This window comes from Prionailurus viverrinus, chromosome A1 (assembly GCF_022837055.1).
Source record: "Prionailurus viverrinus isolate Anna chromosome A1, UM_Priviv_1.0, whole genome shotgun sequence".
Lineage (NCBI taxonomy): Eukaryota > Metazoa > Chordata > Mammalia > Carnivora > Felidae > Prionailurus > Prionailurus viverrinus.
The window spans coordinates 211,654,100-211,942,457 of NC_062561.1; the positions used below are offsets into that span (position 1 = coordinate 211,654,100).

The 288,358-nt window shown below is 38.6% G+C and overlaps 4 protein-coding genes, 1 non-coding gene and 1 pseudogene across 15 annotated transcripts; 4 read left to right on the plus strand and 2 right to left on the minus strand.

Annotated features, from left to right (window-relative positions):
* Nucleotides 1-17,390: 17,390 nt before the first annotated feature.
* On the minus strand, nt 17,391-17,493 carry LOC125146974 (U6 spliceosomal RNA). The gene has a single exon (XR_007144947.1). It is a non-coding gene; the product is annotated as a U6 spliceosomal RNA (small nuclear RNA).
* An 18,559-nt stretch (nt 17,494-36,052) lies between these two features.
* On the plus strand, nt 36,053-82,359 carry RANBP3L (RAN binding protein 3 like). The gene is made up of 15 exons (XM_047861668.1): nt 36,053-36,617; nt 58,672-58,730; nt 59,614-59,653; nt 60,151-60,228; nt 61,271-61,345; nt 63,290-63,361; nt 63,700-63,839; nt 67,183-67,286; nt 68,678-68,762; nt 72,446-72,548; nt 72,909-73,033; nt 74,327-74,447; nt 75,878-76,020; nt 79,055-79,244; nt 81,544-82,359. Exons 1-15 carry the CDS (start codon nt 36,527-36,529, stop codon nt 81,585-81,587), a joined length of 1,470 nt encoding a protein of 489 aa, XP_047717624.1. The 5' UTR covers nt 36,053-36,526; the 3' UTR covers nt 81,588-82,359.
* A 6,338-nt stretch (nt 82,360-88,697) lies between these two features.
* NADK2 (NAD kinase 2, mitochondrial) lies at nt 88,698-137,391 on the plus strand. The gene is made up of 12 exons (XM_047867202.1): nt 88,698-89,261; nt 100,155-100,243; nt 101,116-101,204; nt 102,045-102,126; nt 108,717-108,800; nt 110,184-110,320; nt 116,613-116,691; nt 120,909-121,004; nt 130,138-130,193; nt 130,318-130,371; nt 132,907-133,030; nt 135,319-137,391. The coding sequence occupies exons 1-12, from the start codon at nt 88,962-88,964 to the stop codon at nt 135,452-135,454; spliced, it is 1,326 nt and encodes a 441-aa protein (XP_047723158.1). The 5' UTR covers nt 88,698-88,961; the 3' UTR covers nt 135,455-137,391.
* Nucleotides 137,392-153,704: 16,313 nt separating this feature from the next.
* SKP2 (S-phase kinase associated protein 2) lies at nt 153,705-186,451 on the minus strand. Of its 4 annotated transcripts, XM_047843643.1 has the most exons (11): nt 185,480-185,555; nt 180,640-180,798; nt 180,336-180,483; nt 174,205-174,316; nt 171,615-171,758; nt 170,189-170,323; nt 168,267-168,365; nt 166,729-166,859; nt 160,455-160,506; nt 160,179-160,286; nt 153,705-155,646 (listed from the first exon to the last, which is right to left on the minus strand). In XM_047843643.1, the coding sequence occupies exons 3-11, from the start codon at nt 180,361-180,363 to the stop codon at nt 155,433-155,435; spliced, it is 1,023 nt and encodes a 340-aa protein (XP_047699599.1). In that variant the 5' UTR covers nt 180,364-180,483; nt 180,640-180,798; nt 185,480-185,555; the 3' UTR covers nt 153,705-155,432. The 4 variants fall into 4 exon arrangements, with proteins under 4 accessions (XP_047699599.1, XP_047699418.1, XP_047699335.1 ...); XM_047843462.1 differs by lacking the exons at nt 180,336-180,483; nt 180,640-180,798 and adding an exon at nt 186,251-186,451 and having other exon boundaries at nt 153,705-153,895; nt 185,480-185,751; XM_047843379.1 differs by lacking the exons at nt 180,336-180,483; nt 180,640-180,798 and adding an exon at nt 186,251-186,451 and having other exon boundaries at nt 185,480-185,751.
* A 160-nt stretch (nt 186,452-186,611) lies between these two features.
* On the plus strand, nt 186,612-234,878 carry LMBRD2 (LMBR1 domain containing 2). Of its 8 annotated transcripts, XR_007148811.1 has the most exons (19): nt 186,612-186,969; nt 199,551-199,781; nt 200,030-200,127; nt 201,458-201,553; nt 204,369-204,536; nt 205,743-205,953; nt 208,793-208,867; nt 210,017-210,130; nt 210,486-210,669; nt 213,504-213,685; nt 214,282-214,415; nt 215,769-215,874; nt 216,541-216,638; nt 222,014-222,117; nt 223,550-223,596; nt 225,126-225,231; nt 227,828-227,957; nt 228,837-229,714; nt 231,181-234,878. XR_007148811.1 is itself a non-coding variant. In XM_047842989.1 (18 exons), exons 2-18 carry the CDS (start codon nt 199,608-199,610, stop codon nt 228,919-228,921), a joined length of 2,112 nt encoding a protein of 703 aa, XP_047698945.1. In that variant the 5' UTR covers nt 186,612-186,969; nt 199,551-199,607; the 3' UTR covers nt 228,922-229,902. The 8 variants fall into 8 exon arrangements, 5 of the variants coding, with proteins under 5 accessions (XP_047698945.1, XP_047699096.1, XP_047699021.1 ...); XR_007148851.1 differs by lacking the exons at nt 228,837-229,714; nt 231,181-234,878 and adding an exon at nt 225,604-225,695 and having other exon boundaries at nt 227,828-227,892; XR_007148855.1 differs by lacking the exons at nt 228,837-229,714; nt 231,181-234,878 and adding an exon at nt 225,604-225,695 and having other exon boundaries at nt 227,831-227,886.
* A 17,732-nt stretch (nt 234,879-252,610) lies between these two features.
* LOC125168580 (UDP-glucuronosyltransferase 3A1-like) lies at nt 252,611-279,927 on the plus strand (annotated as a pseudogene).
* The last annotated feature ends 8,431 nt before the right edge of the window (nt 279,928-288,358 follow it).

Here is a 288,358-nt window from a genome sequence, read left to right on the forward strand (position 1 = left end):
ACAACATTTATTAAGTTTCCAAACACACACAACACTTATTAAGTTTGCCATCTTATATGGGCATGGTGCATGGTGTCCCTAAACAATTATAATAGTAACATCAAAGGTCAGTGATTACATTTGTCAAGTCACTATGTTTCACACCTGAAACCCATATAACATTATATGTCAAGGGTACCTCAATAAAAATAAATCACTGATTACAGATCATCATAACAAATATAATAATGAAAAAGTTAGAAATATTGTGAGAATTACCAAAATGTGACACAGGGAATGAAGTGAGCAGATGCTGTTGGAAAAATGGCACCAATAGACTTGCTCAACGCAAGGTTGCCATAGACCTTCAATTTGTATATTAAAAAAAAGCAATATCAGGGCACCTGGGTGGCTCAGTCGGTTGAGCATCCGACTTCAGCTCAGGGCATGATCTCGCGGCCTGTGAGTTGGAACCCCGCGTCAGGCTCTGTGCTGACAGCTCAGAGCCTGGAGCCTGCTTCCGATTCTGTGTCTCCCTCTCTCTCTGCCCCTCCCCCGCTCATGCTCTGTCTCTCTCTGTCTGTCAAAAATAAATAAACATTTAAAAAAAGTGAAAAAAAAGCAACATCTGCAAAGTGCAATAAAACAAAGTATGTCTATATGTGTATGATCTTAATGGCTATTGTATCAAACGAGAAAGGAAGGGCATTTCCACCTCTATCAGGTGCATGCCTACCAATCAAACCGAGATTCATCAGTCTGAGTCTCTTCTATCCAGTGCTAAGCGTAGCTGACACATTCTTAATCTTGGGGAGTTTCCCTTTTCTTGATTTCGTGTCAACCTCTTTCTTCCCTCTCCACATAGTTGTGCTTACTCATTCTTTCTTCAGATGTTAAAGCCATTCATTAGCCTTTTTTTCAAAGTATATCTTATAAAATAACAAGTTTGCTTGGAAACTTTTGGATTAAGTTAGACTGTTTCTCCCTGTAGGACTTCTCAGAGGCTTTATGTATTGATGTGAATCATGAGCCTCCAAGAAGGGAATCTACTATGTGGTGTATCTCAGACTTATTTGAGTACTTTTTATTTCTCAGAACGTCTCTCAGGACTAATAGAAGTGGAAAATGCTGGACTCCAGTTCTCTTGCCCTCACACTTATTCAAATCTTAATAACATTATAGGTCCTATTTCTACATTCAGCCTAGGAAATGCCACCTCGTTACAGTGACTTCTGCAGAAAGATAATCTTATCTGTTTCCTATGGACTCCATTTGTTTGAATTTCCCAATTGTGATAGGGTGTGATAGGCTCAGATAATGTATCTATGTACCAGCTATACATTATCTATAATTTTATTTTATCTTTTTATTTTATATATAAAAAATGTTTTTTACTAAAAAGGTAATAATCACTTTTGAAAAGTCAATGAACTAAAGAAAGGATTACCTATATCCCCACCATCCAAATTCAACCATGTACAAAAAATCTAAGGACTTATTTTGTATGCTCTTATAGTTCTCCTGGATAAATCATTCAAAAAAAAAATAGCTTACTTCAATTATTCACTTAAAAAAATGAAGATCAAAGTTATTACTGTTTTGATATCCAATTTGTAACTGAACGGAAGTCAGTTTGCTCCTTGGTGAGTCAGAAACTACCAGGTTTAGGTGTCACACAAAGAAAACTTTATTTGCAGCAAATAAGATCACAGGGAATGGCTTCCAAAGTGGTGACTCCCCAAGAGAGAGTGAACAGGTTCCTTTCATTTAGGATAGGATAAATATTTAGATAGGGAAGCCTTGTCATCCTATGTAGTGGCAGGCCTAAAAGGAAACATGTCTATACACCTGTTGTATGTTATGTAAATGAGGCTGAGTCTCCTCCTTGGGCAGAGATTTTAGCACTATAATGAAGTAAAGGTAGTTGTACAACATTCCACAGGTCACTCCATGGCATTGGTATGAGTTGGATTTAGCACAAATGGTCTGGATGGTCTGGGCCTACTGGAGGTGTCAGGGCAGTCACCTGACAGTCACCTGAAGAGGTGGTTTCAGGTTTCATTGCCTGAGTTAAGAGGAAAGCCTGAAAGAAGAGCTTAAGGAAAAATGTAAGACAAAGGTTAGTGAGTACAAGCAGGTGGGCAGTAAAGTCTAGGTCTTGGGGTCTAGCTGGTGACAATGCCTTGCTTTAAAATCATCCATTTAACAGGTGCCTGGGTGGCTCAGTCAGTTAAGCATCCAACTTTGGCTTGAGTCATGATCTCGCTGTTTGTGGGTTCGAGCCCCGCAATGGGCTCTGTACTGACAACTCAGCGACTGGAGCCTGCTTCGGATTCTGTGTCTCCTTCTCTCTCTGCCCCTCCCCCACTTGTGCTGTGTCTCTATCAAAAATAAATAAATGTAAAAAAAAAATCATCCATTTAAATCCAGTGAAGAACATGGGCAGAAGACATGAATAGACTTTTCTGAAGAAGACATCCAGATGGCTAACAGACACATGAAAAGATGCTCAACACTGCTCAACATCAGGGAAATACAAAATCAAATCCACACTGAGATACCACCTCACGCTGGTCAGAGTGGCTAACATGAACAACTCAGGAAACAACGGGTGCGGGAGGACAGGAAAATGGGAGATGGACCTTGAGGAGGGGGCACTTGTTGGGATGAGCAGCGGGTGTTGTATGTAAGCAATGAATCATGAGAATCTACTCCCGAAACCAAGAGCACACTGTATACACTGTATGTTAGCTAACTTGACAATAAATTATATTTAAAAAAGTCATCCATTTAGAAATTCCAAGAGGTTGTCTAATCTTTTCCCATACATGCAGAAAGTATAATGATCAATCTATCTGAAATATGATCACCTGCTAATATATTAAAAGACATTTACATGAAAGAGAAAGACACAATTTATTGCCATCAGTTATCCTTTCTTGTATCTGCCTATCTCCTCCCCCGCAATGGTTATCTTCCTTCCTGTAGTATTTGGGGGAGAGGGGAGTGTGTCTCCAGTCTACATCTAAGTAACTCAGTGCAGCTTGTCTATTGTTCTCTGGCTCCTAATCACAGCTCCTAGGGCGAACTTGGGCCTCCATTCATTTCACTATTGGTCACCGCCTAGAAATCTGGTAGGCGGTATCAGCTGATTTCACCAGGGGGTCAGGTGGCAGAGGCTACAATCCCCTCCATAGAATCTTATTAAATGTTTGTGAGTTTAAAAAGGAAAAAGAAGAGAAATTTCGGTTCAGCATAAAGCAGGAAACAATTTGAAATTTATAGTTTTATTAGACATTACTCTTCTTATGTAAACAATCACTGGGAATTTCTCAAGCCAGGCCTGCTGCCATGGTGCTGGGAGCTGCGTCTCCTTTTTCTCTTTCCTTAGATGCCAGCAGCATCTCCAAGTTTCTGTTAATTTCCAGTGCAGAGCAGTTTATCCATCTAACTCAGTGGTTCTCAACTGGGGTCAATTTTGCCTCCCTTTCCCCAGGGGACATTTGTCAACCTCTACAGACATTTCTGATTGTCCTGACTAGGCAGGGAGGTGCTGCTAAAGGTCCTACACTGTACAGAACAGCCTCATAACAAAGAATTATCCAGCCTAAAATGTCAGTAGCGTAGACGTTGAGAAACAGAGAAACTCTGATCAACTCCCACCCATCCAACCAAACTAGAATAAGGGCACACATCTGCAAATCTGGATACTGACTAAGGTATTCTGCTGAACGGTGGGTCATTTACTCCAAGACTCCACTCCTAGCAACACAAAGAATCAACAAACCTTACAAACCTATAGTGCTTTCTTGAGCATATCTTTGAGTTTTGAGCAGAATTCTATCCCTACTAACATTTTAGAAGTAAGAGGAGCAGTAAAAACATTTATGCTTCCCCTGTTAGGAAAAGTCCCTTAAGGTTAGGGATATTTTATCTCAGTTATAATTATGTCTAAACTGCTTTTCTTCTGTGTAAGTGTGAATATTCCTTTTTCTGAAGCCTTACTCATAGAGATACTGAGTTGAGCACCAGTTGAGCTGGTGACAGAAAAACCACATACCGTGCCCATGACCGCGGGCTCTACAACTGCAGAAGACAGGAGTTTAGTCCTGTGGTTAGGAAATGGCTTGCTTTTGTAGTTTATTTCACTTGGGTATTGTGCATATCTCACCAGGATGCTTGCCTTGTACTAGAACTTTCTAGGTACCTGTAAGACTCCAAAACTGCCCCCACCACACTTCTCTTAATGTATGAGATCCTTAAAGTCATCTCCCATCTCAGAGCCATGACTGGCCCATAGAAGACCCTCAACAGTTGTTTCCTAAATAAATACATGAATATTGGCTCAATGGAATCAGGTAGAAATGAAATAACATAGTCCAGATTAAGGCTGAGGTATAAAGAAGGACTTGCATTAATTATGCAAATGTGGACAAGATCCATCATTAAAGCTCCTGTCACATGAACATAAAGTTTGAAAATACTAATTCCTTTAGGGGTGTCTGGGTGGTTCAGTCAGTTAAGCGTCCGACTTCAGCTCAGATCATGATCTTTTGTTTGTGGGCTCGAGCCCTGTGTCAGGCTCTGTGCTGACAGCTTGGAGCCTGGAGTCTGCTTCATATTCTGTGTCTCCCTCTCTCTCTCTCCCCTTCCGCCACTCCCCACTCCCTCTCTGTCTCTGTCTCTCTCTCTCTCCAAAATAGATAAACATTAAAAAGAATTTTCAAAGTACGAATTCCTTTAGGGAGTAATTTTTTAAAAAGGGATTTCCTTTTAACAGTTTCTCTCATTCCATTTACTCAGAGAAACAAAAGAATACTTCTTTAAAAAAAATGTGTGGTTACACATACATACATACATACATACAAATGTATTTTAACCAGATTTGAGACCTATAAGAATCTCAAACTTTAGTGTGTATCAGAACTGGGGAGCCATCAAATTCCAGGTCCCAGCAATAATAGTAATGCACATTCCTAGACTTCAGCCTAGTTCATTCTCATTCACTAGTAAAACATGACTTTTAGGAGGGCTGTGGCTAGAGTTTCTGAAATCTTGTCCACCCGTGGCCTGAATTGGCCCCATTCTGGACTGGAGAGGGGATAAGTGCATCCACAGGTTAGTTTAAGTGGCTCAGCTTAGGGCCAAGGAAGCAGCAACAGAGGTACAGAGAAGCAGAATTAAGTACAACAAGATGAGAAGGCCTATGGGGGCTTCCTAGAGGAGAATTCCAAGTGTCTTCAAGGGCTTTGTAGAGAAGTTGCTGTCAACTGGGTATTAATTTTAGCTCATTTTATTTCAAAACACAGGGTTTTACTTGGACTTAATGAGATGTTTTATTCATATTACTCTTATGTACAAAAGTCATCAATAGGCTTATTTTTTTAAGTTTATGTATTTATTTTGAGAGAGAGAGAAAGAGAGAGAAAGCACAAGTGAGGAAGGGCAGAGAAAGAGACGGAATCCCAAGCAGGTTCTACACCACCAGTGCAGAGCCGGATGCAGGTCTCGGGCTGCAAGATCATGACCTGAGCTGAGGTCAGACCCTTAACCAACGGACTCACCCACCCAGGCACACCCAATAGGCTTATTGAGATGAAATGAAGAGGGAAGTGAAGAATAAAAGAGAAAGCCAAGTTTTTGTCCAGGAATGAGGCAGGGGCTAGTAGATGGAAAGGGAGGTGAGACACGATGAAAGAGAGTCTGCCTGGAGCAAGAGAGCGGGAGCCCAGACATGGATCCATGTTGTGACTTCTAACCACCAAGTGAAACAGCATCAGAGAAGGTGGGACACCACCCAGGTCCAACTCACTAACGGGTTTATCTGTCAGCCTCCCTGGGTCCCGTCCTTTACAAGGCTCCCCAGGGTAGGCGGGGAGTTCCTGAGGACCTTTCCTAGCCTATGCTCATTACTTTTTCTTTCACTTCATGCTCCTCACCTGGCATAAGCTCTGAAGAGCAGGGGCTGTTCTGCTCACTGCTATCTCCTTATTTGTTTTTTTTTAAATGCTCAAAGACATAGTTCTTGATGTTTGGAATAAAAGAACATATAAACAAACACCAAATCCAACATCTCAGGATCCCACAGGCAGGAAGAAAAATGTTGTTCCAAGCTACAGGCAGTAAGTTCTAAGAGGGGCAGCTGGAAAAATAGTAAAAAGACCATGGTCTTCTGGTAAGTTTTATTTTTCTTATTTCTGGTATAAGCACACTTATTTCGATAAAAACTGAATCCTGGTAACTGTAGGTAAATAATATGAATGCATGTACAAACTTAAAGGGACAAAAGTTGGTGCACCTGGGTGCCTCAGTCAATTGAGTGCCAGACTCTTGATTTCAGCTCAGGTCATAATCTCAAGGTTGTGGGTTCAAGCCCTACCTCAGGCTCTGCACTGAAAACATGAAGCCTGCTTGGAATTCCCTCTGTCTTCTTTTCTCTCTGCACCTTACCCACTCTCTCTCTTTCTCTCTCACAATAAATAAATAAACATTAAAAAAAATAAAGGGACAAAAGTTGTCATATATGTATATGTAATATGTAATATGTAACATACATATGTAATATATGTTAAGGTAAAGGCAAAAGAGAATAACAAATCATTTCATTAGAATGTTTTCATGTCTTTGAATTTGGAAAAGCTGAAAATCAAAATAATACTTGAAAAGTGAACTTCATAAAACAAAAGACAGAAAACAATGACTCATTCAAATACCTCATCCTCAGAGATTATTTATAATTGAGGATATTGACATTACTCCTCCTAGAATGGATTTATAAGCCGTCTTTGAGAAGTTGTGTGGGAAAGCTTTCCCAATGAAACGAGAATTTATTTGGTCAAATATATTTGAGTAGCCCCCTTTCTTCAGCACTAGAAATCCATTAATTTTTAAAAATTTGCTCATGTATCTCTGTATTTCTTGGTTCTGGTTAGGAGCCAGAGAAAGATGGCAAAGAAGAGACAGTCCCATCTGAAGAAGATGATGGGTATGTCAAACTGTGTAAAATTGCATGCTTCACCCAACAGTATTTCTAATTTATTATTTAGAATCCGTTTCATTGAGTTTTGCAATATTATGCAGGCTTGCCCTTAATCTTATTAAAACAAGACAAAGGCAAATATGTTTATTTTTCAAGGACAAGAAAAGATCTGGAGAAAGTATACTTAAAGATTTTAAAGATATGATGAAAAAGCCTTAACTGGAACTGGGAATCGAAATTCAGCAAGTGATGCTAAGACATGAACATATATATTTAGTATTTTTAAACAAGGTGAAAAGAACTTAATATTCTAAAACTTATTCTTTCCAGTAGAATCAACGATGTTGCATGAGGGTTCCTTCATAGATTTGGTATTGTTTTAACATACAAAGTAGCCAAAATCTAAGTGTTGTCTTAAACTTCTGGAACTCTGTACATTTCCATTTCTTCTTTTGGGAGAATTTGACCCTGGTTCAACCAGAAATGCTTCAATCTCTTGTCCAATAGCTTGCTGCACCTGGCGAGCCCCTGCTGAGATTCACAAGCATGATCGTGTATGAATCCCTTGAAGCTTCATCAGTTTAAAACATTTGATGGAGGGCTTAAAAAGTTCTTGTGTCATTTAAGAGCGTAGGAGAAACAGGTCCCCCCTGGACCACTTAATCCGTTAACTGAAGACCACAACTCATCACAGATACCCTAAGCAGTCAGAAGTTCTGGCTAGAGGATTAAATTTTGACTTCTTAGTTCATAGCATATGATTTCTCTCTCTCACTCTCTTTCTCTCTCTCTCTCTCTCTCTCAAATATATATGTATATATATTATATATGTATTATATATATGCATAATATATACATATATAAAATACATACATATATACATATGATACAAATGGCATACATATTTGGATTGCTGTAAGGTTTTTTATTCTTAATATATGTGATCACTATAAAGTACTATAGAACTACCCGTTTTATTTTACTGAGTAACTACATATTTCTTTATTTAGTTTTAATTCCAGTTCTAGATGTTATATATCTATCTTCTGTAGCCACAGTGTTTGAAAGTTGAGGAAGAGTTTATTTGACAAAAATTCTAGTTCCAAATTATGTCTTTTCCTAAAAACTTATTTAAAAAAAGCCTTATTGGGGCGCCTGGGTGGCGCAGTCGGTTGAGCGTCCGACTTCAGCCAGGTCACGATCTCGCGGTCCGGGAGTTCGAGCCCCGCGTCAGGCTCTGGGCTGATGGCTCGGAGCCTGGAGCCTGTTTCCGATTCTGTGTCTCCCTCTCTCTCTGCCCCTCCCCCGTTCATGCTCTGTCTCTCTCTGTCCCAAAAATAAATAAAAAACGTTGAAAAAAAATTAAAAAAATAAAAAAAGCCTTATTTTGCAAAATTGAAATTAATCCTAAAACGGTAAAAATTGACTTGTTTACTTGTTATTAAACTTTAAGAGTTCCTTGTTATATTCTGGATACAAGTCCTTTATCAGATATTTTCTCCCAGTATGTAGTTTGTCTTTTTATTTTCTTAACAGTGTCTTTTGAGGAGCAGATGTTTTTAATTTTGACAGAATTCATTATATCACATTTTTCTTTTATGACTCATGTCTATGACAGTATCATATATCATTTATTAATGGCTCATGCCTATAAACCACTCATATGCTATCTATGAAATCTGTATCTAATCCAGGTCACAAAGATTTTTCCCTATATGTTCCTCCATAAGTTTTAAAGTTTTGAGTTTTACATGTAGGTCTACAATCCGTTTTGAGTTCATGTTTGTATATGATGGAAGGTATAGATAAATCCAAAGTTCAATTTTTTTGCCCATGGATATTCAAATGTCCCAGTACCATTTGTTGAAAAGATTATCCTTTCCCCCACTAAATTGCCTTTGTACATTTGTCAAGAATCAGTTGTATAGATGTGTGTTCACCTATTTGGGGGCTCTTTATTCTTTTCCATTGATCTATTTGTCTATCTTGATGCCAATATCTCAGTGTCTTGATTAATATAGTTTTATAATAAGTCTTGACACAAGTAGCGTTAGTCCTCTGATTTAGTTCTTCATTGTCGAAGTTATTTGGGCTAGTCTAGATCCTATGCATTTCCATGTACATTTTAGAATCAGTTGATCAATTTTTATTTAAAATTCTGCTAAAATTTTGATTGGGATTGTGTTCAATCTATAGATCAATTCAGAGAGAACTGAGATCTTAACAATATTGAGTCTTCTAACCCATGAACCCAGTAATATATCTCTATTAATATTGGCCTTCAATTTTTCTAAGCAAATTGTTTTTAGTTTTCAGATTTAAGTTTTTCACATATTTTGTCAGATTGATTCCTGAATATTTCATATTTCTTGATGCTATTATAAATGGTATTGTTGTCTTATTTCTGTTTCTGATTGTTTTTTGCTGCTATATAAGAATACAATTTAATTTGTTTATCAATTTTATATTCTGCCACCTTGCTAAACTCACTTATTCATTTGGTTTATTTTGTAAATCCATTAAGATTTTCCATTTAAATGATGATGTCATCTGAGAAAAAAGATAGTTCTATCTCTTCAGTCTGGATGGATTTTGCTTGCCTTATTGCACTGACTAGAAAATCCAATACAATATTGAATAGAACTGGTAAGAGTGGATGTCCTTTTCTTGTTCCTGATCTTAGAGAGATTCATTGATTTTTTTTTTACCAGTAAGTATGATGTTAGTTGTAGGTTTTTTACTGATGCCCTTTATAGGGTTCAGGAAGTTCTTTTTATTTCTAATTTACTAAGAAGTTTTTAATCAGTATAAATGAAAGTTGGATTTTATAAAATGCTTTTTATGGGTATGTTGGGATGCTCACATGGTTTTTCTTCTTTGTTTAATATAGTGAATTACATTAATTGCTTTTCAGATAATAAAACAACTTTGTTTCTATGGGATAAATCCAACCAGATCATGATGTATTATCCTTCTTACATATTTTTGGATTTGATCTACACTTTTTTTACTTAGAATTTTGGCATTTATTTTCATAAGAAATATTAATCTGTCACTTTCTTTTCTTGTAATATCTTTGGTTTCGGAATCAAGGTACTGCTGGCTTCATAGAATGAGTTGGGAAATAGTCCTTCCTACGTAAATTTCTGGAAAAGTTTTTATCTAATTGCTATTATTTCTTCCTTTAACGTATGGTAAAATTCACCAACAAAGCCTTATAAGATTTTTTTTTTATGTGTGAAAGGTGCTTAACTTCAATTTTAATTTATTTAATACATATAGGGCTATTCAGGTTATTTATTTCTTCTTAATTGAGCTTAGTGGTTTGTGTTTTTCAAGGAATTTGCCAATTACCTGTAAGTTATTAAAGATTTTGGCATAAAATTGTTCATAAAATTTCCCTATTATCCTTTCAATATCCATCTATTTGTATTGATGTCACCTTTCTCATTACTGATATTGGTAATTTATATTTTCTTTCTTTCCTCATCAGTGTGCCAAGGGTTAATAAACATTATTAATTTTTCTCAAAGAAAAAAACAGCTTTTGGTTTCACTTTTGTTTTTGTTTTTTTCTTTTGTTTTGTCTTCTATTGTTTTTTAATTTCTTTTCTGATTTTTGTTATTTATTTCCTTCTATTTACTCAGGGTTTCACTCTCTGTTTAAAAATCAAAGGGGCGCCTGGGTGGCTCAGTCGGTTGAGTGTCCGACTTCGGCTCAGGTCATGATCTCACGGTCCGTGAGTTCGAGCCCTGCGTCAGGCTCTGTGCTAACAGCTCGGAGCCTGGAGCCTGTTTCAGATTCTGTGTCTCCCTCTCTCTCTGATCCTCCCTGTTCATGCTCTGTCTCTCTCTGTCTCAAAAATAAACATTAAAAATTTTTTTTAAATAATAAAATAAAAATCATAACTTTAGGTAGACTTAGAGGTCATTTATTTGAGACTTTCTTCCTTTCTAATGTAGACATTTGCTGCTATAAATTTCCCCCAATATATTGATTTAGTGGCATTCCACAATTTTTGAAGTGTTGTGTTTTCATTTGCATTTAGTTCAAAATACATTCTAATTTCCTTTTGGTTTCTCTAGGGCCATAGGTTATGTACAAGTTTGTTTCTTAGTTTCCAAATACTTGAAGATTTTTCAGATATCTTTATGTTATTGATTTCTAATTTATTTCCTTTGTGGTTACAGAAATACTTTGTATAAGTTGAATAATTTTAAATGTATGCATATTTATTTGATGCTCAGAATATGATCTTTCTTGGTAAATGTTCTATGTACTCTTGAAAGGAATATGTTCTGGGTTGTTGAATTCTGTAAATGAATCAGGTCAAATTGTGTGATAGTGTTGTTTAGGTCCTTTATATCCTTACTGATTTCTGTTTACTTATTTTATTAACTATTGAGAGAGAGGTATTGAAATCTCTGACTATAATTGTCTATTTATCCTTGAGATTCTATCAGTTTTTTCTTCTATATTTTGAAGATCTATAATTATGTGCATAAATATTTAAGATTATTATGTTGTCTTTGTGAACTGGCCCCTTTAACATTATGAAAGGCTCTTCTTTATTCCTGGTAATAGTTTTTTATCTGAAATGTAATTTGATAGTAATATCACCACTCAAGCTTGCTTGCTTGCTTTTTTTTTCTTTCAGTTTATTTATTTGAGAGAGAGAGAGCGTGAGCACGAGTACAGGAGAGGCAGAGAGAGAGGGAGAGAGAATCCCAAGGAGGCTCCACACAGTCAGTGCAGTGCCTGACATGGGGCTCGATCTCAGGAACCATGAAATCATGACCTGAACCTAAATCCAGTTGGAAGCTTAACCAACCGAGCCACCCAGGCACCCTTCAAGCTGTCTTTTGATTAGTGTTAGCATGGTATACCTGTTATATTGTTTTACTTTTAATTTGTTTGTGTATTTACATTTAAAGTGGGTTTGTTGGAAGCAGCAGAGAGTTAGTATTACTTTTTAATTTAATCTACAATCTCTGACAGGGTATTAGACCATTTATATTTAGTGTGATCATTGATATGATTAGGTTCAAATCTATCATCTTGCTAGTTTTTCCTCTGTGTCCCATCTGGTCTTTGTTGTCTTTCATTTTTTTCTGCCTTCTTTTGCATTGAGCATTGTTTTTACTGTTTGTTTTACTTTTATTTTTTTAATTATTTTTTTAAATTTTTATTATTTTTTTTTAACATTTATTTATTTTTGAGACAGAGAGAGACAGAGCATGAACAGGGAGGATCAGAGAGAGAGGGATTCACAGAATCTGAAACAGGCTCCAGGCTCTGAGCTGTCAGCACAGAGCCCGATGCGAGGCTCGAACTCACGGATGTGAGATCATGACCTGAGCCGAAGTCGGACGCTTAACCGACCAAGCCACCCAGGCGCCCCTTGTTTTACTTTTAAATAGACTATATATTTTAGAGAAGTTTTAGATTCACATCAAAATTGAGTGGAAGGTAAAGAGATATCTTATATACCCCTGCCCGCACACATGCACAGCCTCTCTATCAACATCCTGCACCAGGGTGATATATTTTTTAAAGTTGATGAACCTATATGGATACATCATTATCACCCAAGATCAATAGTTTACATTAGGCTTTACTCTTGTTGTAAATTCTATGGGTTTTGACAAGTATATAATGACAGGTATCAACCATTATAGTTTCATACAGAATAGTTTCACTATCCTAAAAATCCTTTGTGTTCCACCTATTCATCCCTTTTTCCCCTTTAACCTATGTGGCAACAAGTGATTCTTTTACTGCCTCCAGAGTTTTGCCTTTTCCAGAATGTCATCATAGTATGTGGTCTTTTCAAATTGGCTTTTTTCACTTAGTAATATGCATTTAAGTTTCCTCCATGTCATGGCTTGATAGCTCATTTTAAAAACACCAAATAATATTCCATTGGTTAGATGTACCACAGTTTATTTATCCATTCACCTACTGGAAAAACATCTTGGTTGCTTCCAAGTGTTGGAAATTATGAATAAATTTTTAATAAACACCTTTGTGTAGGTTTTTGTGTGGATATAATTTGCAACTCCTTTGGGTAAATACCTGGGAGTGAAATTGCTAGAACATATGGTAAAAATATGTTTAGTTTTGTAATCAACTGCCAAACTGTCTTCCAAAGTGACTGTACCACTTTGTATTTCCCCCAGCAGTGAATAAGATTTCCTGGTACTCCACATCTTCATCAGCATTTTGTGTTGTCAGTGTTTTAGTTTGGCTATTCAATAGGTATGAGTGGTATCTCATTATTCTAATTTACAATTCTGTTCAACAATTTTGATGTTGAACATCTTTCCATACATTTTCTTGTCATCTGTACATCTTCTTTGATGAGGTGTCTGTTCAGGTTTTTGTCAATTTTCAATTCATATTGGTCATTTTATTATTGTTGAGTTTTTAAAAGTTATTTGTATATTCTGGATAACAACTGTCTTTTATCAGGTATGTCTTAGGCAAATATTTTCTCCCAGTCTTCAACTTGTTTACTCATTCTCTCAAAGTATTTTTTAAACTATAATCCTTTGTTGTCTTATTAGCTCTACTTTTTGTTTTCTTGTTTCAAGGGTTTAAGTTACACCTTTCACTTATCACAGCTTACCTTGAAGTACATTGTAGCACTTTACGCATAGTCTAAGAACCTTAGAAGAGCATACTTTTATTTCTTCCCTTTTGATCTTTGTGTTATTTTTGCCACAGATTTTATTTTTGCAAATGCTATAAATCTCACACACCATTGTTAATATTTTTGTTTAAACAGTTGTCCTCTAAATGTATTTAAATAATAAGAAAACATCTTATATACTTACCTATGTAGTTACCATTTCCAGTGATATTCATTCCTTTGTATAGATCAACATTTCCAACTGAGGATAATTTTCCTGTTGCCTGAAGGACCTCCTTTAGCATTTCTTATAGTGAGGGTCTTATAGTGATTAGGTTTTTTTCAGCTTTTTGTGTGTAAAAAAATTATTTATTTTGCCTTCATATTTGAAAGATATTTTTGCTTGGAGTAGAAGTCTGGATTGACAGTACTGTTCTTTCCATACTTTCAAAGATGTTGCTCTACTGTCCTCACTTGCATTGCTTCTAATCTGGAATCTGCTCTTAACCTTAGTTTTCTTGTGCTGTATATTACATGTGTTAGACACATGTTTTCACTAACTGCTTTTAAATTTTTTTTATCATTGGTTTTGAACAAATTGATGTGACTTGGTGTAGTTTTCTTTATCTTTCTTGTGCTTGAATTTATGGGCTTATCATTTTCATCAAACTAGGAAAAATTTGGGCTATTATTTAAAAAAAAAATTTTCCTGACTTCTCAACTCTCTTATCTCTTTTGGTGACTCACATTACACATATATTAGTTCACTTGAGGTTGCCTAACAGCTCACTGATGCTCTGTTCATTTTTTAAAAATCTCTTTTCTCTATATATCACATTATTATTTATTTAATTATTTTTTTCATTTTATTTACTTTAGAGATAGAGTGAGCAAGAGTTAGGGAGGTGGCAGAGGGAGAAAGAGAGAGAATCTTAAGCAGGCTCCACCCTCAGCATAGAGCCTGTTGTGGGGTTTGAACCCATGACCCTGGGATTATGACCTGAGCTGAAAATGAGTCTAGTTTTTATATCTTTCACGTCTCTATTTAACTTTTTGAACACGAGGAATATACTTATAATCACAGTTTTAATATTTTTTGTCTTCTAATTCTAACATTTATTTTGTTCTGAGTTTATTTTGATTATTTCCCTTACTATGGGTTGTATTTTCCCTCATCCCTAGTAATAAGTTGCATACCTGGTAATTTTTTTTTCAATATATGAAATTTATGGTCAAATTGGTTTCCAAGTGCTCATCCCAAAAGGTGCCCTCCTCAATACCCATCACCCACCCTCTCCTCCCTCCCACCCCCCATCAACCCTCAGTTTGTTCTCAGTTATTAAGAGTCCCTTGTGCTTTGGCTCTCTCTCCCACTCTAACCTCTTTTTTTTTTCCTTCCCCTCCCCCATGGGTTTCTGTTAAGTTTCTCAGGATCCACATAAGAGTGAGAACATATGGTATCTGTCTTTCTCTGTACGGCTTATTTCACTTAGCATCACACTCTCCATTTCCATCCACGTTGCTACAAAGGGCCATATTTCATTCTTTCTCATTGCCACGTAGTACTCCATTGTGTATATAAACCACAATTTCTTTATCCATTCATCAGTTGATGGACATTTAGGCTCTTTCCATAATTTGGCTATTGTTGAAAGTGCTGCTATAAACACTGGGGTACAAGTGCCCCTATGCATCAGTACTCCTGTATCCCTTGGGTAAATTCCTAGCAGTGCTATTGCTGGGTCATAGGGTAGGTCTATTTTTAATTTTTTGAGGAACCTCCACACTGTTTTCCAGAGTGGCTGCACCAATTTACATTCCCACCAACAGTGCAAGAGGGTTCCCATTTCTCCACATCCTCTCCAGCATCTATAGTCTCCTGATTTGTTCATTTTAGCCACTCTGACTGGCGTGAGGTGATACCTGAGTGTGGTTTTGATTTGTATTTCCCTGATGAGGAGCGACGTTGAGCATCTTCTCATCTGCCTGTTGGCCATCCGGATGTTTTCTTTAGATAAGTGTCTATTCATGTTTTCTGCCCATTTCTTCACTGGGTTATTTGTTTTTAAGGTGTGGAGTTTGGTGAGCTCTTTATAGATTTTGGATACTAGCCCTTTGTCCGATATGTCATTTGCAAATATCTTTTCCCATTCCGTTGGTTGCCTTTTAGTTTTGTTGATTGTTTCCTTTGCTGTGCAGAAGCTTTTTATCTTCATGAGGTCCCAGTAGTTCATTTTTGCTTTTAATTCCCTTGCCTTTGGGGATGTGTCAAGTAAGAGATTGCTACGGCTGAGGTCAGAGAGGTCTTTTCCTGCTTTCTCCTCTAGGGTTTTGATGGTTTCCTATCTCACATTCAGGTCCTTTATCCATTTTGAGTTTATTTTTATGAATGGTGTAAGAAGGTGGTCTAGTTTCAACCTTCTGCATGTTGCTGTCCAGTTCTCCCAGAACCATTTGTTAAAGAGACTTTTTTCCATTGAATGTTCTTTCCTGCTTTGTCAAAGATTAGTTGGCCATACGTTTGTGGGTCTAGTTCTGGGGTTTCTATTCTATTCCATTGGTCTATGTGTCTGTTTTTGTGCCAATACCATGCTGTCTTGATGATGACAGCTTTGTAGTAGAGGCTAAAGTCTGGGATTGTGATGCCTCCTGCTTTGGTCTTCTTCTTCAAAATTACTTTGGCTATTTGGGGCCTTTTGTGGTTCCATATGAATTTTAGGATTGTTTGTTCTAGCTTCGAGAAGAATGCTGGTGCAATTTTGATTGGGATTGCATTGAATGTGTAGATAGCTTTGGGTAGTATTGACATTTTGACAATATTTATTCTTCCAATCCATGAGCACGGAATGTTTTTCCATTTCTTTATATCTTCTTCAATTTCCTTCATAAGCTTTCTATAGTTTTCAGCCTGCAGATCTTTTACATCCTTGGTTAGGTTTATTCCTAAGTATTTTATGATTCTTGGTGCAATTGTGAATGGGATCAGTTTCTTTATTTGTCTTTCTGTTGCTTCATTATTAATGTATAAGAATGCAACTGATTTCTGTACATTGATTTTGTATCCTGCAACTTTGCTAAATTCATGTATCAGTTCTAGGAGACTTTTGGTGGAGTCTATCAGATTTTCCATGTATAACATCATGTCATCTGCAAAAAGTGAAAGCTTGACTTCATCTTTGCCAATTTTGATGCCTTTGATTTCCTTTTGTTGTCTGCTGATGCTAGCACTTCCAACACTATTAAACAACAGTGGTGAGAGTGGACACTAATTTTTTTTTAAGTTTATATATTTACTGAGAGAGAGAGAGCAAGTGTGATTGGGGAAGGGTCAGAGAGGGGGGAGACAGAGAAGCCCAAGCAGGCTTTGCACTGTCAGTGCAGAGCCCCATGCAGGGCTCTATCCCACGAACTGTGAGATCATGACCTGAGCTCAGATCAAGAGTCAAATGCTTACCTGACTGAGTGACCCAGGTACTCCCCTGGTAATTTTTTATTAGATGCCAGTCATTGTGAGTTTTACCTTGATATGTGCTCTACATTTCTTTTTTTTTTTAATATATGAAATTTATTGTCAAATTGGTTTCCATACAACACCCGGTGCTCATCCCAAAAGGTGCCCTCCTGAATACCCATCACCCACCCTCTCCTCCCTCCCACCCCCCATCAACCCTCAGTTTTTTCTCAGTTTTTAAGAGTCTCTTGTGCTTTGGCTCTCTCCCACTCTAACCTCTTTTTTTTTTTCCTTCCCCTCCCCCACGGGTTCCTGTTAAGTTTCTCAGGATCCACTTAAGAGTGAAAAAAAAAAATATGGAACACTTCACGAATTTGCACGTCATCCTTGCGCAGGAGCCATGCTAATCTTCTCTGTATCATTCCAATTTTAGTATATGTGATGCCGAAGCGTGTGCTCTGCATTTCTATAAATATTTTTGTACTTTGTTCCAGGGCGCAGTTACATTTTGTGAAAACAGTTTGATTTTGGGGGGTCTTGCTTTTATGATTCATTAAGATCAGAACGGTCCTCAGTATAGGGCTGATTATTCCCCACTACCAAGATGACACCTTGCTGAGTACTCTACCTACTGCTTTGTGAATCATGAGGTTCCCAGTGTGAATTCTGGGTGCAAACACTATTCTGTCTCTGTATGGGTGCTTGGTACTCTTTCTCTACCTTTCCAGGAGATTCTGTCCCTGGTCTAAGGCAGTTTCCTCAAATGAATTTGCTAATTAGTACTCAAGTGAAAATTCAAGGGAAACTCTGCAGATCATCAGGTATCTCTGTCTAGAAAGCTCTTTTTCTCTCCAGTATTTTTTCCTCTGACCTCTAGCCATCTTGTTCACTGCACACTTACAGCTCCGCCTCAAGTCAGGGAATCACCCAGGCTCCACCTGTGTTCCCATTTCTTGCACTACAGCCTGGAATCCCTCGTAAGACAGTATGCTGGGATAATCACAGGACTCACCTCATTTGTCTCCTTTCTTTCAGAAGTTGATATTCTTCATTTCATGATATCCCGTGTCTTGAAAACCACTGTTTCATATATTTTCTTCACTTATTGATTGTTTAATGTGGAAATGTAAATCTGGTCCTGTTACCCCACCTCGGCCAGAAGTGTAATTCAGTTTCCAGCATATTTATTTGGAGAAGAATATACTTCTTCATAGGTACTATTCACTATTAGGAAAGAAGGGGGGGGAAGGAAAGAAGGAAGGAAGGAAGGAAGGAAGGAAAGAAAGAAAGAAAGAAAAAGAAAGAAATAAAGAAAGGAAAACTTGGTTTTAAATAAATCTTATAGAAAGAGATTATTGGGGGGCCCCTGGGTGGCTCAGTCAGTTAAGCATCTGACTTTAGCTCAGGTTGTGCTCTCATGGTTCGTGGGCCCGAGCCCTGTGTCAGGCTCTGTGCTGACAGCTCAGAGCCTAGACCCGGCTTCCCATTCTGTGTGTGTGTCTCTCTCTGCCCCTCCCCTGCTCATGCTCTGTCTCTGTCTCAAAAATAAATAAACATTTAACAAAAAGAGAGAGAGATTGTTGGGAGGTAGCAACAATCTTCAGCAAGAATGTAGAGTTCTTGATGAAGCTAATTTTTTTCATTTAAATGTCAGTTCCTTATGCTAAGGTATATATTTGCTACTTTTGTGTGTTAAAAAGACTTTCATCTGGTTTTGTTTTTTAACTTGTAAAATTAAAACTTGCTTATCTTCCAACTAAAAAACATACTGGCTTATCAAATTCTAAAGTCTGGAAAGGAGTGGTAAATTTTGGGACTAAAAACAGGTGAACTTCAGATGGCTGGGAAATAATTGATTTTTTAAAAATGTTTATTTATTTTGCATGGACACAGGCAAGCAGGGGAGGGGCAGAGAGCAAGGAAGAGAGAGAATCCCAAGCAGGCTCCACAGTGTCGCACTGTTAGCACAAAGCCCAATAAGATCTTGGCTTGATCTCAAGAACCATGAGATCATGACCTGAGCGGAAATCAAGAGTCAGATGCTTAACCAACTGAGCCACCCAGGTGCCCCTTGATTTCTAAGGTGGCAAATAAAAAACTGTGCGCTCTTTGAATGTTGAGAGTGTATCTTCATTAAACATTTTGTTTCCAGTATCCAGAACATAGCTGCTGCTCAGTATATGCTTATTGAATGAATGAATGAATGAATGAATGAATTTGATGTCTAACCACATAGTACCTAAGGACTGCTGGTCTGGCTGGCCCAGGAATTTTCCAGTGTAGCCCTCTTCTTAATTGATCTGGTTCATTAAAGTGGAAACAGTGAGACTAATTGGCTTTGACACAGGCTAATTTCCCCAAGTCAGTGATGTGGCTGTCACACACACTGTAAATAAGCTGATACGCAAGGCACCTGAGGCACGGGACCTAATCAGTTGGCAGGATCTTGGACCATGACAACCTAGACAGGGATAGAAGAAACAGTATAGCATTAACTGGTGAATCTGCCAAGATTTGGGAACAAAGACACAAAGAACTGACTAGGAAGATACCTGCCCTATGGAATATAGTCCTGGCTGCTCTCTAGAATCACTTGAGTTGTGGTTTTTTTTTTCTTTTTAATATTTATTTATTTATTGGGAGAGTGCAAGCGGAGGAGGGACAGGGGGGTGCAGAGAATCTGAAGTGGGCTGTCTGCTGACAGGCCGACAGCAGCGACCCCGATATGGGGCTAGAACTCACAAACCTCAAGATCATGACTTGAGCCGAAGTCGGATGCTCCACCAACTGAGCCACCCAGGTGCTCCTTTGAGTTGTTTTTATAATATACAGATACTAAACCCTATACCCAGAAATTCAGCCTCAATTACTCTGAAGTGGGGAAGGAAATTTGAATATTTGTAAAGCTCTTCAGGAATTTCATCATATAGCTAGGGTTACAAATTCCTGTGTCAAGCCAAGAAATTAATAATCCCCATCTTTTTACCTTTGTTAGTCTCTCCCATTCAAAAGGTGTCCTATTCTCCAGAAAGATGCTACCAGTAAGAGTTATGCATTAGAAAAATGCCAAGTCAGATGTTAGCAGATGTGAAACTCCCTTTATTTTGGTATCGGTGCCCATTTTCCTTTTCCAAGCCTCTATTTCTGTTCTGCAGGAGGAGAATATAATTCAGTGTAATTAGGTAAGCATCTGTCTAATTTAGTATATCTGTAATCATATTCAGGTCAAACCATTTCAATTACTATCCAGTTCAAAATCCTTTCTCCAAACTGCCTTTACTCCCTACTCTTACTGAATTTCCAGGGAAGAAATCTCATGCTTGACTTTTGTGAAAGCAGCAGGGAGATGAAGTCAGGGTGAGTGAGCTGACTGGTAACAGACCAGTGGGGCAGACAACTGAAGAGCTAATTCCAACTGCCAATGTCATCACCCCATCTGGTTGTGGGCATCTTCTTGATGGCTCCGCAATCCCTGAATTTTCCTAGCTTTATCCCCAGATTCACTTCTGCTTTATCCCCAGAGTGCTGGTCTACGCTGAATCTCTGCTTGTGGGGTTCCTTCATGACTACCCAACCTTTTTTTTTTTTTTTAATGTTTATTTACTTTTGAGATGGAGGGAGACAGTGTGTGAGTGGGGATGGGCAGAAAGAGAGGGAGACAAAGAATCTGAAGCAGGCTCCAGGCTCCAAGCTGTCAGTACAGGGCCCGATGCAGGGCTTGAATTCATGAACGGTGAGATCATGACCTGAGCCAAAGTTGGATGCCCAATGAATTGAGCCACCCAGGCACCCCAACTACCCAACCTTTTTAAGGCTCGAGGCAAATAGAGGTCCACATATCTTAAGTCTATATATTTAAAAGTTATAAATCAGATCAATAAATTGCTAAATGAAATACGTTCTATCCTCCTAACTTGAAATATATACTTTGTAAGGACACATCAGAAAAATATATATAAAGCTGAGAGTTAGCAAAATATCACTTGACTACAACTGAGTTTAATTTGTATTGCACACGCCAGAGCATTCTCTTGATGGGATGGCAATGTTTGGATGAGTAATAGTTCAGAAATTAGTATATATTGGTTTCCTGGAATCCAAATTTTTGGCCATCATTTCAAGTAAAGTCACTAATTATGGTGATATAATCAAAATTTTCACATATAACTTGTTTTCTTGTGTTCACTAATGAACACATGGATTAAAAAGTAAAATGTAACTATATCCAAACTATAAAATTTGGGTAAGGTTTTAAGAAAATTTAAAGTAAGTGTAAACAAATAAAATTGTTTTGCCTAGATTGTTAAGTAAGATTTCTTCTAAAATATTTAAAATCATTGGGATGCCTGGGTGGCTCAGTGGGTTAGGCATCCAACTCTTGGTTTCGGCTCAGGTCATGATCTCTCGGTTTGTGTGTTTGAGCCCCACATAGGCTCCATGCTGACAGTGCAGAGCCTGCTTGGGATTCCCTCCCTCCTTCTCTCTCTGCCCCTCCCCCGCTCATTCTGTCTCTCTCGCAAAAATAAGTCAACTTAAACAATTTTTTTAATATTTAAAATTACCTATTAAGATTAAAAGGCAAACTACACAGTACAATGAATATCAATTCATTTTTTCACAAAATTTTATATCAAAGTGATTCATCGACACTATAAATTTCAAAATTTTAATTCTTAGTAAATATTTTTATAGAAACAGAACTATTTGTAATTCTAGCATTGAATGCCCATGAAATTGCCAATATAAAGGAAAGTGATTGTGCTTCATGCCTGTTACACTAGACCTGCACTATACATGCACGTAAGGATAATATGAATAATACTGTAGCTAATTCTCAGATACCAGGTTAACTGTTGAAAATCGTGAGCACTGGGTAGTGTATGGAAACCAATTTGACAATAATTATATAAAAAATAATAATAAAAATAAAATAAATAAAAATGGGATGCTTAAAAATAAATAAATAAGCCAGTTATATCTCTTTGGTTTTTCTGGGTAATTGTGACTTAATTGAATGTAGTATTTTCAGGAAACGTGATCCATTAACTGTATATGCATATATATATATATATATATGTATTTATTTTATTTTTCATTCAAAAAAAAAGAAAATAGTGGGCAAATTCATGAGCACCTCTGCAAGTACAAAAAATAAAATAAAGAGAACAAAGAAAACGGACAGTTGGCACCATAAGGGAATTGCTATTTCATTATAAAAGACACTTCTGAATTCACACTATTTGAGAGGAAGGATTCACAAGTTAATTAATTTGGTTTTTTCCTCCCCAAAGTGTTGTCACCAAATGCATGGCTGAAATCCTCCCCATGCTCCCAAGCAGCATCGACACAAGCGCAGTCCACAAAACTCTGGGCTTTGGACACAATTGCCTTTTGTTTAGGATCTAAGGGAGTGCAGAAGCTTTCCCTGGGGCCTGAATAGTGTCAGTCGGAGAGCAAATATTTAGGGTTTTACGTTGGTCTGTGCCGCCTCTGACCTTGGATCCTGAGTGGCAGCATGTATTCTTCAGCAAACGCACTTGGTGATCAGCAGAGCCCTGTAAAGATCCGGTCCAGGACAGGGGTCCCTCTTGCCGAGACTAAGCGTGGTCCTGGAACCTTTGCTTCCTGTGTGTCTGGGCAAAGAAGATTTGCGGAGCCAGCTGACCTGTGCTTCCAACCATCTTATTGGACCTCTGGGGCCCTGGGAAGCTTAGACTCCTTATTAGAACCGTCTTGGCTCTGTGGAACACTGGGGGGTAATTTGTGGCCATTCCTGGCTTGTTCTGCCCTCTTTCTGATCCCACTGCTTGTGTCCAAAGCCCGCTGGTGTCTTCCGCCCGTGCCCTGGCAGCTCTGGACGTGCCCACGGGTTCTGCTGGTACCAGTCTCTATGTTCAGATGTATCCCTGAACTTCACAGGCTATTCTCTGGGGATCCTCTTTATAGGAAACCATGGCAAGTGCTCCCCTTTCTCAAGAGTGTGAGGATGTGGAAAGAACAAGGCTTCCAACTCTAACACTCCAAGATCTCTTTAAGAAGTCTCCCCAGTCTTTTTCTTGTATCACTCTGCACACCACCCTCTAGCGGCGGAGTGAGGCATCTAGTTCACTTCTAAGTCACTCCATTGTTTTTGTCTCACGCCTGACTGGTCTTCACTGAGCCTACACATCTGTCCTTGAGTCCGGTCTCTGACCCAGGAAGGAGTTCATAGCAAGGGGAAAAAAGTAAGATGTGTAGATTGCCATTTTGAAATCACCCCAGGACTGTTCACCAGCTGGCTGTGGTGAACTAGGCTTTATGCCACATTGCAGGTTGGAGGACATCACTTTTTTCATGACTTTAATGACTTCTTTTTGCCCGCGGGTATAACACCAGGTTGACTCCAGGCTGTGAACCAGCTTCCCAAACCACACAAAGACTTTCAGAAATCTCTGCCGTGTACTGCTAGACAATTCAGGTATCTTAATTTTCTGTCAGTCTTAGTGTCTTTAAACTACAAAATGCTTGCCTCCTTTTAAACTCAAAATGAAGTTTATAAAGTTTGTTTCAAATGAGCTTCAAAGAGGGAAAACCAAGTATTTTTATAAAATAATTTTTAGACAGCTCCCACTTACATACTTAACTCTATTTCATAATACTAATTCCCTTAAATGAAATATTATTTCTTATACCAAGCACAGCTGGCCCTCTGAAATGCATTGTAGATAATTCCACTTGGTATCTGCTATGTTTGTAATTTACTGGGTCTGCCAAATGCTGACAAAATAAATCATGTTAGCCGACTCCCAGTGGGGTGCTCTTCTTCAGTTCAGACTGGGCAGCTATCTCCATCTTTCCATCATATCTAGTTAACATCTTCTGTGCTTTGTGCATTTATAAACAGTATTTTATTTAGAACTTTATAAATCATAAGAATGATGTAATTTTAAACATTGCAGTTCACAACCCATAATAACAGAGTAAGGAAAAAGAGAAAGAAAAATATCTGTTTTTGTTTGTTGGCTTGTTGGTTTGCTTATTGGTTTGTGTTTTGGGGGTTTTTTGAGGGCGAGAGTGGAGAAGGTTTCTAATGAAGCTCTCGCATGCATCTGGAAAATTCTTACAGCTGAAAGGTTGGCTGTTTCTCAGCCATGGAGCTGAAAAAGGTTTCCTTGCACTGAGAGAAAATGGCAATGCGAGGAAAGTCAAGGAAGAATGAAACCCTACTTCTTTTGTGTTTGATGTTATGCAGGTTTTAAAAACATGTTACAAAGAAAGATCCTGCCAGGAGTTCTGGGATCTTATGTTGATACAAATTGTAACAATATGGCTCAGATGAGACCTTGAGAGTGATTTCATGAATTCGTTCTTCCAAAGAAACTCATTGCCATCTAGGGTGTGCCAGGCTCTGTGCTCCATTCTTGGGACCCAAAGTTGAACTAGACATGTTCCCTGTCCACAGAACGTCTTGATGTTCTCTTGTTGAGACCCCTGCATTCCACAGGCCTCAAATTAGGTAACTCAAATTTATCAATTTGTCCAAGAATGGTCATTCTATAGAGAGTTGACTCATCCTAAACAAACCAGAACAGTATGTATATATTCATGGTAAGAAATATATATATTCTATATATATTCTATATATTCTAGTCAGTACTTGCCATGTATAAAAAGATGCTAACATCTAAACATCTAATTGGCTTGTGCCCAGAATTGAGCTAGGTACAGTTATCTCATTTAATGCAAACTGCATATTAATCATATAGGTGTTATTGTACTCATTTTGTGTGATGCAGAACTGGAAGCTAGAAGATGGGAAGTTGCTCAAGGTCATACGGTTAGCATAGGGTGAAGCCCAGATTCCAGCAGGCCTGCCTGATTTCAGAGACCTTCCAATGTTATGATCTTGATCTCATTTAATGGTATAAAAGCCTGTCTTTGGTTCTTAGGTCAGTGGCACTTTATTCTTTCTATTTATTATGGATGTCAATCACATAATGAATCTATGTTTCCCAAATAAATATTTTTTTTATTTTTTTAATGTTTATTTATTTTTGAGACAGAGAGAGACAGAGCATGAATGGGGGAGGGTCAGAGAGAGAGGGAGACACAGAATCTGGAACAGGCTCCAGGCTCTGAGCTGTCAGCACAGAGCCCGACGTGGGGCTCGAACTCACGGACTGCGAGATCATGACCTGAGCCGAAGTCGGATGCTTAACCAACTGAGCCACCCAGGCACCCCCCAAATAAATATTTTTAAAAATTGGCTGCAATGTTTTCCATTTTGTTTCTTAACCATGAATGGAGCAGAAATTTTCCCAGTTTGGGGAACCATCTGCTAGGATCTAAACATGACACAAGTTGATTATTTCATCATGGTCTCATTGAGAAAAAAGAAAGAAACCATAACACTTTTCTTCCCTTCCTCCATCTTTCCCTCTCTTTTTTCTTATCATCTCCTTTCCTTTCTGCACTTTATTCCTATTTAAAAGTACCATATATTCAGCCCAATTTACTCATATCTTAGTGGGAAGAAACATATGTGTATGGAGAATTATCAGGAAATACGCATTATACAATAAGAGAAATATAGCCAAAATATAGGTCCAGCCCAGAAGAGAGTATGGTTAACTCTATCCTGAAGACGGTGGGGCCACAGAATCTTTCACCCAGAAGACGCTTGATGTTGATGCTTGAAAAATGAAGAGGCAAGAGGAAGAGCAGCTCAGGGAGAGAGCACAGAGTATGAAAAGGCCTGATGTGTCTTTGTTGGCTACAGATTCCTGTACCAGTGACTACTCAGTGCAATATTAAGAAGAGGAAGGGAGATGCAGAAAGGTGGAGCCGAGCAAGTATTGTGTTGATATTGGCAAAGTGTGGTTTCCAAAGACAAGGGTCCTGCTGCTCCGAGCATTGTTAGAGTGGAAGGTGAGGCAGCTGCAGGGATGGCACCGAGCCAGTGTTGATGGAATGACTTCTCTCTCTCCTGGAAATTATGATACTAAATACTTCATTTTTTTTAATGTTTATTTTTTTTGACACAGAGAAAGAGAGAGTGTGTGTGCGTATGCAACTGGGCAAGGGACAGAGAGGGAGACAGAGGATCCGAAGGGAGCTCTGTGCTGACAGCAGAGAGCCCGATGTGGGGGCTCCAACTCATGAACCACAAGATCATGACCGGAGCTGAAGTCAGATGCTGAACCGACTGAGCCACCCAGGTGGTTTTTCTCAGTACTTTTCCTGTTTGTTGTAAAAGCCATGTGACATGATACAAATTATTTTCTTGGAAATCTTTAATGCAAGGAGAGTGGGGTCTATGTGATGATTTAGACCAACCCGTAATGACAGGGATGAGGCCCGCCTCTCCTGAAGCACATAGCTGCACAATGTCAGAGTTCTGTCAACATCAAGGAGGGAGGAAATCACTGCTGGGCAAGCATTCAACTATGTCTGCTACAGAGCGAATGAAAAATGAAAGGACAAGGTGATTGACTTTGCAGTTAAGTACAGATACTTAATTGGTACTCCTGTACTAATGAAGAAGGAGCATTGCATATTTTCTCTCTTTGTTAGCACCATCCACATCATTATAGGTCATATATAATGGTCTGTAGAGAAGTTTTGTTAGTTTTTGTTTTGTTTTGTCACATCTTTATCATTTTCAAAACAGTGCTTTATAAAAGTGCTTTGAAATATCTATCCATCATCTGCAAGGTGCAGGAGATTTTAAATTGGCCTTGATTCATTCGATATCGGAATACGTATAGAAGGCAAGGGATTTGTTTTCTTGTGAAAGTAGTCTTTTCTAAAATCAAAGATGGTAAATGAAAATGTTTCTTCTGGAACAACAAAATAGAAGCCACCAGAGATCCTGGATGATCTCAGGGAAAGCCACGTACCTAGTCTGGACCTCTTGATCATCACTGGACTATTATAAAAGAAAAAATTCTATCTTCTTTGAGGCACTGCATTTTAGAGTCTATTTATTATTATTTAAAAAAATTTTTTAATTTTTTTTTTTTTGAGAGACAGAGAGACAGAGCACAAGTGAGGGAGGGGCAGAGAGAGAGTAGGAGACGCAAAATCCAAAGCAGGCTCCAGGTCTGAGCTGTCAGCACAGAGCACGACGTGGGGCTCGAACTCACAAACCGTGAGATCATGACCTGAGCCAAAGTCAGAGGTTTAACTGACTGAGCCACCCAGGTGCCTTAGAGGCTAGTTATTACAACAGTCTATCCTAACACACTCGTTACCTTTTTTGAAGAGGGACCAAATCTTCCAGTTTTGTCACAAGAATGTGAAATTTAGAATTTTGTATAAAATCTACAGGTCTCTCTTTTTTATTAAAGGTTACTTGTTAATTCAATATTATTTGAAGCCCCATTTAGGGAAAAACCACATGTCCACACATCACCACTGCCTCTTTGGCATGGTTTCTTGCCTCCAACACTTCTTGGCTTTATGACTGGCTGCTTGTGTGTTTTGACTCTACCACAGACGCAACAATATTTGCGGGGAGGCAGAGAGGGGGGTCCCTGGCCAATATTTGAAAAGAGAGGATGAATGGTAGGTTGTGGACTCTCTATGTCCCTTATTTGGTACTTTATAAAGAAATTAATTTATCAGGTGAAAGTACTACAGAACATCCAGCTCCTCAAATCAAGGATGTAGTGGTAGATGATGGCAAACGGAAGGACAGCCTACAGCGGACTGCCGAGGGGATCAGATGGGTTAACATGTGTAAGGACTTAAAACAGTGCTGGAAAACAGTAAACACACACTTAACACTGGGTGTTAGTGTTATGCAACTTGCCCAAGGTCACAGCTAGTCAGCTGAGGAGTATACATGGACCTCCTAAACAGACTTTTCATGTTTCAACTTGTTCAAAATTTTTGTCATTTTGCTCTGTGTTCTCAAAATTTCCATTACTTTATCTTCTATATGACTAATTCTATCTTTAATCAGGTTCATTATTTAGTTCACTTTTTATTTTTTTTTTTAATTTTTTTTTCAACGTTTTTTTTCAACGTTTATTTATTTTTGGGACAGAGAGAGACAGAGCATGAACGGGGGAGGGGCAGAGAGAGAGGGAGACACAGAATCGGAAACAGGCTCCAGGCTCTGAGCCATCAGCCCAGAGCCTGACGCGGGGCTCGAACTCACGGACCGCGAGATCATGACCTGGCTGAAGTCGGACGCTTAACCGACTGCGCCACCCAGGCGCCCCTGGGCAATCATATTTTTAATTACCAAGAATTTTTCTAGTGTCCTGGCAACTCAGTTTGTGATGGCAACCTGTTCATATATTATGGACGTAATATCCTTTCTGTTCTAAGGACACTAACAAATTATTTTTTTAAGTTCTCTTTCATTTCCTGCATTATTTCTATTTCGTTTTTCCAAGGTCATCTATTCTGTTTGCTCATCTGGTCCTTTTCCTTACTTGTATTGGTTTTCCTCAAATATCTAATGATCTTACATTGGTCATTCACATTTACGAGTGAAGGTTTAGGTTGACTTGTATGGAGACTTAGCATGATTTTCCTCTGTAGGTGTGTGAGTCTTCTTTCCCCAGCAGACTTCTCCTAGGGGTTGACTGCATGCTTTGTATAAGTGCCCTGGTTGTATTGACAGTCTTTTGGGTTCATGGATATAAAGCAGACAGGCAGCCTGAAGATATCCTCCAATTACCACAAAGGAGGACTTTGGCTATGGAAGGCTTCAGTACATTTCTTTCCAGTCTCTTTCTGGGTGGAAGGGGAAAGGGGACGGTCTCAGGTTACTTTCAGCTCTACTTCTCTTTCTGGGCCCTGTTTAGAAGACTTTTCCAAGCAGATAACCTACATTCTTAAATTATCAGGATTTATCCTGTGGATAAACATTACTCTTCCACATGCAGTTTTCTCGTTAATACATGCTGGTTGTCCGTGTTACTCATCTTTATTGATGCCAAATTTCTCTTACTATGGTTTATTCCACTCTATTGTTCAGATTCCACCCCCCCCCCCTTTTTAAATCTTCTTAGAAGTCCTCATAATTTTTCATCCAACGATGGCATGTACATAAAGGTGACACTTTAATGAGCATCACCTATATTTTTTACTTACCCCTTTGTATGACTTTTCATATTTTCTGAATAGATTTTGAAGTGTGTGCTCAGCTTGTTATTTTAATTAGTCTTTTTTTGTAAGTAAGTTTAAAAGTTCCTTTCTCTATTGTCTTCTTTAAATGTTTTTTAGGATTTATTATCTACATGGGCTTACTTTGGAAAGCTGACAGTGAAGAAGTGTATGTTTGCTGACAGCTGATGTATGTAATATACAAGAAAACATACCAGGAGTTTTATTTAATTGTACCAATAACACTTAAGTCTAGGTAGACTGCAGAGTTCCTGGGAGAGCTTCAAGCTCCTCTGAATTGAGAAACAATTTAAAAGATCAGAAGTAGAAGGTTGATTCTTTCTTGATTTACCCAACTGGACCCCTGAGACAATGAGCAGGATCCTATATTCTGACCCTTCCATCTTCTTCAACCTCAGTCGCTTTGGGTCCTCACTGTGCAACAAAGGAGTGGCTTTGGTGGCCCTGGTTCTGACACAACTGTTCAGGGAGTCCCCACCCTACAGCTCACTAGGTGCTGTTGTTATTTGAAGCTACATATCAATGAGCTACAAAACCTGATCCTCACATGCCATTCATGAATGCCAGAGAGATAAGGAGTGTGTGTGTGTGTGTGTGTGTGTGTGGTTTGGGAGGCAGGAAGTGGTTGTAGTCCAACAGTCAATATTTATTGACTATCATGAGCAGGCCTCTGAAGTCATATATGTGGGAATATAACGAATTCCTAGATACCTTTTCTCCAATGCCCCGCCAAGGAGCTGAATTTATATTAAAACCTCTCCCATTCTTGAAAATACAACCTGTTCCGGACTGAATGTTTGTGTCCTCCCCAACCCCAAATTCAGATATTGAAATCGTAACCTCCAATATGATGGTGCTAGGTGGAACCTCTAGGAGGTGATTAGGTCATGAGGAAGGAGTCCTCCTGAATGGAATTAGTGCCCTCATAAAAGGGACTCCAGAGAGGTCTCTCACCTTCTTCCCACTGTGTGAGGACACAGTGAGAAGTCAGCAGCCTGCAGGCCAGAAGAGAGCCCTCACCAGAACCCCACCATGCTGGCACCCTGATCTTGGACTTCCAGGCTCCAGAACTGTGAGAAATGAATTTCAGTTGTTTATAAGCCATCAGTTTATGATACTTTGTTACAGCAGCCCCATAACACACAACCTAATTGCTTTTTTAATCGAAAGTTTAAAGATAAAACAGTAATAAATTTTTTTAAGTGGTATAGAAGGGAACATCTGTACGGTTGAGAAGTAGTGAGTAAAATGACCATCTGGTCCTATTTAAAAATGAGTGTGGCATCTTCACGTAAGGCCCAGCCTTACGTGGCTCTCCTCTGCCACAGAGGTCTCTCTGAGCTTAATGATCATGCCCCTTTGTCAATAGCAGATGTTTCTGAGTGTAGCCCAATGTGGGTTTGTTTGTTTGCTTATAAATGGTATTCATGTGCTGCTCCACAAATATAGTATGAATGTTAACATTTTCCATCTTTGTATATGTTTTATAACATAGAGAGTAAAAAGTTAAATAGGAAAAGAAATGTGGAGAGCTTCTCTCCACGTCCTAATAAATCACATTGCCCATTCCTTGTATTCTTTCAATCAGGTTCATTAAAAGTAACTATATTTAAAATTTTTAATCATGGAAATTAAATATATATATATATATATATATATGTAGGAATATATAAATGAAGGAATAATATGTCTCATGTGTTCACTTAGTTTTAATAAATATCAATTTATGGCAAGTCTTTCTTATGGGCAGGGGGTGGGGAATTCCAAGAGGCTTTTATTGAGATAAATTGACAAAAACCAAGATTTTATCAACCATTTTTTTCTGAACCTTATAGACTCAGCAGAGACTCTGGTCCATATATGTGTACACACAACATAATACATCCCAACAAAAACAGAGTCCCACTGGAACACTTGCCAATTAACAGAAAGCCAAATTTCCCTGGCCCCAAATGTTTTTAAAATTTTGAGTCCCCACTGTACACTTTTCAGTGGAACTGATCCCTTATGGCTTAGGACATTGGGATTCTATTCCTATTTTTACTGAACAAAAAATACATTTTTCAAATTTTAGCCTTATTTGAAGAAAGGGAAGTGACTTTGTTTTCTCCAGGCACCTCTCCCCTACAACCACTAGTTAAAATACAGTAGAATTTATGGCAAGTCTTATTTTGTCTATACCCTCCATATCTCCCTCACTCAAATTATTTTGAAGCAGATTCCAGACGTATATTATGGAATATAATGCATTATACTCCATTTAATTAACATAAAAGAAAATGAGTGAAAGAAGAAATAGAGAGAAGGAAAAAGAAGAATGGAAGGAAGGAACCAACAAACAAACTAATGGAAGAAGGAAGGTATGAAGGAGGTAGGGAGGGAAAAACATAGTTCGGTGATTACTTTATTCCTGTGAATGTAAATTCATATCAAGTAACAAAAGTTTGGTCTGGTGCAAGTTAATTTGCTTTATTTTGGAAATGATCCCAGTTAATGAGTGTTTACCTTCAAAGAGTTCAGTTCTGTTGCAAACCCATTGACCTCATGCCCATGTACTTCAAACATTTTTAGGTGGAATTCAGATTCTGTAGGATCATTTGATCCTACCCAGATGGTGGACATTATGGAACCAGAACCACCGTACTCCAGTTTCCTTGCCACTTAAAACAAACAAAATAAAACTCTGCATTTTTCTGCCCTTTGGTTTTATTTTGTCTTGTTTTCACTTTGGCTATAAAGACAGAAAAAATGTACAGCTACAGAGATTAAATACCAGCACATAGCAACCCATAGGAGAATAATCAGGTAACTTTCCTACAACTTCAGACACAGATAAGCATTTCCTGAGCTCACTAATACAAGACCCCATTCTGAAGACATGGGTTTATTTTGTGCTGAGGCCAAGGCTATTTTGCTAACTGACCTTGGACTCTGCTGACCTCCAGAGGGAGCCCTGTTGCAGCCAGATCTGAGGCTCATCTGTGAAAGGGCCAAAATTAATTTTGCTTCAAATGCCAAGGCAATGTTTATGGAGTGAGGCAATATTTCTGATAACCAAGACCCGAATGTTGATGTTCAATGGATTAAAGATCAATGGTGGCAATTTCAGAGTGTGAGCACCTTGAATAGGTAAGCAGTTTGGTGCTATGCCAGTGTCACCTCCTCAATTCATAGAGAGGAACAAGCGTTCAAGCAGAACAACCTCTAATACAACCATTTGCATCTCCCATGTTTTAACAAATAGCAATTATGGGAATCCAGCCAACTGTGCTACCTGAGAAATTCTTTGAGCTAAAAACATACAGTGACTTAGAGTAACACAACTCTAGACAGCCACAAAAGCCTGCCTTGATGAGCTTTATGATAAGCATGTTACATAAGCCATTGTGAGAGCCTGAAACTCTACATTCTCGTCCACAATGTCTTTGATGGAAGGAAGCGTGATCTTAAAAAAAAATCTACCATGGAATGTTATAAAGGAGCAGAGGATCTGTTATTTAAAATCAATAGAAATTCTAAAGTCGTAACACTAGTTCATGAGTACTGAACTAAAATGGCCATGTAATAATCCCTGCAGTGCTTTGGGGGTTGTAGTGAGGCTCTGGCCAGGGCTTCATGGTTTTCATGTTTGCATGTTAGGGGTCTTTTATCCTATTCTTTGAGGATAAGAGTGATAAATGTAATACTGCTGCTTTTTACTTATACTTTTCATTCAAAGCACTCTGAACACTTTCAAAGAGTAGATATACACTATCATAAACACTTTTGAAACAAGGCAGGTTATTAATTAAATAACTCACTTGCATACTAATGTCCAAGGCATATGTTCCTGCTTCTTAAATATGGTTCAACTGAAAAAAGAAAACTCGCCTATAAACTTAGGACCATTCATATTATTTAACCAAGCACTATGCTTTCTGAGCTATAAGTTCTAATCATAAAATATCATTTTTCCCAGTATCCATCCCAAACGCAGTCGTTGAGAAGATCAATTATTTACCTGTAACATGCCATTCAACAGTGGCATCTTTTTGACATCACAGCGAGTTGGTAAGGGAATAAGCTCGAGTTTCATAGAAATTCTAACTCATCTTTAATCAAATTGCAAATAAAAAATGCCAAATATTATTCACTTGTTTTTTGACCCAACCAGACTTCACTTTCTACACTCTGACTCTTTGCTTTTATTTACAAGCAAAAAGCAAAGTATAATATGCCCATTATGAGCTACTAACTTGGTAGTGTTTCTGAAAAATAAGGGTATGGCTTATTATAACTGATTCTAACTATGGCTGATAGAGCTGATATTATTTTACATATTCCTATTACATATTACTTTCATCTATCCTGGCTTTTTTCCAGTGGAAATTGGTGAGTCAAAACAGTCTCCTCCCAGAGCAGAAATGTGACTCGATATGCTGTGTAAGAACCCAGGAGTCTTTGTAACTCAAGTAATCAACCACAGGGTCACTGCCCAGGGCTGACTCAATAATGCACAACAGTGGGACATAGAGGAACCAGGCAGTAAGTCTCCCTGGGGATTGTCCCTATTCCCTAATGTTGTGGCACTGGAAACTAAGTTTAAAGCATTCTTGTTTTTGGTGTCATCAGCCCTCAGGAGAGATATAATGAATGAAAGAATGAGCAAAGCAGACTATTTAAGCAGGTTATGCATGTTTACCTGGACAAGAGGACTTTATAAATATTCCATCTAAAAAAATCATATATTTATATAAAATATAAACCATGTTTAAATATATATATGTATGCATATATATATTTCAGACACCACCCGTACCTCCAACATTGCAGCTGGGAGTCAGGAATCTCTATGACATTCCCAGAGTAATTACAGTGCTCAGCCAGGTTGGAAAATCAAGGGCCTAGATTTTCAGATACACTCCCAAATCCTACTCATATCTTTTGTTTTAAATCTATTTCTTTCTCCTCAGGCTATAGCCAAAGACAAAACAGGAATCTCCTTATTTTCTCAAGTCTTTATATTCACAGAATAAGTATTGAATAACCTCTTGCATTGTTTACCAAACATTTGTTTCATTTGACAAATGAAGACACAAACTCAGAGATGTTAAGTACCTGGTTCAAGGTTACACAGTCCACTAACGGAGCACCAGGGCTGGAAGTTAGCTGTTTTAGCCTCTGTGGTCAGCTGACCATTCCTTTTCCCCCTTCTCTCAGCTTTACATCCAAGCGTAAGAAGAATGGAGGCATCTAGGGGCTTCCTTGAAAAATCAGGCATAAATCAGGGTAAATGTAAGATATTAATCCCCATGCAATATTTTCTCTCAGACAGAATCCTACACAGTGAAAAAGACTTATGAGACATATCAACCAAAGACCATGTGTAGACCTTTGGGTCCAGTTTGAACAAAATGTAAAAATGTTTTGAAATTATTGATAATGATTAAATCCAAGTGATGGGCACATAGGGCTTATTATGCTATTCTTTCTACCTATTCATATATATATATATATATATATACACACACACACACATATATATACACATATATATGCATATATATATACACATATATATACACATATATATATACATATATATACACACACACATATATATATATATATTTAAATTTCTCACTATAAAACCTTTTTTTTAAAAGAATCCATTTCTCTCAAGGGCTGACTTACAGTTTTATGGGTTATTTGACTTACCTATATAATAATATGCTTATCAGTGAGGTCCGCAACTTGATAGAATGTTGATAGCTTTATGTCACTCTGGAAGAAAATGCTTCAGCCTTCTGCCATGACTGCTGTGAAGCAGGAGATAAATGCCAACCGTTAAAGCAGAAACTATGTTTCTCTAACAATTGGAATCTCTTTCAAAGTAGCTAAATACTTCTATAACCTGTTGTACTGTGAGGGGCCCAAAACAGGTAGACTATTAAAATAATAAAGGTGGTTTAATAAGTCATGGCAATGATGAAAGAACAATCACACATATCACAAGGGTTTTTATAAGTCAGAGTATGTTTGGGGAATTGTTCATCGCTCAAAGTGGAAGGAGAACACCCGTCCAGATCCGGCAAAGAGGTAACCTTCTAGTTAGGGTTTCAAGCTTAGCACCAATTTCCAAGTGCGCCCAGGAAGCTGTGGAGCTCAGACTTTGAGGCTAAGCACTCTGCCTTTCTCCTTCATCCTGGCCCACCACCTCCGTTCAGAATCTACAAAGAGCTGTGGAATCTTGAAGGGCAGCATCTAGTAATGTTCATTACAATTTCAGGGGTAACAGCTTGAGTTAAATGAAAGGTGTTTAGGGTTTGTTTTTAAACAGTAATTAACTATGCTATTATTTCAATGAATATTTCAATGAAATATGCTATTTCAACACAAGGAACCACTGGAAATCTCTTTGTTTTGTGACCTATAAGTAGACATGGAGAGTCTAAAGGGAATCAGAGGTAGATTTCTGGGAAGATAATGTTTTATGTGTTTATTTGTCTTCCAGAACTCCAAACAGTTGTGTTGGCAGGCAGGCTGCTCTATAACTGCCCCCTTCTGAAGACTCAGAGGTGTTTACAGAAACTGAAAGTCCCAGCAGTATATTTCCATGAGCTCATTACCAGTTCCGCTTATACCCTTCAGATGTTGCATGTGCAAATGAACATCCATGCAGTATAAACCCCTGCCTTGAGCTTTTGTTCTAATTACAAAGTAGCACAAGTCAGAAACGTGGTGACTATAACATCAGAGCATCTTTTTAGAATCTGCTTTGGTCACTATTATTCAAAGCAACTCCAATGCCATTTCTTGCCTGCCTCTTTATGCTAATCAGCCTAGCTCCCTCGGCCCCTCCTCCTTCAGCTTCCTTTAAGAACTGTTCACTTTCAGCTGTCACAGAGGGTAACTCAGACCAGGCTTGGAAATCACTGGATTTAACTCAGCAGCACTTTTTAAATTTTGTGTATCTTATTCTAGCAGTCCTCTTGAAATACTAGAGGCATTAGGTTTCGTGTCAGCAGATGGGTCAAAACATTGCCAAAACTGTAATTGGTTAGAAATAGTTACTTTGTAGGATTTTATACTGTAGAGGGGAAAGCTTCAAAGTACTTTGAAATGAAAGACGAATTAAGCTGTGCTTTTATCCAAATGAATTGGCATCTTTGTATGTAGGGGAAGTTATATTGGTCAATATTTATTTCAAGAATCATGACTAGAAAGCACTTGGAAGTTTATTAGAGAAGTAAATGTTTTACACTCAAAGACAGGATCTGCATGTACCTCTGTGGCTCTGGGTGTCTGGTGAAGACCATTTTAGGTGACTAACCAGGGGAAGGAAATGTCCTAGTGATACTGGAACCACAGCCGTATTGCCAGCACCATGTCTACTGCACAGAGAAAAGACAGCAGGCACCTGTTTAACAGTTTTTATACCTGTAAACTGAAGCTTCCAGAAGACCAGCAACAGCAAGGTGAGTCAGCCAGGCTAACGCGTTCTGTGACCTGGCCATTTGCATTCCAGGAGGAATGGTAGGCTGGGGAAGTGCCTGGGGAATCTCTGGTTTGCAGATGCTTTATAATTTTTGATTTTTTTTTTTAACTCTGAGAATAGACATAATAGTAATGCATTAGGGTGAGTTAACTTGGGTTCACTCCTGGTTTTTAAAGGACTATGGGAGACTATCAAGAATGCTATTCCTTGGACTTGTCCTTCTGAGGCTTATGTGCTGAGACTTCCAGCCACTGTTGTTTTTCTAGAGTATGCTATATTTGTGTAATTCAAAACACCCATCCAGGGAAGGCTAAATCAGCTACAAGGGGAATTTGCTGAGATTAGCTTTATGTTACACTGGAACTGTCTTCCCTGTCCTGCCACTAATGGCACACTTTTGGATTGAAAGTTGAAGCCTAATTTTGCCTGGATCTCTGACTCACTCACTTGTGGGAAAAATAAATATATTCTTGGCTCTTTCCCTGTTACGATGTAGGAACAGCTGGAGAAAGACAGTGAAAAGTGTCACATTTCACATGATGGGCACTCATTCAGACTAAGCTATCTACCTGGCAGCCATTTTCACCATCAGTCTTTTTTAAAATTTCAAATCCACTACCCAGCCAGCTGCATCAATTAGTGGCAGATGGCTGACATGAATAGACAAGATGATCTTTCCAACCCATTCTGGCACGGACAGCAAAGGACACTTGAAAAAAAGGCAGGGTGCTGTCACAGATGACATCATCACTCCCCAGAGGTTAAGGATTGGCCCCGGACATTTCTAACTTGCCCTTAATAACCACTGATGGATCTGTCTATGTAGGGATCTAGGCTGCCAGCTCTTTATTTACTTTTCCACAGACACGGTTTTAGATTTTAGTGGTGTGGACAGAGCTGGCTAACGGGCTGAAACTCCCATTTCCAAGGTGGCACCTGTGTGCTAACATTTGCATGAAGGTGTCAGGCCACTTTCTTGCATTAGTTCCTGGACTTCACGCTGTACAAGGCTTACCATAGTGGGGGCAGAAAATACTTTATAATAAATGGAAACAGCAAAAACTTTTGAGACCGTTCGGTATCATCAGGGCTGAAATAAGTCATTTTAAACTAACTGCTTTTGCATGTAAAGTCCTGGAATGTGCCAGAGTTTAATCATAGCACTATAAAAGTTTTGCTCTTCTGTTAGTAAACCCTAGTCCATCATAGGTTTTTGTTGGCTGTTCATTTTGTTTGAAATGTTTAAAGCTACTTCCCCACTCCAATTGCTAATGTAATATTCATTATATAAAATATGCCAGGGGGAGCATAGAGGAGATGGTTAAAATCACCATCCAGACAGTGTTGTTCTTAACCCTTTAGTGCATAGTCTTCCAGCCTTTTCTTCTGTGCCCATGTACAACGTACTCTTTTGCTTGATTTTTAAACAAAATAGAGTTATTTTATATATAACATTGTATGAACTGCTTTTTAATTTAATAATTGATTATGAACAAATTTCCATGTCATCATTCATGCGCATATATTCTTCTACAACCTTATTTTAGCTATTCATTCATTCATTCATTCATTCATTTAAATTTATTTTTGAGAAAGAGAGAGAGCATGAATGCATAAGCAGAGAAGGGGCAAAGAGAGAGGGAGAGAGAGAATCCCAAGAAGGCTCCACATTCAGCATGGAGACCAACACTGGGCTCGATCCCATGACCCTGAAATCATGACCTGAGCCCAAATCAAGAGTCCAGTGCTCAACCGAGTCACCCAGGTGCCCCTCTGCAGCCTTGTTTTTAGCAGTTGTATGCTCTTCCTTAAATGGATGTAGTAAAATTCCTTTAGGCAATTCTCTATGATTAGACATGTATTTTATTTCTATTTTTTCCCTTTTACAAACAACATTGTGTTTAACCTAAGCAAATGGATAAATCATTGCAGAGGTAAGATTATTTTCTTGGGATACATTCTTAGTGGTGGAATTGCGAGGTCAAAGGATATATATGTTTTTTTAAGATTTTTGTTGTTGTGGGGTTTTTTTGTTGGTTTGTTTGCTTATTTTTTGACAGTTGGCCCTCCAATCAGCAGTATAGGGGTATATTCTCAGTAATATTGGGTATTATTTTTATTTTTCCCCAATTTTCAAAGTGGAAAATACTATGCTGCTGTGGTTTTAATTTAAGGCAGGCTGTCTTAATGTTCTCTTCCTTTATTGGCCATACCCAGAGGAGACTGGAAAAATCATTATGATGACATACTTCCCAAAATACCAAGAAGACTAGAAGTCTAGTCTTTTTTTCTCAGACTGAAGCTTTTGCCTAGAATATTTTGAAAGCAACCATATTCTTCCACAACTGAGTCTCAAAATATCAGTCCCCAGAAACCACAATCCATAAGGTTGTAAAGCACGTGAATGCAATTGAGAACAGCATTCAACAGCATTGACTGCTACAAGAACTGCCATCTAGAGATCTGAATTGACAAGTGACACTGGGCAGTGTTTGCCATGCTGCTGAGTAGCATTCAGTTACTCTTCTGGAGTTTAAAAGTATTCATTGAGTATAGTGGCCTTGATTTTTTTTCCTCCAAGCTACATTTGCACCTTGCTGCTATGCAAAGTTCAGCAGAGGTCCAAGAAAGCAAAGCGATTGGTTTCAGAGAGTGAGGTCTGGCTATGGATTTGTTTATGGAGGCATTCTGAGTTTGTGGCTTTGGCCTACCCCTCCCCCCAAACCACACCAAAGTTCCAGCTTTTTAATATACAGACCATGATTAATTGACATTTAACTCCTCAGAGGGCATAACCAGATTCAACACATAGGTACTTTCTAACCCTCCCTGCTATATGCTGAAGTGCTTTATGTTATAAAATTGTACTTTTGGGGTGATCATTTAGATAAAAGTCACTTATTGTTTAGCAACCATCTGAACAACGACTATGCAAAGCACTGTGCCAGACATGGTACATCAGTTGAACCAAGCCAACTAAACTATGGTTTCCAGTCCCCATAGTATTTACATTCTACAGCAGCAGATGCTAAACAGTCCAGCACAGGAATCCAGTAGGCTTCTCTCCCTACTTGTTGCTGTCTTTATAGATTCTTCTGTGATAGTTCAAATCCATTTATCTGTAACATTGATCTGAGATCACATTTATAAACATTAACTTATATGTCTACAAAGCCTCAACAAAGTTCAGTTCACATTACATGTGCTAGGGAGTCTTAACCATACTTATGTTTTATAAACCATATTTATGTTTATATACTTTAAAATTCACAAAGTAAATGTTTAGAATGCTTTAAAAAATTACACAATTCTCAATACATTATCTTATTTAACTCTTACAATAGTCAGGTGAGGTAGTGTATTAGTCAAGGTTCTCCAGAAAAACAGAATCTCTAGGATGTGTGTGTGTGTGTGTGTGTGTGTGTTTATAGATAGACCAAAATTTATTTTAAGAGATTGCCTCACACAATTAGGGAAGATGGCAAGTCCAAAATGCACTGTGTGGGCCACCAGGCTGGAGTCCCAGGCAAATTGCTGACCAACATTACAGTTGAAATCTGAAAGTGGTCTGCTGGCAGAATTCCCTCTTGCTCAGGGCAGGTCAGTCTTTTTTATATCCAGGCCTTTAGCTGATGGATGAGACCCACCAACATTCTAGAGGGCAATCCGCTTTACTCACAGTCCACCAGTTTAAATGTAAATCTCATCCAGGGGCATCTGAGTGACTCAGTTGGTGAAGTGTCCAACTTCAGCTCAGGTCACAGTCTCACAGCTTGTGAGTTTGAGCCCCGCATTGGGCTCTACACTGACAACTCAGAGCCTGGAGCCTGCTTTGGATTCTGTGTCTCCCTCTCTCTTTTCCCCTCCCCTGCTCATTCTCATATATAGCTATCTCATAAAATCCATGATTTTTGAGATACAATGTTTAACTTTTTTTTATTGATCCATATCAGAGAAACTTCTCTGCAGATATTCAAGATGCATTAGTGTTCCTTCTGATTTTTCTTGTTCTGACACCAACTGGGTGTACTACAATTTAATTAAATTCTGTCATTATCCAGAGTTAATGAAGACTCCAGAAGTTAAGGGCTCAGTCTCAAGAGACCGATCCACTTAAATGCTAGCTACAAATTTCAGGTGTCTCCAAGCCACCTCCATTTCTGCCTGGATGACTACAAATTTAAGGCTTCCCACAACTCTCCCAGGTTTGAAAATTTGCTGGAATGACTCACAGAACTCAAGAAAGCCCTATACTTATGATTACCATTTTATTATAAAGGATACAAATGAACAGCCAGCTGAACAGATACATAAGGCAAAGTGTCGGGTGTTTCTGAGCACATGGAGTCAGGGTATCCCACTCTCTCAGGATATCAGTAAGATCATCAGCCAGGAAGCTCCAGTAAGCATGGTGTCCAGAGTTTCCACATGGGATTTCACTACATTTGCATGATTGATTAAATCAGTGACTATGATTGAACTCTGGCTTCAATCTCTCTTCCCTCTCTGGAGGTTGGAAATGGAAAGTAGGGCTAGAAGGTCCAACCTTATACAACCTTGTTCTTTTTGGTGTGGCCAGCCTCTCCCTTGAGTTTCTTCGTTAGCATAACAAAGACAAATGGCCATCAGTTAGGAAATTCAGAGGGTTTGTCAAGCTCTGTGCAAGGAATGGAGAGCTAAAACCAGATCTATTCTTTATTACATCACATTTTGGCTGTCATTTTCAGGATGAATTCTTTTCTTAATGTTAAGACAGTTTCCTGCAAGTCAAGGAACACAGATTAACGCCCTCAACCACTTATTTATTCAGTACAGTTTTTACCAAGAGCTGGGAGCTATATTAGACACCAGAAATGCAAGTTTTTCTGCCCAAGTTTATTTTCTGTCATGTGCTTTTTTGAGGAATTCAGTAATAAGAACTCAGCTAATGATACTTTTTCAACTTTTTGGGTGAAAGAAAAAGTGATTTGACTCCATAATATTGTGACCCTGCTGCATTAATCCTCATTCTGTGTATTTTGGCCACACTCCTCTTGAGGGTTCCAGAAGGCACTTAATTTAGCTTTGAACTTAGTAAATATAAATATAAAGGCTAAGTGGGGCATGTTTACTGTGAGACCAAATTTGCTCTGAGTCTAAACCATAAAACACAAATTATATTTAGGTTGCCGCAAATGCACTATTTCCCTTGAAAATACTCTGTGAACATTTATGAATATACTTAATTTAGAACACTTAAAAAATTTAAGTGCTAAGGAATGAAGATACAACCATGAGAAAGGAAACCCAGTGGTGGCAAACAATGAAATAATGCCTTTTATATGAAAAGATAATGTGAGATACACACATTATGCTTCTCAAAATAGATTTGTATTAGCTTTCCTTCTTTGTGATTCTAAAACAGTGAAATGGCATAGACAACATGACATCTTTTGGGTGATACATGGCTAAATAAACCAGGATCAGAGGAAGGAACCCTGCACATATTTCTGTTTTTCTTCCACCAAAAGGGAACCTCAAAGTGGCTCAAATGAGTTTTGTTCTATCTACAAAACCATTACTCACATTTAAAAAAAAAATTTTTTTTTAACGTTTATTTATTTTTGAGACAGAGAGAGACAGAGCATGAACCGGGGAGGGTCAGAGAGAGGGATACACCGAATCTGAAACAGGCTCCAGCCTCTGAGATGTCAGCACACAGCCCGATGCGGGGCTTGAACTCACGGACCGCGAAATCATGACCTGAGCCGAAGTCGGCCGCTTAACCGACTGAGCCACCCAGGTGCCCCCCCATTACTCACATTTAAAGGCACAAATTGGTGGAAACAAATCTAGACCATTTAAAAATAACTAGAAAGGAGAGAACTCATTCTACTAGATTTGATTGTATTCAAGCTCCCACTCAGTGCAGGAATTCTTTCCACTAAGCTTTCTTAATAGATGGCACATTTATGACGATCTGAAATATATATATACATATATATATAATGGTTTAAACTCCATTTTCCCACTTCACACTCATTAGGATGGCTACTATCAAAAGAAAAAAAATAGAAAATAGCAAGTGTTGGCAAGAATGTGGAGAAATTAGAACTCTTATACACTGCTGGTGGGAATGGAAAATAGTGCATCTGCTGGAAAATAGTATGGCAATTCCTCAAAAACTACAAATAGAATTACCATGTGATCCCGCAATTCTACTTCCAGGTATATCCCCCAAAAAAGTGACAGCAGGGAATCAAACAGGTACTTGCACACCGATGCTCATAGTAGCATTATTTACAATAGCCAAAAGGTTAAAGCACATCTTTCCATTGACAAGTGAATAAACAAAATGTGGTATATATATATATATATATATACACAAGAAAATATTATTCAGCCTTAAAAAGAAAGTAAATTCTGATACATGCTACATCATGGATGAATCTTGAGGACATTATGCTAAATGAAACAAGCAAGTCACAAAGAGATGAATACTATACGATTCCACTCATATGAGATTGCTAGAGTAGTCATTTTCAGAGACATAGAGCAGAATGGGGGTTGCCAAGGGCTGGGAGGGGGAATAGGGAGCTATTATTTAATGGTATAGAGTTTCAGTTTTGCAAGATGAATACGTTCTAGAGATTGCACAATAGTGTGAATCAGTTAGCACTATTGAACTCTGTGCCTAAAAATGATTAAGATGGTAAATTTTAATGGTATGAAAAAAAATTTTAAGCCATTACTGGCCAAAGCCATCCCTAATTATGTTTCTGAATTTGGGCTTAACAAAACAAAACAAACAAAACAAAACAAAACAAAACAAAAACAAAAACAAAACAAACCTTCATTTTTCCTATTCCTAAAATAGGAACCAAAACTAGAAGGAAATATTCTGCTCATCTCTGATTCCCAAAAGCTATTTCTTTGAAAACATTAATAAAATTAAGCTCCTAATTTTTACAAAAAAAGAAACAAAACATTACCAATATCAGGAATGATATAGAGTGTCATTATAGATCCTACAGCTATTAGAGTGATAATAAAGGAATATTATCAATAACACTGTGCCAGAAAGACACCAAAAAAAAAAAAAAATTCAACAGTCACTCACATAAAAACTCCAAAAGGATTTAGAATAGAAAGGAACTTCCTCAACCCAAAAAGTACATTTTCCAAAAAACTGACAGCTAGTATAGTGCTTTCATTGTCAATGAAAGACTTAATACTTCCCTACGAAGATTGGGAAGCAAGAAAGGATGTCCACTATAGTCACTTCTATTCAACATTATGGAATAGGACTGAAGGTCTTAGCCAATGTACTAGGTTAAGAAAAAGAAATAGGGGTGCCTGGGTGGCTCAGTTGGTTGAGCATCTGACTTCGGCTCAGGTCATGATCTCATGGTTTGTGAGTTCAAGCCCTGTGTTGGGCTCTGTGCTGACAGCTCAGAGCCTGGAGCCTGCTTCTGATTCTGTCTCCCTCTCTCTCTGCCCCTCCCCCACTCATGCTCTGTCTCTGTCTCAGAAATAAATAAACATTAAAAAAATTTTTTTAAAAAAAGAAAAAGAAAAAAAATAAAAGTTTTATATTTTGGAAATAAAGAGGTAAAACTATATTCACAGATGAACAATAGTTGGTATAGGAAAAACTTTAGGAATCAATTAAAAGAAAAGAAAATACTACAACTAATAAGTGAGTTACCAAGATCACAGATAACAGCATACAAAGTCAGTATACTAAAAACAACTATATTTCTATATATTAGCAAAGAATAATTGGAAGTTGAAAACTTTTAAGTATTCTTTTAGTAGTACATTTTTTATAAAAAAATAGTAAAGGAGTTATTAGCAAAAGATGTGCAAGACCTGTACACTTAAACATTGTAGAGAAAAGCTAAAGAAGATTGAACTAAATACTTAAATTGGAAGGTTCAATTTATTAAGATATTAACCCTCCCCAAATTGATCTAGAGAGTCAAGGCCATCTCAATCAAAATTCCCGCAGACTCTTTTTTCATTGACAAGCTAATCTTTAATTTATAAGGAAATGCAAAGGACCTAAAATAGCTAAAATCTTGAAAAAGAAGAACAAATTTGATAACTTATGCTTTGGATTTCAACATATAATAATCAAGATGGTATAATATTGGTATAAGCATAGAAAATTTATTATTGAAACAGAAGAGGGAGCCCAGAAATTGACTCACTCATTTTTGGCCAGTTTTTGACAAAGATATCAAGATAGTTCAAAGAAGGAAAAGATACTATTTTTTGTAATACCCCTGGAACAAATAGCCCTCATTACCCACCTCACACAAAAATTAATTTGAGATGAAATATGAAAACACAGAAGCTTAATCTGTAAAACTTCTAGAGGAAAAACACGGGAAAATATTTTCATAAATTGGAACAGGTAATTTTTACAGACACAGAAAGTACTAACCATAAAAAATAGATAAACTGGACTACCAACATTAAAAATACTTGTTTTTTAAAAGATTACATTAATACAAGAAAAGAGAAACTGGGAGATGAGTGCCTGAGTGGCTCAATTGGTTAAACCTCTGACTTTGGCTGAGGTCATGATCTCACAACTCGTGAGTTCAAGCCCCATGTAGGGCTCTGTGCTGACAGCTCAGAGCCTGGAGTCTGCTTCAGATTCTGTGTTTCCTCTTTCTCTGCCCATCCCCCTGCTTGTGCTCTGTCTCTCTCTCAAAATAATAAACATTAAAAAAAATTTTTTTTAAAGAGAAACTGGGAGAAAACATTTGTGATATATAGATCTGGAAAAAAAGCTTGTAATCAGAATATGTAAAGAACTCAATATAAACAATTTGATTAAAAAATAAGCAAACAGTCTGTCAGACACTTTACAAAAAGGACATATAAATGTCTAAGAATCACATCAAAAAACGCTCAACATAATTAGTCATCAGGGAAATGTAAATTAAAACCTCTGTCAGATATCACTTCCCATTCACTAGAATAGCTAAAATTAAGAATGCCAATGATACTGTGTTGCAGAGACTGTAGAGCAATCAGAACTCCTATGTATTGCTGTAAAGTGATACGACCACTTTGGAAAATAGTCCGGCAATTTCTTTTATCGTTAAATCTACGCCTACCCTATGATAACCAATCACATTCTTAGTTATTTTCCCAAGAGGAATGAAAAGCAAAAAGCTTAGAGAAGAATGTTCATGGCAGATTTTATACCTATGAGCTCCAACATGTGAACCACTCAAATGTACATAAGCCGGTAAATGGATAAGTCAACTGTGGTATGTCTGTAGACTGGAATGTTATCCAGGAGTAGAAAGCAGTAAGTTGCGGTTACACATAACCACATGGATGAATCTGAAACTGTACGACATTTGGGGGGTGAAGCCAAGAGGCTGGTCTATGGGGTGAAGGACCAAGGGCTTGGCACATGTGCAGCTCATACAGCAGTATGCTGCCACGCATGGGCTGGTAAACTCTGGCAGTAGCATAGACTCTAACCCTTATGCTGTGTGATGGAAGGCCATCTCCTGAGGATGCTGTAGACATCTCAGATACAAAATTCTGCTAGGGCAACTTCAAGATCCCTTTCAAAACCAGGATTCTGTGGTTTGCCCCCAATTCTTTCATTCATTTTGATGTCTCCTCAACGGTGTTGTGCAAGTTCTTTGGGAGCAGTAAACTGGGTTTATACTGGGAACCACTCACAGCACTACATGTCACCTGTAAACAAGTCATATTTTGTCATATGTCATCCTAACCCAAAAACTCCAGAGCCTGTGCTATAGCCCGAGTTTCCTTCCTCTCATGTGGGCTCATTTAAGTACCTGGAAACGATCTGAGTGATGGCTGGCCCTTGAACTCAGTTTGTCATTCAGTTTTAAATGTGTTGCTATTCGAGTCACCAATTGATCTGTATGTAAACCGCTCACCACATCCAAATGTCTCCCAAAAGGGGTATTTAACTCTAAAACAATAGGTAAGAAAATGCAGCAGTATCAGTGCAAACACATCAGATCAGAGCAGGTGGCCTGCTTATTGGGCTAGCAGTTTTCACTGAAATTTAAATATTTGCATGATATATGTTTCTTGAACTGCACAAAGTGTGAAAGATTGCAATGTACCACTTTTGGAACTGGGCCAATACGGCCTTGGAGAGATGATTTAGATTTTAACAAAATAAATAAGAAGTATCAAAAACTCCAAATTAAACAGAGGCTAAGCAATAGTCATTATTATAACTCACTTTTTTATTTAAACTGGGGACTCTATTCAGAATAAAGTGCTGGCTCAAAGTGATCATTATATTAAATCATTAACTTGACTTGAAATATTAACATTTAGGCCAGGTAAATTTCACACCTGACTTGCTTTTTAATGAAATCTATTGGTAAAGCTAGCATAATAACCAAAGGCAGGATTCAAAATGCAGTAAATACTCATATCCAGTAAAAAGCTGCATTCCTTCTACCCAATGACCAGATATCTCACCCTGTGTAGATGGTCAATAACTAAGCACGAGGTCATAAGAGTGAGATCTAGATTACTGACAAGAGATGATGATAGTCAGAAGATATCTTTTGATACTAAACCAACATCAAAGAGCATGAAACATGCATCTGTGAATTGGGCCAGAAGGAGACAGAGGCTAAACTGTAACTGATGAAATGGAAACTGACCTATATACTCGAACGGGAGAGCGAAAAGATTTTTGTAAGTCTCCCGTATCACTGCAGAATAGGCTTCAGGTCCTGAAAGAACCCACAGCTAACAGGACACAAGTTCCTTTCCCTCAGCAGATGCAGAGAAACTACCAAGTCTCCAGACATGACAGCTTAGTAACTGGATTGTCCCTCTTGAGTAGGAATCTGTAATCACTGGTTTCAATAATGGGCTCCAAATCCTTTCTTGTTCTGATAAAAGGAAGTAGTTCATAACAAGAAGGTATGTTACCATCTGGAGAAAAAAGAGTAAAGCAGGGAGACTTGATGGAAAAGGACCATTTTGGTCTAGGCCTGTCTGTGTTAAACTGTAGTTGACTTGCAGAGAAATGAAGTCACAGATAAGGATTTATGTGTATGTGTGTTTTTATAAATTGAGTGTGGGTAAGACATATACCAGAGCTATAGATTATGAGGGTCTGTTCGTTCAACAAGACTGACTTTGTCATAAGGAACTTCATGTATGAAGTATGGATTCAAGTGTGGATTAGTTTTGGTATTAGTTGCCATTTTTCTTCCTGAAAATTGAATACGCTAAAATTAATTAGTAGAGGTGATTGTTTGATCGTAGGATGAAGCAAAGTAGATTTTGAGGGACTTGCAGAAAGCTCTAGCTACAAATAAAAAGAGAAAAAAAGCATAAAGATTTAGAAAACAAATCTTCAAAAAACACCCATAATAGATGTGCCGATGTCTTTCTAATTTTGTAAACATTTCTTACATTTGAAGGTTTAAATTCACAATATTGTTATTGTCTTTTACTTTGCTCGTAGCAGGCTATTAATGTTTATTTAGTAAATCAATACTTTTTCCCCAAAAGTTCATCCAAGTGATTAATATTCCCAAATTACTGAGTGTTCGAGCTTTAAACTCCACTTAGGGCAATGGATCTTCACATAACTGAAAGCAGAGGAGAGAAGTGACTTACTCAAAGTTAATAGCTAATGCAAAGAGCCAGTACTATACTTCTACATTTGTTTGAGAATGTTATGAAGAAAGGGCCAGCATAATAAAAAGTATCTACAATGCATTAAAAAAAAAGACAAAATAAACTTGAGTTGTACCTTATTTAAAAATACCCACAGAAAGAGTATTTACTTGTGTAATAATCTTAGTATTAAGCAGGTAGAGAAAATGATGAGTATATGAGGGAGGGGAAGGAGAAACAGGAAGAGGGAGGAAGGGAAAAGCGCGGAGAAGCAAGGAACCAGGAGCTAGAGAGAAATATGCAGCCAATTGAGAGCAAAGAAAGGAGAAGAAGCAAATGAAGAAAAGCTGATTTAAAAAAAAAAAAAAAAAAAGGTCCAAAATGTGCTACATACATACACTGGGATATTATTCGGCCTTAGAAAGGAATGAGATTTTTCATACATGCTACAGCATGGATGAACCTTGAAGATATGCTAAGTGAAATAAGTCAGGTACAAAAAGACACAGATTGCATGATTCCACTTCTACAAAGTGTCCTAGGGCAGGTGGATCCACAGAGTCAGAAAGCAGAGTGTGGTTTGGTGGGAATGCAAGCTGGTGCAGCCACTCTGGAAAACAATATGGAGGTTCCTCAAAAAACTAAAAATAGAACTACTCTACGACCCAGCAACTGCACTACTAGGCATTTATCCATGGGATGCAGGTGTGCTACATATGCACCCTCATGTTTACAGCAGCACTATCAACAATAGCCAAAGTATGGAAAGAGCCCAAATGTCCATCGATGGATGAATGGATAAAGAAGATGTGGTATATGTATACAATGGAGTATTACTCGGCAATCAAAAAGAATGAAATCTTGCCATTTGCAACTACGTGGATGGAACTGGCAGGTATTATGCTAGGTGAAATTAGTCAATCAGAGAAAGACAAAAATCATATGACTTCACTCATATGAGGACTTTAAGAGACAAAACAGATGAACATAAGGGAAGGGAAAAAATAATATAAAAACAGGGAGGGAGACGAAACAGAAGAGACTCATAAATATGGAGAACTGAAGGTTAGTGGAGGGGTTGTGGGAGGGGGGATGGGCTAAATGGGTAAGGGGCACTAAGAAATCTACTCCTGAAATCATTGTCGCACTATATGCTAACTAATTTGGATGTAAATTAAAAAAATAAAAAATAAAATTAAAAAAAAAAAGAAAGTAGAGTGTGGTGACACAGGCTCTGGGGAGAGAGACATGGGGAAATAGCACTTCGTGGATACAGAGTTTCAGTTTAGGATGATGGAAAAGTTCTCAAGATGGACCGTGGTGATAGTTACGCATCAGTGTGAATATACGTAATGTCACTGAACCGTACATTTTAAATGGTTAAAATGGTAAAATGTTATGTATATTTTCCCACAATAAAAAAAAAACACTTAAAAGAAATGAATTGATTACAGGATCTCCTCTAATCCTTTCTTTTGGACTTATCACAATAGTTCACTGATCATGCAAACTTGAAGGAAAGAAAATGAATAGATTTAAAGACTTGGTCTCAGTTTTCTTGAGAATTCTTCAAGTCGTATACATTTGAAAAGTGAAAGTTTTTCTCTTATAGTTTTCTTTAGCATGATGAACAAAATGTTTCTGGTAAGGCTTACAAATTGCTACCTGGCCTTGACTTCTGCCAAACTAGCTCTCAATCAATGCAATAAGGTATCTGCGGCCCCGGCATTGCTATATTCCTGCTCATTTCTGTGCCTGAGGGCCAGCAGGGCATTTCAGTGACGATGAATGGCCGCCTGCCGGCTTCTGTGAATTCCCAAGAAGAGAATGAGGTCTGGGCCTTCTGGGCTTGTGAGCGCCTTGGGTGGGCGGTTCTTGCTCCTTTCTTCTGGCCTAGGCCTCCAACATCTTGTTCTCAGGGGAACAACATCCATTTAGTCTTGTGGAAACGAGAAAACAAGGAGCCTTTTTTTTCCTGCTTGCTCAAAGCCTCAGGACAAAGAGGAATAAGGAAAAGAGATTTGGAATTAGAAGAAGCTGCAATCAAACTTCTCCATCCGGCCTGTGTCCTTGGAATCTAGGAAGGAATTTAAAAATAGTGTGTTTCTTTAGTGAAGAGGAAGAGCTTAAATTTATCTGAATTCAATGTATGAAGCTACGCTTCAGCCATATTGATTTATTAATAGTCTATGTGAAGAGTCACTTCTTACTAATATGGTATTTTGTGTCAGAATCACCTCTTTAATTTTAGCAGTACAGAAATGCTAGAGAATTACTTAAAATAAAGAGATACCATTTTAAACCTGTGCATGTGCCTGGTCAATATTAATCTTCAACATGTCATAAAACCTTGACTATATTTCTGTTCCCCCTCCCTCAGCAAAATGGAGAGACCCATTTCTAACATATGGAAGCAGTTTCACACTGCAAGTTATTCCGAGGGGAAAATATGTGATTCATAAATGCTGTCAAATGAAATATGTATTTCCAAATGGTACCAAGTTGACCAAGCACATCCTACGACAGATTCCACATCTTTATTACCCCATATGCATAAATGAAAGAACAGTTTAGAGAAGGGCAAACAGCCCCTTGTAGCATCCTCCATCCGGAAGTCCCATGTTTGTTGCTGGGACACATATTCAAGTAATCAAAGATTGCAAGTAACCTTATCACAACATAGCTTTATTTATAAACAAAATAGCACCTTCAAATTATGGAGAAATGGGTATGCTCTGTCCAAAGTAATACATTCGTCTGGGTTATTTTCGTCAGTGGCTGAATATATATATATATATTGACAAGAAGATTTTAGATGGCAAGGTTCACCATGCCATTTGCCTGCCGACATTCCAAAACAAACCTCTTTGGTCAGAATACGAAGAGAAAATGGTGAGACCAAGTGAAGCATCTTACAGTGTTTACAGAGGGCAAAACCAAAGTGCAGCTAGACTGACGCAGTCTGTGGCCACATCTCGACGAGGCTTTTACAAACCATGGAAACAGGAGAACCCTCAGAGCCCAGGCACATCACAACTTCAGAAGAGAGGAAGCTGTCAAGTAGTCATTTAACTCACAATGGAAGCCAGGAGGGACCCTTTCTTACAGGAAAAATCTCTCCCGTGCTTTAGTCCCTAAATATTAGCTGTCTGGTCTCAGGCACATCCTGTAATTTTAGAGGCTTTCTTTTCTCATAAGCACAAGGGACTAATAACCTACTTTTTGAGAATCCTATAATGCAGTAAGAGCGGCAGCTTACTGAGCATTTCGTACGTGCCAGGTGTTTTACCTCCGTTACCTTGCAACTCTGTGAAGTATGTTTTATTATCTCCATCTTACAGACAAGGAAACCTGGGCTCAGAAGCATCAAATGCCCTGCCCTGGCTTATTATTAGTAAATTCAGGAGATGGAATTTGAATCCAGGTCTCTTTTCCACCAAAGCTTGGATTTTTTAAAACCACGCATTCTGGACCTTAGTAAGCATTCATTGAGTCACCAAAAACCAATATATTTAAATCTGTCTTACAATAGGTAAAGTAGGATGGAAATGGAAGTCTTTAAATTACCCCAGTGCATAAAAGAAGCATCATGGGAGGTCACCAAGGTCCAACCTTTTATACTACTTCTTAAGGTCATATTAAGTTAAACAAAAGGCATAAGGATAAAGATTAGTCGTGACATGCATAAGCATATCATATAGTAGCTACTGTCTTTAAGAATGAAAAAAAGAAATAATTTAAAAAGTCGGGGTGCCTGGGTGGCTCAGTCGGTTGAGCATCCGACTTCGGGTCAGGGCATGATCTCGCAGTCTATGGGTTCAAGCCCCGCATCGGGCTCTGTGCTGACAGCTCCGAGCCTGGAGCCTGCTTCGGATTCTGTGTCTCCCTCTCTCTGCCCCTTCCCCACTCATGCTCTGGCTCTCTCTCTGTCAAAAATAAATAAAATATTAAAAAAATTTTTTAATTAAAAAAAAAGAATTTAAAAAGAAATGAAAAAAGAAATTTCTTAAATTTAATAATTTAAGAAAGAAATTCCAGTTTTGACACTGGAATAATAGTAAAATTTAATGGCGTATGCTATGCTACCTATTGAAAAGGTCACCACTCACCCCCAAATATAAAGCATACTACACATGATGACCGTATCTTTTGGGGTCAATTACAGACACTCTCAAAATTATAAAGCCATTTTTTCCCCTCACCATTGTGTTTTGATTGACAGAGTGATTTTGCCAGATGTTCTATACCACATGACTTAATTAAAATTATTTGTTTTTTAATCTGTCAACCTCTCTATTTATACAGGCATTAGTGAAGTGATTTTGAAAAGTAAGAAATTTTCTTCAGTTGAATTACTGCTGCTATAAATCTCCAGATTCTAAAATGCAAGTGAAATTAATTCACTGGCTATCACCCACTACCGCACATAACTGGATTATAAATTAAGCAGCACAGTTTAGAGGTGAGGTTGGGTGAATGCATTCAACACGGAACTCTGAGGGCTTGGTCCTACCTCCAGAATGGTAGCAAGGGCCATGTTTGACACAGAGTCTGAGTCTTTTTGCTTCTTGCTCACATCAAAGACTTTTATTATCTCTATGCCTTGATTTTCCAAAGTTGGTCTGTGTATACATCTAGACCGATGTACAAACCAAGGGAGGAAAGTGTCTAGACTCTTTAGAACTTATGATGAACAGATCCCTTGAACACTATCAGTATGAGAAGCAGATGGGTTCAGAAAATAGGATGGATTGGGCAAACTCTGGGTGATGATGGTTGTGTTCAGTGGGTTGAGAGAGAGTTTTCTCATCTTCTCCTATTTCCTGTTATGAAATGATTCCCATTCAGAAAATGAGTGATTTCTTTATCAGCGTGGTATTGACGAGAAGAGGAGTAGCTTTCTTTTTCTGTTCTAATGTTGATTTTTTGTCTCTAGTGTGGGCTTCTCATAATGAATCAAAACTAGAAATGCTCGATTTCTTAGAGTTGGCAGTTTAATAACTTCATCTTCAACAAGAACTTAAAGCAGCTCAAACAAATTAGACATTAGTTGAAAGGCTGAGTGTTTTTCCCTTCTACTTCATATACTGTACTTACTATAACAGTTTTATATTTATAGTACACAGAATTGGTTATTGCTTCAGCAGCAATGACCAGTACTGGAATGCTTCCAGCAGGATCCATTCATCCTGTGTCTCAAGTTGAGCTAGTAGCTTTGTGAATCAGCCTGGAAACTTCCTGTGTAAACTGCCTCTATTTTCCTCTGGGGTCCTGGTTATTTTACTTTAACTCAGTACAAAACATCTCATAAAATAGAACCAAGAGTGTTCGGTCACAGTTAATAGTGTCACTCTGTGGCCCTACCACCCCCTCTGTAAAGACATAGTTTTTTATATGATGGTGGGTAATTTGTTATATCATTCTTCTTGCATTTTTATTGAGCTCCTCCGTGTAGGGCTAGAAATAAGTACAGAATATCTCATGCTAGTGCTTCCCTCATAAATTGGCAGATTCCTTTTTCTTCTGGGGCTGCCACTTGCCCTTATTAAAACTGTCTTGGAGGGGTTCCTGGGTGGCTCCGTTGGTTAAGCCTCTGACATTGGCTCAGGTCATGATCTCGCGGTTCATGGGTTTGAGCCCTGCGTCTGGCTCTGTGTTGACAGCTCGGAGTCTGGAGCCTGCTTTGGATTCTGTGTCTCCCTTTCTCTCTGCTCCTTCCCTGCTTGTGCTCTCTCTTTCTCTCTCTCAAAAATAAATAAACATGAAAAAAAAATAAAAATGTCTTGGAATATTTTAATATAATGTTGAGGTTTGTTTTTTCTTTTTACAAAAATCAAGATTATGATTCAGACCCTCTGTGTCTCTTCTTTCTGGGGTTCCATACAGAGACTAAGGTCACTTGCTATGATTTGCCTATTTTTTCTACAGAAGGTCTCATTTTTAGAGTTGAAACTTCAGAGGTTTCAAATTTTTGGTGAAGAATCCTAGTACTATGGCAATATTTTTGATGTAGTTTACGCTTCCAGCCTAATTTTTTGCCTCGCAGAAATGAACATTTTAATGAACATTTAATAATTTCAAGCCAAGACACTTTCCAAAAACATTTTTTTTTCAGGGACACCAAGGTCAGATTTCAGACATATCAAAACAGCAAACAAACTTTTGCATTTGAGAGGAAATCATTAATGGCTTCAAGCAAAATACCTGAATGACTGATTTCAGCATCAGTGTCAATATTTTAATATCCTTACTACCGAGATTTCTTTTGAAGTCTTCTGAGTAGCCCTTAACTTCACCTTACACTGAATCATAATCATAGTATGGGGTTTGAGTAGCAATCCTTTTCTCATTAATTGTCAGGTTACTCAGAACATCTGGAGAGTTAGTCACTGATTCCAGAAGTCTCCACTGCCATCTTCCTAAATGTGGTATCAGGTGACAGAGACCTGGAGGTGCTCTCTAGGACTACCTCTTAACCATATGTATACATCACCTAGGGATGGTGTCAAATACGGTCATTCTGTAGGTATGGGGTGGGCCTGAGAGTTTCTGTTTCTAACAAACACCCAGTAATGCTTCTGGTCTACCTGGACCACACTTTGACCAACAATCTCTAAAACTCTGTATGGACCACAGCCTGAATTCAGAAACTTCCTGACATTAAAAGAAGAAGAAGAAAGATAGGGGCTCGATGAAGAGAAATGAGGAAGAAAACTAGGGGTAAGAACATGGTAATGAGTGAAAGGAAAGAGAAAGATCTTTGAGGAACAATGAGGCATTTCCCTCAGACTAACAAGAGTCACAGGGTACCCACAGGTAATATCAGACTGGAGGGGAAGAGGACAGGGAATCTCACTTTTATTGAATGTCTCCTGTGCAACCTGTGGTCTGATATATTGCTATATGTTTATGTATGTGTGGACAGATGATGCTAGATAGATAGATGATAGGCAAATAGATACTGGAATGTACTGTAAATATCTGGATATATAGAGAGATGTGTGCAAATACAGAGAATAGATAGATAGATGGTTCTGCTTTGTTCCAAATGGGTTTGAGGAGGAAGCTGTACGAGATGCTTCTATATGCATACATTGATTCAAGCCTCATGACAAGCTTTTAAAATATATACACAGAGACATAGATCATAAAACTGAGGCTTGGATTAATTAAAAAAAAATACAGTTCTAGGACTATTTGACTTCCGAGCTCCCAAATCTATGCTTTGACCAGTTAGAGAGCTGGACACAAGTCAAAGAGGGTGGAGAGGACAGGGGCATAATGAACAATGTTGGAGCCTGGACTAAGACAGTGCACAAGGAGAAGAAATTAGAGAAGAGGATGTGGCGGACATGTGGATAGGTCCAGGAAGAAAGGGAGAGGAAAAGGCAGGACCTGCCAGGGCTGCGGCCCAAGTGGATAATTCCAGTCCTAGTAGCAATTAAGAGGTGACCCATTTGGCATCACCTGCCTCTCAGTGGGAGGGGTTGTTGCCGCTCTCTTTCCTGCCAAGTCTGTTTCCACAACCTTTCTGGCCCCGGCTAGGGCAGCCTGGTTCTATCCAGTGTGGAGGATTCAGTGTTCACCTTTCCCCAAATCCCAACGCAGCAAGAGGCGGTCCGCAGGACTCTGCTGTGTAGTAGAAATTTGGGGCCCCTAAGGATGCCGGTCCTGTCCCCGCTGGGACTCTGAGTTGGGGGTGCTCCGTGCTCAGTGTCTTTCTCCTCTTCTGGATCTGCTTTTGGCTCTGCAGATCCTTTTGAACCTCCTTCTCTGAGATGATTCATTGGGAAAATCCTCCAGTTACGTTTTGATGAAACATATGAAAATAAAGGATAGGGACAAGGCCTTATGACCCACCTAAAACTGGGGGAGAGGGAAATTATGGTACATATTAGAAGGAGGAAAAGTTCATATTTACTCACCTTCAGCCTCATCTTGTACCACTGATCCTCTCTCTCTTGCCTTGCAAGGTGGCTTGTACATGGTTAACCGTCAATACATATATTTTTTTTAAATAAATGGATTGATTAATTAATACATTATACACTTGATCTTAGACAAAAGGCTGAGAAGTGATTAATGAATACATTATAAAGCAAAAAAGCATAAACTTAAAATTAGACATTCATAAGAACCTTGCTTTTATTTTGAAAATTTCCTACTGGGTTAAGTAAAAAAAGTGTTATGGACCCGATGGCTGGATAAATGCTTACCTTTGGCTTTGGCTTTGGAGCCAAAAGAACTGCTTGGAAGAGGGGAACAGAATCCAGATGTAAGAGGAGGTATGGAGATTATCTGCTTTGCAACTTATGTGCTGGGCGGAGTCAGGGAGAGAGGGTGGCTATGCTGAGGCTAATAAACCTTCAATCAGACAATGTATCCTTACATCCCAGCACATTGCCTGGCACAGAAAGGATGCCCAACAAATATTTGTTGAATTAATGAATAAAAGTGACATTCTTACTTTATCATATGTTCTCCAAGCTGCAAGTAACCCTTTACGATTTCCTCCTTAATGCTGCATTGAAGAGTGCTCTTGCCTGTGTTTAGCTGAATGTTTTGATTGAGGGAAAGTCAACGTGTTACTTGTCTAGAATTAGGCCTCGTCATGCTATTTTAGGCATAACTATCCTAAGTTTGGTTTAGAAGAGGCTGATTTATAATTCCATTGCATAAGTATTCCCCTACACATTCACGAAGCCTATTTTCTTTCAAAGTCACTGGAGTTCTCATTTCTTAACTCTAATGTAATTGCTGAACAGGAGCTTGAGGAGGAATAAAGAATTGAACCATAGTTTCATGTGGATGGGACTGCCAGTATGTTCTTGAGTATTTTCTGCTGGGACTCACTTGGCTCCAAGGACAGACAGTGCAGTAAAAAACTTGCATGAAAAACTGAGCAGGTTATCTCCGTGGACCACAAGAAGTACCCCCAGGTCATAGGGCCCCAGGAGCTTGGCAAGAGTGGCCTGGCAGAGTTTTGACACTGTCTTACGGGATTCGAATATGGGAAACTGGAGAACCCCTTTCTGGCATATAACAAAATGTAATTGGCAGTTTCTTGAAACTCCTCAGTGAGAGTTTTATTTATTCATCCCAGGGATGGCAAATTACCTTGGCTTGTATGCCAGGACAATATACTGGTAATGGCTATTGAAAACCTATAATGAGAAAAATTCTGAGATCATATTTGGGCTCATTAAGAAAGTGTCATTTTTACTTCAATTTAAAAAAAGAAAGTGTTGTCTTAAGTGGTCAATGTCAGCTAAGGATTGGTGGCGTGCCATATATTTAATATTCTTTCTTTAAAGCTTTTTTTTTTGTCTTGTAAAAATCTAAGCAATTATATCTAAAAATCCATTGCCACATACACTCTGAGAGGTAAGTACTGTTATAATCTTCATTTTGTTTTCAGATGAAGAAACTAAAGATACAAACATATTATTTCCCCAAGAATTAGTGCTACACAAGCCTCCCTAACTACAGAGCCCAAGCTCTTAACAAACATGTCATTTTCCCTAAGAATTCTGGAGTGCTGATATTTAAATCTGTTATCCCTCATTTACACCCTAGAATAAATGAGTTTCTCTCCATTGTCTTACCTAAAATAGGAAAATATAAAAGATTAATAAGGTCAATGGGGCTGAAGACAAAGTTTATCTACTTTACAACACTGTTTTAGACTGATTTTTAGGGGCACCTTGGGTGGCTCAGTCGGTTGAACATCTGACTCTTGATTTTGGCTCAGTCACGATCTCACTGTTTATGAGTTCCAGCCCCACATTGGGCTACATGCTGACAATACAGAGTCTGTTTGGGATTCTCTCTCTCTCTCTCCCTCTGCCCCTCCCCTACTCTCTCTCTCTCTCTCTCAAAATGTAGAAACATTTTTTTTTAAGAAGACTGATTCTTAGTTTAAATATTTAAAACATGGCAAGTATTTTCCTCTAATCAAGGAAGTATGAGTTATTTCTGGATTATTCTAAGGATCTACTTGAGATCCAACCCAAGTAGAACTGTTCTTAGATGAGATTTTTCAGCCCTTTGTGGTTTTTCATTCTAAAAGTAAACATGTTAATCATTATGCCCTAATGATATTCTAAATGCAGGTAATTATACTTTGTTTTCCTTAAACACTTAAAGTGTGTTCTTTAATGGGATGAGCTCACTATTTGTGGAAACACATTATTATCACTTTCCCCAACTATTTATATCTGTAAATAACTGAAAATCATTTGTAAATATGCAAGTTCTAGTGTCCATGTAAACACAGTTTGGATTTTACCTAAAGGCAGGGAAAAACACAAAACAAAACAAAAAATCTTCAAATACTCGTAGTTGGTGTTAGAAATGTCAGAATATGATTTGACTTTTTGCCTGTTCTTTTCCTTTTACAGAAAAATCTGTTATTGCTCAGCCAATATTTGTTTTTGCAAAGAGAGAACAAACTTTTAAGGTAAGACCAAGCTACTTTTCTTTGTTTGATTTTCACTTTGACCAAGAAAATTATCTCTCAAGAAGCTGCTGTTACTAAATATCATTGCTGCCTTAGTTTAGGCTCTTGTTCTTTACTTAGCAGAGTAGTGCCTCCAGAATATTTATATAGTCGGTTTTTACTGGCAGCAATTTGGCTGAAATGGGAGGCCAGAGGCCTTGTCTTGAAGCTATGAATAACATACCATTTTTACCAAAATTATAAGGTTTTTTGGAGTGACTTGGAAAGGGGCAGGACTGAAAGAGGTCGGGAGGACTGAGACTCCTTGTGGGTCTCCACCACTGACGTAGCTTAAAACTGGGTATCAGGTAAGTTCTAAACTCTGATACTTGATTTAAAAGGGATCTTGAAGAATGTAGCTGCCTTTTCAGCCTCGTAACTAAAAGCACCTGCTTTGAAGGACGAACGATAAGATTCATGGCTTTTCTCTTTAGCTTGATTAGGATTTTCTTGTTATTCGTTCTTGCTTATGCTGGGTCATTTACCCTACCACCCACAAAACTAACTAAAGAAAAGCTCAACCTCAAGCCCTTGTCGAAAAGTCCCTTTCCTGGGCCCCACCCCAGGCCAACCGCTTCAGAATCTTGAGAGTTGGTGTTTCAAAACCAACCAACTTTTAAATCAGTTCCCACAAGCAATTCTGCAGTCACTGAAATACAAAACCCCTCTACGAAGACTTTGCTTTTTCTTGAATACATACCTAGTGAGCAAAGGTGAGTGGCTTTAACCTGGCCCATCTGAATAGACCTGGCTTTTGAGAATTCTCTGATCAAGTGACAGGGTGGAATTCTGACCTAAAATCAGGAAGTACTCAGCTCTCATTGACAGCTTTGCTTCTTTCCAGAGACCTGCAGAAGACACCCTGTACGAAGCAGCAGAACATGGTAATGACTTACATCCTTATTTCAAAATCAATCTTCATACAAAGAAAATAAGCAGGCACAAGCATGTAGACATGTGGCAACAACTGTGTAAAATGTAATGGTTTTTCTTGTGTTTAAACATGAAAGGAAAGTGGCTTTTGTTTTGACAGATGACACGTAGGTCCTGAGAACCTGACCCTAGTGACACTAAACTCCCTTGTTTCTCCATTGCCTGTGTCTCAACCTGCCAAAAACATTCTCTGTACGATCTCAAAATTCGTATGCAGTTTCTTGCTGAAGCCACTTTTTTCTAATTGTTCTTACTAGGATGATATGTCTACTGCTTTATAATCACCAAGCTGTTACCCCCAGTATTTAAACTTGTGCTTCAGGAGTTAACATGTTATCAGATGATGATCTATGTAGGCAAGAGGTAATTCTATTTACCTTTCCATATCTTTGCTTGAGGATAATTTGTTATCCAAGCAATTTTACCCTTCACATTGAATTTCTTACAGAGTCTAATGGTTTTCTGAGAAAGCGCGTAAGGTCTTCATCTTTTACTTTGCATACTACACATCTTCAATCTCAAGGAGGTAGGTATAGACCTGACTGTTGGCCGTTCACTGTTACGTTTACTCCGAGTGTGAAATTACTGAGAAACCTTCCAGATGGAAAATGTTTTAAAAGTCTACCCATCAGATAATGTTTATGATAAGTTGCTGTATGAGGGGCCCCTGGGTGGCTCAGTCGGTTAAGTGTCCAACTTCGGCTCAGGTCATGATCCCATGGTTCGTGTGTTCAAGCCCTGAGTCAGGCTCTGTGCTGATAGCTCAGAGCCTGCAGCTGCTTCAGATTCTGTGTCTCCCTCTCTCTCTGCCCCTCCCCAATTCGTGCTTTGTCTCTCAAAAATAAACATTAAAAAAAAAAGTAATAAATTGCTGTATGAAAACAGCAGTCTAACAATGGATTGTATAGTGAGTCACTATGTACAAATTCAATTTATCAACATTGGATGAAAGATGGAAAGGACATAAGCCACAATGTCAGCAGTGGTTGTCTTAGGTAATGGGATTACAGGTGATTTGGGGTTTTCTACCCACTCCTTATATTTTGTTGTGTTTCCAAAGTGTCTGCATTAAGTATGCATTAGCTTTGTAATTAGAGGAAACTGCCATTTCTCCCTAAGTAACCACCTACTTAAACAAACAGATGTTTGCCTTCAAAAGAACACTTTAAGAACTTCATCGTGTATGTATTTGGAGTAAATCCATAACTTAGTTTGCCCCTCTTCTCCACTCAAAGCTCATTGGTGATCCCTTTTATAAATGACCGCATTGTCCCCTGCCTTGTACTACAGCTATTTGTGTGCGTGTCTGCTTCCCACTGTGAGTTCCTGGGGGTCATCTTCTTGCCTGATAGAGTGTCTTACATGTGCTGAGCACTCCAATATTTATTGGTCCAAATAGAAATTAATTTATAATTCTCACCACAGCCACATTTTATTTCTACTGATAAACATACAAAATCTTGTCTAAATTAGTGATGTAGAAATTTTTCTGAAACAGCAAAAGTTCAAATAAAAAGACACACAAAAACCAACCTCCTTACTGACTTTAGTTTGCAATTTGCTTCTAGCATCAACCTTGTCCCAGAATCGAATGAGATCATCATCCTTCACTGACCTCCCGACCTTCCCTCCTTCTGGGCTGGGTAATAAACAGCTTCTGGAACTTCAAGCCTGACACTCTGGTTTTTCAAAATCCATTCTCGTTGATGGTGAACCTTCTTACTCAGCTATTATAAAATGCCGGCATTTTAGTGGAAAATAAATAGAGGCCTTAGCCAAGTATGATTAGAAGAATGCCTTAGGAATCCCAACTCCACAAATCCTGTTTGTTTCTGGTAGAAAGTTTGAACTTGAATTTTTTTAGGATTTCATGTTTATGATAAAAATATTTTCTGTAAGGCAGCCATACAGAGTAACTTGTTTTATTTCACTTATTATTGTGCATCTGTATGGTCCATGGTACCTATGATACTCAAAATATACAGCTATGCTTCAGATTCTTATTCTAAAGTTTATGCTTTAGATGATATTCTAAGGTTTAGAATATGATTCCTTTTGAACTTTTCACTAATTAAAACATTACTTCTTTTGACTTGGAATTTGTAGTGCTTTGCTAAGTAGATCTATTTTATCATTACAAAATATTTGAGATGGTTGGAACATTCTCTACATAAAAATTATGATTTATATTCTTTTTGTGTTTGTTTCTACTGAACAACCAGCTGCCTTTTCCAAGTTAATCTTGCCACTAAGAAACTAAAAAAATACAAACTATTCACTTCCTTTCAACTGATCCCTCCCTACCTGGGAGCCACAGAGTTCTCAAACTAACGAATTTATATTCTTATTAATAATTCCAAGCATGGCTGAGCAACATATATGTCAGATACCTTTCAACGTTTATTTATTTTTGGGACAGAGAGAGACAGAGCATGAACGGGGGAGGGGCAGAGAGAGAGGGAGACACACAATCGGAAACAGGCTCCAGGCTCTGAGCCATCAGCCCAGAGCCCGACGCGGGGCTCGAACTCACGGACCGCGAGATCGTGACCTGGCTGAAGTCGGACGCTTAACCGACTGCGCCACCCAGGCGCCCCGTCAGATACCTTTCAGATACAGAAGAAATACTTTCTAGCTTAATATACCCCATTTAAACCTCACTGACAAGTTACAGACATTAAGAGGAATTGGGGTCCTAGCCTAGAGAATTTGTTTTATTGTATTTGTGTATAAAATAAAGGGATGGCTGTAAGTATCTGAATAACTGTTTCGATTTATTAGTATCTTAAGTTAGACATACATACACAAAAAGACTAAAGAACATTGATATCAGTAAGCATCATTCCATTTTATGTTGTGCAGTATGTTGGTGGTGTTGGAATGGAGAAAAATAGGACAACTTTATACGGCCCTTTGGTGCTTGTTTTCAATAATAAAGATCATAAACCATTTAGTTGCACTTTGAATTAGAGAAGCAATTCTACCCCAACATTTATAATATGTTATAATACTTAGAAGAAGCAATTCTTATTCTTTTCTCATTTCCACTAATCAAATGCTCGAAGGTTGCTGTTTCTGCAGTTTGCAACCAAGAGATGATCTCTTTGAAATGTACAGTAATTCTGTATTTGCAGCTACCACCATATTCTTCATACTATGAACACACCTCATAGAAAAATCACCTAGCATAACAGTCATCTTCTGTCTGTAGGTATCACCAGGGTAGAGAAAGGGGCAGAATTTGCTAATAGGTTCATAACATTTTATAAGAAATACATATTAACGTACACATAGGGATCACTATCATCAGATTTCATAATATGTACTCATTTCAGTACTCGTTTTTATGATTCTAGAGAAGACCGCCTATTCCATTAGTGGCCCAATTTTCACTTATATTTCTGAACGTAAACAGAACTATGTGGCAAAACTCACTGCCATCAGTCATTGTTAGCCCACCTGCCTTCTCAGCACACTGCCAACAGTGACATCTACTGGTGAGCTTAAGACAGGACTGTTAAAACCCAAATGATGTAGAAACTGACACTCTCTTAGATTTAAATTTTTCTAAATTGTTTTTCTTACAGTGAAGAAAAACAATGTTTTTATGACATCAACTCATGTGCAAAGGAATGTTGATATGAACAGTGCAGAACAAGGTATGTAGTTTATTACAAGAACCTCTGAAATTTTACATTTTACCATTTATATTTTAATTTGGTGTGTGTGTGTGTGTTGGGGTATGGAGGTAGGACCCAGTGACAAAATATGAAAAAATGTATTTGGTAAGCCAAGTACCATGGTCAAAATGGTTATTGGGTAAAATCTAGGCCAAAAGTAAGCACTAACCAATTCATTGGCTATTTTGACTTTGGTTAGTTAACATTAACCCCTCATTTAATGATGACTTTAGAAAATAAGCGTTACATTGGTCAAAATATGGAGGAAGAAGTATTTCCCTAAAGATATATTGACTCTTGAATCCCGTTCTTTTAAGGTCCCGTGAAACATTCCGAACATGTTCTAAGACCTGCTATTTTGCAACCACCTCAAACTCAAAGGTGTGAAAAAGCAAGAAAAACATTTGGACACGATACCTTGGAATCCTGCAAGATTAAAGACAAAACGAAAAATGAGGTAAGGAACCTCCAATGTCAGGACTGACACAAATTCTCCGTCTTTCATTTAGTAGATTGCTGTGGGCCCTACATCCAAAGTTAGGGGCTGCCTGACTTCTGTTCTGTTGCTGAGGTTACCGCCAGGCTAGAGAAACACCCCAGACTATAGCAAAAAGCCCTCAGTAACCTTATTCAACTTGTCCTCTTAAACTGGAGAGTAGTTTCTAGGAACTAGTTTTGTGGTCTCCCCTAAGCTGCAAAACTGAGTCCCTTGGGGTAGAAACTTCCGGGGTGTTACTCTAGTGCACTGATCCCATGTGAGAATAGGGGGAGCAATGAGGTGGCCAGCTCCAGGAGTCAGAAGTCAAACAAGGAACATGGGCTTCCAGCATCTCCAGCTGGTTGACCACCTAGTGTGGCTTGCCAGTTGAGGTCACACCAGGTATCCATCCAGACCCACCTTCATGGATAATGGGAGCAGGGAACTACCCCCACAGGGTAGGGAATTGGGAGGGCTGGGGAAGCTTCTGAAGACAGAGAAGAAGTCTCTCTTCCAGTTGTTGTGGCTGACTGAATTCCTCAGTGTGGGCCTTTCTAGGGAGATTGTCATTTTGCTCAAGCCATGCAGATATGGGTTTGGGGATATTCTGTTGCTGTGTCTTCCAGAAGCCAATAGTTGAGAGGAATGGTACCAAAATCAGTAGGTTGGAATTTGAGAGTAATGCCATCCTTCATTCATCTCCAGCTAAACTGTTGAGGGTTGGTCACTTGTTTTGTTTTGTTTTGTTTTGTTTTGTTTTGTTTTCCATACTGAACATAAAGAGAGTGACACATGGAAGCTGATAATAGCAGCCATTTCATCAATGCAATGAAAAAACATCAGATGGGTAGTAATCCTACCTCTGCCACTAACTATGTTTACATTCTTGGACAAAGCACCCAATCTTCTCTATCAGTGAAGTGAGAGAGTTGAACTTGGTCAGCATTTGACAATATTTTTATAATTTCAAATCCTTTTTTTGTAAGATATGACTTCATGAGACCTATTTTGAATTTTAAAAATCATTTAATCATTTCTGCATGGTATATGGTATGAGCTTTAAGTAAACCATGTTTTAAATTTCAAACCAGGGTGCCTGGGTGGCTCAGTCGGTTAACCTTCTGACTTCGGCTCAGGTCATGATCTCACGGTTTGTAAGCTCGTGCCCTGCTTTAGGTAAAAACATGAGCCCCACTTGGGTGAGCTCTGCTTCTCTCTCCCTCTCTCCTTCCCTCTTTCTCTGCCCCTCGTGGGATTCTCTCTCTCTCTCTTGCCCCTCGCTTACTTGCACCCTCTCTCTCAAAAAACTTTCAAATCAGTAGATTGTTAAAAGTTTTCATTGAAATATAATCTAATAATCATTACCATATTACATAAATTCTTACTTTTATCCATTTAAGAAATGATGCATGTTGTTTAATTTGTGTTAAAGTATGTTAAAAAAGTATGATATGTTGACTAATTTCTAAATGTTATTATATTGCATATGATTTTGGAACAGTATATACTATAAATTATGGATTAAAATTTTTGTTACATGTTATAAATCAATATTTCTTATTTGGCATGGCTTATTGAAATTTTGCATTATGTATTTTATTTTTTTATTTTTATTTTTTTGCATTATATATTTTAAAAATAAAGTTTATTAATATTTTTCTTGTATTTTCTCCCTAAATGATAAAGAATAAGAGAAATTTTCAGGCTATTGTTTGCAAGCATTTCTTCTTGAATAAATGTATTAAGCATAATGATGCAATGTAAGAATTCTGACAAAATGTAATTTATAGATCTAGTGAAAATTATCTCTCGGTGGATTTCATAGAACTATTATTTTCATGTTTCTTATTAACTTGTATATAAAATCAGAGCGATTTTCATTCATTCTGTCATTAATCAATGGTCACTTATGCACTATACATATAATATAGCATATGTACTGTTTTACATATGAGTATATTTTAAGTACATAAGACTAAAAGTACATTTTGGCTGAGAGTTAAGTCATTTGAGTGACCGAGTCACGAGGCATGCACTTTGATCTTTGCTTGCCAACAGCATGTATTCTCTTCATACATATTTCTCAGCTCTATAAATTCTGTTATAAAGGGAAAAATGCTCAAAATTATTTTTATTGATTGATATGAAATTGAAGTGGAAACAGACCCTATCTACCTTTAAAGATATGAACTCCTTGCACCTGGGTGGCTCAGTCGGTTAAGCGTCCGTCTTCGGCTCAGGTCACGATCTCGCGGTCCGTGAGTTTGAGCCCCGCGTCAGGCTCTGGGCAGATGGCTCAGAGCCTGGAGCCTGCTTCCGATTCTGTGTCTCCCTCTCTCTCTGCCCCTCCCCCGTTCATGCTCTGTCTCTCTCTGTCTCAAAAATAAATAAAACGTTAAAAAAAATTTAAAAAAGATATGGAACTCCTTGCAACATCTTTGCAAATCCCTGCTGGGGGAAGGGTGAGGTGTAGAAAACATTGGAGACACTCTATCAGATAACTTATAGGGCTCCTTCCGGTTCTAAAATTGCTCATACCTGGGGGCACCTGGGTGGCTCAGTCAGTTAAGCCTCTGACTTTGACTCAGATCATGATGTCATGGTTGCTGAGTTTGAGCCCCATATCGGGCTCTCCTGCTCTCAGTGCAGAGCCTGCTTCAGACCTTCCATCTCCCTCTCTCTCTGCTTCTCCCCCACTGGCAAGCTCTCTCTCTTTCAAAAATAAACATTTAATAAAAAAAATTGCTCGCACCTTCATCTATACATTAGTCAGGTAATGTGCATATGTATATACATCAGACAAACTAGTTGATTAAGTTACCAGTCAAAAATTTCTAGATGAAGAGATGATTGGGATTCCCTCCAACGTTTGGTGGCTGTGCTGATAAAGCTCTTAGGGTGTTTTGGGGGGTTAAACAGTCCTGAAGGATATATCTGCTAAATTAGAAATGAGAATTAGCTCCATGTGGCTAAAAAGATAAAAGTAACAAAAGGAGGTGGGATTTCTGAATATGATGGCCAAGTATACAGTCTGGTGTCAGACCCTGGCTCTAAGATCAACCCCATTCCTGGCTGCCCAAGCCTAGCCACGTTATTTAAACTCATTAGGTCAGTTTACTCATCTGTAAACTATAAAATGTGGATAATAGACATACAACCTATAGAGAGATGTTGTGAGGAGTAAATGAGATAATGTACCTAATGCTTAGGGTAGTACTTGAACACAGTAAATTTTCAATACATTTAACCGTAACTATTGTTTCCTTGTCTGATGCTCCTTTTAAGACAACTTAAAGGAACTTTCTGATGGATTGTCTTTCAGATTTCTGAGGGGAGCTCCTGTTTGCTAGGTGAAAAATTACCCAGCACCAGAATTTCAGTCCTGCTGACTACTAAACAGAATTGTTTAGGTGCTACATCAGTAGGGTAAGTTAATGCTGAGGACACAGAGAGGATATCCTTTTATTCTTGCTTTCTTTTACCATTATAATCATTTGTGGAAAAATAACTTTCTGATACTGCGCAGATAAATTGTCAAGATTTCTGTTTGAGATTTTATAAAGACCATAAGTTTAAAATGCTTTTAAAATAGGATAAAAAGAGAGAGGGAGACAAACCATAAGAGAGTCTTAAATACAGAGTACAAACTGAGGGTTGCTGGAGGGGAGGTGGGGGGGGAATGGGCTAAATAGGTGATGGGCATTAAGGAGGGCACTTGTTGGAATGAGCCCTGGGTGTTATATGTAAGTGATGAACCATTAAATTCTACTTAGAGATCATTATTACACCATATGTTAACTAACTTGGATTAAATAAAATTAAATTAAAAATAAAATGCTTTTCCCAATATCTCTAATATATAAAGATTATCCTATTAATATTGGATTATTTCTACTTTTTCATTGACTTGGGTGAGAATATTTCAAAACTGTGTAGCTAAATTTTTATTTAGTTGGGAATTAATTATCTGACTGCTAGCTTAGCCTTTTCTACCTTTTCTCTGATGTTCCCCTTTTTAAAATTACTTTGAATATTAAATTATTATTCATTATTTATTGACATACATTGGATAGACAACAAAAGAAAGCAGTATAAATGTGCACAATGAAAGTAAGTATTTCCTGGTATCATCAAGCATGAAGGCAGGTTTGAGTTGAGAGGAGATTAAGACAAGCCATGGACATAAACGGACTCACATGGTTAGGGCCCGTGTGGGTCCCACAGAGCTCACCTACAGCGCATACTAGGGATGCAATGTGGACCCCGGAGTACATCGGCCTACAGATAGACAGCTGTATGTCTGAGTTTCTCATCATGCAGAACACTTTTACCATTAAAAAAAAAAAAAAGTTCCAGGACGAAAAACCCAAATTAGACAAATGCACATTCAAGTATCACTGGCAAGATGCATTGGTCATGCCTTTGCTCTGGAGGTCTCTGGTGGCTAAGAGCATTGGCTACTTGCGGAGGAGGAGAGTAGAAATTAGAGACTGACAGAGGCTGTGCTGGAAAAGCAAGAAGATAAGGGCTGGGCAGCCCCTGGTTGATCACACGGCCTGAAGAGTGATGGGCATGACACGTGTTTGGACTGGTTTCAACTAGCGCTGTCACAGCTGTGAAATATTTTAAATATTATCCCTGGAAGTACCTATCTCAGTTTTCCCTTCATTTCTCAATATCTGCAGATGAGTAAGAGTTAACAGATGTTTTTATGCTTTACATAAATCTACTAAACCATTTGACTATTTCATGTGCTAAGGTTTAACATGGCTTTATCCACATATTTTAAATAGCAAATGCTTATTTCTTTTCCTTAGATGTCAACCAAATGAAGAGAAGTATTCTTTTAAAAGCTGCAGTTCTGATTTCGTGTTTGGAGAAAACATGGTAGAAAGAGTTTTGGTAAGAATTTGGCAAAGGTGTCTATTATATAAAAAGCTGTCACTTCAAGTTTCTGGAGGCAAATTAATTAAAACAATGTTAAATTGGGTCATACTTTAACTCCTGAGTTCAAAGGCACATTTTCTTTCTTTAATGGAAATGTTCTCCTGGGAAGCAAGTTCTAGTTGTTAGAATAATAGACAGAAACCCACAGAGGAAGGGGATTGTATAATTATAACATTATTACCGATGAGAAATATTAAATAGTTCTTTCACGTGTGTTAAACTGAAGGTATGCATGGAAATCCCAGAATCATCTGCAATAGACAAGCTCAACTGGTAAAGATACTTTAATGTAGGTTTTTGATAGCCTTTTTTATAACACAGTGCATTTAAAACTATTTACTTATTTTTTCTTATTAACTACGACCCTCCCCTTAGAGCTTTTATAGTGAAAAACATCATTATAACTTTTTTTTTTGCTAGCTTTAAGAGGAAAATAATAAGACTTTAACTTGCCTAGGGAAACATCCTTGTCAAGTGGAAACGCCTAACTAGTATTACTATCATCCTTATCTAATATCGAGCATCCTCCTCCAAGAGGCCATTTCTGCCCCATCCTCCACAGAGCATGTTTGTAAAGCACAGCAGGGAAGTAGACAGCAAAGTGAAGGCTGTGCACCTGGTCCATCACACCTTCATGCTGCTTTCACCCAGACCAGGGTCTTGGTTGACATAGGCCAAGGTGACCAGTTTATCTTGTGGCTACTAGTTCTATGGAGGATCCAGAGGAGGCTACAAAGGTTTTAAAACCTGTGTAAAGCCTCAGAATAACAAAAGGACCAAGTCATGAGGTCGGTCTATTCTAAGTTTCTTAGGGCTTTCACAAATCAATCACTTTGAAGACCTTGTTTATGCCATTCCTGCCTCAGGCTGAACCCCAATCCCAAGAGTAGTATCATAGCTTTTCAGCTTAGAGGCACCATCCTTCACTCTCAAGATGAAAGTCAACTCCAGAGTTCTAGAGCTATTGACTCACCTCTTTGGATCTGAACCAGAATGGACCAACTTCTAGAGGGAAGCCCCAGGCAATACATTCAGGCACATTTCTTCCAAACCATTTATTCCCAAATTTGGCACTAGATTAGTCACAGCTTCTATAAGATGTCACAGACACAAATAAAACATTTCCCTAGGGGCGCCTGGGTGGCGCAGTCGGTTAAGCGTCCGACTTCAGCCAGGTCACGATCTCGCGGTCCGTGAGTTCGAGCCCTGCGTCAGGCTCTGGGCTGATGGCTCAGGGCCTGGAGCCTGTTTCCGATTCTGTGTCTCCCTCTCTCTCTGCCCCTCCTCCGTTCATGCTCTGTCTCTCTCTGTCCCAAAAATAAATAAACGTTGAAAAAAAAAATTAAAAAAAAAAAAATTTCCCAAGCCTCACAGGATCAACTTTAACATTCAATTCAATTCAACAAACATGTTTTGTGTTCTCATGACATCTAAAGCACTGGCATTGGTCTCAGCTTTGGCTGCGCGTTAACAATCATCTGGTGAGCCATTAAAGGATTTCTTAGGGCATCTCCACAAACAGATTAGATCAGAGTCTCTGTGGGGAGGGTAGGTGTTAGGTGACTTGAATGTACAACCAGGATTGAAAAACATCTGGGTAAGTGGTTATACAAAGCTAAGGGAGCCACTGTGCTCTAAAGGTGTTTATAATCTAAGGGGAGACAGAGAGATCCCTGAACAAATGAACTACAGTTGGGATTGTAAATTTGGTTTAGGGAGGTACTTGTGTATATTTCCTATGGGCACTTTAAATCTGGCTTGTGAAGGAAACTGTACTTCCTGTATTTTAAATTGATAACATCTGAGGACAGCAGGAGCTATAGAGATCACTTGTATTTGTCCTCTAGTTAATCCTATAATCCTGTGGCCTTGTGATTTGGTGGTCAGAATGCCTTCCTGATTTGTTTGCTGTCCATGTGCTTTTCAAGGGGGTCATTAAACTTTCTGAGCCTTAGTGTTTATTTTCTTCAAATGGAAATAATCACACCCGTCTTGGGTGCCTGGGTGGCTCAGTCGGTTAAGCATCTGGCTTCGGCTCACGTCATGATCTCGTAGTGTCTGAGTTCGAGCCCCACATCAGGCTCTGTGCTGACAACTCAGAGCCTGGAGCCTGCTTTGGATTCTGTGTCTCCCTCTCTCTCTGCCCCTCTTCCGCTCACCTCTGTCTCTCTCTTTCTCTTAAAAATAAACATTAAAGGGGCGCCTGGGTGGCGCAGTCGGTTAAGCGTCCGACTTCAGCCAGGTCACGATCTCGCGGTCCGTGAGTTCGAGCCCCGCGTCAGGCTCTGGGCTGATGGCTCGGAGCCTGGAGCCTGTTTCCAATTCTGTGTCTCCCTCTCTCTCTGCCCCTCCCCCGTTCATGCTCTGTCTCTCTCTGTCCCAAAAATAAATAAACGTTGGAAAAAAAAATTTTTTTTTTAAATAAACATTAAAAAATTGTTTTAAAATCACACCCAACTCTACCGATTTTAACAGAATATCTTAATGTCCAGCTAAATAATGTGGAAGAATTTTGAGTTCATAAAGGAAAAGATAGAAACCTAAATTCTGAAGTACTGTTCCAATTCTCCCTGTTCTCCAGGGGGCTCTCCAGTATCAGAAATGGCATGTCTGACTCAGTTTTTTTTCACAGGCCTTGATTATAGCACATACACAAAGCCCCATGTGTGCAGCCTTAAAAGCAATTGTTGGCGGAAATTGTCTTGGGAAAGGGGCCCCTGGGTGGCTCAGTCGGTTGAGCATCCAACTTTGGCTAGGTCATGATCTCACGGTTGGTGAGTTTGAGCCCCATATTGGGCTCTCTGCTCTCAGTGTAGAGCCTACTTTGGATCCTCTGTCTCCCTCTCTCTCTGCCCCTCCCCTGCTCATGCTCTCTCTCTCTCTCAAAGATAAATCATTTTAAAAAAGAATATCCTTAAAAAAAAAATAAATTGTCTTGGGAGAAAAATTACAATTCTTTCTGTAAAGATGAGCTCTGAGACAGCTAGTGCGTTCTTTGGACAACTTTATTTATTTATTCATTCATTCATATGAAGTGGGTATAAAGTGAAGTGCTGGGAATACTGAAATACCTTGAAACAGAAATAAGGGACACCTGGGTGGCTCAGCTGGTTAAGCGTTCGACTTTGACTCAAACCATGATCTCATGGTTCATGAGTTCGAGCCCCACACAGGGCTCTCTGCTGTCAGCACAGAGCCTTGTTCAGATCCTCTGCCCCACCCCTCTCTCTGCCCCTCCCTTGCTCTTTCTCTCTCTCTGTCTCTCAAAAATAAATAAGTAAACATTAAAACAAAAAGAAAAGAAATGATAGTTACGTCTCCTTCTAGGCATCAGGTTAGTCTGGTGGGAGCATGGAATAGCTGCTACCTCCTTCTTGGTCTCTAAACCTTCTCCCTTTGTCCCTGGAACTAGATCCCACCTGAAATAAGCTGGTGGTAACTAGATTATGCTTCCTGAGGATGAGAACCAGGGTCCTCTGATGATAGGAAGGATTTCCCCATTCAGCACACAGGGAGTCCAAAACAAAAACAGAGCAGTTGATTTCATTTGCCCTGTTGAAGTGGAACAAAAGTATCTTTTGGCTTACTGCAGATATATGGGGATACAATTAAGTAATACATCTTTTTCCTTCACCTAGGATATTCAACATCTCACCCAATCTCAACCTGAAAATGATTCATACACCAAGGAACAACCATTCAAATCCGTACTAGAATTTCCTGTCAACTCTCTAAATTCAAGTAAGAATTATTTGATTTGTAAAAAATTTGATTCAACTATTATATTTCCTGTGTTTCCATGTCATCTGTTCAATAGCTATAAAATACAAAAACAGTAATGCAACACTTTAAAACTTTTTGGCAAAGATTAAAGCATAGAAAATATTGTTGTATGATACATAGCATTAAAATTTTTTTTACTTAAGGATATGAGGAATCATTAAAGAGATTTATCTAAACTCAAGTAGTTTCATATTTTTGGTAACACTCATTATTATAAAAAACTAAGGAGACATGTATATTAATGGAGACAACAAGGAACTTTTACAGTAGAGAAAATGGAGTCTTTACGTGTCTTTTCCTATTTTTTCTTACAAACAGACTCTATTAAAAATATATCCCTAATCGAATCAGCTGCTGCTTTCTCTTCTAAGCCATCACCCAAATGCTTGCTGCAGAAAATTGATGTTGTAACAGGGGAGGAAGCTGAACATAATGTGTTGAAGGTCTGTATATCACACATTGCTCTTTCTGGGAGCACTTACATACACGAAACCAAGTTTCTATCAGCAGAAGCACCTTTAAAAATAAAGGCAGAAGTATAGTTTTCATGAAGACTGAGCTGCTTAACTAAACATGCTAGACACTTCCAAAGATTAAGCCAATATTTTGTTGTATTCTTATTTTTGTACGGGTAATTTTCAGGAAAATGTGTTACTGGGTTTACAACCATTCACATTAGTCTCTTAGAAAGAAGGCAGCCAGGGACCCTGTCTTAAAAGAACTTCAGACCTACATTTTATACTTTACATGCCTGTGTTTATAATCAGTGCTGTTATTGTGTGATTTAAAAGTTCTACTTACACTGGACATTTTTATTTTTTTATTTTTATTTTTTTAACGTTTATTTATTTTTGAGACAGAGAGAGACAGAGCATGAACTGGGGAGGGGCAGAGAGAGAGGGAGACACAGAATCGGAAGCATGCTTCAGGCTCTGAGTCATCAGCCCAGATCCCGACGCGGGGCTCGAACTCAGGGACCGTGAGATCGTGACCTGAGCTGAAGTCGGACTCTTAACCGACTGAGCCACCCAGGCGCCCCAACACTGGACATTTTTAAATGATAAGATGAATAGATTTCAGTTCAAGATAGAAAAATTCTGGTTTCCTTTGAAAAGTTCTTTTAAATAAGTTTTGAATTTCATATAAAGCAAGAATTTCACACACGCAGTATATAGTATCATGCATAGGATTTGAATGTTGAGTGACGTAGCCATCAGCGTAGGCACATGAAATAAGGTAGTCATTTTCCAACAAGGAACAGATTTCCCTTTCTTTTTATCCATCTGTTATAACATTAAATTTCATTTAAAACGTGGTACATATAAATATATTTGTTAAGTGGAAAATCAAGATGCAGAAAGTATGTATGATATTCTACTGTTTATAGAAAAAATAGGGGACATGGGCACTGGCATGCATATAAACACAAATATCTCTGGAAGGATAAACAAAATATTAGCAATAGCGATCACCTGATCACAGAGGGTAGAAATCGACAGACGAAGAACAAAGGTTGAGAAGGACTTTTCATTTTGTACATCTTTTTGCTTTTTGATATTTGAACTATTCAAAAATTGTATGTTTTAAAGGTTAAATAAATTTTTTAAGCTGGTTTACAAATCATTAACCAAGGTTATTCTGGTAAAAATCAGGCAAATAAAAGTGTTGTAGCATAGAAAGAAATTATTTTAAAATAAATTTCTATATATTTGACATTTCAAAAAATTGTCCTTTAGATCAACTGCAAGCTTTTTATATTCAACAAAACAACACAGTCCTGGACTGAAAGGGGCAGAGGAGCTTTGAGGCTGAATGACACAGCAAGCAGTGACTGTGGAACATTCCAGTCGAGACTAAGTAAGGAATCATTTTGTAAAGCAACCTGCCATTTCTCAGGGTAAAATTTCCAATAGGCACACATCATTTTCTGGAGATGTGTTATAAAATAGTCAACAAATCACTGTTGAAAACAATATTGTTTCTAATGTGCTGTAGGATCTTCCTGTTTAGAGCAGGCTCTGATGTCAAACTACACAGGTTCGGTTCTGCCTCTATTACTGACTAATTGGTGACCTTGGGCAAGTTAATCTCCCCACAGCCTAGTTACATCAGCTTAAAATGGGGATAGTAGTACTCCATGACTTATTGAGCAATTGTGAGAATTCAGTGAGATAATGCACCTATGACACAGCCCAGCGCACCCCTAAATAGTAATCTCGGTAATATTGAAAGCAATATGATGATATTTTTGAAGGGAAAATGGTTTTTCCTAAAAAGGATATTTGCCCTATATTTCATTCTTGGCATTCTAAGCATGTTGTGTGGGGTGAGATGAAGTCAGTTTCCAAGGAAATTAAGGTGTGTGGTTATTGAATCCTGTGTGTGTTTACTGACATCCATAGTGATGGTAGGAATCTGGAGTCAGTCAGACTGAGAGGCTCTCAAAGTTTTTGGCATCTGAAAAGACGCACTGGGCATTGTTCAGAGGCCCAAACCGAAAGTGAGCATAGGCAGAGATCTGGGCGGGGTGTGTAGGTTTACTGGCCAACATTGGGCAATCAGAGCTGTGGAAGGAACCACTGGAAGAAGTGGGATCCGTGTATATGGATTTTTATTGAGTTTCAGATATCAAGCTCAAGAAACCAGTAAGGAATAGAATTCACACTGAGAGAATAGGAACCGTGTTTTCAGTTCTATAACTGGCAAACAGGTTTCTAAATAACCCAACGAAGGCAGGTGCTAGTTGTTTTCTACTCTTGTTCAATGCCACTCTGGCCACTGCCTGCCAAAATTTACAATGCATGGTATTTACATTGTTGTGTAACCTGATTTTACTTTTTACATAGTATATACCATGACCACCTTTCTACATCAGTAATGATCTTTCTTTAATATTCTTAATGGGTTTGTAATATTATCTTGAATAGCCAAGTCATCATTTATTTAGCTAATTCCATTTTTTGAATGCTTAAGGTTTTGCTTCTGTTTTCTCCATTTTGGATAAATATTCTTCAGACCACTAAGTCCTCAAAGGAATTCTAAAATTGTAATCATTGTTTATTATAGTAAAAAAATAATTCCAGCTTTTAAGCTAAAAATGGTCTTCCAACCTAGTAAAGCCAATTTGAAAACCAACTTATAATCAAGCCAAATTACAATTTAATAGTGAAAATACAGTCTGAAAAACAACTAGAGGATTTACTTCACTTTCAAAAATGGCAAGTTCCCCGGGGAAGGTTAAGGAATCAACTATTCTGTAGTCTTATATATTCACCTTCCTGTTTTAGTTATGCGCAATCAAGGCAGCCTGAGGCTGATTCTCAATAGCAAACTCTGGGCTAAAATGGAGATTCAAAGAGCGAACCACAAAAATTTACGAATAACAGCTACTGATTTAGAAGACTATAACATCAAAGTGTTTTTAATTCAGGTAAGTAACAAATTTCAGTGATAGAGGATTATCCTACTATATTTATAGATCTCTGCAATTGCTATTTTTTTTTTCACTGTATTATAATAACTTGCACCATTGGCCAAAAACAAAAAAAAAAAACAAAAAACCAGCCATTTATTTTGGTTGTTTACAGTTTAACATGAGACCTAAATTTTAAATGAAATTTACAGATTAACACCAAAATCTGTAGTAACCAATTGGCATGTGTCCCAAGACATTTTGTATTGATATATGCTTCAAACCTTCACATTTTTTTTTCCATTGAAATTATGTCAACAATCTTACAAAGTTACCAAAGGGACCGTTGTCAAGATTGGCTCCTAGGAGTCCAGTGGAATACATAGCCCAGTGCTTACACTGAATGCTGAAACTGAGAAGGCTTTGAGATCACTGGAAAGGACCCCCTGAGAAATGGAAAAACACAGGGCTAGTAAGTTAAAACAACCAGTCCAACAGCAAATTCCAATTCTGGACATGTGTCAGTCGCCAAGGTAACAGGATGGGAGCACAGCTTTAGCTCTTCCTGGCAGCAGGAATGCTTGACCTCAAATACAAAATCCAGGCACAAGAGAGAGAGAGAGCTGGCAGGGATCAGGCTAGAATAAAAGGCTAGGTTTCCCACATGAGCTGAGACCCAGAAGACTGGAGAAGACTGGGTACTTACGTGACTCAGGCGGAAAGTAACAATGCAAGTAAATAAACTTCCATACAGTAATGGAAAAAAAGTTGGCAAGTGCCCAGTGATGAAAAACCAAAAGTTTTATTAACTACCAATAAGTGCACTGTTAGGTATAAGTGTTACTGAGTATTAAGATGTTAGAGTAAGATAATGCCCAAACCCTGTTTACCATTTAGGGAGACAGACAATACCTGATATCCCGCCAGGCTGGATCTCCTGGTTTTGAGTGAGTAAAGCAGCCCGCTGCCACTGTCACTGAGATTGAGACTATTAGTTATGATGAGATTCTGCTGCTCAATGTCTGACCCGCACTGACCCTGTAAACTGTAGGATATTTGCTAAATAAACCAAATTTAGTTTGCTAAATGCAAATAAAAAGCACCCCAAATTCCATTCCCAGAGATGGTCACTATTAACATTTTTGTCATTTCAGCATACGTGTGTGTGTACATATGTATATAATGTGCCAACTGTATGATCTTCAGGCAGGTTATATAGATTCCTTAACTTGATTTTACTCATCTGCCCAATAAAGATTATAATGATACACTTTATAAAATGGTTGGGTAGATTCGATTGCTAATACTTGATTATGAAGTACACATGCGTAACCTTTTCACTCATCAATGAAAATGAGTGTTTTCATGTCATTAAATAGTCATTAAAGGTGAAAAGAATTTTATTCTGCACCATAATTTATTCCATTAATCTTGCTTTGTTAAATACTTACGTAATTTGCTGTCTTTCACTATTATAAATTCCACAAGAAAGATGTGAGGAATTCTCTTTGTACACGTGTTAATTTTCTTGGGAAAAGGCTTGACTTGTCTTGACAAATTTCTCTTCGGAAAGACTGAACCAGTTTTCATTTTCGCCAGCATTTTCTTATGGTACTTCCTGGGAATTATAATTTTTTTAAGCATTGAGAATTTGTTATCCGAAAAATATGTCATTGTGATTTTATTTTTAACTTCTTGTTCTGAATTTCTTGAATGAATATATCTAAATGAATTTAGCCAAAGGCAATATATTGACTAGTGAAAGGCATATTTAAATTTTAATATTAGAAAGTGAAGGTGGCAGAGTAGCATTTATATTTTAAATACTTTCAATATTTATTAACGTACTAAAGAAAAATGACATCTTTGCACATAATGTAAAAAATTAAATCAGTCAAGAGTCAACATTTATTTACTCAACACCCTCTATAGATTATTTAGCACAATATGAGAAACAAAAATACTTTATTTAATTTATAGTTATTTTTTGCCCCAAAGTAATTAAGGGAACTTAAGAACATGCAAATGAAAAAAATATAATTGAAGACCCTTCTCCCAAACAGTTGGCATGTAGTTTGTTCTTGCTTTGAAAAGTTTGATAGCTTTCTTGAGGGTTAGCAAAGAGAATAATTTACCTACTTTCTCTTTGATATTGTGAAAACATACAAAAATGTAAACCACTGCCATGTTACCTTAAAAGAGCACTGACTCTGATGACAAAGGTCTGGGATTCGAGCCCAGCAGATTTTCTGACTAGCTATGTAAATGCAGGCAAATCATTGTACCTTTCTGAGCCATATCTCCTCATCTGTAAAGGGACGTGGGAAGTAAGTATAAATTGAATACTTGTGCTAAGTGCTTTTGCTAATATAAATGGAATAAATGACTAACTCATAGTTTTGTTGTAAGTGTTGAATAAAAAAAGAACGTAGTAACCGTAAATGTTATACAAATGTGATTGTTACCACCATTTTTTATATTAACAGCAACTATTAAAAATAGCATAGAAGAGTACTGAAAGCAAAGACTTATGACGTGTTTATGATACAATATCATAAGGATGGCTCTGTGGCACAATGGACAGCGCATTGACTTCTATGATGCAATATTAGACTGCTTTAATGAGCTCTGCTTTTCCACAGAGCTGTGAGGCTTGTTGGGATGTCTAAACAAAGTGATGTAAAGGAAGTGGAGGTCTGTTATTCACCGAACCCTCTAATTTTCTATTAGAAACAGAAAAATAGTAAAAAAATAGAAAAATAGTAAAATAGCGGAGGAGGGATAGTCTTGAATTCAAGTAGAAATTTTACATCAAAAATTTCATTTCTCAGTTTAAAACGCACAAATAGGGACCTGTTATAAAATTATTCACTTTTGGATTTAATTTGTTTGGTTCAGGATGTATGGCTTTTTACCCTTTAACTTCTAGGGTTATTTATATCCTAGATTTCTGCCATATCATTCCTTCCTAAGAGTGAAAGATTAAAAATCTCTAAAACGTGGCTATTATTCAGTTATTTATATTCTTAACAACTTAATTTTCCTCATGCAGGCCAGTGCCAAAGATACAGGGTATCTGTACGCGGCAATACATCATCGGCTCGTTGCACTTCGAAGTTTTGGTAAACAGGAAGATGTAAACCAAGCGGAAAGCCAGTCAGATACAATCCTCCAACAATTAAACTGTGAAAGCTGTGATGAGGATGAGGATGATTTCATCAAAGCAACTAAGAATAGATCAGGTAAATAATTTTTCTTTTGTTAGGTCGGAGGTATAAGAAAGAAATCTTCTACACAATTCTAATATATGAAATTGTTTTGTTGTTGTTGTTGTTTTTAATGGAACTGGTATGTTTAAAGTGGATGAGGGAGCGTCTGGGTGGCTCAGTCAATTGGGCATCCGGCTCTCAATTTTGTCTCAGGTCATGATCCCAGGGTCATGGGATGGAGCCCCGTGTGGGGTTCTGCACTGAGCGTGGAGCTTGCTTGGGATTTCTCTCTCTCTCTCTCTCTCTCTCTCTCTCTCCTCCCCCCCCCCCCCCGCTCTCTCTGTAAAATAATAAAATAAATAATTAAAAATTTTTTATAAAAAAAATAGCGGATGGGAATTAGAGTCCTAGCTCTTTGGATCAGAGGAGTGGATTTGAAAGTGACTGCCTTCTATGTGTGGCCTCCATCAGGATTTTACCAAAAGTCATCCTCATTTTGATGCCTGTGTGTCACTTGTGCATAAATTTAATAAAAATACCACAAAGTATTACATTCATACACTGAAACTACCTATTTATTCATATTTCTCTTCACCTGTTCTCATTTTCCTATTATTGGCTATAGTAGAAGAACTTTATAAATACATCATAAATGTAATAAACATATTACAATGGATCCACCAGGCAAAGCTGGCTTGAAACACTGAAACTCCTATTTATCTCCTTTTTTTGGAATTTGCTTTATTCTCAAGGACCTTTTTTGCATAGGCCAAAAAGTACTATTTTTTTTGTCAGGATTCATGAATTGAGCAAGGTTAAAATAGAACCAGTAGTTATCAGATTTTTAGGTTTCAGTGCTTGCCCTGGTGAGTAGATTTAAAACAAAAACTTATGATTATTTTTGGAGAAAAAGATTGTCTAGGAAATAATAAGTCCTGCTTTGTTATATAAATGGAGCCAAGTATTTTCAGTAATAGTTTCATTTAGGCCTGAATTCTGTTCTACAGAGAACTGAGCGACATACCTACAAAGATAGTGTGTTAGCAAGCATTTTTCCAACTTTTATTTATTTTAAATCTTAAAGGTAACTTAATCACACATAATTCAAGAATCTATCAAAGCACATGTGTAAAACTTGAGGAAATATCTTCCTTTGCCTAATACTAAAAAATGTAATCAAAATGTACAAAATATGCAGACCAGGGGGCACCTGGGTGGCTCAGTTGGTTAAGCATGCAACTTTGGCTCAGGTCATGATCTCAAGGTTTGTGAGTTCAGGTCCTGCGTTGGACTCTGTGCTGCCAGCTCAGAACCTGGAGCCTGCTTCGGAATCTGTCTCCCTCTCTCTCTGCCCCTCCCCTACTCACACTCTGTCTCTCTCAATAAGAAACATTAAATTTTTTTTTAAATATATGCAGATCAGGATTATAGATTGCTTGACTCAGTGAGCCAAAGAACTAAATGAATATGATTTTTCTTGTCACTATTAAATAAATAGTTTCTTATTCTTCAAAATGTGTGAAATGTATAAATAAAATCATCTTTTATAATGTTTGTATTGTCAATAATAAAATAGGGTCTATTGGAAAATGAATTGGTATCTATTAGAAATGTTAACATGAAATAAGGATTAAATGGCAAAGTTCTCTCATCAATAAAAGTCACATTTATGAAGTCTATATTTTATTATATTCCATTTTGGGAAAGAGTAATATACAACTACCTTCATACAAAATGAGAAACAATGGAAATAATGGAAAATAAATGTCAACCATATGAACCCCTCTTCCTCTGCCATTTTTCCCTTTTCACTTAGTACTTTCTCCGGGAGGTGATGCATACAAATGCTGAACTGTTACGAAAGCAATAAAAAGTCCAATTTTTTAAACTTTGTTTCCCATGAATTAAGGAAGGGTTTAGTTATCTGAAATATCATGTTTAAAATTAGCAAATTTCAGGGCGCCTGGGTGGCTCAGCCGGTTAAGCATCTGACTTTGGCTCAGGTCATGATCTCATGGCTTGTGAGTTCGAGCCCCGGATCAGGCTCTGTGCTGACGGCTCAGACCCTGGAGCCTGTTTCAGATTCTGTGTCTCCCTCTCTCTCTGACCCTCCCCTGTTCATGCTCTGTCTCTCTCTGTCTCAAAACTAAACGTTAAAAAAAATTTAAAATTTAAAATTAGCAAATTTCCAAATGTTACATATAACATGTAAATTCTACATTTTGCATTTCATCACCTGTAAGCATCTTCATGCATATTCATGTTCAGTTGTGTTCAATATTAAATCTAATCTGAATGTAACATTTTCTAACATTTTAAATTTATATCACAGATCCTTCAAGGTGGACCCACAGACAGTCGGTTGCCTGTTCATGAGCACTATCTACTATAAATGTGACAACATCTACAAAAAGATTGATCACCTTACTGAAAATCCTAAATCATCTTAAGTAAATGAGAAGATCCTATTCATCCCTTGAAGAGTTTTTATAGCAAAGTTCATAAAACATAATTTGTTGCAATTAAAATTTTTCTCTTATGTAGTCAAATAATTGTAAGGTTTTACATTTTGATTATTGTGGAGAAAATGAAAGAATTTAAGAAATGCATGGACTTCGGAAGTTCAAAATTTATCATTTTTGAAGAGGTAATTTAGAATAGGGTTTGATAACTAATTTGGACTATTCATCACATTGGTGGATATCATAGTTAAAATAAATTTCTGGATTTGATAAATATCTAACTAAGATATTTATTTTTTCAGTCATACACTGTCTGGTCATAAAACAAACATTTTAAAGATTTCCAGTCATGTCTTCAAAAACACTGTAACTGCATGCTAACATTTGATTAAGTTGTGTTTATTTTCTGGGAAATGAGTATTTGCATTTAACCTTTGGATTTACTAATACTATAAGATTATATATTCATGGTATGAATTTCTTTAAATTTAGTATTGTTCTTGGACCTGTATCCATTGTACCTTGCATATGGTTGATTCCAGGTCAGCATCCAATAGTTGTTGAAGGGATGAACAAAATACATTACCTATGTAACAAAACAGTAAGTATACAAAAGTAAAATATGTTAACTCGTTCTTTGCTTTATGTAATTAAATTGTCATTAATATTTTATGGGTGTAGCTGTATAGAGCCTGTTTTTTTTTATACATACATATAGCCAAATAAATCTTTTTTAAAAAAATGTTTATTTATTGGGGCACCTCAGTGGCTCAGTGGGTTAAACATCTGACTCTTGATCCCAGCTTGTGATCTCATAGTTTAGGAGTTCAAGCTCCACGTCAACCTTTCTGCTGTCAGTGCAGAGCCTACTTCAGAATCTTTGCCCCCTCTCTCAGTCCCCTCCCCCCTCAAAAACAAATAAACAAATGTTTATCTAATAATAAAGTTTGTTTTAATTAATTAATTGAGAGAGAGAGAGAGTGCATGAATGGAGAAGGGGCACAGAGAGGGAAAGAGAGAATCCCAAGCAGGCTCTGCACTCTCAGCACAGAGCCCGACGCAGGGCTCAAACTCATGAACTGGGAGCTCCTGACCTGAGCCAAAATCAAGAGTCTGATGCTCAACTGACTGAGCCACCCAGGCGCCCCCAAATGATACCATAATAATGGTAGGCTGTAATAATTTTAACAACCGTGCAACAGAGTTTTGATGCTCCTCTTTTGAGATTTGTCTCAGAGATACTTCATGAGTTACACACAAAAAAGTAGTCTCAGTGCTCGTAGCCATACTTCATTTTTTAATCAAGTTTGATCACGCCATGACTTCAAAATGACTTTTGATCATCACTCTTAAATAGTCCCTTGTTAGAGGCATCTTACTCTTCTCGGTCTGCCATAACAAAATACCGCAGACTGTGCAGCTTAAACAACAGACATTTCTTTCTCATAGCTCTAGAGTCTGAGAAGTCGAAGATCAAAGGGCCAACAAAATAGGTTTCATTCTGAGGCCTCTGCTCTTGGTTGTAGGCTACTCACAGGATCTCTTTGTGGGACACAGGCAGAGAGACAGTAAGCTCTCTAGGGTCTCTTCCTATACACCAATACCATTACACCAGGGCCCTTCCCTCATAAACTTGTCTAACTGTAATTATCCCCCAAGACCCCATCTCCAAATTCCATCACATTGGGTGTTAGGGCTTCAACATAGACATTTAGGGGGAGAACATAAACATTCAGTCCATAACTAGGGAATAAGATTTACAGTTCCAAAATGATTTCTGAAAAGTTTTTGAACAATGACGACATCTATCTGGAATAATGGGTCTAACTTCACTAAACGCTACTTTGAAGAACAATATTCATTTGGATGTAGACATGTGAATACACAATTTTTCAAAGTTACGTTATTTTGTTACAATACCTTTTACAGTAATAAAAGCAATTATATATAGATACATATAGATATACTAAAACCTGAGCTAATGCCTGAAAATTTTAGTTTGGCATGTGAAAGTTGAGTTAACTCTTTTCGACCATAATTTGGTTAGAATATAAATTGTTCAGAGTTTTGTTCTTTCCCTATAACTGAGTATAACTTAGTGAAAAAGTGAGCTACTAAGAGAAGCCCATTCATTTTTCTAGTGACTGTGGAAGAAATACAGCATCCTTTACTTCTAAATTAAGCAATGATTCAGGAAATAGAAAAGAAAAAGTTAATGTGAGAGAATGATAGAGGAAAGGTAGAGAGAAGGTTAAAAAAAATAAAAGAATAGCTCTAGCATGAAAGAATAAAAAGAAAGGAAAAACAAATTTTAAAGTTGGTTGCGTTTTTTCAATCCCAAAAAGTGCCTCTGATGCAGAACATAGTCAGTGAAAATTTTCTTTAGAAGCTAACATAAACAGGAAGACATTTGGAGAAGAAATTAAAGAACTGGTTCTCTTTTCCTATAAGATCTTAGCCAATAGGGGAACGTTGTGATTGCACTAAATTGTTAAAGTGAAGCAGGGAACAGAGATCTTTATCCTCCTAACATGTTCATTCTTGCCCTCACTTTAAGGTGGAGATAGAGCAATGTTTTCTCAATGCCTCAAACATTTTAATGTAATTTGAATTCATTCTTTCCTTCTGTGATTTTCCTTGAACTTCTCTGCAAATACCAAGCAAAAAAAAAAAAAATTAGATTACTTCAATTACTTGTCTATATATTAATGCCAGTGCAACAGAATCAAAAATAGTATTAGAATGTCAGGAAGGCAGAGAAAGAGTGAAAATTTCTGGATTACGACATGGTTACTCACAGCAGAAACATGGTATTTAGCTTGTGACTTTCAAATCATTTTCTGTCCACTGTACTATTCCTTCTTACAATCTTTATGCAAATATTTAGTAAAATTTTGGATAATAGTAGAAACATCTTATAGTTTCTGTTTGTCCTATTTCTTCATCTAACCTCCTTTTTGGCTTTTCTACATACTTTGACCTCTCTTTAACATGAAGAGATCATCATACAATGATAATCATTTTCATAAGTTATTAGGTGATCTCAAAGCACACATCTTCTTAGATTTTAATAGAAGCTGCTTTTATTAAAATTTTATTAAATATTTCCCAAATATATTAGATATATATTTAACATTATATCTAATTATATATCATATATATATATGTAAAATAAACTTAACAGTCTTCTTTTTCAACAGGACTTTAGACTTTACCAAGTTATTCAGCTTAATTTATGGCCCGTCAAAATGTTCTCTCTTTAAACTATTATTTTACATCCATTACTGCCAAAGCCAGGAACCCTTTGACCCCAGGGACTAATAACCTATGCAAGTCTTAGAGTATGTGGATGCCATTAAAGAAAAGGGACGGGGGTGTATATCTTTCATAGAGTCAGAATGTACATGAAGTGAGTTGGAGGGGGATCTAGGGATTGGGAAGGATGCATCTTAAGCTTTGTAAATCCTCAAATTGTGAATATCACAATGATATAGAACTTTTCCCATAAAATGTTGAAAACAAGTAAACTTCTTGAGATGTGTTTACCAGGTGGTTGGGTAAGCTTACTCTAGAAAAGTACACCAGCACTGCCAGACCTGGGGTTTGAGTTTGAAACTCAGTAACATTACAGATTATTTTAGTAGTTTGAGGGTACTGAAACTCATATTAAATTCATGAATGCAAGCACTTTTGTTTGTTTTGCAGTGAATAGATCATACCCACAGTACTGCATGATTTTTGACATCAGACTTGGAGTGGACAAACTGGAATACATGAACACATTTAAAGTTTCTAAGATGATATTTAGAAACTGTGGCATTGGAGAAGTTATTGAAATAACTGCGAATGTTTAGCCTTATAAAGCCTTGATGTAATAGCTTTCAAATAATTTAGAAGATTGGCAAAATTTCTTAATCTCTGCCAACCTAGTGGATATGAAAGACTATTTCAGTGAAATTACCTTAATTTGTATTTTTCTAATTTCTAATAAGGTTGAGTATATTTCAGATATTTATTCTCTGCTTGTTTCTTCTAAGAAATCCCTGTTCATAAATAATATTTGCAAAGCTAAGCATGTCATTTTCCCCTTTTAGTAGCTTCTTGGCATATACAGCATAAAAGCCAAGTTCCTAAGCATTGATATAACACCTTCCATGTATTTCCCCCATCTGCCTTTTTTTTAACTTGTTTTATTTTTTATTTTTTTAAATTTACATCCAAATTAGTTAGCATATAGTGCAACAATGATTTCAGGAGTAGATTCCTTAATGCCCCTTACCCATTTAGCCCATCCCCCCTCCCACAACCCCTCCAGTAACCCTCTGTTCTCCATATTTATGAGTCTTTTCTCATAATGAGGTTTTGTCCACCTCATTATGAGGTTTTGTCCACCTCCCTGTTTTTATTATTTTTTTCCCTTTCCCTATGTTCATCTGTTTTGTCTCTTAAAGTCCTCATATGAGTGAAGTCATATGATTTTTGTCTTTCTCTGACTAATTTCACTTAGCATAATACCCTCCAGTTCCATCCACGTAGTTGCAAATGGCAAGATTTCATTCTTTTTGATTGCCGAGTAATACTCCATTGTGTATATATACCACATCTTCTTTATCCATTCATTCATCGATGGACATTTGGGCTCTTTCCATACTTTGGCTATTGTTGATAGTGCTGCTATAAACACCCCCATCCACCTTTTATAGTAATCTGCCTCTCTTGCCTCACCTTTCATTGTTGCTTGCCTCCCTCTAAATTCCCTAGGAATTCAGAACTGCTATTTCATTCTCCATACTTTTGCTCATGCTGTTTCCTCTCTAGAAGTCCTTACTATAACAGTGTTGGAATAGTGAGAAGAGAAAGGACCTTGAGGGTGTTCAAGTTATAAATGAGTAACTCACAGGAGTGCCTAGGTGGCTCAGTCAGTTGGGCATCTGACTTCGGCTCAGGTCATGATCTCACGGTTTGTGCATTCCAGCCCCATGTCAGGCTCTGTGCTGACAGCTCAGAGCCTGGAGCCTGTTTCAGATTCTGTGTCTCTCTCTCTCTCTGCCCCTCCCCCGACTCACACTCTGTCTCTCTCAAAAATAAACATAAAAAATTAAAAAAAAAAAGAAAAATAAAAAAATGAGTAACTCACATCCCATAGAAATTAAGAGTTGTGCTTAAATTTCCACTACAAGTCACTATTAGCACCTGCTGTGAGGCAACGTTCCTGGCCAGTGACCTACTAAAAGACCTCTGGGGCGCCTGGGTGGCTCAGTTGACTAAGTGTCTGGCTCTGGATCTTGGCTCAGGTCATGATTTCACGGTTTGTGAGTTTGAGCCCATGTTGGGCTCTGCACTGACAGCATGAAGCCTGCTTGAGACTCTCACTCTCCCTCTGCCCTTCCATATGCTTTCTCTCTCAAAAAAATAACATTAAAAAATACTGTGTGGTGGCTGGGTAGTTAAATGTCCGACTTCAGCTCAGGTCATGACCTCACGGTTTGTGCATTCCAGCCTCACGTCAGGCTCTGTGCTGACAGCTCAGAGCCTGGAGCCTGCTTCAGATTCTGTGTCTCCCTCTCTCTCTGCCCCTCCCCTCCCCCCACTCATGCTCTGTCTCCTTCTGTCTCTCAAAAATAAACATTTAAAAAATACTTTAAAAGTAGACATCTATCAGACTCAATTGTATATTTCCTAATAATATAGTACCCGGCACACATTAGGGATTCTATAAATATTCAGTGAACCCATGAATAAATGGTGGTGGTGGTGGCTAGCTGAAAAGGAAGAGCCCAGATTCAGAATCAATTTGGGCTTGATAGAGCCTTGGTGCCACTCTAGTTCAGTATCTTCATTTTACCGATGTGGAATCCGAGGCCCAGAAAGAGCAACCTTCCCAAAGTCCACAGACTAGTTATTGATAGTGCTAGGACTCTAAAGAAGCAAAGAGGGAGCCAAAGCAAGTGCATGTGAGGAGCATTAGGGTAACAGTAGAATGTGGACTGCCATTTGACTCTCCCCTTATCATGCGAGCATTTTCTTGCACGTCCATTACCACTAACTCAACCTAGGGCCACGTCTAACTATTCCAACAGTGCCAAGTCTCCTTCCTACCCCTGCCTCCCAATCCACTCAATAGTCCCAAGCCAGATCAACAGTCCTCAAACGTTGTTTTCAGGACTCGCATCTTTCCAGTTAAAAGCTTTCAAAAGGCCACGACTGCCTATAGAATAAAGTCCAAATTACTAACATTCTTAAGCTTTCTCTCTTGTCCTAGCTATCTTTTCAACGTTCTCTCCCCATCCAGAAATGCTTCACTTGGCCAGATTCCTCTACCCGCTATCCTCTAATTTCCTCAATGGCTACCTGTCTCCCTCCGGACTGATAGTTTTTTGGTTGTCAGCAGAGGCTGTAACTTGTGCAGTCCCACGGGCGCCATGCTTAGATGGGCCGGGCACCCGGCTTACCGCTCTCCGTCTTGAAAATCTTGATAATTTCTGAACAAGAAGCTCGCATTTTCATTTAGTACTAGGCCCCACAAATTATGCACATGGTCTTTGGTCAGTTTCCTTGCCCCTCCTCCTCCCCCCACACTCCCCAGCCCAGTGTTGGTCATATTGGCCATCTGCCTAGACTTAGTTGGACGAAGGGATAAAGAATGCAGTCTTATGTGCCATGATTAAAGAGGGGTTTTATGTGGTCTGTTCAAGAGCAATAAAGAAGCCCAGGCAAGGAGGTGCTTACAGGCACCTGCTCTCCCGCCAGGCGCTCAAAACCCCACCCGCAGTCCCCCGCGCCGCTTCAGACCGGTTCCAGCTGGATTCCTAAGGCAGCTCTATCGCCAAATAGAATCCCAGCCCTTCTTCTGGCCACAGCCAACCCCCGCAGCTCCTCAGGCTCCGAAACCGCAGCGGGCTCTGATTGGTTCACAGAGTTGGGGGCGGGCGTGTGGGTTTGGTGCCCACCCAGGGAAGGGGGTGGAGCTGGAGTCGGCCCCCGGGTGTCGAAGCGGCCACTGCGCAGGCGTGGATGGAAACGGACACACAAACAAACAAAACCCACCACCCTGAGGCCTCTAGCTCTTCCCCGCCCACCTTTCCCTGGCTCGGGCTCTCCCTCCTCCCAGTCGCCGGGTTTTCCCCGCCCCCGTCAACGTCTGGGCACGTCCCCCTCGCGGCGCGGGCCACGCACTGTAGTGCTCTTAACCTCTGCCCGCCCGGCGCGGAGTTAGAGGCCGGGTCTGCGCGGGCCGCGCGCACTGTTGGTGGCGGGAGCCCGGGCCTGCAGCCCCGCCGGGCGGAGGATGACTTGCTACCGAGGCTTCCTGCTGGGCAGCTGTCGGCGTGTGGCAGGCGGCCGGGCGGCGGTGCTGAGGGGGCCGGGCGCGGGAGGCCCCGCCGCGCGGCCGCGGCTCTGCGGTGACGGCGGCGGCCGGCGACATCTGGGGCAGGGGCAGCTGCGCGAGCTGGCGGGCTGTGGCAGCCGCCCCGAAGGCGGCTTCCGCCCCTCGCGGGTGGTGGTGGTGGCCAAAACCACCCGGTATGAGTTCGAGCAGCAGCGGTACCGTTACGCGGAGCTCTCGGAGGAGGATCTGAAGCAGCTGGTGGGTCCCTGCGGCCCCCGCGGTTGTGTGTGGGCTCGACCCCGGCTTTGTGGTGTGGCGAGACCTCTCGGGATGACCCTTCTACCCCGGCGCCCTAAATGTCCAGCCTTCCCCGCTCGCTGCCTTCCATCCTTCTGGCTTCGCTCGTAGACCCCCGCCCTCTGTGTATGTTGGGGGGGGGGTCATTGAAACTGCAGAGACCCCCCCCAAGACGGGGAGGAAGACTTGGGGGGGGCAGGGGCTCCCAGTGGGAAGGGTTTGGGGATTCATTTGCGCCCTCGCTAGCCCCACTCCCTATTCTCCCTTTGGGGATTAGCAACAACAGCCCCGAGAAAGGTGGGCCAGTGGCTGAGGTCTGGACGCCCTGGAAACCGCTCCCCAAGCCTCCCCGAGAAAAAGGGCCCCCCCGGGCACCGCTGCGGGAAGTGGGAGAGAGGACGAAGGTACCGCGGACACACCCCCTTTTACTCTGCAGGACTGCTAGGCCTGGGATACTCCAGAAAGCCGGTCTGGGCGAGCCTTTTCCGTGATGGAACGTGGTCGTCAGACAAGGTTCTAGCAGCTTGTTTTAAAAGCACACGTGTTTTGAGTTCAGAGGTTAGCAAGGGAGAAAATTTGACTTTGTGTTATTAAGTAGAAAGGGCAGGACAGAAGGCAGGTGAATCTGGCAATTATGGAATAAAGAGCCTACGTCTATAACATAGTATCTCCACAAGAGACTGTATTTGGTACAGATAGTAACATGTTTGCAGAAGTATATAAATCCATCCAAGAAAAAGCCCTGAATATCTTCTCTCTTCCCTCTCCTTTTGAAACTTCTGAACCCATGCTCCCTATCCACCAACTCTAGGAAAAGGGGAGTGAAGATGCTACCATGAACAATATGGAAATCTCTAATTGTTGATACTGTGGCCCCAAAGGTTCTGGAGTTATACATGCTTATAACCATAATCTTGTAGAATTCTGTGTAAGAGTGGACAGCTTGTTTTAAACTTCTGGTATGGTTTGTAATCTTCAGATTTTTTTGTAATATTTTGCAGAGGTATCAAAATGAAATTGTAAATCCTCACTGCTTAAATATAGAGTCTGTTTTCAGCATTAAACTTCTTGATTCTTCAATGAGTTAATTGAGCAAGGGTCCCTATTTTCCTTTAATGGAGGTGCTAGGTGCAGGTGTGTTTCCTCTCATTTAGTGTTTGAAGATGTAGCGATTTATAGAAGACAACTGTATCATTTTAAAAAGTAAATCAGTTAATTTGAGTAGGAAGTTGGAGTAGTTATGTTTTGTCAGGGAGTGAAATTGGGGATGAGGCAGGGAATAATTTCAGAGGCAAGCACATTGTTTCTGTTCTGGGAAAGAGGTGTGTCCCTTGGATTGTACTCCCAGTTTTGCAAGATCTACTTTTTAGAAATTGTCAAACATATGTATAAAAATGTTTTCTATACAATTTTATCAAAGCCTCTCGCAGCAGTTTAAAGTAGTACACTCCATTGGCATGTTTGGAGTGTGGGATTGGGAGTTAGGAGCTTGGGGTTCTAGGCCCAGTTTGTGTGGTTAACTTCCTATTAGTCTTTTTAACTTCTCTGGGCCTCATGCATGAAAATGATACCTTTTTGTAGTACTGTCAGGTTTTAAAAGTGCTTTCACCTAGTTCAGTATATGAAACAGTAGGCTGGACTAGATAGCCTCTATAGGCTCTTTTTCGTGCTGGCATTTTGAAACTCTGGATGATTTTTCAAGGCCTCAAGAAGATGAGTGTCCTCTAAATTAGGTTAATTCTGGGACCTCTGAATTAGATTGCCACTAATCAAAACATTTTAAATGTAGGCAGATCAATAAGTCTTTAGAAATTGAACTACATAGTGTACCCACTATGGGTATCTAAAGAGAAATCTCTAATAGGTAAATATTTGTCTATTGCTAGGTAATGCTGTTTGGGAGAAGAAAACTTAGCGTTAAAACTTCTGTACTATAGAACACATGGTTTTGTAATCTCAAGGCAGTGAAATAGTCGTTGTCATTTCAGTTACATTATATTGGATTAGTTCCTTACTGATTTGAGTTTACCATTTACATTAAAGCCAGTATTCAGAATGGAATAGCAGTAGATGGAGTTGAGGCCAAATATGGGGCTGTGTAAAGTTTTTCTAAAATGGGACTCTGTAGTAGGACTGATAAGCTGGCCAATATTGTTTGCTGTTTTGCTGGGGTAAAAGATACTAAGATATATGAATAATGTGAATTGAGTACAAAAGAAAGTGGCCATGTGCTTACTTTAGTCTCTGGCACCTTACCTCTGGTGTCTATAGTGTCATGGTAACCTGAAGTTTTATACCAGAGGGTTCTCTTTTGTTGTGGAGGTGGTGGTTTTGTTGCAGAATAGGTCTCTGTTAGGTTGTTAAAATGCAAATAGAAGATGAAGGATGGAGTGCCAGTATAATCTTATACCCCAAAGCCTCATGGGTTACTTAAGTAGAAGAAATACTTCTTAGTTGATAAAGCGTGTACAAAATAGGGTTAAATCTTTGAATCTTGGTCTTTCCCTTTTATTGGTGGCATTGCTTTATTTTTAATTCGTGCAGTGATGTTTCCTGTGAATTTCTGGTGTAGGATTTTACCTCTGCTGGCTCATTACTGTGCCACTCAACAAATTAGATCTTTAGATGAATCAAAGATGATTGGAAAGGGTTTTGCCATTGTAAACATGCCTTATTGGCCAAAGAGAAGGTTTTATTGAAAACTATTTTAATATATACTAAATGAGACATTAACAATTTCCACCCTTCTCTCCCTCCACCGCAACTCCCTTTAATGGTTGCCTTATTTATTTATTTATTTATTTAAGTTTGGGTGCGTGTATGGGTGCGTGTGTGTGCATGCATAAGCAGAGGAGGGGCAGAGAGAGAAGCAAAGAGAGCATCTCAAGCAGGCTCTGCTCTCCAGGAATTGTGAGATCATGACTTGAGCTGGAACCAAGAGTCACTTAACCAACCTAGCCACCCCTGAAGGCACTCCTAGTTGTTGTTTTTTAATCTTTATAATGGGATGGAATAATTTCATTTAGCAGTCCCTTTATTACTGGATTAAATTATTCATAGTTATTACCTTCCTAACATATTTGGGAAATCCTAGCACCTTGGATTTTGTTTCCCTTAACAGTGTTTCCTGCAGTGATGGTGTAGCTTAGGTTGTGGTTCTTGGGCAGGTAATACTTTTGCCACCTGGTGTGCAATGAATGTAGTGTATATGAATATTTATCAAATTAAAGAACATGATCTGGAGTACCTCCAGGGCTTTCTAACAGAGTCTCACTCCTCTCAAATCTTTCAGATACAGGCACCAGAGTGGTCTATCTAAAGTGAACATCTGGCCAGTTTACTCCTCTGCTTAGAACTACTCAAAAGCTCCCCATAACCTGTAGAGTCACCTAGGAAGTTTGTTAAAATGCAGATGCCTGAACCTTTGCACCCCAAGATTCTGATTCAGTTTGTGGATACTCCAGACTCTGCCTTTATCAACCACACACCCTTAAGGTTGTTGGCTCTGTCCAGGGGACTTCATTTTTAATAAGCTCTCCAGGTTTGCAGGTGGTCCCCAGGTCACATTTTGAGAAACACTGCTCTATGGGAACCTTCATGATCCTTACTTAGTATGCCAAACAAGGCCCTTCATGAACTGGCTCCTGTATGCCTTTTGAGCTTTATTTCTAATCAGTTTTTGTCTCGAACTTCATTTTACACTAATTTCAAACTGTTTTAATTTTCATTAGGTGCTGTGCTGATTTAATTTTATGTATTTATGGATTAGTGCATTAAAATGTTCAAAATGTAAAAGATACAGAAGGCTATACAATGAAAAGTCTCTTATTCTTGTTACTGGGCACTGTGTTTTTGTCCCTGGAAGTAGCCAGTGTTATCAGTTCCTTGTGTTTCCTTCCAGAAATAATCCATACATACAAATCAACACAATGAAATATTATTTTTCTTTGTCCCACCCCTTTTTACTTAGTGATAACATACTATTTAAGCTATTCTGCACCTTGTTCTTTCTTTAAAATAGTATGTGTGGGAGTCCATTGTGTGCATGTCTTAATTTATTAAAATAGATTCTGTAATGGGGGTGCCTGGGGGGCTCATTCTGTTAGGCTTCTGATTTTGGCTCAGGTCATGATCTCAGATTTGTGAGTTTGAGCCCCACATTGGTCTCGCTGCTGTCAGTGCAGAGCCCACTTTGGATCTTCTGTCCACCCTCCCCACCCATGTCTCTACCCCTCCCCTGCTTGCATGCATGCACACTCTCTCTCCCTACCCCCCCAAAAATAAACATTAAAATACATTCTGTAGTGAATAACGTGTGTGTTAATTTATGTATGTGTGAACCAGGCTCTAAGATAAATACCTAAAAGTGGAATTGCTGAGTCAAAAGGCATGTACATTTGAAATTTTAATGGGTATTGCTAAATTTCTTCCCTTCAAGACTGTACCAATGTATACCTTCCCCAGCAATGGATGAAAGTTACCGTTATTCCACAAGAAGTTTATCACATTTTGGAGTTTTACCAAGCTGGGAGGTGAAAAAATGGTATTTCAGGGTGGTTTGATTTGTATCTGTTAGTGTCTTTTCCTCTGCAGCCTATTTTAGAGTGAATATTTCTCTTTCCTCTAACCAAATTCCTTTGAGGTCAAGCTCCAGATGTTACTGTCATAGGAAGCCTTCCTTTGTAACCTTGCTGTGCCCCTCTTTGGCCACAAAGTTGTGTTAGGTACTCTTCACTGTATCTTCCCAATACTTACACATTTGAGCTTTCCACGTTTGAGTATAATCTGATTATTTTCTTCTCTAGACTTCAGGGCAAAGACTGCATCTTATTCATCATCCTCTCCACCTTCCCATCCCCACCAAAAAAGGTAGTAAAACGTTTGTCTTTTTAAAAGTTATTTTTAGTTCTTTTCTCTTGGAGGCTTCCAGTCCAGAGCCGTATTTCCAGCTATCATTCTTCCGGAAGACATTAGCTGCTGAAATCTTAAGATAGAGGTTACCAACATGAGTTTCCTGGAAGAGGCTTCATGTGTTAAACATGAGCTGAAACAAAACAGGATTTTTATTTGACCATGGGATTTTGGGAGGGGGACAGAAAAATGTGTCAAATTTTGTGCGATACAACTTGGAAAATAGAGACTTACAGTACACTCCTTCCCATAAATATTTGTCGTTAAATGGGAGACCCAGAAAGATGTAAAAGGGCTGAATATTACAGTAGCTGAAATTCCACCACTAACGTAATCATTGACCAGTGTGCTTTAGAGCCCTGATTTTCAGGCTTTTCTTATCAGGATTACCTAGGGGAGGTTTTCAAAACTACAAATATGTGGCCAGCCATGAGACTGTAAACAACATAATTTCTTACTGTGATCCCTTTTCCTGTGTTTTTAATTATATGAATTAAGTTTTGAGTAAAAAAGTGTTTATCAATGCACATTAGTATCTTCTTAGCTAGTAAGGTGTAAGTTAACTTTATTTTTCGCTATCACTGATCTTTGTAATACGTAATAGGTGTATTTCAAAATATCACCAAATGTGCCAGTTATTTCATGCCTTAGGAAAGTTCATTATATATGATGTGGATTGTGCAGGAGATTAGACCAACCTCCATAAGACATTTGCATTCAAGGAGAGGTTAGTCAATTGGATTTCTTCTTCCTACCTGCAAGTTGGTAGAATTAGGACATAGGAACAGAATAGTTCTTGGCCTGTGTAACTTAATCATTAAAATGAGGCTTAGTGCCCTAATGAGCATTTACATTTCCCAAGGAGGAGTGAAATCTATAGCTAATGTAGGGTTGTTAGGAGTCTCTAGTGGACAAGTCTTGGATTAAGAGCAGGGGCGCCTTGGGTGGCTCAGTCTTGGATCTGAAGGGGCGTCTGGGTGGCTCAGTCGGTTAGGCGTCCGACTTCAGTTCAGGTCATGATCTCACAGTCTGTGAGTTCGAGCCCCACGTCGGGCTCTGGACTGACAGCTTGGAGCCTGGAGCCTGCTTCGGATTCTGTGTCTCCCTCTCTGTCTGCACCTCCCTTGCTTGTGCTCTCTCTCTTTCTCTGCCTCTCAAAAATAAACATTAAAAAAAAAACTAAAAAAAAAAAAACCAGGAGATCTGAGTTTGGATACTGGCACCAATCTATTAGCTTTGTAAACTGGATCAAGTAACCTAACCTCTTTCTATTTATCAGTCTCTGACTTTGAAATAGGTACAGTGTCTGTTTTTCCTTGTTTACATAATTTTTAGGAAGAGCAAATTGATTGATAATTTACATAATTTAAAGCAGCATAATTAGGATTTTTAGCCACAATAATGATCATTATGTAAATGTCACCATTACTTACTAAATTTTGCACCTAAAATGGTACTGATTTGGTCACTTCAAAATAGGTTCCTTTGTAAAACAGATGGCTAAAGTAACTGAAGACTTATTGAATTTAACTTTTGCTCATTTTTTTTTTTTAAGCCCATTTCTTGGAGGAAGTGATAGTTTTGAATTGTTTACTTTCTTCTAAGAAGTATTTTTGTGGGGTGCCTGGGTGACTCAGTTGGTTGAGTGTCCAACTCTTTATTTTGGCTCAGGTCATGATTCCAGGGTTGTGAGATCGAGTCCCGTGTTGGGTTCTGTGCTGAGTGTGGAACCTGCTTAAGATTCTCGCTCTCTCCCTCTACCCCTGTCCCCTGTTGTACTCTCTCTCTCTCTCAAAAAAAGTATTTTTGTAGTGGAGAAAATAATTATAAAAATTATGGTCTTTAAAAATAAGATCTAAAAATATGTTTAAAAATAAAACTTGCTTACAGTGTCACTATTGCCAACATTCATGAAGTTTGTTGGTTAATTTGTTTAAAGTGTCACCCGTTCATTGAGCACTTGCTAGGTTCTGGGGAACCACAGGTGAATAAAAGGGTTCCCAAATGTATGGAGAAAATATTTTAAATTGTGTTATAACTGTAAGTGGTCCACGGGAATACAGAGAAGGGAGGGAGTAATTTGGGAAAGGTAAGAATGAAAGAGAAAAAGATGACCTTTGCATTTTTTCAACTTTTAAGTAGACTTGCTAGTTATCTTTTTAAAGTTTAGACTTTCAGTTATGAAATGTTTTTACCACATAGAAAACTTTCAAAATAGACCCCTGTATATCCAGCTACTGAGACTTAACAGATACTAATATTTTGCCACATTTGCTTGAGATACTTACAAAAAAATTTTTTTTTAATATTTATTTTTGAGAGAGAGAGACAGAGTGTGAGCAGGCGAGGGGCAGAGAGAAGGGGAGACACAGAATCCAGAGCAGGCTCCAGACTCTGAGCTGTCAGCAAAGAGCCTGACACAGGGCTCGAACCCACAAGCCATGAGAACATGACCTGAGCTGAAGTCAGACCTTTAACCAACTGAGCCACCCAGGTGCCCCAATGCCAGAGATATTTTTAAAGGGAATGTTATAACTAAAGCCTTATCATTCCAACTTTTTCCCTCCCTGTGTCCCTAGAGGTAACCACTAGCCTGAAGTTGTTAAATATATATATATATATATATATATATATATATATACACATACATATCTTTTTCATGCATATGTTATACATTTATTAATGTGACCATGCCCATAAAAAGTGTATTGTGTGTCTTAAAGTTACATCAGTAATATATTCTTTAAATTGTATACCTGTTCTTTAGAAATTTGCTTTTCTTATTCACTATTGGTTTGAAACTTCTCTATTTTGATATATGTTAATTCATTTTAAGTGCTGTCAAGTATTACACTGTTTGGATAATGAGGTTGTTTCTAGTTTTTTCTATTAAAAAATGCAATTAGAAGTACAAATAATATTTCCATAAGCACTGAACATCTCCCTGATACCCCATGTTCTCATTAGCACTTGGTGGACTTTATTATTTTTGCCAATATGATGAGAGTGAAATGAGATCCTTTAAGTTTAGGGTATTTTAATTAAATATTAAAGAATAAGGAAGAATTTATATGTCAAGGGTAGAGAACGGTACTAATGAGACAGTGGAGAAGTTAATCTTTGCCAGCCAAAAGAACTGAGATATTTCTGACTGTAATCTACAGTTGGAAAATTTTACATATGACTCACTAAGTACATATACTCGTATTTGAAATAAAAGGTAATATGAAACAACTGAGCAGTTGCATGTAGTAGAGTTTATTCTTAATACCAGTGCTGCTTGTGATCAATAAATTGATGTGACAGCCATTTTAAGGGCAGTTTGAAAATCATTGTTCAAGAGTGAGTATATAGAAGGGAAACAGGTAGGCTGGACCTTATCAGGGTATTAAATGTCATGTGCAGGAGTTTGCTTTATGTCCTAGTCATTTTCAGTGTTTTTTAGCAATAGAATACAACTGTCAGTCCTGTTCTCTTTCCCCACAAGAGGAGTGGAGGGTCAGTTTTTCTGAGATGTTAGCATTCTGGGCCTAGTATGAAAGCAGGCTTCTGGTAGTGGTGGTCAGGTTGGAGGACTGGGAAATAAAGACTTTTAAAGGAAGCAGTTAGAAATTCTGGAGGCAGGCTATTGGGTGACACCAGATAAGAGCTGATGTTGCCCAGAACTCAAGCAGTGGCAGCATGACTGTGGACAGATTGGACAGACAGTTTACAGGTACGATTGTTGTTCTTCACCACTGACTGACTGTGGAGATTGAGCGTGAGGGAAGAATTAAAGGTGACGCCTGCGTTTATTCTGTTGCTTATATAAATGTAAGTATCATTAACTGGTATACGGGACTGAGAAGAGCAAATTTGAAGGAGGAATATGTAATCAGATTTAGATGGTTGTGGGGAAAGGTACCTGATCTACCAATGGGGGAGTATAAATGCTCACATTGAAAATTTGAGCCGAAAGCTTAAAGGAAAGATGGGAGCTAACAGTGTATATTTCATAGTTGCCAGTGTATACTTGGGCCATCAAGTCCTGCAGCAGGGAGGTAACTCCAAGAACACGAAGTGGGAGCAGGTAAGAAAGTCAGAGATGGAACCTTGAGCAATCCCAATGTATGAGGGAATGGGTAAACAGGATAAAAAGAGGAAGGCAGAAGTAGGAAGAGAATTATGGGGAAAGTAAAGGTGAGTGCCTGGGAGGAAGGCTAAGTGAAACTGAAATGATCTAAGATAAATGCCAAATATAGCTGGAGAAATATTTAGGGTTCACTGTACCAGGCCTGATCATGCTAAGTGGAATAGTTTACTTTCTAGCTGTTGACTAGGTGTTTCTCATCAGTGTAAGGCAGTTTTGAGTTAACAGTGTACCATTTAGTTAAGTGGGTACTCTTTTTAAGAGTGCTTCAATTCTGCCTAGTGAGTTTACATACCAAACAAACAGGTCATTGTCTCAAAAAGTTTGTGTATTTCTTATGCGTTAAATTTGAAAAGACTATTTCCTTCCCTTACTGAGCTTTCCTGTGACTTATTACAGAGAGTAGAAAGTAGTAACATTCAGCTGACTAGTAAAATAAGTTAAAAATTTGTTTCGTAATAAACTCAGTTTAGGTCAAGTAAAAATATCTATGATACTTTAATAAAAGCAGTTGGATCATTTAGGAAATAACCTATCACATCTAACTTTAATGTGGACAAATTTTTGTTGGTTTAGAATCCATTTTTCCGTTCATGCTTTGTTGTATTTTAACTTTCAGGCTACTTGGGCAGAAGTGATGTTCGCTTTTGGAAATTTTGTAGGAGAAACTCTTTTTGCTTGTTTGTTATTTTTTTAATGCTTATTATTTAATGTTTATTTTTGAGAGAGATAGAGTGTGAGTGGGGCAGGGGCAGAGAGAGGGGGAGACACAGAATCTGAAGCAGGCTCCAGGCCGCGAGCTGTTGGCACAGACCCTGACGTGGGACTTGAACCCACTAACCACGAGATCATGACCTGAGCTGACATCGGATGCTTAACTGACTGAGACACTCAGACGCCCCACAATATGCTTTTTAATTCTGGCATTCACTCTACTGGACAAATTTCCTACTTGATTAAATGGATGTTCATTGAAGATATTTCTAAACTTCTCTCTCAACATTTTATTTACTTTTATTTTATTTAGAAGACATATACTTTAAAAGGAGAATATTAATGGTACGGTAGTAACATTATAAAATGTCACTCCAATGGACTAGGAAAGATAATTCTTGAATGATATATGTCTTTATATCTAAATGTTATCCAATTTCAGTGAGCTAACCAGTCCTTTGTTTGGATTGTGTGGGGTAAATTCCAAATAGAGTTCATAAATCTGAACAGAAGAGAGCTGCAAATCCAAGTGGAGTAAAGGTCATCTAACTGCCTTCTAAAATATTAGAAGATTAGTTTATCTTTGGTCTTCGAGTAGCCGTATGCAATGTGTTAAAAATCCATTTAAAAAATTGGTTGTAAAGTAAGCAAAAAAAATTTTTTTAATGCTTATTTATTTTTGAGACAGAGCACGAGTGGGTTGGGGCAGAGAGAGAGGGAGACACAGAATCCTAAGCAGACTCCAGGCTCTGAGCTGTCAGCACAGAGCCCAATACGGGGCTTGAACTCACGAACTGTGAGATCGTGACCTGTGTTGAAGTCGGACGCTCAACGGACTGAACCACTCAGGTGCCCCAAATAGGCAAATTTTGAGATCTTGTTAACTACGTAATTCAGGAAACTTAATGCTGTATTTGGTATTGAAACCAAATTATAGTTTTCTGAAGTCAGGCTTTCTAGTTCAGTTTAAACTTGTAGTCCTACAAATATACCTTCAAAAAAAGATCTTTCGGTTTTTACATAGGGTTTTTTAAAGAGAGATGTTATACTGTGTACTATATGACATGTAATAAGACAGAATTTGTTTTATTTTGATATAGCTTGCATTGAAAGGCTCTAGCTACAGTGGACTGCTTGAACGGCATCATATTCACACCAAAAATGTAGAGCATATTCTAGATAGTTTACGGTGAGTCATTGGGATTGGATCTTGGATGGGCTTTTGTATTCAGGACTTTTAATTTTTATTTTTACTAGAAGATGATCCTGTGATCTTTAGTAAAGATTTCCATTATAAAATAATTTTCAGAAAATTATATCGTGGTTAATGGAGTTGACATTGTAGTGTTTCTAAGGAAATTTTTGTACTCTGAAAATTTCACAGATTTTCAGTTAATATTTGGTCTGAGAAGTGCGTTTTCCACAGAGACAATTCTGTATACATTATGCTTGAACTGTGTATGTTATGTTTTTTTAAACAATACTAGATTATATGGGTGTTCATTAAAATATTATTTGAATGTCTGAATATCATAGAAACTTCAGTTAATTCAATTAATGCAGTCAGTGAACAAGTTTATATAAGAGAATCAGTGTGAGAACATGCAAAGTAGAAAGTATTTTAGTTACTGTTTCAGCGTCTGACAACTGAATGAATATTTTGGATTTAAAGTAATGACTATTTTGTTTTATAATTAAAAGTCTCTCAAGATGTGACTCTTCTAGGACATTTTTGTATTAATGAATTTTAGCATCAGGAATAGAGAAAATGAATTGAAATTCTCATTTATCAATATTGCTATTTGTCAGGGACTGTAACAACATGTTTTTAAAGCATGTAAAGATTTGGGATCATTATTAACTTTCAGTTTACTCTTGTGCATCTTGACTTACCATAGTTAATTGGCTGTTGTAATTAAAATGAAGCTAAGCTTGCAAAGCTAAACATAAATTTGTTTATAAAACAAGTTTATTTTACATCATTGTAATAATTTGCCTCTCAGAAAACATCCTTTAAGTTATTAGTGGAAATTTTATGTAATGTTTACTTTCTTATCTTAGGAATGAGGGAATTGAGGTTCGCCTAGTAAAGAGGAGAGAATATGATGAAGAAATTGTTCGATGGGCAGATGCTGTCATAGCTGCAGGAGGTAATAGTTTTACAGAGGGAAAGATTGGAATACAGAAATGCTCTTTAATATACATTTCCAGATACCCTGTAGTCTAGCTGTGTTGAAGGCTTCAGAATCCTACCACAAGATGCATTTTTAGATTTTTAGGATAAGATTTAAAAAGATCTGCTATATGTAACATTTTGCTTTTTTAGTGAATGATGTTATTGTGAGGTTCCGTGTATATTAAAGGTATATTTAACTTCAAATATGATTCAAAGAATGAGTTGTAACTGTATTTTGGTTTAGTTATACTAGTCTTAAAAAAAAGTTGAAATTATTTAAGAGTTTAACAGGATTAGATAAATTTCATCCCACTCTGACTCTCATATACTTATACCTATTTTTTCCTGAGCTTTATTATTAAGTTAGTGAACATTCTTTCTAAAGCTTTAAATTGATAGCATTTATTAGAAAAATCTACACCGGACACTTTGTTAGATATATTCTCATTAAAATATTTTATGAGTTTGGATTGATGTTATGACAGAAAGAAAAAGAATTGGCTAATAGAAGTGATAGGATTAGAGCAGTAGTTCCCAACTGGAGGCTACTACTGGGCTCTAGCATGTAGAGGCCATGGATACTGCTGAACATCCTGTTATGCACAGGACAGCCCCCCACAACAAAGAATTATCTGGCTTAAAATGTCAGTCTTGCCACTGTTGAGAAATCCTGGGTTAGGGCTGGTGGGTAGAAAGGCAGTGGAGAGGCCTCTGGTGGTCAACAGGATGGGGTGGGAGTGAGATTGTTAAAATAAAAGTACTTGTGTTCAGAATGATGTTAAAAACTAGTTTTGTAACAAATCTGGTTATGTAGGTGATGGCACGATGCTTCTGGCAGCAAGTAAAGTCTTGGACAGACTTAAACCAGTTATTGGAGTAAACACTGATCCAGAACGGTAAGGAAAAACACATTCTCTTTATTTGCTCTGTGTGTGTGTGTGTGTGTGTGTGTGTGTGTTGTACATACAGTTATACTTTGCTCTGCTTAGTATCTATTTCTGATAAATCTTAAATTTTGGAAGGTCTTTATTTCCTCTACCGTAGTCACATTGCTGTGCTCTGTTGCTGCAGAGAGTTTACTGTGGTGCATGATGTTTAAGTGAAAGCATCATTGTTCCTGGTTATCATGAATATTAGAACCATGTTCCAAAAACATTTTAGAGATGAAATTCAGGCACGTAGAATTCATTTCTACTTTTAGTACAATTTTTCTTCTTTAGTACAAGTTGTTTCCAAGGATCTAGCTCTTGCTTATAGCTCAGGCATGAGAAATATATATGCATTTAGCTGCCATTGGTGGTAGAAAATTATGATATGGGATGGACAGGTCCTCACATTTGACTTCCCAGGTAGTCTGGGAGTAGGATCTGTGGCAGGATAGACCTGAGCCCTTGACCTACGTGAGTATTGGTGTCCTTCAGTATTGCTGAAGAGGGATGAGTTAATGTCCTATCTTCTACTTTTTTTATGTCTCTCATCTCCATTCCTGGTTATATCTCCACTGATTTTCTGGGTGACTTCATCAATTTAATGAAGAGACCAAACCCTGTCATCACTTCTTTTTTTCTTTCCTCAGCTTCACTGACATTTAGCATCATTCTATTCCAGCCACCCACAGTATGACCATACCTGGACTTGATGATCATCTAGAATTGCCCCATCTCGCAAATCTTAATTCCACTCTGACCACAGTCTCCTATCTTTAATAGCAGTCTTATTCCCTCAATTCTGCTAAGTCTGCCCTTTGGTTTTCAGTGCATTGAACCCCTCTATTTTCTTCAATTAATTTTCCCTCACTTCATTCACTTGCTTGACAAATTTCGTAGACATTTTGTACCATTGTCTTTCTGCTCAATCCTACCTCTGTCATTCATCCTTTTTATTCCTCCATCAGCACTGCTGAGGCCATCTGGGTAAAAAAACTAGAAACTTAAGCTTCGTGGCCTAGTTTGCACCCCAACTTACTTCCAATTTGTAGTTTCTAGCACTTAGAACTGGACCCAAAATTTTCTGTGTGGCTCAGGTCCTCTCTCTTCCCCATTCTGTGTGGTAGCTTCTTCAAGCTATTTAACTTGTATGTATTCCCTCCTTTCCCTACCCTTCCTCCTCAGCATTAGCCTTCTTCTTTACCTGATAGAGGAAATGGAAGTCATTGGATAAGAACTTCTTTACCTTTTCCCTGGCTTAAAATAAAAACCTTGTTCTGTTCCCTTTCTTTCCTTTTCTCCCTTTGCACGTGGTTCCTCTTAGGCTAAAACCTTGCTCAAGACTGTCATCTTTTAAGAAAATTTAATAAATTCTTTACCCTGTGCCTTTCTCTTGATTATTATTCTTTTTCTTCCTCTTTACCCCCAAGTTTGGTATCTCCACTTACTTACTTCAGTTGTTTTTAAACCTTTGCTAGCTTTTCTGGATTTGCTCCCACCAGTTCATTGACATTCTTTTTGTCTTACTAGTGATGTCCTGGTTATTGAACTTACTGGACATTTTAGTCCTTGTCTAACTTGATTTCTGGGAAATTTTTGGTGCTGACTTCTCCTTTAATGCATCTGTACTTCTTTGGCACTTATGACTGCCATTCTCCCCCCTGCCCCTTCTTCCTATCCTGATGGCTACTACTTTGTGTCTTTTGAAGGATGTTATATTTTAGTCACTGCTTAAATAGTGGTGTTTTTATATATTACCCTCTGGGCCATCTTTCTCTCACTCCTTTTTTTTTTTTAATTTTTGATAGAGACAGAGTACAAGTGGGGGAGGGGAAGAGAGAGAAGGAAACACAGAATCCGAAGCAGGCTCCAGGCTCTGAGCTGTCATCACAGAGCCCGACCTGGGGTTCAAACTCACTGCGAGACCATGAACTGAATTTGGACACTCAACCGACTGAGCCACCCAGGCGCCCCTCTCTTTCACTCTTTATAATGTCTCCAGAATAGCTGATTAATATCTCTGGTTGAACTTAGATCGTGGACTCCAAAATATTTATATCTAACATTGATCTTGTTTCCACTCTTACCCGTATTTATATTCTCTTCCCACTGCAGCCACAGTGACTTCTCTGCTCCAAATCTTATGGTGGCTCCCTTATCTAACTCAGAGTACAATCTAATTCTTTATTCTGGCTAGGGTGACCAACTCATCCTGGTTTGCCAAGGACTTTTCTAGTTTTAGCACCAAAAGTTCTATGTCCTGGGAAAATTGTCAGTCCCAGGCAAACTGGAACAGTTGGTCTCCTTCGCTGTGATATGTAAGACACTATGTTTTCTGGTTACTGATTATTCTTTGTCCTTTTCTCCTGTTATTTTTCTCTTATTTGAGCCATTCTACCCTCTACTTGAATGTATCCATTGGCATTAAAAATGTAACATGTCTGAGTGCCTGGCTGGCTCAGTCCGTAGAGCATGTGGCTTTTTTTTTTTTTTTTAATGTTTATCTTTGAGAGAGAGAGAGAGAGAGAGACAGAAAGAAAGAGAGGGAAGGAGGAAGGGAAAGAGAGGGAGACAGAGAATCCTGAGCAGGCTCTGCACCATCAGTGTGGAGTCTGACATGGGGCTCGAACTCATGAACGGTGTGATCATGACCTGAGCTGAAATCAAGAGTCGGGTACTTAACCAACTGACCCACCCAGGTGCCCCATGTGAGTCTTAATCTCAGAGTTGTGAGTTTAAGCCTCACATTGGGTATGGAGCCTATTTAAAAAAAAAAAAAAAAAGGTTCATTTGCAGGCATGTTACTTATCTCCTTTGCCCTTCCCTACCATACTTGATGAATGGAGTCATAACCTGTGCTAAAGCTGTGACCACCTGTCCTTCATCCACCCCCCACCCCCACCCCATCCCCACCTTACCACACTGGTCTATGGATCTAATTCTGAGTTCTTGGGATCTTACCTTTGAGTCCATCTCTTGCCATCGTCACTGGTAATGAACACCGTGTAGGCGTTTATAGTTTGTTGTTTAAATTACCACAGTAGCTCCCAGTCTTGCTCTTTCCAACCCATCCATTACACTTTGTCTTCATGTTACTCCAAAGTACAAATAGTGTATCCACTCCTAAATTAGAGTCTTTTAGGCTTTCCCATGAGTTTTAGGATACATTGGAAATTCCTTAGTATAATAGTATGATCTTTCACCATCTGTTGCCTATTTGCTTTTTAGTTTAATCTATCCTCATTTATTGTATGCTCTTCAGTAAAAAACAAAACAACAACAAAAACAACACCTCTAGGAACAGCCTAGGATTCTTCCTAAGGCTGTTTCTTTTTTTTTTTTTTTTTGAATCGCATCTTTTCTCCTAGTTTTGTTGAGATATAATTGACATGCAGACTGCATAAATTTAAGGTGTAACACATAATGACTTATACATAATGTGAAATGATTGCTACAGTAAATTTACTTATCTCATATAGACATGAAAAAAAAGGGCTTTTTTTCTGTGATGAGAACTCTTAGGATCTACTCTTTTAATAACTTTCAGATATACTATACAGCAGTGTTAACTGTAGTCATCCTGTTGTCCATTACATCCCCAGTACTTACGGTCTTATAAGTGGAAGTTTGTACCTTTGACCATCCTCACCAGTTCCTCTACTGCCCACTCTGACGGCCGTTCTTAAGTGCAAATGTTCGATCTGAGTGTCTGCTGACACCATGGGTGGAGGCTTTTCCTCTGGTGAGGAGCTTTGCTGATATTTAAGACAGTAGGATTTGAAAGAATAAGTGAAAGAGTTCTCCAAAAGGCCCATATTCTTTTCATGTCTATATATGCGCTTTTGTCCAGAATGCCCTTATACCACATACTGAGTTGTGTAGTTGTATAATTGTTCATTCATGACTCTGGTGCATCTTGTGGGCTCTGACTATAATTCCCTGTAGAGAATGCTTATCCTTTCATATCGTTTTCTGCTTGGTTGTTTGTCTCCTTCATTAGACTATACATTTCTTGAGCATAGGACTTTGTATTTTAATTTTTCTGTTGCTTTTATAGTATTATACATAGTCCATAGACAGTAAACCTTTGAACTGAATGATTAATTAAATGCTTTTAGGGAATAGGGCTAGGACCCCAACCTAGCTGAGTAAAAATTTCTTGAGCATAAGTTATTGAGATCATTGGTTCAGTAAATATTTTTTTGACTGCTTTCAGTGTTAATGCATGTATATTTTAGAAATTCTTATGGCATATTTTTATATTGTTAAGAGATTCTTTAGTGGTCACATTTCATACAGTTTGTTGAGACATATTTTCCTTTAAAAACCTGGCTTAATAGTCATAAGCTTGTGGAGATTTTGAAACTGGTAAACAGACACTACTGCTTCTCTAATTTCTACCTAGAATAATAGGCTTTAGAAGTCCTTTGGTTTCTCTTCTTGTCTATAGGCGAGAAATGTATTAAGCCTCCTAGCTTGTTCGGTAATTCAGGTTGTCTGACTTCTGTTTCTTAAGCACTGTGGTGACTCACAAGCCTTAATCCTAGAATTTAATATTCAACTTAAATTTCCTTTCCTCTATTAGTTATCAAATGCTCCATAACAAATCAAACCAGAACTTAAAGGCTTAAGTAGTAAAAATCATTTATTATCTCTCCTGGTTTCCGTGTATCTGGAATTCAGGAGTGGCTTGGATGGGTGGTTTGGCTTGAGATCTTTCCTCATAAGGTTATAGTTACATGTCAGGTGGGGCTGCAGGCACTTGGAGGCTTGACTTGGGCTCGGAGATACCCTTCTAAGATGGTTCACTCATATGGTCATTCACATGTAAATTAAATATATAACTTCGGTTTGTCTCGTTTGTATTCTGCAATCATCTACTGAACTTTTAAATAATAATGACATTTGAATGCTTAATAATTAAAATAGGGTATACGACATATAGTAGCTAGCCTACAAGATAGCTGCCTAGCATTTACACCTTTATGTGGTTACCTCGCCCCTTCTGTATTCAATCAGGACTGGCCTATGGAATATGGTATGACAGTGTGTAGATTCTAAGGCCAGGTCATAAATGGTATTCCAGCTTCTGTTTTGGTCTTTTGGATTGTACATTCTGGGGTAAGTCAGCCAGCATGATGTGAAGATAGTCAAGCAGCCCTATGGAGAGGCTCACATGCAGAAGAATTGAGGTGTCTTGCCAATAGCTCACACAATTTGCCAGCCCTGTGAGTGAGCCACACTGAAAATGAATCCTTCAGGCCAAGTCAGACCTTCAGATGCTCACAGCCCTAGCTGATATCTGACTATAACCTCATGAGAGATTGTTCTCTCTAGGATGTTTTAGACCTCCAGTTGACCCTAGCTGGTATTGTTCTATCAAATGACTGTTGACACCTTTTATATACTTAGCACTATGTAAAGTGTTGCAGGGAGTATAGAAATTAAAGGCAAGGCCTAAGTGTCTTAATTTCAGTGTTGATCCACTCAGATAAAGAAATTGACTAGTCACAACTTTGTAAAAAGGTTTTTCTCTGCTCTTCACACTTAATGTAGTTATTATGAAGAGTTTGTTTTGCAAAGCCTACTCTCAATATTTCCTTCAAGATCAACGCATCATGTAATGATGATTGAGCTTTCTGGATACCTTTTCTCATGTTAGGTGCCATATTATCTCATCTTTCTATAGCAACTATAGGCAATCTTAACACTTTGTAATTTGCAGTTTTTTAAAAAAAATTGTCTCTGCATCAAGCTCTTTTTTTTTTTAATGTTTATTTTTGAGAGAAAGAGTGGGAGAGGGACAAAAAGAGAGGGAGACATAGAATCTAAAGTAGTCTCTAGGCTCCGAGCTGTCAGCACAGAGTCTGACATAGGACTCGAACTCATGAACCACAAGATCATGACCTGAGCCAAAGTCAGACACTCAACCAACTGAGCAACCCAGGCACCCCATACATCAAGCTTTTAACGCCTTGAAAAGGAGTTAATTCTTCTATATTTTTTTAATAAATGAAGGATTGCATTGGATTAAGCTTTATGATTTCTCTTTATGACTTGGAATATCTTAAATGACATTTAAAAGATTTATGGTTCACTTTTGAACCATAAATAGTTTGATTCCTCAGAATAACCTTTTGAGATTGGTGGTTCTATCACCCTTTTAGAGATGAGGAAGCTGATGCTAAAATGACTTGCCTAAAGTTAATAGATAAATATTATAAAAGTAGGATGCAAATGTCACTATACCATCAGATAATTTTATAGGGAAATGAATCAGTGGCACATTTGCTGTTATTTTTTAGTTTCACTGTAATGTGGAAACTTAAGTAGTTTTGTGTATCATGGCATTAAAGCTGTATGTAAAATCACTTTGGTCTTTCTGTTTGGTCTTTCTGTCTTATTGAAAATACAGAAAACTTTGTAGCAAAAAAATGAAGTATAGAATAAAAATTTACAAAATTTTATGTCTGATTTTTATAGCTTAGTGATACCTTTTGAATTAATTTTTTTTTTCCTCTTTCTTCCCTTTACACCACTCCAAATCTCTTAAAATAAAGGTCTGAGGGTCATTTATGTCTTCCTGTTCGATATACACATTCCTTTCCAGAAGCCTTACAGAAGTTCTATCGTGGTGAGTTCAGGTAGGAATTTCTTACAGTTGTTTTACAAATAATGTTAATAAATATGTGCTATTAAAAATGCTATTGAACAGTACAAGTTGGATAATATTTGGCTTAGTCTGTAGTTACAACAGTAACCATAAAAAGTAATAAACTAGCTGAGTCACAAACATCTCTACCTTACTTTCTTCTAGTCCAGGTGGAACTTTCCAGAAACCCTGACAAGTGCCCTTGGCCTGTAACATAATTGCACGTGGAGGGGTTTTCTCCATCAGTGAGATAGAGGCCACATTTTTACTTTTTAAACCTGGTTCTGTGTTCTTAGCAGTTTGGTAGAAAGATAGTTAAAACTGTTGGCTAAAATTAAGTGTTCAAATTCTGAGATTTTATATTTTTTATCCTCATCTCCCATCCGGAATGGCTGAGGGTTGGATTTACTCCACTATGCTGAAGGTTCCTGATGTCTTTATTTTACATATTAAGTGTATCTTAAGCAGGGGGATGTTTTTTCATATTTTTTTTCACTTACTGTGTTCGGAGGCCAGGCTGTCCTGAAAAAAGAAGGATGGGGGGAGGAGCTGAGATGGGGTTGGTGATGATAATAGAGTGAGCCAAGTTGGACTGCTTTTTTATTTCCTGATTTAGACTAGATTTTTATTGTTGGAGAAAGCTTTTTCTCTGTTTTTTGTGAAATTGTATTAAGTCTTCTTGACTTGTGGAATCATTAATAATGATTCCAGTTTCTATTGATTTCAGAAGTTTGGCACCTCTACAGATGACCAGTTTATAGCTACCAAATGGGAGTATATTTTTATATGCTAATCTAGCAGAATCTGTCCCACTAACTTTTTGACACATCAGTTTTTGGTTTTGAAATTAATTTTACCTGATTTTTTTTCCTTTTATCAAAAATGTTTAAGTTTTAGGTATAATCTTAAATGTTACAATATTTGTCATTGGTTTCTTTTTTATTATTAAAAAAAATCATCATTACAGAATTTTAAGGGAGGGAATTTTGTCTAATCTGACCACCAGAACACAGTATTATTTTAATTTCAGAGTGCTTTCTTTTCTTCATGTTATGTTTTTGTATGAGCAAAATGCAACTATATCTAACTCAGTGTCTTAGATTTAATGGATATATGATAAAGAATTTGGCTTTAATTCAGATATGTGTGAGATTCTATATAAATACATTAGATATTTCTGTTATAATTGAGAGACCTAATCTCTAAATTGGTCTTTGAGTAGGAACCTGTGGGTTTTGGATGTTTCTGGTATAATTTGTTCATGGGATAACTAGTTTTTAATATTTTTATTTTTTTAATTTGGTGAAATTATATCTAATTCTAAAAATACTTTATTCTATCTTAAATTAATTTGATTTTCCTTCACTCTTCTAAGGTGGTTATGGAGGCAACGAATCAGATTGTACCTTGAAGGGACTGGCATAAACCCTGTTCCCGTGGACCTTCACGAACAGCAGCTGAGTTTGAATCAACATAGCAGAGCCTTCAACATTGAAAGAGTCCATGATGAAAGTAGGTGGATTGGGAATTAGATGTGTTTGGAGCAATATTTAACTTCGAGTTCCTTTGATTTCTAATTTCTAGAAGTAATAATTTATAATTATTTGAGGATTTTAGTGCCACTGACCATACTTAAGAAAATACAGTGAACTACTTCAGGTGTAAAATTTAATGACTAGATACTGAAATAAGAAGTAAGCATATTTCCAGAAGAAATGTTATCTAGGATTGAAAACTTGTTGATTATGGAAGGACTATAAATGTCTAAGAGAATAGTTGATATTTAAGGACAGATTCTTGGCCTTAATCTTTGAAATGTCAAAAAGGAAAAAGAAAGCAGTAGAAATAAAACGAGCTAGTATGTAGATTTCATCATAATTATACACTTGTATAGTTGTATTTAAATGTATTCACCACAGTTATGCTCATTGATTTAAAACCTTTTTGTTGAGAAATTTTGCATCTTAGCCTTAAGATTTGTGTTTCAATCTCTGTAAACTGCTAAGAGAATATTAGCATAAGGTGATATGCAGTTTTTTGTTATGAGTGTTCAGGTGAATTCTCAGTTGTGAGTTAATTTGTGGGTTATAATTTAACCATATTTTCCCACTTTTTCCAGTAACTATAAGATTTTTATGATATGAGAAGATCCCAAGAGATATACTAGATATCTACGGACTCCAGGAAAAGATATTTTTTTGTCCTGTGTTTCATTTCTTGGCTAAACTTACCAGGAAAAGCTACCTTTAAATATCTGTTTTGTCTCTGTCTTGTCGTGGTACCTGATGTTTATTTATGGTCATTGTTCTCAGAGTTTTTCATGGTGATTTAAAGCTTTTTATTTTTCAGTTTATTTATTTATTTTGAGAGAGGGAGACAGAGTGCGAGCAGGAGAGGGGCAAAGAGAGGGAGACTCCCAAGCAGGCTTCCATCATCAGCACACAGAGCTTGCACAGGGCTTGAAGTCACAAAACCATGAGATTGTGACCTGAGCCAAAATCAAGAGTGGGATGTGTAACCAATTGAGCCCCCAAGGCACCCCCCATGGTGATTTATAGGTTTATATAGGTTAGGATATTCTTAAACTATGTGTTCATGTCATGTTTTAAAGATGCTCCCCCCACCCAATCATATGCATATGGATTTCTATTACTGTTTTTCAAAGACTGCAGTAAGATTTAAATTTTTAACTAAAAGTTTTACTTTATCCCTCACCAAAAGAAGTTATTGCTACCACCAGAGATGTTTAAGATTTGGCTCTGAAATTCACCAACTACATTATAGGAAAGCTATAGATTGATATTCAGAGATTCATTGCTCAGATTCCTGTCTCAGATTTACCGTTTAGTTTGTAAAACTAAATATATATAGAAACAAAATCACATAGTTATTAACTAAGTAACATCCAGGATGTTCACATCTGATTAATGTTTTTCTAGAAAAAGAAGATAAAATGTTCAAAATAAAAAAAACACAAGAGAATTTCTCAAAATGTAGGCACCATTCTTTGAATTGAAAGGACTCACAAGTAATGGTAACAGATTTCAAACCAAGGTATGTCAGAATATTAGGGATGAAACAAAGCTCCTGAAAGCTTCCAGAGAGGAAGTGGTGGGTGATTGTGGCTGAAGTAGGTTATTTTATATATAAAGAATCTGGAATCAGAATAGTTTCAGAATTCTCAATAGTAACACTGGAAATGACTATGCTTATTGTAATAATTATTTTTGTTAGAAGCAATTATATGATATTTACCTGTATCTAGGCACTATTTTAGAGGGCTTTTTTGTTGAGTTTTGTTATTTTTATAGCTTTATGAGAAAAAATTTAGGAAGATTTCAAATTGTATCTCATTTTTTTCTATTTAAATTCTCAGCAAGTTGGTAGGGAACATTTCTTAGGAGGCTGCCATTAGGAATTTTGAAATATTGGAGTAGATTTGAGAGTATAAATATGCTACCATGTTTTATCCTGGATTTAGCTTTCTAATAATATATTTATATTTATGTGGTTTTTTTTTAAATTTAAATTCAAATTAGTTAACATCAGTATAGTCTTGGCTTCAGGAGTAGAACTCAGTGATTCATCTCTTACATAGGATACCCAGTACTCATGCCAAAAAGTGCCCTCTTTAATGCCAATCACCCATTTAACCCATCCCCCTGCCCACCTCCCCTCCAGCAACCCTCAGTTTGTTCTGTGTATTTTAGAGTCTCTTATGGTTTGCCTCCCTCTCTGTTTATATCTTATTTTTCCTTCCCATCCCGTATGTTCATCTGTCGAGTTTCTCAAATGCCACATGAGTGAAATCATATACCTGTCTTTCTTTCACTGACTTATTTCGCTTAGCATAATACCCTCTAGTTCCATCCATGTTGTCTGTTGTAAATTAAAAAAAATTTTTTTTTAGAGAGAGCATGAGTGGAGGAGAGGGGCAGAGGGAGAGCGAGAGAGAGAGTGAGAGCGAGAGAGAGAAAGAGAGACAGAATCCTAAGCAAGCTCCACACTCAGCACAGAGCTCTGTGCCAGGCTTGATTTCATGACCCTGGGTTCATGACCTGAACCAAAATCAAGAGTCAGATGCTCAACTGACTGAGCCACCCAGGCTCCCCTAGCTTTCTAATTTAGAACCAAAGATTACAGAGGAAAAAAAAAAAAATTCTAGTGTTGTGTGTGTTTAACTTTTCAGCTTAAGAAAAATCTATCCTTTATTGGATTGTATTTATGTACAAGTTGTTAAAGGATATGTTCAAGGGAAGGTAGGGTTGGTATATTATTATTTTTAAAATTTTTCATCACCTTAATTAGTAACTTTATTTGCAAGTCTAGTTGTATTAATTTGGATAAGTGAATTGATTTGATAAATAATCCCAGATTCTCAGTGGCTTAACATATTGAAAGTTTATTTCTATTTCATGTCACTGTCAACTGGGTGTTGAAGAACTTCCAAACAGTGCCTCCTACCATCTTCTAAGGCCTCTGAGTTTTCTATTGGATCCTCTGTAGCTTGTGGAAAGAAGAAAGAGCATAGAGTATCTTAAGGCAGGTTTTAGGAGCCAGGCTTTATCACTACTTTTCCTCATATTTCATTGGCCATTACTAGTCTCATGGGTGCACCCACTGCAAGTAAACCTGGAAACATAGTATAGCAGCATGGTGGTGAAAGAGAATTGTACATGTAGTGGTCCCTGTTACTAGTATAACAATTCTATATTTAAAAATACAAATTATAATTAATTTTGTAATCCATTGTTTTGGATAGAAAATTGTTAATTGTCCTTTACATGTCCTATTGAGTTAAGTTATAAATGTACAGTTTCATTGGTTAGGTAATGTTTGGTAGTAGTCAATTAGCATGAAAGAAAATATAGGCAGAATTAAGATGATTAATGAGACCTGAAGCAATCTTAATTTTCTTGTTTGACAAAGGGTTCTAGGTGAAATTCAGCAAGTACACACAATAAAAGTGCAAAATGGAAAGGAAAATTTGGATAGGGAGAAATGGGAATAGAGGCAGAAAGTCAAGACTATATAAAATACATGGTTACAGTTTGGTGAGAAATCAGATTTATTAGTAATATTTAGTGAGTACCTACTGTTAGTTTGGCATTTGCAGAAAATCTGAGGGGAGATGTAAAACAAATTCCATTAGGAATTACCTTACATAGGGGTGCCTGGGTGGCTCAGTCAGTTAAGCCTCTGACTTCGGCTCAGGTCATGATCTCACAGTCTGTGAGTCTGAGCCCTGCATCAGCCTCTGTGCTGACAGCTCAGAGCCTGGAGCCTTTTCAGATTCTGTGTCTTTCTCTCTCTCTCTGCCCCTCCCCTGCTCACACTCTGTCCCATTCGCTCGCTCTCTCTCTCTGTCTCTCTGTGTCTCTCTCTCTCCCTCCCTCCCTCCTTCCCTCCCACCCTCCTTCCCTCCCTCCCTCAAAAATAAACAAACACTAAAAAGAAAAAGGAATTACCTTATGTAAAGAAAAATAATTTAAAGAATAAAATTTAGTTTTTTGCATTTGTAAAACTTAAATTTTGACATGTGTGAGAATGATAGATCTGGTACCAAATTAAGACAATTTCAAAAGTTAGGTTTTATAATCTTTAATGTGAATTTGATTAAACATATCACATTTTTTGATATACCTTTTTGTGTCAAGTTTTTTCAGCTATATTATGAGATTGAGCTGATCACGTTAGCCCATCGTACAATTTAATCAGATAACAAGTTTTCTTATGGTCTTTGGCATTGTATGACAACTTGTTATATTCAAAAGCATCGTTGGGTCCCCCATAGACTGTTAAATCCAAAAGAAATGAGATACGTGTAATTAGTGTCTAATAAACATATAAACAGGAATATAATAATAGGGTAGCAAGTCAGGAGAATATTAGATCAGTGGTTGTGTTGGTGACAGTGGTAGAGATTTTATTAGTATATGAGGTGTATAGTGTGTATTAGATATTTATTACTGCATAACCAATCACCCCCAAATTTAGCATCTTAAAACACAAATATTTATGATTTCAGAGATTGTGAAGGTCAAGAATCCAAGAACAGGTTAGCTTGTTAGTTCTGGTTTAGAGTCTTTTGGGAGGAGGATCAAGCTGTCATCCAGGACAGCAGTATCTGAAGACATCTGGGACTGGAAGATGTGCTTCTCAGCTCCTCACATAACTGTTAGCGGGAGGCTTTAGTTCCTCACTATGTAGGCCTCTTTATTGGACTGCTCATGAAGTCTCTCCCCACCCCCCCAACCCCCCAGAAGCCAAGTGATCTGAGAAAAGAGGCTGAGGTGGAAGGAAGCCAGGGTGGCTTTTTAAACCAAATCTCGGAAGTGTCGTACCATCACTTGTATCGTACCCTATTTGGTCACATAGACCAAACCTAATATGCTATCAGAGAGTTACACAAGAATGTGAATACCTGGAGGCAGGAATCACTGGGGACCCTGTTAGAGGCTAGTTACCACAGTCCAGGTAGACTTTCAAGCTTTGACTTAGGAGAAAGCATGGAGGAGACAGAGAAGGGAACTTGTTCCACAGTGCTTGCCCAGCGAGAGTTGGGTGCAATGAATCTGCTTTTGGTGACATTGAGAAGATGAGGTTGGCATTTCCAGTTGGGAGACTGATAAAAGATAAGTAAAAGAAACCATTTGAAGGTGACAGTTGCAATTTTAATCAAGAAAGCAGTGGGAATCCTTTGGAGGATTTTGTGATGAAGTGAGGTTTAAATATCATCAAGGCAGATTACATAAACTGTGCATATAGCCTTATAGAATAAAAAAAAAAAAGATGACATTTTTCAGAAGTCATGAAAGGAGATGTGGCAGTGTTCCTTCAGGACTACTATTGCTAGAAACACTCTTGAAGTTTTCTATTTAAAAAAAAGAAATCTGATCTCTAATAATAACTGATTTGGTTTCCAGTATGAGCCATGGGTGTAATTTGCCACTTAACTTCAAAGTGGCTCTCCTCTGGAAGTACTTGATCATTTCTACCTCTGAAGCTTTTAGAGAGAAATTAAATGTGACAACAAAAATCTTATGAGAAGAATAAATATGTATTTTCTCGGTCTTGAAAAATTGTTTCAAGAAGAATTAAGGCTTATTTTGGAGAGCTAGAGGCTTCATTGCAGCAGTGTTAAGTGACTTTGAGGTTCATATTATGAACATTTTATTTATTTTTAAATATTTTTATTTTTTATTTTTTTATAATTTTTTTCGCATTTATTTATTTTTGAGAGACAGAACAAGACAGAGCGTGAGTGGGGGAGGGGCCGAGAGGGGAGGGGGGACACAGAATCTGAAGCAGGCCCCAGGCTGTCAGCAGAGAGCCTGATGCGGGGCTCAAATCCACGGACCCTGTGATCATGACCTGAGCTGAAGTCAGATGCTTAACCGACTGAGCCACCCAGGCGCCCCAGTTTTTTCATGTTTTATTTATTTTTGAGAGAGCGAGCGAGTGAGCGTGAGAGAGTCAAATGAGCATGAGTAAGCGGGGGAGGGGCAGAGAGAGACAGAATCTGAAGCAGACGCCACACTGTCAACACAGAGCTGACACGGGGCTTGAACCCATGAGTGGTGAGATGGTGACCTGAGCTGAAGCCGGATGCTGAACTGACTGAGCCATCCGGGTGCCCCTATTATGAACACTTTAAATAAGATATTTTATTTATATGTTAATAATGTTAAAGTATGGATTATAGTGAAAAGTGTGAATATTGTAATGTCTCATAAAATTGAAATCCTAACGTTTCTAAGATTTAAACAAGTTGTCTTGAAAAAATTTTTTTCATCACCTTCAGGACCTGAGGCTTCAGGACCCCAGCTTTTGCCAGTGAGGGCACTAAATGAAGTCTTCATTGGGGAGAGTCTATCATCCAGGTACTTTTAAACCTGTGATCTTGAGTTTGGAATTTAATGTTTTAGTATTTTTTAGATATTTATTCAATTTCTATAACTTAAGAATTATGAATAATTAAGGTGGTAGAAGTAATAGAAGTGAATTATTAAATGAAATATTTCCAAAACCCTCTCACACATTTATAATACGTGTTAAGGGGAAAGAAGGTTCTATGACCAAAAAAGTTTGTGAAACCCTAGATTAAACAAAAAGTTATTTGGGTCCTGTTACTGCAGAGCCTTTAATCTATCATATAGGTGGCTTTATAAATGTTTAACAGAATGATATACTAGGCATACATTTGCAGTTGTTACAAACTTTTGTAGACAGTCCATATCACAACTTCCCTACTAATTATCTTAATAGTGTCCCTTAAGGTAGATTTGTTTGCTTATTTTTATCCAGGATCTAGTTAAGGATTATGCATTGCATTGGCCATCATGGCCCTTTAGAATTAAGAACAGTTCCTCAGTCCCACACTGTTTTTTCATTCATGACATTAATATTTTGGAATAGTCTAACCCAGTTGGTTTGTAGAATATCCCTTGTTTTAGATTTGTATGATTTTTTTCCTATGCATGATGAGATTCATGCTAAACATGTTGGGCAGGAATACTACTTGGTGCTAATTGTATCCCTTATGCAACATCGTATGTCAAGTATATTGACAGTTTAAATTTGTAACCATTATTAGCAAATATTAAGGTTAATAAAGTTCTTCATTAGTATAAAAATAATAGTATTTTATTACTGATGAAATCTGTTTTGTGGGTGTTGAGTATAACTTAGGCTTAAATTGTCAGAATTTTGTTTCAAAACTTTTCGTGTGACATTAGTTACCAGTTGTAAAATGACTGCAATAATGTAACGTTAATTTAATTCTTCATTGTCATTTAGAACTTGCCTTTGCATTTTTCTAGATGTAAATGAATTAGGAGTGGAAAATTAGAGATGAATCTGTCCCACTTTGCTGCTACCAGAACCATGTGACCCTTTGAAGATCATGTAGTTGATTCCCTAGTTTACTGAGAGTTCCATGTATTCTGGAATTCTGTTCGTTGTCCTGTCTTTTCATAAGAAGTTTAATTATGATGAGAAATGTTTGTCTTAATTAAAGAAGATATCTCTGTTTTAGCCAATCATTAACTCATGTAGTACTGAAAAGAACAAAGCCTGATTCAGCAGCATGCTTTGGACAATCTTTTTTAGTTATAATTATTTTGATTAATGTAATTTTAAATTTATTCAGTAAAAATATATTGTGTACCTGCTATGTGTGACATGCGAGTCACTAGGGATCTTATTTTTTTTTGGAGCGTGGTAAAATGTGTAATTTTTTAAAGTATTAAAAGTAAAAGTTATTCTTCAAAGGAATCCTAAGCATACATTCTTTACAGAACGTAAAGTGTAAATATATTTATTTTAACATAGTAATAAGACTGACACTATACATAAGATTTTTTCTTTTGCTATATACCAAGTTTGAAGCAATATGGAAATGAATCATGGATACTTTTATGTGATAAAGAAGGCAGAAAATGTATCTCTAATTAGTGATATAATTTAGTCATGATTACTAAAAACAGAAGGCAGAAAGCAACAACTTTAAATGAAATTGAAGAAATTTCTACATTAAATAGATGACAAATGAAACCTTGCCATTTGTGACAGCATGGATGGACCTAGAGGGTTTTATGCTAAGTGAAATAAGTCAGTTAGAGAAAGGCAATTACCATGTGATTTCACTCATAATGTGGATTTTAAGAAACAAAACAAATGAACAAATAGAAAAAAAAGAAACAGACTCTTAAATACAGAGAACAAACTGGTGGTTGCCAGAGGGGAGGGGTGGTGGGTGAAAGAGATAGAGGGGTTTAAGAGAGCACTTGTCTTGATGAGCTCTGAGAGATGTATACAATTGTTGAATCATACGGTACATCTGAAACTAATAGAACACTGTTAATTATACCTGAATAAAAAAATAATAGATGACAAAGGTAAAAATGTTTTGTAAGTTTGTGTTTATCCTAGAGAAGCCATTTAATGGCTTATGTTATTCGGTTTGTATATTTTAAAAGTTGTAACTTCTGAGAGCTTCTACTAGTGTTGCTTTATAATTTGTACTTACTAAAAATTAAATAACTTATAAAAGGAGGAAAACTGGGATCAGTTGACAGACTTTTGGGAATTCAGTGAAGTCCCATTAGATTTTAGATTGAATGTTGTTTTCTGTGGCAGCAGTGATTTGGTTGGTTTATCTCCTAAATAATGTCTGATGCTGCTTCTTTTTGTGTTCTTTGAGCCTCACCTTATATCCTTACTAAGATCAGGAGAGCAGTGGGTTCGCTTCTGATGCTATTGAAAAAGTCCTCACTATTGGAGGTATTAGAACTTACTTTTAAAGAATCTATGACCAAGACCCTTAGCTGGAAAGGAAATGAACACTTGATGCCTGCTGTGTGTCAGGCACTGTGTGTATTACCGCATTAAACTCTCATAGCAACCCTGTGAGAAAGGGTAGTTGTAATTATCAGTGAAAAAACTGAGATTTGAAGAGTTCAAATGACTTGTCCATGGTCATATAATTAATTAGTTAGCATTAGAACTGTCATATAAAACCCAGTATTTCTGATTCCAGGTCCTGTACTGAGGCTTCACTATGCCCTGAAAACTTAAGTGCTTTGCTTGAAAAATATGAAGTGCAGCAATATTATTCCTGCCTCATTTATAATGTTCTTACATTTAAGAACATTTTAAAAGCCCAATTTTTTTTTCTTTTCTCCTATTTGTTCTAACCTAGAATGTCTTATTCTTGGGCTGTAGCAGTGGAGAATTTAAGAAGAAGTATCCCCACTCTAAAGGGACTGTGAGTTTTATTGCTGCCTTAAAAAAATAATTTCCCTGAAAAAAAATTTCTGAGTTGACTAATCTTGATAAACCTGCATGTGAGAATGACACTAAATTTGCTCATTGTTTTGGACTCAACACCTCTTACCTGACTATACTTTTCTTCCTCTCCAGCTCTGCTTCTCTCCTGTCCCCACTTAACTCTAATCAATCTTTTGTTTCAGTGTGATTCTGGCATAATAGCAGCCATTCCTGTAGAGTTGACTGGCTTGTCTGAATGTAATAGGCTCCTAATATGCCTAAAATTCCCAACATTCTAGGAAAACATAACAAAGCTATGAAATAGATTAAATGTGAATATTAGGCCTATCTTTTATGAAGAATGGTGACTTCAGAGAAAAAATGAAAAGGAGTTGTGCCATGTAAAACCTTTAAAGATTGAATTTGGCAGGAGAAATTGAAAGGGTTAAAATAAGAGATAATATTATCCATTGAATGTTAGTGTTTGCAAGCCTAATAATTGTCATTATTGGAAAAGCTATATTAAGAGTTTAACTTTTTTATCTGTTGGGCAAAAATAACCCAGTGTTGATCAATGACACCATTATTTTAAGATACAGTTTACAAAATAAGCTTTTACATGTTTCAAAAGTTTTTTTGAATAATTGCAAATTTGTATGTTCATACAGTTAAGGAATAGTGCCATTTTTTCTGGTGTCAGAAAACCCATTTGATTTAATATTTATGAAATACTGTAAGAAATAGAAATCTCTAAAGAAATTATAGTTTTAGTTTTATTCCTAGTTTTGCCCACTGATGCAGTACTGACTGAGAATTTTTAGAATTTTATCTCTCTTAGCCTACTATCAATTCAAAAGGCACATTAACATGTAACTTAAAAAACACGAGTTGACCAGGAACTGTTGGTAACTTGAAGGATTAGATACAGATTGGGATATATCAAGAACTATCTACCAAGAATGAAACTCACTTAAGAATGGTATTTTCTTTTTGAATTCTGAAATAAGGATCTGTATGTGTTAGAGTCCATAAAAACAGTAGAAGCAATCATAGGTAAAAATTTATAAGGAGCCCTTGTTTGAAATGTTAAAATACTGATATAAAGGAGCATATGGATAGGAGAGGGATGCAGTTTTACAGATTTTTTTTTTTTTTTTACTTTTTCACTTAATCAGTATTGGTATTAGCATCATGGTGTGCGTGCCTAAGTCAGGTATGTCTGAGTCAAGCTGGCCCACTTAGAGTTCATTAGTTCTGAAGAAACGGTGTTTGTCTTATTTACCGTGAGCCATAAATTCAGCAAATCCAGTTTTATATTCTCAATTCTTAGGGCTTCCTACTATGAGATTTCAGTTGATGATGGTCCATGGGAAAAACAGAAGAGTTCAGGGCTCAATTTGTGTACTGGAACAGGATCAAAGGCCTGGTGAGTACCTTGGGATGTTACTTATTGACTTTTGTGAAATATTTTAAGTAATGTAATTTACTCGATGCTGCATATCGGTGTATCTAAGGCCTCTGAAACGCAAGAGGTAGCCTGGTGTTATGTTGGTTGGCCCAGTTTCTGCTTTACTCATCAGTTGGCTCTAGAAGTCCTGCCTGGACTTCTTAGATTAGAGCTATAGCCTGGATTTGGTCATTTTTTAGCCTGTTGCCCTAGGTTTGTAAAGAGAAAAAAGAAAATGTTTTGGGGGGACTGTATTGTTTTTAAATGAAAAATATTTTAAATAATAGTAAAGAAATGAAAACAACTACAGTAACAACAACAAATGTCCTGGAGGTTTGTGCGTCAAAGGCTTAACTAGAGATAACTTGGGCTCCTGTATCTTGTTTACCCTATAACCTCTCTTTGGGTAATGGCTTCGCTTCTTGGTACACAGACACGGATGCCTCCCAGACTTTTATCTGTAGCTATCTTGTTTCCTGAGCCCAAACTTCTGTTCTAAAATTACCTACTAAATAGAATGTTAATAGACCTTCAAATTCAACACATTCAAAACTAAATTTATTATCTTCAGGTTTTTTTTAAGGTTTTATTTATTTATTTTGAGAGAGAGAGAGAGAGAGAGAGAGAGCAAGTGGAGGGGCAGAGAGGGAGAGAGAGAATCCCAAGCAAGCTCCACACTGTCAGCACAGAGCCCATGTGGGGCTTGAACTCAGGAACTGTGAGATCATGACCTGAGCCAAAATCAAAATCGGACACTTAACTAAGTGAGCCACCCAGGCGCCCCCATCTTTAGTTTTTCTTGCTGTGATCCCTGTATTGCTTAATAATATCACTGTTACTGTGAGTTCATGCTCTAGAGAAAAAACAGTACTCCTTAAAACCTGGCTCTTACTTTTGAGTCTCCCTGTTCTCCTCTTTACATGTACTGGTCTCTGAATCCTGCCAGTCACGCTTCTGAAGTCCTTGCCCCTCTTTTTCAGTTTCTACTGCTGTGTGGTCTACTGCTCTATGCCACACTTCTGTTTCTGCAGTTTCTACTGCTGTTTGGTCCAGGCCCATCTTTTTAGTGAATAATCTTTGTGTCTCACCCTTTATTCTTCAGGCTGTCGTCCATACTGCCAACAGAGTAATATTTCTAAAATGTAGATAAATTTGACTATTCCTTTCTGTGCTGTAAAGGCTTCATTGACTTCTGACTGTGTTCAGATTAGTCTGTGTGTAAGACCCTTTAAATAAGAAACTTCACCAGCCTATTGTTGCCTTACTCTAACCCATTGGCACAATGGGGACACTGCAGGCTACTTGCAATTCTCAGCACAAGCCACATTGTCTCTGGGCTTTTTGTTTTTGCTCAGTGCAACTTCTTCCTGCATTGAATGCCTGAACATTTTCTACTTTCCTTCCCCTGGCTGAAAAATCCAGTCTTCAAATGTCATTCTCTGTAGGGAATCTCTACTAGGACCTAGTTCTTTTCATCAGCATAATGAATCCCCTTTTGGTGCATCCCAAGCACTTTTTCGTAATAGCACTTTGACAGCACTTACCACATTATTCTCTAATTACCTAATACCCAGCTGGTTTGAGCAACTTGAGGTATTTGGCATGGTGACTAGTGGTTTTTTTGTTTGTTTAGTTTTTGCATGTATAGCACAGTACCTAATACATATCTCTCATTTTTTTTTTCAAATAAATGACTACATGCTTACAAATACAGGTAGCAAACACAGTATTAATCTGTGATTTTAAGTTTGGATAGTTTAAAATGGAGTTTTACTTCCCATTTTTTCGGTGTTTTTAATACTTTTTATTGTGGAAAAACTTAAAGATCTGTAAGAGTAGGCAAAATAGTATAATCAATATCTGTGTACCCATTAATCAGTTTCAATAATTATCAACACATGCCCAATCTTGTTTCCCTTTTGTCTTCTTTTGTCTCATAATACTTTGAAGTAATTTTCAGACATCACAGTTCATTCATAAGTACTTAGTAACTTCACATCTTTTAAAAATATCCTAGTCTTAGCCAAATAAACCTTTGGAGAAAAATGAGAAGTATCATTTTAAAATATTGGTTAATATTTCATTTTCCTGAGGGGGGCCAGTGAGAACTACATGTCTAAAATGACTTTAACAATAGTTTGCAAAAGTAATTTAATAATCTAAGATGCTATAAAATTATTTTGTAGCCCTCATAAAATGAAAACATTAGTTAATTGCTTTAATTTATCATAACATCTTTTCTGCTCAACATGATATGTTACTTGGTGAAAACTGGATTGAAAATCAGAAATGGTTTCCCAGATCCTTCTCCCCTTCTCCTAGAATTCTCACCGCCCCCTCCCCCCCCCCCCCCCCCCCCCCGCACCCCCATCGTGGGCAAAGCGGTATAATTGAAAAGAGTACTGGCCTGGAAGTTAGAGAGACCTGGCAAAATCACCAACTAGCTTTGTGATCTTGTACAAGTTTCCTTTTCTGAAAAATGAGGGGAAATGGACTGTGATTCTGTAGGTTCTGTTGTATGCAGTAAATACAAGCTATCAGTTATTTAGCCCCTGTTACTTTGAATATACTGTGGTAGGTACTTTTTATACATTGACTATAATTCTTACAGAAATCCTGCAAGAAAGTGGTAGTATCCCTGTTTTATAAAGTAGAAATTGAGGCTTCACAAGGATAAACAATTTAGGGTGAGGTCAGAACTAATGTCAGAACCTGGATAAAAAAAAGCTCAGGTGTGCTTGACTAAAAAGCCAGTGCTTTTTTGACTGCCAGCTTTTTAATGTTTATTTGAGAGAGATAGAGACAGAATGTGAGTGGGTTAGGGGCAGAGAGAGAGAGAGAGAGAGAGAGGGAGACAGAATCTGAAGCAGGCTCCAGGCTCTGAGCTGTCAGCACAGAGTCCGACGCGGGACTCCAACTCACAAACCGTGAAATCATGACCTGAGCCAAAGTCGGGTGCTTAACTGATGGAGCCATCCAGGCGCCCCTGACTGCCAGCGTTTAAATGCAGAGGGGGAGCTGTCTGTAGAAGCCGCTGGTTCAAAGATGTGTCACTAGGTTGTATTGAAAAATTATTAAGGTAAACTTGGCTGATCTTAGTGAAACCGTGGTTATGCTAAAGGCAGTGAATAGGCTTTTGACTTTTGCACTGGGGTGTGTGTGATTTTATTTTTTTTTATTAGAAAAATTTTTTTAATGTTAATTGATTTTTGAGAGAGAGAGAGAGAGAGCATGAGCGGGGGAAGAGCAGAGAGAGAGAGAGAGAGAGACACAGAATCTGAAGCAGGTTCCAGGCTCTGAGCTGTCAGCACAGAGCTCGATGCGGGGCTCGAACTCACAAACCACAAGATCATGACCTGAGCTGAAGTCAGATGCTTAACCGACTAGCCACCCAGGTGCCCCTGATTTTGAGTTTGTTTTCAACCTTTCAGTAGTAAGAAGAGCATAAAGGATAAGAGCCATTAGGCTTGCTTGTAAAGCAGTCCTTCCCTCCATTGCCACACACCTCATAGTTGAGTCCTGTGTTCCCATTGGATGTGAATAAATGTGGCTTAGATTAGAATTTCATTCATTTCTGTGTTGCTTAATAAAGTCTGATGTCTAGAACTCTGTCACTAACTATATCCTATCCCTGCCACCTTGATTACTCAGCCTCTTCTCTCTTCAGCCTATGTAGCTTGCTTGCTTCTAATGTTCTACCTTACTCCCTCCCATTGCTGATTGTTCTTTGCCTGTGATTGCGTTTTCCCATTCATCTTCTGTCCTTTTTCTCTTCAGAAAATGGAGGGAGAGAAGAGAAACCTAGGGGCCAGAAGGACTGAGGAAAGCTGTACATTTCCATACATTAATAACTTTTATCAAACTACCATTAACAAAATTTTTTTTTAACGTTTATTTATTTTTGAGAGAGTGTGAGCAGGGGAGGGGCAGAAAGAGAGAGGGAGACACAGAATATAGAGCCTGATGTGGGGCTCCAACCAACGAACCATGAGATCATGACCTGAGCTGAAGTCAGATGCTTAACCAACTGAGCCACCCTGGTGCCCACCCCCCTTTTTAAAGTTTATTTTGAGAGACACTGAGACAGCACAAGTGGGGGAGGGGCAGAGAGACAGGGAGACAGAGAATCGCAAGCAGACTTCATGCTGTCACTGCAGAGCCCGATGCGGGGCTCAAATCCACAAAACCATGAGATCATGACCTGAACCTAAACCAAGTCAGATGCTTAACTGACTGAACCATCCAGATGCCCCTTGAACTACCATTTCTAAGCACTTTCTTTGTCTGAGCTAAATATGTTAAATTTTCAAAAATACTCTGGAAGTAGGTGATTATTTTTTAAAGTTTATTAATTTATTTTGAGAGAGAGCATGTGTGCGATTAGGGGAAGGGGCAGAGAGAGAGGAAGAGAGGGAATCCCAGGAAGGCTCTGCACTGATGTGGGGCTCAAACTCATGAACCATGAGATCATGACCTGAGCTGCAATCAGACGTTTAACTGACTGAGCCACCCAGGTGCCCCTGGAAATACGTGATTTTATTTTCGTTAATAGAGTAGTAAAGTCTCAGAAGTTTCCCAAAGCCATATGGCTAATAAATGGTGAAGACAGACTTTAAATTCTGTAGACCTTACGAATCACTGGAAAGAAAGGAATAGAATAGCTTATTTCTTTTACTCTTCTTTTTTTTTTAAATTTATTTTTTATTTTTTAAAATTTAAATCCAAATTAGCATATAGTGAAACAATGATTTCAGGAGTAGATTCCTTAATGCCCCATACCCATTTAGCCCATTCCCCCTCCCACAACCCCTCCAGCAACCCTGTTTGTTCTCCATATTTATGAGTCTCTTCTGTCTTGTCCCCCTCCCAGTTTTTATATTCTTTTTGTTTCCCTTCCCTTATGTTCATCTGTTTTGTCTCTTAAAGTCCTCATATGAGTGAAGTCATATGATTTTTGTCCTTCTCTAATTTCACTTAGCATAATACCCTCCAGTTCCATCTACGTAGTTGCAAATGGCAAGATTTCATTCCTTTTGATTGCCGAGTAATACTCCTTTGTATATACTCCACATCTTCTTTATCCATTCATCCATCGATGGACATTTTGGGCTCTTTCCATACTTTGGCTATTGTTGATAGTGCTGCTATAAACATGGGGATGCATGTGTTCCTTTGAAACAGCACACCTGTGTCCCATGGATAAATGCCTAGTAGTGCAATTGCTGGGTCACAGGGTAGTTCTATTTTTAGTTTTTTGAGGAACCTCCATACTGTTTTCCAGAGTGGCTACACCAGCTTGCATTGCCACTAACAATGCAAAAGAGATCCTCTTTCTCTGCATCCTCACCAACATCTGTTGTTGCCTGAGTTGTTAATGTTAGCCATTCTGACAGGTGTAAGGTGGTATCTCATTGTGGTTTTGATTTGTATTTCCCTGATGATGAGTGATGTTGCGCATTTTTTCGTGTGTCGGTTGGCCATCTGGATGTCTTCCTTGGAGAAGTGTCTATTCATGTCTTTTGCCTGTTTCTTCACTGGATTGTTTTTTGGGTGTTGTTTGATAAGTTCTTTATAGATTTTGGATACTAACCCTTTATCTGATACGTCATTTGCAAATGTCTTCTCCCATTCTGTCAGTTGCCTTTTAGTTTTGCTGATTGTTTCCTTCACTGTGCAGAAGCTTTTTATTTTGATGAGGTCCCGATAGTTCATTTTTGTCTTTGTTTCCCTTGCCTCTGGAGATGTGTTGAGTAAGAAGTTGCTGTGGGCAAGATCAAAGAGATTTTTGCCTGCTTTCTCCTCGAGGATTTTGATGGCTTCCTGTCTTACACTGAGGTCTTTCATCCATTTTATTTTTGTGTATGGTGTAAGAAAGTGGTCCAGGTTCATTCTTTCTTATGTCGCTGTCCAGTTTTCCCAGCACCACTTGCTGAAGAGACTGTCTTTATTCCATTGGATATTCTTTCCTGCTTTGTCAAAGATGAGTTGGCCATACGTTTGTGGGTCCGTTTCTGGATTCTGTTATGTTCCATTGATCTGAGTGTCTGTTCCTGTGCCAACTTTTACTCTTCTTTTAATTCTTGATACTAGGAGATAAAAGTTTTCCTATGTGACCCTCTCCTTGCTTTGACTATAAAATATGGAAATGTATGACTTTGGATAAGATAGTTGTTATAACTGATAAACCCCCACTCAGTGACTTAACACAATAGAAGTTTATTTCTTGTTCTTATAAAGTCCAAGTGGGTGTTCCCAATTGGGAGGTGGGTCTCAAAGTGGTGACTCCAGGTATCCAGGCTCTTTGCATCATCTGCCTCAACCATCTTTTAAACATAGCTTTTGAAGTCACTCTACTCATTTAAATGAAGCCACAGAAGGAAGAAAAGCATGGAGGGTCACCTGTGGCAGGCTTATGAGACAGTCTTAGATATGTTGTCTATGACATCTACTCTCATTCCTGTAGCTAGAACTCAGTCACATGGATTTATGGCAAGAAAGGATGGAAACGATAGTCTAACTATGCATGTATGCATGTAAGTACACACACACACACACACACACACACACACACACACACACACACGAAGGGTTTGGGGATTAGCTCTCCCATTTTGCACTTCCCAAAATTCCTCCACAGGATATAGGATGTAGGGGTTATGTTGCATAGCAGGTTGTCTCTGATTTGTCCCATTGTCATCTCAGTCCTCTTCCCAGCATGGAACACAATTTGCTACATTCACTGGGAGAAGTACTACTGAGCGCAATCACATATATTTCTGTGTGTTTTTTTAAAAGACTTTTCCCAGTTCCCTTCCTTTACACATTCTGTTTTAGCTGACTTAATTAAGGGTAAGTGTTCTTAAGTGAAGAGAGAAAGCTTTACTAGCTAAAGAAGAGACAAGATTCAATTTGTCTTCAATTTGATTGTCTTTAGTGGAAGTTTTATCTGATTTCAAATGGAAACTCTTAGAATGGTAAAGGTTGTAGACCTAAGAATAAAGGCATCATGCGTTAGCTAATGCCTGTTTAAGCATATAGTTTGTCTTTGATGTAGAATATAAACCACTCCCAAAGGGAGACTGAATTGGCTGAGATCCAGGTTACAACCATAGGAAATTCGTCTTAACCCCAATTCAGAGGACTTAGTTTGGGTTGGCTTATGATATCCCTAATAAATCATAATTCTAGGAATATTTGATCAAATCATAGAAGACTTTTGTTCTCTTAAGTCTTCAAGGGTCACCTGGGTGGCCCAGTTGGTTGAGTGTCTGACTATCGAATTCGGCTCAAGTCATGATCTCACGGTTTGTGGTTTCAAGCCTCACGGTGCCTCCTTAGGATTTGCTCTCTACCTCTCTGCTCCTCGCGGGCTCATGTGCTCGCTCTCAAAGTAAAAAAAAACTTAAAGAAAATTTAAATCTTCAGTATTTTAATCCAGTGGAACCCTAATAAACATGGCTCATTTTATGTGACTTTTAATTTAAAATAAAATTCTGAAACCATATCTTCTAATAATGTCAATTAGAATATAATTCATGCATATCTCTTTCATTTGATACTTTCATTCGGTATTGAGTTCTTGCCATGAGCCAGGTAGTGCCGCAAATGCCTTGCAGTGTGTATGTAATTATGCAGACGGTAATTATGATGAGATATGTATTGCGAACTTCACACTGAACAGTAAAAAAGTCAGGACACTTACTGGCGAAAAATAGAATATGGTGAAAAATAGAATAGGCAAGGACCAGATTTGGGATTTTTTTAGCATAGGGATTTGGTGTGTGAATGACCCCAAATTTTTAATATAAAATTTGTTACCTGCATTTTTAAGAGAATGCCCTAAATGTTATCACATTTCTCAAAATGTGAAGGGCATAGGGTTGGAAGTGTATGCAAGAGTATCTATTACTCCCCGTCCTCAGAAAGGTTAAGAGCCACTGAATTATGTTTATAGAGTTGTTTGGGTCATTATGCTGCTGTTCATTGAGATTATCTACTGAGGCCACGTGAGAATTCTGTAGCAACAGAATTCTGAATTACTGGAAAGAATTAAAAAGAAGAAAAAACCCAAAAACCTTTCCTTAACCTTCTTTGTAGACCCAAGGACAGAGCTACTTTTAGGTGATTCGTGTTTGTGTTAACATTTTTTCTTAAGTGTTTAAGCAAAGCATCACACTGGTAAAGATTTCTCATCTTTTCTATTTTATAATTTAAAGAAATATTTACAAGTTAAAAATAGGTTATAGTACAGGGACACCTGGGTGGCTTGGTAGGTTAAGTGTGTCTGATTTCAGCTCAGGTTATGATCTTGCAGTTTGTGGGTTCAAGTCCCACATCGGACTCTGCTTGGGATTCTCCCTCTCCTTCTATGTCTGCCCCTCTCCTGCTCATGCTCTTTCTCTCTCAAAATAAATAAACATGAAAGAATGTTATAGTACAAAAGGGTTTAAAATGAAAAGCTAGTCTTTCATTTCATTTATCTAGTACTAATCTCCAGGCACAACCTATATATATATATATATATATATATATATATATATATATATATATATATTCTACATAATGCCTTTGTTTTTTTAAACTTATGTTTCCATCAGCACATACAGTTCTATTTTATGCTTTTTAATCTCTACATAGTAACATATTTAACCAGCTTCCTATGGATATGAGTTGTTTTGCTATTATAAACAATGCTTCAGTAAATATCCTTGCACATGTCTTTTGTGTACTATAGATAGAAGTATCTTTTAGGATAAATTAGGATGAGTAATATGTTCATTTAAAATTTTAATAGTGAAGAATTGCCTTCCAACTGCAACTTCCATAATGCCATCATGTATGAATGAGAATGTCTTTCATATACCTTTGATACATTATCAGTTTTTAATTTATGTGTCCTTAAGTAGGAGTAAGATTGAATGCTTTTTCATATAAGCCTATAAACCGTTTACTTGGCCCACTTTTTAAAAGTGGGTGAAGGAGCTATCATATTTTGGTTGCTTCTTCTTGATAATTTCTAAGAGTTCTCTGTATATTAAGTAGATAATTCCTTTTTAATTTAAAGTGTGTTTTTAGAATGAGAACAAAGAACTTACATGGTGTTTCTTTCTAGGTCATTCAATATTAACAGGGTTGCGACCCAGGCTGTGGAAGATGTTTTAAATATTGGTGAGTACCAGAATAGCTATTTATGTTACAATTATAATGTACTATATAATGTATATATTTTATTGTATGTTAGCTATTATGACATTATTTACTCAAGATATTCCACCCTTTCCTTTTTCAATAGCAAAACGACAAGGAAATTTAAGTCTTCCATTGAACAGAGAATTGGTAGAGAAAGGTCAGTGACTAATGATCATAATTACTAACAGTTTCATTCAAGTTCTGTATCAGTCTTTAGGATGTTATTATGAAGTGTACTTGTCTAATTAGCAAAGCATTGTACTTTTTTGACTCAAACAGGCCCTTGATATAATACCTTTACGTATATTTAAACAATAAAAAGTTTAGAGCTGGACTTTATATTAGATTTTTGTGAACTATGAAATACAACCTCTGTGCCAAAACTCTTAACTACATACATATTCTGGGGGATAGGAAAATATAGAAAAATACAGATCTGGCAAATGGGAAATGTTTACCTAAACTCTGTGTGCCATTAATATCCTCTGAATGAAAAGGAGTTCACTGAGCTGTGAATGCTTATCTTCACATTCACTAAAATCTTCTCTTTAACTTTCTCCTTTCTATTCCTGCCCGGTTACTTCAGGGTTCCTTTGAGAGAACCAGCACTGTTGGGAAAGACTACTACTGATCAGGGAACTTGAAGGCCTGGGCTCTAATCCCAGACCAACCAGTCACTCACTGGAAATATGAGCAAGACTGTGGTTCCATTCTTCTACTTCTTGAACTATAAAAGGATGAAGTAGAGATAGATTGGTAATACCTAAGGGGGTTCTTCAAATTTATTCTTCAAGTTTTTCTGTTCTAAATATTTAAATTCTTAAATTGGAAAACACATTCCTTTGATTTGCTTATGAAATTAACTCACTAAAATCCCCTCTTCTGTACCAGAATCATTTTTGTACAGACCTCAAACTAAAGATTCTCTAGTTGTCTCTGTTTAATTGAAGAGTATCCTAAGTTTTCAAGATTATTAAAAAATCCAAACTTGTTCATAGTGCATCTCCTTATCTATGTAAGGGTGTTCAACATATACAACCAAAACCAAATACACAAAGTGGATATTGGCAAATGTAAGACTGCAGCTGGCATCCATAAACACAGACACTTGAATTTAAGAGTTATCAAAATAGTCTCACTCTTTTTGGTTGCCGTTTAAATAATTTAGCAATACACAATAAAGTATTTGAATAGTGCCAGTTCATTTATATGTGTATTTTAGATTTCCACATAAGACTTACTTTACTGGGGGACATGGTTGGCCTTTAATAGTTTGAAAACAGGACTAAATCTCTGAAGTCCCTTTCAACTGTCTAAAACGGACTTTCTCCCTTTCTCAATTTGAGACCAAAACGATTATTTTGATCACAGCTTATGAGCTAGCATTAGCTTTAAATCTGTGTTAGAGTTAAATTAGGCATTTACAGTAGTTGATTCATTATATAATTTAACTTAAAGGGGTGCCTGGGTGGCTCAGTGGGTTAAACATCTGACTCTTGATTTCAGCTCAGGTCATTATCTCATAGTTCATGAATTCGAGCCTTGCATTGGGCTTGTGCTGAGAGTGCAGAGCCTGCTTGGGATTTTGTCTCTGCCCTTCCCCTGCTCATGCTCGCTCACTGTCTCTCAAAATAAAAAACTTCAAAAAATAATTTAACTTAAAACGTATATAAAACAACTGAAATTTATATCGGGTATGTAAATTAATTTAAGGGTATACATAAAATACAGTGATTTTTCTACTTTACTGAATGAATGTTATTCCTTTGAAGATTTGTCCTTAGAAACAATAGTGAATGCCAGTAGTGCAGTCACTGTTACAGACATTTCTGGAACTACCTTCAGAGCTAGCACTTTTTTTTTTTTTTTAAGTGATCTCTATGCCCAAAGTGGGGCTCGAACTCATGATCCTGAAATCAAGAGTTACATGCTCTACCCACTGGACCCAGCCAGACAGCTGTAGCTAGCACATTTTGAGTGTTTGTATTCCCAGAGGAGCAAATTTTTGAGAGTAAATTAGATTTTTTTCAAGGAGCCAAATAATTTAAACAAAATTTTGGTAAATAAGGTGGATTGTCTGACAGTCTTATAATGTTTTAATGTGGTGTTCAACTATACGTTCTTTCAAGCCTGATTTCCTTGTATAATTGTTTTTGACCAATTTATGTTTTGCCTACCAACTGTCATGTGCCTCTTGGTTAGAAAGCAGGTCCCAAAGATTTCTAAAAATATCATGTGTAATGAGAGTTTCATTAGAGAAAGCGTATTACCTGTAGTTTTTTGAGACTGCATTTTTAATCAAGAGAATTAACTTAATATTTATGGACACTTTGACATGGTGTTTTGGAAGGGAATTTGGCAAGGGACTATGGCAACTTAGGATCTGTTTTTGAATGCCCCAAGTTCCTCTACTTTTGTTTAATTACTGGTTTTGTAGCCCACTCCCCAGTATGTCTCCAGCTGATGTGTCAGGGGCTTTGGTGGCCTTATCTTGAAACCTAATCCTCATTTTATAAAGTTTTTTGTTCTTTTAATGGAATGTGTTGTGAGTTCCAAGAAAGTTTCTGCCAAACAGACCTTTGAAACAGAGTTGCATTTAAATTGGGGATAGCATAGCATCCATTTTTCATTTTGCACTTCTCAGAAGTGACTGTCTTTCTTTGAATGTACTAATACTTTTTTTCCTTTATAGTAACAAATGAATATAACGAATCGCTGCTCTATAGTCCAGAAGAACCAAAAATACTTTTCAGTATTCGAGAACCAATAGCAAACAGAGTTTTCTCCAGCAGTCGTCAGCGCTGCTTCACGTCAAAGTAAGCTTCCAAAGGCCAGCCTGTGACTATGCTTCCATCTCTTGTAATTATAAATGGGTTTTGGTTTTAAAGTATTCAGTATGATGAAATTCACTCATTCACACTTAATCTAGTAGGAAAAGTAGGGCTTTTGGAACTAGTGAGGCGTCATGCTATATATACCCTGGAGGAAATATTTCCTTTCCCAACTTGTACCATTTTAGAGAAACTATAAGTAAATAGAAGGGGCATAATTATCTAACTGGGTGTTATGGATTTGTTGTTTTCATATATTAAGACAGAATAAGATCAAATTATCACTTTAAAATAAACTGGAAAGCAACTTTTTTTTTATATGCTGTTGGATTAAAAAAAAAAAAAAAGGACAAATATTCATATAAAACCTAACTTGTAAAGCCGTAAACTTTTAGAGTAGGACTCATTTCTTTCAGCTTTTTCCTAAAAGTGACCTCCCCCTTTCTCGCATTTACTGAATTCGATTTTTGTTTGAAGGGAAGATATCAAAAAACCTTATAATTTATTTTATAAAGGTTGCCCAATTTTCTAAACAAAACTATGAAAAAATGTCATTTGTCTCATGGCAAGCAAAGAACAGTTTAATTATGAATTGATACTTATATAGTGTGCATATTTTCTTTTTTGAAATATGGTTGATATTTTTTCTAGGAAAAACAAATTCCTTTTACTCATTTGAAAGTTAATTTTGATCGACAAATCTATGTACTCAGTTTAGGTGAAATTACAAAGACATTTAAATTTTGCTCATATAAACAGAGTAAGCTTCATGACTTTGGCAGTTGGACAATATTAACAAAAGATGGAGAAATTGAACTATTCAGAATTAAGTACTTTTCTTAATGGAGACACCATTAAGGAAAAAAAAAAAAAAAAAGGCAAGCCACAGAGTGATAGATATGCAACAATGGACTTCTATCCAAAATATTGTAAAGATTCCTACAACTCTATTAAGAAAAAGGCAACTCAGTAGAAAAATTGCCAAAGTCCTGGACAGGCCTTTCACAGAAGAGGGTATCCAAATGGCTCAGTGTATGAAAAACATCCTTGACCTTATTATTCATGTGGGGAATGCAAATTGAAACTATATAATATGATACCATACACACCCACCAGAATAGCTAAGGTGCTAGTTGTTGGTAAGGTGGGAGTAACTGCAACTTACATGCAGTATTTTTAGGACTAGTTTGGCATATTGTTTGGCAGTTACCTACCAAAGCTGAATAAAGCACACAGTGACCCAGCAAATTCGTTCCTAGGTATATATCCAACAGAAATGTATACACACATACATCTGCAACAAAAGACATGCTTAAGAATATTTGTAGTAGCACTACTTCCAGTAGTAAAAACCCAGATGTCTATGAATAGAGGAGGTACGTAAATTTTGGTATTTTCACACAATGGAAATGTTTTCATATAGCAATGAAAATGAACACAACACTACTATATGTAATAACCATGGATGAATTTCACAAGCATACTTTTTTGCTTATTTTTGAGAGAGAGAGAGAGAGCATGAGCAGGGGAAGGACAGAAAGAGAGAGAGAGACACAGAATCTGAAACAGGCTCTGAGCTGTCAGCACAGAGCCCCACATGGGGCTTGAACTCATGAACCATGAGATCATGACCTGAGCCAAAGCTGGCCCTTAACTGACTGAGCCACCTGGGTGCGCCCACAAGCAAACTGTCAAGCAAAAGAAGCTAGACACAAAGCAAACCTATGTGTTTTTCCATTTATATAAAGTTTAAGAACAGAGCTATTACCACTATGGTGACTGAAATTAGGGTAGTGGGCATGCGTGGGAAGGATGGCCCAAGGGTAGAGACTGGAGGAGAGCAGTGAGGGAGCTTCTGGGGAGCTGGGGAACATTTGATTCCTCATTTGGGTGATGAAGGCTGCACAAGTGTGTTCACTGAGCTGTTCATTTGTGCCTCTGCATTTGTTCTTAAGTCAAAATTATCCATGAAAATAGTTACATTCTCAATATTAGTACTTAAAATAGTAATAACTCAACATTTTGTCATATGAAAAAAGCCTGTGAGTTCCATCAAGTCTGAACTTGTTCTCTTGAAAATGTTTGGGTGAATGGAGCTATCCTGAATATCTTAATTTTGAGATTTTGATAACATACAGTTACTCTCTCAAACCAAACAACAACTTGATTTTTAAAATCAAGGCCGAATGATCTGCCAGTTTCAATGAAAATTAAAGAAATCATAATTTAAAGTTAAGAAAACTTTATATTAATGAGATGTTTTTTCTGCTTAGGGTATGTGTTCGATCTCGTTGTTGGGATGCCTGCATGGTTGTGGATGGAGGTACTTCTTTTGAGTTTAATGATGGAGCAATTGCCTCGATGATGATCAATAAAGAAGATGAGCTTCGAACTGTGATTCTAGAGTAATGAAAAATTTCCTCAGATGACAAATTTTGATTACTGGGAAAATACGTTCACTGCAGAAACAGACTACCAATCATAAAGCTACATATTTTGGTTATTGTTGAGACTGGTTGGCCCTGAGCTCCAAAGGTGACCAAGGAAGTGAGATTTGCATTATTCTTCTTTTGGATTTGGATAAAAAAGATGTTCACTGTGTTAGAGAATGGATGGACTAAACTGATCAGAATTTATACTTCTACATTGCTTATAGTTGGTATCAAAGAGTACTGATACATTTTTAAATTTAGAGAGGTAAGCTCAAATAAAGGATTAAATGTTTAAGATTTGAAATTTCACTGTACAAGATTTTTTTTTTTTTTTTCCCTTTCCTAACTTTGTGGAATTGGTCAGACCAACATATATCATTTAATTAGGGTATATTTTTTTATAGTACCTAAAAATCAAGATTTTTAAAAAATTTTGATGGAGAATTTTTGATAAATCCTGACATTGACCTAACTGAAGTAGGTAAATGTGTTTTTTATATGTGCTTAGAATTTTCTAATTTCAGAGGACAATACTGTTATGGCTCTATTGATTTAAGAAGTTCAAATCATTTTTGAAATTATCGATGTTTTCATTTAATTGATTTTCAGGTTAATTTTGACAGTTCTGGGTGAAATACATATATCTGGACAAAATCATGATACTGTTGCAAATGTATTAATTATCCAATAGCTATCTGAGGGAAGAGACTTTTTTTTTTTAAATGGTTTTGAGTCTTAATAGATTCCTTCCATATTTAAAACTCTAACATGGAATCAGAGACTATAAGAATGAATTGATTAGACGTATTCTATTAGGAGTTTGGTAAAACCTTTTAAAAATATTTTCATCCAGTATTATGAGGTTTGTCAGAAAATGGATTCTTTAATAAATATGCAAAACACAAATAGTTGGAATTGCCTTGCTTTTAATATCATGGTAGTTTTCACTAGCTCATATTCCATGTTTTTACACACTAGCTTTGGGAGATAAAATGTTATGGCTTCTCTTGCCCTCCCTCCACTATGAGATTTCCTTTAGTTTGAGAGGAAATTATCTAATTATTGATCTACTTACAAGTAATCCGAGATTTTTCACAAAAAGCACCTATTGCTGTGTCATGAGACAACTGGTAATCTCATGCCATTTATTCAAAGTTGTATCTGTTTTTTTTCACTTGCTGCTAAAAAGTTCAACATTGAAATATTTATTGAACACATACCTTGTGCCATGTACTGTGTCAGATGCTGGATCTCAGTTGATCAATGAAAAAGACTGTCCTGATAGAACTTGAGACGAGTGGGCTCAAATTCTGTGAGAGCTAGGATATATAATCGAATTGAGTGCTATTACTTTTGCCAACATTTAATATGTTCTTGTCAAATTTTTAAATAAATGTTACTATACAAAGGTAATCTAGGTTTTGATGTATATCCAGAACAAGAATCTGTTTTTCTTTTCAAAGAGTATCTGCACAGACGTTCAAAGCAGTGTTTACATGATGTGTACAATGAAAATTAGTGTTTTCCCAGAGCTGGATCTAGTTTCTGGCTTGATTTAAAAATGTACTGAAGATAACACTTTATGAAGTGAAATTCCACACCATAAAAATTCCTCCAAGAAGTTTAAAATACCTTCTTGACAAAAATGCCAACTCTATCCAAAATGGTACCATAGATCTGTTAATGTTACATATTAATAGGCAATCTGCTCTGTAAAATTGTTCATAAGCCATATTTTAAAGGTTTAAAAAATAGTTAATGTGCTGCATTTGCAGTATAACTAACATTTCTGCTAGGTGTTGGGGATTTATTTGTTAAGAGATAAGAGGCAAAGGATATTGCAATAGAAGAAACGCGTTTATGAATGAGTTAACCTTTTAATGGCAACTATGTGAATAAACATAATTAAACTGGTATTATCTTTTTTTTTAAACTACATTTGCTTGCCCTAACTCTTATAGCACCATTAATGGAAAATCAGATTCTCCCAAAATGGTATGTTTCAGGTCTTTTCCACCTGGAAAAGATACTTTCCAGGATACTGCTGATGTTGCACACAGAACTAGGACTTGTTATATAAGCAGAGGGTAAAGTACTTACTTTTTAAGTATAGACTCTGCAGATATTTTTCACTAGTTTTGATGTTCCACATGTATTTATATTCGTGGCCCCACTAAATCAAATCATATTGAATGTTTAGTAGCCTTCAGGTATAAAGAATTTCCATTCATTTCACTTTTTAAATATCAAAATAAACTATGTATAAATCATTAGAACCAGTTAACACAAAGTTATCAAAAAATATTCACTTGATGCACATGGAACACTCTCCAGAACAGATCACATATTAGGGTACAAATCTTAACAAATTCAAAAAGACTTAAGTAATGTCATGCATCTTTTCATCTAGTTTCATAACAATGCTATAAAACTAGAAATCAACCACAAAAAATCTGGCAAGACCATAAAGACATGGAGGTTAAATAACATGCTACTAAAAGCAAGAAATCAAAGAAGAAATATAAAGTTACATGGGGACAAATGAAAATCAACACACAACAGTCTAAAATCTTTGGGATGCAGAAAAAGTGGTTCTAAGGGAAGTTTATAGCAATACAGGCCTATTCAAGAAGCAAGAAAAATCTCAATCTAACCTTATACCTAAGGAGCTAGAAAAAGAACAAAACTCAAAACCAGCAGAAGGAAAGAAATAAAAATCAGAGCAGAAATAAATGATATAGAAACTAAAAAAACAATAGAACAGATCAATGAAATCAGGAGCTAGTTTTTTTGAAAATATAAACAAAATTGATAACCTTCTAGCCAAACTCCTCAAAAAAGACAAAACCAAACAGCCAGTACCATAGAAATACAATTAGAATACTATGAAAAGTTAGATGCCAACAAATTGGACAACCTAAAAGAAATGGATGCCTCTCTAAAAACATGTAACCTACCAAAACTGAAACAGGAATAGAAAATTTGAAGAGACCGATTACCACCAATGAAATTGAATCAGTAATCAAAAAACTTGCAACAAACCAAAGTCCAGGACCAGATGGCTTCATAGGTGAACTCCACCAAACATTTAAAGAGTTAATACCTATTCTCCTCCAACTATTCCAAAAACCAGAAAAGAAAGAAAAACTTCTAAATTCATTCTATGATACCAAAACTAGATAAAGGCACCACAAAAACAGAACTACAGGCCAGTATCTCAGGTAAACATGGATACAAAAATCCTCAATAAAATAATAGCAAACTGAACCAAACACAATGCATTTAAAAAAATCATTCACCATGATCAAGCAGGATTTATACCCAGGGTGTAACAAGGGTGGGTCAATATTCACAATCAATCAACATATGATGCATCACGTCAATAAGAAAGGATAAAAACTATAGGGCAATTTCAAATAGATGCAGAAAAAGCATTAGACATAGTACAACATCCATTCATGATAAAAACTCTCAAGGTAGGTTTAAAGGGAACATACCTCAACATAATAAAGGCGACATATGAAAAAACAACAGCAACCCTCATACTCAATGGGAAAAAAACTGAAAGCATTTCTCCTAAGGTCAGTAAAAGATAAAGCTGTCCACCCTCACCACCTTTATTCAACATAATACTGGAAGTCCTAGCCACAGCCATCAGGCAAGAAAAAGAAAAGGCATCCAACTTGACAAGGAAAAGGTAAAACTTTCACTATTTACAGATGACACGATACTACATATAAAAATCCCTAAAGACTCCCCAAAAAATACTAGAACTGATAAATGAATTCAATAAAGTCATAGGATAAAAAGTCAATATACAGAAATCTGTTGCATTTCTATACACTAATGAAGCAGCAGAAAGAGAAATTAAAACAATTCCATTTATGATTACAACAAAACTAATAAAACATCTAAGAATAAACTTAACCAAGGAGGTGAAAGACCTGTACTCTGAAAACTATAAAACACTAATGAAAGAAAGATGACACAAAGAAATGGAAAGACATTCTGTGCTCAGGATTGTACTGTTAACATGTCTATACTACCCAGGGGTACTTGGGTGTCTCGGTTAAGCGTCCAACTCTTGGTTTTGGCTCAGGTCATGATCTCACGGTTTGTGAGTTTGAGCCCTGCATTGGGCTCCGTGCTGCTGGTGTGGAGCCTGCTTGGTATTCTCTCTCTGCCCCTCCCCCACTTGCGCTGTCAAAATAAACTTTTTTTTAAAAAGCCTATATTACCCATAGCAATCTGTAGATTTAATGCAATCCCTATACCAACAGCATTCTTAACAAACCAGCAGGACAGAATCTAGATAAACAGTCCTAAAGTTTGTATGGAACCACAAAAGACCCCAGATAGCAAAGCTGTCTTGAAAAAAAGAAAACTGGAGGCATCACAATTCCAGACTTCAAGTTATACTACAAAGCTGTAGTAATCAAAACAGTATCATACTGGCACAAAAACAGACACATAGATCAATGGAACAGAATAGAAAACCCAGAAATAAACTCACAATTATATGGTCAATTAATCTTTCACAAAGGACATAGCTGGCCTACTGCTGGCAGGCACCATTTCTGCCACTACCTAGCTAACACTGCTTGCCTTGTCCTACTCCCTTACAGACCTGATCCATCCAAATAGCCTACTCTAGCAGGTGCCCCTCCAAAACAGCTCCCCTCCTACCATACCCAGCAGGGGTGGCCTTGGTCCAGTGCTCCTCCCCAAAGCAGCTCCTACCCTTGGGAAGCAGCCTAGCCCACGAGTGCATCTATAGCAACTGCAACTAAGTGCTGCAGCCAGCTGAGCTGGGGGATCAGCTCTACCCAGCAGCACGATCACAACATTGTGCCCTGGCCCAAACAGGATAGCACATATCCCCCACATGTGATAACCTTGGAGTGCCCAGTTCTGGTGATAAGGGTGGAGTGCCCTTCTGAGTCCCACAGGACACATTCTACATAAGCCTGCTCCTTCAAGATTGGGAGACATAGCTGATCTACCTAATACAAAGAAACATAGTCAAAATGAGACAGGAATATATTTCAAATGAAAGAGCAAGACAAAACTCAGAAAAAGAAATGAAACAGAGATAAAGAATCTACTGATAAAGAGTTCAAAGTAATGGTCATAAAGATACTTACCAAACTTGGGAGAAAAATGGATGAATGCAGTGAGAACTTTAACAAATATATAGAAAATATAAAAAAAGAACCAATTGGGGCACGTGGGTGGCTCAGTTGGTTAAGCATCTGACTTTGGCTCAGGTCATGATCTCATGGTTTGTGAGTTCAAGCCCCACATCGGGCTCACTGCTGTCAGAGCAGAGCCTGCTTCAGATCCTCTGTCCCCCTCTATGCCCCTATCCCACTTGCACTCTCTCAAAAATAAAAATTAAAAAAATAAATAAAAGCCGAAGAATACAACAATAAACAAAAACTACACTAGAGGGAATCAACAGCAGTTTAGATTATGCAGAAGTACTACCAGCATCTGGAAGACATGGTGGTGGAAATCACCAAAGCTGAACATAAAGAAAAAAAAAAAATTTTTTTTTTAAAAAAAATTTTTTTTTTTTTCTCAACGTTTATTCACCTTGGGGACAGAGAGAGACAGAGCATGAACAGGGGAGGGGCAGAGAGAGAGGGAGACAAAGAATGGGAAACAGGCTCCAGGCTCCGAGCCATCAGCCCAGAGCCCGACGGCGGGGCTCGAACTCCCGGACCGCGAGATCGTGACCTGGCTGAAGTCGGACGCTCAACCGACTGCGCCACCCAGGCGCCCCAAGAAAAAAAAAAAATTTAATGAAGATAATTTAAGGGACCTCTTGGGCAACATCAAGTGCACTAATGCTCATTTCATAGGGGTTCCAGAGGAAAAGCGGGGCGGGGGGGGGGGGAAGGGGAGGGCAAATTTATACAAAGAAACAATGATAACTAAAAACTTCCCAAACCTGGGGAAGGAAACACACATCCAGGTCCAGGATGCACACAGAGCCCCAAACAAGATGAACCCAAAGAGGTCTACACCAAGACACAATAATTAAAATGTTAAAAAAACTAAAAGAGAGAATCCTAAAAACAGCAAGAGAAAAATAACTAGTTATATCCCCCATAAGATTATAAGCTGACTTTTCAGCAGAAACTTTGCAGGCCAGAAGGGAATGGTACAATATATTACATGATGAAAGGGAAAAGAAAACCTAGGAACACCAACACTCTACCTGACCAGACTATTATTCAGAATTGGAGACAGAAAGTTTTCCAGACAACAGTTAAAGGAATTCTTTTTTTTTTTTTTTCAAATGTTTATTTATTTTGAGAGAGAACGAGATAGGGCAAGCAGAGGAGGGGCAGAGAGAGAGGGAGAGACAGAATCCTAAGGAGGCTCTGTGTGTCAGCACAGAGCCCAAAGTGGGCTCGAAATCACGAACTGTGAGATCATCTGAGCCAAAACCAAGAGTCAGATGCTTAACTAACTGAGCCACCCAGGCACCCCAAAGGAATTCCTCACCACTAAGCTAGCCTTAAAAGATATGTTAAAGGCCTTACTTAAGTAGAAGAGAAAAGGCCATAACTAGAAGAAAATTATGAAAGAAAAACAGATCTCACTGGTAAAAGCAAACATACAGTAAAGGTAGTGGATCAACCATTATAAAACTAATAAGGAGGCAAAGTAGTAAAATCAACTACAGCTACAGTAATTAGGGATATGCAAAATAAAAAGATGTAAAATATGATGTCAAAAACAAAACGGCAGGGGGGGGAGTAAGAATGTGTTTTTAGAGTTCTTTAGAATGTAAGCAACCATCAACTTAAGACAGACTGCTATATATACATAGGTTGTTTTACATGAACCTCATTGTAACCACAAACCAAAAACCTCAAACAGATACACCATAAGTAAATAAAGAAAAAAATAATCCAAATATAACTCTAAAAAAAGTTCTCAAACCACAAGGGAAGACAGCAACAGAAGAAACAACTACAAAATCAACCAGAAAACAATGAACAAAATGGCAATAATTACATACCTATTGCTAATTACTTTAAATGTAAATGGAATAAATGCACCAATTAAAAGAGAGTGGCTGAACAGATACTAAAAAAAGAAAAGACTGCTATATATGTTGCCTAAAAGAGAGTTCAGACCAAAAGACATACAAGACTGAAAAGGAAGGGATGGAAAAAGATATTCCATGCAAATGGAAATGAAAAGACAGCTGGGGTGGCAATACTTCTTCTATCAGACAAAACAGACTTTCAAACAAAGACTGTAACAAGAGACAAAGGGCCTTACATAATGACCAAGGGATCAATCTAACAAGAGGATATTACACTTATAAATATCTATGCGTCTAACCTAGGAGTACAAAGCTCCTACATACATAAAAACATAAAGCTAATATTAACAGACATAAAGGGAGAAATTGACAGTAATGAAATAATAGTAGGGGACTTTAACACTGCACTTACATCAATGGATAGGTCATGCAGACAGAAAATCAATAAGAAAACAGTAGCTTTAAATGTAACATTAGACAAGACAGGACTCAAGAGATATATACAGAACATTTCCATACCAAAACAGCACAATACACATTCTTTTCAAGCACACATGGAACATTTTCCAAAACAGATCACGTGTTAAGCTATAAAACAAGTTTCAATAGATTTAAGAAGACTGAAATCCTAGCCTGTTTCTTTTCAGACCACAACAGTATGGACACAGGTATAAATTACAGGAAAAAAAACCTGGAAAAAAACAGAAGCATGTGGAGGCTCAACAACAACTGAGTCTATGAAAAAATTAAAAAGGGGAAATAAAAAAACACCTAAAGATAAATGAAATTAGAATCCCAACACTCCAAAATCTGTGGTATGCAGCAAAAGCACTTCTGAACAAAGTTTGTAATGTGATACAGGCCTACCTCAAGAGACAAGAAAAATCTCAATCTAACCCTGTAACTAAATGAACTAGAAAAAAGAAGAACAAACAAAACCCAAAGTTAGCAGAAGGAAGGAAATAATAAGGATCAGAACAGAAATGAAGACTAAAAAACAATAGAAAAAAAAATCACTGAAGGAACTGATTCTTTGAAACGATAAACAAAATTGATAAACCTTTAGCCAGACTCATCAAGAAAAAGAGAGGGCCCAAGTAAATAAAATCTAAATTCAAAGAGAAGTTAAAACTGACACCATAAATTAGAAGAGACTACTATAAACAATTATATACCAACAAATTGAGCAGCCTTGAAAAAATGGTAAATTCCTAGAAGCATACAATCTTCCAAGACTGAATCAGAAAGAAAGAGAAAACCTGAACAGAACTACTAGTAATGAAATTGAATCAGTAATTTAAAAACTCTCAACAAACAAAAGTCCAGAACCAGATGGTTTCACAGGTAAATTTTAGCAAAAAATAAAATAAAATAAAATAAAATAAATTTCTAACATTTATTTATTCTTGAGAGACAGAGAGCAGGTGCGGGGCAGAGAGAGAGGGAGACACAGAATCTTAAGCAGGCTCCAGGCTCCGAGGTCTCAGCACAGAACCTGATGTGGGGCTTGAATTCACAGACCATGAGATCATGACCTGAATCCAAGTTGGGAGCTTAACTGACTGAGCGACCAAGGTGCCCTTTAGCAAACAATTTTTTAAAGTTAATACTTATCCTTTTCAAGCTATTCTAAAAAACTGAAGTGGAAGGAACACTTCCAAACTTATTCTACAAGGCTGGCATTAACCTGATAACAAAACCAGACAAAGACACTATATACATATATACATACATACATACATACATACATATATACATACATAATTACAGGCTGATATCCCTAAAAACATAGATGCAAAAAACCCTCAACAAAATATTAGCAAACTGAATTCAATAATATATTAAAAGGATTACATGCTATGATCAGGTGGGATATACTCCAGAAATGCAAGGATGGTTCAATATCCACAAATCAGCCAACATGATATATATACCACATTAACAAAAGATAAAAATCATATGATCACCTTAATAGATGCAGATAAGCATTTAGAAAAATTCAACATTTATGATAAAACCTCTCAACAAAGTGAGTGCAGAGGAAAGAAACCTCAACATATTAAAGGCCATATATAACAAAACCACAACTAGTATCATAATCAACAGTGAAAAACTGAAAGCTTTTATGATCAGGAACAAGGCAAAGATGCCCACTCTCACGACTTTTATTCAATGTAGTTTGGAAATCATAGGATCAAGTGAGAAAAAATAAATAAAAGCATCCATACTGACAAAGAAGAAGTAAAATAGTCACTATTTGCAGATTATATGATACTATATATAGAAAACCCACCAAATAACTATTAGAATAAGTGAATTCAGAAAAGTTGCAGAATAAACAGAAATCTGTTGTGCTTCTATATACTAATAACAAACCACGTGAAAGAGAAATTAAGAGAACAATCCCACTTATCACTGTGTCAAAAAGAATAAAATACCTGGAAATAAATTTAACCAAGGAGGTGAAAGAAAAATATGAAAACTATAAGACACTGATGAAAGAAAGATGACACAAATACACTGAAAGATATTCAGTGCTCATGGATTAGAAGGCTTATTAATATCGTTAAAAAGTACATACTTCCCAAAGCAACCTACAGATTGAGTGCAATCCCTTATCAAAATACCAGTGGTGGGGCACCTGTGCGGCTCAGTTGGTTAAGGTCTGACTCTTGATTTCGGCTCAGGTCATGATCTCATGGTCGTGAGCCCATGTCTGTCAGTCCCCACACGGAGAACGGAACTTGCTTGGGATTCTCTCTCTTCCTTGCTCTCTGCTCCTTCCCTTGCTTGCTTGCTCTCTCAAAGTAAGTAAGTAAGTAAGCAAACATTAAAAAAATATCAGTGGCATTTTTTAAAACAGAACTAGAATAAATACCCCTAAAATTTGTATGGAACCACAAAAGATCGAACACAATCTTAGAGGAAGATGAACAAAGCTGGAGGCATCAACATCCCTTGATTTCAAGCTATACTACAAAGCTATAGTAATAAAAGCAGTATGGTACTGGCACAAATACAGACCAATAGATCAATGGAATAGATTAGAGCCCAGAAATAAACCCATGTTTATATGGTCAATTATAGTTGACCCTTGAACAATGTGGTGGTTAGGGGCACCGAACCCCCCAGCCAGCACAGTTAAAATTCCACATGTAAGTTTTGACTGCCCCCAAAACTTAACTCTAATAGTCTACTATTGACTGGAAACCTTAGTGATAACATAAACAGTCAATTAACACATACTTTGTATGGTATATGTATTATATATTGTATTGTTACCATAAAGTAAGCTACAGAGAATAAAATATTAAGAAAATCCTAAGGAAAATGTGCTTACAGTATTGTACTTACTATATTTATCAATACCTCAAATTTATGTCATCTGTTTACAAGATTAATCATTTGTCATTACTAACATCAATACTGTCTTACATAATACAAAACCCTGTAAATGTTATGCATATTAACCCGAGACATCAAAAATGAAAAGATGTGAAAAACAAATTCATATTCACAGGTATAACGATTCATGCATTGATTACAAAGCAGTAGCAATATCATTGCCCTATAGTAGCCTAGAGTAAATAATATGGTTTCACAGTGCCCTAGCCTGTACACTAATGAATGAATCACTATAAAATATTTATGGCACACAGTATTACCATCATATTCATAACACAGTATTGGAAATACTGTTACTTTTTTTTTTTTGAAAAAGCACTTACCTTGATGATAGGCTGATACATTTTCTCCAATAACAAGAGGCATACTGTAATTCTTTGAAAACAAAGTTATAAACAGTAAGAAAATAACATGTCATTAATTTTACATTAAATATCACTCACTTTATGCCTATGTAAGGATAGGACATCTACTTCCATACGTGTTTGTACACGATGTTCTACCCCATGAATACTTAGGTGATGATGATGATGACACAAAAACATCAGAGTTCTTGCCACACAATTGTCAGATTTTCACACTAAGACACTCACGCGTACACACAGCACTTTATTAACTATACAGCAAGATTATTTTTCATGAAGTGGATCATCATAAAGGTCTTCATCCTGTCTTCGTGTTGAATAGGCTGAGGAGGAGGAGGAGGAGGAGGAGGAGGAGGAGGAGGGAGTGGTCTTGCACACAGACACGGGCGTGGCAGAAGCAAAAGAAGTGGAGGAGGTGGAAGGGGAGGACGGGGAGGAGGCACACTCCGTGTAACTTTATGGGAGTACATTGCAATTTGTCTTGTTTGCTTTTTCACGTTTCTAAAAATGTTTCTATACAGTACCAATTTTTCTCCCACCATTTGCTTTAGTTTCTGTGCCCATATTCATGGAGTAAAATAAATCAAAAGCAGTCTTGAATAACTGGAACCCTTCTGCCAGCTTGTGTCAATTTGGTTTCTGGCACTGCTTCTTCTAGGTGTTCTTCCTCATCATCCGACACTGGTTCAGAAGCACTCGTCTCCATCAAGGCATCTTTAGCTAAGTCTTCTGGTGTGGCGTCTCTTGGCTCTTGATTTTCTCCAAAAATCGCATCTTGAAAGCCTCCATCCCCCACCTTTTTTGCCATACCCACAATCTCTTTCATGGTGCCCTTGATTGGCTCTGTTGTAAATCCTGTGAAGTCATGCACAACATCTGGACAGTTTTCTCCAGCAAGAATTCGTTTAGGGCTTGACATCTTTCCTGGCTTTTTTCTGTGACAATGCCATCTTCAATGGAAAATTCTACCAGGCTTTCATGATGTTCTAGCAAGGTTCTCTAGCATACACAATCCTTTCCATAGAATACTGTGGGTAGTAAGCCTTAAAGATCGTTATGACCCTCTGAGCAAGAGGCCTAATTAGAGACATTGTGTTGGAGGGCAAGTAGACCACTTCGATAAACTCACGAGGTTCTGTGTGGCCAGAGTCATTGTTCAATACCAAAAGAATGTTAAAAAACAGTTCCCTACAGGCAAGGTACTTCTTGACTTCAGGGACGAAGCACCGATGGAACCAATTTAGAAAGAGGTCTTATTGTCCAGGCCTTCTTGTTGTCCAGTGAAGAGACTGGCCGTTGGTGTTTATCTTTTCCCTTTAAGGCTTGGGGCTTAGCAAAGGGCAGTGCTGATCATAAACCCGAGTGCATTTGCACAAAAAGGTAGGCAGTCCCTTTCTGCCTTATATATTGCTACTTACTTCTCTTCCTTACTAATGTCTTTTGTTTTTTCCAGAATAGGGCACTTTCATCTGCATTAAAACCTGTTCAGGCAAATATCCCTTCTCCTCAAGGATTTTCTTAACGGGGTCTGGGAACTTGTCTGCTGCCTCTTTGTTGGCAGAAGCTGCTTCTCTTGTTATCTTGACATTTTTTAAGTCAAACCTTTTTAGAAAATTATCAAATCATCCTTTGCTGGCATTAAATTCTCCAGCTTTAAATGCTTTACTTCGTTTTGCTTTAAGTTGTCATATAATGACCTTGCTTTTTCTCAAATCATATTAGAGTCTATAGGTGTATGCCTTTTTTACAGCGATCCCCAACCTGCATAAAGTCTGCATTTTCAATACAAGATGAGAAGGTATTTGGTAAGAAGGGCAGGGTGTTCATGCCTGCTAGTACAGCTGTACCAACATCTTCATAAATTTCCTTTCTTTTACAGTGGTCCTTCTGCTGGATTTATTTATCTTGAAATGGTCTTGAATTTATCTTGAACTGCAACTGCAGACTGATCAAACAATCAACATTTTCTTGTAATGTCATGACTTTGCTTCCTGGGACCACTTTCAGTGTCACGAGTGGCACTTCATATGGGTCCTCAGGTGTTCTTCAAGGCTTACAGTTGTACTAAGCACAATGAAAAATATGTGAGAACCATGGGAGATCGCTTTTTAAAAGCACTATGCAACTTACGGGAGATGAACTGCTCATGAGATTATTAGCATCACATGGTATTTTAAGTGATTACTCGCGATACTGGAACTCACTGCAATTGCAACAGGGGGTGGCTACGAATCTACTACAATAGTACAGTATGGACTGCAGTTAATTTTACGCAGTTATGGTTTAATACCGCATCTTTACATTGTTTATGTTTCTCTCAACTGCAAATGGCACCAAGTACCGTCTGTGTTTATGGAAGTTCTGATAAATTTTAACATTTTATAATAGATTTGTGTGTATTTTATGGTAGTAATTGATGAAATAGACTAGTATCTACATATATTTTATGCACATATGACGTATTTAGCCATTTTTGATATGTCTAGGCTACACAGTTCACCTAAGAACATTTTCAAATTGTCACAAATCTCCAAAAATTTTTCTAATAGGTTTATTCAAAAATCATGCATATAAGTAGTCCTGTAAAGTTCAAACCCATTTTGTTCAAGGATCAACTATAACCTGTGACAAAGGTGGCAAGAATATACAATGGGAAAAGACAGTCTCTTCCATACACGGTGCTGGGAAAACTGGGCAGCTACATGCAAATGAATGAAACTACAGCACTTTTTTGCACCTGATACAAATATAAACTCAAAATGGGGTAAAGACTTAAAGACCTGAAACCATAAAACTAAAAGAAAACATAGGCAGTAAACTCTTCGACATCAGTTTTAGCAATTTTTTGGGGGGGGGGGGGATGTGCTTCCTCAGGCAACGGCAACAAAAGCAAAAAACAAATGAAACTACATCCAAATAGAAAGCTTTTGTACAGCAAAGGAAACTGTCAATTAAAAAAATAGAGGTAAAAAAAAATAGTGAATGGAAGAAAATATTTGCAAATGATATATCCGATAAGGGGTTAGTATCCAAAATATATAAAGAACTCACACAACTCAATACCAAAAATAATCTCATTAAAAGGAACAGAATACCTGGATAGACATTCTTCCAAAGGAGACATACAGATGGTCAACAGACACATGAAAAGATGCTCAACATCACTAATCATCAGGGAAATGCAAACTAAAATCACAAGGAGATGTCCCCTCATACCTACCAGATGATTATTTTCAAAGAGACAAGAAATAACAAGGGTTGGCGAGGACATGGAGAAAAGGGAACCCTTGCACATTGTTGGTGGGAACTGATGTAGCCACTATGGAAAAGAATATGAAGGCTCCTCAAAATATTTAAAACTATCATATGATGCAACAATACCATTTCCAAATATCTGAAAACAAAAACACTAATTCAAAGAGATATATGCACCCCTATGTTCACTGCAGCATTAAGTCAAGATATGGAAGCAACCCAAGTGTCCATCGACAGATGAGTGGACAAAGATGTGGTATACAGTGAAACATTATTTACCTATTAAAAAATGAAATCTTGCCATTTGTGACAACATGGACAGACCTAAAGGGTATTATGCCAAGTGAAAAAAGTCATAGAAAGACAAATAGTATATGATTTCACTTATATGTGTAATTTAAAAAAAGAAAATGAACAAACAGAAACATACTCATAAATGCAGAAACAAACTAGTGGTTGCCAGAGGGGAGGAGTAGGGAGTCAGGTGAAACAAGCGAAGGGGAGTGAAGTATAAGCTTCCAGTCATAATAGAAGTCATGGAAATGAAAAAGTCAATAAAAGTGTGATAATGTTGTTTGGTGATAGATAGCAACTATACTTATCATGGGGAGTGCTGTATAATTATTAATTATTAATGCATAATGTATAATTAATGTATAATTGTTAAATCACTCTGTTGTATACCTGAAACTAATAAAATTAGTTTAAAATAAAAACTAATAAAAATAAAACTATCCTTCAATTTTAAAAAGTTTAGAAAAAACGTAATTTAGGATTTAAATTACTAAAAAATTCAATCTGTTGTGCCAATGTACCATATATGTATCACTATACTTAAGGATAGTAGTACCTACCAAGACAATTGTGCAAAAAAGTTCCCAGCGATAATGTGACAGATAAATAATATGAGAAAAAATTATATATATGAGAAGGAAAAGAGTAAACATTCTGATGAACTGCTGAGCTACAAGGAGAAATTACTTCAAATGCAGCTTATTCTTGACATTAACATTAAAAATAAGCATGAGATTAGGGTGTAAGTCAATGAGAAAGTTTAAGTTTTCTACATTAAGGAAAATAGGAAGAGTATTTTTTTAAAGTGTCATAGGCTTTAAGATACATTTTTAAGAAAATTACTGACTACACAAGGAGGGACTAAGAGAAAAATAGAAAAGAATATTAAAAATTTTTTTTTTAATGTTTATTATTTATTTTTGAGAGACCGTGAGACAGACTGAGAGCAGGGGAAGGGCAGAGAGAGAGAGGGAGGCACAGAATTTGAAGCAGGCTCCAGGCTCTGAGCTGTCAGCACAGGGCCCGATGCAGGGCTCAAACTCACGAACCGTGAGATCATGACCTGAGCCAAAGTCGGATGCTTAACCAACTGAGCCACCCAGGCGCCCTGAAAAGAACATTTTAATTTGAATATTTTATAAGATAGTAAAGGGATGGATTATAACTAACCTCATTCATTTCTCCCTTTTAAAAAGTCAAATATCAATTGCTAAAGAAAATCAAATCAAACTTTGGATTCTGAAAAGACCGTTGAGGAGATCGGAATAACATACAGCTTTCTCTCCCAGTAGAGCTTCTGGGGAGTAGGAATGAGTTCTCATCTGTACCTCTACAATGAATAAGGACTGGGACTACCAGAGAAGAAACTGCTAATTACAAGAACAAACAATAGTTTTCATACACTGAAATTTAACATTCTTTACTTATGGTGTGTGTGGGGGGACCTGATATACGGATGTTTGAAGTAAGTATACAGTATTTGAGAACCAGGTTTTTACAAACTTCTATTAAACAAACATTTCCCCCAGCTACAAATAGTTTATTTCTCCACACTTACCTTCTTTGAATGGAAAAGGAGGGCTTGAATGATGTTGTTGCCATACTAAACTGGCTCTTCTTGGCTTTCACAAGAAAATAATCTATTTGGGGCGCCTGGGTGGCACAGTCGGTTAAGCGTCCGACTTCAGCCAGGTCACGATCTCGCGGTCTGTGAGTTCGAGCCCCGCGTCGGGCTCTGGGCTGATGGCTCAGAGCCTGGAGCCTGTTTCCGACTCTGTGTCTCCCTCTCTCTCTGCCCCTCCCCCGTTCATGCTCTGTCTCTCTGTCCCAAAAATAAATAAACGTTGAAAAAAAAAAATTAAAAAAAAAAATAATAATCTATTTGAATATCTCTGGCAATTACGCTTTGCTATTTCCTCCTGCCTCCGATCTTCTCTTCGAAACATCTTTTCTTCATGAAAGGATTCCTCACAGGATCATTGTATTAATCTTATAAATACTTCTGTAAGCATTTTAAATGGGCTATTGTAGATTATCCACTTGAAATGCAGTAATATTGCCAAAGTCTAGAGCTCCAACCTGTATCAGTTAGCCTCTTGATGAAGAGACTTTATGACTTCCTTGGATATTTGGCTAGTTTGGGAAAGGGCGAGGAAAGAGGTTGCTTTTTTGCTTGTTCCAGGGCGAGGGTATCCAGTGGAAAGGAGCTTCTCTCTAGTTTTCCCAGCCCCTGGGTTACTTAGTGCCTTTCCTCAGAGGCTCTGCATCATCCCCAGTGCTGCTGCTCAAACACAGTATCCTCCACACTGTAAATCTTCAGTAAACGTGGGACGTAAATGAGGTTGACCAGGACAGAAGGGATATGTTACTTTATAAAGAAATTTGGATCTCTGGAACTTGTGGCTAGAGTATAAGAGAGGGAGGAATCAAGGGCCACAGGCAGATGCCAGAATCATAAAAAGAATGACAGCCAGATGTTATATGTCTCCTGATGGAAGAATAATACCACTTAGCAAGTATCCATTTGCCAAAAAAAGAACTTGTAAGATCAGCCTCGAGATCAGGGTTTCACAACTCTGGCACTTACTGACATTTTGTAGCAGGTAACACTGCTGTGCGGAGCTGTCCTATAAACTGTAAGGTGGTTAGCTGCATCCATAGCCTCCGTCCACTAGATGCCAATAGCACCTCTCTACTTGTGACAACCAAAAACGTTTTCCGGTATTACCGAATGTCTCCTGGGTGGCAAAATCACCCTTGGTCTAGAGCTTTTTGTTGCTGAATCTAACTACCAGTTTATGGAAATAAGAGACAGGTTAACCTGTTATACAGAGATCACATCAATAAAAGTCACAATGTAGAACACAGGACAAACAACCTGGTTTCATCTATAAACAAACTGCAAAGTAAAAAATTTGGGGTGGGGGCCAGGGGCGGACCCCAAAGATTAAGAGACTTAAGAAAATGTCAATCAAATGCAATGTACAGATCATGTCTGGAGCCTCATCAAACTCATGTTAGAAAGCACTTGAGACCAAATGGGGAACTTTCAACAGCATCTTGATATTTAATGTTTCAGAAATAATTCAGGAGAATATCTTTCAGATGTATATACTAAAATACTTATAAATTTTGCTTCAAAGTAATCTGTGCAGGTCGGGGTATGAGTGTGTATGTTGGGGGGGTGCAATGATAGATAAGATGGGATAGGCCATAACTTAATGACAAAAGAAAATAATGAGGTTATGATATTGTCTACTTTTTGCATGTAGTTGACATTTTTCATCATTAAAAAAAGGAAGCATAGTAGTGATAATGACAGAACATAATGAAAAGCAGCCAGAAAAGCTGGGTAATGTTCAGTAAGAATCACACTACCATTTGAATGGACGGGTTCAAAAGAAACTGAATTCCCAAGATCTGTACGTACAGACTGAACTATTCAAAGTTTCCTAATGAAAGTAAATATGCAGTATAAGCTGACCCAGTCTCTATTTAAAGAGTGCTACTAGCTGCCTTTCATTGATAGTACCTGACTATCACACTCATCACCTGAACTGCAAATGTTTTAGAAATGTTACTATTTTAGAAGCACTGTAAAGAAAAAGCCTGTATTTAGCACCTTCTCTGAAAGCCTTATAAACTATCATTTTAATTTGATAATAAGCAGATGAAGTGGATGGAACAAAGAGGATCATTTTAGGGCTCATTTTGTAGGGCCTTAACTAGAGGGCCAGGATCAAGGGCATACCACACCAAATGCTTTCTAATTTTAACCACCGGACTTAAGGGAAAAAAAAAAAAAAAAAGAGAGAGAAAAAAGGAATACAAGTTAGCTGAAGTACTCATTTTTATAAAAATGTGTTTTATTTTAAAACAAGTCTATAAAAGTAGAAATCACATACAAAAATACCGATTACTCTGACATGTTAGCAAAATAGCTTATGGCTGGACTTGAGTCTGGAAGTACTGTGTGTCTGAGGGCATCTGGAAGTCACAGCCCATCTGGATCCTATCATCAGCCCTTGTCACTAATCTGTAAACAATAATTTCATGTAGTAAATTTAGCACTTTTTTAACCAGTACAAAATCAAAACATAATCATTTCTTGTATAACACCACTGTAAAATGTTCGTCCTTAGGTCTGAGCAGGTAAGGGCACTTCGCATCGTTGTTTCTAACATTCGAAAAACCTGATTTGAAAACAACGTTAATAGAAATGACAGGTTTTGGCTTTTTTTGTTCCATTTTGAACATCAGGGAAGGTCATCAGTGTAAATAGGAAGTTAGTGTTTTGTGTCGTTTTTTTTTTTGTTTGTTTTTTTTAAGAACTTAATCATTTTTCTTCTAGACACCATTAAAAAAAAAAAAAAAATCACTGTTCCTACCAAAAGGTTCCACACCTGAGTTTTAACTTTTACATAGGTTCAAGCTGTCTTACTGCTTTGAAACTGCACGGAACACATACCTACTTCTGGCGTGTCTTTCTGAGTGAACGAGCATGCAGTTCTTCTCACAGGACTCGAGGTCCAGTAACTTTATAAAACAATGGCTTTCAAACAATTATTGTGGGAGACAATTTTTTTTTAAAGGCAATTTAAAATACTTGATTCCAGAGTAATATAAAAATAACTTTAAGAGCCTTGGCAATAAAGGAAAATGGCAGGCAACTTCAGTTTGGCATTCTGTCCAAAATTTCGAGAACAAAGACTGGTTACCACCACCTTTCTAAAACAAAGTGAGCCATTTTAAAAGCTAAAGAACCCACTTAACATGATTTGATCGCAAAGTTAGAAGACCACAGTTCTGTTTCCTCAGCTAATACAGAATTCTGGGAACAAAGTCCATGAAGGAAACTTCAGTAACGTGCATTAGAGGGTACTTCAGATTAACTCGTCATAGAAAGTTGCCTCTTGAGCCTTCAAAGTCCATACCAATTCTTTACCTCTGGTTGGTTAGCTGTTTTTTAAAATTTAGGTTTCAAGGTGAATTGCCCAGGGCTATTTGTTTCCATGAACCTAGCTTCAAATCTAAAGGCAAAGTTGAAATGCATATTTTTCTATCTCCAGAAGAGATTACCACAAATGCTACTATCCATCCTATGATTCTTTTGTTTCACTCACAATACAAATAGCTTATTCTTCTACCAATCTATGTCTCATAAAGCAATACTGAAAAGTTAAATAGAAGAAAGTTACCATATAGACTGTGAAAATGATTTGCTGGTGGTGACTCTTATACTTGATTCTAAATAGATTGAATAAGAAGGGCACTTGGAAGAGGTGGCTCAAATCTTGCTGTTTAAGCTCTCTTGAAATTACCGGTTCTCCTAAAATTTCAAAAGGCCTAAAACTTAGGCTTTTAAAGGCACAGAAGCAGTGACGGAAGCTTTTATAGTTACTTAGAAAAAGCAAAACTTCATAGTTTTCTCTCAATGCCTGTCTAATATACTTGCAGAATGAAGGCAAAGGGAAAACCAAGAATAACAATAGCTGAGTGCTCCAGCAAGCAGGCTTCCTGCCTATTTTCCCTGTTCCAAAGAAAAGAGGAGACACCATCCTGCAAAAAATACTTCATAGACAACTGGGCTTTTGCAGTGTCAGCCGGCATTTGATGCCCCATATCTCCTGGTTCTTTTTGTTGCCAGTGGTCGGCCTGGCAATGGTGGTGAAATGGGAAGTATTAATCTGTAGATGAGGAAGGGCTTCTTTTAACAGTTGGAGGGTACCATCTGGCACGATTCCAAAAACTTGTAGTGTTTTTAGTGTGGGAATTTCTCCAAGTTCACTGGAAAGGAAGAGAAACCTTTCAGAGTAGCAGTATCTATGGTAACAGATCCACTAGGGTTACATGACCCAATTTTTACAATTTGTATCATATTCTATAAAACACAAACTGAAAACATAATTCTCAATCAAGGATTTGAGAAAACAGCAAAGGTGAATCAAACCAGAAAGCACAGACTGAGGCTCAAGACAACACAGCCTTAGGACACACGCAGCGCATTTTGTTAAATTTCTCACAACCTAAAAACTCTGAAGTTTCTTTAAAACCCAACCATATTTGCTTCCTTTCTCCATTCTCGATTTAAAACAAAAGGCGTTACTGTCTTGTGAGAAGCTAGAAGGTAGTGATGGTAAAGAATCACCACAAGTTACATGTAATTTCAAAATATGGACTTGACCTTTAATTGAACTAGACTCTTCCTCTCAAAAGATCAGCAGCAAAAGTTAAGGTAACTTCTTAATAAGTCCATTACCTGTGATAAAACCTAACAGTGACTTCACTAAGATCTTTTAGACGGGGTTATATAGTTGGGTGCAGACAGAAAAAAAGAAATAATCACACCTTTCTACGAGAGGCAAGAGCCATCTGACTTCTCCACACATTACCATTTTTGCTGTTGTTTTGGTTTGGTTTTGGTCACATATAGGCCAATCCTCTTCTCAGGTATTTCCCATTAAGTGAAATTCAACTCTGTCAACAGTGAAATTCTGGTCCACAAAAAAGGGAGCCTATTTCTCCAAAGTAAATACTTTAGGTAATGATTCTTTCTTCTTAACCCAGATCTATGTGCTTAGAAATTCATCTCTCTGATCTGTATTTGCTCCAGGTTGGGACACACAGTACAAAGTCTTAGGAAAGGGAATATTTAGTTTGGAATATCAACAAAATCCCACTGCAGATCAATGAACACATCAGTGGCCTAGAGTTAGAAGCATCCTTTATATTTTCATTTTGCTGGTAACTACTAAAAAACCAAACTTTCCTCACAGTAATTGTCACCTTGCCTCCAATCTTTCTTCCTTCCAGCCTATTCTATATACCAGTGCCCAAGGCATCTTCCTAGAGCCTAGCTCAGATTATGTCACCCCTCTCACTCACCTGCTCCACAGCCTTTGATGCTGCCCTCTTGTTTACGGAACTCAAACTGTTCAGCTGGCCTTAGGACTTTCCCACGTTCAACCTGTTCTCCCAGTCACCCCACTACCCTCTAAATGTATTTATTCTACATTCAACAAAGCGTAGTAAACACCATAGACGTTCAATACATGTTAGCTGAATAAAGATGAAGGGCACTTTAGAAAATACGAGTACTATCTAAATAAAATAAATATGCTTGGTGTTCATAAAAGGCCAATAAGATCTGGAGGTTACAACAGACACCAAAGAAAATCAGGAAGAACAAACTGCTGTTCTTGAAGTAAACTAACCTCTGGACCATAGAGACAGAAGTGCAAAGAAAGATCACAATTCATAGATGTTTATACTCGTCATTGCTTAAGATGACAGCAATTCTGCCCCAACCTTAAGTCCTTCTTACGTGAAATCTGAGTATTTGAGAACTTTGTGATGAAAATTCAGGTGCTGCGATACCCAAATTAGACAAACTGTAAGTCATTCTATAGTGGACGGTGTCAGAAGCAGAACCTAGAGGTGGGAGCAAGGAAAGGAGGTACAGCGGATGGCAGAAGAGGAAATGTTCTTGCAACAGCGCTGGGAAGGACGCTCAGCGAGGAAGGACATGACAGCAGATTCTCAGAAGACACTCAGGTGTCCCAGCTGAAAAAGGAGGGAGCTGCCTTTGATGGGATGGTGGACAACGGACCAACCCAAGTCAAAAAACCAGAAAGTCTTTACACTTTTAACGAGACCACAAAAATAAAAAAACACTGAAAGCCCCTTCGTACATGTATCATCTACAACGCAGCAGAACAAATTTCTAAGCATCTTTCTAGATTGAAAAGCAACTGAAGGCTGGTGAATACCAACAAATCTCTGAAGAGCAATGACTTCTAATTTAGGAAGCATAAACGGACACTGGTAATGTCTTTAGTATCTTTGCTGAATCTCAGTAAACAGGAGATATTTACAGACCCCCTCACACGTTCATACCTCACCTCCACTACACGATCCTGTTTTCGTTATAAAATTTAGTAAATGCCTAACTAGGAATTCTCCCTACAACAGACTTTTTATTTAGTCTCTCCTAATGCCAGATCAGTTTGCTACCTCCAGCTTGGCTTTCTTACTTGAATGAGAAATATAGAACAATCAGAAGAGAGTTCAGACTTACGGGATAAGATCGATAAAGGCATAAGAAAATAGACACAATGCGGACATATCCTGGAGAAGAAAAATCTGATTACCCAAGTATTCTAAAGCACTATCATTACAGAAGAAAGTCATTCAAATTTTATTTTCCCACTTTTGAGATAAGAAATAAAAATTCTTTAGCATAAACGGCTTTCTCAAAATTACTACTGAGGATCCTAGAATTCTTACTATGAATTTCAAATACATCAGCTGCCAGAATGGAAGTAGAGAGAATAACATTTTATCTTGAAAAACTCCTAAGGATAGGGTACAAGCAAACTAATCTTAATGGGTTCAGAAGGTAAATCAATGTACGTATTATTTACATAATGCCTGAAGAAACATCCTCTTTTACGTTAAAGTTCAAGCACAGCATCTTTTCTCTTTGTGTTACTCTTTTGGTGGTCTGATTTGTAAATTAAACTCCTGATGCCCCTATTTCTCTCATTTCAAGGTAAGATTTAGACAAGTCACAAGAAGGCAGTGAAGGTTCAAACCTAAGTCTGTTGTGACCTGAAGTCTGTATGCTTAAACATCAAGTCATACTGCCTGCAGGTATTACACCATGGAAGTGTTACTATCCTACTGGATAAAAATACTAAACTGTGAGAGCTCACGGCCTTCCCTTAGCCTCTGCTCAAGAAAAAACAACAACAACAACAACAACATCTGGGGATTACCTGCTTAGCTTCTTTTTCTGGAGAGAAAGAACGAAAGTGAGACATCTGGATAGATTCTGTTGAGAAAAGCAACCAAAACACACTGATCCCCAGGGGGCTGCACAGGCAATGAGGCTGAGGCCCAGAGGGCAAGGACAGGAAAGACAGAAGACAGAAATGCCTTTCTAGGTAGATGCTAGAGGCTCCTAGGAGTTTGGGATACTAGAAAGGGCAGGAGATTTCAGTAACAGTTCCATGGATATGAATTTACACCCTACCTCTCAGAGCCACGGATGTAAATCCTAGCATCCCTGTTAGGCAGTGCTTTTTCAAATGAGATACCAGCAGAGACCCTGAGCCCCAAGATTAATTAAAGTGATTAATTAAAAACAGAATTACTGGACTCTCTAACTCTACTAGTTAACCTGAAGTTACCTTCAGATACCTGAAGTATCTGATTTATTAATTCTTAAAACCAACTTAGAAGATTCAAACCAATCATTCAAAGACTACATAAATTCTTTGTTCAAATTCACCACCTTTCTTTGGTAGACGCCAGAGGCTAAATTACCTTCATCTGGATAGTGAGCTACATACAGGAGGTCAGCAGCCTCTTTCAGGGCATACTGGCTGGAATAAGAAAGAAGGGCACCTGACCAAATTCAAGATACTGACTTCTTGTGGTTTTCAATGAAATTGCTATGCATTTGCATTCTACATGAGGAAGGATCTTCCAGCCCTTTGGGGATAAAAGAAAGGAAACTTTTTAAAAACAAACAAATAAGTAATATTATTCCTGGGATGACTTGAGCATAGCACTTTCCAAAAGAAAGATCAGACTTCTTTTTCCTTTGTGCAAATTTTTGTGGAAGTTGCTGAGCAGGTACAAAATTAACCCTCCTAAGAGCTACCGGATTAGATATAGACTATTTTCATCCGTCCAGAAAACCTAGGACCTAGACCCGGCTCAGTCATTAACTTACTTTACAGCTTTGGGTTAAGACATTTTTCTCTTCTGGACTTCAATCTCCCCCTATTCCAAGACAGCATTAGACTCTTCTGATATTTACCATTTACATTCTGCCATTCTTCCCATTCCCTGACTACCGTCCAGAACAGCCATCACTAGATTACACAACTTTCCTCCAAGGCCAGAGGGAGCCTCTCACAGTCAACTGGGGTTGATTTGAAAAATATGGGGTGGGGGGGAAGCCCCCACTGATCTGCCTCCCAGTTATTACTGTGAGCTCCCCAGAGGTAGAAACTGTCTTCTCCTTTTGTAAATCTTCCAGATACTAGTACAGTATTGTAATATCTAAACCTGCTTCTAGGTAAATAATAAATGTTTAGTAAACTATCCCAATCAACTCAACTTTTCTAGATATTTTAAACAAAAAATTTTGCCTTCGGTTTTCTATTTTGCTGGTCTTCCCTAACCTATTTGTGGCCCACTAATATTGATGCCAAGTTTTAAACATCTGCTACTTACAGTAACAGATATTAATCCCAAGTGGCATCTCCTTTGCTCCCTGTCTTCTAGTTTTAGACAATGAAAATACTTACAGTAAAGTTTCAGGTATGATATCATAGCATCGACTGAGTGACAGATGTTGGAGGTAGTTGAGCTGGTAAAATTCTGGAAAGCAGTCATTCTTCAGCATGACACTATCACTGTAACAGAGCAGAAGAAAAAATTCCCAACCTATCCATCAATTCAGATGGAGAAGACAGAATTAGCTGACCGTTTGGTTCCTTCAACATGTTAAGATGCTTTCCTCCTTCAATGATCAGTCATGACTTTTCAATTTTTGTTTGAAAAGAAATAAACAAAAAAAATACCTTAAGTCTAGGTGGACAAGATTGGGGCATCTTCCAACTAAGGTAGAGACATCTAGGGGAAAAAATGATGGGCACGATTAAATGAGGAACACCACAAGGGTATCTGCTATTAACACTATCTTTAACATTGTGCAAATAAAACTTTGGGACAATGCAATTAGTCACTCTATTAGACACAAAACACAAAGTCATCATCTTGGCATGTAAGATTTTTGAACCCAGAAAATCCAAGAGAATCAACTGAAAATAGTAGGAGAACTATGTAACACAACAGGTTAACAACAATCCATAGCTTATCTATGTATGTGCAAAAACTGGCTGGGGAAGAAAAGAAAACAAACAAAAATCCCATTCATAATAGCAAAAAGCAAAAACAAACACCACCATATATAAACAAACAACATAATATAAAGGTAGCACTTAAAATCAATAGGGGAAATCATGGATTATTTTTAAAAAATGATATTGCTACCACAGGCAGAAAAAGACTTATTTCTCCAACTCAAATAATATTTCCAAATAAATTCCATACATATTAACAAGTCCTAAATGCAAAAATATGAGTATTTTCTTTCACTGGATCTTGGGATAGGTAAGGCTTTTCTAAACACAAAAGAACACACAAAGGAAACACTGACAATTTGCTACATAAAAATTTTAACTCTACCATGTTAAAGCAACACAAAACACAAACAGAATTAAAGAAGTGTCAGAAAACTGCAAATGTTTTCAACATACATGCAATAGACAGTTAATGGTCTTATATAAAGAGAAGAGAAAGCTAAATATAGAAAATGGGTGAAGAATATGAAGAGATACTTGGCAAAACAGGTATAAATGGAATAAGAAAAGCAAAATAAAATTGAAATATTGCTTTTTAGCCATCAAATGAAAAAAAAATTCTATTATAATACCCAGAATTGATGAAATACAATTAAGCAGATCTCACATACACTGCAAGTGGATATTTAATTTCCTGCAGCCATTCAGGGGAGCAAATGGATTTTTTTTAGGATAAGCAGATTCTTTGTGTGTGTGTGTGTGTGTGTGTGTGTGTGTGTGTGTGTTCTGAGCATTATACACTTGGCACTTTGGCTCAGTAATTCCAATTTTAGAAAAACAATTAGGTGTGCATGAAGACATTCATTTTAGCATAGCTATACTAACCCTTCCCCCAATTATTTTAATCCATTAACCTCCCTCCATTCTGTGGAACACAATGCCAATGACGGTTATTCAAAAGCTTTTATTTATTTTTTTTTTTAATGTTTATTTTTGAGAGAAAGAGGGAGAGAGAGAGCAGGGGAGGGGCAGAGAGAGGACGAGACAGAGGATCTGAAGCAGGCTCTGTGCTGAAAGCAAAGAGCCAGATGCGGAGCTCGAACTCATGAACTGTGAGATCATGACCTGAGCCGAAGTTGGGCACTTAACGGACTGAGCCCCCCAGGTGCCCCTTCAAAAGCTTTTAAATAACACTTAATGACATGAAAAAATACTAAAGATATAGTGTATAGTGAAAACAAAACCAGTGGGTATAGCAGGGGAAGGCCAGAAGGAAATATACACAAGGGTGGTGGAATCACAGGTACCTCTGCAGAATTTGGAAGAAAGTCACATGTGCTACTTTGCAATCAGAAAATGAATCAGTAGATGTTATTTATTTTTAAAACCAGCTTCATTTCCTCTGGGAAGGAAAACATGGGGCTGCTGTCAGCCCCAGTCCCTCCCCTGCAACCTAAACCTAGACTTGCATTTAATTTTTTTTTTTTTAACGTTTATTTATTTTTGAGACAGAGAGAGACAGAGCATGAACGGGGGAGGGGCAGAGAGAGGGGGAGACACAGAATCGGAAGTAGGCTCCAGGCTCTGAGCCATCAGCCCAGAGCCCGACGCGGGGCTCAAACTCACAGACCGCGAGATCGTGACCCGAGCTGAAGTCGGACGCTTAACTGACTGAGCCACCCAGGTGCCCCTAGACTTGCATTTTAAGCCGTCTCCTCAACACACCCACTGTGATAGGTGACAGGCATCTCAAAGTCATGCCTAAAAGCAAAACTTCATTTCTTCTCTAAATCTGCCCCTTCCCTAAGTCTTTTCCATCTCTGAGAAGGTACTCAAGCCACCCATCCAGCTGCTTAGGCCGGAACCCCAAAGTCACACTCAACTGTTTTCTCACATCCCACATCCAGTCTGTTACCGAAGCCTGTTCTGTTGGCTTTTTACCATCTGATCATTTCTTACCACCTCCAAAGTCACCACCCGAGGCTCTTACAGCCTTTTCTCAACATGGCACCGGAAGAAGACTTTTAAAGGTGAGTCAGATCATATCACATCATTCCCTGCTCAAAATGCTACAACGGCTTCCCATCTCACTCGGGAAAATTCCGAACAAAGCTTCTGCCTCGGCTTAGAGAACCCTGGGCTACCTTACCTCCTATCACTGTCCTCCTTGCTCCCTCTCACACACTGCCTCCCATATAAGGCCTTTGCACTTGCTGGTCCTCAGTTCTAGAATGTTCTTTCCTCACTTATCTATACAGCTCATGCCTTTCACTCAGGCCTTTGTTCAAGCATCACTTCCTCCAAGAGGCCCTCTTTGGCCATTCCATTTGAAAATAAGCCCCTCTGGCCTGTGCTCTGCCTGGTCACTCTGCTCCATTCTTTCTCCCTCCATCTCATCTCCTTTCATCACATTTAGTCATCTGATGGTTGCCTGCCTCCCCCACCAGAACATAAGCTGTACAGGGGTGACTTCATCAGTTTGGTTCAAGGCCACAGCTCCCAAGTCTGGAACAGGGCTTTGTGCATCATAGGTGCTCAATAAACATTTGTTTAATGAGTGACTAAAAAACGAAGAAACGCACAGTACAATTTTGAGTGACCCACCACCTAGCCAGCCAACGAGCCATCAACAAAACTCAAAATCAGATACCATGTTATTTTGATGCCACCCAGGAAAGAACAAAACCTTGGGGGGGTAAAACTGGTTGGTCTCCAGCCCTCACTTAAGCCCTGGCCATCCCTCAGCAGAAAGGGTTAGTAAATAGTAACTGCTTACGAGTATAGATTCCCTCTACACACGATCCCCTTCATTTCACCACTAACCGGAGCTCTACCTGAGCCAGAAGGCATCTTACAAATCCCCAAATCTAACCAATCATTTTAGGGGAGAGCAATTTCATCTAGAGAAGTCAAGGGCACATCCAAGACCAAGAGCTGGGTCCTCCAAGACCTCGGTCAGCCCCTACTGCCCCATGGGGAGGTCAGTGGGGGTGTAACAGCCAACAATTATTGTACTCTCACTAGCGTTAACATGCTATGTGAGATTAAACCATTTATTCTTAACTGCAACTCTAAGAGACAGGCTTCACTACCACTCCCTCCATTTCACTCATGAGGAAACTGAGGAACAGGAAAGTTTAGCAACTTGCTCACGACCACAAAGTAAATGGCAGAGCAGGAAGCTGAACCCGGGCAGACTGGCACCAGTCTGGGAGCTAAAATAACATTTATATTATCTTCTAAATAGTGAAGCAGTGTGTGCCATTGTTAAAGATATTAAAAAAATCTGATTCCCACTATATAATTAAGAAAACACATACTTCAACTTAAACTCTAGGTCTTTGTCCTTGCTCTGAATGTGTCTAGCAAGCACGATTTTATTACCCATTATTCTTGCCAAATCTTGGTAAACAGGCTCTCCATTCTTTTCTGGAAGAACAAGAGAAGTGTTTTAAGCCACACTTGGGACAAATTAACAGCAGCTTGCCTATAGCAGAGTTCCTCAACCTTGCAGCTAGAACCTCGTTCATTCAGAAAGACTCTCAATAAAGAAGCAGCAAATTCAGATATGAGGCACTGCCTTTTCTTGTCTTGGGGATGAGCAGAGAACTAGTGGTGAGATTCAATGTGAAGAGGCTGCTCACTGGTGGGAGTTTAAAATCCTTGGGAGGCAATTTGGCAAGAACTACCCAGAACTTAAGAACAGAGCCTAATCCTTGACTCAGCAATTCCACTTTTAAGATCCCACCCTTAGAAATGCACTCAAAGGTCTGTTTATGTTCATGACAAGGTTGTTTATAAAAGGAAAAAACTGGAAAGACTCTCAAAGTCCATTACAAGGAGAGCAAGTGAAGAAATTATTATTCAATCAATATAAATCATTCTTTATCTATTTGATGGAATATCACACAGCCACTGACAATGATGTGGGAGAGCTACTGAAAATGGGATTATCTGGAGGGAAAAAAAGGGTATTCTAAAGTATTTCATGCACTATGTCCCACTTTAAAAAACACTTTTATGCAGGAAAAAAAGCAGCAAGATGTTAGTGAGATTACTGATGATTTGTTTTTCTTGCTATTTTTCCATATTTTCTGTATTTTTGAAAATGTGTAATACTGTAATCAGATTTAAAACAGTATTTAAAGGAGAAAAATGTAGAACACAAGTATCATGTGTATAGGAGAGTGGTAAGAAAAACACTCTGCGGCTTTTACAGATGTCTAAAGAAAATAATCCCCTTGGGAATGCAAGCTGGTGCAGCCACTCTGGAAAACAGTATGGAGGTTCCTCAAAAAACTAAAAATAGAACTACCCTACGACCCAGCAATTGCACTACTAGGCATTTACCCAAGGGATACAGGTGTGCTGTTTCAAAGGGACACATGCACCCCCATGTTTACAGCAGCACTAGCAACAATAGCCAAAGTATGGAAAGAGCCCAAATGGCCATCGATGGATGAATGGATAAAGAAGATGTGGTATATATATACAATGGAGTATTACTCGGCAATCAAAAAAGAATGAAATCTTGCCATTTGCAACTACGTGGATGGAACTGGAGGAGTATTATGCTAAGTGAAATTAGTCAGAGAAAGACAAAAGTCATATGACTTCACTCATGAGGACTTTAAGAGACAAAACAGATGAACATAAGGGAAGGGAAACAAAAATAATGTAAAAACAGGGAGGGGGACAAGACAGAAAACACTCATAAATATGGAGAACAAACTGAGGGTTACAGGAGGGCTTGTGGGGGGGGGGATGGGCTAAATGGGTAAGGGGCACTAAGGACTCTACTCCTGAAATCATTGTTGCACTACATGCTAACTAATTTGGATGTAAATTTAAAAAATAAAAAATCAAATTAAAAAAAAAAAGAAAAGAAAATAATCCCCTGTCTGAAGATGCAGGCGTCTGGACTTGGGCACAGGCAAAGGACTCAACTCCCTGGCCGCTCCCAAGAATCTAGCTCCTCTTCTGATTGCCTGATACATCTTACTTTGCCAAAGACACATTTGTTCTGGAGAAGCATGTCTCAAATACTAATATCTAAGAAGATACATTCTCCAAATGTCTGATTCAAATCTTTTAAAGTATAATAAACTCTATAATAAATAAAACAGTTATGAGCTAACATCAAGTCATAAAGACACGGCTGAGGTGCGCTGGCAGCTTCACAAGGCTTTGCGTGGCCCGCAGCCTGAGAGCTCGAGGGGAAGCCATTAAAAAAAAAAACCTGTGCCATTTGCAAACACTTATCTCTGCAAATCGAGGTTTTGCCAATATTAGAAGATTAAAGCACAACTTTTTATGAGCCTTTTTTCGAGGCTTATAAAGACTGTTGGCTATTCACACATTACCCCTGACTTCAAATGCCCGTATTAAACTAAAAAACATCATGATCCTCTTAGACTGAATTAAGAAGAGTTGTAATATGATCTTATAAACAGGGCTGAGAATAGGGTTTTTCAAACCTTGGCACTTCTGACATTTGGGTCAGATTACCTTTTTGTGTTCTTCTGCTGTCCCGTGCATTGCTTTCTTGCATTCCGGGCTTCTGCCCACTGGATGCCAGTAGCATCCCTGCAGCTGTGACAATCACAAATGTCTCTAGACGTCCCCGAATGTCCCCTTGGCAGGAAAACTCTCCCTGGTTAAGCACCACTGCTTACTGATCAAACACCACATTCATCTATTCTATGTTGGGGGTCTTACCTAATAATTCAGCTGACTAAAAGAAGTTCTGCTTAAATTGGTTGAAAGTACAAGGGCTTTCACTTCCAGATTCTGGATTCGAATCCTGATGCTACCCCACCGGCTGTCCATCACCTAACCCTTCCAATCAGCTGCCTCCTCTGGACAATGGGAACAAGACTATGCGTACTGGACTGAGACAATGGAGGCAGGACAGCACTTAGAAGCTCTGCAGTAAATGAAACCTTCTGCCGGTGTGGTCGCTGTTAAGGGTCCAGTGTCCAGTGGGTCTTACCTGATCTCTGGAGATTCTTTCGGTAGCCACTGAGGTTCAGCTGGGTGACGGTCTCTGACACATGCGCGACAGCCACTTGCACGTGCTTCTCAGTGAAGTCGTAACACCAGGAGAGGTTCAGCTCATCCAATCTGCACACCAGAGGGGAAATAAGGAAAGCGTGAAAGCACAACACGGGAATGAGTTCTGTAAGTAGCACTGTCTCAAGCTGCAAAGAGAACACAAAGCCATGGATAGAGTCCTTGCCATTTCACGCACAGAACCTCTGCTTCTCTAAGCAGCTACCTCCCTCTGCTCACCTGAAACTGCCTTCTCCCCTCCTGACACACTCCCCTGCCCTGGTTTGCCTCAGAAAGTTGCCTTAGTGAGTGATGCCCCCTTCTGGAAATGGAGGGAACACTCTCCTCTAGATGGCTCAAACCTCATTACAGGACTAGATGGAGAAACTCTAGGCTATTTTCTTTTTCAACCAACCATGTTGTTAGCAAACAACCAGAGACTGAACAATCACTCGAGACACTTTAAAAAAATATGTATCGGTGGATTATACCAGGGATTCCCAATAAAGAAATGTTGACATTGCAAAAAGCCACTTCATCTTATCTGGCCTCTGCTAACTGAGCAAATGAAGGACTCAAAGACAATATCCAACCATTAAACCACAAACCCCATTCCTGACACTGCTGAATAAATGTAGGGTTACACATTTTACTTCACTGATAACATTTTTATCCAAAGGTAATCTACTTTCAGCAGATTAAAGAGATATACGGGGGTGCCTGGGTGGTCGGTTCATTAGTTAAGTGTCCGACTTCTGCTCAGGTCCTCCTGATCTCACAGTTGGTGAGTTCGAGCCCCATGTCAGGCTCTGTGCTGACAGCTCAGAGCCTAGAGCCTGCTTCAGATTCTGTGTCTCCCTCTCTCTTTGCCCCTCCCCTGCTTGTGCTCTCTCTCAAAATAATAAACATTAAAAAAATTAAAGAGACACACATACAATGCTACAGTAGAAAGATTAAGAATTATTAAAAAAGACACACAAATGCACACACACAACACAGTATTGTGTATTCTGTGAGCCATGTCCCCCTCCCATTTAGTAGTATCTGTAACTCTAGCCTTTATTTATATACTAACATTATTATATGACACAGAAGATATTTTTCACGGAGCCACCCAAATTTATGATATTTGCATTTATGATATTAGGTCTACAGATATTATAGGGAAAAGGCCTGACTGAATAGTCAGGTATAAACAGATTAATTTCAACCATACTGTTGATAAACACAGTACTAAATTTCCCTTATTTTAATAGTAAAAAAAGAAGGGGGATCACTACACAAGTATCCCCAGCAAACCCAAGTGATCTGCCTCCTCAGCTTGAACAAAGTTCAGAGGGTAAAGGATGGATGCTGTGTTACCATCAGGAGCACAAAGTCAGGAATAGCTCAAGAAATATATTCGATTGTACTCTCATGGGAGGGATAGTTGTATATTTGCCAAAACAGTTCTATAATCAAATCTCACATCATTCTTACCTGGAACAGCTGCTCAGCAAAGTCTTCAGGGCAGATTCGGAGAATCCAGAACACCCAGAAAGATTTAGTCGCAATAAATTTGAGTTCTGTGCTAGGTTACTGGAAAAGGAGGAAAATGTCAGAATACCAATACGCACTATTACTCAATTAGTAAGCATTCTGAGGAAAACAGGCTAGAGAAGTTAAGTACTCAAACACACAGGGCTTTGAGCCAGAAGTGAGTTTCAACTCCTGTCTCACTATGTATGACACCAAGCAGGATGCTTTGCTTCAGTTAATTCATCTGTGAAATGGCAGTATCAGTACCTTCTGGTAGGGTTGTTAAGATTAAATTATATAATGTGATAAAGGGCTCAGTACAGTGCCTGGCACAAAGGAAGCACACAAGAAATACTAATCAATGTAGTTTTATTTATTTTTTATTATTTTTTTAAGTAGGTTTCACGCCCAGTGTGGAGCCCAGTGCGGGGCTTGAACTCATGACCATGAGATCAAAACCTGTGCTGAGATCAAGAGTGGAACGCTTAACTGGCTGAGCCACCCAGGAGCCCCAATGTAGTTTTTAAATTAAAAAAAGAGGGGCGCCTGGGTGGCGCAGTCGGTTAAGCGTCCGACTTCAGCCAGGTCACGATCTCGCGGTCCGCGAGTTCGAGCCCCGCGTCGGGCTCTGGGCTGATGGCTCGGAGCCTGGAGCCTGTTTCCAATTCTGTGTCTCCCTCTCTCTCTGCCCCTCCCCCATTCATGCTCTGTCTCTCTCTGTCCCAAAAATAAATAAATGTTGAAAAAAAAAATATTGTTAAAAAAAAAGAAAAGAATGATGGAATAAACATTATTTCTTTTTCATCTATAATTAGCATTAACTTGTAGGCACACTTTTACTTGTCAAGTCTCCAGGTTCTTTCAATTAAACTTCTCTCAAATTTGCCCTCTCTTCTGCATTCTCAAATGCCTTGTGTTAGTGGATTCAGTGATTAAGAGCTAGAGTTCTGGAATCACACTCTATAACCAAGTTCAAATCTTGGTTCTGCCACTTAACTACCTGTGAGACCTTGGACAAGTTATTCAACTTCTCTGTGCCTGTTTTCATATCTGAACAACGAGAGCTTACATCATAGGTTGCTGTGAGAATTTATGAGATGACCTTTGAAAGTGCCCAATAAATGTTGGTAGTTAATTTTATGTATTTTAAATCAGGTTTCATCATTTCTTACCTGAGTGAACACAAAACCGTCTTAAGTAGTCGAGTTTTTTCCTTGTCCGATTAACCTGCCAAGGTGCCTAACAAGTTATTTTCCTAAATTTGAACTCTGACATGTTCCTTCCATTCTCAGATCCACTCTCTTTACGACGCTTCCCTCTTCAGTGCCTATCATGGAGTCCAGACTTCTTATAGCATGGCAGGGGCCCATTATGATCAGGTCCTCACCTCCTGTCACCTCCTCACTGTGCCCTACGCTCCAGCAGTTCCCAACTACTTCAGAGTTTAGAACTGCACAGGCGGCTTTACCTAGACTGCTTCTTTACCTTGTCACATGGGGATCTCCAACCTGAATATCTGCAATACTCAGCTTAAGAGTCACTTCCTCTGAGAAGGCTGCCCTCCCTAAATTTAACTAGGTCTCTCTGTGGGATGCATGCATCTAACAAACACACTGCACTGTAATTATCTGTCTCTCCCATGAATGGGGCAGGGAGTGGGCCTCTATTCATCCTTGCTTGTCTAGAACCTAGCATAAGGCCTGGCATATAGTTAGCATGCCAACTTGCATTGCCTGGATGAGTCCCGCACAGTACTGCAGAAGCACAGATACTTTCTGAGTCCATCTGGAGATGGACAGAAGGGCATCCCACATATATTCCGGAAACAAAATTAACATACAGAAAACAACTGCCTGTGGGACATGTTTCTGACGGCCACTCACTTGACAATGGGATCTGACAGCTTGAGGCCTTCCAGGCTTAGATTCTGCAGCTTGGAGCACCGGGACAGAATGCCGTGGAGGGTAGACACATCGATTACAGAGTTGGACAGATCCATGTGTTGCACACGGAAAGAGCTAAACAGACGGGAGAAAAGAGAGGCTACGTAAGGTGGCCCACACAAGTACCTCCAGATCAAATCCAACCTCATCCCCTCCCCAAATGAGCAGCCAATCACAAACAGGATCCTTACTACACATTTCATGTACAGTTTTGGTCTTAAAATAATTGCTACTAGTAACTCCTTCCCCTCACTCATTTTAAAATTCAGGAGGATTTCTGCCAGGTCAAAATGGTGCTGCCCATTTTGCTTAGGAAATTAGTCAGTGGGCATCATGAGAACGAGCTGGAGGTGGCTGACAAGAAGATTCTGCGTATGATGCCTCGAGGCAAAGGTGAGTGAGTGAATTACTGAAACAGAAAAGACAGCAGAAGAGCAAGCTGTAAAGGGCTAATATTGAGAGGCCTGGAGGAAACACAGGTGTGGAAGTTTCTAGGTAATTGGACCTAGTTGTTTGAAAGAGAGGGATGAACTAGAGAAGAGGATTGGAAGGTTCTGGCACAACTGTGGGTGTATGACAGCGTGTCCAGACAGTGTGTGGATTGAGGAAGGCAGCCAGGGACAGACCCCAGAGTAGCAGAGAAAGAGGCACATGTGAAGAAGACCCAGAAGGAATAGCCATGGGAGAAGGATAAACACCAGTGGAAGAGGGGTGCAGTCCTATGACCATGGAGGGAAGGGGAAAGAACTAGAGTTGGGATCCCTGTTTTGTCCTTCACTCTGCCATTTTTAGCTTATCTTTCTGTTCGGTATCTAGTCATTCCACTCAAGTTTGGGATGGCATTAAACCATACTGCAAAACTATGAGGAAAAGAGAAGTAGTTTTTCAAAAACATTCCACAAGGCAAACAAAAAGAGGGCATTTCTTTCAGGTTGCAAATCTGTCCACCATTGGATCAGAAACCCAGAGCTACAAAATCCGGGAAGACTCCTCACACACTGTCTTTATCAGAACTGGCCAGTGCAGCAAGAGCTAGGCTGGTTGAGTACTGTGCACGGCCCCTGCCTCAAGCGACTCACGAGGAGCATCTGCTGAGGACCCCCCTCCCCCTTGAGAAGCAAAATGTGCATCTCTGACCCTCGGGAAGAGCCCGAAAATAACCCTGACTTAAAGTGGGAATGGGATCACGGTAAGCAGTGCCATGTTTCAACATAAAGGCCATACAGCAAAGCATGCACTTAACATTCCACTGCATAGCTGACTTGTCACAGGCCAGAAGGCTGGACGTAGAAAAAAAGTAAGTTTTCATCTGCTTCTACCTCAAGATTTAGAAATAGTCTTTTCTAGTTTTTTTTTTTTTTTTTACCTGAAATGTTCAACTAATGGTTGATCCACAAATGATCGTGGGCAGCGGAAGGCAACCACCCCTCGAGACAGCAGCCGGCCGATCACATCTGGGTGCAGGTTTTTACCTGTGAGGTCCAAGGTCTGCCACAGGGACTCATCAAACCTGGAAAAGAGGAGGTCCTTAGTTAAGTCAGGGGCACTGGATACCAGAGGCTCTTACCACTGTTACAGAACAAGGGGGAGATGGCCATAAATCACCTTGAAGCAAATTCCGAAGGAAGCTGTGTTTCTCAGTTGACAATACAATTAGCTATGACACTTTTGAGATACTATTGACCATTTCTTGCTCATCTCACAGATCAGCTTCATCTTCATCTATATATGTATTGCAATATACATTATTGAATAGGTAGGTGGGTTCAAAGTTACCTAAATGATCCCACCTGCTGTTTTTGATAAGCATAAATAAGTTACCACAATCACCCTAAGTAACACGTAAATATAACTAAAAGGAGGGAGGTCAGCCCTATAGCTGACCTTTGCACATGGGTTTGAACTCTGCAGGTTCACTAACATGCTGATTTTTTATTTATTTATTTATTTTTTTAACCGTTTATTTACTTTTGAGACAGAGAGAGACAGAGCATGAACGGGGGAGGGTCAGAGAGAGGGAGACACAGAATCTGAAACGGGGTCCAGGCTCTGAGCTGTCAGCACAGAGCCCGACACGGGGTTCGAACTCACGGACCGCGAGATCATGACCCGAGCCAAAGTCGGCTGCTTAACTGACTGAGCCACCCAGGCGCCCCACATGCAGATTTTTTATAGCACAGTACTGTAAATGTATTTTTTTTCTTATGATTTTCATAACATTTTCTCTCTGGCTTACCTTATTGTAAGAGTAAGAGTATACAACACATATAACATATAAAACCTGTGTTAACTGTTTATGTTATGGGTAAAGCTTCTGGTCAATAGTAGTCTATTCATAGTTAAGTTTTTGGGGAGTCAAAAGTTATATGTGGATTTTTGACTGGGCTGGGTGGGGTCAGTGCTCCAAACCCCCATGTTGTTGAAGGGCCAACTGTACTTTATTAAGAAATAGTACTATCAAATATCTACTAGGAAAAAGGAACCCTAAAAAGGAGTTGGGCTGTTTTACAATAACCTTTAAGCTTAAAAACAAAAACAAAAAACGTATATACATGCATGGAAATATATGTATTTGTATGAACTAATGTGAAAGGAAAAAGGAAAAATATTACTTAGATTTTGGATAGTGTTTCTAAAGCAAAACTGAGGTACTAAAATGTACTGAACAGTAAACCAGGGGGCTGTAATAGCCACAGTTTAATTCAACTTAACAAAAAAAAGAAAACATGAGATCAAGCACATGAGGGAACATTTTCAATGCCTACTAGAATTTTATTCTTTAATATTGCTTGAAATAAGCAGACCACCGGCAGGGCTTTGAAATATCGCTGCATAAAGAAACTGTCAACGTGTTATTTGACTTCTATTAACAAGAAGGCACGACTACAGTACCTGGCACATAACAAGTGCTTAAGAAATGCTGGTTATTGCTTTTATGACAACTGATACGAAGATTAACAGACTCTGCATGAAGAGGAGAGCTGGCTGAAAGAAAATCGATATGGGGTCACTTAGGGAGGAATCAGGGAAACTCCGCCACCACTGGCTCCAGCATTCCAGGGGTGCACACCTCTCCGTGGCTCTTCTAAGCAAACAGCCCACTCTGTAAATACCCGGGGCGTCTTACTGCCCACATGCCCCTGAATGGACGGGAAGGGGCTCTTGCTGGCTCACAATAAGAACTCCAGAGATGTGCAGGGAGAAGAGAGATAGATGGCCTTTAAGCACAAAGGATGGCTAGGGGCTGGCTGGGGAGGACAGGTGGTGAAGAACGGACAAAAGTTCTAACTGCAAACAAAGCCTTCCCCCACTTCTGGCCTGTTACTGTCTTCCAACTCACCAAGATGTTCCTTGTGCAGCTCACCGTTCACACTTGAAAAGTGGCAATCCCGAACCAACAGAGACACCCGTAACTATTGGTTTCCATGTGCGACACGCTTCCACGAGCCAGGCACTGCACCGCCATCTTTATACTTCATCCTCATAACTGTCTGGAAGGTACTACGATCTCCATTTTATATATGGGGGGACCGAGGCTCAGACGTGTCAAGAACGTCACTAAGGTCCCAGAGTGCTAGGTGGCAGAGACTGGGTTCGCATTTGGATCTAATACCAGGACCTGTGTTCTCCCCTCTGCGCTCACTGCCTGGCCCACGGGTGTGAGAAACCATTGGTATCCCCCTTCACTCCTAGGACATCACTTGCTCGAGAGTCGGCATCCAACCAGCAATAATACAGGAAAAAGTTCTCTGAGGTGGGTATGTTTACACCTCCAGGAGACTCTTCCCTTCCGCTGTGAAATGAAGTCACTAATATTAAATATATGAAGATACCTAGTTTGCTTTGTGGTACTGTATTTTTCTTGTTTTTTTAGTTTCACTAGATCCAAATGAATAAATAAATAACCCTTCTCTTCTCCTTCCACACATAAACCAAAAGGGATAAAAAATACTTACGCTAGGTGATACCACCTCTTACAAACACTGGAGACCTTCAAGAGTTCAGGGAGGCACAGACAGGAAAAGATTCCTAAGAGCAGCTCGTCCGGAAGGGAGTCCCATGAAACACCTTTGAGGGAGAAAAACAATGTGTCTTCTAATCATCACTCATTCACCCAATCAAGTCTACTGAGTCTTTTCATGCACTTAAAGGATACACAACATTTAACTTACAGGGGGAATTTAACACTAATCGAATTACTCATCCCACAATTGTTTTTCTGTTCACCCACTGTCTCCGTACCCTGCGGTGAGGCACCACACCTTTTCAGCAAAGGAGAAAAGAGAAAACCAAGAACACTTTTCATATCATTTTTCCCTTCAGCATCTGCTGGCCAACCTTAGTAAGGGCTATATTAAAGGCGGTACAGAGCAAGTCCCCCCTTCCATGGCATACAATAATGTCTAAGACATTGATGCCCTCCATGGCTAAGAAATGCCTGGTTTCTCTCAGAAGTGGATTCGGTGGTGGATTCAGCCATCAAGTATTGACCTTATCTACAAGGCAAATGAAGTTTTTCCCTCTTTCTTTCAGATTTACAGAAAGCACTCAGAAGTCCATTTGCCTACAAGTGCACTATCAGAAGGGTGCTTCCATCTATCTCTCTATTTACTATGGTGCCAGGGAGCATTCTAGGTGTTGGGGAGAGAGCAATAAATAAAATAGACAAAGCATTTTAGCTTCACGGGACTTACATTCTAGTGGGAGGAAACAATCACACATATAAAAATAAATTACAAGCTCTGGAAAAATTGATTAGTGCTATGCAGAAAAGTTAAGCAGAGTAAAAGAGAGGACAGGAAGTACAGGGGCCAGTGTTCAGAATCTCAAGAAAGCGGTCAAGGAAGGCCTCACTGAGACAGCGATCACTGAGCAAAGGCTTGAACAAAATTAGGGAGCCATGTTTTCTAGGTATAGGGAACAGAATGTTTGTTTTGAGGAACAGAAGAATGAGCAGGGAGGTGACAGAAGATGAGAGATGTTGGGGCCAGGTCATGCAGGACTCTACATCATGAGGCCTTCAGCTCTGACTCTGAATGTTGTGAGGAACCACCAGAGAGTTCTGAGCACAGAAAATTCTGAAAGGACTGCTTGGGCTGTGTTAAAAAACAAACAAACAAACAAACAAACAAACAAACAAACAAACAAAAAACTGGACGGGCGCCTGGGTGGCTCAGTCAGTAGAAGGGACCTACTTTGGCTCAGGTCACAATCTCATGGTTTGCGAGTTTGAGCCCTCTGTGCTTACAGCTCAGAGCCTGGAGCCTGCTTCAGATTCTGTGTCTCCTTCTCTGCCCTCCCCTGCACACACTCTCTCTCAAACAAAAACATTAAAAACAAAACAAAACTGGAGGGGGGGAAAAAGGTGGATATTTTAAGATGAGTTTTGTCTTATAAAAGCAATGTCTCAATAGAACTCTTACATAGGAACATACAGAACATAACCCACAAGATCAGGATAATAGGACAATGGCCAAGAAGGAAACAGGTATGCATGGAAGAAATACTGAGTGTTTAGATCAGTTCAGTAACTCACCTTCCTAGTCAGTCTCCCTGTACCTCCACTCGCTCTTGTACACCAAGTCTAGCGCTATCCTCTCCCTTCTGTGATGGTTCACAGGACTGATGTCAGCTTGACTGGGTCAGGGGAAGGCTAAATATTTGGTTCAACACTATTATGGGTGTGTCTGTGAGGGGTTCCTGGAGGAGATGAACGTTGGGAGTCTGTTGACTGAGAAACAGATTCCCTTCTCCAACGTGAGTGAATCTCATTCAATCCAATTCTCTGATGAGAATTGGTTTTCTCCCTGCCTTTGAGCTGGGACATGGATCTCCTGATTTCAGACGTGAACTGGAACCATCTGCTCTCCTGGTCCCTGGGCCTTTGCACTGTGGACCTGGGTACTTCCCAGCTTTTGTAATAGTGTGAGCCAAGTCCTTATAATACATCTCCCTACATCTCTTATTTTTTCCACATCTCTGGAGAACCCTGATTACTAACACACTGTCCCTCCCCCCCCTTATCTAAAAGGTGGATTTCCTGCACAGGTACACTGAACCAGGCTCTGTGGAGAACATGATGGAGAAAAGCACTGAGGGTGATAAACATGGCACTTGCTGTCTCTGGGTGGTATTCTTGGGCAATCTTTCCAAGTTTGAACATCTCCATGGTCCCCCCCAAATATGTAGCCTAAGGTCCAAACTGCTTGGCATGAAATTTATGTCACGGACCCACTCATTTTTCTAGGTTCATTACCTAGAAATATGTTCTAGCCATTTGGACTTACTTGCAATTTGTAGAATGAGTTATTCTGCGCCACATCTCAGAGGCCCTGTACGTGCTGTGCCTGCCCCGATTGCTATTAATTTAAAATCAAGTTGTTATTAGAGCCCCAGTGCTTATGGAAGGCTTCCCATGACATCACCAAAAATGGGTCACTTTTTTTTAACCACAATTTTATTATTTACTTACTCATTTGTTTAGCCCCTGCCCCTGCTGGGCCATGAGTTCTTGGGAACAAAAAAGTATTTTTTAAAAAAATAATCTTTGTATTTCCTGGAACTCGCATGGTGTCTGATACATTCGTATGATATATACATGCATATACTTATTTAACATGTCCTATCTGTGGGTGTCTGTTCTACAAATATGGAAAGGGATGGCCAGCTCAGGGTTTGAGACACAAAAGGGAAATTTCAATGAAGTATCATAATGGGCTGCAATAGGGATCACAGTGCTGTGCAGTGGATGGTGGTAGAGGAGAGATCAGAGAAGCCTTCCTGGAGGAAGTGGGCTCTACTGAAAAATGAGGAAATCTGCAGTTGCTCAATGAATGCCTGCCCCTCCCTCCCTGAGGACAAAATGATTCACTGAGGCCCTGAAACCAGGAGTAAAGGGATGAGGGCAGACCATCCATGCTGACCCTGGACCACAATGCAGGGAGGCAGCTGGAGATCACCCTGAGGCTTCTCAGTGTGGCAACAACCCCCCTTCACCATAAGGCTCCTCCAAGCTCAGCATGGACAGAGGACAGGGGTTCTCAAATACGGCTCCTGCTCTGCTTCCCAAATTCGAAAAAGTTGATACATTAGCTTTTCTTAAGTTCTCCTTCCATTAACTCTTCTGAACTCCCTGAATCTCTGGTGCCTCTTGAATACGTAGATCAGATTCTAGCATTGGATTTGGCAAAAAAGTCACACGCTTTGTTACTTCAAATCCAGGATGTTGAGACCACACTAGGACTTGCACTACGATCTGTCCACTCCTCGTGACACCAGGTGCCTGGCCTCCCCGAGGGTGAGAACCACTGGAAGGGAAGCACGCTGATGGGAATGCATCTCTGTGGCCCAAGTCTGTGAATACTGGGCAGGTTACCTAATCCCTCGGGCTCGGTTTCTGCATCTGCAGGAACAGGAATAAAATGATTTATTTTGCAAAGTAGTTCCCTGTGGAGATTAAATAATATAAGGGAAGACATCAAGCAGCAGAGTCAAACTTTCCTTTCTCCTTCTTGCCTCTATCTCTCTCCTCTCGCCATTAAAGCTGCACATTTGCCTTTTGTGATGGCTTTTCACTGCTGCTTGGAATTTCACTTATTTGAAAACACACTGGGTTTTAATAGGGTTTGGATGAGGGCTGCAGCATGTGATTGACCAAGAGGCCCAAACAGCCCTCTATCTAAGTTTGGGACCCCCAGAAGCAGATCCTGAGGACCTGAAGTCAAGTAGTTTATTTTGCTAGGTAATCCCAGGAAGCATTGGAAAGTGAAGAGATATGGAAAGGAAAGAAGCTAATTCGGGGAAATGTTAATAAGCAGGTTATCGCCATTGCCAAGTGGAGTTCAAGTCTGCCGGGGACTCCAGGAGACCCTATAGCACCCTGCCCCAGACAGACGTGGCTGTCTGTCTCAGCCACGAGCATGGGTGCTGGGGTATTAATCCACCAACAACTCTCAGTCACTGGGTGTGGGCTTCTGGGAGCGGGACAGAAATGTTAATTCCCACATGCCTGCCCAGAGAAAGGCATCAAGCAGTCATATCTGTATGCAGGAGAAAACCTGGCACACAAAGGAGTGCTGAGCTTCAAGCGGCTATGGATGGGGCACCATGCGTCCTCTAAAGACAGTGGAAAAGGAAATTAGGGAGGCTTGTTGTGAAGTGCAGGGCAGGAGAAATAAATTAATGAATTTGGTGCCTATTTTATTGGGAACATACAAGAAATCAGAAACAATTAGAACAACATGAGCTAGGTAATTAAAATGCGAGGAGGAGGGCCACCTGGGTGGCTCAGTTGGTTGAGCATCCAACTTTTGATTTCATCTCAAGTCATGATCCCAGGGTTGTGGGATCTAGCCCCGCATTGGGCTCCATGAAGCCTGCTTGGGATTCTCTCTTTCTCTCTCTCTCCCCCCTCCCTCCCTCTGCTCCTCTCCCCCAATCATGATCTCTCTCTCAAATAAAAAAATTTTTTTAAATGCGAGGAGGAAAACTAGTCACTATTGGCAGCAAGGAACACAGAGGTTTGCAGAGGACAGCAAAGCTAAGCAGTGAAGCACACTAGTAAGGTTAACACTAGAATTTGGATGTCTTCGTCCATCCAACTCCTACGCATCCTGCAGATCTCGGCTTAAACTTGTTACCCCCTCAGAGGAGCGTTCCCAGATCACCACCACAGCCCCCAGACCCAGATTTGCACACCCAGCACACCGCACAATACTAAGCCCGTAACTGGCATCCAATAAAGCTTTGCTAGATGCATCATACCTTTTACTCTCCCTTCATGCAAACTGAATATGCCAATTCTGCGTTTGCATTTGCGTTGATTAGTTACCCTTTGCTAATCAAGAAACTAGCACACACCCAATGCCTAGGAGAGAGCCTGGCAATGAATATTAGAAAGTATTCAAATACTGTTTCACGAAGGAATGACTGACAGCCCAAAGAAGAATGCTGGCTTTATTCTACACACAGGAAAGACTGCTGGCTTCTTAGGACCAGTGAGTTTCCTTATTTGTAAAATGATAAGGTTGGCCTATGACTCCACTTCAGCAAACATTCCTGGGTGCCTAATTAATGCACTAGTGCTGGGAGCTGGGTGTAAGCTACAGTCCCTGCCCAACAGCCTCACTTGGAGACAAACTAATAAACAAATACATAACTTAACATTTAAACACTGCCATTTACTGAAAGCCCTAAAGTCTCGAGCATTTATTCAAGCACACTGACTCTTAATCCAACAACCCTGTATCCATCTTACAGATAAGGAAACTGGCCTCAGCAGGGTTAAATAACCTCACCAAGGGGCTATTGGCTGTTAGGCAGGAGAGCCAGGAGGCAAAGCTGGGGCTGCTCTGAGTATGCCAAAACCCCACACCCTGAGGTGCAGGTGCAGAGCCCCAAGAGGTGGCTATGTGAAGGCTGGCCAGGTAGCAGAGGGCACTGCAGGTGTGGGCCCTGTACCTGCAAAGGAATGGCACGGCGCTGCTATGCAGAGTCAAGAAGGCTGAAGACAAAAACCCAGGACGAAGAGATAATGTACTCGGGTCAGTACACGAGTAGTCTGTGAGATGGGAGGTGGGGGGAGTGCAGAAGAACACACAAGTGCGACAAGGCCACACAACTAGCAAGTGGCAGGGTGGGAATTCAAACCCAGGTCTGACTCCAAATGATGTCCTTTCTACCACAGGATGCTCTAACATCCCACACTCTCCCCTGTTCTAAGTGCTTGATGCTCTACAAGACGGAGGAAGGTAAGAATTCAACCTGACTTACAATGTGAAGAGAACTCAATCAGGGCTAGGGAGGGAGGGCTGGCAGGGAGAGGGAGTAAAACAAAGATGCTAAGAGTTATTAAGCAGGCTGGCTCCCGAAGGGAAGGAACGAAGGCCAAGGAAATGCACGGCCCCAGCTGGCAGCCAAGTCCCCAGGACTCCCTCAGTTGATCACAGGACACGGACCTTAGGGCCCCTCGCTAGAGGTGCTGAAGCCTGAGACTGGCTGCTGTATAAGCAGATGGGGCAGAAGTCTGTCTTCCAGCTCCAGCGGCTGGTATCCAGGCTTGTGATATGCTTAATCTAATTTTACTTGCCATACTTAATTCTCCAAACATCAGCCATCTGTTTCCTGGATTCCTGACTCCTCTGCTGCCTGGTCTGTTTGCCTGAGTGGATGGGAGAGTCCAGAGCAGGACTTTCCTCCACTCACCTCTTCTACACCCCGAAGGCTGCACACCAGCCCTGCACAGAAAAGGAAACAATTATTTAAGCCCACGGCCGCCAGTCTTCAACTACACAAAGGCTGTTAAACACACTTTGGAGCCACGAAGGGGTGAAAACTGGCCAGATTCACAAACCTGCTGGTCATCACCCTCAGCCACCATCATTTCCACTTACCCTTGACGTGCAAACCCAGCTGTCCACGTCTATAACTTCGCCACTGCCCATGCCTCAAACTCCTCTGGGGAGAGCAGCTTATTGAAGAATTTTCTATGTATGAAATCTTTGCAGTATAGGTTACTCATCTTTTTTTTTTTTTTTAATGTCTTCATTTATCTTTGAGACAGAGAGACAGAGCATGAGCAGGAGAGGGGCAGAGAGAGGGGGAGACACAGAATCCGAAGCAGGCTCCAGGCTCTGAGCACAGAGCCTGATGCGGGGCTCGAACTCACAGACCGTGAGATCATGACCTTAGCCGATGTCGGACGCTTAACCGACTGAGCCACCCAGGCACCCCTATAGGTTACTCAACTTCCTGGCAATATTTATTTCTTGGAACATCACCCACACTCAGATTCAAATTAAAATTCCAAATCTTAATCATAAACTCTTGACTCTCAAAACTGCTCCTCTCCTTCAGCATGGATAAACAAATTATACTTGAAGGATAAGCCAGCACTCACACCTCCCGTTTCTTATATTTAAGGGTGGGGGCTCACTTCACATTTGCTTGTGTTAGCTTGTTTTAAGTATTAACAATCTACGCTTCCTTTCTGAAAAACCACAAACATTCTGCCAAGCAAAACACAGTAAAACAAAAGCAGGGTCCCAAATGATCCCCTCAGCCCCAGAACCCTCTATTTCTGTAAGAAACTTGCTCAACTCTGAAATGTGGGGAGAGTGGAGAAACCATGGAAATTAGGATTTGGAGAATAAGGTAAAGTATATACACCCTCTAGGAGGTCTGAGAGGAGGTCTTTTGCCTGTTATGTTCACTGCTGTATTAGTAACCTCTAGAATGCTCAGTATTAATTACTGGCTGCATGAATAAATGAAAGGAAGCTGCAGGGCAAAGAGATGCCTCATAGGGCCCCATAAAGGCTCTTGCAGAGCTGAGTTTTGGGAGCCGGGGGCTGAGATTCATTGGTGAGTCATGAAATCAATTCAGTTGAAGCAGCCTTGTTTTGAAAGAATGGAATGGAACACAATAGGAAGTATCTTAGCAAGGGGAATTACAGCTTTGTGAGATTTCTGTTTCAGGCACACACCCAGCATCGCAATGTAAAATATATTTATTACTGGTTTAAAAAAAAAAAATTTGGAGGAAAAATGTTTGCCTGTGAGCATTAAAAAGCAGATTCCCGGGCTCAAGGCAGGGCTTCTTGGATCCGAATCTCAGGAATTTTGCACTTTGAACAAGTTCCTTTGGGGATATCAGCAGACACTAAACTTTAGAGTCTCCAGTCTGAGAACCACTGCAGGCTCTGGAATGTCAAGCAGTTTAACAGCCCTGGGAAAGCTAATCAACAAATTAGTTCAACGGTGTTTTCACTGTGTTTCACTGTTTTCACTGGGGCGGAGGGTAGGGAGAAAAGGGACCAAGACAGGCATTTAATGACATGAATAAAATGAAGTTGTCCTGTTTGGGCTTGTTACTGACCCCACTACTGGGCCACTTACTTCCAATTCCTTCCATACACTCACCCCGAGGGCAAAACAGACCTGTCCTGATACAGCGTTTGCCACACAGTTTTTATCTTCCAAAATAAAAAGATGAGGAGGATTTAGTTGCCAGATGTGTATGAGTCTGGCTGGGGGCCTGCAGGGAGACTGCTGAGGGAGGAACCAGGAAAAACTCCCAGCCCAGGGCCACTGTCACCAGATCGCTACAGAAAGCAGGTGTGGCTTATTCTGCCTTAATCCTGGCAGAGCCATTAGCCACCTGTCTTGACAACTGCAGACAAAACTCCCTGGAATGATGATCCAGAGAGAGAGAGACAGAGAGAGAGAGAGAGAGAGAGAGAGAGAGAGAGAGAGACAGACACTGGAGGCCCACTGGGAATCCTCTACCCAGCTGTCTCTCATCCTGCATCAGGGAACCCACCTCTCCACACTCCATACCAATTAGCCAGTCTATATTGTGTGCAATTCCACACACATAGGATGTAGATTATTAGTTTTCCTTCCTGCCTCTCTCTTAGGTAGTAACAAACATAAAAATAAAACATTGTTTTTTCTCTTCTTGCTTCAGGCATATATATTTGAGGTCAGTTTTAACAATGTAGACTTATTGACTGGACCATTTCCAGATCTTTCCCTCTCCTCAGAGCCTCCACTTTCGCTGAGTGGAAGGAGGAAGATTGTCCACATCCGCTGGGAATCACCCTGGAAGCCCTTCTGCACCTGGGAAGCTGTACCTGGTTCAATTTGGCCCAAGGGGTTCCCTTCCTCTGGCCTCCAATTGCACTTACTACCTAGACTACTCATTGGATGCTAGTGTTTTGGTCGCCATCTTCTGCTGTGAGCTTCTCTGAGGGTGTGTTGTCTTTCTCCTCAACTTGACTTGCAATGTCCTACAAGCCAGCAACCATCCCTTAATCTCTTTTGTTTCCACAGTGCCTTGCTTAACAATGACTTTTTTATTTATACATCTCTCTCTCTGTGTATGAATGCGGAAGGACATACAGGAATCACACTGAATGTTTAAAAGCAACTGGCCCTGGACAAGTTAATCAAAATATGCTCATCTTAGCACAAATGTGGTGTCTGTCACCACATCTGGTTGGTCAAACACCAAATTGCTAGTGCTACACTCCAGACGCTAAAAATAACAGAAGCATTAAATTCTGAAAGAAAAAATTCTGTACTAACAAGGTCAGGCTAACAGGACTAAGGACAAAAGAAAAAGTGAAGTAGCTTCCCAAATGAGTGTCAGAAATTTTGTTGACCAAATTAACTGGATTTACTTATTGTGTATTATGTGCACACAACATGCTAAGAGCTTTGTGGGCACTCTTTCCCTTAATCCTCACAGCGACCTATGAAGTGGGTATTATTATTCTATTTCACAAAGAAATGAAGGCAAAGAGAGCTCAAATAACTTCCCAAGGTTGGTAAATAGCAGAATTAGGATGCAAAGCCAGATCTGTCTGACTTGATCACAATCCTTTATTGCCTTTCTAATTAATTCACCCCCTCCCCTGATGTAGATTTCCAGACGATAACCTGTAGGTTCTCATTCCTAACGAAAGGGTCAAAACCCCAAAACAACAGAGTTTTTAAAGCAAAGCAAACAAACAACCAACCCTTTTTCAAAGATAGTCAAATGGGAGGACTAAGGAATATACTTATTTACCCCGGCTCTGTAAGACTTCGTCTTCAATATTTCTTTAATCTGTCTCTTCTTCTCTGCTATCACCCACCCAATTCCTGTTCAGCCTCTGATCACCTCTTCTACAGACTACCTCAATGGCCTAATTCTGTCAACTCTAACGTCAGAATCTATCCAGAATGTGACACTTATTACTACCCCCATACCTCTTAACAAATCTCTAAATTTCTACCCTTGACCCCCTACAGTTTAATCCCATCAACGTGTCCTTTTAAAAGGTCACATCACAACTCTGCTCAATACCAGCTCTAGCCTTATCTCCCACTACTCAACCCTTAGCTCATTCCACACATGTCTTCCTTCTTCCTTGAACAAACATGACATGCTTCTGCCCCAAGGTCTTTGCACTGACTATGCCCTCTGCTTGGAACCCGTTTCTCCAAGATATTTGTGTGGCACATTCCTCACACTTAATGCCTTTACTTAAAAAGCTCATGTCTCAGTGAAGCTTCCCTTCAATACCGTGTTTAAAACTGCAATCCATATTCCCACCCCAGGACTTCCAATCCCTCTCAACTTGTTCTGTTTGGTTTTGGCCATGGCATTTATTACTTTCTAACATTCTACATATCACATTTATTATGTCTGTTGCATCCTCTCTCTCCAACAGAAGCTTCCTGAGGTCAGGAATGTTTACATTGTTTGTTGCCGAATCCCTAACAATCCCTAACACCTAGAACAATGCCTAGCACATAGTATGTGCTCAGCAAAAATGTGCTGGCTTAATGTTTTAAATACCTTCTAGCAAGAAACAGTATTATTGCACTACCTTTACCCTATGGCCTTCTGTACTCTTGGGGCTCTGATCCACTCTGGGAGGCACACGCTGATCTGTTTGAAAAGCCTGGAGACGGGGAGCAAGCCAGAAATGATATGGTGAGTTCTACATTTCAGTCAGTCTGCTCTAGCTCTGGGGATGGATCTGCAGAGGATAAGCCTGGAATTATGAGCCATTCCAATATTCAGGCAAGAGATAATGAGAGCTTGAAAAACATCCTGGAGACAAGAGGGAAAGATTCAATGATTGGCTGGATGCTGGGGGATGGCAGAATGGGACTGACCCTCACGTTTTTGGCTGGGTGACTGAACACATAATGCTGGCAGTAATGTAGACACAGCATACCAGAAGAATCCCACTTGGGAGGGACCTGGGGAGAGAAGTCCCTACACATAGTTAACATTCACTTTAGCAGTTCTTTGGAAATCACTAAAGCAAATATGGCCAAAAAACAAAACAACAATAACAAAAAACCCCAAAACCTTCAACCAAGGCTACAGAGCAGAATATAAACAACAATAACACAATCCTGCAAGATTATTGCTTATGTTCCCATTTATCAGTAGCACCGAGCTGGCCTTTGAACATGCAGATTCACTTCAAAGTTAAGAGGTAGGTATGTCTTCTCCTGGGTTAAAATTTCACATGGGTTAAAAGTCAACTGTGCATCTAAAAATATGTATCTACCAAGATTCCTGCAGATTTGTGAAAATGACTTGTCCCACTTCTTTGGAAAATGACTTCAGAAGTAGGCAATTTTGAAAATGTGCCATCCTAAAGATCACTAAACAAAGATTACCAATAAAGTAGTTCAATCCACCTCTTATGTGACCACCAGTTTACCTTACCTGGAAAGCTGTCTCTATTTAGCTTAGGTCTGCGGACTATCACAAAATCCTTGTCATTCCCCTTGCTCTTCAGCCGTTTTCGTGGGGGGCTCTGAGCGTGGCCCAGGTTTGAGAGCAGTTCCTGGGGGATATTCTCACTGTCCACCTCCTCTTTCTCCAGGGCGGAGACCCCCATGCCTGACAGCAGTTCAGAAGTCTTGCTAGAATCCCATCCCCATGTGAAGCTGGTAGTAACGTTGCTACCCTGGTCAGGAATCTCCTGGAGGTGTTTCCTGCAGAAATGCACAAAAGCCCCCCACCCCCGGCCCGTTCCTTTCAAAAACACACCCGAGTAATTAAAAGATAGGCCTAAATGAAACTGCAAGTTATGCAATGCAGAAAACTTTCACAGTGGCTCACAAAATTGCATATCTTAAGCGCCGGCGGCGAGTTTCCAAGTAGGAAAGAGAAAATAACCAAGCAAATCAAAAAGGCTTTTTGATTTACGATCACGTAGAAGGCCTTGAGAATGTCTTAAAGTGGAGGGAATAGACAAGAGGGAGAGCAATCATACAGCGACTGAAAATAGCAGGAAAGCTCAGTAAGGGAAGTCAAATAAAACCGCACACTGATCACCGCACTAAAGCATCCAGCCATCCACGCTTTCCCAAAGGGGCTAAGCAACTATTCACTCTACAGCATTAGTAACAATATTAGCAAGTAGCATTTTTCGCGGCCTAAAACAATTAAGACGGTTCATGCAAGCTCTGCCCCCTTTTGCAATCCGTTTACCTGTGCATGGCGTCCACAAGTTCTGGAGTTTTAAATGGGTGCATTAATTGCAGAACTGCCCGCCACCGGGATTCCCGCTTTGGCACGCGGCGGCTCGCGGCGTGCAGCTCCGACCCCCAGCAGCAAGACCCGCGAACTCTAGCAACGTTCCATCCTCACCGCGCGCGCAAGGCTCTTCTACTCGCTCTCCTCCGCCGCGGCCGTCTGCAGCCCCGCTGCCTGCTGGGAACTGTAGTTTCAGCCCTGACTTGTAGTCCAGCAGGCTCTCCGCTACTTCCTCCCTGGCTACTTTACCCGCCTTTGAGATACCCACAACCCCCTGCGGCTGGGGGCTGGGCGACCCATGGGGTAGGCGGGGAAACGGAAGTGGGCGGCGCTCAGGCTGCCTGGGAAATGTCAGCCTTTTGACTGGGGACGGGTTTTCTTACGGCGGAGCCTGCGGGCCTTCTAGTGATCGTCACCGCCGTCGCCTCGGAGAGTGGGTCCCAGGTCCTGGACGATTGCGGCCGACGCGGAGTTTCCCGGTCCTTCCAGACACTGTCTGGCGAGATCGGACCGTGAGCCCGATGGGGAGAGCGTGAGGCACTGTGGGGTCGAGGGTCTGAGGCCGAGAGCAAGCGGAGATCGAGAGGACCACGGAGACTCCGAGCACCCGCCGCCACGGGCCTAACTAAGTTCCCGGTCACGGAGAGGAGGTGGTAGCCCGGCCCGCTGGCCAGGTGAGAGGATGGGGGCCGCGGGCGTCACATGTGCTCTCCCCTCCGCCGGGAAGCTGCTTCCTTCATCGGGGAGAGGGTGACCCTTAGCACCGGTCTGCGGACAGGATCCTTTCCTCAACAGTAAAACAGGCACTAATGATATCGGGGGTCATCTCGAAGGCTTGGCGTGAGGGTCAAGTCAGGTAACGCTTGTGAAAGCGTCTTGTAAACAAAAGCGCTGTTCGAACGAGAGGCGAGGCGGTGTTTTAATTTCAGGTGAGCAGACCAGTGGTTCCCGTGTGCAGTGGGAAGGCTGCGCATAGCCTTTCAGCCTTGACGAATTTCATAAATGGTAGCGAGGGAACGAATACGGTGACTGTATGTTTGCAGAGGGCTTTATAGCGCAACTCTCGGGGCCACGAGCGGGGCCATTCGGTTCTTAAGACCGGCTGCGTCTGGTTGCGTCGCCGTCTAAAAACAAGCTGCTTTTAGCCTGTCTCGGCGGAGAAGAGTTTGGGGGCAGCTAGAGGAGGGAGTGTGCCATGTTCCAGATAGGATGACCATGCGAAATCTGTTGTGCACACTATACCATAACTGTGACCCTTGGAAAACATTGGAAGAGAGAAGGGGAACAAATCCCAACCCTAATAAAAATGGAGAGGATTTATAAAGTTCGGAAGTAAGCAGGCCCGCGTCATCACAAAAATTAATATTGGAGTATTACTTCGGTATGCTGGATGACTTACCTTAAAAAATAGTATGACATACCATTAAAAAAATGATTCGCTTTTTGTTGGATTTAAACCTAAAACCTGTCTTGTCCAGGTATGTGTTTGTTTCAGGCTTGGTGCTTAGCTTGAAAAGTGACTACTTCTTAATTAAGGTATTCACAAACCTTTAGTTTTTTCTTGAAAGTAAGCGAAATGGGCCTAAAGAAGGGATATGCTCACAAATTAATTTTGCCTTAAACTATGTGAAGATACTAGGTTGAATTGTCACAACTCATTAAACTGATGTTACAGAAAATATTTTTAAATGCAATATTCTGATTTTTTATATAAAGCTACCTTTATGTTACTTTGGCTAAGGAGAAAGCAGTTGCCCTGGGTTGGAATCTACATCCTTTCCCTTAAGTTGGCAACTCATTAGAAAAAATAATTTTGTCAAAAAAAGTTATAGTCTCCTTCAAGAAAGACAGAGGGAATGTTTCTGGAGGAGAAAGAAAACAAGAAAATAATATGTCGTGATGAGAATAAACAAAGTTTTGAGACATAAAGTAGATTGTATAGATAGGAAGATCTAATGGGATGATTTTAAATTTAAAGATGAGAAATTTCTAGTGGTAGGATTTAGCAAGGATTTACCTAGGAACTAGGGAACATTTCTAGTTGTCAGAATACTTTTTATATCTGAATTGGTGGACAGGAAGTCCTCTATAGGACTTCAAAAAGAGCCTTTCAACTTTGAAAATCTGTCTTCAAATTCTGTAATAGATATCTTACTAACAGTTTGCCCTGGCAACAGAAACATTAGCTTGCTGAAATAGGAATCATTTTTTTCCGCATGTCTTCTAATCATGGCTGTTTTCTATCTAAGTAAATAAAAGTTTAAATTGGTACAGGTGTCTGATATAAGCAATTGTGTCCATTGAAGAGATGAGATTATCAGCTACATATATAATTGCTGTCTGGTCTCTTCAGGAATTGCATGTAATTGCTACTGATGTGGATTATTTTTTTCCCCTGATAAACTTTATTTATTTAATCTTGCTCAGCATGCCCCATGTCCCATTTTAGTGGAGAGGTGTGACTATATTCCTAAAACTAGAATTACTAGATCATTATCTAGGATAGATGAATTATAATTGTTTTATCTCTGGAAATGACATTACAGTAAGTAGTGTTTAGTACTGTTTGGAAGTTTGAGATAGAATACAAAGTGACTTTGGGGCTCCTGGGTGGCTCAGGTTTGATTTCGGCTTAGGTAATGACCTCATGGTTGTTGAGATCCAGCCTGCATCAGGCTCAGTCAGCCCTGGGCATGGAGCCTGCTTAAGATATTCTCTCTCTCTCTCTCTCTCTCTGTCTCTGTCTCTGTCTCTCTCTCTCTCTCACCCGTCTGTCCCCTCTCTGTGCATTCCCCACTCTCTCAAAAAAAAAAATACAAAGTAACTTTGTAAATTGGGAAAGTGTTTATTGTAAAAGGGACAAGATAGTCAATATTATGAAGGCACAGGAGAGGCCAAAAAGGACTGGAAACTACACTTGACAATAAGATATATAAATAAATAAATAAATAAATAAATAAATAAATAAATAAATAAATGTATATGTATATATGTTCAGTAATATATTAGTGTTCTTTTTGAAAATGAAATATGACAAGAGATTGTATTTAAATAGAAGAGTGATGTGCTTTTTTCTTAGTTCCATCATAGCATGAAATCTTAAAGATTTCTTTAATTTTTTTATGTTATTTAGCTTAAGGGAACAAAAGACTAACAACAATTACATAGCAAGAAGTTTCTACCTGCCATGAAATTTCAAAAGGATCCTTTTCCCTCCATTAATTTTAAAGTAGATCTTTCGATCTCTGTAGTTTGACGTTTTCTGTGATGGACAGATTGGGGCAAGAACAAAAGGGTTCTTTCCCTATTCTGATTTGCTCTGTTTTCTTTTCTACCTTCCTCATGTAGATTAACAGTCTTAAGTAATAGCAGTCTTACCTGAAGGTAAAAATTCTTAGTTAATTCTATATTAAACATGACTTTTCTAGCATTCTATCTTGATATATGTAAAGGAACAATTAATAGAATGTTTCTTGTTTACTATGAAATGGAGCAAAAGAAAGCATTTAAACAATTTAAATTGCATTAAGTATGTCTGGATTCAAAGAGACTCTGTAGTATCCATGTTGTAGTTAGAATGTGTAGGTTTGAATCCCAGCTTTGCCACTCACTGACTGGGAATGTGGACAAACTACTTACTCTATGTACCCTTTTCTGTTCTATAAATAAGGATATTTATAGTCCTTTCTTATGAGGTTGTGAGGTCTAATTTGATAAAGTATGTTAAGTGCTAGCATAATGCTTGGAATCCAGTAAACTCATACTCAATGTTAGCTATTGTTGTTGTTGTTGTTGTTTCTAATTACTTTAGTAAGAAGGATTCTAAGGGGTCACCGGGGTGGCTCGGTTGGTTGAGCCTCCGACTTTGGCTTGGGTCATGGTGTCGCAGTTAGTGGGTTCGAGCTTGCACGGGGCTCCCTGCTGTCAGCCCAGAGCCTGCTTGGGATTCTCTGTCCCCCTCTCTCTCTGCTCTTCCCCTGTTTATGTTTTCTCTCAAAACTACATAAACTTTTTTTTTTTAAAGGATTCTAAGGATTATTCTTTAATTACCAAAATAACTCTTACAATCTCTTTACCTGAAATCTTTAAGAATCCATTACAATTCCAATTGTTTTCTTCTTACCTGCTTACATGATTACTCACTCTCTCTCTCTCCCATGCCTTACCAAAAGTTAAGCACTTTGTACGTATCTTTTTCTTCAGAAGGGCTTGTCACACTTTGGAATTCAGCTTACCTGGTTGATTTGGCAACTCAGCTCATTTTTTGAAAATGACTTCAAAAAATATTACAACTGTTTTTATTTTTAGAGTAGGAGCCACATTCTCTTGTGGTATATCCTAAACTGAATTCTCCCTGTACATCTCCCTGAAATCTTTAAACATGGAATAATGGTTATATTTCAAAGATTTAATTTTTTATTGGTGGTAGAGAATTGTTGACTTTCATCACTCCATCTAGTTCTGATACTTTCAATTTTTCGTTATTAAGATGTTGAGTTGCCTCCTAGTTTTTATTATTTTACATATCTGAATAAAGACACATTTAAATTTACACAATCTGAGCCTGATGAATCACTAGGTTCTAGCCAGAAATCTTTCATTCAGTTTTGGAACCTTAGGTTTGGACAAAATATTTGTGTTCAGTTGCTACTACAAATCTTTCCTGCAATCTTCCCTTCTTCTCTTTTCCTTTTCTTTCTCTTTCTTTTTGAAAATATTTAGGATGCTTCAAATTCCAAAATTTTCTTAACCTGTAAATTTTCCACTTAAATTTAGCCTACAGAAACTATCAGCCATAAAGTGCTTGGGAAACAGCACCCCAAGTCAGTAACAATAACAAGCTAATTATGAAAGGCATTTGAAAGGGATTGTATGAGATCTTGATACTTGTTCAAAGACTGACTTGGATTTTAAGTGTTTAAGACTTTAGAACTGGTATTTTGAAAGGGAGACTATGTCTGGATTTCAAGTACTAAAATTTGATTGAATGAATTGGCGTTTTGATTTTGAGTAAAATCTACTTTTGCTGCTGTTGGTGTTCATGCCACCCTGTGACAGCTTTAAATCTCCTGTTCAATTTCTAATCACATGGAACTGAATTTTGATTTGCCTCCAAATTTTTGCATATTCTTCACTCATTTTTGTCATTTAGCCCAAACATGTTATTTTAATATTTGAAGAATACTACTAGAAGGACCACTTTTGTGGGTGGAGGCACATTTCCTCTTTTGTCCTTGGAGTATATTTTTGCACAGCTGTACATGGTTGCAGGTCAGCAGATGATCCATTTTTTTCTCCCTCCACTTTGATCATGTTCCTAGGAGAATGGCATTGTCTTTCTACATGACATTGCCATGTCTTATACACCTTCTTAACATGGTTCTGTCCCTTCACAACAGACAGGTGAAGGGGTGTTTGGGCTACTTGGTAGACCTATGGAGGTAATCCCAATTAGTGAAGAGAGGCAAGGGGAGCAATTTCTTGGAGCAAAGATCATTTTTTGTTTTATAGGAATGAGGGTGGACTCAGGCTGTGGTAACCACAGAGAATGAGAAGCAAAAAGCATTTGGTATCCATATTTTGGTGGGGGAGGAGACTATATGGTATAAAGCTATGCTTTGAGACTGTTGAAGCAACTGGTTATCTTCTAGAAGCACATGATATAAAGGAGGTGGAGATTAGCAAATAGCATTTATTGAGGATCTATTCTGGGCCTTGAACTCCTATTTGGTGTTAAACTTTTGTATCTTCTTTGATCTTCATGGCAACCTGCATGAGGTGATTATTTATCCTCACTTAATAGCTTAAATTGTATAAAGTTATGCAATTATTAAATTGAGTTGGGATTTGGAACCCAGGTTTATCACAGTACAATAAAACATTTGTATTTAAAAAAAAATTTTTTTTTCAATGTTTATTTATTTTTGGGACAGAGAGAGACAGAGCATGAATGGGGGAGGGGCAGAGAGAGAGGGAGACACAGAATCGGAAACAGGCTCCAGGCTCTGAGCCATCAGCCCAGAGCCCGACGCGGGGCTCGAACTCACAGACCGCGAGATCGTGACCTGGCTGAAGTCGGACGCTTAACTGACTGCGCCACCCAGGCGCCCCTAAAACATTTGTATTTTAAAATAGCTGTAACTTTAGACACCCAGCACCACAGTAGAATTTTTCATTTTCTATTTGCTGTGTGTTTTACCTTCCATATTACTACACTGATTTTTAACTAATGTTATGATTACAAAATAATACTTTATTTGAAATTAAAAACACATAACACAAAAGCACAAAGAAGAAAATAGGAATCATGTCTTTATCATTTTAGGACAGCCACTGTTAGCATTTTGATGTGTATTTGTCCGTGTGTTTCTTATGTGCACTTCCTCGGACCCCACCCCTGTCCCTTTGCCATCTCTAAAGTGCCCCTGTGGATCTCACCTTTCTTCCAGACTGGGGAATCTGGTGGCTTCTTTGAATCACAGCCTGTAGTGGAGTGTTGCTGTTCTGTAGTCCTTGACTCATGCACAGATCCCTGCTCCCATCAGTACGGACAGGTTTGCAGGATTAGTGATTTATGAAACCCTTGGCTGCTTTTTTTTAAAAGGGCAGTGGACAGCGATGAGACTGGTGGACGCTTTTGAGACTTCCTAGACTATTTAGTACAAACATTTAAGTTGTTGTTATGTTTTCATGTTTAAATAATGCTGCCATGAAAGATAATATCGTAGATCAATTTTTGTTCACGTTTTGGGTTTTCTTTAGGCTATTTGAAGAGGGATTGCTAGGACAAAGGATATGTACCTTTCTAAAGGTATCTGATACATATCGCCAAATTGCTGTACTCCTTGGTTATGAGTTTTTTTACTAAACCAAACCTGAGTTGTCTAATCGATATTTTTATTAGATTTTAATTGACAGTTACTTTATTAATTGAACATACAGATAACTAGATCAGATGGGGAATAAGGTGTGCCTCTAGCTTTGAACACAAAATTATTGAGCTGAAATAACCAAAACAGGATATAGGGATTCGTAAAGAACCTTGAAAAGTGCTGTCATTCTAGACTGAAAAAAATAATTCCTCACTTGAATTTAGGTACAGGTCAAAGTTATGGACTTTGAAACTATTATTTTCTCACCTAAGATTAGGGAAACCCCAATTTTCATCTCCAGTTTAATGGGGCCCTTAGGCCTAACTTTGTGCCATAACAAGACAACAGGAGTTCAGGTTGAACAGAATGGACGGTGTGGTAAACAGAATAATAGACCCTAAAGGATATGTATGCCTTAATCCTTGGAACCAGTAAATATGACTAGATTATCCACATTGTCCCAGTGAGATCAGATAAGCCCTTGAAAGCAGAGTTTTCTCCCCCTGAGAGTGGAAGAGAAAGTCCAAGATTCCTGAGAGGATTTGACAAACCATTGCTGTCTCTGAGGTACACAGGGCCACATGCAAAGACTGAAAGAGGCCTCTGGAGCTAAGGGTAAATGCCAGCTGACGGCCAACAAGGAAATGGCGAGCTCAGCTTTAAAACTATAACAAACTGAATTATGTCAACAGCCTGGATGAACTTAGAAGTACATTCTTCCCTCAGAGTCTCCAGAGAGGAACACAGACCTGCTGACACCTTGCTTTTGATCTTGAGAATTCAGTTGAGCCAACTTGTGCCTGGACATCTGACCCACAGAAACTATGATATAAGGGTGTTGTTTTAAGCCTCTGAGTTTATAGGAATTGTTTATAGCAGGAATAGGAGACTAATACACCGAGAATGGAAGAGATCGAACCAAACCATTTCTTTATTACTAGAATAAGGGATCCATAGTTCTCTTTATTCATCTATAAGATTTTTAAAGTGCAATCGAATCAGACTGAAAAATTGACAGCCACTGTAAAAAATATTAGTAGCTTGTGGTAAGTTTATAACTGATTTTGTTGTTTGCCTATGCCAATAATCTTATAATTCATTTTTGTCTTAGTGTTTTCTTTAAAAAAATTTTTTTAATGTCTATTTATTTTTGAGAGAGAGAGTACAAGCAGGAGAGGGGCAGAGAGAGGGAGGGAGACACAGAATCCGAAGCAGGCTCCAGGCTCGGAGCTGTCAGCACAGAGCCCCAGGCGGACCTCGAACCCACAAACTGTGAGATCATGACCTGAGCTGAAGTTGGTCGCTTGACCGACTGAGCCCCCCTGGCGCCCCAATGTCTTAAGTGTTTTTCATGCATATTATAATAAATGTAAAATGTGTGAATTCAGTTTTTCCATTAATGTTATGGTAATTTTCAAATGTTACTAGATAATCTTAATATCATTTCTTATACTTCAATAATCTATCATTTGCTTCTGCCATACTTTAGCATTTCCTTGGTAATCTCTGATATTCAGTCTTTTTTCTATGACTACCATATTCCTTGGACTGGACAATTTCAGGAAAGTAAATATCTCAGTCAAACCATAAAGGGATTTTCAGATAGTAACTATGTTACATTTAAATTCACATTGAGTTATGTTTGTTTAAAAGCTGGATCTTGAAGATGGTAATGGCTTTCATCAGCACATTCTGCATGGAGTTATCCATTTAATCTATTCTTGAATTACAAATAAGATTTGACCTACTCTTATTGTGATGGTATAAGTTTTTCTCATAGAAAATGAAATTTGAAATTTTGAGTAGTAGTTAGTAGTGGCAGAGATGTAGTAAGCCTTTGAGTTGTGGTAAGTATTTGTAAAATCGGTTTTGAAGAACATAACAAGAGTTTTATGTTGCCTTTATAGTCAGCATTAATAAAAATTATGTATATACTGAAATGTAATGTTTTTATTCACTTATTCATTCATTCAACAAATACTCTTTGAATATCTACTGTTTGCTGAATACTATATTAGAGACATGGGATATAGTACTGAATAGTCAAGTCTCTGCTCTCATAAAGTCTGGGAGGTGGGGATGGAGGAAAAGGGCTACAGGGAGAAAATAAATATAAATACACATTATATCAGGTGGATAAGTGCTTTGAAGAAAGATATTGCAGGATATGGTGATAGAGTGATGAAAGAGGGTCAATTTGAGATATTTAAAAAATATGAAAATACTGGTTGAAATACACAAAGGAATGTTTAGTTGAAATACACAAAGGAAGGGTCAGAGAGAGAGAGAGAGAGAGAGAGAGACAGAATCTGAAGCAGGCTCTAGGCTCCAAGCTGTCAGCACAGAGTCAGATGCGGAGCTCCAACTCATGGACCCTGAGATCATGACCTGAGCCAAAGTCAGACACCCAACTGATGTAGCCACAGATGCCCCTTTGTATCACAATCTTGATTCACTATTAAGATATTTATTACTTGGAATAGTGTAGTTAGCCCATGGACCTAACAAAAATGCCTAAAATTGATTTTACAAAGGTGAACCGAACATTCTGCATTTAGTTAGTAAAGGTAAATTATTTTAAAAGCATAGAGAGAGAAAAAAATAAACCATTTGCTGGTGTCTGTATTATCAGCATTTATAATTAAGAATATTTTCAAGTGTTGATGATTACAGGTTTGTAATATAACTTGAAGTCTGGAATTGTCATGTCTCCAACTTTGGTTTTCTTTTTTAACATTATTTTGGCTATTTGGGGTCTTTTCTGGTTCCATACAAATTTCAGAATTGTTTGTTCTAGCTCTGTGAAGAATGCTGGTGTTATTTTGATAGGGATTGCATTGAATGTGTAGATTGCTTCAGGTAGTATCAGCATTTTAACAATATTTGTTCTTCCAATCCATGAGCATGGAATGTTTTTCCATGAGCATGGAATGTTTTTTATTTCTTTGTGTCTTCTTCAGTTTCTTTCATAAGCTTTCTATTTTCTTATTATTTTTTTTAACGTTTATTTATTTTTGAGACAGAGAGAGACAGAGCATGAACAGGTGAGGGTCAGAGAGAGAGAGGGAGACACAGAATCTGAAACAGGCTCCAGGCTCTGAGCCGTCAGCACAGAGCCCGACGCAGGGCTTGAACTCACGAACCACGAGATCATGACCTGAGCCGAAGTCGGACGCTTAACTGACTGAGCCACCCAGGCGTCCCAACTTTCTATAGATTTTTTAACCTCTTTGGTTAAGTTTGTTCCTGGGTGCTTTATGGTTTTCGGTGCAATTATAAATGGGACCGAGTCCTTGATTTCTATTTCTGCTGCTTCTTTATTGGTATATAGAAATGCCACAGATTTCTGTATGTTGATTTTCATATCATGTGACTTTGCTGAATTCACATATCCGTTCTAGCAGTTTTTTGGTGGACTCTTGGGTTTTCCACATAGAGTGTCATGTCATCTGGGAAGATTAAAAGTTTGACTTCTTCCTTGCCGATTTGAATGCATTTTATTTCTTTTAGTTGTCTGATTGCTGAGGCTAGAACTTCCAACATATGTTGAACAATGGGTGAGAGTGGACATCCCTGTTGTGTTCTTGACCTTAGGCAGAAAGCTCTGTTTTTCCCCATTGAGGATGATATTAGCTGTGGGTCTTTCATAGGTGGCCTTTATGATCTTAAGGTATGATCCTTCTATCCCTACTTTCTTGAGAGTTTTTATCAAGAAAGGATATTGTATTTTGTCAAATGCTTTTTCTGCATCTACTGAGAGGATCATGTGGTTCTTATCCTTTCTTTTATTAATGTGATGTATCATGTTGATTGATTTGCCGGTATTGAACCAGCCCTACATCCAGGAATAAATCACACTTAATCATGGTGAATAATTCTTTTAATGTATTGTTGGATTCAGTTTGCTAGTACCTTGATAATTTTTACATCCATGTCCCATCAGGGAATTTGGTCTGTATTCTCCTTTTTAGTGGGGTCTTTGTCTGGTTTTGGAATCAGGGTGATGCTGGCCTCATAGAATGAGTTTGGAAGTTTTCTTCCCATTTCTATTTTTTTTGGAACAGCTTCAAAAGAATAGGTGTTAACTTTTCTTTAAATGTTTGGTAGAATTCCCCTGGAAAGCCATTTGGCCCTGGACTCTTGAGATTTTTGATTACCGATTCAATTTCTTTACTGGTTATGGGTCTATTCAAATTTCCTATTTCTTCCTGTTTCAGTTTTGGTAGTTTATTTCTGGGAATTTCTTCCAGATTGACCAATATGTTGGCATATAATTGTTCATAATATTCTCATATTGTTGTTTGTATTTCTATGGTGTTGGTTGTGATCTCTCCTCTTTCATTTGTGATTTTATCTGGATCCTATCCTTTTTGACCAAACTGGCTAGGAGTGTATCAATTTTGTTAATTCTTTCAAAGAACCAGCTCGCGGTTTCGTTGATCTGTTCTGCTGTGGTTTTTTTCTTTCTTTTTTTTAAATTTTGATATCCTTGGTTTCTGCTCTAATCTTTATTATGTCCCTTCTTCTGCTGGTTTTGGGATAAAGAAGATGTGATATACACACACACACACACACACACACACACACACACACTCTGGAATATTACTTAGCAATCAGAAAGAATGAAATCTTGCCATTTGCAACAATGTGGATAGAACTAAAGTGTATTATGCTAAGTGAAATAAGTGAGTCAGAGAAAGATAAATATACGATTTTTCTCTCATATGTGGAATTTAAGAAACAAAACAGATGAACATAGGGGAAGGGAAGGAAAAAATAAGAGAGAGGTAAACCATAAGACACTTTTAAATACAGAGAACAAACTGAGGGTTGCTGGAGGGGTTTTGGGTGGGGGGATGGGCTAAATGGGTGATAGGCTTTAAAGAGGACACTTGCTGGGATGAACACTGGGTGTTTTGTATAAGCGATGAATCATTAAATTCTACTCCTGAAATCATTATTACACTATATGTTAACTACCTTGGATTTAAATAAAATTTAAAAATTAAAAACCAATTCTCAAGTGTATGATTTTATTCAATAATCATTGGTAAATTTTTCTACATATAAAATAGGTAACTTTCTTTAAAGAAAATAAGATTTATATAGGTAAATGGAAAAGTGGTAAGTATACATTTGCAAGGGTCAGGGGTGCCAAACCCTGTACAGTCGAAAATCTGTGTATAAGTTTTGACTCCCTGGAAACGTAACTGTTTATAGCCTACTGTTGATTAGAAGCCTTACCTGTAATGTAAACAGCCGATTAATAGATATTTTGTGTGTATGTCTGTGTGTGTGTTTTACTGGATGAACTTGACGTTTATTTTATAGTGTGAGTATTTTTTATTGAAGATAATTAGCATACAGCATTATATTAGTTTCAGGTGTATGACATAATGATTCAACATATATTGTATGCATATTATATACTCATAGTAAACTAAGCTACAGAAAAGAAAATGTTATTAAGAAAGTCATAAAGAAGAGGGCATATATTTAAAGTACTGTATTTATAAAAAAAAAAAAATCCATGTGTAAGTGGACCCACACTGCTCAAACCTAAGTTGTTTAAGTATCAAGTACTGTGTTTTGTGAAGCAGTAAATAAGTAAGAATTTCAAGTCATTAAAGTTGTTAAGACAAGATTAGCACACACAAAAAACAAACTATTTCAAACAAAGGAAATGTTTTCAAATGGTCTTTTTCTTGCTGTTTTTCCCTCTTTTGGAACATTTTAAGTAATGGACTGTGGAAAACTTTATTTTACGAAACGTCTGATTACTTAGGATCTAGTCAATTGTGTATTTGTATAAAACTTCTGTTGGGGCTTATAACTGTAAGGAACAAACTCCAGATGATACTTTTGAAACAGTTCATGTTCAGTATTCTTATTTTGCAATATTTTTAGAAGTAGTATAATTTTCATTAAGATAACTTTTTTCCTGAAGATACAATTTATGTCAAGATTTTAAGATCTGTTTTCAAAAATTAGATATGTATTTGAGAGTAGGAATTATCCTTTTCCTTCTATTTCTTTTTTTTTTGATGTTTTATTTATTTTTGAGAGAGAGAGACTGCAAGTGGGGGTGGAGTAGGGGAGGAAAGGCGGTGGTGGGACAGGATCCAAAGCAGGCTCTGTGCTGACAGCAGCGAACCTGATTCCAGGCTTGACCTCACGAACTGTGAGATCATGACCTGAGCCGAAGTGGGACACTCAACCGACTGACACACCCAGGCATACCCTTTTTCCTTCTATTTGTAGTTCAATGTAAAGCCTGACAATTTTCCAAAGAATTTATTAACACGTCAATAAACAAATATTTAGGAAATTTCCAAGTGGTTGTTTATGTTAATGCTACTTTTTTTTTCTTTTCCACTTTACAGATATGATCCAGACCTGCTCATGAATGACTTTTGGTTAGTCAGAGTGAACATTCAATAATGAGTGGTGCAGCTTTGGGACTCGAGATTGTTTTTGTCTTTTTTCTGGCATTATTCCTACTTCATCGATATGGAGACTTTAAGAAACAGCATAGACTTGTAATTATTGGAACACTGCTAGCTTGGTATCTCTGCTTTCTTATCGTCTTCATACTGCCTCTGGATGTTAGTACGGTAAGAGGTGAAACTGAGTTTTGCAATTTGAAAGGCAGTTGTAATCATACAGCATGTTTGAGATATGTTCTTAAAACAGCTAAATTATATAAGGTCATGCTTAACTTTTTGTATTTAAATCTTTGTGAATTTGAGCATTAAAAAACATAACCAGGAAGGTCACCGGTGGATAGGTTGATACCCCCCAGTATCCCGTAACTCTGTAACCTTCTGATTTTCATTTTTAAACCATGTGTTCATTGATTTAGACAATATACAACCGGTGTAAGCATGCAGCCGCAAACTCAAGCCCTACCGAGAACAGCAACATTACAGGATTCCACGCAACTGCTACCCCAGTTCCAAGGTATTTTCTTCCTTTTGTTTTTTTTTTCTTTTTTTAAATAGTGTAGAGGAAAAATTACTTTAAAATTGTCTGTTCTTACCATTCGGGATTTAAATTTATAAAGTTGATCTTCTTTTTCTACTCATCCCCCACGCCTCTCCCATCCTTTGCTAGTAGACTTTTAATTACATTGTATTCTATTTAAATGTAAAGCTTAAATAAATTTTACGTATTTATTGGTGCACGAGGCCTTTCAGTAGATGCTAAGCAGAAACTTGGAGAAGACCTGATTTTTTTAGCCCTGGTTCTATCTCTTACTAAGAATGTGACTTCCAATGGCTTTTTTTTTCTTCTCAGCCTCTCTCTAATCTAAAAAAAACCTTCATTTTCTCTTTTGCCTGATTTACAAGGTTGTATAAGGGGATTATTCTGTATGTAGGATGTTCTTTTCATATTGTGCATCCTTTGAAACCATTATAGTTTTAGACCAAGAATGAATAAAGTTCAAATTATCGAAAGGTTACGTTAAATCCATATCAAACTTCCAAGTAAATAGGTTTAATAAATGTTGAGTATAGCTTCTACCAATGCTCTAAGTAGTGTTTGCATGCTTCTTTATGCAGCTTTTATTATTTTTTTAATCTAACCTGAATAAAGGTAAATTTAAAATGTAACTGTTACTCCCTTTAAAGCACATTAAAAATTGAATATGGATCAGCAGCAGTTGTGAATCGTTGGAAGCTCCTAGACTAAACAGTATCCTTATAGTCAGGGAAGACTATTAATGGAAGATACACATATGTTCAGAAAATTCAAACAGAATTATATACAGATACTGGCATCTCTGTCCATGGGATCTGTGCCACAGTGACTAATCAGTTAGGGCTCCAGTTACCAGGAGTTAATCACCTAATTTCTTTCACCTCCCTGTTCCCTCTCCCCAGAAAATAACCAATCCCACAAAATGGAGTGTGTATTTTAAAGACAGTTACCAGTTTTAAAGGCAGTCAAATCAGAGATTTAGTTTCATCACATATTCATTCACTTTTAAAGACTCACATTATCAGTCTATTAAGTGAACATTATGCCCTCTTTTACTCAAGGACTGAAAATACACTGAAAGTTGAAAATTTAAGTGGCATTCCTCTCTAGAACAAACTGTTTTGTTCCCTTTGTTTCTTTTTTTTTTTAGTTTGACGGTCTGCTTTGAATTTTAAGTTTTCTGTGAAGTTTTGGAAGCTAGAGTCGGTAATTTAATATCTGAATGTAAATGAACTTTTCCATGCACAAGTTAATTATATAACTTATTTAGTTATCATTTATTAATTGGCTATAAATTGTTGTTAAACAGCCAACATCCATGTTTCAAGCCATGGAGTTACATTCCTGATGGAATCATGCCAATTTTCTGGAGGGTAGTATATTGGACATCACAATTTTTAACATGGTAAGTGATAGTGAAGGATAAAAAGTTTTCAAATTTTGGCTGAAGTAAAAAGAAAAAGATTATACTTTCTCTGTGAACCTTCATTTTTAGGGTTTATTCAAGTGTTAATTTTTTTTTTTTCTTAAATCTGTATATTCTCCTTTCCTGCTCATTCACTTCTCTCCCATCTTAGAAGAAATGAAACGAAAAACCCCCAACAAACAAGAAATAGAATACAGAAACCAAAAATTTTCATTGTCACCATTCCCTTCTAGTTACTGCCTTCTCTCTTGACCTTCTTCCATTTAGTCTTCCTCCAGTCCCAGTTTTAAATGAAACTGCTCTTGCTAAGGTCATCATTGTCTCCTGGTTTTCTTTCTATCTGCTTAGCCCAACCTGCTGAATTTCCTTCATGGGTTCTATTTCTGTGGCCCATTTCCTGAATGTTGGCATTCCCTAGGGTCCCATCTTTGGTCATCTTGTTACTTGAGCCTCTCTGTATAGCTTTAATTGTAACCATAATCGGATGCATTCCAAATGTTTCTTTCTACCCACGGTAGCTTTGTCTTTCTGCTGGGTTCCAGATTCACATTATTCACTGCCTACTGAGCATTTTAGATATTCTGCAGGCAACTAAGCTCTAAAACTGAAGCTAGTGAATATTGCAAGAGAGAAATCACACGGCACAGTCAGGTAGTGCACCTGTAAATTTGTGTTCATCCGACTCATCCAGGCTCCCAGCATTGACAGACTTCTGTGTTTCTAGTCTGCTCGCTCTTTGTTCTCCACAGTGAATCCTTCTAATCACTACAGACCTCAAACCTCTACTATTCCCTTTGTGGCTCTTTCTCTCTCTTTTACATCCTAGAATCAGTCACCTTTTCTCCTTTCAGAGTACTTTACTTTCTACTTCACAGTGAAAATAGAAGTCCTCCCATGGTACTCTTTCAGCTTCCCACCAGCACACCTCCCTACCCGTCCTTTTCCCTTCCACTCAAAGAATGGAAGAGTCACTCTCAAAGTGATTACAAAGTGAAATCCCTCTTCCTGAAGTATGGACCCATCTCCTTCAGCTCTTGCTACCTATACTTTCAGCTTCCGGTTTCAACAAAGCATATACAATTCTCTCATCCTTTTAAAAAAAAGAAAAGAAAAAAAAGCCAGATCTCTCAAATGCAATCCTTTCCAACTTCCTAGCTTCTAACCTCATTGATCTATTCATCACGGCTTAATTTTGAGAGGGAGACTTTTTTTTTTTTTTTTGAGAGAGAGAGAGAGAGAGCGAGAGCGTGAGCAAGTGGGGGAGGGACCGAGAGAGAGACAGAGGATCCAAAGCAGGCTATGCCTTGACAGCAGAAAGCCTGACTTGAGGCTTGAACTCACGAACTGAGACATCATGACCTGAGCTGAAGTTGGGATGCTTAACTGACTGAGCCACCCAGGTGCCCCTCGGGGTAGGGGAGACTTTTTTATTGAAGTATAAATTAGTACAGAAAAGTGCACAAATTGTGTTCAGTTTGACTTTTTTCAAAGTGAGTACACCCATATAACCAGCACTCAGATGATATTATAGAATGTTAACAATGTTCATGCTAAGTCTAGAAGCTTCCCTCATGTCCCTCTCCCAGTCCTACCCTCCCCAAAGGTAGCCATGATTCTGACTTCCATCACTATAGATTAATTTTACCTGTTTTTGAACTTTATAAACATGGAATTAATATGGTATGTATTTTTCTGCACCTCTTTTTTTGCTCACATATTTGGAAAATTCATCTGCGTCTTATTGTACGTGTCAGTATTCTCTGCTTTGTCATTTATGTAAAATCTTCCATTATATGAATATACTGCAATTTATCCTACCCAGCCAAATTTCTTAAATGAATTGTCTACATTTACTTTTACTGTCTTCATTTCCTCATTGCTTACTCTTTCCTCACCCCATTGAACTCTATTTTCTAGCTCCACTTCTCCACTCACACAGACAGGTTCCTAATTTACTAGACAGCATTTGATTACTGTTTTCTCTCTCCACTTTGAAACGCTTTCTTCTGTTTTTTCCTCCGCGTGCTCCTTGGTTTTCTTCATATCTACTGATCTGTCTCAGTCTCCTTTACTGGCTCCTCCTGTTAGTTCTCTGCCTCTCCTTTAAAAGATGATCTTTCCCAGGGTCAGCCTTAGTTCTTTCCTTCTCATTCTACGTATTCACCCTTCCAAATCTCATCTACTGGTGTTATTTCAGAACCACTGATATGGTGATGACTCCTCGATCTGTATTTCTAATCCTCTCTCCCGAATTCTGAAGCTGGATAGCCAACTACTTCCAGTGCAGCTTCTTTGGGATGTGTCCTAAGTACCTCCGATCAGTGTATTCACAACCAGACTTCTCCCTTCCTGCTTCTCACCATATCACCACCCCTTACCCTCTCCCACATAGTCCCAGTTTTGTTTCCTTTCAGTCCATTCTTCCTGCTGAAGACTTACCAGTCTTTAGAAAACTTAAATTTGATCACATCTCCTTTCTGTTAAAGAAAAAGATTCCTCGTTGTCTGAATGCAGTCCAAAGTCTTCATAAAGGCGTTAAAGTCACTCGTGACACCGTTGTACTCGCTGTTGGTCATTGTGGCCTCTTTTGCTCCCAGAAATGTGCTTTGGTCTCCCCAAAATCTGATATTACAAAAATATTCAGTTATCTGTTATAGTTTGTTCAGTATTAATACTCAAAATCATATTTATGAAAAGAACTACACATTAAAATTGAGATTCACATCATTCTGGTATTTCGAGAATAAATAGGCATGTCAATTGTTTCTGTAATCATGTTTTTCCAACCGTCTAGGATTCTGTTACCTTTTATGCAGTCCTATGCAAGATCAGGAGGGTTTTCCATCACTGGGAAGATCAAAACTGCACTGATTGAGAATGCAATCTATTATGGCACCTATTTGCTGATTTTTGGAGCATTTTTAATATATGTAGCTGTAAACCCACATTTGCACTTAGAATGGTAAGAAAAGTTGTTTTCTTAATATTATTTTAATGTATGTTTGCATTTTTAAAAATTTACTTTTCTCTCATATGGACAGGTAAACAGACATTTCACTGAGAAACATACCAAGTTATGTGTCTAATAGATTCCCCAAAAAGAAATCTGAATAACGCATATTTCTAAGAAGAAAAAAATGGAACAACTATTAAATGTAGCTATTAGATGAAGGACTAATGATTTGTCTAATAGCTATGTGTTAGAAGTATTAACGCTTATGATTTTTTTGCAGTTTTTATTTTAATTCCAGTTAACATACAGTGTAATACTAGTTTCAGGTGTACAGTTTTGTACATGACAAAATAACTAGTTGTTTGTTTTTTTTTTAATGTTTATTTTTGAGAGAGAGCAAGAGTGCATGTGCAGGGGAAGGGGAGAGGGAGAGGGAGACAGGATCCTAAGTGGGTTCTGTGCTAACAGCAGACAGCCTGATGTGGGGCTCCAACTCATGAACCATGAGATCATGACCGGGCCGAAATCAGATGCTTAACTGATTGAGCCACCCAGGTGCCCCTTAGGTTTCTTTTTCTTTGGAGCTTGTTGAATATTTTTTCTTTTGTTCTGACTATACCTTGAGAGCATATTTCTCTTTGATGTTAGATTCAGACATTATAATAAAATTGAAATCTGTATTATACTTGTGATGTATATAATGTTATGTGAAGACATCTCAAAAATTTAGGAATAGAGTAGTAATGATAATTCTCACTGTTGCATTCCTGAGATTTGTGTAGGTGTGGCTCAACATAAAATTTTTTAGACTTTAAAATTTTTTTCAGGCTTCTCTTGGTTAATACTGAGTAAGAAAGCACCTAATGAAAAATATCTTTTTTGGGGGAAGAAATATATATAGTTTTCACCATGAACTATCCTAGATTCTAATTTTAACTATGATAGAAGCAGTGTTTCCTGTGTTAAAGTCTATTTCTGCAGTTAAGCTCTAACTTCCTTTTAAAACGCACAGATTATCTGCTGTTGTTAAAAAAGTAGCTGAGGATTGGAAGGTATACTTTTTTTCATGTAAAATCCTAGCCATCTTGTAGGGCTGTTTCCTGAAAAACCATTTAACACTAGTTAGTTTTATTTTATATTTTTGGAAAAAATATATATATAAAATTGTTGGAAAAATTTTTTCTCACAGCTCTGCTTCTGTTTTCTCTTTCTCAGGAACCAGCTTCAGACAATTGGAATAGCTGCAGCAAATACATGGGGCCTGTTTCTCCTCGTGTTGTTATTGGGATATGGTTTGGTAGAAATTCCTCGGTCGTACTGGAATGGAGCAAAAAGAGGTTATCTACTTATGAAGACATATTTTAAGGCAGCCAAACTGATGACAGAAAAAGCAGATGCAGAAGAGACTTTAGAAGATGTCATGGAGGTAATAAGCAAGTTTAAACTAACAGCCAGTCACTATTGGTTTGTTGCTGTTGTTGTTTGCACGTTAATGGGTTTCACACAGAAAATTTGGTGATGTGCGATCCTTCAGTATGTCCCATCCGGTAGGATGGCTTCCTGTTGGCCGTTCCAGCTTCATGAGGTGTCATCTCCACCTTCTAACCCACAGATTCAGCAACAATTATTCAACAGTGCAGGGTATGCTTGTCATCTTGGGGTAACCTTACAGAGCCCTTCTTTTACTCTTAAAAGTGTTGTGATTGAAAAATCTAATACTGGCTTTTTGGCATGTATTCCCTACAAAAAGTAAGAACTGCAGTAGAATATATTGATTGAAAATGTAGGAGTAAATTCACAGATAGTATTCTGTTACATTTCCTCAGGCATCTGCTGGCTATTATTACATGTTTCAAAAGAAGATAATGTATGTTTGATAATTTTTGTATTTATTTATGATATATTTGGAAGTTTATATTTGAAAATTCAGATTTTTGGAAAAAAACTTGAAAATTTGTATTTAGTAAGAAAATAATTTTTAAAAGATAATTTAAATTTGATACTGTTACCCTTTAAAGTTGGTACTAATTCAGTTGTTTCAGATTTAAGGAATATGGATTTTACCAGTTATTCAATATTCCTTCAAGAAATATAAATCCAGTTAATTATGCCAGATCTGGATTTTGCTAGGAGGAATTGTCAATGACTGAAGAAAGATAGATTTTGTTGTTGTTGTTGTTTGTTAAGTAGGAACTCTCTACTGAGGAATAGGATGTGGAAAACTAGGACTGGCATTGGTGCCGTCTTTGTTATTTTATTTTTATTTTATTTTATTTTATTTTATTTTATTTTATTTTATTTTATTTTATTTTATTTTATTTTTTTGAGAGAGAGCACACACGTGCAAGCAAGGGAGGGGCAGAGGGAGAGGGAGAGAAAGAATCTCACACAGGGCTTGATCTCAAAACCATGAGATCATGACCTAAGCCAAAGTCAAGAGTTGGATGCTTAACTGAGCCACCCTGGTGCCCCAAAAGTTACAAACTTTTGAAGGAGCCTTAGATTTATAACAGATATAGCAAATATCAGTAGTTAACTTGTTTCAGTACATATTTTTGTGTCACATGGCTGAAGAATTTAAAGGAAGAATACAATATTTTACATATAACATATAATCAGTATGGTTCATATTCAAAGTTGTGCTAACAAGTCAACAAATCTTTAAGGCAGTTTAGGAATAGAAAATTGTAATGTAATGATGATTCAAGCATCTTTTAAAAACCCAAGTCTTCTCTTGTCCCTGCTATATTTAGGTCACTTGCTGACCTCAAACAAACCGTTATAAAGGCCTTCTGGAGTGCTTTGCTTTTCTTTAGCCTGATCAAGTGCTGCTCAGGCAGCCGCTGACTGTCCTTTTCCCTGCGATCACATGTACTACTTTCAGTTCCTTGAAACTCCTTACGCACTTCTGCGTGGAGGCCTTTATAGTGGCTGTTCCGCTGTTTGGAGTATTCTCGCCCCTTCCTTTGGTTTGCTGACCTTACTCCTACTCAGGCTTTTATCTCAGCTTGAACAATCAGTTTATCAGAAAGCCTCTCACACTAGATTACACAGCAGTTTCCATACCATTTCTATTTGAATAATACCTGTTTTCCTCAGTAAGCTGAGCTGCTGACAAGAGCAATGTCTATTGGTACAGGTTATTCCTAAAGTCTGCATATTGTAAGTTTTGATGGTTATTGCTAAATTACTTTCCAAAAACTGTTCTCATTTTTAAAATTTGTAATTGTTTTTAGTGAGCTTGACTATTTCCAGACGTATATTGGCCAATTGTATTGCTTTTGTGTCTTCCCAATTTTCTCTTGATTTGTGAGAGCACATATATATTAGGGAAAATGATTTTTTTTGTCATATAAGATATAAATATATTTTCATAACTTTGTATGCCAGGTGGTTTCCTTACCTCTAGTTTTGTATTCCTTGGGGCCATTCTCTACTCTCCAATCAGAATATTCTTTTTATTGTCCTGGTCAGTTCTCTTGCCTCCCAGCCTTTGAACGTGCCATTTCTTCTGCCTAGAGCAGTGGTTCCAACTTTTTAAAAGTTTCATTAGTATAGAAATTATTGTTCTTCTTTGGGATCTGCTGGTTGTAAAGATTACCCTTCCTAACTAACCCCTTTATACTTTTCATATTCACTAAATGGGTTATTAAATTAGCTCATCACCAGCCTGTCATCTTTAAAGACCTGTAAAATCATGTCTCCCTACCACACCCTTCAGCATGGATCGTGGTGACTTTATGCTTAACACGGTGCTGGCATAGAGTGTGCTCTTTATAACGAATGTGGAATGAGTCAGTAGTTGTGACTGCTGTAGGGAACTCTCTCATTGGAAAGGAGCCGGTGCTTTGTGACGCTTGTTGCCTGTTGCTTCTTCCTCTGGTTTCTTCACTGTACTTTAGATAATGAGATAACTGAGCTTGCTGAGCAAGGTGGAAGAACACAGCATTGCAAAGTTTGTCTGATCTTTCATGACCTTTTTATAATGCTTATTCACCTTTGTGTACCAAGAGGCAAGTGATAAGAGAGTAAATCTTAAAAAATAGTAAAAATCATGAGGGTATAGATATTGCTCTTCTATAACTTTGTATTTTTACTTATGTTCTTAAGAACTTCTATTTGGTGAACAGAACTTCATGTATATGCTAAGTAACTTGGGTTGAAATTAAACTTATGAGAACACATACAGTACCTAGGGCAGTCTCATTTGAAATGTACGATGTATAGAAATGGAAATATTTTTATTCTTCTTACTTTTTTTATAGGAGGTTCGTAAAGTGAATGAAAGCATCAAGTATAACCACCCATTGAGAAAATGCGTTGACACGATACTTAAAAAGGTAATTTGTCATATTCTCATCTTTTTTCTTTTGAAATATAAATTTGTAGACTGTAACATTATAATAAAAGCATCAGAAAAGTGTGAGAACAGCCTGTGACTGTGGTCTTCCCATCTCCTTTCCATTTTCATGGAAATATTAACCATAAATTAGTAGTAATCCATACTTAGAATTTGTTCTTTTGTTAATACCAGTGTGACATTTAATTATTGGCAGTATTTGTCATTGAAATGTGGATGTAGAGGTTAAGTTATAGATAATGATTGCTGACACAGTGATGGAGATGGACCTTCATAGTTTCTAAGTGTCATTGAATGTGGTCACTAAAGGTGCACCTCCTGTACTAAACTAGAGCCTTAATAATCTCTTTCAATTGCTTCTACCATGTCATTTCATGATATATGAAATAAATTGTAAAATGAATGACCCTATGAGATATTTAACACAGATATTTAACAAGAAGCTATAAAATTAAGGTTTTGATGCATTGGTATTGAATTAGGGTATTCATATACTTCCAAAATGATTATTCTAAAAATGGACTTCTCAATAGTTGTCTTTGCAACCATAGAACCACTGAACTATTTCTTTTTCTATATTTTAAATCTGTTGTACTGATTATTAGCTAGTGTTCCCTTTGGCTAAGTTGATGGTAATGAGAATCAGTTCTCTAACCTTTTCTCTTTATATTGCTACCTTTTGAGACCTATTCAGGGAGGTTAAGTAACTTGCCCAAATTCAGGTAGGTAATAAATAAATAATAGGGCAGATGGCTCCAAATTACATGTTTGTTTTTCTCTACAACGCCTTTTAAAAATTCAACGTCTTGGGTTTGTTGCGATTCTTTTTTGTTTTTAGCTAGGAAAATAATTGACAGTTCCGTCAGGTTGCCTGCATAGCCTAATCCTCTCAAATACTAGTTGCTTCATGTAGGTAAGCTCTCAAGGTAAGAAGACACTTAATACATCTTCTAGAACATTTTTCAAGGAAATGTCAGCCACTAACAATCCAAATATCTAGAGATGCCAGTAAAGGAAGAAGATGTTTTTGAGAAAATTAGATATGCCCAAGAGTGGCAAATTTTTAAATAAAAATATAATTTTACTTTTTTGCACATGAGATTTAAAAATATCTACTTTTCCCTTTTAGTGCCCTACAGAGTATCAGGAAAAAATGGGTAGGAACATGGATGATTATGAAGATTTTGATGAAAAGCATAATACCTACCCAAGTGAAAAAAGTCTGGTAAAACTACATAAACAGGTGACTTTATTAATAATAGCTTTTTTACTTACTGATGATTTTAATTAGATTTATAATTGCTGCCCACAAAAAGCGATTTTCGAGTAAATGTGTATTTGAAGCTTTCTTTGATCCTTGTATCATTCTTTGAGGTGTTTTAACTTTGTGTTTCTCAACAGGGGTACTGTTGGCATTTGGGGAGGGAAAATTACTCACTAAGCCTAATTGTTAAATATGTCCTAGAATATTAACATTCTTGGCCCCAATCAGTAAATGCCACGTGCCATTAACACTTCCCCATCAAAACATGCTCTCTGGAGGGATGTATAGAAATGGATCAGAACATTGGCAGATATACCCAAATTCTCTTTTTTAGGTGATTTATTCAGTTCAGAGACACCGTCGAACTCAAGTACAATGGCAGATTCTTTTGGAACAAGCATTTTATCTCGAAGATGTAGCAAAAAATGAAACTAGTGCTACTCGTCAGTTTGTTCACACCTTTCAGTCACCAGAGCCAGAAAATAAATTTCTCCAATATTTTTATAATCCTACAGTTGGTATGTAATTTTACATAAATTTCAGAATTTAATGATGATAATTTTTCTAGAGAAAGAAAGTATATATTTTCCCCAGTGCAGAGTTGAATTGTATTTGTATTATTTGACATATACCATGTGGTAATATTATGTGTCTGATAAACTTCCCCCTCCAAAACTGTTTTACTTGTCATACAACATATAATCTATCAGTTTCCACTGTTACTTCACAGATAACCAAAATGCTATGCAAAAATATATGCAATACATCAAGTATATTATATATTCATAATATATACTTAAAATAATTAGAACTTTAAGCAGTTTTATATCACAAGCTTGGGTCTCTTCTTTAGTCTTGACATACTGCTAAAATATTCCCCTAAGAAGTCCTCTTTGATTATTTACATCTGTTAGTCTATTTATAAAACCTACATAAGTAGTCAGAATTATTTCATTCTCTTTAATGATTATTTATGATACTCTCTCAATGTCACCAAATTTAATACGAAGAACTTAATGAAAATATGGCAAGTGTCACAGTATTAAAGCTTCCATTTAGCTTATTTGTTTACATAAACAATTATGTTCATTTGATTCTTTTTGCCATGTTTGGTCTTGAGTATGAAGACATAATGGCCATAACATATGTTAGAAAACTACTTCAACAAAGATCTTTTCTAATTAAATGAAAGAAATACTTGTTTTCATTCATTCAACAAATACTTGAGACATATATGCTGTATGTTGTTGGGTGTTGGGTATATATCAATAAGTGTAATGACAAAAATTCCTGGCTTTATGGAGTGAGAAAGTAGACTATGTACACAGAAAGGTATAAAGAAGATACCAGAATGTAGACATCAGGTTAATGGAGGAACCCAGTGAGGAAGGAAGAAAAGCAGGATAGTGGGGTGTTTTGAGGAAAGGTGTGTGTAAAGTACATTTCCCAATAGGTTGACTTCAGAGAAGTGAGGTGGGGGTGGAAAAGAGAAAAAGGTAAAAAACAAACAAACAGACAAACAAAAGCCCAGTTGAATTTAAAAGAAATCTGGAGGAGAGCAATTAGAGGCAAGGAGAATACAAAACTCTCAAAAGTTTTCCTTATAAAATGGAGAGAAAAGAGGTAGCCTCCCTTCATTTTCCTCCCCAGTGAAGAGCATGGCTGGGGTGATGTTCATGAGTAGCAGAGATGAAATGGGAAATAGTGAACAATGTAGAGATTGCCCTTAGATTAGGAGGTAAGGCACAGGTGTACCTAAGCAGGTGAGAAGAGGTAGTGGCAGGAACTTGGGGAGGTTCCCTTCTGCCAGTTTCTCGGTGAAATGCTGAGAGTAAAGCATAGGGTAAGAGATTTGGGAGATCTGAAGAGAAGATCTGAAGAGAGAAGGTGCAAAATAGTTGCTTAGGAGTGAAGGCATGGGAGAAGATTGAATTATAGGAGGCCAGACAGGCAGTGCTCAGGATCCACCTGAAGTTGGTGATGAGGAATTTGGAATGAGACCAGTCAGCAAAGTTGGGTGCTTCACTCCTGAAGGGTACAGCTCCATGGGTGCAGGCTCAGAGTGGCCAGGGAGTTGGATCCTAACCAGGGTGTGGTCTTGCTTAGCAAGTACAGGGAAGCAAGAGAGAAAAGAAATTGGGATGCTGGAGCATAATTATCCTCAAAGACTACGGAATCTGAGCTGATAAAGGAAGCAGCAGGATACCAGGGTATTAAGTGGCAATATAAAGGTGGTACAATGAATGGATGGTTGGTCCAGATAGCGTCAGTCAGTGGAATTGGATATTAGGTGAAGGTATTGCTTGGAAACAGGGATGCTTTAATGAGGTTATAAGGAAGGAAGGGCAGTAAGAGGTTTAGGGATGACTGAGAATGAGTAGTTGAGGTGGAGTGGAGGATGAGATCACTGGAGGAAAGGAGGTCAAGGAAGTGAAAGACCCTAGGATATTGAAAAAAGGATCACTGGTGTGGACATTGAATTCATCAGGAATTGTGCTGAGAGTAGGGTTGAAAGAGTTAGAGTCTGAGCTAAGAGCTCGCTCAGCGCTTCAGTGAATGAAGTGAAAACGTAGCCTTTTCAATTTGGTGAGCTATCTTTTTTTTGTTGTTGTTAAAAAATGTCAGACTTAACCAAAAGTTAGCAGAATAGTACAAAGAATTTTTGTATATACTTCACTCAGATTCATTTACTTTATCTTTCTCTCTCTATATGTATTTTTCCTTAATCTTTTCAAAGTTGAATTCCAGACATGATGCCTCTTTGCTCCTAAATGTTTCAGTGTCTGTTTTCTAAAAATAAAGACATTTTCTTACTAACCAAATACAGTGACCAGATCAGGAAATGAACTTTGATACAGAGCTGTTTCTGTACACCTTACTCAGATTTTGCGAATTGTTCTAAAATATTCTTTGTAAAAAAAAAAAATCCCAGATCATGCATTGTATTCAGGTGTCCGTCTCCCTAGTTTCCATTCATCTGGAATAATTTCTCAGTCTCTATTTGTGTCTTCTGACATTGGTGTTTTTGGAGACTATAGGCCAGTTTTTTATTAGGTGTCCCTGGATTTGAGTCTGGTATTTTCTCATGTTGGATGCAAGGTTTGCATTTTTGGTGGGAATACTGCAGCAATGACATTGTGTTCTTAGTGCTTCATAGCAGGAGGCACATGATGTCAGTTTATCCTGTTATTGGTGATTATTTGGTGAACATGGTACCTGCCTGGTTCCTCTACTGTGATATTACTGTTTTCTTCTTTGCAGTTATGGATCCTGTATAGAGATATTTTGAAACAATATAAATATCTTATTCTTTTATGATTTTTCCTAATCATTTTTTTCTTTTATCTTCCAGAATGGTACTGGGAATGTCTTTTGAGACCGTGGTTTTATAGGATACTTGCTGTGGTTTTGTCCATCTTCTCTGTGATTGTTGTGTGGTCAGAATGCACATTCTTTAGCACTACACCTGTCTTATCCCTCTTCGCAGTCTTCATACAGCTGGCTGAGAAAACATACAATTATATTTATATAGAGGTCAGTTTATTTTACATCTGTCATAAACATACATCAGTTCATAGTCTAGTCATCAACTGTGTTTTTTCTTTATATAATCTAATAATAATGAAAGCAGTGAAGTTGCCCATAGTGTTATTCAGACTTTCAAAAATGAGCTTCATCCATTTATCAAACCATAAAAACTAAAAACTGTGTTTGAGGAGGGATGACAAGGTGCAAAATAGTGCAGAACTCTTTTATGAGAATACTTTGATCCTGTTGATGCCAGTGAAGCTGCATAATGTACAGTCTTCGCGGGAAGGGTAGCCAAGGGCACGGGAGAACGGGCTCACTTCAGGAGGTGGATTTGAAACTTATGGACAGGATATTGAACTGGTTAAGACATAGATTTTTTTCATAAATTCATTTTCTTAGGTGGTTAAAAAAAACCCTGTTACTGTGTTTAAACCAGTTACAGGTGTTTAAAACCTGAACTGTGTTCTAAAATTTTTAGAATGTCAATAAATGTTAGCTGGAGATAAAGGATAATGCTTGTGAGAGTGTATAAAGTGCCAAGGTCCGTTAGTCTTAAGTCTGTTAGTCTTAAACTGATTTTGTTTGTTTTCGTTTTTCAGATTGCTTGCTTCCTGAGTATCTTCTTTCTGAGTATCTGTGTTTATTCTACTGTGTTCAGGATTCGTGTCTTTAACTATTATTACTTGGCTTCACATCACCAGACTGATGCTTACAGCCTTCTCTTCAGTGGCATGTAAGTAGGAGTGTGTTTAGACACAAAGGAGTGACCCCACTGCATGTAGTCTATGGATGTCCCTTTTCTTATTGTTTCTGAGCATTCCACTAACACCTGCATTTATGTGAGCTCATTGATTACGTTTAAGCATTAGATGTTTGCTGACTGCTAGCTAAATCCTGCTTGAAGTTTAAGGTTATAATACAAAAGGTTTACTAGGTTAGGAACGAAAAGAAGGACAACCTGGACTTACAAGTTAGAGATTCAATAAATAGGTTGGTAAATACTAGGACCATTTGAGAGTTTAGAGGCTAAGTCAGACCTAGAGTGTTCGGTGATTCAGTGGCATCAAGCTGCATTGGGAAGGACTTAAAATGAACAGGAATATCCTTTGCTAAGAGAGTATTGCTAGTAATAGCTAGGTTGTGCTATTGTTTGTCCCTGTTGGTAAGTTGGTCATATTAGGTATTTATAAAATAGGCTGCACTTAGGCAGGTTCCCAGAGAAATCCATATCTGAAGCATCTTTAAGACTTTTTTCTTTAAATCTTTTTTCCCTGAAATAATTATAGAGTCACAGGAAGTTGCAAATACAGTACAAAGGGTCCTACTAACTAACCTTCACCCAGCTTCTCCGAATGGAGAAATTTTATATAGCTATTGTACAATATCCAAACCAGGAATTGTACATTGATATATTACTCTGAATTAGGTTACAGACCTTATTTAGTTCTTACCACTTTTTATCCTTCATTCATGTGCGTGTGTGTGTGTGTGTGTGTGTGTGTGTAGATTCACATAACCACCACCACAATCAAGATACAGAACTGTTCCATCATCACAAAATAACTCCCCATATTTCCTCTTTGTATTCACACCCTCCCTTCATTTTCCTCACCACCTGTTCTCCAACTCTATAGTTCTGTGAGGTTCTCTTTTTATCTGGACAAAACTGAGCTCTAACAGTTCTTTGTACCTGAACTTGTCAGAATGACCTACTTCAATACAACTTCAGCTCCTTTATGTACTGAGTACAGTTCCCCTCAAGGATATTGCTGTCCTGGTCATGTGGACATGGATTGCACAGATGGTAGATTTGAATAAAGTGCGTACGAAAATTCTTCAGGTACTGCACAAATCTTAGGATGAAACAGTGACAGACACAACCAAAGCAGGCAGCCTGAGGCTGGAGTTTTGCCCTGATGTTTTAGGGAGATGTGATTAATAGGATATTCAGAATGTCTCTCAAATAAGGGCAGTTTGCATTAAGAATTCAAGATACATGTAATACAAATAGATGAAAATAACAACATAATAAAATGTACTTTGCTGCTATATTTTTTCTTATTCTGTTTATATATGCTTATTGCAGGTTATTTTGCCGTTTGACTCCTCCTTTATGTCTTAATTTCTTGGGTTTGACCCATATGGATTCGTCCATCTCTCACCAGAATACTCAGCCAACTGCTTATACATCTGTAAGTATGGTCAGGAAACAGTTTTTTTAGATTTGTTGTCTCTACAAGATGTATTATTGTGGAATTTCTTTTAATGCCAGCAGAAATGTTCTATAGTGTTATTAGGATTTTTTAAAATATCGAACTTATTTTAAAGGTTGTATCTGACTGGGTAAAAATGATTTTGTTCTCTTTTATTGTAAAAAAAACACAAAATTTTTTGGTTCACATAGGTTGACCAGATGAGCAATATCAATAGACCTGATCTATAATATTAGCTTTCATATTTATAATCTTCATGTACATGATAATTTTTAGTAATATTTATAAAATATTAATTTTCTTTATGTGAAAACCTTAATAAATAAGCAAATTCGATATTAGTGACATATAACATTGTATGTAGTGTAAAGTGTACAATAGAATGATTCGATACGTGTAGATATTTTGAAATGATTGCCACAAAAAGTTAACACCCATCACCTCACATCGTTACAAGTTTTTTTTGTGATGAGAACTTAAAATCAGTCCATTTAGTGCTTTATTTCTACTTTTTGAAAAGTCCGAATTTGTTAATAAGACTGGTGATGAGTGAATTTTTTTAATGGTGGAAAGGAATGAAAAATACAGAATTGTACTAATTTAACTTACTTTTTTTTTTTTTTTTTTTTTTTTTTGCCTCTTTAGATTATGGGTTCCATGAAAGTTTTATCCTTTATTGCAGATGGATTCTACATATATTATCCTATGTTGGTGGTTATTCTCTGCATTGCTACTTACTTTAGGTAAGAAACTTAACATCAATTATTTTTCCTCTCATTCTTATTCAATCTGGATATCCTTTCTCCTTAAAGCCTTTTTAAATATTCAGTTGTTAGGTTTTGGTTGTTGTTTGTTTTATTGTGGCTTTGGGAGAGCGAGGGATAGCTTAAATGCTTTGCTTAAATGATCAAGTCAGGTTCTCCCTCTGAAGGGATTTTTAAGAAAAGAGAAGTAGAGTTATTCTTTTACAAGTTTTTAGATTACAAGATAATAAGATAGAATGTTAACTCTTAAGTTCTGGCCTTCAGCACTGACAGCTAGCGTAGCTCATAAAATACCCCCCCAGGCCCATCTTTTATCCAGTAACATAAATGAATCTGAGGGTGGGGCACCTGGGTAGCTCAGTCAGTTAAACAACTGACTCTTGATTTCAGCTCAGGTCTGATCTCATGGTCAGAACAGTGTGGAGCCTGCTTGGGATTCTGTCTCTCCCTGTCTCTCTGCTTCTCCCTGGCTCTCAGACGTACTCGCTCTCAAAATAAATAAACAAACTTGAAAAAAAAAATGAGTCTTAAGGCTTTCCCCACAATCATTGCCAGGTTTCTAGATGCCTCAGACCTTAGCCAGCACAAAGCATCAGGTGAGGAGCAACTGTAATCAGGCAGTACATACATGTGAGGTTGGACAGGAAAGGACACAGGGTATGTTTTTTTATAGGATTAGAAAGATGCTTGATTCTTGGCAAGGGTGTGACTCACAAGGAGGTAAAGACAGATCTACTTGGCTTCTAGCACCCTGTCTCCCCTACTTCCACGTCAGGTACCCTCATCCTGTACTGTGTCTGCCCTCTTCTGCTGATTGCTTAAGTGCTCTGTGACAAGCCAAAAATACCACTTTAAAAAAAAAAATTGATGTTAATCACTTCGCTTTTCTGATGAAAATGTTTTATCCAACCACTTTTCATTTAAAACTTCCAATACCATTAGGGGCGCCTGGGTGGCTCAGTCTGTTGAGCGTCCAACTTCAGCTCAGGTCATGATCTCGTGGTCCGTGAGTTCGAGCCCTGCATCAGGCTCTGTGCTGACAGCTCGGAGCCTGGAGCCTGTTTCGTATTCTGTGTCTCCCTCTTTCTCTCTCCTTCCCCGCTCATGCTCTGTCTCTCTCTTCTCAAAAATAAATAAACGTTAAAAAAAAAATTAAAAAAAAAAAACTTCCAATACCATTAGATAGTTATTACAGATAATGTATATGTACTCATTAAGAAGTTAAGTAAACAAATATCGTTTGAAATAAATTCTCTATTGGATGTTTTAAAACGTTTATAGGGGTGCCTGAGTGGCTCAGTCGGTTGAACGTCTGTGCTCAGGTCATGATCTTACAGTCCGTGAGTTGGAGCCCCGCATTGGGCTGTTGCTGTCAGCCTGTCAGTGCAGAGCCCGCTTCGGATCTCCTGTTCCCCTGTCTCTGTATAGTGTCTTCCTTTACTACATCATTTTCACAGTATAAACAAACCTATTGTCTTTTTTACCTTATAGAAAAAAAACTTGAAAATCAGACTTATTAGCAGTTCATATTAACAGTTTTATTTGAAAATATAATCTCTTATTTTACCTATGAGAAGGCAAAATATAAATGTTTTAATTTTTTAAAACATTTTTCTTTATTTTTGAGAGAGAGATTGAGACAGAGCGCGAGCTGGGGAGGGGCAGAGAGCAAGGGAGACACAGAATCTGTAGCAGGCTCCAGGCTTTGAGCTGTTAGCACAGAGCCCGATGCAGACCTCAAACCCTGAACCGTGAGATCATGACCTGAGCTTTTACTTAAACTGCGTTCGCTAGGACTAATACAAATGGTATTGCTTTTTATTTCAAGCTTTTATTTAAATTCTGTTTAACGTAGGTGCGCCTGTGTGGCTCAGTCCGTTAAGCGTCCGACCTCATCTTAGGTCATGATCTCACGGTTCACGACTTTGAGCCCCGCATCAGGCTCTCTGCTGACTGCTCGGAGCCTAGAGCCTGCTTTGATTCTGTGTCTGCCTCTCTCTCTGCCCCTACCCTGCTCGTGCTGTCCCTCTCTCTTTCTCGCTTTCTCTCTCTCAAAAATAAATAAAAATTTAAAAAAAATTAAAACATTTATATTTTGCCTTCTCATAGGTAAAATAAAGGATTATATTTTCAAATAAAACTTTTATTTATGAGCTATTATGAACTAATAATACGTCTGATTTTCAAGTTTTTTTCTGTAAAGTAAAAAAGACAATAGTTTTGTTTATACCATGAAAATGACCTAGTAAAGGAAGACACTATACTTTGCATGTCCAAAACTTAGTTTTGATTATATGTTTATTCATTTTAAAAGTTTATAAAACTGGGGCATCTGCGTGGCTCAGTCAGTTGGGCATCCTGTTCTTGATCTTGGCTCAGGTCATCATCCCAGGGCCACGGGATTGAGCTCTGTGTCGGGCTCTGTACTGTGTGGAGCCTGCTTAGGATTCTCTCTCTCTCTCTTCCTCTGCCCCACTCCCCCACTCACACTCTATCTCTAAAATAAAAAAATAAAAATAAATTTAAAAAAATTTTTTAAGTTTATAAAACTATTAATGAAACATTAAGAGCTTGTGATGTGTGAATTATGTTTTCACACGTTAGTAGTTTTGTTGGCAAGATTAGCATCTCTTCCTACCTTATTAGATTGTTATGTGGATCAGGTAATAGATGGGTAGACTAACTAATGGTTTATCAACTATAAAATCTTAAATATAAAGAATTATGTCTAAAAGAAAATTTGTTAAAATTGAAAATAATCCATTAAAGGTATTGTTTTAGAATTAGGATAAACTTTGATTTACAATTTGTCTTTTATTATTTTATTTTATTTTATTTTATTTTATTTTATTTTATTTTATTTATTTTTTAACAAGTTGAGTTTTTATTTTAGTTCAAAGTCACAATTTGTCTTTTAGGAAAAGGGCAGATTTCTTGAATTTTCAAATTACCTTTCAAAATAGATATTCTGTTATAGAAACATATGAAGCAATGCCTTACTGATGTTTTAATGGTAACTTTCTTCCTAGTTCTGTTTTCATTGGAATGCTGCCATAATTAGTCTAATTTCCGTATTACTAACAACACAGTCATGCCCAGAGTTCATATTCAGACTTAACTACCTAGAGAACATAAGGCTGTTTCCTGATACTTTAGGAAAAACTATGACCTTCTCAGAGACCATGATCTAGTTTGGGGCTTCTCATACTAGGGTGTCATATTCCTACAAGGCTATGAAGATAGTAAAGGAATATTTAAAGTCACAGAATTAGCAGGGCGCCTGGGTGGCTCAGTCAGTTAAGCGTCCAACTTCAGCTCAGGTCATGATCTCACACTCCGTGAGTGAGTTCGAGCCCCATGTTGGGCTCTGTGCTGACAGCTCTGAGCCTGGAGCCTGCTTCGTATTCTGTGTCTCCCTCTCTCTCTGCCCCTCCCCTGCTCATGCTCTGTCTCTCTCTGTCTCAAAAATAAATAAAAACATTAAAAAAAAAAAATTAAAGTCACAGAATTAGCATGACCGTCTACCCAACACCCCAATTTTGCTCAGTGATAAGTTATATAAAACATTCTTTATATATTAAAGCAAGCAGGCATTATGAATTCATCAGGGTGTTACACATTGGTAATATAAAATGGAAGACCTTCACTTTCGTGTAACTGCTCCACTGTTTTCCTCTCCTCCCAGTGCATGCACCTGTGTGCACACACACGCTTATTCCCTCCTTTTTTTCTCTCCCTCCTTGCTCCATGTGTGTGTTCAGGCTTCTGTCAGTAGAAGTACATCAGTAAAAAAGTTTGAGGGGCGCCTGGGTGGCTCAGTCGGTTGAGCGTCCGACTTCGGCTCAGGTCACGATCTCACGGTTCGTGAGTTCGAGCCCCGCGTCAGGCTCTGGGCTGATGGCTCAGAGCCTGGAGCCTGCTTCCAATTCTGTGTCTCCCTCTCTCTCTGCCCCTCCCCCATTCATGCTCTGTCTCTCTCTGTCTCAAAAATAAATAAACATTAAAAATTTAAAAAAAAAAAAAAAAAAAAAGTTTGAAAACTAAGGTAATAAAAAGAGCTTAGTCTTTGTTTTGTCTTGGATTTAAATCCCAGCTCTAAAGTTTATTCAGTGATCATTAGCAAAGTATTTAACCCTGTGGGCCTCTGTTTCCTTATCTGTAAAATGATATCTATCTCTTAGAATTACAGTGAATAAGAGAGTATCTGTAAATTGGCTGATGTATAATGGGATCTTAAGTATTAATCCTGCTTGTCTATCCATTGCTTCTTTCCTTGTGTGTCATATTTTCAGAGTATTCTTGTCCTGCACAGCAATGAGGTTTAAAGTAAATAACCAAATAAGATAAGATAATAGCCCCCAGGTAAGACATAGTAATCAATTCTGAGTTTATAATAAAAGCTATTTAAATAGAATTGACTAGCTCTCAGGTTAAAAAAAATGAACATGAATATCAACTTGCATAGTTAAGATGTTCTAAACCAGGATATTTTACACTTGGAGATACAGATTGTGCGTATTTTCAACACTAAAATTGTTGTTTGAATATAAGAAAAGAGGGGCACCTGGGTAGCTCATTTGTTTAAGCGTCCAATTTTGGCTCAGGTCATGATCTCACGGTCCGTAGTTCGAGCCCCGCCGTCAGGCTCTGTGCTGACAGCTCGGAACTTGGAGCCTGCTTTGGATTCTGTCTCCCTCTCTCTCTGTGCCTCCCCCACTCACACTCTGTCTCTGTCTCAAAAAATGAATAAATGTTAAAAAAATTTTTTTAATATAAGAAAAGAATGAATTGTATTTGTGTTATAGCGATTGCATTGGTTTTTTTTGTTTGTTTGTTTGTTTGTTTGTTTTTGAATCCCTGTATGATTTCTGAAGGTATTCTAATGGCCCGATTTAATTTGTTTTTGTAAGGAATCTGGGTATGGTACATACCCTGTCAGTGGAATACTGGGTATATAAGCTCCTTAGAGAAATAAGTCCTTCTTCAAGAAAGACAGATGTTGGGGCGCCTGGGTGGCTCAATCAGTTAAGTGTCTGACTTCTGCTCAGATCATGATCTTGTGGCTCGTGGGTTCAAGCCCCATGTTGGGCACTGTGCTGACAGCTCAGAGCCTGGAGCCTGTTTTGGATTCTGTGTCTGCCTCTCTCTCTGCCTCTCCCCTGTTTGTGCTCTGTCTCTCTCTCTTTCAGAAAGGAATAAATATTAAAAAAAAAAATGAAAAATTTAATTACGTAACTTGCCATGATAACTAACAATAAAACGTAGGCTTCTTTCGGGCAACGATGTTAAAGAACAGTTTATCTAAACATTTACAATGAGAAATAATACTTGTCTTTTTTAAAATCTTTTATTAGTTTGGGAACGCGTTGTTTGAATCTGCTTGGTTTCCAGCAGTTCATGGGAGATAATGACATGACATCAGACTTGGTTGATGAAGGAAAAGAATTAATCAGACGAGGTAAGATTTGTCTTTTAAAATAAATGAATGAGGGGCGCCTGGGTGGCGCAGTCGGTTAAGCGTCCGACTTCAGCAGGTCACGATCTCGCGGTCCGTGAGTTCGAGCCCCGCGTCGGGCTCTGGGCTGATGGCTCAGAGCCTGGAGCCTGTTTCTGATTCTGTGTCTCCCTCTCTCTCTGCCCCTCCCCCGTTCATGCTCTGTCTCTCTCTGTCCCAAAAATAAAATAAAATGTTGAAAAAAAAAATTTAAATAAATAAATAAATAAATAAATAAATAAATGAAAGTACTAAGACTCAAAATATTAAAAATTCAAATTGTATAATTTATCATTATTATTCTATCTTAAGAAATTAATATTTTTAACTAAAAATCTATGTACAGGCTTCATAGCAAAAATAATTTGAAAACAAATGGTTTCATCTGACTTTAAGAAATATTGTAGCAGAAATCATTAGTATGTCTTCAGCTAAATAATGCTCTTGGATGGTGTGGAGTCATTTTCATGTTTGTCTGGAAACAGATTTGCCAAGTTCAGTACAACTGTAAAATTCATGAGTTGAAAGAATCATCGGTTTAATACTACAGAGGAAATCATTCAAGCCAAGGCTGGTTTTTAGAATGTGATAATTGTTAACAACCTGTTAGAATGTGTGGCATTCTACTAGAATCTAATTCTAACACTGAATGTATCAAATTTCCTGATGTTTAAGTGATGGTAGGGAAAAAAGAAAACAGAACTTGAGTGTCGGGACATGGATTCCTAGACATTCTCCCTATGTGTGTCTGGAGTTTTTATGTGATCATTAGTTAAGTGTAAGCCAAAATGTGTTGTAGCTCCAATAGAAGTTGTTGTAGCCTTCACATTCTCTCCTAGGAAGGTGGGGTCTAGTTGATGTGATGGTTCTGCTTTTTGCATTAATTAGACTTCATCTGGAGTATCATACTCAGTCCTGGGTAAGATTTCAAGAGTAGGACTAACAAGTTAGAAGGTATTTAGAAAAGGACAGCCAGAATTATGTACAGCACATCTTATAAAACACACACACACACACACACGCACGCATGCACAAAACACTGAGTATATAGCCTGAAGAGAATAAAGGAAAGGACTTTTATGCAGAAAGAAGTATCAACTTAATTTAGAAGATAAGGCAAAGAAAAGAGAAGTTACAAACAAATTTCAAATGAAGAAGAACTTTTTCCTCACTAAAACTGTTCAGACAAAGCCTAAAGGTCATCTCCAACAAAAATACAGAAGGGATTCTCTGTGGACTTAGGTGGCCTCTAAGGTCCTTTCCAACAATAACCTATTACTTTTGACTTTGTAGTAATTTAAAGGAAATTGGTCATAGCCTGATACCTTTACTTCAGTTACTCTACGTCTAATTAAACCATGTTATACCAAATTTGAGACCGCTTTTCTGTCTCTAGAGAAGAGAAAAAGGCAAAGGCAAGAAGAAGGTGAAAATCGAAGAAGAGTAAGTATAGTACTTAATTTGCCGTGACTAAAGACTAATGTGAAGTATCATGAGAATTTTACTGATTTAGAATTGGCTAAAGTCTAAAGAACAGTGGGAAAATGATGTAGGGCACATTGTTTTAAAAAGTTAATTTTATACTTTGAGATGTATATGCTAACTGTCTTGTCAGACCTGTTTTAAAAGTTATTAGTATTAAATTATTTCATGTCCAGTGTCTAGCAGTTTCTTGCCTAAAGGTGCTCAGGAAATACTTATTGAATGAATTAATAAATTCATGCAGTCTTGCTATTAAAGTCCTTTTGATTGCTTTAAAGTTGTTATACTTTTTTGGTAATATGACATTAATTTTGTTCCTCTTCAATTTTTCTTCACTTTTCTGTTTGCTGAGGCAAATTAATCTCCTCATAGAGTGTGAAAGGGCATAAAATTAGAAAAATCAAAGTCACAGTTACCACAAAATTTACAACACCTTGGTGTTATCTATACTGGAGAAGTGAAGACTCAAAGGAGGAGACTTGATGGTTGTCTTCATAGTGTGTGTTGTATGAAAGGAAACTTGTTTATTTCAGAAGACATAATTAGGAACAGAGAGGGGAAGTTACTGGAGACAGATTTCACCTCTCAATGAAAATTTCTAACTTCCACAGTTTATCAAAATTATGATGGACCGCTCACACATAGAAACGTTCATGTCATTGAGGCCCCTGGGTGGCTCAGTCAGTTAAGCGTCCAACTCTTGACTCTTGATTTCAGCTCAGGTCATGATCTCACAGTCATGAGATCAAGCCCCCGTGTCGAGTCCTGCACTGGAGAATGAGATTAAGATTCTCTCTCCCTCTGTTCCTCCCCCGCTTGTGCAAGAGCATGTGCACTTTCTCTCTAAAAGAAATAAATTTTCATGTCGTCTAATAAGAGAGCCCATGGCATGGCTATTTTAGAATGAAACTGCACTGCAGTTGAATTAGGTGACCTCTAATGTTCCTTTCAGTTGTAATAATTTATTGAGTAGTATCTCCCTTAATATGGTTTGACTGCAGTTATCTAATCATCTTGTACACAACTCTGATTTTGCTATCCAGAGTGACTTTTCAGGTCTTTGGTAGTTGTAGTTTATTCATATGGGAGAAAATTTTGTTAACATCTCATGAATTATTATGAGTTCTTATAACTTTTATATGGTCAAGGTAAGCTTACTGTAGCTATAATGTTTTGACATTTTAGAGGAATTGAAAAGGTTAATGTTTTGACATTAGATAGAAGAATTGAAATGGTTAATTATAGCTAGCAAATATGTCTGTAAATATTCATTTGTAAAACTTTGGAGACTGTATTAAAATCATGTAGTGACAAGAAAAATTATTTTTGAAAATTTTAATGGCACTAAGCTAATCATATTGATTATCTGGTGAATTTCTGATGAGAATAACTGAATTTTATTAGTCTGCATATGTAATCTGTTGATACCAATGAATTATTTTCTGCCTGTGAGTTCTTTTGTTATATATTTATTTGTGTTTCTGTCCTAGGAATGGAAAGAACGTTATGGACACAATAGAGAAGACTCCACTAGAAACAGAAATGTTCATGTTGACCCGAAAGAATCAAACCTCTCAGATATTAGTACCAACCGATGTAAGTAGTTTATTTTCCTGTTCTCTTAGAAATTGTTTTATTATGCTTGCTTGCATGGAGACTGAGAATTAGGGTATCCATTCAAAAATGTCTTTATAGAACTATAAATGTGGTTCTGTAGTTCTTTCCTTTCTCATCCCTCAGTGTATAGAAGGAAGGGAAACCCAAATATGCATTCTGGGAGGAGAAGGAGAAATTGGGAGAGCGAATGAAGAGTTGTAATCAGTACTTACCCAGGCATGTTGTAGGCAGATGCTGATTTCTACTATTTACCTCGATGTTGTTCTTTACTTTTCTATTAGTAGATGTAGGCAATTCAGTCATTTTATAACAGTTTCCTAACTGACCCATATATGTCACGTACTTTCCTAGATACACAGTGACATGGAGAAGATAAATTTCCCGTCCTTGGGTTTGCTAATTAATTTAGTGACGGACTGATACCAAGCAGAAGACATTTGCCGGTGGGTTGAGATAGGAAACCTCCTCACATCCTCGACCCTGCCATCTGCCCTGGGAAGGTGGCAGGAAACCTGTTTTTGCCCAGGACTGTGACCTGAGTAGATGGCAGAGGATGCTTGTCTTTGGGGGAGACGCAGAAACGCTGAGAGAGTAGAGGGGTACACACCTGATGCCGAGGGAACTCAACTCAGGGGATGGAAAAAGAGATCTTTACTGCAAAAGGATTTCTGTGATAAAGAAATATTCACTGGGTATTTGGGAATGAACAGTACTTAGCCAGATTAATGTGCTTTAGGCAGAAGGGCGAATGAGTGACTTGTGAGAATCTTGGGGGAATAATGCAAGTTTGTTTCTGTGACAAGAACCTGAAGTATGAGGCCCCTGATAAGGGGAGGCTACAGAGATAGTTGGGAAGCAGGTATTACCGTGCCCAGAAGTTTAGATTTTATCCCAAAGGTAAGATTTCAATCAGGAAAGGAGCATGCTCAGATTTTTGGTTTAGAAGATAAATTTGATAGCACCATATACAGCATGATTTCCAGGGAAGTGAGACACAGAAACCTGTTTAATTTGTTTTGGTAATGCGATCAAGACATGATGAGGGCCTAAAATAAGCAGTGACCTTGGAGATGAGGAAGAAAGGATGTGTTTGAATGAGATTTAGGGTAGAAGAAATGGGAGGGGCGCATGGGTGGCTCAGTAGGTTAAGGGTCCAACTCTTGCTTTCTACTTAGGTCATAATCTCGAGTTTTCATGAGGTCGAGCCCCACATCGAGCTCTGCACTGACAGCACAGAGCCTGTTTGTAATTCTCTCTCTCCTTCTCTCTCTGCCCCTCCCCTACTCACGCTGTCTCTCTCAAAATAAATAAACTTCAGAAAAGAGAAGAAGAAATAGAGGGCTAAAGTTTTAGTTAAAGCTAGGAAATAGAGGGTTCCTGGATAGTTCAATAAGTTGAATGTCTGACTCTTGATATCGGCTCAGGTCATGATCTCGTGGTCATTGGATCGAGCTGAGCCTGCTTGAGATTCTCTCTCCTTCTGCCCCTCTACCCTCATGTGGTCTCTCTCTCTCAAAAATTAAAAAATAAAAAGCTAGGTAATAGAGGGAGAATTCTAGAAAGATTTGGAAGCTTGTTTACCACAGAGTAGGGCAGTGGAAAGATGTGAGAGTGTGGGAGGACGGTCAAGAGAAGAGGAAATACAGTGCTTTAGGGTGATGACTTAGAACTTGGAATATGGGAGGCAACCAATATGTGCTAAGTGAATGAGAGAAAAGATGAAGGGCAGAGTCCAGGATGACAAAAGTGTAAGATATGATAGAATTGGCTTACTTTAAATTTTCAAAAAGAGCTATGTCGTAAAGTTCTTTTGAAGCTATTGGACTGCTCGAAACAACATTGTGAAAGTTTAGGTTGTTTATGAAGAAAATCTGCCTCGTCCACATAGAGAAGGGAGAGTTAGTTCTCTAGATCTGTGCTGACCAAGCTGGTAATCATTAGCCACATGAGGCTGTTGAGCATTTGCAATGTGGCTGGCGTCCCATGTTAAAATGATAATATATTGGATGTATTGAATTGAACATATTAAAATTAATTTCATCTGTTTCTCTTTACTTTTTTAATGTAGCTATTAGAAAATTTCAAGGTAAATATGGGGCTTGCATTTTATTTCTGTTGGACATTGCTGCCCTAAACTCTTATCTAATGGGAGAAAGACTCAGGCCTTTCTTGAAGAGCTTAAGTTGAATACACTTTAAAGAAAATTCTAGTCAAAAACTGAGATACTGCAAGCCTGGATTCACTGTGAAACCAATGGAAACTTGATAATGAACAGTTTCACTGTTTTGATACCATAGTTAAATGTTAATTTTGATTCATTTTAATTGAGTCTTTGCACTGTACCTGCTTCTGAGCTTAGATTAGGTATAAAGGATAACTTTTCCTTGTTATTTTCTGTCATACTATTTATCATTTTAATTTGATTTTTAAGGAATCAAGTAGTTATCTTTCCTTACTGTTGTCTTCACAATCAAAATTCACGTCCTTTATAATCTTGACTATTTTGGGGGAGTCCATAGACTGTGACCCATAAAGACCATAGAAAAGTAGACATAATTTTTTTCTTTTTTTACAGCAGCATCCAAATATACCAGGGCTAATAACAGGACGGAAAGGGACCGAATAGAGCTCCTCCAAGATGTAGAACCTTTGGATTTTAATGCAGAAACATTCACTGATGATCCTCTTGAATCTGAACCAGGAAGGTAAGCTTTAGCTGTGTCATTTTGGCTCCAGTATTCTGAAATTTTAATAACATACAATTTGATGAGATAAGCATAAGGAAAATATTCTTTACTGCTAATAAAAACCATATTAATCAACTTTTGGTACCTTTTTATACCTTCTAATGCTTTTATATTTTAAAAATTATAGCATCCAGTGATGGTAGTTGAAATTGCTATCTCCATAAACTACTAGTGATATTATAAACAAGAAAGAATTAAAATTGGTAGAATCTGTGCAATTTATCATATTTAGCAATAGCTACATAGCTATGACTGGGTGTCAGACACTATCCTAAGCACATTAACCATAATACTGCATTTTATGATTGTAAATCCAATTGGATTTGAATCCAGAGAGGCTTAGTAACTCAACCAGAGTCACACAGCTTGCAAGTGGCAAAGTTGGGTGTTCAAATCCCAGGACTCTGGCTGTAGAATCTGTGCTTTTAGCCACTATGCTCTGTGAAAATGATTAAACAAAAGCAAAATATCATATGCATGAAAATATGCATGAATATCATATGCGTGAAGACATTTTTGCCTACAAATAGGAAAAACACTGGAATGTTTTATTTATGCTGAACAATTAAGAGTGATTATTAAATCTTCAATCCCATGATATATATATTCCCTTTCTGTTTACATCTCTCACCCTCTCATATGTGTATTCTAGGCTCCAGAAAAAGCTGTTGGTTAATTTATAATTAAGTAAATCCCTTGGGGTAATATCTTTGGAGAGTAAGTTTCTGCTTTCAGCTACTGAATAGATTTTACAAATTATGCTTACTAATTATGTAGCCACTTCCTTTTAATGTGTCCTTGTTTTTCTCTCCTCCTTTATTATTTTTGATGCCTCAGATCATTTCTTTATCCACCTTTCAGGTATCAGCCTGGTGGACGATACCTCTCAATGTCTCACAGCAGAATATTCGATGATGTTTAAAGTCTGAAAGAATTTATGGAACAACTAACCAAGATCAACACATCAGTTCAGTCTTTATGAACATATGTATGCCCTAGAATTTACACTGTACTCTTAATGAAAAGTGTCAAGACAAAAATGGCACTGAAAGTTAATCACATCTCAGTAATCATAGTTTATTGCCTATTGATTAGAGTGTCATCTTTTCTCATAGGATTTATTACCATTCCTGAAGTGTCTGCCTTAGAAGTACAGGTGTAATGGAAGGATTCAGTTCATGATAGAAATCAGTATATGTTGAGAATATGTAGTTCAGTTTGTTTCAGGTTAATTTTTTTCAGGAAAGTTGTTTTAAAGGTCCAGGAAAGCCATAAGTCATGACTAAATAACATCATACGTCTTATTGTTGTGATTTACATTTTTGCTGTTTCTAAAGAATATGTTAATCCTGTATTTCCCAAAGAGATGGAGACCACAAAACCCATGTCTTAAAACAAGGCTTACTTACCAGACATAACTGAATGTAGAAAGCTCTTTTTCACCTCTATATGCAAATTTTTGGGGTTTTTGCATGTATAATTAAGATGATACTTCAACTGACAGTGTTAGTATCTTCAGCATGTGTACTATAATCAGGTGATGTATTATTCTTTCAGTCTTTGGTAGAAACTGGAAATTATTTTACGCTTTTGGTATTGCTTTGTAAAAGATTTTCATTTCAGGGAGAAATGTTCACCTTTATCATTTAGCATATTGACTTACGTGTTGATCATTCCACTCAAGGAAAATCTGAAGCATTAATGGTAAATAGCAGGTGGGTTTTTTTTAAAAGCCAAAGAGTCCCATAAAAATGCTCTAATTTTTAAAGGTGCCTATTTATGCTTTTTGAAAAATAACATTTGGTTATTAAAAGGTAAAAAAAAAATAGTTATTATTAACACCTAAATTGTGGTTCATATTTCAATCTTTTTAAATTTTTTTAAAATTTATTTTTGTGAGAGAGACACAGCATGAGCAGGGGAGGGGCAGAGAGAGAGGGAGACACACAATCTGAGGCAGGCTCCAGGCTCTGAGCTGTCAGCACAGAGCCTGACGCAGGGCTGGAACACTGGAACCATGAGATCATGACCTGAGCTGCAGTCGGACAACTGACTGAGCCACCCAGGTGCTCCTAAATGGTGGTTTATAGAGTGGAAATGTGCAATAACTTCGTTAAACATGCTTATTATTTAAAAAAAAAAATTAACTTTTGTGTTTAAGCCAAAGTTACATATTGCATTTTAAATCATCAGTGTTTTATTGCACAATGAATACTGTACTGTTGAGCACAGCATGCTACAGGAGTTTTTTATGTCCCTGAAATGGTTGCAATTCAGAGACCCCTGCTATGGATTCACCCAGTGGTGACTGTTCTTGAGCTTGCCCATGACAGTCTCAGGTTAACACCTGTTAATTCTGTGTAATTGTTAATTGTGCTCACTTTCACTCTTAGATATCCCAGTTTGAAAATGAATTCTATAGTCACCCTAACAATATGATTATATGTTTCTTGAAGGTAATCCTCCCTTGAATCATAATTTTAAATTTTTTATTTTGCTGTTAGTATTACCATGTAATTTTTTTAAAGACAGTTCTATGCAGATACTGAAAGGAGTAGTATATCATCCTAATCTGATTTTTTTTCAATTTTTATGATCTTTGAGGTTAGGTCCCCTTTAAAATAATTATAAATGGATAGATTTTATTCTCAAAGGTCTCAAAAGTCAAAGATCATTTAGACTGCCCATTTGAGAACACACACAACCTTTCATTGTAAAGTGTGGTTAGTGAGCTATGGGCCAGGAGCAGAGATAATTCAGTACTGTTTGTAGTTTCATGATCGACCATTGAATACCTTGGGCAAATTATGTAACCTTTCAGTGCCTCAATTTCTTCATTTGTGAAATGAAGATGATACTTGCTATTTACCTACTGATCTACCTCACAAAACTATTGTGAGGGTATTCAGTTGATGTTTGTATGCTGGAGTTAAAAACAAAACAAAATAAGTTGTTAGCTGTGCTATTTTTCCTAGTGGTACTTGAAGGTGTTGGGTGGAGAAATGATCAGCCCAGAGAGGGGTTCAGTTTCTTATTATTACAGAGAAGCTTATAAGTCCCCAAAGCAAAACAGTTTTTAGAATAATTTATCAAAAGTCCTGTGAAAATAATATTTTTGTATTTTTCATCTTTGGGTTTACCCTAAAATATTTTCCTTAAGTATAATGTTGTTTCTCATCAGGTTTTGTCGTGAAACCCAGATGCTGTAGGAGAAGTAGAAGCAGAAAAAGAGAAGAAATTATGCAGTCACTTCTGTAATTTATAATGCCCTAAAATTGATAAGAATATGTAGGGGAATGTACTACTTTCCTTTATTATTAAAATTGTTATGATTATAGTAATTGAAGTATATGTAATACTTCACAAACAATATAGCTCCCTTTGTGACTTTTTGTTACTCTCCAAATGATTTTTGGTTGTTTAAGTGATCTAGACTGTTCAACTTTTTAAGCAGAATTTATCTTACAGGATTTTACGGCGTTACCTGACTGGGTAAATTTGAGTTCATAAGGTAATGATTTAACCCCTGAAGAATAAAGAGTTTATTGCTGGAGAACTAAGTTAATATTTGTTAAGCCACCTTGTGTAAAAAACTGGAGTACGAACAAAAGTCTTCTTTTGGGGGAAGCTTATGCAAAACATTACTGCTAAGTTCAGATACTGTAAATGCAGAGTAATTTCCTGAAGAATTACTTCTGACAATTAGCTTTTGATGTCTTTCTTATAAAATAATAGATAACTGATTACACTTTTAAAATTATTTTTGTAAATAATCGTTAGGTAAGGATATTCAGTAAACCAGTAATTCAAATAGCCATTGCAGAAAATAATAATTAATAATTTATTAATTTCATGAATCACCTGTAAGTTGCTAATTAACTTTTGTTACATCAATAGAGCATTTTTATAAAAATCATTATTAAAATAAGACGTAAGGGATAAGCCTAATTACTAGAATTTGCTCTTTCCAAATGAATACAGGGCTGTGGAATAATTGCAACACAAAAGAGGCCCTCATTTCACAAGAGTGGTAAGAGCTAAATTAAAACTTTCAAGGATTTTCCATTTATAAAAAAAATAGATTGGAAAATTAGACAACCCATACCATCAAAAAATGCTGTGAGTTGATTTGTTGTTTTTTTTTTTTTTTTTAAACATTTATTTATTTTTGAGACAGAGAGAGCATGAACAGGGGAGGGTCAGAGAAAGAGGGAGACACAGAATCTGAAACAGGCTCCAGGCTCTGAGCTGTCAGCACAGAGCCCGATGCGGGGCTCGAACCCACGGACCGTGAGATCATGACCTGAGCCGAAGTCGGACGCTTAACTGAGCCACCCAGGCGCCCCAGTTGATTTGGTTTTGAATTCTATTCGATTAGAGTATCACTTCTGAAATTTACACTGGTTGTGTACCCAAATGAAATTAAATGTGGAGAGGAAAGTCGATTTGTGTTTTTTTTTTTAAGTATACTTCAGCATACGAATGAAAGAAGTTAATTTATGTGCAATAACAAACCTCATTTTTTATCTTGTAATAGATTCAGGGAATGTTCTTGGTTGTGTATTGATTACCATCTTAAAGGAAAAACAAACTCTCCCTTATTATAATTTACACTGTTCAGTAGTGTTGAGTTTTGTACTTGTGATTTGAATGGACCATGACTGAAAATCATAAGGATAAGTGTATTTGCCCTAAAAAGGCAAAACATGTCCCTGAAAGATCTTAACATACTTGAATCTCTGAAGTGTAATGGATCACATTACATTAAATTCTAAATGTTGAGAAGTAAATAGATTTAGAGTTTTATCTTTCCTTTCTTTACTTCCTCCCTTCCTCATTCCTTTTTTACCTGAGGCCTCTCTTTATAGTGTGATTTTTAATGTACTGACAGATTTTTCTTCTGTTTTGTGTACACAGTTGTTTCTGATGATCTGTACACTCAAAAGGAACTAGTTCTGATGCCAGATCCCACTACTTGAATAGCAATGTTGCACCTAAAGTAGTGAAACAGATTTTTCTAGACAACTAAGCAGCATCTGAATGTGAATGTGATGTAAGCTGGCTTGGTGTGTTGTCTTTAGGTCACTAAGGAGGGCACTTCATTAAAATGACTTATTTTCAGTGTAATGTTTTGGCATAAAAATGGATTTCCAAAACCAGTGATTGTTAAAAACAAAACAAAACCCCCAAAAAGATTTAGAGCCTTGAGGTATCTTTTTATGAAAAGAAACTCATAAATAACCTACATCGTTGGCAAAGTTTTCATTAGAAGAGGTTGGAACACTACATGAGGGTTTACAGGAGGCCTTCTAAAATATGAATTCCTTCGATGTAGGGTACTTCTTCCCAAAGGACTTTTTTCCTGCTCAGAGAGCTGGAAGACCAAGGCGTGTCATCCCCTATCCCAATTCCTGAGGACCAGGTCCTGTGATCATCTCCCCCAGCAGAGCAGGCACGAGCCTTGCCCCGTCTGAGTCCCATCAGTGGGAGCATGACCTCACCTCTAATTCCTTTCACGCTCAGCCTGGTCTTCCTAAAATTTTATTGTCAAAAGATTTGTCTGTTGAGGTTGATTGAAACCTTGCTGTACTTTTTAATTTGTTGATAAAGCAAGAATATTGGCCTGTTCCTCTTCTCATTGATATTCTAAGAGACATTTGTTTTTAACACACTCCCTGGGGATAATCAACTTTTTTTTTTTTTTCCTCCTGAAAATCTTTTCCTTTTGTGGTTATCTTGATCTCCCGTCATTCTCTAAAATATTTTTTCTGTACTTAGTGCAAAAGAGTAGAAAGAGTGGTTTACTATGGCAGACATAATGTAAGGGAAAGTCATAATTTATTAATCTGACTATACAACACAATTTTGAATTGATATTATTGATAAAAATCGTATCAACCTAGTCACTTAGAGCTGTTTGTCTCAAAAGAGTGCTGGCTAGCATCTTCCTGACTTAGTACACCAAGTTGTAGGGGAGAGACTGTGTATTTATTTTATTAAAAGCAATCCAATGGATTTGTTTTTGTCCATACTTTAAAAACAGCTTGAAGGATTTTTCTCATCTTAGAAGGTAGAGAACATGTGGACGTGTCTTTTAAATTACTGTAATCTAATATATATTTATAAATTATATAGCATTGAAACAAGAGCTCTAATATTGATGTTGTTACTTTCTGATATTTAATTTTTATAAAATGTTTTTCTAGTAACTAATTGTAGTGCTTTTAAGTAGTTTAAAAATCTTTCTCAAATAAGTTCTACCCACATCCTGTTTACTTAGGGCAGTATTCTGAAGTTCAGTCCAGTGTGAATTTGAAATATTCCTTCATCCCTTCAGTGTCTTTTTATAATTAACAGTACCCAAGCAAAGTATACCAAAAGCTCAATTCCTGTGTTGCATTAATAAAGTGCTTGTTCTTTAATTCAGTGGGTTAGGGGAAATGGAAGATAGGTTTTTCTCAAGTGTGCATCTGATAATTTTTCTAAATGTTCATTATGTTGATTTTTGGTGCATGATGCCAAATTTATCTTTAATCAGCCATTACTACCTGATATGTAATGACAAATGTTTTCCTATCTGACCAATGGGTTGTGGATTTAACTATTTTTCTCTGCATATTCTCACTACATTTTCAAATATGTATGTGGAAAAAGCTACAAAGTGCTACCTATACGTGAGTTAGCATCTTTGGCCTTATCTGTGCATAATGTTCTCTCAGTTTGGTTTTGACAAACTTGTGGACTTGCAGTTGCTTTGTAGTATTTTAACTTATTGTGATGTAATGAATTTTTTGAAATGTTTATTTGATTAGCTATTAAAATATAGGAAATTATGTAGCTTTGCATGAAATAAAGTACATTTCTACAAGTTCCTAAGAATTTTGCAGATTATGCGTTTGATTTCATACCATCTTTTCATACTATCCTAAGAGATTAAACTCTTAAGGAGCCTGAATCTTTCTTTGTTTCTTACAAATATATTAACAGGTATTACAAACAAAATATTTTAAGATAAATAATTAAATGTACTTTAGGTTCTACATTACTTTGTCCTGTGTTTATAGTTAAAATAAGTAATTGTGTTTTAAAAAAAAATTTTTTTTGACATTTATTTTTGAGAGAAAGAACATGAGTGGGAGAGGGGCAGAGAGAAGGAGACTCAGAATCTGAAGCCGGCTCTGGGGTCTGAGCTGTCAGCACAGAGCCCAACATGGGGCTCAGACCCATGAACTGTGAGATCATGACCTGAGCCAAAGTTGGTTGCTAAACCTAAATTTAGGCGCCCCTAAAATAAGTAACTGTTATAAAAATTAGAAGTCAATGAAATTTAAAGCAGGAAAACAATAAGGAAAATCAACAAACCAAAAGCTGGGTGCTTGAAAATATCAATAAAATTGGTGAAACCATAGCTAGGCTAAGAAAAGAGAGTTGTTTTCCTTTATAAATTGAAGTTTGAAATTAAAATGCCATTTAGGAACAAGACAGGGATGCCCACTTTCACCATTGTTATTTAACATAGTACTGGAAGTCCTAAACTCAGCAATCAGACAACAAAAAGTAAAAGGACATACAAATCACCAAGGAAGAAGCCAAACTTTCACTATTTGCAGATGACATGATACTCTATGTAAAAAACCTGAAAGACTCCACCAAAAAATTACTAGAACTGATACGTGAATTTAACAAAGTCGCAGGATATAAAATCATTCTACAGAAATCTGTTGCATTTCTATACACCAATAATGAAGCAGCAGAAAGAGAAATTAGGGAATCAATCCCATTTACAATTGGACCAAAAACCATAAGATACCTAGGAATAAACCCAACCAAAGAGGTAAGAGATCTGTACTCTGAAAATTATAGAACACTTCTGAAAGAAATTGAAGAGGACACAAAGAAATGGAAAAGCATTCCATGCTTGTGGATTGGAAGAACAAATATTATTTAAAATGTCTATACTACCCAAAGCAATCTACACATTTAGTGCAATCCCTATCAAAATACCACCAGCACTCTTCCCAAAAATAGAACAAGCAATCCTAAAATTTGTATGAAACCACAAAAGACCCCAAATAGACCCCAAATAGCCAAAGCAATCTTGAGAAAGAAAAGCAAAGCTGGAGGCATCACAAGTCCAGACTTCAAACTACAATACAAAGTTGTATTCATCAAGACAGTATGGTACTGGCACAAAAACAGACATATAGATCAGAAGAACAGAATAGAAAACCCAGAAATGGACCCACAACTATATAGTCAACTCATCTTCGACAAAGCAGGAAAGAACATCCGATGGAAAAAAGTCTCTTCAACAAATGGTGTTGGGAAAACTGGACCACTCTATTCACACAAATAAATTCAAAATGGATGAAACATCTAAATATGAGACAGGAAACCATCAAAATCCTAGAGGAGAACACAGGTAGTAACTGCTTTGACCTTAGCTGTAACAACTTTTTACTAGACACAATTCCTGAAGCAAGGGAAACAAAAGCAAAGATGAACTATTAGGACTTCATTCATTAAGATTAGAAGCTTCTGCACAGCAAAGGAAACAATCTACAAAACTAAAAGGCAGCCTACAGAGTGGGAGAAGATGTTTGCAAATGATATATCTCATAAAGGATTAGTATCTAAAATCTATAAAGAACTTATCAAACTCAACACCCAAAAAACAACTCAGTTAAGAAATGGGCAGAAGACATGAACAGGCATCCAAAGAAGACATCCAGATGACTGACAGAAACATGAAAATGTAAGCTGGTGCAGCCACTCTGGAAAACAATGGCGATTTCCCAAAAAGTTAAAAATAGAAGTACCCTATGACCCAGTAATTGCACCACTAGGTATTTTACCCAAAAGATACAAAAATACAGATTCAAAGGCGTATATGCACCCCGATGTTTATAGCAGCATTATCTTATTTATTTATTTAATATAATTTATTGTTAAATTGGCTTCCATACAACACCCAATGCTCATCCCAACAAATGCCCTCCTCAATGCCCATCACCCACTTTCCCCTCTCTCCCATTCCCCCCTGCCCCATCAAACCTCAGTTTGTTCTATTTAAGAGTCTCTTACAGTTTGCCTCCCTCCCTCTAGGTTTGTAACTATTTTTCCCCCTTCCCTTCCCACCCCCCCACCATGATCTTCTGTTAAGTTTCTCAAGATCCACGTATAAATGGAAACATGGTATCTGTCTTTCTCTGACTGACTTATTTCACTTAGCATAATACCATCCAGTTCCATTCACGTTGCTGTAAATGGCAGGATTTCATTCTTTCTCATTGCCAAGTAGTATTTCATTGTATATATAAACCACATCTTCCTTATCCATTCATCAGTTGATGGACATTTAGGCTCTTTCCATAATTTGGCTATTGTTGAAAGCACTGCTGTAAACATCGGGGTACATGTGCCCCTATGCATCAGCACTCCTGTGTCCATCCTTTGGGTAAATTCCTAGCAGTGTGCTATTGGTGGGTCATAGGGTAATTCTATTTTTAATTTTTTGAGAAACCTCCATACTGTTTTCCAGAGCAGCTGCACCAGTTTGCATTCCTACCAGCAGTGCAAGAGGGTTCTTGTTTCCCCACATCCTCGCCAGCATCTGTAGTCTTCTGATTTGTTCATTTTAGCCACTCTGATCAATGTGAGATACCAGTGGTATCTCAGTGTGGCTTTGATTTGTATTTCCCTGATGATGAGTGACACTGAGCATCGTTTCATGTGTCTGTTGGCCATCTGGATGTCTTCTTTGGAAAAGTGTCTATTCATGACTTCTGCCCATTTCTTTACTGGATTATTTGTTTTTCGGGTGTGGAGTTTGGTGAGTTCTTTATAGATTTTGGACACTAGCCCTTTATCCAATATGCCATTTGCAAATATCTTTTCCCATTCCATTGGTTGCCTTTTAGTTTTGTTGATTGTTTCCTTTGCAGTGCAGAAGCTTTTTATCTTGATGAGGTCCCAATAGTTCAGTTTTGCTTTTAATTCCCTTGCCTTTGGAGATGTGTCAAGTAAGAAATTGCTGCGGCTGAGGTCAAAGAGGTTGTTGTTTATAGCAGCATTATCAACAATAGCCAAACTGTGGAGAGAGTCCAGATGTCTATCATCTGATGAATGGATAAAGATGTGGTGTATATATGTATACACGCATACCCACAATGGAATATTACTCAGCCATTAAAAGAATGAAATCTTGCCATTTGCAACGACATGAATAGAGCTAGAGTGTGTTATGCTAAGCAAAATAAAATCAGAGGAAGACAAATACTCATGTGGAATTTACAACGTGAACATAAGGAAAGGGAAGGAAAAATAAGATAAAAATAGGGAGGCAAACCACAAGAGACTCATGTATAGAAAAACAGAGTTGATGGAGAGAGGTGGGTGGGGAATGGGCTAAATGAGTGATGGGTATTAAGGAGGGCACTTGTGATGAGCACTAGATGTTATATGTAAGTGATGAATCATTAAGTTCTACACCTGAAACCCATTTTACCATCTGTATTAAATAGAAGTTATTTTTAAAACAATTTTAACATTCATTTTTCAGAGACAGAGACAGAGCATGAGTGGGGGAGAGGCAGAGAGAGAGGGAGACACAGAATCCGAAGCAGGCTCCAGGCTCTGAGCTGTCAGCACAGAGCCTGACACGGGGCTCAAACTCGTGAACCGCAAGATTATGACCTGAGCTGAGGTTGGACGCTTAACGGACTGAGCCACCCAGGCACCCCTGCATTAAGTAGAACTTAAATAAAAGTTTTAAATAAAAAACAATACCATTTATACTAGTCCTAGCTAATGCAATTTAAGACAAGTAAAGGCAATAAAAGATACACAGATTTGGAAGGAAGAAATGAAGCTGTCTTTGTTAGCAGATGACATGGTGTCTATGTAGAAAATCTAAAAGAATTGACAAAAAAAGCCCTCCTGGAATAAGTGATTATTATAGCAAGTTTGCAGGGTATAAAGTCAATATGCAAAAGTCAGTCACTTTCCCATATAGCCAATGGACAAGTGAAATTTAAATTAAAAACACAATACCATTTACATTAGCACACCCCAAAATGAGCTATTTAGGTATAAATCTGACAAAGTATATATGAGATGTATATGAGGAAAAGTACAAAACTGATGAAAGAAATTAAAGAACTAAATAACTGGAGAGATTCCATATCATGGAGAGAAGAGTCAACACTCTCAAGATGTCAGTTCTTCCCAGCCTATAGAGTCAATGCAATCCCAATAAAAATTCCAATAAATTATTCTGTGGATATTGACAAATTAATTCCAAAGTTTATATGCTGAAGCAAGAGACCCAGAAAAGCCAACACAATGTTGAAGAAGAACAAAAGTCAGAGAATTGACACTACCCAACTTCAAAACTTACTATGCAGCTACAGTAATCAAAACATTGTGGGATTGACAAAAGACTAGACAGATGAGTTAAACACAATAGAAAGCCCATAAATAGACCCACATATAGACAATTGATCTTTGACAAAGGAATGAAGGTACTTCAATGGAGGAAGGATAGTCTTTTCAGCAAATGATGCTGAAACAAGTGAATAGCCACATGCAAAAAAAAAAAAATCTAGACACTGCTGACTTTACATTTTTCACAAAAATTAACTCAAAATGAATCACAAATCTGAAACTGTAACTAAACTATAAAACTTCTAGAAGATAACAGAAAACAGGTGGCTTTGCGCTTGGCAATGAATATATATATCACACCAAAATGTGTATGTGCACAAGAAAACATACAAGAATGTTCATAGCAGCATTATTCATAATAGCCTCAGCCATAAACAGTTCAATATACAGAATAGATTTATTTATCCAACATGATGGATATGTACATAAAAAACCAAATGAAAATGAGTTAATTGCAGCTATGCAACAACATAGATGAAACAAAATGTGTATCAAAAGAAGGTAGACATGAAAAAGTAATATAGTGTGATTACACTCAGACAAACTTCAAAAGCAGCCAAAACCAAGTATAGTAAAAACATGAATGCTTTGTAGTAAAACCATAAGAAAATTAAGGAAGAAATAACCATAGATGTTAGACTATTGCTTAACTTTGAGGAGGAGGAAGGGATTAGTGATTGAAGTGCAGCGCAAGAGAAGCTTCTGCATTGCCTGTGTTCTCTTTGTAGAGTGGCACTTATTTTTAAATATTTACTGATTTTGAGGAGAGCCCAAGTGGGGATGGGGGCAGAGAGAGGGGAACAGGGGATCTGAAGTGGGCTCTGCACTGACAGGCTGACAGCGGAAAGCCTGATGTGGGGCCTGAACTCAGGAACCATGAGATCATGACCAGGGCCGAAGTCAGACACTCAACCGACTGAGCCACCCAAGTGCCCCTGTAGAGTGGCAATTTTATAGGTGTTCACTTTCTAATGAATTGTTGAGTAGTGTTGAGTAGTTATGTGTGCTTTGCTATATGTGCATTTTATTTTGTAATGTTAACATCTTTAGAGAGAATTAAATTATATAATTTACCATATAAATTGGGAGTGGGGGAAGCTGCATTATAGTGTTCTAAGCTCATGCTAACATGCAAAAGGAATGAAGATATCGCTTAAGCTAGACTTTGTTAAGGATGCATGCTATAATCTCTCTGGTCGTCACTGAAAGAATAGAAATAGGAAATAGCTTCAAATACAGGAAAGTTGGAATGACCAAAAAAAAAAAAAAATCCAATTCAAAACAGCAAAAGGACAAAAACAGGCAAAAACTAAACTTTATTGTTTAGAAATGCACACATAGTTGGGCACATTGTAAAGTCATGTGAAGTGATTTAAGTCAAAGTAGTGCTTCTGGGAGGAATGGACATTCAGGGGTATAGCTCAGAGGGGCTTAGGGTTACTAAGGGCAACAAATTTCTTCACTTGGGTGTTTTTTACAAGCATGTCTCTACTTATCAACTATATACATTATACACTATACACAATATACATTTGTATCATGTGCACTTTTCTGAATGTCTCTATTTCAAAATGTAAAAGATTTTAAAAAGTCAGTTTCTGTAAATCACATTAAGTTTAAAACAGCAAAATCACATCATCATCTCAAATGCTGAAAACATTTTGATAAAATTCATTTATATATTTTTAAAGTCCCATTTTTTAAAAGAACATTTTTTTTGATAAAGGATGAGTATCTATATATGTATATATACACATGTATACATATAAAGAGGAACCTAAAACTACTGCAGATATCATCCTTAATGCTACAGGCTTTACCTTTGAGATCCAGAACAAGCCAAGGATGCCTACCATCAGCACTTCTATTCAGCATTGTATGTTCAATAATTATAAGACAAGAGAAATAAAAGGCCTAAGGATGAGAAAAGAAGAAGGAAACTTTTATTTATCTTGATTTTGATGGTTATGTATGTGGAAGATCCAAAAATATAGAGGAGCTCCTGGGTGGCTCAGTCCATTAAGCCCCCTGCTCTTGGTTTAGGTTCAGGTCATGATCTCCCGGTTCTGGAGTTCGGGCCCATCATTGGACCCTGTGATGATAGTGAGGAGCCTGATTGGGATTCTCTGTCTCCTCCTCTCCCTGCCCCTTCCCTCTCTGCCCCCTTCTCTTTCTCTCAAAAATAAATAAACATTTAAAAAACACCAAAAATATACATCTTACTGTAAGAATCGATAAGAAAGTGGCATTTTTATTTTATTTTTTTTTTCAACGTTTATTTATTTTCGGGACAGAAAGAGACAGAGCATGAACGGGGGAGGGGCAGAGAGAGGGAGACACAGAATCGGAAACAGGCTCCAGGCTCCGAGCCATCAGCCCAGAGCCTGACGCGGGGCTCGAACTCACTGACCGCGAGATTGTGACCTGGCTGAAGTCGGACGCTTAACCGACTGCGCCACCCAGGCTCCCGAGAAAGTGGCATTTCTTAATATGGTGTTTGGATCCCCTGAATCCTGGTTAAGTCAGAGACTCCCAGTAAACCTGAACCTCAGATTCCTTTGTCAGAAAAAGTTGGGGAATGAGATCGTTTATAACAGAGCTCATCAGGGTGGTTGTGAGGATTATAATCAAATAATGTATTTGAAAATGCCAAAATAAATGATGGTACCTTAACACCAAAAAAAAAAAAAGAAAAGAAAAAAAAAAAAAGGAAGGAAAGTAGGAAGGAAAGGTAGAAGGGAGGGAGGGAAGAAAGGCAAAGCAAGGCAAGGCATAGTGCTGCCCCATAGCAGACACTCATTTATTAAGAAACAGCGAACATCCTCGTTGTCAAACTCATCCTCTTCCTTCAGAGCCTTATCTGGAAGTCATCTTTCAGAGGGGCCATCCCTACTTAATTTTTTTTCCTTAAAACTTAGCACTAACATACTAATGCCAATACTGTACTCATCTCCGTAACAGAAGTTCCGTGAGGAATGATTTTTGTTTTGTTTGCAGACCCACTCTTGCCTGACCCATACTAAGTGTTCAATAAATTTGTGTTGAATGGGTGAATTTACTCAGTCGCCATCCCCGCCGATTTGTGCTACTGCTAATTATCGGAGGTACTGGGGCTTGAGTGGGATATTGTTAAAACATCAACACCTCTGGGGTGAGGTTTAAACAGCATCGCCACCCTCTGGGGGAAGAAGGGGAGAATTGGAGATCAGGTATGTGTGACTATTAGAATTAGTGAGAAAGGCAATGGGCACCCAAAAGTCAGAAGAAAGGTCCAAAAAAAGGGACCCTGGGATACGAAAAGAAGAATCCGGGTATCCCGAGTTAGCATTCCAGGCTAGCGCTGCTGAGTTTCACCTGCCCACTTCAAGAAGGCGCCTGTCCTCATTAAATTTTCATGCAGACCCTCCAAACCCGGATTTCTAGGCAGGGCCAAAGAGGTGGGCCCCAATAGGTATCAAAGGGCCGAGCAGGGGCGGGGGAAAGAAGCCAGGCCAGACCCTTGGCTGCGACCCGGTCGGAGAAGGCACCCCGCCCTCGGGTCCTGCAGCCTGGAGTTCGCCCCCCATGCGGTGCCAGGCCCACGGCGCAGCACAGCGCCCGGCGTGGCGGGCACCGCGCGCGCGAGTAGCGCAGGGCCGACCGCGCTGCTTCTGGCGTTGCTGCCGCCGCGGCTCTTGCTGCCGGAAGTCGCCCAAATCCCGGCCGCGTCCTCTTTGGGTGAGTGCCGGGCGGGCAGCGCGCGCGCTTGGGCCGCCCCTCTGCGGCTGGGCTGGGGAAGCCCCCGGAGTCTGCGCCGCCGCGCGCCGGCGGAAGGTGACTGCAGGCGGGCGCCTGGCGGCGGCGCCGGCGAGGAGGACTGTGCCCTTTGCCCTCGGCGGTCTCCGCCAGCCTTCCGTCGCTCCTTCACGTCAATCTGGTCGGGCCGAGTTCTGGCGCGGGAGTGAGGACGGGCTGCAGGGACCGCTCGTTAACTTTAAATAGAGCAAAGAGCAATGTTATGTAAGCAAAAAAAATGAATGAAGGTATGTGGAGATAGCAAAGGAACTACAATTCAGGACAAGGAACCTATGGCGAAGCCCAAGAGACGAAGAGGTCAGCTTTTATTAGGTCTGAGGAGGAAATTGGGGAGGGTTTATTCTGAACAAAAGTTCCTTGGAGAAGAACAAGAGTTTGAGACTTGGGCAGTTTCTCATTGGTTGCAGGCAGCTGGGGCAGGTTGAGAGCTCCTTTCCTTTTCTTAAAGGCAGGAGATAAAAAAAAACTCCCGTGTGAAAAGTGCCTCCCGTGGTGGAAACCATGATCTGCCTTCTTCCTGCTGCTTCCGTGGGCTGTGTGGTGCGTGCGTGAGAGCTCCCCCTTCAGGGCTTCCTCGCTCTACTTTAAAGGTTTCCTTTATTTTCACACCCACCACGTCTGAATTCTTACTGGAGCCAAGCTCAGACCCAAAATAAGTACCCCCCACCCCCACCCCCCGCACAAAGCATTTACACTTAAAGGAAGTTTCTAGTTTTAAGGACTAGTTCCACCTCCGCCCCATGACTGCCTCCTGGGCTCACTTTCCAGCCACTTTCTGGTTTCCACTGTCGCAAAAATTCCCAAAGAGGAGGATACCCCTCCTCTTTGGGTATCTAGGATACCCCTGATCTGCTGTCTGCTATAGGAAGTCGTAGGTATACCACCAAGTGGAATTAGGTTTTGGAGCTTGATTAAGGGGCATGACCTTAAAATTTTTTTTTTTATTTTTAATATTTATGTTAGAGACAGAGTATGAGGGGGGTAGGGTCAGAGAGAGAGGGGGACACAGAATTCCAGGCTCCAGGCTCCGAGCTGTCAGCACAGAGCTCATTGTGGGGCTCAAACCCACCAACCAGTGAGATCATGACCTGAGCCTAAGTCAGACACTCAACTGACTGAGCCACCCAGGTGCCCCAAGGGGCTTGACCTTTTAAAAAATGTAGTCTATTTCCTAGAAAGAAGAATGCTTTAAGCTCTAAGTAAGTCCTTAAGAACTTATCACATTGTCATGGATAGAGCCCCTCCCCTTGCAGGATTTTTTTTTTTTTTACCTCACTTCCTCAGAATTTATTGTCTCCCCACCTAGAAAAACGAAGAAGTGAACACAAAATAAAATGAGCAGTAGGCAAAAGTTTATTAGAATGTAAGATTAGAAAGTAAGAATAGTATGAAAGCTCTTTTTACAGAGAGGGGATGTTTGAAAGTGAATGCCCCCAACTATGGGCAAGGGACTTTATTTAATATGGTTTTGGTCCATTCCCCCCCCCCCCCCAACTTTTTTTTCCTTTGTTGGCCTGATAACTGTAGGTGCTGAGTTGTTCATTTCTGTGGGAAACGTGAGTGGGAGAGGGAGTAGGTAGTGTTTGTTACATTCTTAAGAAAAACTTTAAGTCTGAGGGAATTTCTCTCATGGTCAGATGTTCCCAGCACTGTTTTAAAATATGTGTTTTCTCTACATCCAGGGACCACAAGTCCTAACCTTTTCCTCTCTACCTATCATTTTGGGTCACAGGACAGGGAAACTAGAGGAGAGTTGCGGCAGGTGAGGGCTCAGAGAGTCAGGAATCATTCTGCATGAGGACTCTGAGGGTCCAGGGCGGGGTTGCCCATATAGGAAATGAAGAGGCAGATGAAGCTTTCCTTCTGCTCACCATCCAGCGAAGGTTTATCCTGAAGCTTCTCTGTTTCCCTACCCTCCCACCCTAGCCTTTCTCTTCATGGACCTCACAAAAATGAAGCCCTGTTCCCAAGGGGAAGCCATTATCTACTGATGGCCCAGGTATCTCAGATTCTTCAAGACCATGGGCATGATGTGATCTTACTTCAACAGAATGGACTTTCGTTCACATTAGGTATCCTGTCTTTCTATTCCATGTTCTGTCCAATAGAAATACATCATGAGCTATAAATGCAAGCCCCATGATGTATTTATATTCCAGAAGACACATGAAAAATAAAAACAGGTCAAACTAATTTTCATCATACGTTTTATTGAAAGTCATATATCCAAAATATCATTTCAACGTGTAAACAATATAAAAATTATTAATGACATAGTTCACATTTGTTTGTGTTAAGTCTTTGAAATCTGGTGTGTATTTCACAATTCACACTAGCCACATTTCAAGTGTTCAATAGCCACATGTAGCTGATGGCTGCCATATTGGACAATACTGTTTGGACCCTCCTACCATAGGTGATAAACCTTGCATATGTTAAATGTTCAGCAAAACTTCATTTTCGTTCTACTGAGTTATTACAATGAAAATGATATGTGTGTGGTATCTGTGTTTATTTCAAAGTCCATCTTAAACCATAACTCTAGCATAAGAAAGTTTGAAACACTGTTTCACTCTCCTCATCATCTTCTGCATCCCTCCATCTCACATCCTCTCACTTCTGTCTTCAACCCATTCATGCAAACCCTTTGCACACATTTCCAGATCAATTTGACAAAATACTGCTTTATGTTGCATGAAACCTTGTGTATAAATTGTGGAGATTGGATCAAGATGATTTCTCTTTTTTTTTTTAGAGTAGGCTCCATGCCCAGTGTGGACCCCAACCTGGGGCTTGAACTCAAGACCCTAAGATCAAGACCCTGAGCTGAGAGATCAAGAGTCGGAAGCTTAACCAACTGAGCCACCCAGGCACCCCATCACAATGATTTTTCTGATAACAATCCAGGAAAAGAAAACAGCAAAATTGCAGGAGAAACTTATCAAACAACTAATACAAGAAAAATTTCCAGAACTAAAATATGTGTAGCTCCATACTGAAAGATCCCACCTGCATTCAACACAAAGAATAAAAAAATGACCTACACCAGGGGAAATCATGGTGACATTTCAGAATAGCAGTGGTTAATAAAAAGCAATCTAAATGTTTTGGGGTGCCTGGGTGGCTCAGTCAGTTAAGTGTTTGATTCTTGATTTCAGCTCATGTCATGATCTCACAGTTCCCACATGATCCCACAGAGAAGGTTTGAGCCCCGTATGGGGCTCCACACTGACTGTCTAGAGCCTGCTTAGGATTCTCTCTCCCCCTCTCTCTCTCTGCCCCTCCCTGACTCACATGTGCTCTCTCTCTCTCAAAGTAAATATAAACTTAAAAAAAAACTATTTTAAAAGCAACCTAAATGTTTTGATATACTGCAATGATGAGTAGGACTCAGAATGGCATCAAACTTTTTAGCATTGACATCCAGCAGTGGACACAGAAAACCCAACAAGACTTGACAGTAAAATAGTCTCAAAGGTTTTCCTTTTCATATACCACTTCTTAAGAAGTTATTACAGAGTTTAGTCCCAGCAGAACAATGGGGTGACCAAGAAAGAGGAAGACGAAAGGTAAGTATATAGAAGTGGCAAAACAAGAGAGTGTTAAGATTTGTCCTAAGGTATCAGCTGTGCAGTTGGCCTGGAGAGCAGTTGGTCCAGGTTGAATTGATAGAAGAATCCAGAAAGAACATCTCTGGGGGGAAAAAAAAATTAGTCAATAAGTTGACCTTATTGAAAATCCTATTGAGAGAATATTGGAGGGAGTTGAGAGACTGGCCAATAGGCACAGAAAAAACAAAACAAAACAAAACAAAACAAAACAAAACAAAACAAAACAGGCCTAAACAAATGAAAAGTATTCCCTCTGTTCTCCCATCCTCCAACTAGATTTAGCAGGGAACATACACTTTTTGAGTGCGACCTACAGGGCCTAACACTATTTATGCAAGTCTTTTCTCTCTCATATTGTTAATGTTTATATTTTCTTTCTCTCTTTTTTTAAGTTTTTTAAACTTATTTTGAGTGAGAGAGAGGAGAGAGAGAGAGAGCACGAGCAGGAGAGGGGAAGAGAGAGGGAGAGAGAGAATCCCAAGCAGGCTCCGCACTGCCAGCGCAGACCCTTATGTGCCTTTTGATATCATGAACCATGAGGTCATGACCTGAGCCAAAATCCAGAGTTGGACACTTAACTGGCTGAGCCACCCAGGTGTTCCTATTTTCATGTGCTAATTTCCAAAAATGTATACCAAATGTCTTGAATTTCTCAAAACTAGTCCCTGTGTTACTTAATTTTTTTTTCTTTTTTAATTAAGGCTCCCTGCCAAATGTAGGGCTTGAACTCACAACCCTGAGATCAAGAGTTGCGTGCTCTACCGACTGAGCCAGGCAGGTACCCCTTTAAGCATTTATTTTAAAAGCTTAATTTTTAAAATGTATCCCCACCAACATATATGAAATTGGTAGTAGCACATAGAATTACTGTACTAACTGCTAAGCTAATTACGTTGTTTGTACACTTCATAATGCCTACCTCTTTCTTTTTAAACACTTAACACACTGGTAATTTTTTTCTTGTAATGGTTTGCTGAATATATGCTTTCCCTGTCAAACCGTAAGGTCCATGAGAGCAAAGATCATGTTTTCCTTGCACACTACGAGATCCACAGAACCTATCATAGTGTATGGCATATAGTAGGCAGAAAGTAAACATTTAATTACACTACCTAAAGATCAAGATGTATAAAAATACTAGGCCAAATTATAAGTTACATCTTCCTTGACTAGTTTTTTATAGTTATTGAAACCTTTGATATCGTCCCAGATATAACTGGGAAAATTATCTTGACTTGATTGTTGGATTCAAGAAGACTTCTTGGACTCTTCTGTCTCTGGCTTAAAGTAGTTGTCTGCCTGCACCCCCCACCCTCCAATCCAATCAGAACACCCTCATCAAACTTACTATAACCTAAAATGACTGCCCATTTGACCGCATTTATTTTCTCCTCATAATCTTGTGACCTTTTGGAAGAAGGCTGCCCTGCTCATCACACTGCTGAAGTGACAAAACAAATTCCTCTCTCTTGTCCCCAGTAATTGTCAGTAATTATCCTCATAGAAAGTATTTTCCTCATTGAAACAGCACTTTTAACCACTTTTTGTCCCAACATTATTTCATTCCATCTTCTTTTCCCTGAACCAATTTTATTATTAAAAAAATTTTTTTAATGTTTATTTATTTTTGAGAGAGAGAGACAGAGAGCAGGGGAGGGGCAGAGAGAGAGGGAGACACAGAATCTGAAGTAGGCTCCAGGCTCTGAGCTGTCAGCACAGAGCCCAACGTGGGGCTCGAATCCATGAGCCATGAGATCATGACCTGAGCAGAAGTCTGACACTTGATGGACTGAGCCACCCAGGCACCCCCAATTTTATTTTTTTAATGTTTGTTTATTTATTTGTTTTTATTTAGAGTGCGAGCTGGGGAGGGGCACAGAGAGAGGGAGAGAGAGGATCCTGGTCAGTCTCTGTGCCCAACGCAGGGCTCAATCTCATGAACCATAAGATCCTGACCTGAGCCAAAATCAACAGTTGAAGGCTTAACCAACTGAGCCACCCAGGCATCCATCCAGAACCAATTTTAGAAATAGTTGAGCCATTTAAATAGGCATGAATGGTGGTATACCCTGTGTCCTTATGTTAGGATAAATGCATATTTGCCTTCTCTGTCTCTCAGGAGGGCACTTCTGAACCCTGGCTGCATATTAGAATTACCTGAGGAAGTTTGAACAAATGCTTATGTTTGGGGTTCACTTTCAGAAAGTCTCATATAAACTATTTATGGTGAAGTCCAGGCATAGATAAATTTGTAACGCTCCCCTATAGCACAGAGTAGGGACCTTCCTCCTGGAGCCATGTTTCTGTTTTCCCCTTCACCACTCTCCAGAGGTTCTCTCTAAGTGTTGGGCCTTCACTTTAGTGAAAGGAGATCATGCAGCTGATTGCTGATCTGCAGTTCATAAGTCAAGTGCCTAAATCCTGGGCATGAGTAGTAGGAATCTCATTTTTCAGCCCATATTCTGCATCCTGAATCATCAGTGCAGAATCACTTTGGCACGGCATTTGTCAAATGTTATATAAACCATAGCACATGTTTAGCCATTATTAAAAGAAAAGTAAATGAATCCCCAGTAAAACAAAGTAAATCCTCAAGTAAAAGCTGACACAGGACATTAATCTTCAGCAGGGTTGTTGGAATCTGTATCATAGAAGAGGCCCTGAGAGGGAGGTAAAGGTACAAAATCCTCATTCACTGGCCCTTAAGTGGGAACCCCAAGCACCAGTCACCTTTTTGAAGGATTTGTTGCCAGTGGAGTGTGAAGACATCCATTGGTCCAATAGTTGAAAGCAAGAAACCAGCAGATGTCACTAACACACAGCTTTTACAGTGGTTTCTCCAATGGAAAAAGCTGTTTTTTCACTTGTGTTCATGAGACCCTGTCATCAGGATGCTCACAGCTGCAGGAAAACAAGTCCTACACACAGGTATATTTAAGAACAAAGTTTGCCGGGCACCTGAGTGGCTCAGTTGGTTGGGTGTCCAACTTCGGCTCAGGTCATGATCTCACGGTTCGTGGGTTCAAGCCCCGCGTTGGGCTCTGTGCTGACAGCTCAGAGCCTGGGGCCTGCTTCGGATTCTGTGACTCCCTCTCTCTCTGGCCCTCCCCCACTCACACTCTGTCTCTCTCTGCCTCTCAAAAATAAATAAAAATGTAAAAAAAAAAAAAAAACAAAGTTTGCATATAATTGGAGGTCTTACAGAACGTCATGGATGAGCTTCAGGATTCAACCAGTGGAGAGAGATCAGAGACACCAGCCATAGCTGGTAATATGTCCCACAGCAGGAAGAGCGCCAAAAGACGGGTAGGATTTTGATGAAGGGAAGAAAGGAAGAGGAAGAAAGCAGGAACATTCTAAGCATCAGAAAGAATTGTAGCAAAGAAAAAACAGAAAAATTCCATGGTAGATTTGGAGGTCATGAAAGGACCAGTATCTGGATCAGAAAGTTCTCAAGAGAGAGCAGTAGAACAGGTTGCTGCCAAAAGTGCTTTCTGGGTGTTCACTTCCGGTGTGAAGATTCTTTAGTGTGTTTGAAGATTAACACCATTTGTGAATATTGAATATCTCTCACTTCTTTTTTTTTTCTTTTTTTGCAGGAGCTCATTTTCAAACCTTTTAAAGGTCATGTAGCTTCATGACACAACTCAGTGTAGTCATTTGTTAGGAAGGACAGATATTATGGGCTCCTTAAAGAATGAGAGTTTTGACCTAGTGGTGGTTGATGCTATAGGATCGTTACACTTTCCTGGTTGCTGAGAAACTTGGAAGGCTGTCTGTGACCTCTTTACTAGCACATTTGGAATATCAATTTTGGGCTGTCTGAACCTGTGTCTTGCATGTCCTCCCTGACAGATCACATGGATTTCTGAGACCAGGTGAAGAACTCTCTGATGTTCTTCATTTCAACCTTGAGCAAATGGTATATGTTCATACTCAGTTTGATGACACTATCAAGGAACATTTCCCAGAAGGCTCTAGGCCAGAGCTATTTCATCTTCAACTGAAAGCAGAGCTGGGGTTTGTTAGTTTTGGCTTTGGCTTTGTCTTTGCCTTTTCCTGGCCACAGCTTCCCAACACTGTGTATGTTGGACACTTAATGGCCAAACCTGATGAGCCAATACTTCAGGTAAGTAAAACCTTTGTGCCCCATTGGACATGAGGAATCACCCTCATGATGGTATCATTAGTGCACAGATGGCAATTGCTCAGACAAGGGGTAAATCTAGGTTTTTTAAAATTTTCTTTTAACATTTTTTAAATGTTTATTTTTGAGAGAAAGAGAAAGAACGTGAGCAGGGGAGGGGCAGAGAGAGAGAGACAGACACAGAATCTAAAGCAGGTTCCAGTCTCCGAGCTGTCAGTGCAGAGCTTGATGCAGGGCTTGAACTCACAAAGTGTGAGTTCATGACCTGAACTGAATCAGATGCCTAATTGACTAAGCCACCCAGACACACCTATATTTCAATTTTCAAATGCTTTTGGTATTATATAGAAATACAGTTGACTTTTATATATCAGCCTTGAGTCCTGAAATTTTTTTTTTATTTAAAAAAAATTTTTTTTTTCCAACGTTTATTTATTTTTGGGACAGAGAGAGACAGAGCATGAACGGGGGAGGGGCAGAGAGAGAGGGAGACACAGAATCGGAAACAGGCTCCAGGCTCTGAGCCATCAGCCCAGAGCCTGACACGGGGCTCGAACTCCCGGACCGCGAGATCGTGACCTGGCTGAAGTCGGACGCTCAACCGACTGCGCCACCCAGGCGCCCCGAGTCCTGAAATTTTAATAAGTTCACTTATTAGACTCTATTGGGTTATTTTGTAGCTTCCAATAGGGTTTTCTATATAGATAATAGTGTCTCATAAAACTGAGAACATTTTCTTTCCATTCATTATTTCTTTTACCCATTTTTCTTGTTTTATTGTCCTGGCTAGAGTTTAAACCATGATGTTGAATAAAAGTGGTGAGAGCTGACATCTCTACTTTGTTCCTGTCTTAGGTGGAAAGAGTTCAATATTTTACCGGTAAGTATGATTACAGTACAGATTTTTTTCAACATATGCCTTTTATCATATTGAAGAGATTACTTTCTATTCCTAGCCATGCGGAGAGTTTTTATAAGAAAAGAGTGTTGAATTTTGTCGAAGATTTGTTCTGCATTTATTGAGGAGATCATGTGATACTTCCTTTTTACTCTATTATTGTGCTGAATTATAATGATTAGTTTTTGACTGTTAAATTGACCTTGCATCCTTGGATAAAAGAATTGGTGATGATGTACCAAGTTTTTCGATATATTGCTGGATTCTATTTTAAAATATTTTAAAGGCCTCATAAAACTATATCACATGGATTTCTGGGGCTGAGTGAAGAACCGTCTGATGTTCCTTATTGTATTTATGAGGTTATGCTTCTATAGGTGTCTTTTTAGAAATCTTTTGATTCTGAATTCAATTTTTATTAAAAAATTGAAATTTAAATTACCTATTTGAAGTTACTTAAAATTTCTAATTCTTCTAGTGTCAGTTTTGGTAAGTTGTGTTTTAAAAAAATTTTTTTTTAATGTTTATTTATTTTTGAGAGAGAGACACACACAGAGTGCGAGCAGGGGAGGAGCAGAGAGAGGGAGACACAGATCTGAAGCAGGTGCCAGGCTGGGAGTTGTCAGCACAGAGCCTGATGCGAGGCTGGAACTCACGAACCACGAGATCATGACCTGAGCCGAAGTCGGACGCTAAACAGACTGAGTCACCCAGGCACCCCAGTAAGTTGCGTTTTTTTTTTTTCAAATAATTTGCTCACTTCATGTATTTGACAAGAAATATTTCATTTTTTGGAGAAATAAGGTGATATATGGGCCCTGGGAGCACTGAAACAATTGGTGCTCTACTATGGGTATTTCATCAGTTGTATATGCTGCCTTGTCAGAGCCTTTCCCAACCCAACCCCAGTATACATATATACAGCTCCAGTGAGCCATTACCCTTCCACACTGGTGTTTCAGGATTATGCAGGTCACACTCTGCATTAGTTTTCCTCAAAGTGTGGTTCTTAGCCCATCTTTGTCAGGTTCACTTGAGATGCTTATTAAAAATACGGATTCTAAGCCCCACCCAAGAACTACTGCATAGAATCTCCAGGTTTGAATCCTGGTAATTTGCATTTTCAACAACAACCAAACTGCATTTATACAGACTAAATATTTGAGGCTATAAATCTGTGAGGCAACCACTATTTTTTATTCTTTCCCTCCATAGTCTGTGTGAAATCCCAAAGTGAATGAGCAAAACTGAAAAGGAAATGTTATTAGAAAATCATAAGGAAGCAAAATATAGTACTAAACTGTATTTATTGAAAAAAATCCACATATTCGTGGACCTGTGCAGTTCAAACCCATCTGTTCAAGGGTCAATTATGTATATTCAGTCTAAATACAGAAAGAACTGCAAACAAAACTTGTCTACTGAGTAGGTTTTTTACAGTTGTGTGGGGTAGTGTATTTGACCTCACTTTCTAGGCATGATAGGACTGAGCAAATGAGGAAATGTATTGATGTTGTTTCTTACATTAGGAAAAGACAATTACAAATGTGGAAATGAGGAAGATTAGAACAACCCCTGTGATATATTGAATTGAGATATCAGTATGAATTCATAATTTTTTCTATAGGCAGAGAAATAAATATAGGATCTTGATATCTACATCCATAGCCATATATTTCCTAGTTCTGTCCACTGAAAGGATTATAAACAGTGGCACTTTGTTAGCAATGAGCACACCTAGCAACCATATAGGTATCTTTTGGTCTAGTAGATCATAAACTCCATGAATGTAGGGACTGATAAAGGACAACTTTACCTTTCAGCATTAAATTGGATTCTGTGCACACAGGAGTTTTAATAAAATTAAACTCTTTAAGGCATCCAGATGGTAAATTGCAGGCCAGGTTATAATTACCTGAAAACCAGCCTTCTCTGTTCAGCCTGAGCTGCTGAGAACCTGGCATCTAATGTTGCCACCAACCCTCTGTCTCTGCCAACCTGTACGTTTCAGCAGCGGTGGCCCCAGCACCATCAGATGCACCTGCACCCTGAGCCCCCCACCCCCACCAGGAGCTGGTGGGCTGGATCTACCACATCCTCCAGGTAGGGGGTGTAGCACAACTCAGGCCCACACTTTCCAATAACTGTGGCATGAACGTACCTCCTGAATGTCTTATTGTCCCTGCTGATGGTCACCCTGGCTACTGTGTGGCTGTGTGGGAAGCTGTTGAGTGTGGTGGCCAGGTGGCTGTGTGGGCCCTGAAGCTGAAGGCCCGAAGCCAAGTGTAGGCTTGGGGGATGCCATATTGGAAGGGGGGTGTTACCATTTCTTATGAGCTTCCCACCAGTTCTGGCAACTCCTGTTATCCATATCATATCCATGTGCTAATTTTGTTGTAAATACCTGCTCATTGGCTTCTTCTTAAAATTAGAATTCTTTATTCAGCCCGTATGGCCTTCTTTATTTGCCAGTCAGGCAGGGCTGTTGTATGATTTTGTTCCCACGGTAATTTGGACCAGTGGCCCTCATATTTTAAGCCTTGAAGCCACCTTCTTTGTCATGCCCCTGTTGGAGGAGCATCAGCCTGAACCATTCCAGCCTCCATGTCCAGTCCCTTCTCAGGCTGTTTCCCTCGCTCCTACTCCACCACCCACTATAACACTGAAAACAGGCACCTGACAAACTTTTTCATTTTCTATTTCCCTTCCTGCAAACTCTTGTCAGTCTATCTTGTTGGGGCAAGAGGAGCCCCTGCCTCATGGAAAGCAAAAGTCTTCCAGAATTATCATACCCCTCCACTTGGAAAAGAGACTCCATCCTCCTTCCCCAGAATTCTGTCACCTGACAACTCAAGGCTGTAAGGGAAGCTGCACCGAAATCCTTTATAAGAGCCAGTCTTGTTTTGAGGATAGAAAATGCAAAAATGCCTTCTGGGGCTTGCATGCCCTGTCCTTCCCAGGGCTGACATTGCAAAGAGTCAGAATGACAAGATGTCCTCAGTTTGTGTCTGAGGAGACTGTGGAAATATCACCAGTCCTATTCCAATGATCCTCATTGGAATTATGGTCTCAGCAGTAGAGGTTCAAACCTTCAGGTAAAGACTTGGACTTGTAGAGTTAGGACTCTAGCACGTCTTCATAAATAAATGACCTCCTTAAGAGGTCCTCAGAATACAGTCCAGGAATGATAGGTGGACTTCTCTTGGGGATTGACTTCTAGAGAGTAGACACAACTCCTTCCAGGGAGCGGTGTCTTGAGATTGGAAGACTCGCAGAGATTTTAAGCATGTACCTGGGGAAATGGGGCATGGGGATGACAGTATGAGGTCAATAGTGCAGTTAGGAGGTGGGAAAATTCGTGGAAGAGTCTCAAAATGGAGATGGGTCTGAGTCACCTGGGGGTGGCACTATCTTGGAAGTGACTTCCTGAAGTCCCTGCCATTCCTGGTTCAGAGTATGTTCTCTGCAGAGAGTGTAGTGATTCTATGGAAGGAGAGGGGTTAAGGAGAGCTCACTAACCCCTCCTTCCTTCTGCCAGATGCCTGAGGTTAGGGAGGGTGAGGACGTATTAGCCAGTGGAGCAAACACCCGGGGAGGAGGAGCAGAAGGGCAAGAAGTCACAGACAGAAAGAGACGACAGGCAGGATCCACCTCTCACCTCTTCCCAAGCTGCCTGCCAGCGCATCTCCTTGGCTGCCAGTGCAGTGCGTGTCCCCAGGGCGCACAGGATACTGTGTGGGGCGCGGGGTACAGGCTCTGGGCACAGGACCGGGCTCCGCAGCTGGTACAGGAGTGAGCATGGCAGGGCAGCGGGTGCTGCTGCTAGCTGGCTTCCTTCTGCCCGGGTTCCTGCTCTCTGAGGCCGCCAAGATCCTAACCGTGTCTTTGGTGGGTGAGTGCGTGGCTGGAGAATCAGACACAGGCTCGTCCCAGACACCTGCATGAAGGCTCAGGCACATAGCCCTGGGCCAAAGGGTCACTCTGTGGGGTTTTCCAGACAGCGCTTGGGTCCCAGGCTGCAGGAGGGAGAGGCGGGAGGGGGTTGTTGGGGCATGAGGAGCCCCTGCCTCATGTAGGGGTGAAGAAGATACTTCTGGAATAAGTAGAATACCCTTTCCTCTCTCTTCCTACTCAGACTAGCTCCCCGAGGCACAGGGATGGGGCGAGAGGTTTGAGATCCCTCCCTGTGCTCGAGACGCAGGGCAGAGTCTTCCCCAGGGCGGTTTGGACATTCAGAGGCTCACCCTAAGCTTCTCAGGGGTGTGCAGCAATTGTCAACAGAGACGGGGTCGTGGGGGGAGTATTTGCAGGTTCTTGGAGGCCCAGGGAAGAGCTCACGGGGACAGCAGCACGGATTTTCTGAGGCTGCAAGGGAGCCAATTGGAGAAGGGAAGGTATTTCAATAACAGTTAGGAGGGTGTTTTCATCCAGAGAAAACCTAGAGAACTGGCCAGGGTTGGGGACTGGACCCTGGGCGTTCAGGTCTCTCCAGTGCCCACTCCTTTTCACCCGTGGGGCTGGAAGTATTTGAAGGACTTGAGGGACTGTTAATTTTGCATTTTGTGGCCTCAGTTTTATCTCCTTTACTTTTGCACCAAAGGGACTAGCAGATGAAAAGGAAAATCATATCAGGATAAAGGGTCATCCTCGGATGGAGCTTCCCCAACATTGTATTTCAACTCACAGGGGGCTCTTTTAGGTCACTTGACTGTATAGGTCACTGGGAATCGGGGGATCTTAGAGCTGGAAAGACACCGAATCATCTCATTTAGCCCCCACAGTGTTTTCCTGAACAAGAAACTTAAGGGTCCGCACCTTTGCCAGAGCACACTGGAACTCCTTAAAGGCACACAGCAGGAATTTACTCCGCTCTCTCAGCCCAGGAGCAGCCTTTTCACAGCTTCCAATCTCATGCACTTTTAGTGGGTAGTTTTAAAAATCACTCTTTAAGAAACCCTGTAACTGCATTTGAATTCCTTTTTTATTCATTTAGTTTTCTTTCCAATTGTTAGTAGCAGTGACACAAAAGCACTCCCTCCCTTCTTGTAAGTACATGTCCTCTGGACTCTGCGAGGTGGGGAGGAAGGTGTGGTTTGGAGGCACTGAAGCCCTGCCTCTGTTCCAGAATGCACTGTGCTCTCACCAAGACCTTTAGGAATGGCTGCCTGTGCAGGTGCAGGAAGCCTTCTCTCCTGAATCCATTTCCTGCATGGGTTAAAGGTAGAGTCAGAGCAGGGAGTCTGAGGGGGTAGGGTTCATGTTTTATGTAATCTGTGTTACCTCAGGGCAACACAAGTATAGCTATTAAAAACTAGAGTATAAGAAACTAGATGCACACTATTGCTGTAGCTCTTTTTTAAACTTTTTTATTACTGTGGTTCCACATCCATGTGAGCTGACCCAATCATCATGGGACCTTCATCTTCCAAACAACCCCCAGTTCCCAGCTTGGGCAAATTCTATTCCTTCCTGTGTGGTCTGGCTTTGACTATTGCTGAGACTCATAGATTCCATAAAAATGGCCCCTGGTAGCATATGGTTTTAGATACAACTTGATGTGATAGAAACTGTACCTCCCCAGGGGGTCATACTCTGTTTCCTTAGGATCCCAGGATATTTCTAGGATGGGTGGTGTCTCAGTCTCTCATGCATACAAGATCCTGCAGTTCCACTGGAAGGGTCCACAATTATTCTGAATGCCTTAATTTGATATTCAGCAAAATGCAGACCCCAACTGAGAAGCCTCCTGCCAAATATATTTGAATCTGAAGAATTTTGGCTCTAAGTGGTGTCTCTCTCTCCTTTGCTCCAGTGGCTCTTTCCTGGACTCATGTTAAGTTCCCATGTTTTGGCCCTCACATTAGCCTAAATTTCCAGAGAGAAGGATTCCAGAAATGCTCTGATTAATTTTCCACTAGGAGTCCTTCACACTCATATATAGCACTGTGCCAAACTTTCCATCAGTACAGTTATTTCTGTAGGGCACCAAGTGTCCATAAGGCCTGGCTAGAATCAGCATGTGCTTAGAATCAGGAACTCCTTAAAGCCTAAGCACAGAGAGGCTCATCACACTGATGTTTGGTCACTTTTGAGACCAGAGTCACACAAAAGAATCAGAGGGAGGTTTGCCAAGGTCAAGGGTTTGGGCAAGTAGGCTCAGGGTGAGTGGCTGTGCCTTACCCAGATGGAGATGGGCAGTGTGGCTGATGAAGCTGATCTTCCTCTACTCACTGTCATCTTTCTGTTCTCTATCTCTCATGTGTTGGCTCTATCACCCCATCAACTTCACGCACTCTATTCTCATGATTACAAAGATGCAGTTGTGAATTGTTCCTAGGTGGGAGCCATCATCTGCTGCTGGACCGGGTGTCTCAGATTCTTCAAGATCATGGTCATAATGTCACCATGCTTCACCAGAGAGGGAATTCATTCATATCAGGTATCTTTTCCCACTAATCCTTGATTCCTTCTGCTCTATGCAAAGTGTAGAGTGAAGCAACAATGCCTTTTGCATAAATGGGCTCAGAAGGTGTTTTTAAAATCTAATTGGACCCAAACAATGAAAAGTGTGTGTGTATGTGTGTGTGTGTGTGTGTGTGTGTGTGTGTGTGCGCGCGCATTTAAGTAAGGTGTTGTAAAACTTGCTGGCTATGTCTACCAGCACTCCACACTCTGTAGTCTCATATTTTCCTCCCTTACCTTCATCCCAACCAACAATCCACTTATTATTACAGGTTATTTTGGTAAATGGCACTTCATAACATAGCTTGAAAATATGTGAACAGAGGTGTTCATCCATATATAAGATTTCTAATAGGAAAGGATCATTCTTTTTTTTTTTATATCAGAGATTACTTTTCTTCCTATGATAACTGAAATTTAAGAAAGGTCTCTCAGGAAGCCCCTTATTTAGGCAGGTGAGATCAGATCCTATAATTAAGATGATTTTGTTTTCTTGAAAAATCAATGACTGCCCATGAATTTGTGGATAATGATGTTGGATGTTCTTAACTGAATCATCGAATCCAATGAATGTTAGTCAAAACGAGCAAGGAAATCTTATCAACTCTTCTCTGTTGACAGACAAGACATCAGCAACCCAGACAACTGAAATGAATTGCCCAAGGTCATATGGCAGGTTAATAATAGTGTTGGGTGGCTTTAGGACTTTAAGCTCTGGATTGCTCAATCTGTAGTTTTCTCAGGCTTTGATTTAAAAAAGATTCAATTTTAATCAGCATCTTTGAGGAATAAAATTCTTTTTTTTTTCTTATGAAATTTATTGACAAATTGGTTTCCATACAACACCCAGTGCTCATCCCAAAAGGTGCCCTCCTCAATACCCATCACCCACCCTCCCCTCCCTCCCACCCCCCATCAACCCTCAGTTTGTTCTCAGTTTTTAACAGTCTCTTATGCTTTGGCTCTCTCGCACTCTAACCTCTTTTTTTTTTTCCTTCCCCTCCCACATGGGTTCCTGTTAAGTTTCTCAGGATCCACATAAGAGTGAAACCATATGGTATCTGTCTTTCTCCGTATGGCTTATTTCACTTAGCATCACACTCTCCAGTTCCATCCACGTTGCTACAAAAGGCCATATTTCATTTTTTCTCATTGCCACGTAATATTCCATTGTGTATATAAACCACAATTTCTTTATCCATTCATCAGTTGATGGACATTTAGGCTCTTTCCATAATTTGGCTATTGTTGAGAGTGCTGCTATGAACATTGGGGTACAAGTGGCCCTATGCATCAGTACTCCTGTATCCCTTGGATAAATTCCTAGCAGTGCTATTGCTGGGTCATAGGGTAGGTCTATTTTTAATTTTCTGAGGAACCTCCACACTGCTTTCCAGAGCGGCTGCACCAATTTGCATTCCCACCAACAGTGCAAGAGGGTTCCCGTTTCTCCACATCCTCTCCAGCATCTATAGTCTCCTGATTTGTTCATTTGGCCACTCTGACTGGCGTGAGGTGATACCTGAGTGTGGTTTTGATTTGTATTTCCCTGATAAGGAGCGATGCTGAACATCTTTTCATGTGCCTGTTGGCCATCCGGATGTCTTCTTTAGAGAAGTGTCTATTCATGTTTTCTGCCCATTTCTTCACTGGGTTATTTGTTTTTCGGGTGTGGAGTTTGGTGAGCTCTTTATAGATTTTGGAGACTAGCCCTTTGTCCGATATGTCATTTGCGAATATCTTTTCCCATTCCGTTGGTTGCCTTTTAGTTTTGTTGGTTGTTTCCTTTGCTGTGCAGAAGCTTTTTATCTTCATAAGGTCCCAGTAATTCACTTTTGCTTTTAATTCCCTTGCCTTTGGGGATGTGTCGAGTAAGAGATTGCTACGGCTGAGGTCAGAGAGGTCTTTTCCTGCTTTCTCCTCTAAGGTTTTGATGGTTTCCTGTCTCACATGTAGGTCCTTTATCCATTTTGAGTTTATTTTTGTGAATGGTGTGAGAAAGTGATCTAGTTTCAACCTTCTGCATGTTGCTGTCCAGTTCTCCCAGCGCCATTTGTTAAAGAGGCTGTCTTTTTTCCATTGGATGTTCTTTCCTGCTTTGTCAAAGATGAGTTGGCCATACGTTTGTGGGTCTAGTTCTGGGGTTTCTATTCTATTCCATTGGTCTATGTGTCTGTTTTTGTGCCAATACCATGCTGTCTTGATGATGACAGCTTTGTAGTAGAGGCTAAAGTCTGGGATTGTGATGCCTCCTGCTTTGGTCTTCTTCTTCAAAATTCCTTTGGCTATTTGGGGCCTTTTGTGGTTCCATATGAATTTTAGGATTGCTTGTTCTAGTTTCGAGAAGAATGCTGGTGCAATTTTGATTGGGATTGCATTGAATGTGTAGATAGCTTTGGGTAGTATTGACATTTTGACAATATTTATTTTTCCAATCCATGAGCAGAGAATGTCTTTCCATTTATTTAAATCTTCTTCAATTTCCTTCATAAGCTTTCTATAGTTTTCAGCATACAGATCCTTTACATCTTTGGTTAGATTTATTCCTAGGTATTTTATGCTTCTTGGTGCAATTGTGAATGGGATCAGTTTCTTTATTTGTCTTTCTGTTGCTTCATTGTTGGTGTAAAAGAATGCAACTGATTTCTGTACATTGATTTTGTATCCTGCGACTTTGCTGAATTCATGTATCAGTTCTAGCAGACTTTTGGTGGAGTCTATCGGATTTTCCATGTATAATATCATGTCATCTGCAAAAAGCGAAAGCTTGACTTCATCTTTGCCAATTTTGATGCCTTTGATTTCCTTTTGTTGTCTGATTGCTGATGCTAGAACTTCCAGCACTATGTTAAACAGCAGCGGTGAGAGTGGGCATCCTTGTCATGTTCCTGATCTCAGGGAAAAAGCTCTCAGTTTTTCCCCATTGAGGATGATGTTAGCTGTGGGCTTTTCATAAATGGCTTTTATGATCTTTAAGTATGTTCCTTCTATCCCGACTTTCTCAAGGGTTTTTTTTAAGAAAGGGTGCTGGATTTTGTCGAAGGCCTTTTCTGCATCGATTGACAGGATCATATGGTTCTTCTCTTTTTTTTTGTTAATGTGATGTATCACGTTGATTGATTTGCGAATGTTGAACCAGCCCTGCATCCCAGGAATGAATCCCACTTGATCATGGTGAATAATTCTTTTTATATGCCGTTGAATTCGATTTGCTAGTATCTTATTGAGAATTTTTGCATCCATATTCATCAGGGATATTGGCCTGTAGTTCTCTTTTTTTAGTGGGTCTCTGTCTGGTTTAGGAATCAAGGTAATACTGGCTTCATAGAATGAGTCTGGAAGTTTTCCTTCCCTTTCTATTTCTTGGAATAGCTTGAGAAGGATAGGTATTATCTCTGCTTTAAACGTCTGGTAGAACTCCCCTGGGAAGCCATCTGGTCCTGGACTCTTATTTGTTGGGAGATTTTTGATAACCGATTCAATTTCTTCGCTGGTTATGGGTCTGTTCAAGCTTTCTATTTCCTCCTGATTGAGTTTTGGAAGAGTGTGGGTGTTCAGGAATTTGTCCATTTCTTCCAGGTTGTCCAATTTGTTGGCATATAGTTTTTCATAGTATTCCCTGATAATTGTTTGTATCTCTGAGGGATTGGTTGTAATAATTCCATTTTCATTCATGATTTTATCTATTTGGGTCATCTCCCTTTTCTTTTTGAGAAGCCTGGCTAGAGGTTTGTCAATTTTGTTTATTTTTTCAAAAAACAACTCTTGGTTTCGTTGATCTGCTCTACAGTTTTTTTAGATTCTATATTGTTTATTTCTGCTCTGATCTTTATTATTTCTCTTCTTCTGCTGGGTTTAGGCTGCCTTTGCTGTTCTGCTTCTAGTTCCTTTAGGTGTGCTGTTAGATTTTGTATTTGGGATTTTTCTTGTTTCTTGAGATAGGCCTGGATTGCAATGTATTTTCCTCTCAGGACTGCCTTTGCTGTGTCCCAAAGCGTTTGGATTGTTGTATTTTCATTTTCGTTTGTTTCCATATATTTTTTAATTTCTTCTCTAATTGCCTGGTTGACCCACTCATTGTTTGGTAGGGTGTTCTTTAACCTCCATGCTTTTGGAGGTTTTCCAGACTTTTTCCTGTGGTTGATTTCAAGCTTCATAGCATTGTGGTCTGAAAGTAAGCATGGTATAATTTCAATTCTTGTAAACTTATGAAGGGCTGTTTTGTGACCCAGTATATGATCTATCTTGGAGAATGTTCCATGTGCACTCGAGAAGAAAGTATATTCTGTTGCTTTGGGATGCAGAGTTCTAAATATATCTGTCAAGTCCATCTGATCCAATGTCTCATTCAGGCCCTTGTTTCTTTATTGACCGTGTGTCTAGATGATCTATCCATTTCTGTAAGTGGAGTGTTAAAGTCCCCTGCAATTACCACATTCTTATCAATAAGGTTGCTTATGTTTATGAGTAATTGTTTTATATATTTGGGGGCTCCGGTATTCGGCGCATAGACATTTATAATTGTTAGCTCTTCCTGATGGATAGACCCTGTAACTATTATATAATGTCCTTCTTCATCTCTTGTTACAGCCTTTAATTTAAAGTCTAGTTTGTCTGATATAAGTATGGCTACTCCAGCTTTCTTTTGGCTTCCAGTCGCATGATAAATAGTTCTCCATCCCCTCACTCTCAATCTAAAGGTGTTGAGGAATAAAATTCTGAGAAATTATAAAATTTTGAAGGTGATCAGCCTTTGTTGTTGTTTAGATTTTATTAAAAACAATTTTTTTTACTGTGAAAATTTCTTCTAAGATATTTATTGTGGTAAAATATACACAGCATAAAATTGATCACCAAACATTTTGTTTTGGACAGTTTAGTGACTTTAAGTACATTCACATTGTTGTGCAACCATCACTCTAGAACATTTTCATCATCTCAGACAGGAATGGTAACCACTACTCTTGGTTACCACTACTCTACTCTACTTCTCAAAATATTTGACTATTCTAGATACCTCATTTAAGTAGAAATACACATTATCTGTCTCTTTGTGTCTGGCTCATTTCACTTTACGTCATGTCTTTAAGACTAATGTTGTTGTATGGATCACAATCTCTTTCCTTTTTAAGGTTGAATAATGTTCCATTAAAGTGCATATACTTTATTTTGTTAATCAGGTCATCTGTCGATGGTCATTTGTGTTATTTCCACCTTTTGGATATTGTGGATAATGTTGCTTTGAAAACTGGTGTATAAATATCTATTTGAGTCCCTACTTAAGATCATTTTAATCATTTTCTAAATTAGGTTCTGGACTTGTCACTGAACATTATTTATATATGTATCTCTTTGTATCTGCCTTGATGACAGACATGATTAAATAGCTGTAGTGTAGTAATTTTCAATGTAGCTTATTGATTTTGGAAATTGTAATTTAATTTAAGTTATAAATGTAATTAAGTTAAGTTAAAATTTTAGATTGATTGAAAACTATTTTGGCAGTTGCCATGCATTTTGAGAATCTAACATTTACTATCTAACTAGCACTGGGATAGATGTTTTCACATTAATACCATCATTTAATATGAAGCCTGATCTTTGATCCAAAGTAAAGGTTTAACAGAGTGTTTGGAAAGTAAATGTGGGGATGACCTTTTGGAGGACACGTTCTTAGAATTTCTTCAAATTTAACCATCCAGATGTGCTTCTTGGTCTGTGTGTAGACTAGTCTGTCTTCCGACCTTAGGAAACAACACACCCACTGTTATTTGTGCCTGTGACGTGGTATTGGTTGAGGACTGTGGGGAATCCTCTTGTTTAGTGGCCTTCAGGTCACAATAACTGTCTTTGCTTTAGGGGTTTATTTTCTTTCTTTTTTTAATTTAAATTTTAGTTAGTTAAAATACAGTACAGTATTGGTTTCAGAGGTAGAATTCAGTGATTTATCACTTACATACAACACCCAGTGCTCATCACACAAGTGCTCTTCTTAGTATATATCACCCATCTACCCATCTCTCACCCATCTCCCTCCATCAACCCTCAGTTTGTTCTCTATCATTAAGAGTACCTTGTGGTTTGTTTCTTCTCTTCTCTTCCCCTACTGTTCCAAAATGATGGTTTGTTTTGTTTCTTAAATGCCACATATGAATGAAACCATATCGTATTTGTCTTTCTCTGACTGGCCTATTTCACTTAGCGTAATACACTCTAGCTCCATCCATGTCATTGCAAATGGCAAGATTTCATTTTTTGATGGCTGAGTAGTAATCCATTGTGTGTATGTGTGTATACCATATATACATACATATATATATATATATATATATATATACATATATATATATATGTATATATATATCTATATCACATCTTCTTTATCCATTCCTCAGACGATAGACATGTGGACTCCTCCATAGTTTGGCAATTGTTGATAATGCTGCCTTAAACATCAGGTGCATGTATGCCTTCGTATCAGTATTTTTGTATCCTTTGGGTAAATACCTCATAGTGCAATTGCTGGATCATAGAGTAGTTTATTTTTAGTTTTTTGAGGATCCTCCATACTGTTCTCTAAAGTGGCTGCACCAGTTTGCATTCCCACTGGCAATGCAGTGCTTTCTCCACATCCTCACCAACAGCTCTTGTTTCCTGTGTTGTTAATTTTAGCCATTGTGACAGGTGTAAGGTGATTATCTCATCGTGCTTTTGACTTGTATTTCTCTGATGATGAGTGATGTTAAGCATCCTTTCATGTGTCTGTTAGTCTTCTGGATGTCTTCTTTGGAAAAGTGTCTATTCATGTCTTCTGCCCAATTCTTAACTGAATTATTTGGTTTTTGGGTGTTGAGTTTGTTAAGTTCTTTATAGATTTTGGATACTAAACCTTTGTCAGATATGTTGTTTGCAAATATCTGCTCCCATTCTGTAGGTTACCTTATAGTTTTGTTGATTATTTCCTTCACTGTGCAGAAACTTTTTATCTTGATGAAATCCCAGTAGTTCATTGTTGCTTTTGTTTACCTTGCCTTCAGCGATATGTGTAGTAAGAAGTTGCTCCAGTTAAGGTCAAAGAGGTTGCTGCCTGTGTTCTCCTCTAGGATTTTGATGGTTTCCTGTCTCACATTTAGGTGTTTCATCCATTTTGAATTTATTTTTCTGTATGAAGTAACAAAGTGGTCCATTTCATTCTTCTGCATGTCTCCATTCAGTTTTCCCAACGTCATTTGTTGTAGAGACTGTCTTTTTTCCATTGTCTCTTTTCCTGTTTTCTTGAAGATGACTTGGCTATATAGTGGTGGGTCCATTTCTGGGTTTTCTGTACTGTTCCACTGATCTTTGTGTCTATTTTTGTGCCACTGCCATACCCTCTTGATGTCTACAACATTGTGAGATACCTTGAAATACAGAATCTTGATGCCTCCAGTTTTTTCTTTTTCAGGATTGCTTTGTCTATTTGGTGTCTTTTGTGGTTCCATAAAAAGTTTAGGATTATTTGATCCTGCTCTGCAAAGAATGCTGGTAGTATTTTGATAGGGATTGCATCAAATGTATAGATTGCTTTGGGGAGCATAGATGTTTTAACAATGTTTTTTCTTCCAATCCTTGAGCATGGAACGCTTGAGCATGGAATGAACTATGAATTGATGATGTGACGGATTGAAACTAGTTGGAATGTTGGGGTGGTGTGAATGTAATTTTTATGTGATATGTAAAGGGTTTGAGGTACAGAGAGTAGAACATGGTAGTAGAAGATGATGCCCCCACCTAAAGATATGCTCTACTCTTTTGAATGTTATGACTGATGAAAGCTCACATTACATAATAGGGTATGAAATTTTTATTACTCAAATAGTAGGGCATGTTTTTTTGGAAGAGTAGGACAGGCTCCTAAGCAAATCTGAAATATGGCTTTCTAGAGGCTGGAGGGATGACTAGTTTGAGTTTTTATTGTGAGTAGAGAGTTGGGATGTGTTGAGGGTTCCCCCTCATTGGCCTTCCTTGCATGGTTTGAAACTCCCACTAGGGTCAAGAGAGGGAGCATGCTGACTCTCTTACTAGTTTGCCCAGGTGAAGAAGCATAAAAGAGGGCATGGGAGATAGGGCTTGAAAACTGTCAGCAGTCAAACATCAAAAGTGGACTCAGACTTCTTATTACACATGGGTATATGGGAGAAACCATGTTGGTAAGTAGAGGTACAGCGGTCTAGTATTTTATAGAAGCTTTTTAGTACTTTTTACTGAATCAAAAAACTATTTGGATTTATCACTCTAAATAATGAAAATGAGTTTTTCTAAAACAGAAGGAGCAGAGGCTCTGGAATCAAACAGACCTGTACTGAAATACAAAGACTGTACTTCCTATGTGTGCAACCTTGACAAATTGTCTTAACTTCAATTCACTTTGTTTTCTGACCTGTAAAATAGGACAAATAGCTATGCCTTATGGAGGCTTTAAATGGAAGCTTCTATAACTTTAAATTGAAAAGCACTCCTCAATCAGTGTAAGATTCTCCATAGATGTTAATCATTTTATAAGATTAAATGAATGAGAATGCAACCAAACCATACAGAAATATATCAAAAGGCAAACATTCTATAAATATAGAATTATTTAAGCAAACACATGATGATATTATCATGCTAATGTTAATCCATGGTTTGTGGCATATTTCACATTTTTAACCCATGGGTGTTTTCTAGATTTTAAAGAGAAGGAGATATCATACCAAGTTATCCCTTGGCTTCCACCTGAAGACTGTAACAAAGGATTGAAGAATAATTTTGATTTTTTTATTGAAGAATCTTTGGGTGGCAGGTAATTGTTATGTCTTTGAACCAAAGAGTCACTATTTTAGCAATACAAATGAATGGATGGATGCCTGGATGCTTGGACTATAGACGTAAGACAGGGATGGACGGATGGGTGGGTGGATGAAGGAATAAACGATGAGTGGATGGTTAGGGAAACAAGTATTTACACCAATTCATCCAGTGCAGTCACTCGAGATTCTTCTTTGCTGTGTACTGTGCCTCTTCCATGAATGGATTTCTGTAGCAAGTAGAGGTTGATCTTTCTGGGACTTCCTTTCAACACCTCTCTTACAATCTTTGTTTATAACCTCCCCCCCACAAAAGCACAGGTACCTCAACCTCTCACTGTTGATAGGGAAATGAGAGCCACTTACTTTTCCTCCTTTTCTTCACACATATTCTAGTATTGGAGGGAAGAATTATGAACCCTGGTTTTGTACCAGTTAAACATCTGGCTATGTAAAGTCCTTTTATTTATTTTTTTTTATTTTTGGCCATGTAAGGTCCTTTTAAAAATGCAATGAACCTCATGCAAAATAAGACATGAGTCCTTTGTTTCATCTGAATGGAAAGGAGCACATAACTGCTCAATCTTAGACATTAATGTGGAAAGACAAACATCCATTCCTAACTTAATTATAGTGGCCTTGCCTTCTTTCTATCTGAAAATTCTACTTACTAGTGTAGGTCTTGCTTACATTTGACTTTTCTCATAAAGTCTTTTTTCCTCCCTCAAGTGGGAGACCACAGTCCTTCCTGTCTAGAACTGATCTAATCTATTCATTTGACACTTAGTCTATATAATCTTGTGCTGTTAGTTGTATTAAATATAGGCTTTGTCTCTTCTCCCTTCATTTAATATTTTTGGAAACAGGCATGGGTAACCATGGATTCTTAAACATTGTTTTCTATTTATTAGCTTAATTTTAAGCATGCTTAATGAGCTATATCTGGAAATTTTTACAGCACTATTGTAAGTATGTGCAATATCTGGTTACCATTCCTTTGCTATGTGAAATCTTCAAAAAATGCATAGCAGAGAAGGATTTTAGCCAGTCACTTCCACTGTATAACTTGAAGTTAATTCTTTATTTTTCTTATAATTTATTTTTATTAACAGCTTTCATTTCTTAACAACATTCTTACATATATTTTTAAAAATTGTGAAGATGGTACAGAGAATTCCTATAAGTCAGTATATTATTAACATTCTACTTTAGTGTGGTATACTTGTTACAATTTTTGAACCAATGCTGATACGTTATTTTATTTCATTTATTTATTTATTTTTAAATTTTTTTTTTATTTTTTTAAATTTACATCCAAATTAGTTAGCATATACTGCAACAATGATTTCCAGAGTAGATTCCTTAGTGCCCCTTACCCATTTAGCCCATCCCCCCTCCCACAGCCCCTCCAGCAATCCTCAGTTTGTTCTCCATATTTATGAATCTCTTCTGTTTTGTCCCCCTCCTTGTTTTTATATTATTTTTACTTCTCTTCCCTTATGTTCATCTGTTTTGTCTCTTAAAGTCCTCATGTGAGTGAAGTCATATATTTGTCTTTCTCTGACTAATTTCACTTAGCATAATACCCTCTAGTTCCATCCACGTATTTGCAAATGGCAAGATTTCATTCTTTTTGATTGCTGAGTAATTCTCCATTGTGTGTGTGTGTGTGTGTATATATATATATATATATATATATATATATATATATATATACACACCACATCTTCTTTATCCATTCATCTATCGATGGCCTTTTGGGCTCTTTCCATACTTTGGCTATTGTTGATAGTGCTGTTATAAACATGGGGGTGCATGTGTCCCTTTGAAACAGCACACCTGTATCCCTTGGATAAATACCCAGTAGTGCAATTGCTGGGTCATAGGGTAGGTCTATTTTTAGTTTTTTTGAGGGACCTCCATACTGTTTTCCAGAGTGGCTACACCAGCTTGCATTCCCAACTTGAAGTTAATTCTAAATGTCAGGCCAAGTTCTGTATATAGCTAATAAGTTCTGTGCCTCTGGGTCTTCTCTATCTGAGGTACAATGGGTACAGTACAATTACAGGGATGCCAGGGTGTTGATTCTCTTGGTCCTCCATGCAGTCAGGAGGCCCCTGATATCTTGAACTCTTGCACCTGTTAACTCTGATACCTTAAAGTACAGTGGACATCCTTACCTATTTCTCTGTGGATTGTATAAACAGGAAGGAAACAGTCATATTCTATATAGGCAGTGATGGGAAAGCATTGCAAGGAGATAGGCCCCTGGAATATTCTCATAGGGAAAGTCTTAATTATATGTTCATATTCTTTGTCATTATCTTCTCTGGACACTTCAACCTACATTGAAATAGAAAAGCTAATAATATGTTTATTTACCAGGACTTACTTTTCCTTTCCTTTCCTTTCCTTTCCTTTCCTTTCCTCTCCTTTCCTCTCGTCTCCTCTCGTCTCCTCTCCTCTCCTTTCCTCTCCTTCTCCCCTCTCCTCCCCTCTTCTCTTCTCTTCTCTTCTCTTCTCTTCTCTTCTCTCTCTTCTTTCATTGCTTGGTGGTGGGCACAGACAGGTGGAATTCCCATTTTGGCTGAGTTTTGACTTCTAAAATTATAAAATAGTCCCTTGGGTGAGGTGATCTGTCACATTCAGAACATACAGTGACTTTTAAAAATAGCCTGTATGGTTAATATTTATGGAACTGTGTTACCAAGCTATGTCCACAGTTTGGCTAAGTAAATAAGAAAATCACTCATAAAAAGTCAGTATGTAAAAGAAAGTTAATAGGAAGTTATAGACTTTATCAAATAAAAGGAGATTTGTGAGATGTGCTATGGTGAGAGAAGGTTCCCAGAGCAGAAGGTCCATTGGTGGTGATTTGTTCTTGGTTAACACAATTTAATTGTGCCCATGGATTTCAAGATACCAGAACTCAAAGAACAATTTTTTTAAGAAACTGGCATAAAAAGTACTTGGGATTTGGATAAAGGAGGGAAGAGGAGGGGAGGAAGGGAACCCTCTCAAGAGCAGAACATCTGCTCAGAGTGCCTGAGATGATGGTACTAATGGGCAGTGGTGGAATAGGTGGGCTGCTGCTAGGTGTGGTCTTGCTTATCTGGGATATTTTCTTTGTAGCCCAAGATTCTTTTATGTATTGTGGAATTAACACATCCAATGAATGTTTACCGTTTTTCTCTTTCTTATAGATACACATTTGGAAAATTCTTAAAATTTATGGAACAAGTAGGGCTTCAGTGCAGCCATTTTCTAAGGAGAAGTGATATCATGGATTCCTTAAAGAATGAGAACTTTGACCTAGTGATAGTTGAAAATTTTGACTACTGTCCTTCCTGGTTGCTGAAAAGCTTGGAAAACCATTTGTGTCCATTCTCTCTTCCTCGTTTGGTGCTATAGATTTTGGACTACCAAACCCTCTGTCTTATGTGCCAGTATTGCATTCTTTGCTAACGGACCACATGGACTTCTGGGGCTGAGTGAAGAATTTTCTGATGTTCTTTGATTTCACCATGAAGCAAAGGCAAATCCAGTCTGCATATGACAATACCATCAAGGAACATTTCCCGGAAGGCTCTAGGCCAGTTTTGTCTCATCTTCTGAAGAAAGCAGAGCTGTGGTTTGTTAACTCTGACTTTGCCCTTGAATTTGCTAGGCCCCTGCTTCCCAACACTGTGTATGTTGGAGGCTTAATGTCCAGACCTGTAACACCAGTACCACAAGTAAGTGAAACTGTAGCTCTCCATGTGGGCTTCATGCAGAGGTCTTCAGCACAGAGTTGGTGACTGCCCTGCCAGTGGAATCCTGGGAAGGAAGTAGGGTGAGGCAAGTAAGGTGCCTAGGACATGCTTTTTAAGGGAGTACTCATTTTTAGGGCCATGCAATGATAGTGTTAGGACTTGCACAACCCTGAGATTGAGGGCCTCCTTAAATGGTACACTGAGTGTCCTCTTTAGTCCTGGCCTTGGTAGGATAAGCTCTTTATTTTATTTTAATTTTACTATCTCTACATACAGCATGGAGCTTGAATTCAGCACCCTGAGGTCAAGAAGAGCATGCTCTTCCAAATGAGCCAACCAGGCACCCTGGCATAAGCCTTTTAAGAAGTTGATATTTTCATGTGCATTTTGTATAATCGTGTGTATAGTAACTATGTGGCAAGGATCCATTAAATGGGAGAATTGTTAAAAGAGATGAGTTATGCTCAATGAAATGCACAACACTATGAGTGTGTAACCAAGGTAGGACTGGGTGGTAAGAACTGCAGACATCATCTCCAGCATCCTCAGCCTATCTTCTGATTTGTTTGATCTGGGGTTAGGCCTGGGCGTTGTAAATTGTGAAAACTGCTAAGTTGGTTTGAATCCATAAACTCAGACTACTGCAATAGAAAGTTTTTTTTTTTTTTAATGCTTATTTATAAGAGAGAGAGAGAGAGTGAGAGAGAGAAAATGATCATGGGCAGGGTAGGGGGTGAGAGAGATGGAGACCAAGAATCCCAAGCAGGGTCTACACTGTCAGCACAAACCCCAAAGCGGGGCTCGAACTCAAGAACCATGAGATCATGACCTGAGCCAAAATCAAGAGTCAGACGCTTAAGCAACTGCACCACCCGGATGCTCCTCTGCCATAGAAGTTTTTATTTATTCTTATTTTTGTTTACTTATTTATTTTTCTGCAATAGAAGTTATTAAATGGGAAGGAGCTGAGATGAGTTGGCTTCCTTTTGCCTATCAGCACTGTGTTGCCATTTTATGCAATTTATCTTATATAATAATATCTTGCCACCTGGAAGGAAGTATGATGATCTCCATTTTTATAAAAGAGAAGACAGAGACTGAGGTGGTGTGTAAGTGACTTTCCCACTACCATTCACTGCAGAGCTGGGGAAAGCCCTGATGTGACCTGGGTCTTCTAGGTACCCAAGTGTCTATGCTTCCTCTACTGACCTTGTACTCAGTGAGCAGGGAGAGTTGGGGAATGATCCATGGACTAGATGGGCTTTGAGTTGGTGGTAGGGTTTTTTAGGGATGGAGCTAGGGAGGAAGGTGTTCCAGCTGGAGAGAACAAGTAGCTCAAAGTGTTAAAGTAAAAGTAAGATAGGCATGACTCTGGGTTCCCTTGGTGACTCTAGCTAGACTGGATCAGAATTCTCAATTGTGTAAATACAGCCAGGCCAGATTGCAGGAGACTTTACTTGATAGGAGGGTGGGTCTTAGTTATAGGGTAGGGGGAGGGAGTTGTTAAGCAAGAGCATAATGGGAGTAAGGGTTATAGTGGCTGTGAGATAGCAGAGGCTTTTTTCAAAAATGTTTCTCTATATTTTCCAGTTTTTAGATAATGGAGTTACGTGGCTTTTGTAATTAAAAAGAATGACAAAGCTGTTGTCAAAGTGGTCCTTTGAATGGTAAACCAGGCAATGTTATGCTAGATGGAATCAATCCAGGAATGAGGATCTAGAAGCTGAGGAAAGGGGGCTGCAGAAGTCCAGAGTCAGAGTCTGAAGAAACACTTGAAGCAAGAGTTGACAAAACTGTGTTAAGCCAAGATCACATCATTAAGTCACAGCCTTCCTTAAGAATTGCCTGAGGACTTTAAAAAGCAAGCTGCCCAGTTCAGGGTTAGGCCTGGGCATTACCACTTTTTAAGTGTCTTCTTATGTAGATATAATTTGTAGTTATGTGGGTGAGCCACTGAGGTAAGAGATTAATTACAAAGATCCGTTAATAAGAATATCACAAAGTATCAGAGCAAAGCACTCTACATGGTGCATTGAGCCAGTGATCAGGAGCCTTCCTCCATTTCTTCCACTTCTTCTTATGCTACAGGCCTTCTCCCAGTTTCTTCAATCTAGCCTCAGACGTTGCAGCTCCCTCTGCTAGACCCTGACACCCCACTAGTATTTGTTCTTACACTACCATTTTCCGGTGGCCTTAGGAAATTCTCAAGTGACCATGTCTCCATTGACCTATGATGAGCAGTGGGTCTAGGATGGCCGTGACACAAAATCAAGCTTTTAAAGAAGAAAGATATTCCGACACAATGGGGATGAGCATCATGCAGAGGGTGCTGAGCTGCCCCAGGGGCTATGAGCTCTAGGAATGGCAGGAAGGTGTGTTCAGTAAATGAATGGCTTTCATTTTGTGGCTGTCTAGGTTTTCATGAACAACATTTTTCACGTCTTTTTCTTTTCTGAACTCTCTCCAGGAATTTGAGAATTTCATTGCTAAGTTTGGAGACTCTGGTTTTGTCCTTGTGGCCCTGGGCTCCATGGTGAGCACCTTTCAATCCCAGGAACTTCTCAGGGAGATGAACAGTGCCTTTGCTCATCTCTCTCAAGGAGTCATATGGAAGTATAAGCCATCTCACTGGCCCAAAGACGTCAAATTGGCAGCAAATGTGAAAATCGTGGGCTGGCTTCCTCAGAATGACCTCCTGGGTAAGAACTGCCCAAGTCTGCTTCACCCGTCTCATTTACATATTTTTAGAGCATATCGGGCTGTGACCTCTAGTTGGGTAATCCCACTTGCTCTAGAAGGAGCTGCTGATACCTACAGTTAAGTCTCCAAGAAGCAGGAATGGAATGGCCAGCTGCAGTTCTTGGGGAATCAGGCCCTACTCCCATTGAGATCAGGTGCCCAAATAGCCATCTCTCCTTCATTCTTTCTATCCCAGGTGAGATATTGGTAGACATCAAAGTCACCTTGTCCTACTGCATTAGGTTTTACACAGGGTCACCCAAACACAGTCCAAAAGAACCTATGGATTCTAGAGAACACATACCAGAGGGATGTTGCCCTTGTATTTAGCGGCTTCATGAGTACCTGTTCTTCCACGTGCACTTACATATATCATACCACCCTCCCCCACATCTTTCTTAGCTATTAAAGTGTGAGCGATTCATACCTTCATAACATTAATACCAATAGTGTCTTTAGGATGTGCCAAAATACCTGAGTGCCAAGATGAACAACCTCATAGCTGGTTATTTGGTCCATTTTGTCTCTGGTACCAGAGAGTTTCCTCACCTCCGCCCCCCCCGCCCCGCCCGCCAACCCCAGTAGTTTTTCTCTGTGCCCTGTGCTGCTTCTTTCAGACCCCTTACTTCCATAACCACTGACAGAATCAGAGACTTATGAGTAAGATAATGACTCAAAATAAACAGGGGAATTGAAGAAACAGATTCCTGGCTCCATTTCTGCAAATTTAATTATTTATTTGGAGCAAGGTACATGATGCTCCTTTGAGTTTTTGTTAAAAAAATTTTTTTAATGTTTATTTCTGAGAGGGAGAGACAGAGTGTGAGCATGGGAGGGGTAGAGAGAGAGGGAAGCACAGAATATGAAGCAGGTTCCAGGCTCTGAGCTGTCAGCACAGAGCTGGATGTGGGACTGGGAGCCACGGACTGTGAGATCATGACCTGAGCCACCCAGGCACCCCTTATTGATGCTCTTTTTTTTTAATTTATGTTTTTAAATATTTTTGAGGAACTATATAGGTTATTGCTTTATTTTTTCTATAATTTATTTATTTTTTATAATTTACATCCAACTTAGTTAGCATATAAGTGAAATAATGATTTCAGGAGTAGATTCCTTAAGCCCCTTATACATATATCCCATCCCCCCCTCCCATGACCCCTCCAGCAACCCTCGGTTTGTTCTCTATTTAAGAGTCTCTTATGTTTTGTCCCCCTCCCTGTTTTTATATTATTTTTGCTTCCCTTCCCTTATGTTTTCTGTTTTATACCTTAAAGTCCTCATATGAGTGAAGTTATTTGATATTTGTCTTTCTCTGACTGACTAATTTCGCTTAGCATAATACCCTCTAGTTCCATCCACATAGTTGCAAATGGCAGGATTTCATTCTTTCTGTTTGCCAAGCAATACTCCGTTGTATATATATACCACATCTTGTTTATCCATCCATCCATCAATGGACATTTGGGCTCTTTCTGTACTTTGGCTGTTGTTGATAGTGCTGCTATAAACATGGGATGCATGTGTCCCTTCAAAACAGCACACCTGTATCCCGTGGATAAATGCCTAGTAGTGTAATTGCTGGGTCGTAGGGTAGTTCTATTTTTAGTTTTTTGAGGCCCCTCCATACTGTTTTCCAGAGTGGCTGCACCAGTTTGCATTCCCACCAAGAGGGCAGAAGAGATCCTCTTTCTCTGCATCCTTGCCAACATCAGTTGTTGCCTGAGTTGTTCATGTTAGCCATTCTGACAGGTGTGAGGTGGTATCTCATTGTGGTTTTGACTTGTATTTCCCTGATGATGAGTGATGTTGAGCATTTTTTCACGTGTCGGTTGGCCCTCTGGATGTCTTTGGAGAAGTGTCTATTCATGTCTTTTGCCCATTTCTTCACTGGATTATTTGTTTTTTGGGGTGTGGAGTTTGGTAAGTTCTCTATAGATTTTGGATACTAACCCTTTATCTGATATGTCATTTACAAGTATCTTCTCCCATTCTGTCGGTTGCCTTTTACTTTTGGTGATTGTTTCCTTCACTGGGCAGAAACTTTTTATTTTGATGAGGTCCCAATGGCTCATTTTTGCTTTTGTTTCCCTTGCCTCTGGAGTAGTGTTGAGTAAGAAATTGCTGCGGCTGAGATCAAAGAAGTTTTTGCCTGCTTTCTCCTCCAGGCTTTTGATGGCTTCCTGTCTTTCATGCATTTTGAGTTTATTTTTGTGTATGGCTTAAGAAAGTGGTCCAGGTTCATGTTTCTGCATGTCGCTGTCCAGTTTTCACAGCACCATTTGCTGAAGAGACTGTTTTTATTCCATTGGATATTCTTTCCTGCTTTGTCAAAGATTAGTTGGCCGTATGTTTGTGGGTCCATTTCTGGGTTCTCTATTCTGTTCCATTGATCTGTGTGTCTGTTTTTGTGCCATGCCATACTGTCTTGATGTTTACAGCTTTGTAATACATCTTGAAGTCTATGATTGTGATGGTTGATGCTCCTTTTAAGGAAGAGACAATGAGATTCTGATGCACATCCCAGTTGAATGACACAGGCTGAGACAAACTCTTCATTTTCAACATTAATCCTAGTTAGTTCTAAATAAGGTGGACTAGAAATGCTGGAGATGGAAATACTCAAGTGTACAGTCTAGGCTCTGGTTTCAAGGGGTTACTCGTGTATTGAGGAGACAATGTATACAGTATTAGTTTTATGATTGCTATATGAATTACAATGTCAATGAATATGTCAGGAATTCAGAGAAGAGGGAAATAAGTTGGCAGGTGAGAAAAGAATGCCCAAGACAAAGAGAAAGACAGAGACAGAGAGAGAGATGATGACAAAACAGATGAGAGAAGCAAAGAGAGGCACTGAGATTATAGAAAAATGGTAGGATGGATGGATGGATGGATGGATGGATGGATGGATATATATATATATATATATAGAGAGAGAGAGAGAGAGAGAGATCTGCAGATATATATATATATATATATATATATATATATATATATATCTTGCTGAGCATTATTGTCTAGAGAGTTCGCTGGGTGTTGAGTCTTAGCTGCGTTGTGGCCCAGGGCAAGGAATTACTATGCAAGGCAAGGCTCGGAATTCTGTATGTTAGTACATGCACCTTGGATGCATTGCAAGCAAAATATCTTTATAATGGCTCCAACAGACCTTGAAATCGTCTTGGTATATTCTTCTGCCCTTCCTGCTTGCCCTGGCTTTCTCAAGCTTTTCATTCTGAAAATATTCATTCTGAAATATTGTGCTCTCTTTCTTATTTGAAACAGCTCACCCACGCATCCATCTTTTTGTCACCCATGGTGGAATGAATAGCATCATGGAGGCCATCCAACATGGCGTGCCCCTGGTGGGGATTCCCCTCTTTGGAGACCAGCCAGAAAACCTGGTCCGAGTAGAAGCCAAAAAGTTTGGTGTCTCTATCCCATTAAAGCAGATAAAGGAAGAGACCTTGGCTGTGAAGATGAAACAAGTCATAGAAGACAAGAGGTATGGAGCTCTCTGGGCTTGTGGTCACTTAGGCTGAATGAAGACATCAAATACAAAGAGTACCGTCTGGCTCTTTTTGCAATAAAAGCTGAAACTTCCAAGACATGGAATAATATGTGTGTGATGCTAACAGCTGACCTGTTTTCCCTAAGAGCAAGACTAGACAATTTAGGTTGGATGTTGATAACAATTTGCACCTTAGGGTTTTAAGCACCCTGTCCTACTTACACAGGACCTCTGAGAGGTCTTATGTTTATGGACTGCTTATAGTAGAATTCCAAGTGAGGCAGGAGGTTGACTTTGTGTCCACCAGTGTGCTACACCATTTCCTGTCTCAGGCCCTTTGTCAGTGCTGCCTCCTAAAACATCCTTCCTTCTCCCCTCCTGTCTTGAAGGACTGACTTCTTCATGGCATTCAGGCTCATCTCCAATGTCCTCTCCTCAGAGAGGTGGTCTTTGTCTGACAGTCCTAAATGCACTCCTCTCCCACCCTCTTCGGTCATAATTCATTTTTCCTTAACAGTTCTCAGGATCAGTAACTACCCCATTTCTTTCTGTTTCAATTTATTTTGTGTCCCCCACACTAGAAAGTAGAGAGGAAGCTCCTCTGTAGGGCCAAGTGTGTCTCTTGTTTTCCCCTGTGCTCCCAGGGCTTAGCACAGGGCCTGCCACAAAGTAAGTTGGGATGAATTTCTGTTAAGTGAGTCAGCAAAAGGGCCCATGATGTCTTAAGTAAATTCTCATCCAGCACAATGATCTCATGTGAAGCGGAATATTTATTCTGTCTTCCTTATAACCAAGAAGGCCTGAATGACTTAAAGTCTCAAGGGCAGAAAGTGACTGAGACCTCAATACTTATAATTACCTTGCATAAAGGCGACCCATAGGAGTTTTTGTTAGATGAGTGAAAACAACACAGGGTTTGTGATTCTTTTTTTTTTGAAGTTTATTTATTTATGTTGCAATAGAGAGCACAAGTGAGGTAGGGGCAGAGAGAGAGAACCCAAGGAGGCTCCACACTGTCAGCACAGAGCCCTATGTGGGCTCAAACTCAGTAACAATGAGGTTATAAGCTGAACTAAAATCAAGAGTCAGATGCTTAACTGACTGAGCCACCCAAGTGCCCCTATATCTTGTGATTCTTAACCCTAGAAAAGTTTTTAGTCTCCAGAGTTCAGATAATCTCAGACATTTCATTATATTTGGCATCTCTTATGTAGCAAATGCTCACTTTTTGAGAAGTAACGTTTTGTTTTTTAAAGTTTATTTATTCTGAGAGAGAGGGAATCCCAAGCAGGCTCCCAGGGGGCAGTGTAGAGACCTATGTGGGACCACTGACGAGCCTCTGAAGAATGAGTTTGTAAATTTCATTGGCTATTCAAATACCTATATCCCTAATGGCTGTAATCTGCTGCTCTTGTGATGGATCATTTGGGTTGGAATGGTCCCCACACACTGTGCATCAGGGCTGGGTATATAATTTCAGGGCCCAAAGTAAAATGGAAATGTGTGATCCCTTGTTATAAAGATTAACAATTTTAAGACAGTGACAGGAGAGAATAAAGCAAGGGTACGACATGTCTAAATGTGGGGTCCTGTGCATATGTGTAGACTGCAGCCCATGGAACCAGCACTGGCCAAAATGGTGCTCTGATGGGACAGGAAAGTGCTGGCCTTGTCTTGGACTCCAGTCCTCGGAGTCACGTATGTTACATAAACCAGACAGTGGCACAAAGTAGCTGCTTATTATGCATATAAGTTTATATGTATACATGTATAAAATAATATATCTAGGGGCGCCTGGGTGGCACAGTCGGTTAAGCGTCCGACTTCAGCCAGGTCACGATCTCATGGTCCGTGAGTTCGAGCCCCGCGTCAGGCTCTGGGCTGATGGCTCGGAGCCTGGAGCCTGTTTCCGATTCTGTGTCTCCCTCTCTCTCTGCCCCTCCCCTGTTCATGCTCTGCCTCTCTCTGTCCCAAAAATAAATAAAAAAACGTTTAAAAAAATTAAAAAAATATATAGATATAATATATCTATATTTTGTGATAAGCCTCCTTGTGTGGAGACTAGCCCTACTAGTTATTATATTTTTTTTATAGTTTAGCACATTTAGCATAGAGCATGGTCTTTGCATGGAGGCACCAGTTTGAACTTTTCAGTAGAACCAGCTAGACTATGGCAAGGCCAGGCCAGGCCAACAACTTTTCCTTGAAACTGAGTCTTCTGTGTGTGGAGGGAAGAGTGTGTGTGATACAAGGTCTCTAAGACTTCTGAGGCCACCTGAGTAACACCCCACCTCTGTGTCTGCCAACAGGTACAAGTCAGCAGCGGTGGCCGCCAGCATCATCAGGCGCTCCCACCCCCTGACCCCTGCCCAGAGGCTGGTGGGCTGGATCGACCACATCCTCCAGACAGGGGGTACGGCCCACCTCAAGCCCCATGCCCTGCAGCAGCCGTGGCATGAGCAGTCCTGCTGGATGTCTTCTTGTTCCTGCTGGTGGTCACCCTGGCCACCCTGTGGCTCTGCGGGAAGCTGCTGGGCATGGTGGCCATGTGGCTGTGTGGGGCCAGGAAGCTGAAGAAGGCCTGATGGGGGTGCAGCCTTGATGGGTGTTTGGGGAGCCACTGATTCTAGAAGGCTTTCCCCAGCACAGGGCAGCCCTGGTGTCTTCCCCATATTGGCACCTGAGGGTGGCACACAAATTGCTCTTCACTGTTTGCTGCCTCTGTTTAAAAGTTCTTGTGAAACACTCTTGGGCATCTTTAAAAAAAAATTGTGGTAATATGTACAGCACATAAAATTGACCGTTTTAGCCATTAAGTATAGAGTTTAGTGGCATTAGGCATTCTTGTTGTGGTGTAAACATTACTATCATCCAGTTCCAGAACGTTTCATCTTCCTTAACTCAGACTGCACTGATCAAATAATAACTGCCATACCACCCACATCCCAACCCCTGAAGCTCTTGGCAACCTCTGTTCTACTTTCTGTGTCTGTGAATTTGATCTTGGCTTCTTGACTTGCCTCTCATCAATCAAGTCCTCACTCAGACCCACACCTTCAGCAGACAGCCCCGCCTCCACTGCACTCCGCACTCCCTGTTTCCAGACACAGCACCCTGCTTACTTCCTCCTGTTGTTCCCTGGAAAGGAGGTATGTGCAAAACTACCTTCAAAGAGCGAAGAAGCCATGAAACTGAAGAAAAAGACCAACAAGTCCAGCTTGATGACAAATGGTTTATTAAGGGGACATATGGACAGAAGCTTGTCCATCTCGTGGGACACCACAAGATGAGTTGATGCCCACAACCCCACCCCCTAACAGACCTGCTTTTATGGCCCTAAAGGCTGGTGAACACTTTCTGGGGGGCTACCCAGGAGTAATCATATCCAGAGCAGATCCAGGAAGCTTTGCCTGGAGGGTTTATTCACAGGTGTAGTTAAACAAAAGAGAAGAATGGGGGGAGAGGCTGTATTTAAGAGGCTTTAGGTCACAAAGCAGTCATCATGGTGGAGTTTCTCAAGATGGCTTTAGTCTGGTTCATATACTCACTCTCTCAGAAACTTCTCAGTCTCTTTCCCTCTTTCTGTTCTTTCATTTTTCATGATGGCATAAGATCTTGGCCAGTTCTTCCATTTTGGGTTTTCCTCTTGCATCTTCTTCTCACCTCACCTCCAAGCTCAGGAAGCCTGGCCTCTGTTCTGCAGTTAGGCAGGGGTGACTCTCCCAGGACTCCACCTGTGGTCTCTGTCCCAAGTCAGTCCTGGGAGAGCACCTCCTTTGCTGGTCAGACCTGGAGGCTGTCTTTGGCCACAGCTGATGCTATGGTTTTCACTTCCCACAATTTCCTTCTCAAGTTTCCCACTCTTAAAAATGTAGTCACAGAAGAGTGCCTGGGTGGGTCAGTTGGTTAAGCGTCCAACTTCAGCTCAGGTTATGATCATGTGGTTCATAAATTCGAGCCCCTCGATGGGCTCTGTGCTGACAGCTCAGAGCCTGGAACCTGCTTCAGATTCTGTGTCTCCCTCTCTCTCTGCCCCTTCCCCACTCACAGTCTGTCTCTATCTCTGTCTCAAAAATAAATAAACATTAAAAAAATGTAAAAAATGTAATCAACAATACCTCTAGTACAGAACCCGGACCTCTCTGTGAAGTTCTGAGGCATCAGGTCCAGTGACTATGGCAGTTCTGAGGACTTTGTTGATTTAAAAAAAAATCATAATCTGAAAAGGTAAGAAATATAAAAGATGATAAAATGAATGAGTAAAATTTGATGAGGAACAGAATATGTATACAGTTTCAAAATGTCTACTTGCATCTAATTTCCTAATTATAGGGTAAAAAATACCAATGTTACAATCAAGATCTTGGTGAACACCACCTTAACTGAGCGATAGAGTTATCTCTAATGATAGGACCATCTGACATCATGTGTTTCTCAGTGTGATTCACTGAGATGGAATCAACACCACCTTAGTAGTAGTCCAACCAAATCCCCTAGTAACCTAGAGTATAGTGACAAAACATCAGACAAACCCTACTTGCGATCCATCACACGAAATAAGTAGCTTCTATTCTTTAAGATGTCAATGACAAGAAAGACAAAGTAGAGCTGAGAAACAAATCCTTACTAAGGGAGATGATATACACATGATAACTAAATGCAATGTGTGATACTGGATTGATTGATCCTGCACCAGCAAGTTCATTTCACAACATGGGATATTATTGGGACAATTGGAGGAAATGCAGTAAGGTTTGTAGATAAAGTAGTGTGATTGCATTAATTTAAAAATGTTGTCTTCCTGAGGAGGGGCCAAGATGGCAGAACAGCATGGCAAGTTTTTTTTGTGTCTTTCATCCCTGAAATACAGGCAGATCAACACTAAACCATCCAGAACACCTAGAAAACTGATTTGAGGATTAACACAACAATATGCACAACCTGAACCATAGGACTCAGCAGGTATGTGACACAGAGAGGTTCACTGGGGAAGAGAGAACCCATGGAGGGCAGGGAGCTGTTTTTGCTTGCAGAGAGAGAATGGAGACAGGGGGAAGAGTATGGGAAAGCATCCCCCCCTCCTGAAAGCAACTGGAGGGAGAAGAAAGATTACAGACTGATCAAAAAAAGGGAGCAAGGAGAAAGAAGAGAGTTTAAATTCCATCAAGACTCTATAAATAACAAGGGCATAGAATCTGAAATTCTGCAGTCTGATACCTGGCGGTGCTCTGTTGGGAAGGATGAATCCCCAGAAAGTGAGGTCCAAGGGGTCTGTGGGCTACATGGGGAGAGGCAATTCCCCTGCTGAGAAGATATTTGGTAGAGGCTGTGAGGCCACCTCATAGGCAAAAGTCCCGTGGACCAAGTAGAACAATCACATTTGATGGTGCTGGAACAAGGACATTAGGGGGAAGCCGGCATCTGAAGCGTGTTGTCATTTTCCATAATCCCTGAAATGCTGCTGCTACAGGATCACATGAACTTTTCGGGAGGTGGGCTGGCACCCAGCACAGTCTCTGGGCATTGGCAGCAGCAGTCTTGTGAACATTCCTGGAGGTGGGCAAGCACCTGGCCGTTGCTCAGTGAGACTCTCCCCCAGAAGGTCTGAGCACCTCATAGCCACAGTCCTTCAGAAGTGAGGGGTTGGGAAACACAGCCACATCTGAGATAAAACTCAGGAAGGAGGTGCTGCCTGGCAACCTGATGGCTTGGTCATGGACAATGTAAAAGTGGGGAGTGGATGTAGCCAGAGACAAAGGGTTGCGTGATTGCTGATCATGAGAACAGAAGTCCAATACTAGAGACTGGGTAGCTGGGTGATGCCATTTTCACCCCTCCCATGCATGTGCATACACAACTACAAGCACCACAATAATCCACCCCAGTAAGCTAAGCAGCACCATCTAGTGGATGATGGAGCCATTACACTAAGCCCTGCCAAACTGGGTCAACCTCGCTCTTCATGAACATCACAAGTCTCTCCACCTCATTAGTTTGTGGACTGTAGAGTGCTTCATAGTTTGACTTCTAGGGGAAAACGATGTAATTTCAATCATATTTCAGTTTGTTTGCTGGTCAACCTATTCAATTTTTTTCTGTTTCTTTTCTTATTCTGGGATATAGAAAGAAAAAATTTATTTTCAATTTTTATTAAAAATATTTCTTTAATTTTTCCACTATATTTTTTACTTTTTTGTAAATTTTTCAAGTTCTATTTTACTTCAATCATTTCACTTTATTCAATTTCATTGTATTCATGTTTTCAAATTTTCAAATATTTTCCTTTTTTTTCTTTTCTTATATTTCCCTTTTTTCCTCTAATCTATCAAGCTCCTTTCAACAACCACACCAAAACACACCTTGGATCTAACATCATTTATTTGATTTTTTTGTGTTGTTTTTAATTTTTTAATATAATTTTTTTCCCTTATTAATTCCTTTTCTTCCCTCAAAATGATGATATGAAGGAATTCACCCCAAAAGAAAGAACAGGAAGAAATGACAGCCAGGGACTTAATCAAAACAGATACAAGCAAGATGTCTGAACCAGAATTTAGAATCACAATAATAAGAATACTAGCTGGGGTTGAAAATAGATTAGAATTTCTTTCTGTGGAGATAAAAGAAGTAAAAGCTAGTGAAATAAATTGAAATTAAAAAAATGCTATAAATGTGCTGCAATCTTGAATGAATGCCACAGCGGCAAGGATGGATGAGGCAGAACAGAGAATCAGCGATATAGAGGACCAACTTATGGAGAATAATGAAGCAGAAAAAAAGAGGGAGACTAAGGCAAAAGAACATGATTTAAGAATTAGAGAAATCAGTGACTCAATAGAAAGGAACAACATCAGAATCATAGGGGTTCCAGTAGAAGAAGAGAGAGAAAAAGGGGTAGAGGGGTTATGTGAGCAAATCATAGTGGAAAACTTTCCTAACCTAGGGAAAGACACAGACATCAAAATCCAGGAAGCACAGAGAACCCCCATTAGATTCAACAAAAACTGACCATTAACAAGGCATATCATAGTGAAATTCACAAAATACTCAGGCAAGGAAAGAATGATGAAAGCAGCAAGAAAAAAAGTCCTTAACCTATAAGGGAAGACAGATCAGGTTTGCAGCAGATCTATACACAGAAACTTGGCAGGCAAGAAAGGAGTGGCAGGATATATTCAATGTGCTGAATCCGGAAAATATGCAGCCAAGAATTCTTTATCCAACAAGGCTGTCATTCAAAATAGAAGGAGAGATGAAAAGTTTCCCAGACAAACAAAAATTAAAGGAGTTTGTGATCACTAAACAAGCCCTGCAACAAATTTAAGGGGGACTCTCCGAAGGGAAAAAAGAAAACAAAGAATAAAAAACAAAAAGCAACAAAGACTAGAAAGGACCAAGAACACCACCAGAAATTCCAACTCTACAGGAAACCTAATGGCAATAAATTCATATCTTTCAGTACTCACTCTAAATGTCAATGGACTACATGCTCCAATCAAAAGACATAGAGTAACAGAATGGTTAAGAAAACAAGATCTATCTATATGCTGTTTACAAGAGACCCACTTTAGACCTAAAGACACTTTCAGATTGAAAGTAAGGGGATGGAGAACCATCTATCATGGTAATGGTCAACCAAAGAAAGCTGGAGTAGCCATACTGATACCAGACAATCTAGACTTTGAAATAAAGACTGTAACATGAGGTGAAGAAGGGCATTATATCATAATTAAGGGGTTTATCCACCAAGAAGACCTAACAATTGTAAACATTTATGCTCCAAATGTGGAACACCCAAATATATAAATCAATTAATCACAAAAATAAAGAAACTCATTGATAATAATACCATAATAGTAGGGGACTTAAACACCCCACTTACAACAATGGGCAGATCATCTAAACAGAAAATCAACAAGGAAACAATGACTTTGAATGACACACTGGGCCAGATGGACTTAGTAGATATATTTAGAACATTTCATCCTAAAGCAGTGGACTACACATTCTTCTCCAGTACACATGGAACATTCTCCAGAATGATCACATACTAGGACACAAATCAGCCCTTAACAAGTACAAAAAGATTGAGATCATACCGTGCATATTTTCAGACCACAATGCTATTAAACTTGAAATCAACCACAAGAAAAAATGTGGAAAGATAACAAATACTTGGAGACTAAAGACCATCCTACTAAAGAATGAATGGGCTAACCAAGAAATTAAAGAGGAAATTAAAAAGTACATGAAAGCCAATAAAAATGATAACACCACAGCCCCAAACCTCTGGGACCCAGAAAAGGTGGTCTTAAGAGGGAAGTATATAGCAATCCAGGCCTTTCTAAAGAAGGAAGAATGATCTCAGATACACAACCCAAACTTACACCATAAAGAGCTGGGGAAAAAAAACAGCAAATAAAACCCCAAACCAGCAGAAGACAGGAAATAATAAAGATTAGAGTAGAGCAGAAATCAATGCTATCAAAAGCAAAACACACAAACAAAAAAAAACACAAAGAACAAAAACAAAAACACAAAAAAACAGTAGAACAGATCAGTGAAACCAGAAGCTGGTTCTTTGAAAGAATTAACAAAATTGATAAGCCAATAGCCAGTTTGATCAAAAAGAAAAAGGAAAGGACCCAAATAAATAAAATCGTGAATGAAAGAGGAAAGATCACAGCCAACATAGCAGAAATACTAACAAAATAAGAGAATATTATAAGCAATTATACGCCAAGAAAATGGGCAACCTGGAAGAAATGTACAAATTCCTAGAAACATAGAAACTACTAAAACTGAAACAGGAAGGAATAGAAAATTTGAACAGACCCATAACTAGTAAAGAAATTGAATTAGTAATCATAAATCTCCCAAAAAAACAAGAGTCCAGGGCCAGATGGCTTTCCAGGGGAATTCTACCAAACAGTTAAAGAAGAGTTAACACCTATTCTCTTGAAGCTGTTCCAAAAAATAGAAATGGAAGGAAAACTTCCAAACTCTTTCTATGAAGCCAGCATTACCTTGATTCCAGAAGCAGACAAAAATTCCACTAAAAGGAGAAGTATAGATAAATTTCCCTGATGAATATGGATGCAAAAATCCTCAACAAGACACTAACCAACTGGATCCAATAATACATTAAAGAATTATTCACCACGAGTAAGTGGGATTTATACCTGGGATGCAGGGCTGGTTCAATATCTGCAAAACAATCAATGTGATATATCACATAAGTAAAAGAAAGGACAAGAACCACATGATCCTTTCAATAGATGCAGAGAAAGGATTTGACAAAATACAGCATCCTTTCTTGATAAAAACCCTCAAGAAAGTAGGGATAGAAGGATAATACCTCGAGATCATAAAAGCCATATATGAAAGGCCCAACACTAATGTAATCCTCAATGGGGAAAAACAGAGCTTTCAATTTCCTAAGGTCAGGAACAAGACAGGGATGTCCACTCTTGCCACTGTTATTCACCATATTATTGGTGGTCTTAGTATCAGCAATCACACAACACAAGGGAATAAAAGGCATCCAAAAGGCAGGAGGAAGTCAAACTTTCATTCTTCACAGATGACATGATACTGTATATGGAAAACCCAAAAGATTCCACCAAACAAACTGCTAGAACTGATCCATGAATTCAGCAAAGTCACAGGATATAAAATCAATGCACAGAAATTGATTGCATTCTTATACACCAATAATGCAACAGAAAGAGAAATCAAGGAATTAATCCCATTTACAATTGCACCAAAACCCATAAAATACCTCAGGATAAATCTAACCAAAGAGGTGAAAAAATATATGCACTGAAACTATAGAAAGCTTATGAAAGAAATTGAAGAAGACACAGAAAAAAATTGGAAAAGATTCCATGCTCCTGGATAGGAAGAACAAATATTGTTAAAATGTCAATACTACCCAAAGCAATCTACATATTCAATTCAATCCCTATCAAAATAACACCAGCATTCTTCACAGAGCTAGAACAAACAATCCTAAATTTTGTATGGAACCAGAAAAGACCCTGAACAGTCAAAGTATTCTTGAAAAAGAAAACCAAAGCTGGAGGCATTACAATTCCGGACTTCAAGGTGTATTACAAATCTGTAATCATCAAGACAGTATGGCACTGGAACAAAAATAGGCACTCAGATCAACGGAACAGAATAGAGAACCCAGAAATGGACCCACAAACCTATGGCCAACTAATCTTTGACAAAGCAGGAAAGAATATCCAATGGAATAAAAACAGTCTCTTCAGCAAATGGTGCTGTGAAAACTGGACAGCGACATGCAGAAACATGAACCTGGACCACTTTCTTAAGCCATACACAAAAATAAACTCAAAATGCATGAAAGACAGGAAGCCATCAAAAGCCTGGAGGAGAAAGCAGGCAAAAACTTCTTTGATCTCAGCCGCAGCAATTTCTTACTCAACACTACTCCAGAGGCAAGGGAAACAAAAGCAAAAATGAGCCATTGGGACCTCATCAAAATAAAAAGTTTCTGCCCAGTGAAGGAAACAATCACCAAAAGTAAAAGGCAACCGACAGAATGGGAGAAGATACTTGTAAATGACATATCAGATAAAGGGTTAGTATCCAAAATCTATAGAGAACTTACCAAACTCCACACCCCAAAAAACAAATAATCCAGTGAAGAAATGGGCAAAAGACATGAATAGACACTTCTCCAAAGACATCCAGAGGGCCAACCGACACGTGAAAAAATGCTCAACATCACTCATCATCAGGGAAATACAAGTCAAAACCACAATGAGATACCACCTCACACCTGTCAGAATGGCTAACATGAACAACTCAGGCAACAACTGATGTTGGCAAGGATGCAGAGAAAGAGGATCTCTTCTGCCCTCTTGGTGGGAATGCAAACTGGTGCAGCCACTCTGGAAAACAGTATGGAGGGGCCTCAAAAAATTTAAAATAGAACTACCCTATGACCCAGCAATTGCACTACTATTTATCCAAGAGATACAGGTATGCTGTTTCAAAGGGACACTAGCATCCCATGTTTATAGCAGCACTATCAACAATAGCCAAAGTATGGAAAGAGCCCAAATGTCCATTGATGGATGGATGGATAAACAAGATGTGGTATATATATACAATGGAGTATTGCTTGGCAAACAGAAAGAATG

Bases quoted from the DNA above. Each gene is read 5' to 3' on its own strand.
- SKP2 (XM_047843379.1), bottom strand. From the start codon at position 186,294: ATGCACCCATTTAAAACTCCAGAACTTGTGGACGCCATGCACAG. The intron at 185,752-186,250 runs GTAAACGGATTG...GCATTTCTGCAG, and splicing joins CTTGTGGACGCCATGCACAG to GAAACACCTCCAGGAGATTC. The intron at 171,759-174,204 runs GTAAGTATTTTT...CCTCTTTTCCAG, and splicing joins AAGAGGTGGTATCACCTAGC to GTTTGATGAGTCCCTGTGGC.
- NADK2 (XM_047867202.1), top strand. From the start codon at position 88,962: ATGACTTGCTACCGAGGCTTCCTGCTGGGCAGCTGTCGGCGTGTGGCA. The intron at 101,205-102,044 runs GTAATAGTTTTA...CTGGTTATGTAG, and splicing joins TGCTGTCATAGCTGCAGGAG to GTGATGGCACGATGCTTCTG. The intron at 130,372-132,906 runs GTCAGTGACTAA...TTTCCTTTATAG, and splicing joins CAGAGAATTGGTAGAGAAAG to TAACAAATGAATATAACGAA.
- RANBP3L (XM_047861668.1), top strand. From the start codon at position 36,527: ATGTCTACTGCACAGAGAAAAGACAGCAGGCACCTGTTTAACAGTTTT. The intron at 61,346-63,289 runs GTAATAAACAGC...TTTTTCTTACAG, and splicing joins CTTCCCTCCTTCTGGGCTGG to TGAAGAAAAACAATGTTTTT. The intron at 67,287-68,677 runs GTAAGTTAATGC...TCTTTTCCTTAG, and splicing joins TTAGGTGCTACATCAGTAGG to ATGTCAACCAAATGAAGAGA.
- LMBRD2 (XM_047842989.1), top strand. From the start codon at position 199,608: ATGAGTGGTGCAGCTTTGGGACTCGAGATTGTTTTTGTCTTTTTTCTG. The intron at 199,782-200,029 runs GTAAGAGGTGAA...TCATTGATTTAG, and splicing joins TGCCTCTGGATGTTAGTACG to ACAATATACAACCGGTGTAA. The intron at 205,954-208,792 runs GTAATAAGCAAG...CTTTTTTTATAG, and splicing joins CTTTAGAAGATGTCATGGAG to GAGGTTCGTAAAGTGAATGA.